Below are 247,280 nucleotides of genomic sequence, written 5' to 3'. Positions count from 1 at the left end.
AGGTAACCAGTGCTGTGCTCTAAATATCTATTTTTCATTAAGAAAACAAATTGCACATTTTGAATAATGCTTTTTACAGTAAGCAAATATATGTATAGATTTACATCCCCACACAGACCATATGAATATAGGTCATGATATTCATGTGATAAATGCTTTATCATGCATCTTTTCATGGCCTCACCTGCACTCGGTCTACAAATCCTCTGAAGCTATTTCAAACATCTCAAATTCTCAAACCTTTTAGGAGCGTTGAAGAGCCATTGTACATTAAATAAAAACTGCCAGAAAATTGTTTCCTTCTTTTCCTCCATATGTGGAATTTTCTGATGTAATCTACGCTGGTTTGAGGTGTATGTCAGGCAATATCCTGTCTTGAACCAGAACCAGGTTTGAGACCTCCCTATCTTGCAAGGGCAGAAGTGGGAGCTCTATATCGCTGTAGAAGAGAGATTCCAGATATAATTGGCAGGAAAGTTAAATGCATTTAAAACTCTGTGCAAAGAATATTAATATTAATTTAAAAGATAGAAGATCTATACAGTGAAAAATTAAATACACAAAAAGGCTGTTCTCCATTATCTTGCATGATCATTTACATCTGTGTAAAGCAAATGTGAAATGTTACAAAAACCGAGTAGTATTTATTTTATATCCACTTTGCATTCACTTAGCACAGATACAAGGCACTGGAGAATGAGTCTTAGGAGTTTTACAATAAAGTACCCCTTGCCCCTTCTCGTCACTTTGCTGAAACATTTCAGAATTGGAGAAACTTGCATGTACATAACTGCTTGGTCCTGTTTTATTTTAGTTTTTTATGATGTTTGTGATTATCTCCAAATAAACTGTTTTCAAATTTTGTTATTTTGATTTATCCAGAATTTATTTAATACTAAATAGTATTTTGTACAGCTGCTTTTATCTGAAAATTTCAAACACTTGCCAACAGTAAGTACTATTTTTATTGTAATTATTATTTCCAGTTTACAGATAAGGAAACTGAGGCACAGAGAAGTTTTGTGGTTTGCTCAAGGTCACATAGCAAATCACTGGCAGAGCAAGGAATAGAACACCCAGGGACGTGCGCAAGATTAAAAATTTGATGGCTTTTGCAGGGGCACGTTCTGTGCCCCTGCTGTGGCCCCAGAGCCAGAGGAGCTGGCACTCCCCTGAAGGCTTCGGCGCTGGAGGAGCTTACTCTCCCCCACACAGCCCCAAGGCTGGAGGAATTCTGTGCCCTGCCAACAAATGGGGAAGGGCTGTGCCCCTACTCCCCTCCCATCTGTGCACACCTCTGAACACAGGTGTCTTGATTTCCATTTCCTTTCTCTAACCCCATATTGCCATTTATATATGACTGCTGCATGTCTTCTTACTGTAGCAGTTTCCATAAAGAAGACCCATCTGTGACCTGTCCGTGCCTAGGGCAGCCCACCTGAAAATGCCAAGGTCATGGCAGGCTGCAAAAGGAGATCAGATTCTCTCAGACTGGTGGGTAACACTGCAGTTAGATTCACCAACCAGTCACAAACAGTGCTTTTCAAGACGCTAAAAACAACAAGTTACACGTCTTTCTTTACTGCATTTCAGTCTCTGGCCTCCAATTAGCAACTAGGTCTATTAAAGAGATAAGTTATTAAAACTCTATTCACTTTACCAAAAATGTTCTCCTGATCCATAAAGGGTCAGCAACATTATCGGACCAATATAAGGTTGGATCTTACCCAAAATACCACGCTGCCAGCCAATCCTTTAGTAACTAAAACTAAAGGTTTATTATAAAGGAGAGAAACGAGTAAGAAGAGAGATGTTAAATGATTAAAGCAATCAGTTACATACAAATGACTTTAAAGTCCATATATATCAGACTCGTAGCAGAATTGCGGAGTTTTCAGGCTTATGCAGTTCCTCTGGTGTACATCCAGTACGTGGATGGCTCTCAGTCCTTTTTTTCACTGCTTCAGTTGTAGATGAGTTGATCCAGAGGTAGAAAGCTGGAATGAAGACAGGATGGAGATGGTGAAGCTGCATTTTTCTGGTCTGCCACGTGTGGCTTGTTTCAAACACAAGCTCACAGCACATGGGCAGGGATTCTGGGAAAGGCACTTGCAGTGCCCCTGGCCAATAGCATGTCCCGATGATTGCTGCTGTCCCTGGCTTCTCTCCCTGGGCTCATTGTAAAGGTAATGGCCCTCAGTGAGTCATCATCAATGCTTGCTGACACTGATTTGCCTGGGGGTGTAACCCAGTAGCACAGCACAAGTGTTTGGAGACATATATATATCACACATATCCATAACTTACAGTATATGTATGTATCATCTTTGTAAACAACATTATCATACTTAGCAAATTATAACCTTTCCAATGGTACCTGACATGGCATATCTTGTAGGAATCATTGCAATTTTGTCATATTAGTATTAAATAATAGTATAAATGATCATTCCTAATCCAGACTGCATCACACCATCCATAACACAGGTACTACTCAGAGAGAGGGCAGAAGTTCTGTTTGTATCTCTTCTTGTGCAATCTCACTCTGGAGGTCAACCGGCAATATAATACAATAAATCTTTCTGGTAAGTAGGTATCCTACTGGTATATTTTGCTGAGCTTCATAATGGTTACAAAACTGTTTGCAGTAGGGCTGTCAGTTAATCACAGTTAATGCATGCAATTAACATAAAACAAATTAATTATATTTAAAAAATAGTTGCACTTAATCGTGTTTTGTTAATAATGGAATATCAATTTAAATGTATTATAAATATTTTTGGATTTTTTCTACATTTTCAAATATATGGATTTTAATTACAACAGAATACAAAGTATACAGAGCTCACTTTATATTATTTGCACTGTAAAATAGATAAAAAATAGTATTTTTCAATTCAGCTCATACAAATCCACTCAATCCTACTTGTTATTCAGCCAATCGCTAAGACAAACACATTTGTTTACATTTATGGGAGATAATGCTGCTCGTTTCTTATTTACAATGTCATCTGAAAGTGAGAACAGGCTTTCTCATGGTATTGTTGTAGCCGGCATTGCAAGGTATGCTAACCATTTATATGCCCCTTCATGCTTTGACTTGTAGACTCATTGTTTTGTTTTTTAATGCAATTATGTTTAAAAGAAATTCTACATTTGTAAGTTGCACTTTCAGGATAAAGAGATTGCACTACAGTACTTGTATGAGGTGAATTGAAAATATTATTTCTTTTGTTTCTTTTTTAAAGTGAAAATCTTGTAATAAAAATAATAATGTAAAGTGAGCACTGTACACTTTGTATTCTGTGTTGTAATTGAAATCAATACATTTGAAAATGTAGAAAAACATCCAAAAATATTTTACAGTAATACATTTAAATTGGTATTCTATTATTTTTAACAGTGCAATTAAAACTGTGACTAATCATAACTATTTTTTTATTATCATGATTAATTGCGATTATTTATTTTAATTGTTTGAGAGCCCTAGTTTGCAGGGATGGAATGGTAGATACTGTATATGAATGCACCATTTGTTGGCACTTGTGAACATTGCATAAGCTAGTGGGAGTAGGTTTAAATTACATGCATTCCTAATTATGGATTGCATTCCAGTGGTGAATCATGTTTCAGTGTGTTCCAACAAAGGTCTGATGAACTCTGCACAACTGACCATAGGGCCACATCTAAAGCCTGCTATGAGAAGGTTATAATTAGCATAGGATTATCCCATTTAGAACTGGATTTTCAACAGAGCCTAAAGGATTCAGGCACCCAGCTGCCATTGAAATTCAATGGAAGTTGGGTGCCTAATTAATTCCCTCAGACTCCTCTGAAAAATCCCAGCTTTGATGTTCCCTGTCCAGGATATATATCTAACTGTTGATTTCCTTCCTCTGTATTCTCCCTTCTGCTTTCCCTCATCTCATAAAACTATTCTCTCCTGTCTTCATCTCTCATCCCTTTGCTCCTCTCTTCTTCACCCCCTCTTTCATTTCTCTTCATTCATAATTATATTGAATATATGTAACAGTTCTCAGTGTACCCAAGCCAGTGAGTCACGTTGTTACCCCTGGTCTTCAGTGAGAGGGAATATTTCTTGTGTACCTGGGTGTCAGCTCCCTGGCACCACCAGACTTTCAGTCATTCAAGCACTCTCCTTTGGGCTGTGCCAGCCCTAACTCACCTTGCAGGTTATAATCACAGGTACACCAGAATAATCCCTGAATCAGCCCCTGTGATATCCAGCCCCTGACAGTAGTTATTTACAGAAATTCCAGATCCTCTGCACCCAGACGTGCAGGTGTACCCCAGTTTTACCTTAAAACTGTAAACCACACAGCACTTGTAAGCACTTATAATAAAACAAAATCAGGTTTATTAAAGTAAGAATAAAGATTTAACTAGAAATAAGACAGAATGGTGGAAACAAGTGGTTACAATACAAAACAAAACATAAAACGTGAACCTTGGTCTACACTTAGTAGTAGTTAGTTATCTAATAAAGTAGATTTTCCCCAAATAGTATAGTCTGTTGCAGAGCTGGTTGCTTTCCTAATAATCGGAAAGCACCCCTCTCCTCCAAGGGTTTCCTCAGTGAATGGATCCAGAGTGCTTCTCATTCCTCTGTGATACAGAAGAATCTCAAAGATAGGAACACCAGAGTTACAAACTGACCTGTCAACAGAACACCATGTGGAACCCTAAGTAAGTAAACAGGCAGTGGGGGGATGGGGGGAGAGAAGGGGGAGGGAAGAAAGCAAATACTATACTCTGCCTATATTGCATCTTAAAGGTTGGCATGCGGAACAGAAGCAGCCTGGGGTCTGCACTGTTTCCTGTAAGCTAAGGGTGGTGTTTCACACACACACACACACACACACACCCCCCCCCCCCCCGCCCATCCCACACCAAAGGGAGGGGAAGCTAGTTTCATAACCACCACCTGTCAGGAGGGGACAAGCTTGTAAGTTCAGTGAAAGCCTGGGAAAGAAGCTGCCACAGAGAGCTGCTGCTGTTGCAGTCAAAACCTGGCCTGGAGCAGGAGTGGGAGCCAGAGTCAGAGGCTCCTAGCTGCTGCCTACATACTGCGCACTGAAGGAGTTTTAAAGGGCCACAGCTGCCCTGTGCACCGATACAGGACAAGCTTTGCCCGTGGCTGCACTCCTGGATCTTGCCAGCACCTCTGGGAGAGCAAGGGGTAGGGGAGGGAGGAGCGCTGGCAGTCGGCTGGCACCAACCCCCTGCCATGTGCTGCCTCTAGAGCCCCACAAACAATGCACAGAGCAGAGTGAGCCCTGGGGAGAGGCGGACGAGTGCTGGGGCTTGTAGTGCCCAGGGTGCAGGGCAGGCCCCCTCAGTTTAGCCCTAAGGCAAGAAACAGAAATAGGGCAAGGAGCTGCTTGCAAACCAGGCAGTGCTGCCCGGTGCCACCTTTGTAGAGATCTCTCCCAGGCCTCAACTGGAAAACACTGACTGCAGGGTACTGTGCCATAAGGTTTTGTTCACAGTTACGAACATTTCAGAGTTATGAAAAACCTCCATTCCCAAGATGTTCGTATCTTTGAGGTCCTGTTGTATACTGAAAACAGCCTTTTGTTTCTGTTCACTGCCAGGAAGAATCTCTGTCTATTGTAATGTTCCTTCTTCACCTCTAAGCGGTTTCAATTGTTTGGTGATGCCTCTGATGGTTTTCCATGGATAGTTTTGGGAAGGAGCAAGGCTGGTCAATTGAGCCTTGCATTACCTTGCTGGCTGATTAGGGAGGAATGACAACTCACTCTTGCTGGAATGAACTATCATTGGGGCACTTTTCCTCCTAGTGATTAATTTCTACTTCAAGTCCATAAAGCATACTCTCAATATAAATACACTGTTCCTTTAAATATTATCCACACATACATCTTGCAATGATTGTGAGTCTTGACAAGTTATGAGCTCGGGAGCATCCCAGGCCCAAACTTGAGCCTGGCTCCCAATGTGTGATCCTGAGGAGTCAGTGTAGTGTTACAAACTGCTCCCAGCACCATTTTCCCTGGAAACAGTTACTGACATCTAGGTATTCTCTTTTTCTGCCCCATCACATTTGGTGCCTCTACTTTTCCCCATCCTTTGGTCCAGGGGGTAGCAAGTTGTGATGGATGGGGGGCACTCCCCTCACAATTTTCTCCCATGGTGAAATCTCTATTTTACATCTGGACACAAATAAAGAAAGGTATTTTGGTAATTGGGGCTTAGGTGAGAGATAGGTGTCCAGATGCCGAGAGGTGCAATGTTCATGCTCAGAGGCAGAAACTTAGATGTCTTGGGAACTTTTACTCTGAAAATGTAGGCACTCAGTAAGTTTAGGAACCTACCAGGTTCAGCAGAGGTTTTGTGAATTGTAGCAGAGCCTAAAATTGGGATTTATGTGCCTCACTCCAAACTTAGGCGCCTAGGTACCTTTGTGAATCTAGTTCTAAGTCTCGATAATGTGACCATAATGTGCCTGGCTTTTTTCAGATCTTGATAAGAATCTCAGCATCTTCCTTCTTTTCAAGTCACTTCTCACTGTTGTCACCAAACCCATCCTTCACAGCAGACATGTGCATGCTCTTGCATTGATCAGCCACATGGCTATCTTAAGTTTATATACATGTAACATTTTCCCCCTTGAGACCTGATTGGTTCAGCTATCAGGTGAGTCAACAGGAAGTGACCTGTCAGGGGGTTTGCCTACAATGATAACATCCTTACAGATTCTGAAACAAATACAAAGCATGTCTAGTAACTGCCACATCCTACTTCTGGGCCAGGTGATCAGCCCTACACTCTACACATGGGCTGAGACACAATGTCACATTGTTCTAAGTGAGCTGAAAATATTTTTATTGCAACCTATCAGACTGTGTCCTCACACTTTTGTGAATATTAAAGTCATGGACTCATTAATATTGCCATACTAGTGTCAGAAAGGTGTAAGAGACGTTGCTGTATTTATAAGTTAAATGTTCCTGGGTGCACATAGTTAATAAAAGATAAGGTTTACATCACGTGTAGTTAGCAGGCAGGTAGAGGCTGAAACCAAAGAAGAATCTTTACAGGTTAAAGCTTAAAAAATGTGGATCAATTGGTTAATTTTAATGGGACAAAAGTGCCACCATTTTATATACATTGCTTATAGAGGGCATCCCTGTTCAATGAGGCCAACACTCTCTGCATATACATCAGGATCTACCATGACTGTGGCAGACCTTTACTCTCCTGATCATGAAAGATGTCCTTATCAGCACAAGGCTGAGAGAAGCAGCAAGATCATCTTAAATTTGAACCCCCATGCCACATATTGAAATTTTTCATGTCAAAATTGATACCTGTGAACTATTGGAAAAGTTTTCTACACAGGGCAACAGTCAGGGAAGTCAGATGTGTGCTCCATTGCTTCTCTCATTGGACTCTATTTTTTATCATGGTTCAAATTGCTTGGTCAAGGTATAGTCAAGGTCCAGACTCCAGAGAAAATAATAGCAATAATAAGTAAATAAAAAGATTTCATGGTCTGTTCAAAAGCGGCCAATGGTCTGGATTTTGTCTGCTGTCCGCCTATTGACTACCCCAGGACTAAAGGCACTTCACTTCTGAACGAGAGCATCCACTCAGGGATAGCAGGAGCTGTAACTTATGTGCATTAACTTTACACCTTTACTGTGTCCCTGTATGCAAGTCCTTAGTACATAAAGGGAAGGGAAGGAGGGAAATTGGGAGGTGAGGAGGGAGCCTCTGTTAATTCCTTTAGTTTAACATGCTTTAATTGATTTTCCATTATGCCCACACAAATGAGGGGGCTGCAAACACTTAGATATAAATACCTCTGATGGCAAAAGAAGTAATGTTACTGGAAGTCCAAAATGGTATTGCATGTTATAGGAATAAACAACTGTTTTAAATAGATGCAGTCTTTGGGAGAGGTATCCGCAAAAGTATGAAGCTAATTCACCCTATAAGCTCAGTAATGAAAATGCAAATAAAAAGAACCCCAAAATGTATTTATTTATTCATTTTAATTTAATGATTTTTGGGTTCATAACTCATATTTTTAAATTCTTTTAGTTGTCAGTCTGTTTTGGGGTTTTATATCTATGTTTGGTAAAATTCACAGTAAAGATTTGCCTTTGAGAAGGATTTCATGCAAGAGACCATAGTGCCCTTACAGCCAGATTTATAAAAGTATTGAGGAGACTAGTGGGATTTTCAAAAGCATTTATGTGCCTTCAACCTTTAAAAAAATCTGGCCTTTAGTGACTCTTTGGGAAGCAAGTACTACACACAAGCGGTGATGTGAAAAATCACTAGGATGCTGGATAGAGAGTTAGAACAAGAGCTGACAAAGGCAATCCTCATTTGCAGATTAAAGCAAACTGAAGACGTTTTCACACCTACCCAGGAAGAGAAGGTGGGCAAGGTAATATATTTTATTAAACCAATTTCTGTTTGTGAGAGAGGCAAGCTTTTGAGAGGCAGCTTACACAGAGCTGTTCTTCAAGCTTGCCTCTCTCACAAACAGAAGCTGGGCCAATAAAAGATATTACCTCACCCACCTTGTCTTTCCAGTATGTTGGGCCCAACAACACTGCCTATAGAATCATAGAGTTGGCAGGGACCTCAGGAGGTCATCTAGTCCAACCCCCTGCTCAGAGCAGGACTAACCTCAGCTAAATAATCCCAGCAAGGGTTTTGTCAAGCCGCAGCTTAAAAGCCTCTAAAGATGGAGATTCCACCACCTCCCTAGATAACCCATTCCAGTGCTTCACCACCCTCCTAGTAAAAAACTTTTTCCTAATGTCCAAACTAGACCTCCCCCACTGCAACTTGAGACCGTTGCTCCTTATTCTGTCATCTGCCACCACCGAGAACAGCCTAGCCCCATCCTCCCTGGAACCCCCTTTCAGGTAGTTAAAGGCTGCTATCAAATCCCCCCTCATTCTTCTCTTTTGCAGACTAAACAAGCCCAGTTCCCTCAGCCTCTCCTCATAAGCCCTGTGCTCCAGCCCCCTAATCATTTTTGTTGCCCTCCGCTGCACTCTCTCCAACTTCTCCACATCCTTGTTGTAGTAGGGGGCCCAAAACTGGACACAATACTCCAAATGCAGCCTCACCAAAGCCGAATAGAGGGGAATAATCACTTCCCACGATCTGCTGGCAATGCTCCTACTAATGCAGCCCAATATGCTATTAGCCTTCTTGGCAACCAGGGCACACTGCTGACTCATATCCAGCTTTTTATCCACTGTAACCCCCAGGTCCTTTTCTGCAGAACTGCTGCCTAGCTGATCGGTCCCCAGTCTATAGCTGTGCATGGGATTCTTCCTTCCTAAGTGGAGGACTCTGGCCTTGTCCTTGTTGAACCTCCTCAGATTTCTTTTCGCCCAGTCCTCCAGTTTGTTTAGGTACTTCTGTATCCTATCCCTACCTTCCAGGGTATCTACCACTCCCCCTAGCTTAGTGTCATACCAGGAAGTCAGCCAGCTTTGAAATCATACCATCCCCAAGAACAAATCTGTTCTATTTTAGAAAAAAAATAGAGTTAAAAATAGTCAGTTACAGAATTGCAATTAAAAATCAGCATCTTACACCAGAAACACTGAGGTTTGAGTGCTGAACCTACTACAAGCTATTTTCAATGAGTGTTTGCCATTAAAATATAAATTAAATAGCACAATGCCTGTGTAGCACTAGCAAAGATAAAGAAGGTAGTGCTAAGAATAACAAAAACAACATTTAGCAAAGTAAATAATTTCAAGGTGTGAAACCCCAGTGCCAGTGGATTGCAAGACACAGGCAGCCCAGGTCAGCCCACCACTTTACGAGCAGCTAAGCCAGCTCCTGAAGCTTTATGCAGACACACACTGACAAAGGGTGCTTTTAAACACTAAAAACACAGTTAGAGCTGGGAGTTCAAGATATCTCAGCGAGCCCAGCCTCTCCCAGCAGCTCACTCCACCACTGCTGCCCGCTGCAACCCAACCAGCCAGCCAGCTGTGAAGGGGAAACCCCCTGCCCCTCACACCCTCTTTCCGCAGCCCCTCGCGCCTCTCCGCCCCGCGAAGCGAATCCCGATTCCCGCCTTTTTTAGCCCCGCCCCTTAGCTCTTCCTTCCCTTCTTGCGGACGCACTGCCCCGCTCCCTTTGACTCGCGTCACAGCCGGGAGCACGTCATCGCTGTTCCGCCCAGGAGAGGGCAGAGTCAGCCTGGGCGGCGGGCGGCGGTTTCAGGAGGCGTCGCTCACCGCGCACGCTCAGTTCGCACGGGCGCGCTGTGTCGCAGCGAAGCCGCAAATTGCGACGTCTCCCCCCTCCCCCCCCGCTCCGGCAGGGGGCGCTGGGCCTCGTCTTCACTTCCTTTCTCCACCCCCCCCCCCCCCCCCCACACACACACAGACAGAGGCGGGCGGGGAGGCGCCCCTGCGCAGTTGTTCCTGGCGGGGGCGGGGCCTCTTCGTGCGCGCGCGCTTGTTGTGGTTCTGGGGCGGGGTCGGTCTCGCTCTCGCTCGGGGGGCCCAGGCAGGGCCATGGCGGTGCTGCTGGAGACCACGGTGGGCGACCTGGTGATCGACCTGTACACCGAGGAGCGGCCCAGAGGTGAGGCGGGGCTGCGGGGCCCTGGGGGCGGTGGGACGGGGGCAAGCCCACCCGGGGCTCATATCCCGGCCCCTCGACCGAGCCAGAGGCCCCAGAGCCGAGAGCAGGGGCTAGAGTGCCCGGCTGCCTGGAGGTGGTGGGGCAGCCGGGCTCTGTCTTATATCGGTGCTTATTGCCCCCGAGCCCTGCTCTGATCTGTCACACCTGCTGTCTGGTCACCCTGATGCTGGCCCCCGAGCTGTACAGAGGACTGGACCCCTCCCTCCCCGCAGTCTGATTTGTCCTGCCTCACCCACGGTTTCCCCCCACTTTAAAATTCCTGGGTTACAAAAATCAGACCTCAACATACAAAAGCGTCCCAGCCCACTGTTACTGAAACGTGGCTCGCTTTCTCACGTGTGTCACGTAGTTGTAAAAGAAGTCAGTTGGAATATAAATATTGTACTTACATTTCAATGTAGAGTAGATGGAGGTGTATAAACAAGTCATTGTCTGTATGAAATTTTAGTGTGGACTGACTTTGTTAGTGCTTTTTAATGTAGCCAATTCTAAAACTAGGCACATACCTAGATGAGTTGACGTCCCCCCCCGGAAGAGGTCTGCGTAGCCCTGGTAGAGAACCACGGGGCTAGAATGCTGCTAATGGCGTTGTGCAGTGGATGGAAAAAACCTGAGGGGTGGGAGTGAGGGTTCTGGGTTCAAAAGCAGGGTATCCGCAGGGATGACAACTGCCATCCTTTATGCTCCTTGCTTAAAAAATAAAAAAAAGCAAGGGGTTGATTGCATTGTCTTGAATCAAACACTCTTTAAGATCCTTGTTTGGGATTTGTCCTCCTTCTGGTAAAGTCTGCACGGATTTTTTTTTGAGTTGGAAGAAGCATGTTGGAGATTAGATTTGAGTCCTTGATTCTATAATTGGATTTGAGTGGGCGCAAGGACATTAGGATACAAGATGCCTGTGCTGGTAAAGTTAAATGTGTGTGCTTGCAGGATCAGGGCCTTATTTTTCACATTTAATTTCAGAGGGATGTGGAAATGTATGACAACTTTAAAAAAACAAACAAAAAAAAAACAATTCTGATGGGGAACTCATTTTCTTCTACTGCAGACAATATAAATCTTAGTTTTTATGTCTAAAATTTTGAGTAAATGTAATAGCTTTTAAATTGCAAAAACAACATTGACTTTTTCTTTGGTAGTGATTATTTAGAAAAGGCCAGAAGGGGGGAAATGTGTACCAATCTTTGTTGTACAGCTGCTCATGTGCAGGATTTGAAATATTACTGGATTTAGATTCTAGGAAGGGAAAATGCATAGTATTTAATCTTTTCTATAGATGTGCAGCAGTGTTTAGAAATTGAATGTTGTTAAAGTCTAAATACAGCCAATGAGAAAAGACTCATGTGAAAATTACATTAGGAGGTTTTTTAGTAAATTTCAATGTAATTTCTTGCAGCTTGTCAGAATTTTCTGAAGCTTTGCAAAACCAAGTACTACAACTACTGCCTGATTCATAATGTACAGGTGAGTGTTTATAGTAGATTTTTATTTCCTCCTTTGTCTGCATAAATAGGTAGCTAGACTAATACTTTATCTGTCTTGCATTGTTACAGAGGGATTTTATTATACAGACTGGTGACCCTCTGGGAACCGGCCGTGGAGGGGAATCTATCTTTTGGTGAGTAGCTGCATAAGCATGATCTAAAATTAAATGGTCCTAATTTGAGAGTGGAGTTGACCCTGTTTGGACTTTCTGAATGACCTCGTGAATCATTTTTGGGAGGTGAGAGCTCCCTTGGCTCATACTCTTTGATCTCTGTTGTCATTCCTTATACTGTCTTTTGATCCTAGACACTTAGGTTTTTTCTGGACAGCATGCTACTTCTACTCTTAAATCAAAACAATAATGGTGTAATTGTGAGTAGGTGACTGTAGGGTTGGTTGCTGCACTCTATGCCCTAAGTAGCTGCTCTGTGGAAGACAACATATTTTTCTACTGCAGTGCTGAAAATGATGTGATAGAGAAGAAGCAGGAGACTAGTGAAGTTCATGTGCCAGTTCCCTACTTCCCAAGCCCCCTGTCAAAATACATAGGTAATTTTCAGTAGTGAAGCATTGTTTATCATCTGAAGAAACATGCAGACAGGTAGGATAGAGTTTTGGCTGAATGCATAAACTTCCAGATAATTTTTCCTTTGGAACAGACATTCTAAAGGGAAAATGAAGTTAAAAGGTGCAAGAAAATATCCCCCTGTATTTACCTCTTAGGAGTTGATGAGGAGTTCTCCTGTAATTCTCTGTAGCCAACAGACTTGCAATTATTTGCCCGTGCAAAAGGCTAACACTGCTCCAGACCTCAGTATTATGGACTTTTGAAGAAATACATCAAATACATTTACTTTTGTTCTGCTACACTACACTGTAATGGCGTTAGGGAGATCTGGTTACAACATGGTTATAAACTTTTACCCATGCTATAGGATAGATGGGGACCAAATTGTATCCCTGTAATCTTTTGACAATCCAGGATCCCGATGTATTATAATTCTCTTCTGTCACCAGTCAGTCCTGATCTCCTCTTTCTTTGCATTTTTCCATATTATATACTGATTTTTCTTTCCCTGCCTGACTCCTTGGTGTGCTCTGTCACAAGTAGAATCTTCCAAAAGAGTGGCAGGCTGACTTGCATTGTCTCTTCTGTTCTGCTGTTGGCCTCTGAGAACACAGATACCATCTGAGGATATTACCTTTTCCTTAGTGCTGAACATGGCAGAATTGTGGTGGTTTCAACTCTTGGCACAATCAAAACTGATCTAATAAATGTTGAAATGAATTTGAGTGTATTATGCAGGTTCGCAATCAGTTTAAAAACTGCAACTTTGTGTATAAGCCAGATCTGTCTCACTCGGAGAACAGTGTGAAATCGGGAACAGACCTTGAGATTTAAAATCACTGCATCCAGTCCTGTATGCCTTTAAAGCTAATGTGTAAAATTAAGTTTGCAGCTTTTTCTGTTCAGAGGATGCATTTTAGTCTGTGCATAAATTATTTAATGGTTTTTACTTTCTTTTATAAAGAGAATTTGGTGAACAAGTCCCATTTATATTTGATAAAGTGTATTACACTTTTAACTCCCTGCACACTGTACTGAAAGTATGTTTTGACAGTAGCTTGTAGCAAATTATATGCTAGTGTCTACCAGAGATGTCAGAAAGTTTTCTAACATGCTTAAAAAAACCCCACCCTGTAGAATGCCTCATGGAAAGAGCTGTTAACATTGTCTGCAATATGGGGGGATGGTTGGGTAACCATATAGTTGCATTATAAATATGCAGTGTAAAGTGATCATTTTATTTTAGCATTCATATTATAACATTTTTGTGAAATATTTTGTCTTGTTCACTTTGTTAGTCACTGTCGGCATTTTTAATCATGCTGCCTCATAACATATTTATTGTATATATTTTCAGTAAACTCTATGGTGATCAAGCTAGATTTTTTGAAGCAGAAAAAGTGCCAAGAATTAAGCACAAGAAAAAGGGAACCGTGTCAATGGTGAACAATGGCAATGATCAGCATGGATCTCAGGTCAGCGCATGGTGTGGGGAGGCTTTGCTATGACTCTGGAATAGCAAAGAGGGAAACTCCACAGATTTTAAAAATATGCATAACAATGAAAATAACACCTAATTGCCCTCTTTACAGTTAAAATGATACTGAGGAAGTACTGTTCATATTTTTTCAAATGATTCTAGAACTTTTTGGTTATAATAAACTTTCTATCTTGGAAACTGAAATCACACCTTAAGTACATGTTTTCTTCTCCATCACGTGCACTTGTTGTTTCATTATTCTGCTGCTCAAAGGTGCTAGATTACAAATAATGTAATTCTATCAATTATTATTTTAGGTATAAGAGGACTGAAAGGGACAGAGTGGAGGTTAACTAGCCTAATGTGTAGTATTCCCTACATACTTTTTTTTTTTTTTTAAAGTATTTTTTTAAATATACTTTTGTGATCCTGGACAAATCTGTCAGTTCCTCCTAGCTAGAGCTACAATATCAATAAAATTCCGTCTTCTCTGTGTTTAGCAACTGTTATAAAAAAAAAATTGTGAGGTGCCTTGACGCTTGGTGACCATGAGCGTATACATGTTTACATGTTAAAATACAACTGGCAAGTCTAATTGTAGGCATATGATCCTTGACAGTGTACAGCATCCTAAAATGCCTCTCTTGAGAGAGAAATTGCAGAAAAAGAATTATGTGGTTTTAGCAAACGGACACATAGTAACTGGGATTGGAGTAAAATACATCAAATATTGGCCCTATTAACCTTAGCTGTGTTCAACTAAATATAGCAGTGAGCAAGACTGGTTGTAAAACATGGGGTTCCAAATGTCATTCATTATTGTGATGGTTAACCATATAGTCAGTTCTAAATTAAGGGTGGAGGTCTGGATGCTCAACTGATGTAAGCTGTCATAGTTCTGTTAAAGCCAATGGAGCTACGTCAGTTTACACTGCTTGAGTGATTGGTCCAGGCCTCTCCCACTGAAGTCAATGGCAAAACTCACACTGACTTCAAAGGGCGCAGGGTCAGGACTAAAATTATATGGAAATTCTCAAAATTTTACTGTTTACTGTAAACAGGTTTTTTTATCTTGTCTTTGTAGTTTCTTATAACTACAGGGGAAAACCTAGATTATCTTGATGGTGTGCACACAGTGTTTGGAGAACTAACAGAAGGCATGGATGTATTGAAGAAAATTAATGAAACTTTCGTTGACAAGGAATTTGTTCCTTATCAAGACATCAGGTATGACTAGGTTTAACTTCCTAGTTTAGAGGATGTGACAAAGTGCTGGAAGCTAACACGTGAGCCAGCCCTCTGATCACTTAGGCACCAATAAGTTCCCCTGAAGAAGGCTGATTGGGAAATATGTGGCTAATTTAGCTGATCAGTCTCTGGACTGGTGAGCCAATTAGCCATCAACTGAGAGCTTTTAAAGGAGACACAGGAAAGAAGGGAGAGAGGATTGGGTTAATTGGGTCCCATATGCTCTGGGATTCCAAGGGAGGGACATATCTATTCCTCTCTGTTCCTGTGGGAAAGCGCAAGAAACCACTGTAAATACTTTGCTGCACAGGACTGTGTTTTGGATGGTGGTGGGAATATAAATAAATAATGTGGAAGTGTTAATCCCTGGAGAGCCTGAGAGGTTTCTGGGCATCAGAAGGTGGGAATGGAGCCTTCCCCCTTACAGAGGGTGTGTTGTGATCTTGTAAAAACTGGTTCCTTAATCTTTCTGTAAACAGAGTTAATATGGCAATGTCAGGACACTTGTGACAGTATCTAGTATGCATCTTCATTCCGTAATTACTGGTAAAGTATTGTGTATTTATGTGCGTTATAGGGACTCAATAAATAAATGCCTTCAGAGGAAGATGTATTGACTATATCATGCTGTCTTATCAGTTGAAAGAGAAATTTTAGGCCCCAGACGTGTAAGCTCATATGCTTAGGTTGACCTGGCATCTGCACATAGCCCCATTGTGAGTTTGCAGGATTGGGTTCATAGATGGGATGGATATTGTTGTTGTCCAGACCATCCAAAATTATGTTTACAATGTTGTTAATCTGTGAATGCAGTATATTGGCAAGATAAGGTGGGTGTGAGGTAAATTATTTTATTGGACCAACCTCTGTTGGTGAGGGAGACAAGCTTACACAGAGCACTCCTTCAGGTCTGGAAAATGTACTCTGTGTCAAAGCTAAGTACAAAGTGGAACAGATTGTTTAGCATAAGTAGGTAACATATTTTAAGATATCATTCAAGGTGAAGTGGCCCATAAACACTTCTCTAGTCATGGGGGGGACAATAAAGATGGGTGGGTGAATTAGTGGGTTATAGATTATTGTAATAAACCGTAAATCCAGTTTCTGTATTCAGTCCATGATTTTTAGCGTCCAGCAAAGTTATGAATTTAAACTCCCGGGCTTGTCTTTTGATGGTGATGTGCAGGTTTCCTTTGAGGATGAGAACTGAGAGATCAGATATAGAGTGATTGCATTGTGAAAAATGTTCACCCACAAGTGATAAGGTGTTTTTTTGTGTTTTATAATTTTTCCATGAGAGTTCATTCAAGAACGTCTGGTTTCACCCACATAGTTGTTATTGGGGTATTTAGCACAGGAGATGAGGTACGCTACGTGTTGTGACAGGCATGTGTAGGACCCATGGATTTTGAAAGGTGTGTTGTGGGTGGTGTTGATCGTTATAGCAGTGGAGATATGTCTACAGGTTTTTGTATCTGCTGTTCTGGCAGGATGTTGCTTTTAGTTGCTCTGTGGGGAGCTTACTTCTGATGAGTTTGATGTGATTGGTGAGGGGGTTATTTGAAAGTCAGAAGAAGGGGGAGGTTCAGGAAAGATTTATTTCAGGATATGGTCCTTATCGAATATGGGTTGTAATTGTTTGATTACCCACCCAGGAACCCATATGGGGGGGTAAGGGTGTTGGTGACAATTAGGTGTGTGTGGTCAGAAGAGATTTTATTTCCATATTGAAGCAGGTACCTCTTGAAGAGGTATTTGGGTGGCCCATTCCCTGATGTGATTTACTTCTGTGGTGAAGTGTCCTTGTTTGTTTGAAGATAGTTTTAAGTGTTTTAAAGTATATATCCCAGACTTTCTCCTTGGAGCATATTCTGTGGTATCTGAGTGGCTAGCTGTAGATAACAGATTTATTGATTATATTTGGGATGAATACTAGATCTGTGAAGATGGCTTTGGTGATCTGTAGGTTTCTTGTATATTAATCTGTGTATCACTTTAGGACAGTCAGCTATATTTTTGTTTTGATTCCACGTAGCTACAAATAACTGAAGGGTGCACAGTTAATGTCTAGAGCTTTTGTTAAGGTGTGGGAAGTTGAGGGCAAGAAAAGTTGAAATGAGGACTTCACTCACAAACTAGATTAACTGTTGATCTGGAAATAAACAGGTACAGTACATTAGAAAATCAACAACTAGTTGTTATTAAAAACACTCAAGTTTATTCCTTGTATCCCAGTAGCCTGTGTATCTATCTGGACTGGCTTTATTAAGCATTATATATTAGTACTTTGTATACTTACACTACTAGATACTGAGTATTTATTTGTCTCACCCTGTAGTAGTATAAAATATCTACTGATATCCCTAGGATTGATTCCATGTTCCTCAAGTGAATTAAGAGCTAGTTTTAAACAAATTAAACTGCTCAGACTTGAATTTTATTTTACTTTACATTTCCCTTTAGGATAAATCATACAGTGATAATAGATGATCCATTTGATGACCCACCGGGTTTAACAATACCTGACTGCTCACCAGAGCCCACCAAAGAACAACTAGATGTAAGCACTGCTAATAGCTTCTTGGGAGTATGTTGGAAATGAATAAATGGATTAACTAGTTGTTTCCACTATGGACCAGATCCAGCAAAACACATGAGTAGTTCATTGAAGTCAAAGAGGCTACTTGTGTTTAAAGTTAAACATGTGATGAAGTGTTTTGCAGAATAAGGGCTGCCAATATGCTATTATGCATTTCTTTAATGAGGGGAAGATTTCTGAAGGAAGGTTTTCATTATAACATCTGCCCATGTGGTCAAATCTGTATCCCAAAAAAGACCCTAAAATATTTTCAGTGTCATACTCTGGATATTAAATGCATATCTACATTATTTTGAATTCTGTCTTTGACACATGAAATGCTTGTACAGCAGTTATGCTTGGAGTGATCTCTTTGCTTACAAATCAAAAAACTATAGACATTTTTGAAGAAGAGAACAAAAAAGGATCAGTGGGGTGTTTCTAGCTGCGATTGTGAATAGTGGGATGAGGTGCAAAAGGCTTATTTTATAATTTACACTACAAAGAGAAAAGTTGTAATGTTGCTTTAATAGTATGAACCTGTTGTCAGAAATGCCCACCTCTGGCATTACTGTTTCCTAGATACATTCTTCTGGAAGAATCCAAAATATCCCTGCTAACTTCTTATTTTCTTCTTGCAGTAGAAAATGAAGTTTATCGTTTTATTCTTTTTTTTTTTTTTTTTTCAATAAGAAACATCAGCACTTCCACACAAAAGTAAATTATTGTTAACTGGAAAGTATTAATTCACTATCCACACTTCACATACAAGCAGACACACTGATTTGTTTTGTCTGTATGAAGGTATTTGCGAAGAACAGTTCATCTTATAATTGTTATATTTTCTTATCTTGCAATTACTGGAGCTGCTAAAAGGAAGTATCTTCCTTTGTGTGGGAACAACATTTCAAAGAGTGAATAAATTGACTAGAGAAAAACTATTATTTAAAAAATTTAACAGATACCATGGTGGTGATGAGTTTGGTATTTGAACTTAATTAGAACAGAGGTATACCAAAATTAGTCTAACATATCCAAAAGTCTAAACTCTGCATAAGGAGCTTGATAGCTCAGTGTATGTCAGACAAACACTTGAAAGTTTTATTATTAGACACCTGGAGGAAAAATAGGGATACTTCAGTTAGTTCTAGTGAAATGTTTTGGACTAAGAGCATTTTGGAAGAGAATTTTTTTTAAAAATGGTCCATATTTTGTTGTAGGAATGTTTATGTTTGGAATATTTGACTAGATACAGTAGTATAAAATAGACATTGCCTGTAATTGTACTCTGTTACATTTAAATCCTGCTAGATGAGGCTGAAATCTCTAATACAATTTGCATACTCATTCAATAAAAAAATAGGGATGTGCTCTCCTAAATAGAAATAAGCTGGCAGGTATGTTGGGAAATAGGTATGGGATAATAGAGGTGAAAGACTCCATATCATGTAATTGAATCTAGTCCAGATTGTCCATGACTGAAACTCATTGCCATGTGAGGCTCCTTGGTTATCTTTCTGACCAGTGTAATTCTTCAGGAATAATGTTCTTAGTTTCACAACGCACAAAATCCCAGATTGAGGTAGGGTTTTAGAATCCATTCACTCCCTCCTCCTCCTCCCCCCCCAAATGGCTCAGTGTTAAATTTTTGTTTGTTTTTTCCAATTTCTCATAGAGTGGCAGAATAAGAGCAGATGAAGAAATTGATGACTTCAAAGGAAAGTCTATTGATGAAGTGGAAGAAATTCAGGCAGAGAAGGAAGCAAAAACTCAGGCCATTCTTTTGGAAATGGTAAACATCTGTTTTGTTTTTTGTTTTGTTTTGTTTTTTTGTCTTGTCAGATGTAACTTCTTTGTGTGTATGCATGCTATACATTATTGGCTGGGTGAGTGAGTGCTTAAGACAACTGCTTTCCTTAAGTTACATGTCAGAAATGTTTGCCCTGGTGGCTCAGGGTCCATGGTCAGGCTGGTGGTAGAGCTAAAAGAGTGAACATAGACACTCGATCTTCATCCATTTGTAGGAGGAGATTTCCTAGTAAGATCAGTACCATCTCAGTTCCAAACCCAGGTCTAGAACTGGATTGATAAGGGGTTTGTAAGAGCTTGCCAGAGACGCTTGTGAAATTATAAAAGCAGGTATGGTACCATTATTCCTGCAGCGTGTTTCTAGCTGTAGTACTGAAAGTTTGTGTGTGTTGGATGGCTGAGTTACCATGAAATAATTTCTCCCCAAATTCAACTGTTGGTATTCATTAAGAATGCACAGCAGTATAGTGTTTGGTTCCCATTCCCAGAATTGCAACAGAATTGCTGTCTGCTGTGAGATCATAAGCAAGAACCCACTAACAGTTACATTTTTCTCCCTGCTCTCTTCCCTTGGGATGTTTGTTATGACTTAATGATACTATATGATTGTTAGCTTCTGGGTTCCCTGTGTGGTTGAGGTGAGCTGGAATTTAATATGGCTGGTGCCAGACTTTAGAGGAGGTTCAATTCATCTTCTGTAGGAATATTAATACACTGAAGAAAAGACCCAGTTCAGTTCTTATTTTTAAAATGACAGCAGCGGGTCCTTTCATTGTATAAATGTACACAACAAATCATTAAGCATTTTTTTTGTCTGTCAACTTTGTATTATTCATCTCCCCCCCCCAAATTAGACTAATACCAACAGCTCTAATAGTGCTCTTGTACATCTTCTATCTAAAGAGTGCAAAAAAAAGCTTTTTACAAACAAATGTAAGCCTCACAACACTTCTGCAAAAGAGAAAAGTATTATCCTCAGTTTACTGAGGAGGAAACTAAAGCAAAGAATATTAGTCATGCAGTCATTGGCAGTTTTGGGAAGGAAAAACACTTCAGATTCCTAGGAACCTGTTTTAACCACTAGACCATACTTTTTGCGGATGACACTAAGCTGGCGGGAGTGGTAGATACCCTGGAAGCTAGGGATAGGATACAGGAGGACCTAAACAAACTGGAGGGATTGGGCCAAAAGAAATCTAATGAGGTTCAACAAAGAAAAGTGCAGAGTCCTCCACTTAGGAAGGAAGAATCCCATGCACAGCTATAGACTGGGGACCGATGAGCTAGGCAGCAGTTCTGCAGAAAAGGACCTGGGGGTTACAGTGGATAAAAAGCTGGATATGAGTCAGCAGTGTGCCCTGGTTGTCAAGAAGGCTAATAGCATATTGGGCTGCATTAGGAGGAGCATTGCCAGCAGGTCCCGGGAAGTGATTATTCCCCTCTATTCGGCATTGGTAAGGCCGCATTTGGAGTATTGTGTCCAGTTTTGGGCCCCCTACTACAAAAAGGATGTAGACAAGTTGGAGAGAGTCCAGCAGAGGGCAACAAAAATGATTAGGGGGCTGGAGCACAAGACTTATGAGGAGAGGCTAAGGAAACTGGGCTTGTTTAGTCTAGTCTGCAAAAGAGAAGAATGAGGGGGGATTTGATAGCAGCCTTTAACTACCTGAAAGGGGGTTCCAGGGAGGATGGGGCTAGGCTGTTCTCAGTGGTGGCAGATGACCGAACAAGGAGCAACGGTCTCAAGTTGCAGTTGGGGAGGTCTAGGTTGGACATTAGGAAAAAGTTTTTCACTAGGAGGGTGATAAAGCACTGGAATGGGTTACCTAGGGAGGTGGTGGAATCTCCCATCTTTAGAGGTTTTTAAGCTGAGGCTTGACAAAACCCTGGCTGGGATGATATAGCTGAGGTTAGTCCTGCTTTGAGCAGGGGTTTGGACTAGATGACCTCCTGAGGTCCCTTCCAACTCTAATATTCTATGATTCTGGGAAAACTGATGTTCTCCTTTTTGAGATCTCAGAGTGACTATTGGCATTTTCCCAGGTTTCCCTTGACTGAGTCATGAGGAAAAGAATACCTCCCCCCATCTCCAGCAGTTTGTGTGATAGAAAAGCATCCAAAGTTATCAAAACATTTTTTTGCTATGAAGATACTCCGTGCAGTGAAATTCAGGAAGCTTTGTATAGAACAAATTGAACAGCCTTCATTTTTCTCTGTGCTGTAGGTGGGGGATTTACCATATGCAGATATCATACCACCTGAAAATGTGTTGTTTGTCTGTAAACTGAATCCTGTGACCACAGATGAAGATCTGGAGATAATATTTTCACGATTTGGACCCATTAAAAGGTAACTTCTGCAGCATAGTTGTTAAAAAGAAAACAAAAAACCACCAAAAAGTGAACCAAGTTCAGTTTAAGCAATCTCCCTCGGCTTTATTCCTCTGCTCTCTCCCTCTCGAGATCCACTTTGACCTCCCTTGTATCTGTGTACAGTAATGGAGCACCTTGCTGACAAGATGGGGTTTCAGACAAGATTTCAGACAAATGCTGCCATCTGGTTGCATGGCTCTTTTTAAACATTCCTCCCTGTTAAATTGCAATCCAGAAAGTTTAACTAACATTTTTTGTCATAGCTTATTAAATGCAAAAAGAAATCAAGCATTAATGACGGAAAATAGATTCTATTTCAATAATTGTTTTAATAATTTTAGGACTAATTCTGAAATTCCTACTGATCACACATGAGTAATTGTTGCTCATCTGAGTAGTTCTATTTAAATCAACTTCAGCTGTTTGAAGTCACTGAGGCTACCAATGTGAGTAAAGGTTACCTATGTGAGTGAGGGTTGCAGGATCAAGCCTCAAAAGCATTATAACACAGGTTACAATTTTTAATCTGGTAATGTCCCTTTCAAACAGTGATTGTTGTCATGGATTTTCAAAACAAAAGGCCTTGACTCTATTTCATGCTAATTTTTCAGCTGTGAAGTGATTCGAGACTGGAAGACGGGTGAATCTCTTTGTTACGCTTTCATTGGGTTTGAAAAGGTATGTTCTTGTGCAGACATATAAATGTTGCTTCTGAAAACAGCGTAGTAATATGCTGGGGTTATTTCCAACTCTATGCTGGATGGAATGTGAACGTGTGTGATCTGTTCAAGTGTGTTGATTAATATTCTCATCTATTGACTGCAGCCTACAGAGGATGTAGCTGCCAATTCAAGAAAACATTTAAGCACTACTTAAGTTCATCCCTGTTTAGCAAACTGTTTAAGTATGTACTTCAGTCCCTTAGAAGTCAATAACTGGAATATGATCAGACTATAAGAATTAGTCTCATGATATAAAATTTATAGCTTGTGTTTTATTATTTGGCTCTTGTCACTCTGTATTCTGAGTGAAGTTCAAGAGTATGCCAGAAAACTTACTTTTAGTCTGCTCAGGTAGTTTAATTGAAATGTTTAATAAAGCCATTGTCTATCTTTTTAATTTGTCTCTAAATGTATTATTCCAAACAATGCACATAAATAACTTATCTAATCTCAAAGCTGAAATGCTTGCATTAAGTCAAACTGTAAAATTATTATAGTTATTTTAAATTGTTCAAGTATGCAAAGTGTTCTGATTAAGTCCATTTTAGAACATGAACTATATATATTTACTCAGTTGTGTTATAGTCATTAGGAATCTCTATGCCAAGAGCAATTCACTTTGTATTTAAATGCTGACTTCATAAGAATATTTTTATGATTTTGTTAATTAATCTTAAATCTTCTGGAAACATTGCTGTCAGGAGGAAGATTGTGAGGAAGCCTACTTCAAAATGGATAATGTGCTGATAGATGATCGGAGGATACATGTGGATTTTAGCCAGTCTGTTGCAAAGGTTAAATGGAAAGGAAAAGGTAGTTTTATTTGTCATCCTTTGATTCTGTAATGACTTCAGACCTTAAAATTAGTAAATATTGCTCTCCTGAACTAAAGTTGTTGTGTAGTACAAGCATCTCTGTTATAAGGTTAATCAACCCCTTCTCAGGGATATAATGGCCACAATTTGGTGTTCCTGGCTGCATGAGCAAAGGTTACTAAATCCAGGTCTCTGCCTTTTTACTGCATATTAGAGGGTAGGGGGGTTTACTGATAACTGTCATTTGGTAATATTACAATGGATTAACATGCTGCCAAATTTTGGGGATTTTTTTGCCAATAAAAGTCAACTATTACTATTGGTCTTTATTAATCTCAAGTTTTAAAAGGGATAATTTTGGATATTATTAATTAGTAACATAAAACTGCAGTAATTAGCATATTCTTTTTTTGTTTGCCATCCATCACTTCATGGAGCATTATATTTACAAGACAAACTGAATATCTAGGTGTTTAATAAAAACAACGAGAGTTCTGTGGCACTTTAAAGACTAACAAATTTAATGTTAGTCTTTAAAGTGCCACAGAACTCTTGTTGTTTTTGCTGTATACAGACTAACATGGCTACCCCTCTGGAAATCTAGGCTTTTAATAGTTCTGTTGCAGTATTAGCCTGCACCATAAGGTGGCAACACATAACAGATAGTGCTATGAACTAGTTTTCAAAACTACAAGTAAATATATAGAAATATGGAAAACAAAATCTGATACGCCTTTTATCACATGAAAACATTTTTCAAAATTCATACTAAAAGTATATAGCTCTGTAGCGAGATCCCTTCCCTTCCTTCAAGTTTTAGTACAGAGCAAAATTTCATTGTTTTAATTTTGAAAACGGGGTGTTGTAACAGTAATGCCAACAGAGTCTTAAGTAGAGAGATCCAGAACCAGTTTCAAGCATAAGCAGAACAATTGCCACCTGGTGCCTTGTGATCCTGTCCAAGCTCTGCATCCAGTAGGCATGAGGTGGGAGGAAATCATTACTTAGCCAGGTCTTCTCCTCAGGCAGCAGGACTAGAGAAGGAAGGAAAATCATAGTCTGATCTTCCCCCTTTTGCTTTGGGTGATGCATACTGTCAGACCATTCCTGGAGTAGTTAGTGGGTACTTTTGTAAATATAATTACAGTAATGATGGAAGGAACTGATGACAATTGTATCCTGAAATGTGCTGTACTCCTATGTCTTGTTTGATTTTTAACTTGGAGATGAAAGCCCAGTTGATTTTTCTACGAACAGGTGGGAAGTATACCAAGGCTGACTTCAAAGAGTATGAAAAGGAATGCAATAAACCTTCCAAATTTTCTCTGAAGGAGAAAGTGAAGCCAAATCAAGAGTATCCTTAACAGCTGAACAATCTGTGTGGCATATTGGCCTGTAATGTAGTGGACTTGCAACTAGACTTTGTGAAAACAGCTTCTAATTCTCTAAGCTTTTGTTTACCTGCTGCTTAACATAACCAGGAGGCCCCTGTTTTGGAATTACAGATTTATTTTTGAATTTGCTATTTTGAGTGAACAAGATATAACACACTGTCAAATCAGAATGTGTTTTACACCCACTTTGTACTGGTGTAAATAGCTACCTTGCTGCTAAGCAGTGGAGGGGCAGGACATTTTGTTCCTCAGAGCAGAGTTCAATCAGCCTTATTGTTCTCTAACTTGTACATGATTTTTGTTTTGCACGAAATACTGGCTGTCTCAATGATAAATCTTGGGTTCGCTTGCTTTGTGAGGTTTTATATTCTGAATTCACCAATGACTGGTACCAAATCTGCCCTTAATAAACTGATGTAGCGCAAAGTATGACCTTGTGCTGGATGAGGACCTAGAGGAGTCTAGAGCAAGTCACCTACACTCGGGTAAAAAAAACAAGAAGAAAAAGCACCACCACTCTGATGATGAAGAGGATGACAAGAAGACCAAAAAATCCAAGGTACTGAACTGCCATCTTTTCACTGGCTAATTAATCCTATGTCACTGTATGGCCATAACATGTTTCCTAGTAACTGCCAAAATAGAAAGGGGTTGGACTGGGAATCTTGCAATGATGCAAAGTCCCTAAAAGTGGAACAACCTAAATAAATGAAGGGCTTGTTGCAGTATCTGATTGTAGAGGTGGCTGCCCAAGATACTTGAGCTCCTAAAGCTAGGTGTGTCTAATAAATTCACCTTCTGCTGAAATGTTCTGAACAAGGAGCATGGGCTTCACAAAATAGGAGTTTCAACACTGTGGGTCTGTTTTCCACATATTTCCCACAGACCAGTGTAGCTTAATCACATTTTGTGAGTGAAAGGTATTTTTCATGTACTTCCTGGAATTTGTGCACATGAGCTTCCTCTGCTGACTTCACATTAAACAGCCTGTTGATGGTTTTACTCACCTTTCAGCTGACTCAGAAGTTTAAATGTGAAATCTGTGTTTGTGTTGTGACATGTAGATTAGTAACACTGGAGGACTTGGGATTGTTGACACTGTGAAAATGACCAGTTGCTGACAGTGGTTGTCAGTGGTGGGTCACCTTCCTGTACCCATCTGTTTTAGTTCTTGAGAAAATATTGATCTTCATTTAATAAGTCATCCAAGTAGAATTTATTAAGTTGGTCGTTTTATAATTCTGTTTCAACATAATGTATGAAAGAACACAGCTGATTGGAAATTGCTTTTAAAAAGCTGCATTGTGTGTCACATGGCAGATTTCCTAGGCCTTGTTGGTATTAACCATGGAACCCGTAATGTAGACAGGGCACAGGCATTTTTACCATCATGTCATTTAATCACATGGTAGTAAAAACACCTGTATCTGTTTACACTACTGTTTCTACCATTAGTGGTAGCAGTACATTTCCACTGATGTTGGTAGATTTTCCCAGCCATTTTTGAGGTAAAAGGCATTTTGTGCTCTGTTTTGTCCACTGAGGTATACCATAGCTCAGAACTAGCTTGTGGTGAGCCATTCACTTCACCGAGAGGCAACCTATCATAACTGCACAGTGCTGCACTACGTATTAATGTGGTATCTAGAACTGCTGAACTATATATATGTGGTTATGTCGGCCACAAATAAGCTCTGAGAAGTGAGTGATAGCTGGAAATTAGATACTTTTACTCATACCCATGACATATTGGCTAAGCTGTTTCAAGATTATAGTTTGAGATGATAAATCAGCATGGTGTGACGAATTTTAAAAAAAATGTAATCTCTCTTCTGCAACAAGGTAAAGAAATGTCTAGGAAATTCATCCTGCAGTGAAGAGACTCAATGAGGCATGGGGAGACATAACATCTAAACAGGTGCCCATTAGGGGGGCATAGATATAGGCTGAAGGGGTGTGGAAACATATAATGCCACATAGAATAACACACTAGGTAAGCTGTGCTGTCTCCATAGTATTCAGATATGTTCTAAAGAGTTCAAGTAGCTCTGCTTTTCTACCACTTTTTTCCCCATTTGTTCCTTTTTTCTTACAAAATTTAGAATTGACCCCCAAGAATCTAAGACTTGTCTCTATTTGTTCTATCTTTCCGTAAGAACAGATAATTTCAAATGGAATTGTCATACAGTAAGGTCTCACTTCATTATGAAATTGCATATGAAAAAAATCTACCTTAAAAGAACATTAAATTTGCAAAACCGAGCACTCAAAAGTTAGGACATGTCAGAAGTAAGGTTTTCTGTGTAAACCTTAATTCATAGCGCACGTGCACAAGGAGGCTGAAAGTCTTTAATTACTTGAACACATACTATTTGATCACATACTATTTTTTCCAGGGGACCCCTGCCTCATTCAATAAACAGGTAGTTCTTCAATATTTTTTTATCCTCTATATAGCCAGTGTAAGGTCCTAGACCTTATTTACTGCATACCATCCAAACCTTGCACTGAATACAAAATCATTAATTTCTCTTGGGTGCTTCTATGATGCTTATGACTAAATGTATCTAAGTCCTGCATGAGCAGCCTTAATTCTGGCATTTCCTAACTCTTAAGTGCTTGACTTGTCAACCTTAACGTTCCTTTAACAATTTTTTTATGTAATTCCCCCAACTTAAAAATTCAGTCTGAAGCAGACAGCTGGTATGGTAATTTTGAAACTGAATGGTTAAAGTTATAATCAACTGAAAACAAGGTCTTATAATAGGAAACATTGGGCAGCCTTAACTATCAGGGCCACCAATAATTACCTGAAGAGGAGGATTTTTGTGCTCTGAGTAATTTCCTTGGTGCTAAGATGTTTTTCTGCTCTCTGCCGCTTTTCTTTTTGTCTTCATTTTGACTAATCCTTTTTGATAGTCTGGTGCTTGTTTTCTGACTCTTCAGTCTAGTTCTTCAGGTTTAAAAATTATTTTTGACTTTTCCACTGTGTCTTGATTCCAGAGGGTGGTGCTGTTATGGTATTGTGCTTTTCTTTCAGTAGGTAGCAGGATGTGGGTCTTGAGTAGGTGGGTACACTGGCACAGAACGGATGTGAATAGGAGCTGGCAGAGTGCTCATAATAATAATTGTACTTCTGTTTGGGAACTTTATTTTCATTTATGACTTTCTTCCCTTTCCAGTTTTCTCTGCGTTTTTGCTGTCAGTGTAGATTTCCTTGATTTTTCTTATTATAGTGGGTGAGTCTGTGGGAGGAGTATATTTTTTGTCCAGTGGATTTCCATTGACATTTATGACTTACCCTTTTGTTATAATTTCTCATGGTTTATGAGTGGAGAGAGCTAATGTTGATTTTTATGGTAGCAATAGTGTTCGATTAGTGAGTCAGTTACTCTTCTTGTTGGACTTTGTTCTGCTATGTAGCTGCAATAGTTTAATAAAAATATTGACAGTTAAGTTTGACTTTAAGTTGCCAATGTGATAAGGCAATCTCCTTTGGTTGCTGTTCTGATGATACAAATACCTGTTTGATGTTTGCAGTGGGGAGATGAGTTTGCCATTTGTAGCAAATTTCTGTTTCTGTGGTGGTGCTATTGCATGTGATAAGGATCATGCCAATTGCTACTTCAGTTGCTTCACCTGCTCTTTGCTAAGTAGCACCCCAAGGCCTAGACTTCTTTTAATATTTCAAACCTCTGAGGAGCTTGCAGACAAGTGCCATTTGGAAAATAAAATAAAATAAAATCAACTGCCACAGATTCCCTACCCCTGTTTCCTCTTCCCAAGCCCCTGCAATCTAGTGTGGAATTTTACTGGTCAAAGAAGCAGGATGAGCAATATTTGATGCTGGACCAATGACAGGTCTAAGGTCCTATATAAGAAAACTAAAAGGAGTTAGCAATGAGGGATTTATCCCATTTGTGTAATAGGAACCCTCCCTCTATCTTTCCAATGGTGTGTGACACATGTTTTTAGCTCTGGTATGTCACAAGACACTGGAACTTAAAATCTATCATTATTATTATTTTAGTAACTTTGAGGTTTCTAAAAGATTTTCCTTTCTCTGTGCCCATACATTTTGCTTTTACATGCAGAGCAGTAATTAAAGGAAGGAAAAGACCACTAAAATAGATTATTTTAATCTTTAAAATATTAAGATTAAAATTAATCAAATCTGGCCTTTCCTGTCCATTCACACCTAAAACTCTCATCCAGGTTCCAGTCATCTCACATGTTGATTGGGCAACATCCTTCTCTCTGGCCTTGACAAATGCAATATTACCCTGCACATATCCATTCAGAATGCTGCTGAAAAGATCATTTTGCTAGCCTGTCACTCTGACCACATTACCTGTCTTTGGTCCCTCCTCTGGCTCCCCCTTCTCTATCGCATCAAACATAAACTGCTTGTCTTCACTTTCAAGATGTTTCACGGCCTATCCTAACCCTACCCTACCCAACCCTACCCTGTCCTCTCTCATTCACCATGAAGGTATCTACTCCTGCCTCTGAAAACGATGCCACCACCTCCATTGCACGCTTCTTTCTTTTTCAAACCAACAGCCTCATGCTTGTCCCTATGCTGCCCCTCATGCTGGGAAGCGCTCTGCATAAATGTCTGCAAAGCTACCTCATTATCATCATTCAAATCCCTCCTTAAAATTCTCCTTTGCCATGAGGTCTATAAAAAACTTGACAATGGTTAAGCTGTTCGTATTCTGAGTCCACTGTCTGTCATCTTGACCAGTACTGTCTCATTGTTTTCTTGTACTCCGCCATCTGTCTGTTCCACCTGTTGCCTCTTGATTTGAGACTTAAATTGTGAGCTTTTGGGGGTTGAGACCATCTTTTTGTTCTTTTTTGTACAACATCTAGCACACGAGGACACTTATCCACGACTACTGATAGTAATAAAAGTAATTAATAATCATATTAAAATAGCTATTCTTTAAAATGGAACACGTTCCTGAACTCATGCTAATACAAATCTTTATATCACACTACCACTTTCTGTACAGAATTTTTATGTGCAATGTATGCATGAATCTCAAATGATAAATGAGAGAAGAAAATATAGGGAAAATGCACAACAGCTGGTGAAATATAAAGGTTTGGTTGGCATGAGTTAGGGATGGTTACTTTAGTTATGAAAGGCAAAACCACTCATGGGTTATAAAAGTAATCCTAAACTTGTAGCAATAAAATTTTTATTCCCCTCTTTACCTCCCTCCCTCCTCGCCATCATGTAGTCTGTGTCACGTTTTTACAGAAGAACATTTTTAAAAAATTTTTGAAAAATTGCATCCCTTTTCATATCTCTTTCTGTAAAGCCAGGTTGTCTTTGTAGTATAGGTCCATCTTATACAGTTCACAAAAGGAGAGGAAGCTAACCAATATGTTCTTGGAACCCAATATAAAAATTCCTTCTCCTCCCCCTCCCCCCCCCCCCCCCAAAAAAAAAAAAAAAATCAAACAAAAAACCAAAAACTTTTTCCTTGTCCATAGTGTTGCAGTTTTAAAAGTCTGATGTTTCTGGATCTTCCAGAGTAGAAATGCTGCATGTCTCATTGGAAAACTGGAAATCTCCTGGGTGTGGAATGAACTCTAGCCCTAATGGTTATGGGGATGTCAGATCTTAAACTTTGATCTCTTGTCCAGGAGTAAATGTTGCCTGTCCAGGGCTTCAGGCCAGTATAACTATTGGGAAAGATGAAGGGAAATTCCACAGATGGGGGATTTGGAGGAGAAGAAAACAGTTTGCTTGTAGCCAATTCAAATACCAAAAAAAAAGGTGGATGTTAAGAGCTGAGATTTTGTTTGTAATAATTCCCATAGATCTGGGTAGTGCGCAGAGGGTGCTGAAAATACATCACATGGCTGTTACCTATGTGTTCATCTATATATATATATAACAGGAGTGGCCAAACTTACTGACCCCCCTGAGATCCCCTCCTCCCCACTGGGTAGAATCCTCTAGCTCCACCAACCTGACATAGGGCAGAAGCTCCAAGCTCCCCACCCCAGTCTCATAGGCAGAGAATGGGGGGTGGATGTAGGGGGCTCTGCAGGCTGCACTTCAACTGTAAAAGAGCCGCATGTGTCTCAAGCCAGTTTGGCCACCTGATATACAGTAGAACCTCAAAGATACAAACGTCAGAGTTATGAACTGACCAGTCAACCAGAAGTAAGCAATCAGGCAGCAATGGAGGGGGAAGAAAAGGGAGGGGAAAAAAAAAAAAAAAAAAGGGCAAATACCTGTACTATACTGTGCCTGTATTGCATCTTAGGCATGCAGAACAGAAGCAGCCTAGAGTCTGTGCTGTTTCCTGTAAGCCAAGGGTGCTGTTTCACCCGCTTCCCTCCCGTCACCCCACTGGGATGGGGAAGCTGTTTTTACCACCATACCATCAGGAGGGTCAGTCCGGAGCCCAAGAAAGAAGCTGCCACAGGGAGCTACTGATCTGCTATTGCAGCCAAAATCTGGTCTGGAGCTGAAGTGAAGGAGCTGCGCTCTGGAGGAGTTTTAAAGGGCAACAGCCTGTGCACTGATGCGGCCCAAGCTTTGCCTGTGGCTGCACTCCTGGATCCTGCCAGCACCTCTGGGAGTGCAAGGGGCAGGGGAGGGAGGGGCGCTGGCAGCAGGCTGGCACTAACCCTCTGCCATGTGCTGCCTCTGGAACCTGGCGAGCAGTGCACAGAGCAGAGCGAGCCCTGGGGAGAGGCGGCTGAGGGCTGGGGCTTGTAGCGTCAAAGGTGCGGGGCAGGCCCCCCCAGTTTAGACCAAAGGCAAGAAACAAGAATAGGGCAGGGAGCTGCTTGCAAACCAGGCAGTGCTGCCAGGTGTCACCTTTGGAGAGATCTCTCCCACCCTCAGCTGGAAGACACTGATTGCAGGGTACTGTACCATAATGTTTTGTTCAGAGTTACATTTCAGAGTTACGAACAACCTCCATTCCCGAGGTGTTCGTATCTTTGAGGTTCTACTGTATAACAATATGTATTGACCTATTTATTTCTTTGCCCACAATGCCCAGTTGATTTCTTCCTAGGTACCTTGAAATTACCACATTCAGTCTGAGCTTTATCTCAGAGTTCAGTAAACAGAATGTTTAGCCTTCTTCATTTGATTATTGACATTGCACCTGAAATGAGACAAACTTACAGCAGAAAAAATGATAAACATTTAACCACAAGGCAGGCTATTTTGCTAAGTAGCAGTTATAGGATAGCAGAAATCTTTGGATCCATAGACTAGGATAAAATGTAACAGAATAAGCATTTACAGAATTGTATCTTTTTTTTTTTTTTCCTTCTAGCTACACTTTTGGTCTGAGTCCCTCTAGGAAAGATAAGTTGGGTTGTGAGGCAAGCTGCTCTTTTTCTGGAAACATAAGAACCTAAGCTTCCCTCTTGTTATGGAACGTGTACAATGCCACAAAGTTAACTAGCATCAGACTAAAGAATCTTAAAGCAGCTGACACAGTGTTATAGCTTGAATGAATTTTCTCAGAATTCTGGCCCTTATAATAAGAGCCCTAAACATCTAACTTCCAATTACAAGTAACAAGCAAGTATCTAATAAGTTCTTGCTGAGCTGTGCCAATTTCTTTACTGTGTGAGTGTAAATATCCCACCACTTCTGACATTTAGTGACTGGTTCATGGTAGCATGGGGATAGTCTAAATGACCTAATGGGCCTTTTCCTTCTCTAATTTCTGGTATTCTATTATTGCGCTAACTTCTCTTATTGTTGATAGGTAGATATAACCAGTTTCTTAAATTGCATGAATTATAAAATTAGCAGGAAAAGAAAATTACAACACCATCCATACTGACTTTCCATTGTACAACCAATTTAAACTGGTATCTTCTGGGATTAATATTTCCTTCACACTTAAAATGAATTCAACAATTTACAATTCCCCTTGCTCTAAGGATAGGTAAATACAACCCAAATAGTGTAATTGGATTACCCCTCAACAACTCAAAACAGGAATGTCTGATTTTTAAATCAGATGTATGTTGACTGCACATTTTAACTGAGTTAATTTCCAAGTTGCATTTAAAAAATCTTTGCTGCTTCTCCTTGAGAAGTTAAACAGGGTCATAGACATAACCCTCTCCCATCACTCATGATAGTGATGTGCAATGTAGAAAACCCTAGGGTAATAAGAGTTAATTAACATACTTGACTGTAGAAGAAGAAATACTGCTGTTTGGTTCACAAAATATCTTTAGTGAGAGTTAGTTCTCAGTCATATAAACGAACATTATAGAAAATATTATGAAATTATGACTGAATGCATCTTTATGTAACCTAAAATAAAAACTTACATGAACTGGAGTTAAGGTTGTAAATATCTATTAATTACTTAAAAGAACAGAGAGATCCTGTAGGGAGATGCATTGTAGCTTTCTCAGAAAACAAATATTAGCCTTGGTATTAAAAAATGAGGTCATACTTAAAGTGGGGAAAAAGTATGGAAAGGCAAAGTTAAGATCAACACAACCAGGGAATCTCAGTAGTAGTAGTGTCACTCCAGATCAGAAGGCTGTGTATTTGAATACATCAGAGTCACTGCTACTTCCTCTTCAAGGTGCATGGCTAGCTCAGTCAATGGAGGATGACTCGGTCTCAGGGTCATTGGTTTGAACTCCCATGTTGGGTACATACTTCAGGCTCGTTTCAGAAAGGTTTATTTAAATTTTATGACTTATGGTATACAGGAGAACACAGACTAGATGAAGTAAAGGTCTTTTTTGGCCATAAAATCTATTCAATAAGAAACCTTTGTTGTCTCCTGCCCTGTGTAACCAATTCCAAGCTGTTTGAGATCGACATTTTGATGAAGGAAACTTTAATCAGGGGATTTAAAAAGTTTATCATCTGTGGATTGTATTTAAGATGACTTTAGTCATCTAAACAGATGACCACTAAATAATGTAGGGTCATGCTGTCAGATTACGGTTGCTGCAGGAGGCAGGTGATTATTTTTCCTTAACTTTGTCTGTCTGTCTTGGTGTTTTATATTGCTTTCTGTCACTGTAGTACCTGCGAGCTTTTCATATAAAATTGATAGCAATATTTAAGTCCTTATTTACCTTCATGGAATCTTTGGTGCTTCTCCCTTTTCAGGTTAAAAATTCTGCTTAGGGTTTGGTTTTTATTTTATTAAATGTTGTTTACATTTTTGGTGGTGTGAAACTCTCAACTATACTGTTGTCAGTGTAGTGTTCATTTGTATAACTATATAAAAATACTTGTACAGATATCTTTCAGAAAATAAGGAAAAGATGATGTTTTATACCATAGTGCTGATGTGTAAACTATTCTACAGAATGGTAATTAACAGTCTGAGGTGAGGTTTTTTAGTTAATATAATTTTTTTAACATTATGGAAGATAAAGATGACAAACACCTGTGAGAGTTCATAGTGACAAATAAAATATTTAAATGATTGTGTCTCCAAAATGAATTTGTATCTGGCTGATTACTAGCTAGATAGATATTACTGTAGGATTCTGAATCCAGCTCTTGAACTTTGTTTCCTTCTATAAAGTTTGATTCTGATTTATTATCATGACCAGTTACCATTTCTGTAGGATATTCTGTAGGATATTTCTGTAGGATATTCTGTAGGATATTTCTGTAGGATTCTGAATCCAGCTCTTGAACTTTGTTTCCTTCTATAAAGTTTGATTCTGATTTATTATCATGACCAGTTACCATTTCAGCAACTCTTGCAAAACTGTATAAAGGGCATGTATCTGTGCTACAGGTAAAGTGGATTTAAAAAACACCTTTTTGAAATGTATGGTGGCTTCTTGAATTATATGGGTGAAAGGGGCAACTTTCCATGCTATTTTTCTTTTTTTAACTCTTGTGACGTGGTCCTACTTGGATCATTGGCTCATCTACGTGTTGACTACACCACATGCACTATAAAATGTTGTTTCCTAGGGCGGCATTCAGTTGGCTGAACCGGGAGACTATCTTTTCTCTTTCTGCAGTCCCATGCCTAATCAACACCACACCCATCTTCCCCTGCCTTATTTGTTGTGGTCCATCCCTGATTCATCCCCAGTGCAGATCCATCCTGTGCATTGAACGAGGCAGGGATTCTGGGGAGGGAGGGAGTAGTCTGTGATCCTGTCATTAAAGACCATGTCATGGACAAGGCTGCTGTCATTTCCCAACTTTTGGGTGCTTGACTGTGCAGTCTTAAGAAAGTTCTAGGAAATTACACACAGACCACTACATCCAAAGGTTTTTAAAAAAACAGCCCCCCCCCCGTTCCATCATGTAGAACTATATTTAATCCAACATGGGTCATCAGCGGGGTTGGAACCTTTATATTCACATCACAGGCCTCTGCCACTAGAGCTAACCAAGTACTTGATAGCAGTCGTAGGTTGTCAGACTATTAGATGGAGCAGTCACTAAAGGGGAGAGGAGAGACAGGTTGGCTGTGGATTGCACAGCTATTTGATGACCACAGAGCAGGACTGAGGATTCCTGGGTTTAATTCCAGGTTCTGTAGGAGAATCTTCAAGTTCTTACATACCTTACCTCTGCCTACCCTGACCCCCTTTGCTCCAATTTGCATCTGTTTCAGTCCTGACGCTCCCATCCCACCTGTTAGCTCCTTGTCCTAGTCTGTTTACCCACCCTGTCCTAATCTTTCCCCTCCCCATTCCCAAGCTCCTCATCTGATCCGTCTTCTCCCTCCTCCTCTTCCCCAACCCCTATGTTCCAGTTTACTCCATCTGTTCCACACTCCAGTGTGGGGAAGATCTTGGCATAAAGCTGGGATAGCTGACTATGCCATGCCACTCTCACCTCCAACAGCCTATGGTGCAAGGCACGTGGCCAACAGCTGTGGAAAGAAATATTAACTAATTCTTATAACACTCTTGAGTGGTATTACCCCTATTTTAGAAGTAGAGAAACTAAGGCAAAGAGGTGAAGATGTTCTGTGACCCCCAAACAAACTAATGTTTTGCAGCAGTGCATGCTGTTGAAATGAAGGGCATACTATCACACACACTCACATTTTTCAGACTGCTTTAGATTGTGTAGCCTGATCTCCATCAGCGGCAGTTGCTGTGTCTGTGTGTGGGTGCACCCTGGAAGTATCTTTCACATAAATTATAGACTCGATGGCGGTTACTTGTGTAATCACTTTCTCTTGGACTCATGTAATCTCAGTTTTATTGTTTATGACCACAACGTAAAAAATGAAGGGTTTCTGTCTGCCCTCTTACACTTGTGGAGTTGTGTTTTTGAAGGAAGTACTTTTAGTTTTTGGATGTCGTTTGTCACAAGAGGTTTCCGTTTAAAGTTGTGGGGTTTTGTTGTTGGTGGCTTTTTTAAATCTAGAAATTTGGCCACTGAGGTTCAGTGGGACTTCATTGGGGGCAGCCTTAGGGGATGTATGTTGAATCTAAGGCCTGGTTTACACACACAACTGCAAGGTTTAGTGTTTAAACCTTTTTAAGTTTAAATTGTAAATGAACATGTGCATGGATGCTGTGGGTCAGTGAATTGAAGTGTTCTTTGGTAAACACGGGACTGTCATGTTTGATATAGCATAGTTAATGGGTTTGGGAACGGAAGCCAACTTGTTTGCTATGGTGTCGATACAAACACCTGTTTGATCAGTGTACTATTGGTTATAAATGTTGATCTTTATATCTTAATACTAGTAGTTCTTATGCACTGGGTACATGTCCTCTTATTAAAAGGGCACATTTATACTTGCCACTCTGATGTGCGATTGCTTATAATTATAACTAAACAAATTTTAAGCAGGTTTCTTCCTCTTTGGCAGTGACTACATTGTGTTTTTCCAGATGTTTGCATATTGGTGACATATCCTTTGTTCCCAGGCAAGCTACAACACTGGCTTGAAGAGCACACACAAATGTGGTTCAAAGAATAATATAGAATTTCACAAGACCTTTTAGCAAGTGTATGTGTATGTGTGTGTGTCAGGAGGGAAAGTTGCTGCAGAAAAAAAAATATGTAAAATTTCCATTCCAGATCTTGAAATAAGAGAAATCTCACTTCTGGGTAGTTGAATGATTGTGCAAAGGGTAGAGACTTTTTTTTAAAATGAAAGCAAGCAGAACATCTTATGGAAAAGATTGGGGTTTGAAATGATGTGGCCTCCGTCATCTTAATCATTCCAGAAATTGTGTTCAGTGCCAAATCAGTTTCTTAATGATCTTCCAAAAATGCAAATTCTCAACGTACTCTTCTGATGAAAGCTTTGATTTGTTGGCATTTGTAGGTAAGTGCCACAGACTGCTGAGTTCTAATGCCAAATGGGATTTTGAATAATGGTACTTAGGAGCTTTTGAATGGCAGTTGTTCTCTGAAGACATGTAGCATTTGAAATTTCACTAGTTCCGTCTGTTTTCCATAGAAACACTTATATAGGGCTTTGCAGCGTCATAGTGTTGTGCTGATACAAAACAGAGATGGGCCTGAACCAAAATCCTGGATCCAGTCATTAGAGGAACAGTCAAAATCCAGACCCACATCTGAATTTTGCAAATAACTCTTATTGTGATAATAGGCCAAACAAAAGCTCTAGGGCTGAACCCCCTAAATGTTACCAAGTTACATAACCTTAACCACAAGAACTAACCACACGTCTGCTATTCTTCTTTCAGCTATTGCAGACCAAAGATAGAAGGTCTTAGAGCAGTGTTGGTCATTTACCGGCCCACAGGCCAGATCTGGCCCACGAGGCCCTTCCATTTGACCTGTTGGGCGTCAGCTGTTCTGTCTTGCTCCCCGCTGGGGGCTCTGCTGTCTGAGCAGCCCTGCTAGCTGGCTTCAGCTCCGCCCTGGGCTCCCTGGGAACTCTGGCCCCTGGGCTCCCCCGCTGGTCTTGACTGCAGTGTTCCTACGCTGACCCATCTATGCGTATCATCCCTCCCTTGGGCCGCCCTGCGTCAGCCGAGAGTACGCTTTGTAGCTGGAAAGGGAAAAGGGCTGCTTGGCGGGGGCTGCAGCTGCCAGGAGTTCAGTGTGGATAACAGGGCCCACAATGGGGAGCAGGATGGAATGGCTAACGCCTGGCGGTCCAGTCAGAAGGCCCTCGTGGGCGGCTCCAATGCTTGCACTCCCCTGCCAGGCGGCCCTTTTTCCTCCAGGGCTGCAGTGTGTCCTCCGAGCTGGCATGGGCTGGCCAGGGCAGGGAGGCACGCAGAGAGGTTGCAGTTGGGACCAGGAACGGAGTGCAGGGCCTAGAACTGCCAGGAGCCCAGGCTGCAGCCAGAGCTGAGTAGCAGGGCCGTTCTTGGTCAGAGCTGGGTAGGAGGGCCATCCTTGGCTCAAACTGGAGTCAGATTGGAGGGCCATCCTTACAGCAGAGTCCCCAGCTGGGAACAGGAGCTGGGTGCAGGCAGAGGCAGGAGGAGATGTGACGGGCTCCAGGGTTCAACCCCTGCTCCCATGGGCTTCTCCCAGCTCCCCCACTGCCCTCTCTTCCTCCCAGCACTCCTGACACAAGCAGTACTAAGGAGGCTCTGCAGCTACTTCCCCCTTCCTCTCTCCACCGTTGGAACCAAAAATCCTTATTACCCAAATGAGCACGGGAGACACATTGCTTATTCAGGCAAATAAACTGAAGTGCCTCCCAAAACATGCCCCTGATTGGACTAGCAGTCTGTGTGCTAGTCAGAAATCAACCAGTGTGTCCTGCCAGCTAGGCGAAGGATTGACATGCTTCCACTAGAGTGCAAACTCCTGAAGAGCCCTTTGGCCCACCAAGCTTTGGACATTGCCTTTTCTGGACATCCAGAAAATGTAATTGAATACCACTGCCTTAGAGCTCTAGCACTTCTCGGTGTTGCTGCAGTTTATTTAGCCACATGTTTATTTCCCGTTAAGTGCTTCACATTATGCATTTGAATTGCTTAGGAGTAGTACAAACTTTAAAGCGTTCTTCTTACCTCCTTTCTTGTTCCATTTTATAGCCTTTAATTTTTTTCCCCCTTCATCTCTAACTGCATGTCACCAAACTTCCTTGACAGGACTCGGACCGAAGACACGAAGAAGAATGCTGTAGAGAGAAAAGAAAGAGTGAAAAGAGAGACAGACATCAAAGCCGCAGTCGCAGCCAGTCTCGGGACAGAGACAGCCACTGTAGCTCCAGCAAATCTAAAGGCAAATACCGAGGAGAGCTTCGGGAAAGAGAGCGGGATAAAAAGGGAGACAGAAGCAGAAGTCCTAAGAAATCCAAAGATAAGGAGCGGTCCAGATACAGATGATGAAATACTTTTCTGTTTCTATATTTGTATAATACCTTGGAAACAACTGTGCAGGTACCAGAGCAAAGCTGTGTTTGCCATTGCTTCTTGGTCTTTAAATTCCAGGAGTGTCCAGTGTACACATGTAAGCTTTGATAGTGTAGAATACTGCTTGATTCTGGAAGACTGGCTGAATAAAGTATTCTGCATTTTATGTATATTTCTTTGTTATGTCACTGATGCATGGAAGTGTGGAGGAGAGCTTGAGTTCTTGAAAATCTTGTAAGATGTTCAGAAATTGTGAAGATGAGGGTGAAAGAGCACTTCTGATTTTTCCCCTTCCAGAAAAAGATCTGTAGGGCAGCTCTGAGCATTCATTCGGTAGACTCATTCACAGTTTTCTTTTTTCTCCCCATATCACCAGCCATTTGGCACCTAATGAGACTTTGGGATTGGCTACATATATGGGGTAATGCACTCTATGGGGATATGACTTCTAAAATGCACTCATGTGTTGTGTGTTAATTGGTCAGTAGACCTTCCTGGCACACGCTAAAGATTCCCTAGTGTGCGTTAATGTAGTGGGAGGCCTTAGTGCACACTAGCAGGGATCAGTTAACGTGTAATATGTTAGTGTGTGTTAGAAATCACACCCCCTTGGTGACCCTTACCCAACTGTACAGACAAGCCCTTTGTCTGGGAAACTGTGACAGAGCAATCAAGGGTCATCAGCACTGACCAACCTTTTTCCATACTGGAATGATGGGAGTTGTAGGGGCAGAGCCATGAACTTGGAATAAATTCAATCCAGAAGCCAATGTGGGTGTTGGAGCTTGGAAATTCCCTAGTAGGAGCACAGGAAGATGACAATGTCAGAGGAATGCTTTTTAAAAGAGGCTGTTCTCTGAGCAAAGGGAGCCATTCCATTGCCACATGAGAGAAATAGTCAGTGCAAGAAGGACAGAAAGGTTGCCCGGACCTAAAGGACTTGGAACAAACCTAGGACCTTTGGGCGATGAGGATACTGAGGGGATTTGGGTTCAACCATTTGTTTTCCTGTGATCTGTAACTCTTGTGCTTGTTTTGAGTAAAGTTTGTGTGTGGAAGATATTCTTTGCTAAGCCTGTGCTCCTTGCTTTACTGTTATGTTGCCCCTGAAGTGTTTAACTAGAAAACCAGCTCTCCCACAGGTGGACTCTGGGGGAACATATCTGAGCAACTGAGGGCTTGGGAGGGCTGAGGCACTGGTTTCAGGGTCTAGGCAGCCAAGTGGCAGCATCCCATTATTTAAGAAGGGTATCAAACATAGGGTCTGCAGTGGGGAGTGTCCCTAAGAGCATATCTACACTGCCATAAAATACTCACGGCGCAGCTGGCCTGAATCAGTTGACTTGGTCTTGCAGGGCTTAGGCTAAAAGTTGCAGTGTAGACGTTTTGGGCTCCGGCTGGAGCCCTGGCTGTAAGACCGTTCTGCATCACAGAGTCTTGGAGTGTGGGCAACAGGTCATGCCCAAACATTGCAGTTTTTAGCCCAAGTGACTCAGGCTCTGAGACACAGTGCTGTAGAGTTTTTGTTTTGTTTGTTTTGTTTTGTTTTACTGCAGTGTAGACATTCCCTGAGACACCCAGACCAGTCACTATCCGGACTCAGGGTGGGATTCAGCACATGATATTCACCAGTTGGATTGTGTTACCACAGACTGTCCAGATTGGGACTGATTGTGACAGTATGGTTTTCTCATCACCCTAAGAAACATAAGGGAATTGGGTTTTGTATCTGTCACTTCCTATTTTGCTGTAAGAAAATCTGTTCCTAGAAAAAGGAGCAGTTGTCTGGAAGACAGAAATGACTGCTTTTTCACCACATGTCAGGTAAGCACTTAAAATTATTAACACAAATCCAATTCTTATTTTTAATGCTCTGTCTGAAGTTAATGCTACTAAAAGGATATCGATCGACCTTGATTACTGAAGCCATATCTTTATCCACAGCACAAGTAGCATCAATGAAAACTTCCCACACTGCCCTGCCAACGTGCACAAGTCACAGTACAGAGGTAACTGGGTAATTACGTTATTACTTAGTTCTGCCTTGAGTGCAGGGAACTGGATTAGATGGCCTATTGAGATCCCTTCCAGTCCTACACTTCTATGAGTTAATGACCTGGGTTACCTTTTTGGCTTTAAAAATCTATGAACGAACTCTGATCCTTTCTAGGGTGAAAAGTTAATTCAGTTTTGGGATTCGGACACCTTGTCCACTAAGGGTCTGATCCAAAAGGCCTTTTGAAGTCAATCGGGGAAAAAAAGGTAACTTTAGTAAGCTTTCAGTCAAGGCCTAGGATCTGGATTGACGCAACCAGCCCTTTTCACGCAGGCTAGCAATCAGCCATCAGATAATGGGTAAAAATATTAAAAAGCACCACAGCCCATTGATTTTCAATATGGTTTAGGCTCCTAATCATTTAAGTATTTTTCAAAACTTTACCCAGTGTCATTTGATGGACATTTGACATGTTAATATCATCTCTTTGAAAAATTTGGCCTAAATATACAAACTCGGGTGCTCAAAGGTAAGTATCTAACGTTATATATAGGCATAGAAGTGTGTCTGATGCTCAGCACTTCTGAAAATTAAGCTCCTTAGATATTTAAATGTAGATGTAGGTACCTAAATTTAGGAGATACCAAATGGGGCTGAGAAATTCTGGCATACCTACCCTAAATTCCCAGCATGCCTTGCTCCGTGAGCCCTGCTATTCTGGAAAGTATCCAGACTCTTCTGCTACGAGCATGAAGTGCTAAGTATTATGAGATATCTGGTGCTTTCAGAACTAATGTTACTGTAGAGATGAACTGATCTCTGTTGCAAGGTCAGCCGAGACAACCAACCATTCCCTGTGTTGCGTTCATGCTTTCTTACTGTTCTTTCATTTTTGTCAGAACTACAGTAGCTCCAACCTCAGGATTAATGTTGACACTTGATGAGTATGGTATTTAAATAATAAAAAAACTTCCCTGGTAATGTTGATAGTAAAACCGAAAACCTCAACGCAGAAACCTCAGCTTCTTTACCTTCACTTAGCTGTGGCTGTGACATCATTTCAAGGGGAATTTTTCAGGCCATCAGTGTAGTTTTCTGAACTCAAGAGTTGGGGTTTTATCTTCTTTCCTTATCAAATTCCCTTTTCCTTAAATAGCTTTAAAGTACTGTAGCACACTCACAATTATCTTATTCCATGGAAGTTATGGATCTGAGTTTCAAAGGATTTGCAAGTCCTCTGCTCTTGTCCACATGCAGTTGTGTTTGTACACACACACAGGTGAGAGAATTTTTATGGTCAAACCCCACATCACCTGCCAGTGCTGGTGTTAATGCACTAAAAATGTTTGCAGGAGGGCAGGGTCTCAAAATAAAAGCCTGTGGTTACATCTTTGATATTTTGGAGGGGACTGAGGCAAGCCTGATTTTAAGTGCTCTTCTGGGGATGGTTGGTACACTATTATAGATGACATGATAGGAAGGATCCACAAGTAATCAAAGTAATCCTGCACTCTTCTAAGTAGCTTCTCTACCTCAGTATTTAATCTAAATCTTCTTGTTCATGGCTTCCTGTTTTGAGCTTCGTAGATAGATATTTAGTATTTTATGAATTTGCTCTAGTATGATCCTATTTTGGCAACTTCAGTAGTTCGCAAATTAGATCACTTTTCCTTAATCAAAATTCTGCCTTCTAAATGACACAATCATATGGTGGTTCCCTTCCATGAAACACTGCCTGGGGAATTTGCCAGAATTGTTCCTCCACAGTGCCCCCATGCATGAGACACCCTCCCAGTTTTATGTTACAAGTCACTTTCCTGTCTTGCTATTCAAACTGATTCTTAAAACTCGCTTTATGATCAAAAAAAGGAGTTATAATTATTCTGATAAAGACATCTAAGTGCACTACCAAGATGTGCATTAATTGAGTAACCAGATGAGCTTATTGTTATGTTTCTTATCTGTTCGCTCTTCCCATGCTTTGTTGGTCTGTTTATGTTGGGTCTAAAATTTGTCTAATCCTGCAATTGAGCGCATGCTATCAAGTGCAAGATCAGAACTGTAAGTTCTCTGGGGGAGGGGAGCTATTTGTTCTGGAAAGTGTCTAATACCCTTATGGCTAACAACAATCTGAACAATGTTAAAATACAATAGCTCACTCAAATGCTTGTTGTATATAATATATTGCCTGAAAACCTTTGTTCTTGTTACCTTCAGATATTTTTGTTTTTAAGTGATGGTTTTAGTATGAAAATAATGTAAAGCATTGTACCTGCATTAAAAAGGCACCCATGAACCTTGTAGGTGTTATGACAACTCTTTAAAGTGGAGGGCTGCTTTCAGGAGCTAGGAAATCTCCGGCTGAATAGTAATACATTTTGAATTCTAAACTTGTTTGGGACTTTTTGGTTGAGAGATGCTTTTATTACTCAAGCGTATACTAATTTAAGCAACTCAGCTATGCAAACAGGAGACAAATCCGGTCTGATAGCTCTTTAAAGGCCTGCAGCAAGTACAGATTTAAAAAAAAATATTCTGGTCATGTTGTGCCACACCTTGTAGTGAGGTGGTTAAATTTTCCAAGAAGCCAAAGAATTTGCTGCTTCTGGACAATGCTAAATAGTGGATTAGGCAACATGCATCCTGAGGTTTTTAAAAGTGCCTACACTTGTGTAGTGCAGCTGCCGGCAATGTCCTGTGGCTGAACTAATTACATTCTGGTTGTATGAGTTAGTGGCTTTCTCATTCATGTTTGGGTGCAGACCAACCTCTATCCCGTGAGGCCTGTGGAAGCCTCTCTGCTGGCTAATCGCCATTTTCTATAGCCTTTTATGCCCCCCTTTTTTTACTTTAAAAGCAGTGCTATATATATTTGGCTGGGAGGGAGGGCAGCCTACCTCCAAGGCTGTGGATGCTGCTGCTCCCTAAACTGGTTGAGCTGGTTAAGGCTACGTTTACACTGACAGCGGCAAAATCGCTGCCGCCAGAATGATCTTTCAGGATCGATTTGAGCAGTCAATGAGACCCACTCAATCGATCAGGAAGTCGACTGAGTAAGTCCACCCCCTCAAGTAGTGTAGCACTGAGTCCCCGTCAGCTCAGCGCAGTGTGAACAGCGCACAGAAGGGAAGCTGAGCAGTCGATGTCAGTTACGCAAACTAGTAACTCCCATCGACTGCCGCCAAATCGCTCGGTCAGTGTGAACCAGCCCTTAGTGTGTCTGTCACACAATCCCTCAGACTGTACCAGATTTATGGCAGAGTATTCTCTCTTGAGACCAGTGGCATGGACCAGCACAGGGGTTTGTGTAGCTGTACCACGGATTTCTAATCCAAAGGGAGGATCTGGTTTGCTAATGGAAATACTATTTTGCTGTGTCACCAGTGGAGAAAGGTGATGTTCTTACGGTCTGGGCTCCTGGAGGTGCATTTTGCAGTTCAGGAAACCAAACAGTTTTACCTAGTGATAGTATTCCCAGTGGAAGTTCCACAGTCACTTCCTAGCATCAGTAGGTGACCTGCATCAATGTGTCTATCCAAACTCTGTCCTGCTTTCAGAAATCTCTTAGTGCAAATTGACATTGCACTAACGGCTTTTCCAAAGCCCAGAGATACTTCCATTGACTTCACAGGGCTCTGGGGTCAGGCCGTAATGCTATTTCTTGCCATTTAGAATCTTTGCTCAGCACCCACAGTCTAAGACAATAGTGTGTATTGTATATACTTAATAACTGACCCTCCTGACTTGGTACTGTACTTAAAATGAATAAGTAAAGCCAAGTCATTTTAATTGAAATCCTGTCCCTGTATAGTTGATGGTAATTTTACCATTGACTGTGGTGGGGCAGCTGCATTTCACTCAATGAATCTACACCAGTACTGTACACGGTCCTCTAAGAGAGGGGTGTCAAACTCATTTGCTGTGGTGGGACAGATTTGAATTAAATGTACTTCAAGTGGGCCATACATACCAGAAATCGAAATGCTAGCCACCTTTGGAGCGCTGTGTCTCGTGCACATAGTGCTCCATGCGCTGCCGCCAGAGCACACATCTCGTGGCAGCGCGTGTCGCTGCGACATCTCGCGCTGTCGTACTCTCTGATGGCAATGCACAATGCTGCAAGATCTCGAGGCAGCGCGGGCTGCACCAAAAAGGTTGGTGGGTTGTATCCAGCCCACAGGTCGGATGTTTGACACCCCTACTCTAAGACCATCTGTGCAATTAGGAAAGTCACATAAAATCTGACAGCTACTCAACAGCTATATCAAACAAGCAACTGTGGGTTCAGGTTGGTAAAACATGCCTTCTGGTGGGAGATACTGGCCCTTTTGCAACACATCATATTCCCAAATTCAAAAGCAATCAGCCTCAACAGGGGAATGTCTACTAGCGCAGGGTTGTTAGTCTGAGGTGCCTAAGTGCCGTGTTTTGATAAGGTTACCAAGGATAAACGGCCCCCCAAATTACGGGAGTGGTTTGAAGGGTGCTTTAAGGCACTAAGGCGGTTCGTATATATATCCCCTTTTAAGACAGAGTGTGGCTTGGAAAACGCTAAATTAGAAAAAGTTGGAAACTTCCTGGAAAAATTTGGCAAACCACTCAAATTCATAACCACTTAATAGTCTTTATTTAACAACTTACTAATACAACTACTTGAATCAAACTTTTCTCTTACTGATTTACTTTATATATAACTACAAACAAGAAAAATTGATTACAATAATCAGATTCTAAATACAAAACTTACTAATACAACACTGAAAACTGAAGCAATTTGTTTACCACAAATTTTGTTCCCTTATTCTATTACAAACTGTCAAGAAACGTATCAAACTAAAAAAAACAATTATAAAACACATACAAAAAGCAGTTATTCCAACAGTTACAATCACTCCTGGAATACAAGTAGAATTATTGCTAGTTTTACATTCACATTTACTACTCACCACATGTAGAGATGAACTCAGCTGCAGCAAAGATAACAGATGTTTCATGACCTGGTCTTTCTATTTAGAGCTCTAATTTTTTTCATCCAGGTGGGACCTCTATCGTATCCGCACCTAGGGTATTTTCCTTCAGACAGAACCTCTATTGTATTCACACCTAGGGTATTTTCATCCAGGTGGAACCTCTATCGTATTCATGCCCAGGGTATTTTCATCCACAGAACAAGTCCCAGCGGGTTAGTTACCTAACTATTCGAAGGTAATGTAGGCGACGAGAGCTGGGGAGAGGCCAGAGAGCTGATCAGACCCTCTTGCAGGCACGATTCAGGTGTACCCCTGAGGGAGGCTCGGTGGTCCTCACGACAAGGCTCTCTAATTTTGTCTTTGTCTGACAGCCCTTTTACCTCCACTCCAGCCTACACGTCCGCCAGACCAATGATGGGTATTCCTACGTCACTTTGTCGGTCCCGCCTTGGGAAGTTCCCAGGCCAGAAGTTTATCCTTGACCAGGTATAACTCACCAAATAAAAGTTAAAGCAACTGCTAACTTCCAAATTTGGGCCTAGGAACTGCTGTGCTCACAAGTTACCCCTATTTCAAGTTCAACTGGTTACTTTTGGTCAGGGTTTTTGCTGCCTCTGAGCTCCTCTCCCACGGGGCTTACAACTTGTACCTCTTTATCCATTCTCGAGGCCAACAACTTCTCATCTCCTACAAAAAAATAACTAGGAACAATTATAAGAACAGATGGTTACAAAACCTTGAAATATAATGAACAAGCTTCAGTGAACTTTCCCATTCATCACATACAAATCAATTACTTGTTCCGTTCTCAACATGGACTTGGGGCGCACACACGCACAAGGCAGTGATTTTAACCCATTACGACAGTCTCCAGTGCTGACCTAGCATTACCACAACGCCCTCTGGCTGCATTGATTTCTCGGATGACCACCAGCGTACCTTGGCAATCAAGATGCAATCAATTTCAGCATTGAAAGAAGTAGATGAGTGTGTCACTATGAGAAAGTACCAGCAAAGAAAGGAAATGTCTGTAACTCCGCAATGCTGGGCTCAGAATGTTTTTCTACATTACTATAGAAAAGGAATTGTTGGGTGGGTAGCTGATGTAAGGTGGGAGGAGCTAAACTAGGAACACTCAAAATGATATGTTTTCTTCATTTTAGTACTAATGCAAGATGAGCACAGAATTAGACCTAGTCTGCACTAAGAAGTTAAGTGGTTTACCTGCGAAAAATTTCACAACTTGCATGACATAAGTAAGCTGACCTAAGCCCTGGTGCAGATAACTCTAGGTCAGTGTCTGCACAGCTGCTGCTCTTCTAGTATAGCCTTAGTCTCCTCCCTGCCCCCTGCTATCTGACTTAGCGTATAGTTTTTGTTCCAAGAAATGCAATGATTTAGGTAAATGCGCTAAGGTTCATTGTTACTGCTGAAGTACTGGGGAGGGCCAGGGCAGTAGCAACACTCTCACGTTCTTTGTTAGCATGAATGTGAAACCAGGATGATGTCATCATGAGTTATAACTAGTGGTACAGTCTGGGTTTCTTTTTTAGTCATTGTTGCGCTTCTCACAGGTGGTCTTGTCATGGGACACTAGATGGTGTTTTGCAAGTTTAGAATTATGAAAGCAATGAAAAAAAATCCCTTTCCCCTGTTGTGATGGGGTGTACAAGGCACTGAGCGTGCAGCAGCAGCAGTGCACAGTAAGATAGGCTCTTTTTTTAGCCCCAGGTACTGTTTCGCTATTACGTCTTCATAGTAACAAATTAATCATGCTTCTAAAAAAGAAAAAAAATCTGTAGTCACTGAAATGCGGTCTGTGGGTTTTTCCATACCAGTAAGGCTAGGGTCTGTTGTTGACTATATTATGGCTGTGCCAAAAAGGGCCCTAGCAGGTTTGGGGGTCCTGTACCTATGAAGAGTAGAAAGACAGCTGGGGCCCTGGCAAGCCCCACAGTCAAGAAACTGAAACAAGTGGGCGTAATAAACATTAGGAGCGCATTAAGTAGGGCACATACAGGGTAGCGGAACATGGCTATACACACAACTTCAGGGGCTGAGTCAAAGTTGTTTTTCTTTTAATAAGTATCCATGCTGGCCCTAAAGTACAGGCCTCTGCTGAGACATCATTCTGTGACAATGACATAGCAGGCTTCCTTTTTGATTGTGTTTCATCCCCTCACTTTGTGGCCTGGCTCTGTTCTCCAGGAAGAGCCATCTGCAGCAATTTGTCCCAGAGAGTCAAGTCATCTTAAGTGCTGAAACCCCCACAGCTACCAAACATTCCAGAAGATTTCGCCCCGGGCTAGGTCCCTCTCAGTGACGTTTCAGGCACTTTGGTTTGGTTATGGCAAAGTTAGGAGGGAGATGAAAGAACTCCAGCATTATAGTGGGACGGCAGGGCCCATCATTGCAATGGAGAGGGTAGTGTGTCTATCTGACTTAGTTCAGGAATCCTTTCATGAAGAGCGTTGGGTTTATTGGTGCTGGCCTAGTAAATTTCCTTTTTGTTGGCTATTTCCTTATAGTCCTATGATTACACTCCAGCCTTGACTCAAGGGCTTGCAGGGTTTGGGTCATTAGGATCTGAAACAGTGACTCTTGTTATTTAGGAAGCAGTGGGATAGACAAATCATTCATTACTTTCCCCCCTCTATTGCCCATGTCATTGTGATGAAATGCACTCCATGGCAAACATGCACTTTGTCTGAGAATTTTCTCTTTCTCACTAGTTGTGTGCTGTTTGTGACAAATGGCTAAACTTTGCATAGGTGACTCATAAGCTGCTGTTTCAAACCTTTAGTTTCCTCTTCCTTTTCTTTGCAAAAGGAAAATCTAAGGCCTTTTGTAATTAAATGATACTAGCCAAACCAATAGAGGAAGTAAAACGCTTAAAGGGGCGTGGCCTGCTTGCTGCTTGTTTTCGTGTTCAGTTGACATCAGAGGTATAACAAGCCTTTAAATACAGAGGCTGACTTCCTTGTGGAGATCAGTATTGTTCAAACTCCACCTTGGTGCATTATCAGTAGGACAAGGCAGACGTGACTAATATTGGACAGGTTACAGAGCTCGCTGTGAGTACAAACCTTTTGCTTTTATTCATTTCAGCAAATGCAGAGGGTGCAGAGAGTGGTAGAAGAAAAGTTGAGTTTTCACCCACATGATCCTTCAGCACAACCAAATGCTTTAGCCTCCCTCCAGACATTCTGTGAGTCTGTTTCTCTCTGGCTAGGTATTTTTAGCTTCATAGACTATTTCTTAGAATTTCTTGCAGCAAAAATGTTCAGAGGTAAGAGTCAAATTAGTGGTAGCTGGTATATTTCAAGAGCTGTAGAGCTACTTTGTAAGCTGCAGCTGAAGAGCAGATAGTTGGGGAAGGAGGGATGTGCTAAAGTAGCATAAAGCTGTCTATGCACTCCTGGCATTGCAGCATGCAAGTTAGCATACACTGACAGTTGCTGTAGTTTAATGCCAGCTATTAACAACCCTAAGGGTCCAAAACTGTAGCTTGGACTTTGTGCAGTATAGGAGCAGCCCAGCAATGGCCCCCTTCTTGTGGCTGCCAGCAAGATGAACAGAGGCATGGCTGGGAGCCTCTGTGCTGGCTCGATGGCCCCAAAATTGTCCCTTTGTAACAGTGTGATTCCCCCAGTTATTCTGGCTCTATAGCTTTAATCTGTCAGCCATGTGGTTTAAGACAGCTGCACCTCAATAGAGGATCTGGCCCACCCCACAGGTGAGGCAATATCTTTTATTGGCTCACCTTCTGGTGGTGAGAGAGAGACAAGCTTTCGAGCTCCACAGAGCCCCACTCACTCCTCTGGCACAGTAAATTGTGGTAGCTCATTGGCGTCAGTGGAACTACCCTCTTTACACAAGCTGAGGATCGGGCCCATTGTCTATTTTAAGTCTCTACCTATTGACTATACCCAGTCACCCCATAACCCACGCATTACTCATCAGCCAATAGAGGTGTTGAAGCAGAAGTGAGTCAGGAGGGGAGAGTGAAGGAGAAGCCACACAGGTCAGTTCAGAGAGAACATCGAATGTGAATTACCTTGGAAATGTATTTTTAATTATTTCACCTGTACTGTGCCCCTTAGCCCATCCACTTCTGCTCCTGCTACTCATTTAAAAGTGGGGGGAGAAGAATCCATTCAATTCACATGCTCCGCTTTCCCCCCTCAAAGGGTAATCATCTGGTAGGAGCTGGGGACTGAAACCAGGAATTCAGGATCTAAAAGCACAAGCCTCTACTCTGTTGCCTTAGCTGAAGGACCCAGGTTGCACAGCTCACAGGCCACTGGGCAGAGCCTAGAGCCACAGTGCATACATGCATGTGGTACTGATGGTCTCTGTCCAGGAAAGCTCAGCCCAATTTCCAGAGAGCCAGAGCAGCTCAAATCCCCATTCAGGCCACAACTTGTGTTGTGGGGCCCTGGATGGAGTGGCTGTTGTGGGGCTTGAACCCAGTACCTGTAGCTCTAAAAGCATGAGACTCCACTGCCTAGGATAAGGAGCCTGGTTCCTTAACTCAAAGCCTGCAGCAAACTCATGATCCTGGATCTGGGACTAGCCCCAGGTGAGGACACAGCAGCATTGTGAGAGTGTGGGGGTACACACATGCTCCTCAAAGGGCAATACTCTTTAATAATTATTTATAGTATCCTGGCTAGGCATGACCCCACTGTGCTAGGTGGTTTACAAACACAGAGCTGAATGATGATCGCTGCTTCAAAGAGCTTGCTCATTCGGTGTATGTGAAAAGTTAACTAGAAAATGGAGGTAGTTTCATTGAACTCAGCAAAGGACTTTAGTGAAAACACAGTACAGCAGGTAATTGTGCTACAGCTGTCTGCTGTAAAGGTCAGTCGTATACTGCACGTGTTTAATATTTGTCTCTAAAGATGGTATTACAAGTGACTGCTGAGTAATTGCAGCTCTGAGTTAACTAGCATCCACTTTTGTCCCCAGGAGAGAGCCTCCTATTGCAAAATTCCTAAGCTTCTCAGGCAGGAAACTTCTGCCTTCACTCCTGCAGAGCTCCTCTCAGAGCTTAGGTAAAATACCAGCAGCCAATCTACACTAGTGCTTCCATCACTGCTATTGGCCATGGAGCTGCAGTTGCAGGAGGCTTTAAGAAAAATGCCAGTGCAAGACCCGGTCAAAGTCAGTATAACATTCCTAGTGAAGTGCGGGGAAGGGTATGGTACCCTAGCTTAGCTTACTCTCAGGCACACTCAATGCTGCATCTGACCCTCTCTCCACCATGAATCCAATTGAAATTAAAACTGCTCAGAAAGGTTTAGACTCAAGCTGCTACATCTACAGTTTTGTAAAAGTAAACTGGTTTTGTTCAAGTACAAAAAACCTCGCTGAAAAAGAAGCTAGTACAGGGAAATTAACAGGGTAAGTCATGCATCAGCGGAACATCTGAGTGATTTCACCTGAACAGACTTTCACAAGAGCAGAATTTTTTGAGTGCTGAGAAGTTGTTTTCAAAGTTCCAAGTAACGCTGCAAAACAACACATTCCCTCGTTGCTGCTAGATGAAGTTTGCCATATTTGCTGAGTTGCTATGACATCTGAGATCAGTCCATTGAAATCAGAAAGATATTATCTGTGGCTCATTAACCACAGTGAGCAAATTGAAAATCCCCAGTTATGTTGTATTTTAAATGACTTCCTGTGAGATGACGTTGGAGAGCAAGTGTGTGTATGTCTCTATGTACCTATACACACACACACACATCTCATGTATATGGAGTAGTGTGACACCATCTTAAACCATGCCTCCAAGAAGCTGACAAAAAATCGATGCGCAGCAGAGGTGCTTTTCTAACAAGAGTAGAGCAGAAGAATGTTCAGTGTATCTGAGGAAACGTTAAGCCAATAAGACTGGCCTCTTGTACAGGTTTGTATGTGAGACAGCCATTCCTTGGCTACCACATTTAATTGTATTATTTAAAATCTTTTCCCTACCTAAAGCTGATGCCAGCTAAAAGCAGCTGTGAAAACAAAAGCCTTAAGTGAAAGGAACAGAGAAGCCTGCTGAGACTGGCCGTGGCAAGTTCACATCTTGCAGACTGGTAACAGCCCAGTCCCTGAGGGAATTCTTGCCACAGAGATGGAAGCGCACCTGGGCAAGATGGAGTTTTTCTGCAAGCTGGGGTATGGCAAACAGGACATCTGCAAAGTGCTGGAGAATCTGGGCCAAGGGGCCCTGGAGGATGATGTGCTGAAAGAGTTGCTTCGGGTAGGTAGCAGGCCTGCAGTTCAGGAGAGGCAGGCCCAGTATCCTCCCCCAAAACTTGTCCCCCGTGGATCATGTAGCACTCAGGCATGTAGCACTCTGCCCAAACGGCCTGAAGAGGAGGCAAGCAATTCTTCCAGTCACTTGAGACCTATCGTGATCGATGGCAGCAACGTTGCAATGAGGTACGTGCCCTTCCACTTTGTTTCCTAAAAGGGAACTCCCTTTCTCAGTAACTTGGCATTTTAATCCAGCCTGAAGTTGTGCTCTCCTTTATGTGCGCAGCACACAAGATGGCTGGTGGATGATATCTCATATATATCTGTTTATGGGGCTGGAGCTTATGTCATGGATTTGCTCTCCCTCGGTTTCCTTCATCACTGATTTTTAAAACAATGATCACCATTTCAAAACTAACTCCTTAGCTCTACTGTCTGTAGCAGTATGTTTCACCAGTCCGCTCTTCACTTGTAGTTCATGCTACCTCTCCTCCTAAGTACCCAGGAGATCTAGATCAATATGCTGAGGCATTGGCAGAGCAAGCTAGATGACCAGATAATGTAATCAAAGTGTTTACTGTAATACTGTACTTTTTTTTTAAAATCTGACTCATTTGTATAAATCTAGATAAGCAGTAGCACAGTATTTCAGCTGATTGGCTCTTGTACTAGTTAAGTAGATCACATGATTGGTTCCTGTACTGTTTTTGGTATTTTGTAAATCAAGTGACCATGTCTCCGGAAAGAGAGTGAACAGTCCACCTGACCTGAGAAACAGAGAGCAGTTAAAATGGGAAAATTTGGATTTTGGTTTTGCAAACAACCCAAAACATCCCTGGCTTGTGTGTGTTGGTTTGGATTCATGGTTATAGGAATATGGATTATATTACATTTTCCAAGTGTTTATCAACTCAGTTGTGACCTTCATACTGAAATAATCTCCTTTCTCCCTTTAAATAGTTCTTGCTCTACTTCTAGGATGAGAAATAGAATTTTTAAAAATATCCAAACTCCAGCATTACTGTAGCAAAAATACATATGAGCACACACAAGACCACACTCACCATTGCAAAAATACATGAGAGCACACAACAAGTAGCACCAACACTGCATTATACATGCGTGTAAAGTCTGTGATGGAAATTCCAGAGGTTGAGAGTTAGTTCTGGATAAACATTCAAATGTTTCCATGTTACCTGAATGATCTTAACCTTCAAGGCCATCAAGCCCGACAGGAAACACATTCTATACACACACTGTGACTGTCAGTCATTCCTATCCCACCAATTCTCATTTTCCTGCTTGATGACATCTTTTTGGAGGCTCCTTCGCATGCTATACTTTCTTGCATTTGGGGGTGGGAGACAGACAAAAAAGATTCCTCGTTCAGCTTCTTCAGTGTGTGTGGGGGAAGTTCCCCAAACAGGAGCCTGACCCTTGGGGAGGAAGAGGAAGAAGGGAGAAAATCCATCCAGGGAGTTTGACCCTTGGGGAAGGACAGAGAAAACCCTGCCAGGTAACTTCTTCCTCTGAATGGAGGGAGACGCTCCAAACAAAGATTTATCCTCCAGGCAGAATGGTGGGAGCAACCATCTCCCAGAGGCAGGAAGAAGGCTGAGTATAAGCGTGAGAGACGCATCCCCAAGAATGTCATTTCACATTGAACAAGGAGAAATGGCAGGAGCTGTTTTCCTTTGGGGAAAGCCTCTCGGTATTGCAGATAGTCCAATCTGAACTTCGGCCACAAGGCTGGAGTTCAGCTTTGTGGCCTGTGAAATGGAATGGGTGCCATAGGTTCTCACCATCTTCTCATTCTAGTGCAGGAGAGAATCTGTATTTCAGGATTGCCCCAGACTGAGGCAGAATGACTGCTCCTGTCAACACAGGAAAAAGATATGCAGGACTCCCTACTGTAAGAACTTTGGGTACAAGGGGAGAGAGAAGATGCAGGAGGGTCATAACACGTGGAAGACACCGGCAAAAAGTTGCATTTTGGAAACATGATTGCCCACATGGAGAAGAGCACCCTGATCATTTCTGTTTCTGCTTTGGGATTAACATCTGCTGAGTATTTCATAGCCAGTATTGGAGAGTCACTATGGGGTGCATTTTTTTAAAGACTTATGCAAAACAAAAGAGATGCTTTATTCCTCCACCCCAAAGTTTTCCCTGGAATTGCTTAAACCTTTTGTAAAAGGGATGTGAGCCTCCTCAGGGAAGCAAGCCTCATTGTATAAGTTGTTGAAGGCTCTTCAAGCTGACACAGGTACAACACGATCCAATGGCTGGAAGTTGAAGCTAGACAAATTCACACTAGAAATAAGATGCAAATTTTCAACACCGAGAGTAATTAACCATTGGAACAATTTTCCATGGGTTGTGGTGAATTCTCCATCATTAGCAATTTTTAAATCAAGATTGGATGTGTTTCTAAAAGACGTGCTGTAGTTCAAAGGGGATTTAATTCAGGGACGTTTGGCCTGTGTCATGCAGGTCAGTCAGTCTAGACTATCCCAGTTGCCCTTTTGGCCTTAAAATTTATGAAAATGAATTGGACCACTGACTGGCCCTAGAGGGTGCTTGTAGCTCAAACACTCCCAGTGACCCTGGGGAAAAGGGGCCTTGACATCCTAGCATATTAGTAACAAACTCATCTGGCACATGGTACAGAAAGATTGTGGATAGGGCACTATACTGCACTGTAATCATCTCATCCCTATATATGGTGGGGAAAAGAACATCTCTTGTCTCCCAAACCTGACCAGCAGGGTTGAAAAACAGTTTGCATTCACATCTCTAATACAGTTACAAACTGTGTTAACCATGAGCTAGACTGCCAGGGGAGAAGATATTGACAGCAGAGCTTCTGATAGCAGGGCTGCTTTTAAAAAAAAAAAGTCCCTGTCCACTTGAAAAAGGAATTGCCAGAATCCTACCAGCTGCAAGCCGACTGGAATGAAAAAATGGTTATCTAGGTTGGTACTTGCAGGTATTTCTAGCAATATTCAAGCTGTCATGTGGATGGAGGCATTCTGGGCTGCACAGTCCTGACTTTGGACTCCCTCTTATTTTACTTTGTTTCACTCTAACAACAACACTGCTTATCCAATACTAATCCTTAGAGCTTTTCATCCACAGAGCCTCAAGCACTTTACAAAGGTGGCTAAATATTACTACAGACAGGAAAAGTGGGGCACAGAAGTTGTCGTACTGTGCGTCTGAGGCAGAGCTGGAAGTAGAACAAACAAATGCACACCTCCCCATCCCCAATCTGGTGGAGGCTACCGCTTGCTAATGAAATCGCTGCTTGTGGAGACAAGCTAACTTTTCATCAGCATAGTTAAATCTGCCACAAACACCACAACTCCAGGTGCATGTCACTGGGGAAACCCCAGCAGACTTCCTGTGACTTAATAGTGGCTGTCCTTTGCCAACACTGTATTTTTCCAGGACACTTCCATCTGTTGTGTTCCTTGTTAACCTTCAACTAATTTTGATTGTGTACAGTTGTCTCTGATGGTTTTGCATTGAAAGTCTTGGGATGGAGCAAGGCTAGACAATTGAGACTTGCATAGGGATGGTGACAACTCCCTTCTGCTCCAGTGGGCCATTGCTGAGAGCCACGTGACCCCTAGTGACTAACTTTTACTCCACATCCCTCAAGACTGTTTTCAGTGTGGTTACTTATTCCTTAAATAGTACATGTCCAAACAGCATGCAGTAAATCTCAACAAGATATGAGCTTCCTGTAGATACCTTTTACACATTACCCCTTTTGGCTAAATACCTTGCAGGACAGAGGTTTGGCACAGTGTGTTTGGCAGGGCTGAGACAAGCGTTTTTTGCACAGAACAGAGGCCACTTTGCCAAGGGGTCTGTGTGTCTCAGACTACTCCCAAGTCATTTAGGCATCTTTGAAAATGTCACTTGTGCCTTTATAGAGATCTAATTGTCACGCTGTCTAGAGTGGCTCATGAGTCCAAGTGCCAACCTCAGGGCAGACTGTCCAAGAACAGGGCACAGCCCTCAAACTGGTTGTATGACCTGTAATTAGATTTCACCAACCACGTGTGATTTCCACAAGCACTAGAACAGCCTTAACATGGAATCACAGACAGTCCCTGGGGACTCCAGTCTATTTTGCCACCCTGGGCAAGACAGTCTGTGTGATACAGGGTCCCTTACACCAAAAATCACAACAGGTTATTGAAGTTACTCCCACTCCCAGAAGACCAATCACTTACCCCAGGTCAATTGTACTCTAGATCTATCACCAAAGACAGTGTTTGCAGTCAACCCTGTAATAAATTAACAAGATTTATTAAGTAGGAGAACAAAAATATTTATTTACAAGGTTCACACACACACCTCAGCTGGGGGCCTTTTGCTTATGCTGAGTGATTCTTGCCCCCTTAGGCTCTGTCTACACTGACAGTGGCAAAGTCTGCGCCGTCAGATCGACTTATCTGGATCGACTGAGCGGTCAGTGAAGACCCGCTCAGTCGCTCCAGAAGACGATGTACTAAAACCACCTCCTCAAGTGGCGTAGCGTTGCGTCGACAGGAACGCAGTTCCTGCAGTGAAGACAGAGCGCAGAAGAGAAGCACAGAAGTCGACGGGAATTACACAAGTTCTTTGCGTACTTTGCTTAACTCCCGTCGACTGCCGCCAAATCGCTGAGGTAAGTGTAGACCAAGCCTTAGAGTCCAACCAGCAAAAAGAACCCAGTTTCTCCTTGTCAGGAATTTCACCCCCTTCTCCCCAGAGCCCAGGCTGATGTGATGAGTTCATGCACAGGACTCCTCTTCCTGGAGGGGGGTGAGAACTGTAATTAACAAAGACTTTGTTCTTTTGATGTCTCATAATTGGTGTTTTGGTTTCAAAAGCCACCTCCTTGGGCATGACCTAACATCTTCTCTAGGAAGCCAACCAGCATTTGCATTAGAACAGGCTCCTTTCCTGTTGGATGAGCTACACAGTTACAGAGGTTTAAACACTTGCTATTGCTTTATAACAGGGGCTCTAGATAAGTGAGATTGATACCTGCAGCATCCTACAAGCTATTCGTAAAGTCTAAACACCAAACTCACTCCTACAACTCTAGTATCTATCAACACTAACATACAGGCAAGCTAAATGGGGTGCCAGCTATGCATTTGTTAGTGTTCAGTGCGGCCTGAGGCCTTGGCATGACCTGGCACCTGGCCTGCCAGCGTCACAATGATATACCCAGAATTAAGGATATACAGTAATTTTGTGATCAGCGATCATCAGGCTATAAGTAAAGATACTGAAATGGAGGAAATGTCGGGCTTCACTGGACACAACTGTGTTTAAATTAAAATTAAACAATTATGTAAAACACCTTTATTTGAAACTTGGTACAGTGTCTACAATTATAATCCTATACAGGCCAAATGCCTTCCTTAGGTTGCTGTGTGACCGTGGATTTTGCCACTTAGTGTCTCTAACCCTGTTTTTCCATAGCTAAAATGGCAGTACTGATAACTGTAAAAGGTGAGACATATAAGCATATGGGGTGGCATTTGTTCTCCTGGCCTCTGTCATATAAGACGAGGCAAGGTTACACACTTGTTAAATGGCAGAAGTTAGAGGTCAATGGCTATAAGCATGACCTATTTAATAGTTAAATAATGTTTGCAACATACTAAGAAGAAGGAACTACTTCAGACAGGCTAAGCCGAACAAGCCATAAGGACATTTACCCATGAACTGTATCAATAATTAGAGTAAACAGCAGCACTGAGAAATAAATGCGTACATCATCCTGCTTTGTTAAGGTGATCTGTTTTGTTTTTTTTGGCCAAATCCCTAGGGTCAGATTCTCTTTGCAGCCGCACTGGAGTAACTCCAGCGTGACTTTGTTTAAAAAAAAAATCAGTGGAGTTACAGGGTCATAACACTGGTATAATGAATAGGGAAATAGGCTCCTAGTTCACTGAACTTTGTTTATAACTCCTGGTAGTAGAGGCATGTACCCAGCCATTTAAAGCCAGCTAGATGGCGCCCCTAAATTCCATTTTATCATTTTGGGCTAATTAATTATTTCACTACTGCAATTATGATTAGGTCTACAATGACACTTTCATTTTGGATGATAAATGCACTCTTATCTCCATTAAAGTAATTATATAAAGGTTCTAACCTCTCTATTCTCTCTTTGTAGATGTAGAGATATAACAACACACTAATAATTAGTGTGGGCATTCTGCAAGGTTGAAAGCAGTAGTGATTGTGGAGATATTATCTAGAGAGTTCAAAGTACACAAGTGAAGCTTCTGTAGCTAGTGGGGGGGGAGGAGGTGTGGCTATGTTTTGCTATTTCAGGACCATGGCGTAGGGTTCAATCTCTGTGTGATGAGTACTATATATGAAACCAATACATTTATTTCCTTTTGCAGAGATGGTTACGCACAAGGAAATTATCTTCCTCAATGTACTGTTTGTAGCCAGATTTAGACACGACATAATGACAGGCAATAGGAACTTTATAGGTTAGGGAAAAGAAACTGAACAAGACCATATCCTTTTATGGGCTTTCTCAGGCATTATTTCCCTATGCCATTCTGGTTTATGCTGCATTTTAGTCATCCTGAGTTCCGTAACTGGGTTTGCTACAAACCAGGAGTGTGCAGAAGGTGGGGGTCAAGCAAGGGCATGGTCCCTTTCAATAACCAGTGGGGGGCGGAGGGGTAGCTCTCCTCTGGTCCTCAGTGGGGTACAGTGCCCCTCCAAAAGCGCTGGAATTTAAATTCCTGCACATGCCCCTGACTCCTACACAGATCCTAGGTTTTCCCCTTTCCTTGGGCCTAGACAGGCAAAATCCAACAACCTGGTCAGATTAAGGTGGTCTAGGGCACAGCTCTCCTATTTCCCCATCTCCACATTGTGGTCCTGCCCCTCCCTCCTTGGATGTCATTGGCACCTAACACATGCAATCTGCTGGGATGGCTGCCAGCTTAACAGAGTGGCAAGAGATAGGACCTAAAAAGTTTTATTTCTGAGAGAGCATTGCCACTGTTTGTGTTTCATGCTTTGTGAGTTTCTGCATTCAGCTCCAACAGTGAGTGCTCCTGTTCAGGCCATCAGCCTAGGCAGTAAGAGGAATCCAGTGCAGCCCAAGATGGGGTCAAGTGAAGCCAATATTTACATCCCAAGTCCATCTCTGCACAGAGATTGAGGCAGTCACTGTGGGGGAGGGGGTGAGTGGAAGGATATCTGCCGAATTACTTCTGCCCTTGAAGTGTAGTGTGCAGGAGCATTTGTCCTTGAAAACATTCAAGTTGTGGTGCAAGTGAAAAGTCCCTTGTTCCATTGGGAGATGTATTTGAAGTTGTCCATCTGGAGCTCTCTACTTAATATGTAAAGGTTGCTTCCTTGGCTATCATTAAGAGGTGCCAGGACTCATGATGTGGTTTGTCTTTGTATTACTAAATTACCTTCAGAGAGCTGCCTGAACTCCTTCGAACGCCTTCCTGAATCTTAACATATTTCCCTCTCTCTTTTCTGGTTGCAGCCATGGGAACAAAGACGTGTTTTCATGCCGGGGAATTCAGCTGGCAGTGGACTGGTTCAGGGAGAGAGGCCACAAAGACATCAAGGTCTTTGTCCCATCATGGAGAAAGGAACCACCACGAGTTGATAGCCCCATTACAGGTAGACAGGGCATTCCAAGAATAATCTGAAATGTTACCAATTAACCTTAACTATAGCAGTGCTGTCTCTCTGTCATGTGATCTAAAGAGCAGCCATTGGGGACTTGAGGCATCTGATGCAATTCTTTCCTGGAGAGAAAGCAGCACAATGGAAGCAGACAGCAAGGACCATGTTTCAGGGTATTTCCGTGATGAATCCATGGCCATGTATATGCTGTTGCTGTCTGTATAGCGTCTCTGACAGAAATCAGAATCTTCTGCTTCAAAAGCACAGACCTCTGTCAGTTGAGCTAAAGGAGAATGTATCTCTGTTAGCTGTGAACTGCATTGTTTATTGTAGAGCTGTCAGCTATATTACTGGAGGGTGACATTCCTCTAGCAGAAGGTAGTTGTGACTGACACACAAACATCAGCCAAACCACAAACAATTTTCTGTTATTGCCTATATAGGCACTTACTGTGTGAAATACATAAAACATGTCAGCCGAAGCCTATGTCTGCGCTTGGGAGTGGGGTGGGAAGGGAAGAAATAATGCATGAAAATGAATCAGCAAGAACACTGACCTCACTATTGTGCTGCTACTTCTAGATAATAAATAAGACCCACTTGGAAGAGAAAAGAAATAAAATTGCTATTACAGGTGAAATTCTTGTGTGCAAATAGTTTTACAGAGTCAACAGCATAGATGACTGAAAATAAGCCACATAGCCCATTACAGGTGTTTTGTCATACAGTATCCATAGCCAGAGAGGCTTGTTAAATGGCGGTTTCTCTGGGAGTGGGGGGAGAAGCCCCTGACAGCTGGATCCTGGCTCCCAGCTGGGAGCAGACCCACAAAGCTGGACCCCAGCTTCTGCTGGGGAATGGGTGAGGGAGCAGCCGGGATCTCAGCAGGAAGTTGCTGAGACTGGTCTCTCAGCTTCCCACACTGCCCCTCTTAGGTCAGGGGCAGTGCTCCTGGTGAGGACACACTCTACTACCCCAAGGAGGTTAGTGCAGACATGCACCACCACGATAATTACTGCGGGGGTTGTAAGTCAACCTAACATAGGTTGACTTACAGTCCTTACCTTTCTAGTGTGGACAATGCCTAACTTTAGGCCCTTATTATTTTTAAGATGTTTTTAAATTCTTAAAGGACTCCAATACTTGCTTGATACCTGCTAATCACTAATTTTCCTCCCTCTTGTTTTTGTTTTCAGATCAGCACCTTCTTGACGAACTTGCAAAACAAACCATTCTTGTGTACACCCCCTCCCGCAAGGTGAAAGGCAGGAGGGTGGTCTGCTACGACGATCGCTATATAATTAAAGTGGCCCATGAAAAAGATGGTGTGATTGTTTCCAATGACAACTATCGGGATCTCCAGAGTGAGAATCCTGAGTGGAAGTGGTTCATCGAGCAGCGGCTACTCATGTACTCCTTTGTCAGTGACAAGTAGGGGACAATTGTCTTTATGCATTCATTACTTTGGTTTGCACACCTGAATGCTATGGACCAAATTCAACCCTGCCATAAGTGCAACTTTATTTGAGTCAAAGGGAGCAAATGTATTTTTAAGGGAGTCTGGGTTGGGGTTGTGTCTTTAGTTTCTTCTTCCCCAAGTCTGGTCTCAAAGGTCGTGTGTAGCTCCTTGAGAACTTACCTATACTAAGTTCACTAAAGATGATCTAGAACCCATGTTGCTCCTACCCCCTGCTAATGCAGAGAATGAGAGACATGTGATGGGGGAAGGCCTGGTGTCTCCATGTCACAGCACTATAACATTTATTTTGGACAGCACTACAATGAAATTGATGTCTGGCAACAGGGAGGAATTTGGCTGCTTGGCAGTATAGCTAATATCCCTGGTGCTTAAGGGAGAGTTAAACCTTCCCATCCCTCCTGAGAGTAATTCTTTCCCCTCCACTTGAAAATCCACTGTTACAGTAATCATCCTTCTAGCTGAAGAAAAGAGACGTCAGGATCTGCAATTAGATCTTGGTCTCCCGCACACCAAACCCCTTCACTATTCCCATTGGAGGAAGCTACTGCCAGACTCATATGGTATCTATGCAAAACTGGGTGGTGTATAGATCATTCCCAATTTTGTGTGTCTTTCTCTATCCCTGAAAAGGTTGTTACTCAGTCAACTGGGTCCAGACCTTTTATTTAGCTAGATAATATGCACTGAGAGCAAGTTTTCATTGACAGCCTAGCCAAGAAGCCTCTCAAGTGGGGTTTGCTCCATTGATTTTACCGTTGATAGATAAGAGGGAATGCTGGTAGTTCTCCAGCCACCCAAACTGCACTAAAATACTTGGCAGTGAATTTCATGTAATGGTGTATAATGTCCCTACTTGCCAACATAATGGGACTCAAAGTTCAGGTCTGTTATCTCTCTAACAAACCGATTACTTCCCTTGTTACTAATACGTCTCAGATATTTACATAACATTTTTCCTCATCTTCCTTTCCAGTTCTCTAGGCTGTCAGAATATTTTCACAAACTTGACTAAAAAAAAGTCCAGCTTTTTTTTGCCAAGCACATTTGTAGAATTTCACATTAAGATAGACTTTCTCATCTCTAGGAGACTCTCAAAGCCTCAGCCATAGTGTTTCAGCTGCTGGTTCTACTATATACAGAGATTGGGAATTATATGCCCCTACACCAATCACGTGATGCTTTCTCACTTAACCATGACCACTAACTCACTGCAAAGAGCAATGGCCAATCAGCATTTGTTGAGAGATCCGTGGGCTAGTGATTTGAACAAAGACTGAGGAGACTGGATCTCCTCAGTTCTAATCTACTCTCTGACTCTGACAAATTCAATGGCCTAAATCAGTCAGTTAGCTTCTCTCCCTCTGTTTCACCTCACAGGGGCTTTGTGAGGCTTAATTTGTTTATAGCTATATAAGTGCTAATTATTTTAGATATTGGCTCTTTCTGAAGCATCACATTCAAATGATAGGGCAGGGGAATTAGCATTCCAACTAGCCATGTTTCTAGAACTTATGTAACACAATATCATTGCATGCAGGGGCTCATAGGTAGATCTGGTCCTCAACAGAGGCCTAGGTCTTAAAAATCCATGTGTTCTTACATGGGGTGCATATGTGTTGCAAGGGAAGATGAAAAAGTAAGGGCAGAGTGATGAGCCATGAGCCCTCACTCTGATTTCACTGATGGATTTGAGTCTGCTAACTCCTACTATTTCAAAACATGTATACGCTGTAGATTTGTGGTGGCTAAACGCAGATCGTGCTGTGAACGTGGAGATGCACACTGGGACTAGGCACAGATAGGGAGTTTGGGCAGATACTAATGTGACATTTTCTGTTGTTTTAAAAGTATCATCCAGGGCCTGATACTGAAAAATTCAAAGCCGCTGACTGGCCAATGTAACGCCACGCCTTCCTCTCTGCAGTTTGAGATTCTAACACTGATACTAAAACCTGCGGAAGGGGAGGAGCTTTATACACTTGTAGTACTTTATCAGTAGGGCTAGTCAGCTAAAGAGCACTGCTTGTCTCCTGGAGAGTGTATGGTTGCAGCTCACAGGTCTAAGATGCAAGAGTGTTGTTTTCTTGGTGTATCCTTTTGGTTGGATTGTGTAGATGTTACAAGGCTTTTCTGTCATAACTGCACAATAAACAATTAAAAAAACATTAAAGATCCCAAAGTAGAATTGAAGTGAAATGCAGAAGTTCTCAAGGCGATTTCTGTTTGTTTTCAGGTTTATGCCTCCAGATGACCCGCTAGGCCGTCATGGACCTACGCTTCACAATTTCCTCAGCAAAAAGCCAGTGCTTCCTTTTACTAGATGGCAGTCCTGTCCGTATGGTAGGTTTTCTTTAACTCCACACAGTGCTGCCCCCCCGTTTTTCTTCTGGGGCTCCTTGGTGATTCACCCCTTGGCATAAGGAGAGCAGAGGTGTTACCACACACAGTCCCCCAGCAGAGCTCTTGTGGTCAGACAGTGACCACAAGAGCTGACAGGCTGGAGATGATGTGCCTCCTCCCCAGGCCACACAGCCATGATATTTGTAAAGCCAGCTGTGTTCTTTCCTTCCACGCCACTGCTTCAGAGACGATGGGCTCCTTGGGTCAGGCCCTGTCTCTATGAAAATGAAGGGCTAGCAGCTCCCACTCCTTCCTGTGAGACACAGAGCCCTCTGCGCCTGTTCTGTATCTGCCCTGACACAGGATGGCTGTGCACACCGTTAACATTATTAAAAATGGTCTGGTTTAGACTCATCTTCTGCTATCATTAATTGGCCAGGATAGGGTTTCTCCAAAGATGAGGCCCTCATGCCCTCTTCACAATGGCAAACGTTCCCTGATAGTAGAGTGGATTTAATAACGGAGTCCTCATTCCATGACTGTACTTACTGCCCATACATTCTGCAGCCAAGCCTGGAAATGGGACCCGAATCCTTTTCACTAGGTGAGACAAAAGGGACCTACCGCCAATCCCCGACATCGCAAGCAAGAGCTGTGAGGGCACTGCGCTTTGCTTATCTGATAGGTTGCCAACAGAATGATTTCTCTCCATGCTCTTGGTTCCATTACTGTTTACCTCCCTTCCCTGCCGTCTCCACCATGCCATGTGGTATGTCAGCCACTTTTAAATCAAGAGCTAAAAGGTAATGGCAAATTGCACTTCCCGACCTCCCTGCGGTGCTGAGGATAAATACATTAAAGACTGTGAGGTGCTCAAATACTAAGGTGCTAATAGGGCACCCCTCAGCGATGATAGATAAATTAGTATTTGTCTGATACTTTAATGTTCCACCCCTAGCTCTCAGCTCATACTTATTGTTTTCTTTCAGGCAAAAAATGCACGTATGGCAGCAAGTGCAAATTTTACCATCCAGAACGATTGTATCAAGCTCAGCTGTCAGTGGCTGACGAGCTCCGAGCCAAAACAATGACCTCATTTCGAAGCTTGGGGACAAAGGAGGAAAAGTTGACTACAACCAAAGGAGAGAAAGCAGCCCACGCTGCTTGCATAGAAAGGTGCCAGGAATCCAGTGGTGCTACCGGTGGCGGCAGCAGCAGCAGCTCCATTCCGAGCTTTGCAACTGATTGGCTCCATTCCACGCAACAGGAAAGGAGCTACACAGAGCATTCAGCTAGCGCCTGGGCAGACAGGCCCCTATGTAAACTGGAACCTGAACAAAGTGTATTGCAGCAAGATCTACAGAGAGATCAAAGGCTCATGGAAAAACAGCTCTCTGTGTTATCACTTGGGGACAAGATATATAGTGCACACAGGCCTGCAGACATCTCTGAAAGTGGGGATGCAATGGACAGTCCACATCAATGTTGTACTCTTAGACACAATCACTGTCACAATCTGTGTGTAACTCATCACAACCATAGTCGGGATTGCACTTGCTTACAACGATGTGATTTCCAAGAGGCAGCACTGCTGCCTTCTCATCTTTGTAGCCACCCAGGTCACTGTAGGTCTCAGCACCACTGCAGTGTGCAAATGTCAGCAGTGCAGAGTCAGAGAATCCCATACGTCATTGACAGATCTCAGTCCAAACAAGGTCCGAAGGCACAACAGCAAGTAATGCACTCTTTCAGGTCTCCTCTGACTGGCCCCTTTTCCTACAGCGAACATGAAGACGTACAATACCAAAAGCATTTGCACAATCAGCCTCCCATTCAGCCGTTCTTGTTAGAGCCCAGCAAGGGGCCTGACTCCTTCAGAAGGGTGGACAGTTACTCACCCATGTCTCACAGCGACTATCTCCAGAATCATGCTCCAGAGCCACTTGCTGGAGAGCGAGAGTGCATCCGCAGCGTGCTTTGCTCTGTCTTCCCATATGATGAAGTGGATCGCGTTATGTTCTTGTACCCTGATCTCGAGGATATGACTAGTTTAATTTTACTAATTCAAAGACACAGACAATTATGAAGCAGTGGAGACTCTTCTCACTTCAGGGCCTCTACAGGGGAAAAAAAACAAAAACAAAGACACAATTTGCCAGCTGGGGTCAGGGAGCAGGGGTTCAAGGTTGTTTCCAGCTCTGCCAGTGACTCACTGTGTAGCCTTGGGCAAGTCCATTAGACTCAAATGGTGACAGGCAGCCACTGGCCCCAACAGGCAATGATATGGTGTTACATCACCCATGGAGGGATTGTGCCTCAGAGAGCTATTTCTTCTCTGGAGCACAATCTTCACTGAGTTCCCTAGTGGGCAGGGGGTTGTGCCATCCTTAAGACCCCCCTGCTGTGGATGGCCCACTCTACTTCCTGTTGTGGGGCTGGGGCTCTTTCTCCCTCCCCACCTCCAGTGAGATGCCAGCCACTCCTGGAAGCGCGCCAGTAGAGCAGGCCCTGGGCTCACCGGCATACAGGTGTTGCAACTGTGACCAGTTTTTATATAGCCCACACAAGGAACGTGTACTCTTTGCAAACCTTCCACCCATCCACTGAAGGGTCAGTCACAATCGGGGCCTTTAACCCGCCTGTTCTTTGCTTGCCCATGGGGCTAACAGCATTTCCCCACCTCCCAGAGCCATCGTTGCGAGCTTTAGTGTATGCTTTGAAAGCACTTTAAGAGCCTTTAATCAAAGATGCTATTGCATTGCACGCAACATGACATGAGCAACAAATCCATGAATTCTTCCTATACAAAGCTTCACAAAAGTCCTAACCCTAACAGAGCAACTGAGTCAACAGAGCAGTCATTTGCCCCCTGCTCATGAGAACAATGTTCCTTTTCTTGATGGAAAGAGGGGCAATCTTCCTGTAAGGAGATTTTCATTTTTAAAGGATTCCCCTCAGATTTTTTATTTTTTTTTTTAAAAGAGAAGTGATGACAATCCATAGAAAGCCACAAAGCTTACCTCCCACCACCGTGGCTCCCTCTCAGGAGGACCAAACTTATCTCGGTCACACACAGCTGCTCTTATCTGACTTTCACTGCCTTTCAATTACTCTGTTGACATTACAAAGGTTGAATGGTTCTATTTCTATTGCAGAAATGCAGGAGACAGGCAGCATGTAGGCTTCCTGCACTGTCCTCATTTCTGCGTTCTGAGTTCAACTCTGGCAAATTCAGAACTTCAGCAGAGGATAAATCGTATGGTTTTTACTCACAGACGAGCTTATCCATTGAAATTAATGAGAGTTCTGCCCAAGTAAGGAATATATTACTGCAAGATTTGAGCCCTTCCTGTGGCCTCAGGATGCCATAGTCTATCCTGTGCACTCTGGAAAAGGAGACAGTTTCACCATATCAAAGACTGAGACACAGCAAATCGCTAGTCATGTTTTAAAATCTTGGCTTAAAAGTTTAGTTACTTCAGAAGGCTCATATATTCTCCATTAGCTTTGTACAAACCTCCCACTGTGGGAGGACCACTGCCATAGATCTAGTATATTGCTTTGTAGACATGGGTCACACACCACCATTACATTTTTAATATGGCCTTCTTTTCATTAGTCTGACATACCAGCTACTGTATAAGGTAACATTGGCTTTTCATCATTGCACTTCTGCTTTTATAGTTACAGCAATTAGGCCCAATCCTGTCTTCACTGAAGGGGGACAGGATTTAAACTCCCATTGGCTTCTGTGGGCGCAGGACTGGATCCATTATATACTCACAAGATAAAAAGTGGGTTTCTTTTAAAAACCTATTTTCTGAAGAAATATTAGCAGGGTTCCTACAGAGCATGGTAGAAACAGCTGATGATGATATATGTTCAGCACTTAAGTGCAGTTCAACTCCATTTAGTGAATTTATCTTTGATTTAAACCCTGAATTCATCTGAATTTGTTTCTTTCTGGACACATACAAGGAAGATAAGAGAAGCTATTTTTTTAATATGAAAAAACAGAAAAAAGTAATGGAGTAAAATTGACTTTTAATTACCCACTATGGTCCCATAATGAGATCATTGTACAGCTGATTTATGGATACAAAGTTTTAAACGGTTCCTTTGGGACATGTTTGATTTTGGTAAGCTGTAAAGCTGCTAATCTGTGCACTGTCATTTAATTCTTTAGGTTACAAAACCTAATGAAATCTTTATATTGGGGGCAGTTTTAGTAATGGTAATTAAAAAAAAACTATTTTCATTTTGTTTCATGTGGATTCAGCAAGCAACATGTTTATTAATTTGGATTAATTTATTATGCTGCCAAACTTTCACTGGGGCAGATTTCCCCAGGGTGGTTTTCTGCCAAGTCACGCTAACTCAGCTTAACTTTATAGTTTTGAAGGTGCCTGTGTGTACAACTGAAGCCTGCCTGATTGCACCACAAAGAACCAGGAAATAATTTAGCCTGGGAAAGGCGTTTCTTATCTTGTATTTTTATTTCCTGTAACATCCTTAAGGTAACTGATTACTGGAGGAGAACAGCAGCAAACATGCTGTATAGAACAACCAGTGAACACTATTGGAGTTTTTGATGCCCTTATCCATTCCAGTTAGGAAGCTAAAAGAAACCCAATTCCCTCATCCAATGACATATATATGGCAAAGCTGTGGCGGAAATGTGTTACATGCAAGGACGGTTTTAAACAGAATCTTAGAAAAATCCATAACTTTCCCCTCACCCTAGGTGGTTCTGTCCATTCCTGCTGCTGATCAGAGAGATGGCCTCAGCTCTCACTCCATGTGATGGCGTTTCAGAGAAAAACAGGCAGGGATCTCATAAGCTCCCAAAACATCTCAGACCCTTAAAATATCAGCAGGTGTCAATTATTCAGCAATGCTTGCTATTTAGAAAATTGAGAGTTTTGATTCTAGCTGTCTTTTTGTTCTAAGAGTCAGTCTCATGCTACTTCCCTTTTACCTCTGTAAACATATATTTTCCTTGAAATTATGATACAGTAGAGCTCTCCCAAACAACATTCATAAGCCTCTCACCTTTTGGGGGAGGAAGGAAGTTCCCCCAGGCTTCTGAAAGCAGCAGCTCAGGAAAGAATGTAACCAGGCTGGTTATCAGTCCCTCTCCCTCCCAAACACAAAGCAGACAGGATTTTCACAAGTGCTGAGCACCACCACTCCCACTGCTGAGTGTTCAGCCACTCTGAAAACCATCTGCATATTGTCTAAAAGAAAACAACCACACCTGGCTTTGAGTTCAGGCCAAGAGAAAGTGGAGGACAGATGCTCAACAGATATTTGCTTACACAGGAGTTCCTTTCACTCTTTTGTTCATAATAGGAGGGTCAATTATTTACATAGTTGTTTAGTAAAGTTCTGTAGGAAGAACATGTTCTGCAAGCGTGACACAGACAGCAGTAAGTTCTGGTTTCTGTTGTGTCAAGATTAGTTCTGCAGCCAGCCCACATCTACAGGGAAAATTACAAACGTATATCCTTCTTACCTAGACTAGAGTATTTTAAAATTATGTTCCAGAACACTAGAGGAAAACTTCTCCACTTACTAAACAGTGATCACGCCTTTGAGAAATGGTCCTTTCTAAAGCTACAGTGATGTTGCTGTCTTTGAAAATCCTGACATTTTTTGGAAGGTTATTGTTGAATCTTTTTGCTTTTAGTAAAGCTAAGGTAAGACTTTGGTTTATAAGTAAGGTCTTTCTGAGACAACATAAAATTGTCACGCTATCTCCCGAGAGATCACAGGTGCATGCATCCACAGCTGATTTACCAATACCCTGACATGCCAGAGATATTTAAACTATGAAGCAGAAGTAATGGCTCCATCATTATGGCTAAAGTTAGGTTCCTGAAACCTCTAATTAGGGCATGTCTACACTACAAAGTTAAGTTGATGTAAGGCAGCTTATGTCTAGTGTTCCTCCCGCTGCTGTAACACACTCCCTGCACCAACCTAGTAAATCCACCTCAATGGGAGGCATAAGGCTTCGGTCGACATAGTTCGTAGTGTCTGTATAGATCCTGTGTTACAGTACTTACAACGTCAGTTTCACTGCTGGTAGGGTCTCTTTGAAATTGAGTGGAGGGGAGTGTTCCATCGGTGAGCCCCAGCAGTGCTGACAGCTGGAGCCTTGCTGCTGCCGCCTGATGCTGAAAGCCTTGGCTATGGGTTCCCTGCAGAACTCCCAGGGGGAGCCTGGGTGCTGCCCAGGCTCTCAGCTCCCAGCCCCCGCTCCACATGGAGCTCCCATAGGGTTGCCTCACCCTGCCATTTTTCTAATTGCTGGTAATCAACCAACCAGACTCCTAAGGCTCCCCTCCCCTGCTGCCTCTCTCCTCAAGGCACTGCCCCTGCTCTGCCTCTTCCCCCAAGGCTCTGCCCCCATCATTTGCTGGATTGTCTCCACCTCCCTTCTGCCCGCAGCTGGGCTCCCACTGTTCAGGGGTTGGGATGGGAACGGCTGAGCCTGTTAGGGAGCTTGCCTACAGGTAGGAGATTGAGCAGGGGCTGGTGCAGGTTAATGACTCAGCACCTCCCTTCACTCCACAGTAACTGCACTTTTGGTGTCCTGTCATTACATCTGATCGGACACTGCCAGGTCCCGTTTTCAACCAGACTTCCCGGTCAAAAACCAGGCATTTGGCAACCCTAAATGGCACCCGGCCACAAAAGCCAAAAAAGGGACTGTTTGGATAAAATCCTGATGGGTGGCAACCTTAAGCTCTTAGCTGGAGCTGTGTGGAGTGGGGACGTGAGAGCCCAGGCAGCAGCTGTGATCCCAGGCTTTGGCCCCCCACTTTGCCCCCCTATTAAGTCGGTGCAAGCATTCCTGGTGAGGATGCGCATCACTGACAGGAGAATAGTGTGGACATGAAACACCACAGTAATTACTGCGGTGGCAGTAAGTCGACCTAACATAGGTTGACTTAATTGTGTAGTGTAGACATGGCCTAAATAAGTCTGTGCCCTTGAAATTTCACATGCTACATCTCAACTCAGAGCAGACTTTTTCCTGGGGAATTTGGCAGGGGGAGGGTGAGAGAAGGAAGAGAAGGGAGGGGGGGAAGGAGATTAAAGTTGTGGGATTTTTTAAAAAAAATAATTTTTGTTAAAAATCCTTTTGTATCTCTCCCCCCCCCCCTTTTTTTTGGGGGGGTGGGAAAAACTTTCCTTGTGTTTTTTACTTTTCATATCTTCAGAATGGCTTGGCCTACAAAATTCCCACAACATAAAGTATATAGACAAATATTTTATAAGAACCAAAATGTGGTCTACTGGATTACACTTATGAAAAGGAATACAAAGATTAGAAACTAAAACAAAACTATGGAATAAGCTTCCTCTACTGTTGCTACAACAAAAATTAGTGTTCCCTAGCCAATACCTGCCAGGTACTATTGATTTGAATTAACATAGGACTCAATCTGATCAGAAAAGAGAAAAAACAGGGTTACTTACCAGTAACTGTTGTTCTTCGAGATGTGTTGCTCATATCCATTCCATTATAGGTGTGTGCGCGCCCCGTGCACAGATCCCCGGAACTTTTTCCCTTAGCTAGCCCCATCGGGTCAGCTCCGGCGCCCCCGGGAGTGCCGCGCTCATGCCGCGGTATATAGGGCGCTGCTGACCCTGCGGCCCCTCAGTCCCTTCTTTCTGCCGACTCCGACAGTGGGGACGGGGGGTGGGTTTGGAATGGATATGAGCAACACATCTCGAAGAACAACAGTTACTGGTAAGTAACCCTGTTTTCTATCTTCGAGTGATTGCTCATATCCATTCCATTATAGGTGATTAAATAGCCATACCTTGGAGGTGGGTAGGAGTCAGCGGTGAGCTACTCTTGCCAGTACTGCTCTGCCGAATCCTGCGTCCTCTCTCGCCTGCTGTACGATGGCGTAGTGGGACGTGAAGGTGTGGACCGACGACCAGGTGGCTGCTTTGCAGATGTCCTGCAGGGGTACTCCTCCCAGGAAGGCCGCAGATGAGGCCTGGGCTCTGGTTGAGTGCGCTGTCACAGCTCCTGGAAGCGGCACCTTCGCCCGCTCGTAGCAGGTCCTGATGCAGGCGGTGATCCAGGCGGAGATGCGCTGGGTGGAGACAGGTGAACCCTTCATCCGGTCCGCTACTGCCACGAACAGCTGCGTCGACTTCCGGAATGGTCTGGTCCGCTCGATGTAGAAGGCCAGGGCTCGTCTGACATCCAGCAGGTGCCATCTCCGCTCCTCCTCCGAACCGTGTGGTTTTGGAAAAAACACGGGGAGGAAGATATTTTGGTTATAATGGAACTGAGACACCACCTTGGGTAAGAAGGCTGGGTGTGGTCTCAGTTGGACCTTATCTTTATAGAAGACCGTGTAGGGGGGCTCTGATGTTAAAGCTTTAAGCTCAGAGACCCTCCTAGCCGATGTAATGGCCACCAGGAAGGCTACCTTCCAAGACAGGACGAGCAGCGGGCATGTAGCCAGAGGCTCGAAGGGGGGTCCTGTCAACATGGTAAGGACCAGGTTTAAATCCCAGGGAGGCACCGGGTCGCGGACCTGGGGATAAAGCCTCTCCACCCCTTTGAGGAACCTGACTGACATGGGGTGGGAGAATAGTGACCGCCCTTCCATTGGCATGTGGAAGGCCGAAATAGCTGCCAGGTGCACTTTCAGTGACGCCAGTGCTAGGCCCTGGAGCTTCAGGTGGAGTAGATACTCCAATATCGCCTGTATGGGCGAGGTGGACGGTAGGACACCCTGGGATTCCGCCCAACAAGTGAAACGCTTCCACTTGGCCCGGTACACGACCTGTGTGGAAGGTTTCCTGCTGCCCAACAGGATATGTTGGACCTGCGCCGAGCAGGCTCTCTCCCCCTCCGTCAGCCAGAGAGTCTCCATGCCGTCAGGTGGAGGGAGTCCAGGTCCGGGTGCAGCAGGCGACCCTGGTCTTGAGAGAGCAGGTCGAAGCGCCTCGGAAGTGGAAGTGGCGTGTCGACAGACAGGTCGAGCAGCATACTGTACCAATGCTGTCATGGCCACGCTGGCGCAATCAGTATCATATCCGCTCTGTCCCTCTTGATTTTCAAGAGGACCTTGGGCAAGAGGGAATGGGGGGGAATGCATATAGGAGGGCCCCCGTCCATTCTAAAAGGAACGCGTCGGAAAGGGAGCCCGGCTCGCGACCTCGGAGCGAGCAAAACCTCGGGCACTTCCTGTTCCAGGACGACGCGAACAGGTCCAGTTGGGGAACCCCCACTTCCGGAAGATGAAAGCCACTACGTCCGGGTGCAGTGACCAGTCGTGTCGGGGTAAGAACGACCTGCTGAGGCGATCTGCCTCGTCGTTCCTGACCCCCGGGAGGTGAGAGGCAGAAATGTGAAAACCATGCCTCACGGCAAAATCCCAAAGTTGAATAGCTTCTTGGCAAAGAGTCGATGAGCGTGCTCCCCCTTGCCTGTTGATGTAAAACATGGCCGCCGTGTTGTCCGTGAGGACCTGAACTGTCCTGTCTTTGAGGAAGTTGATGAACACCTTGCAGGCCAAGCGGACTGCTCTGAGCTCCCTGACATTTATGTGGAGAGCTTTCTCTTGTATTGACCACAGCCCCTGGGTGCTCAGGTCTTTGCTGATGTGGGCTCCCCACCCGCTGTCCGAGGCGTCCGTTATTAACGTGACTGAGGGAGCTAGGTCCCTGAACGGAACACCTTTCAGCACCTCCCTTGGGTCCTTCCACCAATCTAGGGAGGACAATACCTGGGTGGGAACCGTTACCACCTTGTTCAGTCTGTGTCTGGCCGGTACATAGACTGAGGCCAGCCACCCCTGGAGAGGCCTTAGCTTGAGGCGAGCTAGCCTCACCACATATGTACATGCCGCCATGTGTCCCAACAGCTGAAGGCAATGCCTGGCTGTCGTCGTGGGGGACCTGCGAAGATCGGTGATTATGGCGGTCATGGTCTCGAACCTGGTTTGAGGGAGGAAGGCTCTGGCCTCTCGTGTGTCTAATATGGCCCCTATAAACTCTATGCGCTGCACCGGGGTGAGAGTAGACTTCTGCTCGTTGATGAGCAACCCCAGTCTGGTGCACGTGGCGCAAGTAAGGGCTAGGCTGTCCTTGACATGGGCCCTGGACTTGCCCCGGATCAGCCAAACGTCCAGGTAGGGGAAGATCTGGACCCCTCTGCGGCGCAGGTGGGCCGCTACCACTGCCATGCATTTTGTGAACACTCTCGGTGCAGATGAGAGGCCAAATGGCAGGGCAGAGAACTGGTAGTGAAAACCAGCTACCATGAACCTTAAAAATTTTCTGTGGTCTTGAAGGATTGTTATATGGAAGTATGCATCCTTCAAGTCGAGGGCGGCATACCAGTCCCCTGGATCTAGGGTGGGAATAATGGAAGCTAGGGAGACCATATGGAACCTGGAACGCCTGATAAACTTGTTTAGGCGACGCAGATCCAAGATAGGTCTTAGACCTCCCTTGGCCTTGGGGATCAGAAAGTACCGAGAATAGAATCCCCTCCCCTGTTCCTGTATAGGAACCTCCTCTATTGCGCCCAGCATGAGGAGGGAATTGACCTCTTGTATGAGAAGTTGCTCGTGAGATGGGTCCCTGAAGAGGGACTGGGTTGGGGGAAATTGTGGGGGGGAAGCCGTAAGTTGCAGTGCATGGCCCCTGCGAACTATGCCGAGGACCCATTGGTCGGTAGTAATCGCTTCCCACTCGGCTATGTAAGGCCGGAGCCTGTATAGGAAGGGTCTGGGTTGATCCAAGGGGGGAACAAGTGCCGCCCTCGTGCACCCCGTCAAAACTTCTTATGGGGTGCCCCGCCTTTATTAGGGCCTTGCTGTGACCCTTGATATGGCCCTCTGTCACGGCGGTTAGGCGCCCGGTACCTCTCCCTACCCCTCCTGGGTTGGGTAGGCCTAGGAGGTAGCCTCAGCGGAGGTTGCTGTTGCCTCTGCACCTGAGGCCTATTCTGGTGCCTCAAGGCCTGAGGCGTGTATAACCCCAGGGATCTCAGGGTGGCTCGAGAGTCTTTTAAAGCATGAAGCTTTTCGTCAGTCCTCTCCGAAAAGAGGCCGGCATAGTCAAAGGGGAGGTCCTGTATAGCTTGTTGGACCTCCTGGGTCAACCCTGAGGCTTGGAGCCAGGAGCAGCGGCGCATGGCAATGGCCGAAGCGATCGCCCTGCTGGCTGTATCCGCAGCGTCACTGGCGGACTGTAGAGCCGCCCTAGCCACCGCCACTCCTTCCTGTGTCACCGTGGCGAAATCTGTGGCCTGGTCGGGGGCAGCCCCGCAGAGAACCTCTGTAAAGAGGACCACAAGTTTAAATTGTACTTTCCCATGAGGGCCTGGTGATTAGCTACCCTCAGTTGTAGGGCCGCAGTAGAGTACATTTTGCGCCCAAACAGGTCCAGCTTTTTGCTGTCCTTGTCCTTAGGGGTGTTACCCTGACCCCCTTGACGGTCCCGCTGGTTCACCGCATCTACTATAAGTGAACCTGGAGCGGGATGGGTGTACAAAAATTCAAACCCCTCCTTTGGCACATAGTACTTTCTCTCAGCCCCTTTCGAGGTGGGAGCTAGTGAGGAGGGGGTTTGCCAGAGGGTCTTTGCGAGTTTCATAACCCTCTCGTGGACCGGCAGTGCCAAGCGTGAAGGGCCTGCTGTGTCAGAGACCCCAAATAGGGGATCCTCCTCCTCTGACATCTCTTTAATTTCCAGACCCAGATTGTCTGCTACCCTCCTCAAGAGGTCCTGGTGGCCTTTAAAATCAAAGGGGGGGCTCTAGTATCCCTGACCGTCGCCTCGTCTGGAGAAGAGGAGGAGGACTGTGGAATGGGTCCTGTGGATGGCCCTTCCTCTGGGTCAGATTCCCCCTCAGAGGGGTGACGCTCCTGTGGGTCTGTAGTGGGGCCCATTGGTGGGGCCACCGAGGTATGTATAGAGGTGGTCCCTGGCCCCATCTGGGTACCCCACGGCCCCCAGTATGGCCATTGCCAGAGGCCCTGGGGCCAGGCAGGTGTTGGTGCAGGCACCTGCTGGCTCAGCTCCATCCTTCCTCTCTTTGAGCTCGAGTCACTTCGCCGGTGCTTTTGAGCTCTGGAAGGGGGAGCGGCTCCTCGATGAGGAGGACCTTCGGTGCCGACATCTGCGGTGCCTGCGAGGGGAGGGGCTGCTGGAAGAGCTGTAGCTGTCATGGCCCCTCCCTCTAGACGACTTTTGAGTTTTCTTTCCCGATCTCGATCGGGAGCGGTGCCGACGGCGACGTCGCGACGTAGACCTGGAACGCGACGTCGGTGCCGTGGCGCTCGATGCCGAGACTGTCGGTGCCGAGGCTGTCGGTGCCGTGGCGCTCGATGCCGAGGCTGTCGGTGCCGAGGCTGTCGGTGCGGGGGAATGCTGAGCGGCGGGACTCCGCACCGGGGTGCCCAAGTCCATGCTCCTGTCCCCACTCGAGGCGGAACTGTATCTCCTTCGCCTCGAGCGTTTTTCCCTGGACCGCCCTCGGTGCCGTGGTGCCGGGGAGCTCGACGACTGTGAGTCGGAGCTGGGAGGGGAGCTCGCTCTCTCGACCCTCCCTGGCCGTCTGGGGGGAGACCTCGATTCCTGTCTCCGCCACCCACCGGGGTAACCCAACGCGGGTTTGCCCCGAGACACCGGTCCCGGAACCCTCGGCCGAGGGGGGGACGGAGGCGTAGTCAGGCCCACGAGGGCGCGAGCCGCAGCGAAAGCCTCCGGTGTCGACGGCCCTTGCAGAGGCGCTCCCCTACCCCCAGGAGTCAGGGGAGGCTCTCTGCGAGGAGATGCCGGTGCCGGAGTCCTCTCCACGGCATGTGGCTGGGGCATCTCCCGTTGGACCCCCTGCTTTCCCGGTAACAGGGGGGAGTCCATGTGAGCGGCCTCACGCCGCTTTTTCTTCGTCGGTGCCGATACGCTCGGTGCCGCCGATGCCGGTACCTTTGATGCCGGTGCCGTTGATGCCGGTGCTGGCGGAGCGCTCCGCACCGATGAGACACTCGGTGCCGCCGGGGAGCGCGATGGTTCGGAGTCCGGCCGGAGCACGGATTCCATTAGGATCGCCTTCAAGCGGGCGTCCCTCTCCTTCTGGGTCCTGGGCTTAAAGGACCTACAGATTTTGCATTTTTCCTTCCTGTGTAATTCCCCCAGACATCGAAGGCAACGGTCATGGGGGTCACTAACAGGGAAGGACTTTGCACATTGAGTGCAGGCTTTAAAGCCTGTGGAGCCAGGCATGGCTCCGTTCTAGCCCCTAAGGGCACTATCAACTACTCTACTAACTATCTTATCTCTAAAACAAAAAACTCTAACAAAAGGGCTAACTGTGAGGAATGCTACTTGCGTTTGAATGCAAGAGGCAGGCGTTCTGTTGACCGTCACTGGCGGAAAGAAGGAACTGAGGGGCCGCAGGGTCAGCAGCGCCCTATATACCGCGGCATGAGCGCGGCACTCCAGGGGGCGCCGGAGCTGACCCTACGGGGCTAGCTAAGAGAAAAAAGTTCCGGGGATCTGTGCACGGGGCGCGCACACACCTATAATGGAATGGATATGAGCAATCACTCGAAGATAGAACTTCTTAGATTCAACTATTTACATTAATCCTGCCTTCTGAATACAGTGGAATTGGAATGCGAAATATTAGAGTATTACTGGGCATCAAAACTGCTGTATATCTGGCATTGTGATACAGAATCAAGAGATCCATCTGAAATGTGGAAAGTAATAAGCTACGATATTCAGCAAGCAATATACATTACAGCAAAGCAGGTGAGCATATTGCTACACATGTCAAAATTTACATTTGAAGTAACCATATATTTTAAAATAGGAAATGTAATAACTGGAACAATCCCTTTATGTTGTAACTCTGGGTTACTGCAGAGAATTGCTTTTAAACAGATTTTTTTTTTTGAGACATCAGCAGTGTTTTTCAATGTTTTAAAATAGATTTGGTATTAGCTTAATGAAGAGTTGGGAACACCTTAATTTGATGATCAATAATGCTGATAAATGAAAGTAGCTGGACAAACTGTAGCTAGGATTAGTCATTGAACTTTTAAAGGAACCTCCAGAAAAATACTTAGAGAGAACTTGCATTTAACTGAGAAAAGGAGTTTGGAGAAATGAAACCAACTTTAATACTTAACAGGATTTGAGTTCTCTTGGCTCATCTTGGAGAGAAGAGTCTTCACTGATGATGTTGGGTTTAAAGGGCAGGACAGCACCACTGTTGTGTTAGCTTAAATCAGCTAAAGGCCCAAGGAGATAGCCAAATCTTCATTACTACCCCACAAAGTAAACATAGGGGATTCAAAGCTAGAGCTCTCCACTTTTTGCTACACAGCCTTTTACAGTTTTCAAAACAGCAGGATTTATTCTTGGATTAAGCAGCCAATGGGATGAGATAGGCATTGTAAACAGAAAGAAATTGGTAATTTAGGAATGGCTCTAAAGAGGCTATTATTTTGTACCTACTGTTCAGACACATTTTAGTTCCAAGTCAAACTGGCAAGATGAAAACCAATCCACAAATCCATGCTCAGCAAGCTCAGAGGCTCGAACAGTTCCCAGGGTTCATTGCTGTATGCTTCCTTGTTTCACAGAAGAAAGCTGACGTTGCACTCACTATCTCTAGAATGAAGGATATATATATTTTCTTAAATCAACTAATGCAGTGTAAAGATAATAATTGACATGTAATTTAATTTAAAAAAAGCAATCTGTAAAATTTCCATGAGTACCTCCCGTGACCTCCAAACATAGGAAACCAGGGAGGCCCCTCAGTTACAGCATGGAGGGGAAATTGGACAAAAAATAAAATACATCACTACAAAGCAATAAGCACAAACTACCCATGTAGGAAGGAGATTGCAGGACAGAGCAGAAGGGACAATGGGTACAATTCAGAAGATCTGGGTTCTATTTCTGCCTCTATCAGAGACTTCCTACGTGAGTGTGGGCAAGTCACAATCTCTGTGCCTGTTTCCAGAGTATAAAATAGGATAGGGAGGGTGACAATTCTCATACCTCCCAACAGTGTTGCGGATAAGTCCATTAATGATGTGGGGTGCTCAGGTAATACTACAGTGAATGCCATAGGAAATCTGTAACATAGATCATCTCACCCTGTATTTGCATTTAACACAGAATGTTCTGTACATATAACTGAAGAGAGTCTGTTAACGTTGAAACTACCCTTTACATGCAATCTGACGCAAAGTTTACAGGGAAGCATCTGAACTTATCACAAACATTTAAACAGAACAAAATGGTCTTCACAGCTTGCTTCCTGTCTACCAATTCTTTTGTTCCCAAGAGGATACAAATAAGCATTAAATTCCACTTAAAGCATTAGAACATCACATGAATAAAAAGAAACAGAATCAGTCTTGTTGAAAGCTTTTCAAAAACAGACTCCAGTCCTACACAACGCACTTGACTTGTGTTCTCTACAGAATGAGCACATTGGCTCACGATTAAATTTTATTTAAGTTGCTCATCACCTTTTTGTATTAACTGATCTTTTGAGGTGCCAGACAGAACTTCTGGGTTCCCTTCCTAGTTCTGCTACTAGTTCACTATGCGGCTTTGGGTAGGTCATCACCTTTCTGTGCCTAGGTTTGGTCATGTGTAAAATGGGTGTAATATCTGCCTTACAGGTACAGACTTACTTGACAGTAAGATTCTTGGATGAAAAGTGCTACATAAGTGCAGAGTAATATTTTCACAGGGCCATTTGGGTGGCTAATGTTACTAAAACAATTCCTTGGGTAATCAGCCTATGACAGTAAGTCAGCTGTGTGTCCTTTACATGCTATGAATCAGAATTACTGTACTGAACAAGTTATGCTCTTTTTGCCACTAGCAAAAGGAAAATTCCCTTGCAAAACATACATTTGCTGACTTTGCAACCAGGATCAACATTTGCACAAGGTTTTAAATAAAATCTCCTCTTAATTGCCTTCTCTGAGAAACAGCTGAATTTCTTTGAAGTTATTTCTGAGAGAGGAATGTGGAATCAAAATATAGCATGTATGCCAGACAAGAGGAGCTGTGAAGAGGGTAATTAGAAGTCATGCCAGACAGGAAGCTAAATTGCTACAGTAGTACACAGGACCATTGAACACAGTCAGCTGATCAAAGTAATCAGCTTCCCTTTGCAGACCACTCAGGGACTCTCTAGAGGACTTGCTCATCACAGCCACCCCACCTACTCTCACTCCCCTTCCCCTTTCTGTCTCTCTCCAGCATTCACAATTTTCCTCTCCTGCTCCCCTGACTAATTTTTGCTTTTCCTCTTTCACTTATTGCTTTCCATGTTTCCAATCCAAGCGCTCCTCACACCCTTTATTTAGCCTGCCCAATTCCTAAATTCTCCCCTGCTATAAGCCCTTTCTTTTCCATCTTCTCTCAGGTTCTTATCCCTACTATCCCTCCTCCATCTGCTACTTCCCACCCATGAACAGCACTTTAATTCCCCTACCCTTCTATTATCACCACTCCTTCCCACCATTACTACACTCTTGGCCACTTTTTTTCCCCTTTGTCCCCTCCTATGCAGTCTCCTCTTGGCTCCAAGGCCTGCCTTGAACTTCCCCCTCACACTTACCAATCCCAGTTCACCCATATTTTCCTCAATCTCTTCCCTCTTCAGTCACCTGGCCTGTCACTGCTCCCACTCAGGTATTAGCTGTCTACTACTTGCTTCCCATGACACAGGCCTGGTCTACATTTACTGGCAAATTTGGCAGCAGTCGATGGGAGATACGCAAGCTACATAGAGTAGTTGGTGTATCTTCCATCAACTTCGTAAAATCCGTTCTGCACGCCGTCTCCACTACACTGCGCTGACGGGAAATGTGTTTCCGTCGACGCATCATTACTCTTTTTCCAGGGGTGGATTTATTAAGTCCATTTCCAGATCGATTGAGCGGGTCTTTACTTCTGCTCAATCGATCCAGAGAAATCGATCAGACAGAAGGAAATTTGCCACCGTCAATGGAAACATACCCACAGTGACAACTCCATCCTGATCAAAAACACCACATCAGTCCCATCCGAACCCCACCATGTCAGATAAGTTCTTAAAATCATTCTACTTACCATCTGATTCATTAATAGAAATCCCTGCTAGTACACATCTTTGATCGATACCATTCATCAGAATATTTATTTTTCTTGCACAGAACTTTAACTGTATAAGGAGTTCCAGTACTATTCTTGAGGTTGATATCTTTTTCCTGACACAGATCTCTTCTCTCAGTCTCCTTAAAGTTACTTTCCCTAAGGTATGATTTGTGAAAAGTCTCATGGATTTGGCCACCACAGGCAAACCTGAGTATAACTTGTGTCTCATTTGCTACACACATTTACACTTGTTTTAACAACTCAAGCTTCCACCAGAAGTCAACAGGAAGTTTTATAATCATAGCTGAACTTAGCTTAACTACTCTCTTCAAACCAAAACCCTAGACCAAGCAGAGAGTTTTTAACCCCCGTAAAAAGGAAGAAGTGCCATAGACATAATGAAGTCTACTAGAAACTTCACAATTGCTATTAATTTTATGTAGAAGGTGCTCAGATACTACAGTGATGGACAGCAGTATAAAATCCTAAGACAAACACACAGTAAATAATGAATGGCATGGGGAGGATCAATACAGGTATATGGAAGTTCTCTCATACAAGAGCAAGAGGACACCCAATGAAATGAAGAAAAAATGCACAATTTTAGAACTAATGAATGGCATTCTATATATTCTATATGATGTATAGTTAACTTCTGGAACTAACTGACAAGAGATCATTGAGCACAGTAAGATTCACAAAAAGATTAGACATGTATCCATCTGTGTTTGTACAACATATAGTAAAATGGGGCCCAAGTACCAGTCCATTGATACTCTAGTTACTGAGCTTAGTGTTTGTACTCCAAAGTGTTTGTACTTTAAATAATTTGGAAACTAGCTTAGTATAAAATGACAAAATATCAAAGTAACCTCTGAGAATGGACAATTTATTGCACTGAATAATGTGAGAAGCAGGAAGGGATTCTGTTATTGCCTCTTACACTTCTATTTCCATATATATATATATATATATATATATTTGCCACAAGGAGAACAACAAAAATCAAACTAAAAAACCAAACAGAAAACAAAACTCCTGGAGTAACTGACAGAAAACTTGATTCCTGGATTTTCAACAGAAAATGGTTAAAGATAGACAGGAACAGTATAAAGCTTACACAAACAATTAAATTAACAAAATAAGCTATGGAGAAGTCAAGGAAAAGCTTTGTCATCAAAATGGAAGAATAGAATGATAAAATGTGCTCCAGAAATGCTACCGCACTCTGAAACTTCATAGAAACTCAAAGCTGTGGTCCATTGAATTACTGCCACACAAGCAGTGCTAGAGAAATTGCAATGGGGAAGTGAACATAGAACATATGATTAGTTATTGCCAAAATATACAGTTATTGGCAGAAAATTATAAATGCTACCCAAAGTTTCATAAGAATGATAAATATTAAGTTTTCCCAACAGGAACTCATGTTAGGAAGAGACTAAAGGGAATACAGATACTGGGTATTTAATATGGAATAAGATTTGTTATTTTATTATTTAATTTTTTAGGGTCTGTGCGTTTGTTTTTGGGTGTTCTGATTTTTATTTTATCTTTGTTATACAAATACAGGGCAGGGGCATTATGAGAAAAGAACATTAAAATATAAGATTCATACATAAATTGGAAATGTCTACTAGTCTGGTTTGCATAAAGGATACGGATAGGATTTCAATCAAAAGCGACTTTAACAAGTGTAATGAACTGAATTCACCACCAGGTATCACTGTGGTAGCACAAAACACAGCAGTAAAGATTTGCTGCTCTGAAGATTACTGGAGGTAAATTTCAGCACGCACAAGACATGAGGTCTCTGGTTCATGAAGGGCCAGAGGATCCCTACTTCATATCTGGGGGAGACAGGGTGCAAGGAATAGGCAACTTTACTTAGGTAAAATAATCAACCCAAACTTTTTCCCCAAAATTCCAGCCAAACGTTTAGAATTCCAGAAAGATCAGTTTGGGTTTGCATGTACAGTAGAACCTGAGTTACAAACACCTCGGAAATGAAGGTTGTCCATAACTCTGAAATGTTCATAACTCTGAACAAAACATTATGGTTGTTCTTTCAAAAGGTTACAAATGAACCTTAACTTAATACATATTACTGCATCTGAAGAACAGAGTTGAAGTCTCTCGAAAGCTTATGTCTACAAATATTACATTTGTTAGTCTTTAAAGTGCCACAGAACTCTGGTTGTTTTTGCTGTATACAGACTAACACAGCTACCCCTCTAGAACTATTAATACATCTTTGAAACACTACCATGCAGAAGAAAAATGCTGCTTTCCCTTTATTTTTTTTAGTAGTTTACATTTAACACAGTACTGTGCTGCATTTGCTTTTTTTCTCTCTCTCTGAAGCTGCCTGATTGTGTATTACTGGTTTCAAATGAGATGTGTGGCTAACTGGTCAGTTCATAACTCTGAGGTTCCACTGCACTTCATAGATGCACTGCCTCATTCAGACAGTGACTAGAAGCAGAACTACCAATAGCACCTGGAAAGCCTGTTCTTGTAGTGTGCTGTACTGACTATGGATCAATCACGACATCACTACTAAGGTAGAAAACCGCTTCTCGTGCTTTAAATACAACAGACAGTGCTGCTGAGACCTCAACCCAGTTCCACAAAGGCATCATCAGAAAAGCAGGCACTGATTTACTTACCTGGCAATCAAAGGATTATTTAAATCACCAATTATTATTCTCTGTATCCAGAAATTTGCACTCTGCACAGCACTAACAGTAAGTCAGTGACAGCAAACATTACGGGAATCTTCTCCAGACATAGATTTCCAGTTGAAGACTTTAATGATACTGGGCTGCAATTTTCCAAGGCAGATTTTAGGCAATTTGCCATAAATTGGGATTTTCATCACAAAACATCGAGTCCAAATTACCCCCAATAAAATGGACTTCTGGAAAGGTCTATACAGATGGTAAAGAACCTTATGAAAAAGATCTTTGATAGTGGGGGTGTGATGGTATGCAGAACCCCTGGGGTATTGCCTACAAGCTGTGGAACTGCTGGGTAACCTTATCAACTATTTATCTTGGGGTGAGCCCTCCACCTTAGTCAGGCTGGTGACCTAGAGACAGCCTATCCAGATCCTGTTATCACCCAACCTGACAGCAGGTGGCACCAGACATCCAACTTAGTTCAATGAATGCTTCCAGCCACTCATGAACCAACAATAGAGACACTTCAGCTGGCTCCTCATCCAGGGACCCCACGATAATACCATCTAACCCTGGTCAAAAAGCCTGACAAGTGGAGATCATCATCCAGTCTGCCCTTCCATCAAAGTGGAAGGAATGTACACCAGCTTTTGTTACTCAGCAGTTTGTCTAAACCCTTCACTCAAATACACACTGGTTAAGATAAAACATTAAATAAGTTTATGAGCTACAGAAAAATAGATTTTAAGTGATAAGTGGCAAGTGTAAAGAGATTAAAAGTAGTTACTAAATGAAATAAATGTAAGATCACAGTCTAAGTTCTACACACTAACAAGCTCTTCAATTAGCAATGTCTCACCTTCATTAGCGGGTACAAGCAGTTTCTTAAAAGCAGGCTGGGCAACCTTCCCTACCTGGGACTATCCCTTTCTTTTTCTTCCAGATGCTCCTTCTGGTGTTGAGTTGGGGGGAGAGAGAAGCCAAGTGATGATGTCATGCTTCCCCTTTTATAGTCTGTTTCATCGTGCTAGAACAATCAGGCTTATGATCTGTGGGGGTCGTCCTCATTGGTCTATCCAGCCCCATTGAGAATGTGCTTCCTACAGTGCAGCCTTCACTGTAAACAATTCCTGGTAGTGGAATCTATTCCTGAATGGGTGAGAGATAGCCATTAATGCTGTCTGGCCACTCTATTATTGTGCCTGCAATACTGTTTGTGGGACTTTCCCCACCTTGCAACATGTTCTAGTAGCATTTACAACAATATTTTATAGCTTCACATACTATGGTAGCACATACAATCCAACAGCATATTAATGTTTAGCAGATCAAGACTTTTAAAGTAACACCGAAAAATGCATACTTAGTACAGAACACATCATCATTATATAACATTGGTGAATATGTGGTTTTTGAAATGTTGTTTTCAGACACTGGATGTCACAGGTGATTTGTATAAAGTGTTACTGATTTACTGACATACACTTCTAGAGAATGGCTCTTCTCCAGCGCAGCTGTTAATGGGAAAAAGGACCAGCTCTGATTTACCAATCACTGATAGCTTGCTGAAACCTCAGGACAATGAAACCAGATGGAAGATGAAGGAAATTCACGTGGAAGCAGAAATATTATTTTGACAAAAGGACCTGTAATCACTCATCTCTTAACCCAAGTGATAGAAGTGTGATTCTTCAGTCACACTTATACTTGGGGCCAACGAGGTACCATTAAAGAAGAGCTGCATCCAACGTCTTCCATGGACCAGATAGACGAAGGGGACACTTTTCGGCATAATCAAAGTGATCAAAGAGTAATCCCAGAAAGTTCCAAAGCAGATGTGGACTCTGGCATTTACCAGCAGACTGATTATTTATCATGAACGCACAAAGAAGAAACTGGCAAGGAACAAGAGAGCAACTCGGACTCTAATGAAAGACTGATACTGAGGAGATCAGAGAGGGAGATTAAACATCCTGCAAGACTCAGAGACTTGCTAACCTACCTGAAGAAAGGGTATTTGAAGAAAATGAGTGGTAAAGAATCACTCCAGAGTGATGTGCTGGTAACCTCTAGATAGCTAGCTGTTTTTATATAAGAGCTAATTGGGGTTTTTTTAGGAGGGAAGATGTAGAGATATTTGTGCAAGATTACAATATAGAGATGCTCCCTCATAAGGTACAATACCATGAAATTAGGAATTTTGAGATGTGCTCTGGAAGCAGGGGTGGAAAACACAGTATAGCTGCATAAAGCAATTCACCACAGATGCTCTCTAGTTTGTTTTAATAAAAGTTTTATTCCTTTCTCATTCATTGGTTTGTTGTTTAATGAACCCCAAGATTATTACACTAAGCTTGTCAATATACAGCATGCAGTAGATTCATTTTTTATTTGACTTTTTAAATACATTTATGCCAACAGCATTCAGAATAAAGCATGCATATACTTAGTAAAGCAGTTAAAAGAAAGGGAGACAGTATATCAGATCCCGCTTAGCTTTGCAATAGGATAACCATCTCACACCTGGTTTTCCTAGAATCAGGACAGAAAAACAAACAAAAAATGCAATGTCATAACATAGGCAAATCATACTCACCGAATATGTAATAACGGGACTGAGCCAAGAACAAAGAGTCCCCTGCACAGGCCCAGGGAGAGCAAAAAAGCACAGAATTGTCAAGTAAATCCCAAATGATTAATATAGGATAAACATACATCTTTGTACAGGAAAGTGAAGATTTATGGGAAAAGTTATTCATAGTAGAAGGCTATAGGACGAGCAACAATGCCCAGATGCTATGAAGAAAGGAAAAGTTTAGGCCAGGTATTAGGGAAATATTTATAATAGGATGTCTGTCTTTGATTTTCTTAGAAGTTCCTACCTCTAAATGCTCTAAGGAGGAGCTATTACCCCATGGAACATGCTCACAAGGGAAATGATAGAGGCACTATAAGTGTATATATTCAAGGACAGTGCTGATTGTGAGCTGTACTGCTGATCAATGCTAAATTCATTTATACACTCTTCTTGCCAGTACAAACACTTATGCAATGGGACATTCTGCAGGAGTAACTACTCTCTCACACAACCCCTAAAGGCCTCAGTTTAATATCAAGGAGTAAAAGTCCCCTCCAAGAAGGGAGGTCCACTTAGGCAAAACTGTAGTGAGTAATGAGAGATCAATAAACAAGAGCACAAAGGAGGGATGAGATCTAATTGTGTGACCATCTTCAGACCACATGAAGATGAAATGGATTCTCTGTCTGGGTTCTGCTGGCCAGTGACTTTTCTTTACTTTGTTTCTCAAGGTTTAGAATAGTCTGAGGAATGCATATCAAGGAGTTAGTAGCAGTTTCTACCCATCTGGCTCCCCAATGAAACCTCATATATTATTAGCCTATTATGACCACTTGCCATGACTGGTTATTTCCTCTAGTTTTAATCTTACTCCAACCAGAGAACAGGTCTGGGTTGGCTGCATTCCTCTTTGCTTTAGACAGATAAATACAGATGGGTTTGGAATTAAAAGATTTTAAAGGGATTTAAAACCTGAGTAAGGGGAAGATCTGCTCAGAGTCCTGGGATTAGATGAATGTATACCTCCAACTATAACCCACTGTGTTACAATCTCTAATCCAATTTAAACTATAATCACTGTGGATTTTCCCCACCATTTTTAGTCAAAAACACTGAGTATCCTCAATAAGCACCAAGAAATCTGGGACTGATCCTGTTTTTCTGCTCATGTGAGTATGAGGCATATTTTAGAAGGTTGGTAGTGCTGGAAATCTTCTAAAAGACGTATACATTTGCTTTATACAGATTAATGGATAACAATGCTATGCCAATACTTTTATCACATTTATACAGTACATGGCATCAGAGGATCTTTACAATGACTAGTGAATTGAGCTTCACAACACTCCTAAGAGGCAAGAAGTATATCATCTCCATTACATGAGGAACAGAGATAAAAGCCCAAATTTTCAAAAGGACAGCCTGTCTTTCCTCAGGCACAAATTGGATCCACACAACTTGTGCCCATACTTTGCATCACTTAGGCCTGGTCTACACTGGTGGCTTAATTCGAATTAAAGTCCCTTAATTCAAATTAATTACTCCTGCATCTACACTTGCACATTGTTAATTCGAATTAAAGAGCCTTTAAAATCGAATTAATAAAACCACCTCTGCAAGTGGATTAGCGCCTGAAGTGCATCAGTTAATTTGCATTAGTGTGAGTGTGGACGCAATGGGACTTAATTCGAATTAATTGGCCTCCAGACTGTATCCCATTATGCCCCATTTCAGTACCCTCCCCCAAAGCAGCCCCGGGAAGATTTCAATCTTCATTTCCTGCAGTGAATGGGTTTGAAATCCAAGCTGCGATCACCCTCCCCTCCCCCCCACACACATACACACAAGCCCTTTGCAGTTTGTCTCTTTAAGGGTTTGAAAGATTTCACCACCCCCCTCCCCGCATGGTGAATGTGTTTTAAATGCCCAGCAAGCCCTTTGCAGTTTGTCCCTTTGAAAGTTTAGCCCTTTAAAGTCTGTCCCTTTGAAAGATTTCACCACCCACCCCAGTCCCCGCATGGTGAATGTGTTTTAAATGCCAGCAGCGAAAGGAAATTCTTTGCTACATTGTTTCAGTGGCCAATCATGGAAATCGATACTTTCTTAAGAGTTTATTCACAGCGCTACATGTGGATACATTATATCATGCTTTCCATCACTGAAATGGAAACATTTGTATCACTGTATTAATATACTAACTGACTCCCTTGTTATTATCTTAAGTTCTACAGACACCTGTAGAATCAAAATCAAAGGCAAGCAATATACAGGGGATAAAAGGCAAATAGCATACAGTTCTAAAGTAATCCAGGATAAACTGCGATGTATTTGTCACAGTCAAAATGAGAGCATAGTTCAGCTGGCTCCATGTGCCTGCAGCAATGGCGATCGGGGGAGTAAAAAACCAGCATGAAAATCCTTTTCCTGTTTGGTTGGGGGGGGGAGGGGGAAGAGGGTGGGGGAAGCAGCGCTGCATCCTGGGATGATTACACTCATCACAACAGCCTCTATGGTTAGTTGCACTGTGGATAGCTTCCCACATTGCACTGCTTTCTAATTCGAATTAAGGCTGGCCAGTGTGGACGCAAGAAACCAGCACAAAGACTGTAGTGTAGACAGCTTGCAGCGTTTTCTATAAATCGCTTTCTGTAATTCGAATTAAGCTAATTCGAAATAGTGCTGCAGTGTAGACATAGCCTTATAAAGTTAGCAGATTACACAGAAATTGGGGAAGTTGTAGATAACGAAGAGGACAGTTCATGGATTCAGAGCAATCAGGATCTCTTGGTAAACTGGGTGCAAGCAAACAATATGCTTTTTAATACAGCTAAATGTAACTGTATTCACATTGAAACAAAGAACATAGGTCATACTTACAGAATACGAGACTTTATTCTGGGAAGCAGTGACTCTGAAAAAGATTTGGGGGGCGGTGGTGGATAATCATCTGAACAGGAACTCTCAGTGCAATGCTGTGGCCACAAGGGATAATGTAATCCTCGGATGCATAAAGAGGGAAATTTTGAGTAGGAGTAGAAAGGTTATTTTGCCTGTGTATTTGGCACTGATGAAAGGGCTGCTGGAATACTGTGTCCAGTTTTGGTGCCCAAAATTAAAAAAGGATGTTGATAAATTGGAGAGGATTCTGAGAAGAGATGCAAGGATGATTAAAGGATTAGAAAACATGCTTTCCAGCCATAAACTCAAGGAGCTCAATCTATTCAGTTTAACAGAGAGAATGTTAAGAGGTGACTTGATTATAGTCTGTAAGTATCTGTTACAAACATTTAATAATGGGCCTTTCAATCTAGTAGAGAAAGGTATAGCACAATCCAATGGCTGGAAGTTGAAGCTAGACAAATTCAGACTGGAAATAAGGTGTAAATTTTGAACAATGAACATAATTAGCCATTGGAACATGTTACCCAGGGTAATGGTGGAGTTTCCATAACTGGCAATTCTTAAATCAAAATTGGATACTTTTCTAATAGATATGCTCTAGGAATTATTTTGGGAGAAGTTCTATGACCTGTGTTATACAGGAGGTCAGACTAGATCATCACAAAGGTCCCTGACTCCTAATCCTCTGCCTTAACCATAAGAACATATGTTTTCCTAGACAAATTGCTTCATAAAATGAACTCAAGTCTAAACTGCTCAAGGCATGTAACACAATACATGCACACACCCTGTGCCTTGAAAAACTTACCTTTCCAGTGACCTAACTTGCATATTTTGGGGACAACTAATCTTCTAAATAGTATTTTACGTATCAGATACATTTAAAATATAATACATAATATGTATATAAAACTTATATTTTGCTGTGGGTCCCCCAAGACCTCTTCCACTTGGTTGCCCAAGAAGTCAGTTAGACTCCAGCGTCATCACTTGGGTTCCTTTATTTAGCACACAATAATGCTATGCTGAGTTGCTCAGACTCGAGCATATGGGGTGGATATAGGGCATATCACACAGCAAATCTCTTTCTTTAAATACATTTATACATTCCATTCCGTTTACTATACATTACATTACACATTTTAGGATTGGCTTGGTCACTTTTTTAGGAACGAAACCCTGTTCAGCATACACTGTCCATGCACAGCCTATGTTATCCATTGTAAATGGCTCCCTGGGTGTTCCCTCTTATCTTAGCTGGTACAGACATTCTGCTTCCAGCCTTCTGATCCATTTACCTCTCTAATCCTCTTTCCCAAGAAATGAGGCCTCCCCCATATCCAATTACTCATGTCAAGCCAGGCCTACATATTTAACACATACAGATATATTAAACTATCTAAAATGTCTTGAAAAATATAGCCAATCCCTTTTACCACAGTGGATAAGCCAGCTTGCCAGGCTAAATAACAGTATATTGGTTGCACAAGCTATATCCTATGTCCAGCCACATTCCCATCTTCCCAGTCTCCCGCTGGGTAGGTGCATCCACTGTTTGGGTTCAAAGACTCCAGTCTTTGGCCTGGTAAATTCTATGCCTCCAGTTAATGTTGCCCCCCCAACATAGAATAAAGCTGCCCTTTATCACCACTCCTCAAATTTGTCAATTAATGCTGCTACGGACCACACAAAGTCAATCTATTAGTCTTCAAACGATTTTATGCACCTCCCATAAAACACTAATTCTGAGCAGTACCCTCAATAGATCAGCTTGTGTTGTTCCTCTTCCCCAGGCCACAGAGTCATCTGCCACAGTGACAAGAATCATCCATCTCCTCCCCCCCCCCCACACACACACAAACAGTGCTCCTTGAAGGGTCCCTCACATATGCAGAGTCCTTTGCTGGGACAGCCAGGCCTCCCCCAGCTCCCCCTATCTCAGGTTGTGAGGATGGCCAGGCCCAAAGAACACCCTGCTCTTAGCAGAGGCAGCCAGGGCTGCCATGTGTCAAGAGTATTCCAGCTGTCAAACTGTATCCATATGCATTCAGCTGGGCTGTGGAGAAAAGCTTTAGTTCTTCGCTCGGCCACCATGGGCTGCTCAGGCTCCATATAGCCAGGTGGTCTTTCTATTTCCCTGCTGGTGTGAAGCTCCTGTGAAGGAGGTGGCAGCAGAAGCTGGCAGGAAGGGGCACCTGACCAAGAGCCAAGAAAGGGGATAGAATTGGGCAGGCCCTGAAAAGTGATGGGGGCAGGAAATTTAGCAAATATGTAAGCGATCTCATTTAAAACACTGCACTAAGTGTCACATGTTGCTGCATAAAACTTGACAGCGATGGGTCAGTGGCCCTTCCCCGCCATCAGCAGCAGTAGTGCTACTCACAGCAGACTTAGGAAGACATCACTGAAAAGTTTAAACTCTGGTTCATGTATGGAAGGCCATATCTGCAACCATAAAGGCTAGAAACTTTATTGTTTAAAATAAAAGGTTGGGTTCTGCACAAGTTGATGCTTAACTGGGCAAGATTCCTGCTCTATGAGTGAATGGATATTCAGGTCTGTTTTAATTAACCCTTTTATAAAAGTGCTCAAGCACTTGCAATTCCAGCACACTGCGCCTTCCCCTTCAAAAATTCTCTTCAATTATCAGTGGCAAGAATGGTGGTGGTTATTAATACTCTGGAGGCAGTTAGAAGCTCCAACCCAGGTTGAAGCCCTATTTTTGTTTGGTACTATGTAAATATATAGTAAAGAGATAGTCCCTGCCCTCTACAGCTTCAAGTCTAAACAAAGAAGAATTATCTCCATTTTAATGATAATGTCACTACGTCACAGTGACTTGCCCAAAATCACTCAAGAAGGCTGTGGCAGGGACAGGACAGGAATCCAGTTCAGAAGCTTCTGGCCCTGCCAGATGATTCCTATATGACAGTGGGCAAGTTGCTTAGCCATTCTGTGTTGCAGTTCCCTATCTATAAACGAGACTGCTTGGCTTCCAAGGATCCAACTTACCATATTTCAAGATGTGAATTTGATCAGCAAAATCAAAACATCACACGATAACCTGAAATCTGATGGGGTGCGCGTGGAGGCATGAAAATGAATACATTTTTGTCTCTACTTCTACTTGGCTTGCACAACCAATTGTATTGCAATTCATATTTTAATGTATTAAATTAAAACTGCACACTAAGAAAATCTCATACTACAGCTGCAAAACAGCAAAGAATGCAAGTAATCTGATGCAAATTTCAATCCAGTGTTGTACAGTATATAACATTTCTTTGGTTGTGCAGATCTGTTAGTATAAAAATAAGAACATGAAATTATCTAGCAACTTGCCATCTAAAGACGACTTCACTCATTGGGAATAGGTTATATAGCACCAAACCAGTGTTGCAATACTAAAAACAAGCAAAATTTCTCAAAGCAAAAAAGGGGAAGAATGGGGATACAGAAAAGATACCATGGTGAAGGACAGGAAGTGAGGAGATCTGGGTTCTAATTCCTAACTTGACTGTTGACATACTATGCAACCTTGGGCAGTCACTTCACCTTTCTATGTCCCTATCTGTGTGTGAATATCCATTTTTCAAGGATTTTACACTGTTGCTCATCATCGTAGTATCTAAGTGCCTTTCAAAAAGGAATACTGAAGTCCCTAGTAGACTCTGGCACATCTCCCTTTTTGACATTAAAATTATGCTTGGGGCAGGAAATTTTGTTATTTTTTGCTTGGTAAGGATTTAATCGGTGGGAGGAGTTGTATTGTGAGTTTCATTCTTATAATGGAAAGGCTTTTTCAAAGAGGGATAATGCTGATTTGCCTCACAGAGGTGTTGTGGGGCCAAAACTCATTAATGGTTATGAGGCACTCAGATACTTTGTAGAGGAGTGCCTTAGAAATAAATGTGTACAATCTTACCTTTAACTTCATTGACGGCACAGTCTAGTTATTGGACTAAGATATCACTAAATAGGAAAAATATCAAACACAAATTAAGAAACATGAAAAAACATTTTGAAGAAATAAATCAAGAACTACATCCATTTTTTCATTGAGCCTATTTCATTAATCCAGATATGGATTTATTTTTGTCTAAAGTACCTTACATTACTTTTAATACACTTTTATGGAGCAATTATAAACTGACTTAATATCAGTTATTTTCCTCTATTACCAACCGAGCTGTTTTCTCAGGAGATATTGTGAGCTGAAACATATCAGATGGTCAGATTCTAAAGGGTAGAGTCTGTTCTTCAAAACAGGACAATGGATGCTTCTCAGCTCCTGGAGTTTCCAGAAATATCACACGTGATGGGCAGCGTGGCTTCTAACAATGGTGGTGCAAACAAGCACTTAGAGGGGTGATTTACTGAGGCATTGGTAAGGATCTTTAAGAGAACAGAAACTCGCTCTCACCATTTGTTTGTTGCCAGTTCTGATGAACTTAGTCTGAAGGAGGAGTGCCAAAAGCCAAGCTCAAAGGGTCAGAGTGCAGCCAGTGCAGTATCTTCAGCTTCTCTAAATACGTTAGAAGGTCTAAGGGAGCATCTAAAGTATCAAACTATGGGGGGGAGGGGAGGACGACAGTAGAGGGATATAGTCACTGTCAAACACTTAGCAAAAGGGAGATTATTGCGTTATGACTTAATTCTCCATCCCACCAAATATTAAAATTACATTTCTTCTGTTCCTCACAGCAGGGGCACCTGTGCCGAGATCAGACAGGGTTCTTCCCTAGGTCAGATATTTAGGTTTCCCTGTTACTTTTGGTACTGCCAAAGGTTAACTTTATTATTTGTACTGAGAGAGCCCCCAGAGGCCCATTGTGCTTGGTACAGTACAAACACTGTTCTTGTTCTTGTTCCAAAGAGTTTAAATCTAAATAGATAAGACAGGCTAGAGAAAGAGTGGGGAAAAGGCAGTACTATTATCTCAATTTTACAGATGAGGAATTGAGGTACTTAATTTCTCTAAGTGATTTTCCCAAGTTACACAGAATGTCTGTGGCAGAACTTGGAATTGAATGCAGCTCCTTAACCACAAGAGAACATCCTCAATTACATTAATTTGGGTTTGAAGTTTGAGTGCAGGGAATTACTTTTTGTCTGCGGTTTACAAGAAATTAAATAATTTAAAATATTTATTAAACATAGTACATATCCCAAATAATTTAATACTTAAAAGTTTTAAAAGCCTTCAACTTTAATAATCTCCCTTATTTCCCCTCTACATTTTATACAGCTATTTTTAAAAAGGGGGAAATTGTTTTGAGCCTCTCCAGGTTGTATCAAATGTCCTCATTGGGAAAGACTCAATTTTTGTGGTAGTTCTCAGGTTTTGTTTAAATCTGATCCTGTACCTTTTTGAGCCAAATACACACATACAAGGGGAGAAAGAAAAGAATAGTAAAAGAAAATGTTAATGGAAGTACACAGAAAAGTATAGTGTGGTTAGATTTGTCCTAAATATTTGCTGTGCTGGATTCTTGTTATTAAATAGAATGTAAAAAGAGAAAGAGAAGAGAGATACAGGAGGAATAAGGTAGAGATGGAAATTGACGCACTAGGTGAGGAGCTGCAGAATTTTAGATTCACATCCCAAAAGCTTCTCAGGACGAGATAACGAAGTCAGCTAGTTCCCTTTTCTTCATCTGGTCTGGTCAAAACATCTTTCAAAATCAGGAAAAAGATGACCTAGTGATGGAATAATAATATTGTAATTAATTCCTGAGTCCCAGCACACTGCAATGGTCATGGCAGCTGTATAGTCTCTGTGTATTGTAATCAATATTTCTCATTGAACCTTCAGCTATTTTTCTCAATAGGAATGGCGAGAAAACTTCATGATTTAAATCTCAAGTGGGACCCTTTCTTGGGACGGCAGTTTTGTGGTTCACGTGCTTTAAAAGGCATGTGATAGGCATATTTTATAAATTAGAGGTAAATAAAATTTACAAATTCTAAACTGCTGTCACAACCTCTTTCCTGGCACCTACTACAGTCCCTGGGCACAGGCTTTTCTTCTCAAGGCCTTTTTATTTGTTGCCCTTCCCCTCTAAAGTTCAGAGACTCATTTATACAAACCTAACTCAGGTCTCGAACCTCCATCTGCATTCAGGGCCAGAGAGCTGTCTGTTCCTTCTACTAGCACAAACTAGTTCCCCCTTAGTTTCTGTCCCATAGCAATCTGATTGGGTGGGAAGGGACTCAGTGGTCCATCAAAATGTCCCCCGAAGTCCCATTTCCAAAACTGCAGCTGCTCTGCCCTGCTAAAAAGATGGTAAAGGGTCTTTTAGAAGCTGTTACAATACCAGAATAACTTATTTTCAATAAGAGCAACTGAATAAATTTAGAATTTCCAGGTCAACGCATTAAGCCATTATGGAGAGATGATGGGTCTTTTTAACCTTTTTCTAAAAAAAGATTTAAAAATGAGCTGTAGGAAACATTTAAAAAAAATCCAAAACACAACAAATTTGTTTAAAACTAAACTTCCCAGAAAATTTTTACCTTAGATAAGATGCAGCATACTGAAATGTCAGGGAATATTGAAAAACAGACATAACGGAAAGCTAGCTTTATCCATAACTATGGAGCCACTGCCACAAATATTAAGTGTCTGAAATTACAGATGAACTTTTGGGTTAAGGGAAGCATTACAGATCTTTTATTTTCCCGATTACATCTGTCCTATTACTTGAAGTACACATTTCCCATCCACCAACAGGAAAGTAAGGGAAGTTCAGTTGCATGAGGTCAAAGTTATGAGGAAGTTAAAGTTATAATCAGCAATACTTAACTCACTTTTAATGTCACTTGCCAATGTATAAATGTGTGATTTAAAAGAAGTTAATCATCTGATTATTAACATATCGTCTGACACCTGAGACGATTATAAAATGCATGTCATAAGAGAAACTGACATTTTAAAAATTAGTTGTACATACTAAGAAATGACAAAAGTGGGGATAGGTCACAATGTATTTTTTTTTTTTTAATGAACAGTGCCTTCAACTTAAAAATGCTTTAATGTAATCATTCTATATTTGTACTTTTCCTTTACTTGCCCTCCATTCTGTTTATTCTGCAATTTAGAAGTCATGCCACAGTGATCCACAGATGACAGGATATCTAGAGTCAGTAGATTTAAAACACAATGAACACAAGCTGATTAAGACAACCACAAGAAGTGTATTGGTTCTCCAACCAGATGCAACACAAAAGTGAAGTGATCCCTTGGATCTTTAAAATGATTTCTAGTATCATAAATACCATACAGGACTACACTAATGCCATTATAGGTACAACACATAGAGAATCTTAATACAGGTTGTCGTAGGAAAGCTCAGGGCACTCCTAAATAAAGACTTGAGTGCATAGTTCTTTGAGGCAGTTTATTACGAGCAGCTCGAAGAAGTGTCGGTCACCCTAAGAAAGGCCAAGGCTCCCGAGGACTTCTGCCTTACAGACTCACATCACTAAGTTTTATACAGTATTCAGACAAAGAGAACAAAGAAAAAGTGATGTATTGCAGTACATTTCCATTAGCTCAACCTTTTCTACACTAAGATATACTAAGAAATTCCTCCATATTGCTAATTGGACAGGGCCCCTGATTCCCATAACAACTATCTTTTGAAGCTAGCTAGCAATGTCCTGTTATCTACTGACAGCTGCAAAAACCTGCAACATCTGCAAAATGTACCTGTTTCAAGGCTGAGAAAGCTACTAAAAATCCAAGATGGAATCTTTAGGATACAAGATGTAGTCTTAAAAGCTTAATACAAAATAGAATATATAACTAGGTATAAAAGTAGAATACAAAAAATAAAGTATATAAAACTGTTCCTTCCACAAGTATTTCCAGTCTAAAAGATCTAATTCAGCTATTTATAGCTTTTTCAAGCTTTTAAGCCTGGAATTTCCCACATTTGTTTTGAGTGTGATTTTTTTTTTTTAAATTGTAGTTGGGGAAGAGGGGAGAGAGAAGGGGAACCAACAAAATCAATCACCTGTTTTTGTGCAAGAAGAGTGAAAAAATGCACTTGCCATTCTAAAAAGCTGTGACTTTAAAAAGCAGCTTTGATACCTCAATGGTTTGTAACAGAAACTTAAAATTTGGCAAGGGTCACCAACCACAGATTGCAGGTGATCTGGTGAAAATCTACTAAGATTTGACTAACTTAAAAAGGGTTACAAAACATCCGGGTTCACTGGTTTCTTGTTACAGAGTAATAAGTTCAACAGCTATTTCCCAAAGTTGCATTGACACTGTGCATGTGTGCATATGTAAGTTGAGTGAAACTTCTCATTTAATATGTGATCCCTCAAAGGTCGATTAGCTTTGCGCATATTAAATAAGTTTAGTCAAACTTCATTTCTAATGTGTAAGTGACAACACTTATGAAACTGTGTAAGGAACCTCATTCTGAATAATCTATTCATCTGAACACTGAATGATGCAGGACTCACTACAAGTCTTGTCTCATTTATTGCTGAAAACTGTACTCAATGAGACAGGAATTTACAGAAGCCCTTTCAACAGTAAGAGAAATACAGAAGAACTCCTAACTAATTTAGTTCACCTTTTTACAACACAAAACATTCGATTGCTATTTAGCAAATAGGTCCACTATATTGAATTTCATCTGAATTTTTCTTTTATAACCGAGAAGTTAAAAGAATGTTAAAGCTACCAAATGAAGCTCACAAAAGTAAACTAAATTTGCCTTCACAACTGCAGCACTGCTCCCTACTATATACACTGACAATACAGACTTTAATTATATGAGCACATAGTACATTTTCTATAGGATCCCCTGCTTCATTCATTCAATGTAGAAGTTAGCTATCACACAGCAAATGTGTATGGGAGCAACATATTGAACAGTTAAGATTTTAAAATTCTCACAATTCCTAATTCATTATGTACGATACAGCCGGCACAGTGAATGATCTGGGGAAAAAACAGTATGTGATCATAGAACTTAAGGCCATATACTGTAATGCACATTCATACTGTGGCGGAATTTAATTTATTCAGGCATCCTTAACTTTGGTATTTCTGGGCTTGATTGTTTCACTTTAAGGTTTCAATATTTGTAATGTCATTTTTTGTACAGAATTTATATATATATATATATATATATATATATATATGTCTTCTATATAAATATATATACTATATAAATAAAGTGTGTGTGTGTGTATATATAAAGTACAAGACATTTTGCTACTGAAGTAAGAAAGGGGAAGAAAGACTTGAGTAAGATATATACCTCTAGTGGTAGTATTGCCAAATCCAGTAATTTTCTTTTTTCCATATCCCACTATTTTACATTAAATACAAAAACTATATTAAAATATATTTCATGATCAGGCAAATGGATAAATTCCAAGAAACTCAGAGGACACAATGGTGTAATTTATGGACAGTGTGTCAGGCTTCAGTATTGCAGGTATCTATAAGAAGAGTGTGACACTACATTACATATATCTATTGTAATAACCGGGGAATAAAAAGGGTCTGTAAGAAAAGAGTTGCAGTTTTAACTCTCAATTTTGTCGTTAGTTTGAGCAATACCTGTTTCTTTATCTTATTTCCCCTACATATCCGTTTCCCCACCAATAGTTTTTTAAATACTAAATAAAACTGAATGCCTAAAATGGAACAGCACGTGTCCCTCAAACGAAATGGGGCCAAAAATGAAAAAATGAACAGCACTTCCTGCTTTTCTTTCACAAACTTGTTTGAAACTTGTTTTTCTTTTGTTACCTGCTTCACTAACATTTTTTTTTTTTTTTAAACAAAGTCTACATTCACCATGAACTTTTTTGAACATTTTTCCAAATAGGCTATATAAAATTAAGGATTATCTTTCAAGGTCAGCAATTAGAAATTCAAATTTAAAAGGTATATTTACTAAGGAGGTGTATTTCCCCCTCATTCTATCTTGTATTAATGAATGGCACCAAAAATTCCATGTCAATTCATTAAAATAATACCTTTTCTTCTTGAACTGTAATGGTTAAAGGGCTAAAAGGAAAAATCTACATTATATTACAAAACAATGTAACACATAAAGCAAGGAGAATCTTGAATCATTCAGAGATGTTGCAATTTATGTAGTTACTGCTGTACACTAATGAGGTGTATCATAGTTCCTAAAGTTGCAGTGCTGTTACTATTAACACATAGCATTTCTAAATAACTGTATAAAAACATTTCTGACCACTATAAAATGAGATTCTAATTCTGGAACACTGACTAGACAATAAAAAGGTATATATTAGCCATTTGTAAACAATCTTGCATAGAACATTGACAGCTGTATTATGTAATTTTTATATGCATGCTTACACTTATTAATGGCATTTTTTCCTCCTTTACATTCCAGTCTCCTAAATTCACACTGAAAATGGATGAATGTCATTCAAGAAATACAGTACTGCTCATCACATTTGCCTTGGAATGGGCATTTTATTTTCTCTGACTAGCTTCACTATATTTGATCCATCTAGAGGATAACTGAAAATCATGAAGGTGGTTTTTAGTTCAAATACAGAAGCTAAATATAAAAAGGCAAGGGTATCAATTCAAATCAAAGTTTTAAACCCAATCTGTCATTAGGTTCAGATTGTAGACACAGACTCTCAGAACAGTACATTTTTCCTGGGGTTGCAGCATACAAGAGGATACTGGGTAACTGTGAAAATTCACTCAGGTGACGAGCAATATTGAGAGAAGAATGATATTATGATTAATGCACAATACTAGTAGGTGAGCTGGTCTATACTTGGTTCTTTCACAGAATCAGTGTGGCCTTGGCCAAATCACCTCCCTCCCTCAGCTTCCACACCAGTAAAATAACTGCATTTAAAAGTTTATTCCATTTTGAAAAGTTTCCCAGTTTCAGAGATATTTATTACATTTACTAGTCTCTCTCAAACACAAGAAACTAAGTGTGATCACTGTACTCCCCTCACAAAGACATGATTAGATTTAATCCATTATTTTTGTAAAGTGTTTAGAGATCCTCTAATGGAAACTGCTACAGCAGCAATAAATCATACCACTCAACGTCTAGCGATAACTTATTTATATGCAAGTTATATAGTTTAACAGTACAGAATCAAACGGTTCAAGTTATGCACTTGTATTTTAAGGGGAAAAGGAAAATTCAGCTATTAAATTTCTTTATCTCCTCAAGGAACAAATGATAAAACATAAACACATTAATCAAACTGTATGAATTTAAAGTAAGAGCTGATACTACTGTAGCAGTAAGCAACACTACAACCATAATGCAAACTAAAAAACCCAAATGAAATTGGATTTTACTGCAGAGGTAGATTTTAGAATCTGTTGAATAAAAGAAAACTGGAAATGTAATCTTTTGTTTCTTGTTTCACTGTCCCAAGATTAGCTATTGAAAATATTACTGGTTGTTACATTCTTATACCAGTGCTTATAGGCTCAGAAGGGCTAAGTAGAGTAAAAAACCAGTAATAAAATAGTGCCATTTTAAAACAGAGTAGAACGCTTCAAATATGATTTTAGCTGAGAAGTTTCTAATACTATTTCATTAGCCAGCATGGATAGGACCAAGGTGTTTTTAAACATGTTCTAAAATACTTTTGATAAGGACTATTTTACCACTCGTGTGTACCCATGAACTCTGACTGGCCAAACTTTGTTAGGAATAGTTTTAGCAAGCTATGTTTAAACGCTGTTTAAAGATTGCTCCATAATAGACCTAACAACAAACATTGCTATAACTGAAGAGATTATTTCTTTTATGGTAGCATCTAGGAGCTGCAGTCAGAGGCTACAATCCCATTGTGCTATCCGCTGTCTAAACAGTTTCCTGCCCGAAGAGCTTACAATCTAAAGACAAGACAATGGGTGCACAGAGAGATGGGGGAGCAAAAGGAAACAATGAAACAATAATGGTCAGCATGATACTCAGCAGTCTTATCACATCAGGTAACTATCACTGCATACAGTCAGCACAATTTCATTAGTGCAAGTGTTTTCATTTCTATAATGTCATCCTTATGTTTTGCTCTGTCATTTCAGCCTGAACAAGTTTTTTTTCAGGAAACTCCCCATATGTAAATTATCTTGATTTAGGTGATAGAACTGCAAGCCCCAGATGGCTCTTAATTCCTACCATATTTTAGACAATTTGCATTTTTAAATTCTCCCCAAAATTTCTAAGTTTAGCACCCCTAAGATGATGCCTTTTATTGTTCAAGTTAGCGATACAGAAACAAGCACAGAAAGGAAAATATCCGTTAGTGACAAGTGTTCAAAGTATTGTGATGAAAATAAAATTAAACATTAAAAGCAAAAGTTTAAATAATATTTATACTGTAATAGAAATTAAGAGTTCCCTGGCTATTACATTGTACAATAGTGTCTGTAAAAATTCCAATTGTGGCACAGGCACCAATAATCATACATGTCCATTTTAATCCAGTAACAAGTATGCTGACCTTGTTCAGCATTACAAAAGCTTCACACCCTTTCCCCCCAAATAATGTTAAAAGGAAAGCGATTAAAGGTCACTGAGTGAACATATTGTGGCTTGCCTGCCTTTCTTGGGGTTTGTCTAGTTTTTGTACCAGTATATTGGTTTCTATACCAATATGGTTAGAGCAGTATAAGCCCTTTGCATGGATGCAGTTACATTGATATAAAGGTTCTTATATCAATATGGCTTATTTCTGTAAATTTATTGATATAAGCACCTTTAATGTACCATAACCCCTAGTGTGGACACAGTTATACTGATGTGAATGTGCTCTCTATATAATAAGCTATCCCAATGTAAGCACCTTTATACCAATATAACTGCATCCGCACTAGAAGATTGTACCGTTTTAAGTATGTCTACTGCTTCAAAATTGATATAGCAGTACAAAAACTGGGGGTAGGCCAGGCCTTGATTGGGTACATCACCTCTGATTGAAAGAAGCTTTACTTTCTGGAGCAGGAAATAATTCTATAGTCAGGATATAATTTTATGGATGCACTATTGTGGAGCACAACAAGCCCTGTACACATTTAACTAATATGTACCAGAAAGAAGCCATAGGAAAGATACAAGATGAAAAAAGATGCAATAAAAATAGGTTTTAATTAAATCTTTGGCCATCACAAATCAGCATATTTTAAAGCTGTATTTAGCTATTTATTGCTCAGTTGGCTACATTGTTACTCCACAAGGTTGTAAAAGAAAATAAATCACAAAACCAAAACATTAGAATATAATTTTTTTTTTAATTTTTATAAATAACTTATCTGTTACAAAGACAGTTTATCCAGCTAATCACAAAACCATCAACTCAAGATATCCAAATTAGGTTTTATTAATAAAACAGGTAAAAACTGATTTGTCAATCTTCACATAGAACTGCAGATGAAGCTGAAAAACAAGGCCATTTTTATAAACAAAATGCATTGAATGCAAGTGCTTTGGGTATATTGCCTAATTACCTGGGATTGTCTTTTTCTTCCCACATAAAAAAATGCAAAGCCTTCAAAACAAAAGGCCTTTGTGCATTCACATAGATCACTTGTAAAATTCCTATTTAAAAATGTCCACTGGCAAATGTTTACAGTGGGTGACAGTCTACTTTATCTCTTGCCTTTTGCTACATTTTTAGCACTCCCTCCAGCCTCACTTTAGTGCTGCTACATTATTATTTACATGCTGTCTTTTTCGTGCATACTGTAATTTCATTTTCTTGATTTCAGTTACATACATTCCTGATCACCTGAATATTTTCCTTAAAAACATAGATCATCAAAATAAAGAGATGCTGAGGTTGCTTCAGTGTTCAAGTGTGCTTGATTTCTCTTTTCCAGCCTTTATTTCAGTTGCCCTAAATATTGCTATCCTTGTTTTCTATAAATAAAAGACTTCACCACCAAGTCAGGTTTAGAAACTGGCTGCCGAAACAGGAAAGCTTTTAAAGTTCTCTGAACAAAGCTGTATGCTGCTGCTGCTGTTGGTTTTGGTATTATATGTACTTCCCCAATAAATATCTCTTCAAGAGTCTGCAAGATACCCAGCAGATGAAGCAAGCTTTAAATCAATCAGGTGCTCGTCTGTTGGTGGGTTGAAAGTTTCTTCGTTTAAGTTTCCTTGTGCCAGACAAAACGCTATCTCTTGTCACCCACCGTAAAAACTCAGTGTACAGAGTGAACTATATGTATAACTCTTCCAACTTTTCCTGCATTTTTACTAAGCTGCATCTGCAGGTCTTCACAGATCATCAGCATTTACAAGAGCAATGTACAGAATGAGCACAGGAAAGCTATTTTGTGCATAGTTTCTTATCATTAATGGTCTTATTTTAAGGCATTGCTTCTCTCAGATAAAAGCTTAAAAAAGGGACATGATCGTGCTTAATCACTTAAAGGGAAAAAAGAAAGTTAACAAAAAAGACTATTACACTATACATACAGAAGTACAAGAAAATAATAAAGGTGAAGAAAAGAAATCACTTAAAGCAGGCTCTAGAGCTATGTACAGTAGGAAAAGCTTTGGGGGTATTTCACGGTGTATTGTACAGACAATGCATGCAGTTTTTCCTTTTCATCTTTAGAGGTGATTGTATAGATCCTGGCTTCACAGAGCAGAGACGTTTTCAGGGAAGACAAGGCAAAGAGTACCACTGATTTGTGAAGTTCTTCCCCTATCGATTGGCACTGTGGTAGCAAACAGTTTAAATATAGTTAACCTTGTTGCTTTTAATTTCCTCTGCATATGTAGTGTTTCACTGAAAGCTTCGAAAACTAAAAAGCTATCATTCTATTCCTTTCCCCTGTCAAAATTCAGTAGTGACATTGGGGGATAAAGAGGGATGGGGAACACCCAAGCACTGAACACGGTGAGAATTATCTTATTGGGATATTGGTAATACTGTACACGGTTTAGGCAGCTGGCAACCAAGTCTTTCAGCAGATTACCTTTCAGCTGATGAATTTCAACTGCCTTGGACACAACACTGAGGTATTATTAGCTCTGTGGGCTGACATTAAACATTAGCAAAACACCATCTTGTCAAACCTTCAATTTTACAAAATCCTATGCATAAATGATTTTTTTTCCCAATGACAGAATAGTCCATTGTAGGTTTGTTATGGTTTTACAGAAGATAATGGGCCTATTGGCTTAGAAATGCCTAGGCATTTCACATTGTTCACAACGGTTTAAGGCTGGATGATTTAAAAAAGTACAGGCAGTACAACTCCACTGAGCTCCCTCATCTTCATCTGTGTCTGGAACAGTCTTTGGTGTTTTGACAATGGACCTTTGATCTGTAGATATGGAAAAAAAAATCAATTACTAACCAGGAACAGCAAGGATGGACAGAATTTTGAGCTGAGTTTTGGGTAACTAACAAAATTAGCTTGTACCTGTGAAAACTGCACAAGTTGTTGTAAGTGACAGACAGATCTCTCCCTCCTCCCTTTACCTGTTTGCCTATATAACTTAGCCAAATGTGAATGCCACATCAAAGGTAAGTCTCCCACCCACTTTTCTTTTCTCTATCAAGCCTCTTCCTAAATTTATTTGAATACTGCAGTTTTAGCAGACTAAATTAGTCAGCAAGGGGAAGGTGTGCACAGAGGAGGAGATTATATAAAGTCACAAAATAAGTTAATATTTATTTACATTTACAAGAGGGGGAAAGGAAAAAAAAAAAAAGCACTCTAGGGGACTTTGAAGTCAAATTTATAAATCTGACCCTGAACAAAAGATGAAAGAAAAGATCAGCAGCTTTCCCCAAACCAGAAAATGAACAACTAGAAATATCAAAAACCATACTCTGCCACGTTCACAAATACAGTTCTTACCATGCCACTTTCCTCAAAGTCTATGAAAAAAAAGGCCTTGCAGCATTCCCTGAAGATCAGACTCAAAGCAGCATAAGACTGGAAGGGACCTTGAGAGGTCATCTAGTCAATCCCCCTGTGCTGAGGCAGGACCAAGTAAACCTACACTATCCCTGACAGGTGTCTATATAACCCATTTTTAAGAACCTCCACTGATGAGGATTCCATAGCTTCCCATGGCTACCTATTCTGTATTTAACTATACTTACAGTTAGGAAGCTTTTCGTAATAGCTAATCTAAATTTTCTTGCTGCAGATTAAGCCCATTACTTCCTGTCTTACACATGGAGGAGACATGGAGAATAATTAATCACCATTCTCTTTATAACAGCCCTCAACATACTTGAACTTACCAGGTTTCCCTTTAGTCTTCGTCTTCTTTCAAGATTAAACATGCCCAGTTTTTTTAACCTTTCTTCACGGGTCAGGTTTTCTAAATCTCTTATCATTTTTGCTGCTCTCCTCTAAACTCTCTCCAATTTTTCCACACCTTTTATGTTAAGTGCGGCACCAAAAACTGGACACAATACTCCAGCTAATGTCTTAACAATACCTACGAGAGTGGAATGATTACCTCCGGTGTCTTACAAACAGCATTCCTTTCAATATATCCCAGAATTATATCTGCCTTTTCTGCAACTGAATCACATTGTTCGCTCATATTCAATTTGTGATCCATTATACCCTTCCAAAATCCTTTTCTGCATTACGACTGCCATTTTGTATTAGTGCATTTGATTTTTCATCCTAAGCGTAGTACCTTGCCTTTACTGAATTTCATCTTGTTGATTTCAGACTAATTCTCCAATTTGTCATGGTTGTTTTGAATTCTAGTCCTGTCCTCCAAAGTGCTTGCAACATGTCCCAGTTTGGTGTCATCCACAAATTTTGTAAGTGTACTCTTTGCACCATTATCAATAGTCCTTGGCTATTTGAGATTAAGGGGAATATGGGCGTGGCGTACGGAATTCCAAACCCGAGGTTCGCTTGTGGAGAGCACCATACCAAAGAGGGATTCAGTTGAATGCCTCCACTAATTTCAACTCCAGCAGAATGACATATAGCTGATACAAGCAGCCAAGTTCTATGCCACAGATCTTTATAGATTTAAAAAATCCCATCACCTAAAAACCAAGAGGCAACTAGTACAGATGACAGAGCACTGGTGTTGCACACTCCCTGTGATATGCACTATTTACATTACACACCAGCTACATTTTATGGGTTAATTTTAGTGCAGCACCATGGTAACAGCATTTAATGATACACACATACACTATGCATATTCTACCTCAGTATTCCACCCTTTCCTAAGCAGATTAATTTCACTACTCCAGATACAAAGTTTAGCTTTTCATAATATGTAATGTCTGTTGTTATTCTCTTGAAATGGCAATGGCAAACATTTTGACAGTTGGTTAGATTTCACTGTAGCTTGTTAGAATCTTGCTTTACTGCTAAAATTTTATTTTGTAACTTTTTGAATCAACATTTCTCAGTTTATTTACAATAAATACTCATCATCACAGATTTTAAGAGAATTATTTTTCACTTATTGTGAATGGTGGAAATATACAAATGTCTCCAAATACTTGCATCCAAAATTCATCATTATCTACACTGTATTTTAAGTGCAAACCTAAACTGTAGAGTTGAGCGGCTCCTCCTGGGGGGCCGGAGTGGAGGGGGAGGAAGGCAAGAGAGCATGAACTCATCCTGGGTTGGGGGCACACAATGCCCCCTCACCAAAGGGGTCAAAGTTAAATTTCTGTGCATGCCTCTGCTTTTGAATATTTTTTAAAACAGCTGACATCAATTATGACTGAGTTTTCAGGCCCAGGAAGCATGACATCTCTTTCTTTCATAATTTGAAGACTCAGATGTCTGCATTCCAAACTTTAGGAATTATTAACCCCCTTCAGAGAGATGTCCAACCCCAGATGCATGCTTCTCCTTTGGAAAATGCTCACAGAATAAAAGCTAAATGTTATGAATTACTTCTATAACGTAGAGCCCATAGTTTTTATTTAAAATTGTTGCAATAATTTGTTTAAACAAACTCCTTATGCTCTTAACAGAAATACTGTCAGTTAAAAATATAAAGCCACAGTATTTTAAATATAGCATCTGACAACTAACTTATTTAACAGTTGTTGCTACTTAAATATCAAGGGTAAGTAATCATTTGCTTTTTGCAAGGTGGGTTAAAAAATGATTTTTTTAAAAAAACAATTTCCAGATTTTTATTTAAATCAGATTTAAAAAATGTTAATAAAATGCATTTTTATTAAAAAAATTATTTAAAATTAAATTTGAAATTAATATTAAAATAATTTATATTAAATAAAAATTAATATTCAAGTGGTACGTGTTTGCTGCTGAAGTTTTAATGAAAGTTAAAGCACTGAACTGATGGAAATCAGAATTAAAATTTAAACACTAACGCAGCTTTTGACAGCAGTAGCATCTTCTGCAGATGCAGAAAGAATATTCTTTTAATGTCAGTTTATTCAACTAATTCAGTTCAATGACTAGTTCATTCAATGAACTTCCAGTTGGGATTTGACAAAGCAGAAAAGCTGATTTTCCCACTTCCATTTTATAAATGAGAACAAATGTGCGAGAGACTGAAATCTACTAGTTCTAAAATCTTGAAGGACATGGTGGTCATAAACAATCAGTTCTATTCACTAACTACAAACAATACTTATTCTTATTACTTATTATAAAACTTACTTTTTTTTCCTTATGTATCCATATACTAAAGGTAGTTAAATGAAACTAATAAAAACAATTTAAAAATGTTGTTCTTGGGGATTTTTAATTGAATTCCAATTTCCATCCAATGCAGCTTGACACAAATAATAACTAGAAAATTAATAATCAACTAATACATAAAAATGGATCATTCACCATTTTCTAACAATCAAAAATAAATATTTAGAATCTGAATAAATTTACATTAAGTTAGATAATTGCTTAAATAAGCATATAGTACATTCTCCTGGTTACCAAAAAATAGTAGTACCAAATTTAGTGTAAAGGCTATATTTATTTGCAAATCAACAAGTTTTAATGGTTTCCAAATGAAGAGAATCAACCTTTATTTAGGGATATAATTAAGAAGTAAAAATGCAAAACAAGATTAAAATTGATTATTTAAATCAAGATTTCCTGCTTGCTGATTTAAATCGTATTAAAATCCGTTATTTAAATCCATCCTCCCTGGCTCTTTGCTACAAAAACTCTCATTTATCTTCTACTTACCTTCCTACTATTAGTCCTTGGGCAACATATTCAGTGTCAAAGCAGTTCATTAGTGAACCATCAGAAAAAGTATGCTTGCAAAGTTGAACTACTTGACTCCTTCCAGAAAAGGGGAACACTGTCACATCTACAATGGAATTGCCCTCCACTATTCTAGAATAAGGAAAGCCCATTTCTTTGATATCTGGTATGCTGCTAAAATAGCTCCTAGTTTTCTTTAGCATTATGTGCTAAACATACATACTTTGGGAAATCATGGATTGTCAGAAATGAATGCTTTGCCAGTGCCAAAATTCTTGAACTAGCCACTTCTCAAACAGTGCATAAAGCAAGAACCAGAAGGAAGAGCTCCAATAGTTCAGAATACATTAAGAACAGCCAACACACACGGAGATCACAAGACATTTTGTATACCCTCCTTGGCATTCTCTACCAACATCGTTCTTTTCTAAAGCAATATTCTTTCACTAGGGACTGTGACTAAGCCACCTAACTTAGTTCAGTTAGAACAGTGCAATAGATTAAGTAAATACAGATCAATATTTAAAAAAAACCAATCTAATTCATGTATTTTAAAATAATAAATGTAATCATTCCTTTATATTAATTTCTTCCCTCCCTGAAAGTCTGAGAATGTATACAATGAAACAGAAAAGGAACGAAAGCATGCAGAGGTAGGAGTTACTCTCATTGATGTTCAACCTGAGATAGGTGCCTAAGGCTATGTCCACACAGCAATGTAAGCCTAGGGTTAGTAGGACTGGAGTCAGCTAAACTATGTCAGAGAACCTGGCTGTAAGCGTCTATGCTGTATTTTAACCATAGGTTAAGAATTTTCTGAGCCATGCTTGAACCGAGGGCTCTGGCATCCACACTGCAGTGCACAGACCCGAGTCAAAGTAAACCTAACCACAGTGCTAGCACCCTCCCCTCCCACCTGCAATGTTGACACTCTAGTCCTAGGAATGTGGTACACTATGCGAAAACTCTATTGATCGCCCTGTTTCCTAACTGTATTGGTGTTATTGATGGGACTCATGTGCCCATAATCAGTATATAAACCACATAATTAGCTCCTCTGGTAGCTATCTCAAGAATGACTGTAGTTTGAGAAGGTTTTACACTGAACTATCATTAAACTGAGAACTGGGCGCTTCAGCTCTAGGCTGAATCACACTGGTAGGAAAACGCCCACATGCACCTTTTCTGAGAATAATTAGGATATCCGTCTCCAGAGCTCTCAAACTAAAATGAAACTTTGCAATTCTTAATTTTTAAAATGTGATGTTCAGTGAAGATGTTTTTGTTTGTTTGTGAAGTGCATCCCCAGAGCGTGGGGAGCAGTATACTCTAGCACTTCCTGGGATCCCTGATCTCTGTTCCCACTGTGCCCCAGGGGGCAGGGCAGAGATCAGCGGGAGGCTGTGGGGGAAGTTTTGGGTAGGGTTGGCAAATTTGGTTGGATGTATTCCAGGAGGTTTCATCACATCACATAATCTTTAATTCCTGGAGACTCCAGGACAATCCTAGAGGGTTGATAACCCTAGTTTTGGGGCTGGCTCCCACTCACTGCCCTCACAGTGCATGCTGCCTGAGTGCCCCTGCACATGCAGCTCTAGGGAGGGGTGTTGGGGAGATAGGAGCAAGGGCCAGATAGTGAAACAGAATCAAGCAGCTGCCCTACAGGGTAAAGGAGGGGGAAGGGCTCCCGGCTCAGCCCAGCTGGGGAAGGCATGACCCGTAACATCCCAATGGCCAGGAGCTGCCTTCCATCTTTGCTTTCTTGTCCAGGTAAGCAAAGAGGATCTGGTGCTGCTGCTTCTAGAGGAGCAGGAAGGAGGAATGTGCTCAGCCAGGCATTAATGGCGCTTCCTGCCACTGTGCTGCCTGCCTGCTGTGCTACTCCTCTGCTGCCATGAATTCTGGAGTACATCTAGAGGACTTCTGGGACCTGAGTCAACCTGGGACTACGTGCACACAGAAAATCATTAGGGCTCCTAGGTCCCAGCTTACCACGGGCTCAGACCCTCCATGGTCTAAACCCTAGGTTAGTACATTTGCAGTGTGGATGCAATGGGTTTTGGCTTCAGCCCGGGTTTGGACCCAGGCTTAAACCGCTGTGTAGACATAGACTTAGTGGCATTCATGCCTTTGAAAACAGACACACCAAAATCAATATTCAGACTGAATCAGTATTACCACATGAGTTGCTAGAGAGGTAAAAATAGGATTTTAGTATAATGGTATTTATGCTAGAACTAAATCCAAACTTACCAACAGATACAGTACCTTTGGGTTTTGGTGGCACAGGACCTAGAAATCCAATATTGTCATAAAAGTTATGAATAGCGCTGGGATTAAAATGTGGTCCTGAAAAAGGGTAAATAAATATAGGTTTTTTAAAAAACACCTCTGGATATAAAAGCATAATTTTTTTTTTGTATAGGTTATAAATGATACTACTACTATGCACCTCATTAACGCCTTTCATACCAACAAATCAATACAGGTCTGAGAAAGATATTACTGGTGGCAATGACAGGCTAAATAACTTTCCCTCTAAGGTTACACAACAAGTGAAGGCAGAGATGGGAACAGAAATCAGGAATCTTGATTCAGTCACCAGCTCTACCTCGCAGACAGACTCCTTAAATAATATTCAATTAAAGTTTTATATATTAAAAACATTATATTGGTGATTTTCATCTGCCTCTTTCACATATTTGGGTTTTTAAGATAATTATTTTACCATAGTCAAAACAAAGGCACTGTCTGTTTCCCACTATACAATATAGTTTATATATTTAACAACTTAATATACAGAAGCTCTGAGGTCCTTAGCCACTTACAATTATGACACACACTTAAATATATAAAAGCTACATGCAACTTATTGCTGAGCTACTATTCATGTAGGAATTACTTAATTTGATTACTTAATTTGAATTTCCTCAATTTCATATGTTTAAACTCTCAATCAATATTTCATAAACTTTTTATTTTGTTTTAATTTCCTCTCTAAAAAGAAAAAGGTGTGTATTGAAACATACTGGAAAGTTATTTTCACTCATTCACAACTTCTCTCTCTTTTTTCTAACTTAGGAAAGCATGCACTGCCCTTGAATATTAATTGTATGCTAAGTTTGGCATTTCAAATGCCAACCATTTCAGTTCTACAAACCTCCAAAATAAATCTGATCAAATCTGAAACCATGTTAAAGAGAAGTGTTTTACCCAATGACCTTTTATTGGATGTCAGCAAACCTCTCTTTTTCTGTTTCTCAACTATGTCCAGGAACTCAAAACTTCAATGTAACGTTCTCTCCACTAACTCCCCATTTTCTTCCTCCTAACCTGCAGGTGCACAATCCTGGTTTTCCATGACCAAAAAATCCAAAAGCATAGGGGAAAACAAGACTTGTGTCCCTGCCGACGAGGAGGGAGGACATGCTGGAAGCAAATGTGAAGCATAGTTTTAATGTGTGATTAGGTAACGGGCAGAAATAAGTGAGGAATGCTGGCCATGCATTCAGAGAAACTTTTTTCATTTTTCATAACTCAAAAAATAGCCAACTAGATTTTTCCAATGTTATGAAATAGTTTATTTCTAGACTTATGGCAAGCAGGATAAATTTCAACCCCAGACTTTTATTTGAGGGAGTAGGTAGCGAGGAGATTATAAAACCACCACAATCACAGGCTTAGAATGAAAGTACTTTTGTAACCATAGCTATAATAATATTATGATAATGCAAAGAACTTATGAACTTATGTGATGATCATGTATAGCTTCGCCTGATATTTGATTTATATGTCAAGGGGCCGATGGAGGTATGGGGGGAATAAAATAAAGAAGGGATGTTTACAGTTGCTGGTGCACTGACAAAATATACTGTACCTCTTGCTTGAAAAAGATCAATCTCTTTGGTTAGGCAATCTATGTCTATCTGTAGCTGTCTGTTACAACTTCGCAACTGTTGCATTTCTTCCAGCTGAAAAGAGACATCTGTTAGACTGAGCTTTCCCACTTCATTATCAACCACTGTTCACATTTAAGCTTATTTTTGGACTGGAGATGTATCGGTCACCTCTGTCATGGTTTTATTGTTACTTCTTTCAGGCCAAGTGCTTAGCTCACATGTGCTCACAGATAGATCGCTACTGAATTACTGTCCCTTTCCAGACTAATAACTGTTTCTGATTCAGGTTACTGTTCAGCTAGTAGTCCAGCTCATGATGGCTGGTAAAATACTATAATCCTTCTTCTTTTAAAAGTGTTATGTTTGGTCCAAAGTGTTAGCTTCTTTTTAAACTAGCTTCACAGATCATTTTGGTATACAGATGACGAGAGGAGAAACACTGACTACCTATTTAATTCTAGATATTGTACAATGTGCCATTAAATAAAATATTGTGCCTTTTTTTTTTTTTATTAAAAAAGATCATGCTTATGGGTTTGAATTTTACAGCATAGAGAGATTTCAACTTACTGAAGGAATTTGGGAAACAGAATTCGATCTTTTCAGGCGCCTTCGTGTCAGATTATTCTCCATTTCATTGACCTCTGATTTTAGTTTATCCAACTTTTTCTTTTGAATCTCAAGTTCACGTTGAAGTCGCTCCATCCTAGCTTTTTGATGTACCAGTAAAGCTGTAATACATATCAGCAGAACAAAGTCCCATTTTAGCTAATTTAATATCCACCATACTGCAACATTTGATAAAGATGAAAGCTAGTATTGCCCTGTGAAAATGATTCCATAAAAATGCTTTTTCATGCCCCTGACAAGTTGCTTCAGCTATGTAAGACCACACATCCAATTATACTTCTGAATAAAGTGTGAATCAAGTATTTTATCTGTATTAAAAGCTAAAGAGTCTAACATGTTATGTCTATGTAGTATGGTCTGGTTTTGTATTGTCTGGCTTTGCAGCTTTGACAAGTTGTAAAATTGGGTAGCTGAATAATTCTAATGGTGATCCAGTGAACCATGTGGTATTTGGAAACATATACAAGCATAAGACATTTACCTTTTAGCACTTTTCATTGTCTGTTTCTTTGTGGAAAAAAAAAATCAAGAAAAAGTTAATCACCCAAAAAAAAAAAAAAAAAAAAAAAAAATCTAAAGAGTCAGAGCAAGCAAATCTGGACAATAAATCTTCTCACATTAACAGAAAAGTTAAATTTGGCCACATATTACAATTTGTAAAAATAAGCTTTTACAAAACCTACAAACTAAATTGTAAAGGGAAGAGTAAAAAAGAAAACAACAAATACCCCTTGTACTGTATTCATCCCAAACACTGCAGAATTTTTAGCAAACCCTATGAATACACCATACGAAGTAGATTTTAAAGTAAGGGACGCCTCTGCTACTGAGCATACTATATTCTCAGTATTAAATGCAGTTTTTGACGTAAACTGAGCCTTGAATAAAACCAAGTGTTTTATTAGTGGCAAAGAGATGGCATGTGAAACTGCACAGAAAAATAAACCAAAACTTCACAAACAACACTGCTAGAAAGTGGTTATAGTTATAACAGTAGACATAGCACATACCAATTTATTTCTGAATTATGGCTCAGAACTATTAATAATTGCTTCTAATTTCTGATGCTGTTAGTGTACTATCACCATCATTCACAAAAAAAATGGTCCACAGAAGGCTAATATACAAAAACTGAAGTAGTGTTTAGGTCACAGCATTTTAAAATAGTGAAGATATTACACCAAGTCTATTTTGCAGCTTACTCCATTAAAGCAAGACATTGTATTAGACTTCACCAAATCATTTCACATTCTAGCTGTACATCAAAACAAGGTTCACCTATGTTTATTGCACTCATTCTGCTTCATTGTTTGATACACAATGATGAGAAAACTTCACAATCAACTCAATTTCTGTATTAGTTCATATTACAGACTGCAATTAAATACTTCACTTTTATTGGGACTATGCTCTGTAAAGCACTGGATACATTTACGCTACTGTGTAAATCAGATGTATTTATTAGAAAGTGGTAATATTAAGAGGCTATTTAAAAAGGGTAGGACAGAAAGTAAACACTCTGCCCATTATAAGTGAAGGGATCAGATAGATCTGTGATTTTAATACAAGGTGTTAAAGTACGTGTCTACACCCAATCTCTGATGAAACATTTTATCACTATTACCCTAATTATTACCCTGCCTGCTTATTCATTCACTCACCTGTTTACATTTCATCTTCTCGCCTGTAGGCTCTTTGGGGATACGGACTGTCCTATACTATATGGTTGTACAGTGCCTAGCACAGTGACACTCCAACCTGAAGTTAGGCCTAAAGTACTAACAGAAAATTATTTTTAAATACAGTCATATATAATGTTAAAAGTTTTCAATCTTGTCATATTTTGTTAGTAAAAGGAACAAAGTAATTCCAACTGACCTGACTTGATGCAGCTGTTTCACTTTCTTTCAGTCTAATTGTTTAGGTCTGTCTTAAAGTACTATTACAGGGAGGCTACTAGTCACATTATAGTAAAACTGCAATACCACTTCTGTTTCATACAAAATTTTCAAGCTTCTCTAAATCCACATGCATAGTCAGATTGGCTTGAAATATGCTATAGCAGTAGAGGATTCAATATTCAGTTTTGATCACAAATTTGGAGTCATCTGGACAAGGAGTTCTAAACATACAGCTTCTCCCTTCCTCCTAATTACCTTTTTAAAAATAGGCTGGTCTATACACAAATTTGCATTGAAAAATTTTTTGAATTAAAACCAGTTTTATAGTTTAGTGCAAGTCTGTATGAACACTTATTTTGGAATAAAAATGGCTAGACAATTTAGCTTAATTCTGTTTATTTCTGATCTCAGCTTATAATGCCTTTTTGCATAGACAAGGGAAAAACAACAGGCAATAACCACTTTTGTCACTGGACTTCCCCGATGAGATATAGTTTCTGGTACCAAGAAATAGCTGCAAAACCTGACTGTTACAAAGTTATTGGATTTTTTTTGGGATGTGGGTAGAAGCGGGAGTTCCTAAGATGTAGCATCAGGAGATCATGAATTCAAGTGTCCTCTTTAAAATCTGTAATGCATGGAAATATTTATCAACGAAGACCATCATTACCCTAGGGGAAAACAACACATCCTTCCCTTCCCACAGTGCATTTTGCAGATAAGATGATTTTGTGTAACTTCTCAGTTACTTCTATCAGAGTTGAGACCACAACCCAAGTCAGCCACATGGCAAATCCAAGTCCCAGTCACTCAGCCATACTATCTTTTGCAATGAATCTGCCAAAGCTGAATTCCCCTTGGGAATAGTTACACATAATGGCACTATACTGTAATCATTATGTGCCTTGAATAAAAGAGGGGCTGCAAGAAGTAAAAAAAAGTGGTCTTTTGTTAAGGCAATGGACTGGCTCTACCTGGGTGCTGTCCTGAGTTCTATTACAGGCTTCCTATGTGATGGTAGGCAAGTCGCTTAAATTAGGTTTTTTGCAACAGCCACCATTCAGAGGTGCACTGAATTGGGACTATGGAGAGCTGGGTTTAAAGCCCTGGCTTGACCACAGACTTCCTGACCAGAGCAGTCACAAAGGCCTTGTTTTCACTGGGGGACGAGGGGGAAAGAGAGTGTTCTTAACTCAAGAACACAAGTTGACTAACTTGAGGTAAAATCCTAGAGAAGACAGGTGCCTATGTATTATTATAGAGTCTTTAATTACATGGTCAAATACTGGTTTTTTTCACAGTACTCTGCCTCATTCAGTGCACAGGATGGACATGCCCTAAAGATGAATCAGGGTTCTGTAGTCAATTGGGCTGTTTTTTTTCCTGTCGGACACCTGCAATTTGTTGCAGAAGCTGAATATAGAAGCTGAATAGTATAGTGAATGAAGCAGGGAACTTATGAAAGAGAAAGGATGATTGTATACTGAACACTACCCTGGAGTGTGTCCAGTGCAGACAATCTTTGGAGAATTTAGCTGCCAACTTCTAACAAGTCTCTACTGATCATTTGACCACTGAGGTTTTCAGAAACTCATAAGCCTGGCCAAATTTTCACAGAGACCGCAAAGGTACATCCCTGATACCACGCCAACCTTCCTGCCAAATTTCAAATTCCTGGGCCAAAGCATGGAGATGCTAAAGCTTCTTAACAGAACTATTGTAGGATTTTTTATTTATTTATTTTTTTAATATGGGCAAAACTATTTTCCCCAAGCTTTATTCTGAGACACAACTGAACCCTTTTGGGTGAAATTTTCCAAAAAATATTTAACCTCAGACAGTCACCTGGCATGGAAAATTTCAGCCCAAATGAATGAAGTTTGGCAAAATTATAACCAAGTGATAATGTGATCTTATAATGGAAAGTGTCAAGCAACCTTAACTACAGATGTTGCTACCTGCACTACCTATAAGATTAAAAAATTAAGTTATTTTTTCATATAAGACACCCAACTGCTGGAGTTCTAGTTGCTAGAACAGGGCAGATAAATCATGATCATGCATCTCAACTTCTGAATGATTTATATGTGTAGCAAAGGATTTAAAAAAGCAGAGCAGTTAGTGTAGCTGAGTGGAAGAAAATATGTTCCAGAAATCTGGAGCATTCTTCTGAATACCGAACACTTGAGCAGCATTACACGTGCGTGAAGGCTAAGGACCCCTGAGAGGATAGAAGCCCCCCAACTGAATAGAGGGGAAGGGACTCGCTCCAAAAAGTCAGTGGAGAGGCAGCTCCTGACACACAGCTTTAATGCCACAGCCCACACTACGCATTGGTCTTTTATCTCTGAAAACCTCCATTCCATTTGGGACTTAATACACAATTGGGGTCCAGTGTAGGCAGGAATCAATCAGCACTTTTGGGGATTGAACTATGTTCCTAGGCAGCCAGAGGCCCTGAAGCAGCCTATGGCAGAGGGCACAGGGAGCTTTGCCTGGTTATGATGCATCAGCTGTCACCATCACCCAATGGGCTATAGGTGCACCTAGTACCAGGATAGGAATCATTGTCCATGGGGCATCTGGGATTCAGAACAAGATATGGCAGGAGCTGCATGCAGCAGAAGCCAGTCCCACAGATATTCTCTCAAGAAAGTCAGAACAGAAGAAAACTGTACCAGAAATGCAGAGCATTTGAGCAGTATGATGATTATATAGATGTAAGATTTATTTTCCTCCTAATGTATGTGTAGCACAAATATTAATGGGGATGGGGGGTTTAAACACTACAGCATTCATGAACCGCCTAATCTAGACAAAGAGGTCACAAGCTATTTCAATATTAATTTACCTCAAAACAGTTGATCTGAAGCCAGTAATCATGGAACAAGACCTATGTCATTTTTTTTAATGCCAAATTGGTTGACAATAATTGAAGGGACTCAAGAATGTGAGAGATGAATTACTTTTGAAGTTTTGTGTCCTACTATTGGAGAACTCAAACAGCATCATTTTCAAAATACTGCTGTATCACGATAATCCTACTCCTAGCCCTCTTTATGTTAACAAAATACATAAAATATAAACACACAAGAGTTGTGGGACTAACAAGAGGAGTCCTTATCACTAATTAATTCATTTGCTTTTCATGTAATCTCATCCTCCTCCTTTCACCACTGTACAATTTAGTTTTTAACTTCTTTGGGATAAGGTTCTTTTTCTTATTTGTTTGTAACAATATTATATAAATAATACAAGTAACAGAACTTTAAACATCCTTATGGATGTCTGACAACAGAAAACAGTGAGGTAAAAAATTCACTCCTGCTCAAATAGCTTCAGAAATCTAGGTTCCGCGCTTTCTATATAACATTTGCAAAATAAACTAGCAAGGAAGCCATATTAAATGGAAACAGTGTCTGTCATCTGGTTGTCTGTAATCTGGTTCAACAATTTGTCAGTAAGTCTGGACATTTGATTTGTTCAAAATCAATTGAAAAATGAGAAAACTTTTTCAGAACAATCTATTAAAATGAAGTAACCACTACGTCAGTCTGGTAAAGAAATCTATCCCATCTGCTAATGCAGAAAAGGCTCCGCAAAACAGGTGATTATAGATAACTGAACAGAAGACAACAGAACGTATATTTTACCTTTAGGTATTTGGTTAAAGCTGCCTTTACCATGCAAAGTTAAGGAAGGATGGATTCAAATGTGTGTTAATTATAAATTCGTATTTCTGATTTGGAACATACTCCAGAGTGCTATGAACAGGAGTTATTTTGTCAATTCCAAAATGGCTGATTGGCGATTCTTGTTTTGCCCTGAAATCTAACTACTGAACCAGATACCTTGGTAGAAATCTCTACAATTTACATTAAGAATATTACCTTGTGTGTAGGCAGCATCATCAGATCCCACACTCAATTTCCGTGCATCACTGATCCTATCCACATGTGCTAAAACAGGGTCAGTAAGATGCTGGATACCCTCTGGTTCTGCATAATGATCAGGAAGGTTTAGAAGATTTGTAGGTTCAAAGGTTGGGGACACTACCCCTGGTGAAACTGCAGGAGGTTTATTTGGAGAAACTGTAATTTTAAAAGTATATTTTGTGTTAGGTTGCGTGACCACCACTCGAGGAGAGGTTGCAGTGGTGTTGTTGCCCACTGTTCGACTCTTGGGTGGATGATGATGAATAAATGCAGGACCCATGCTTACTTGACCAGACATATTCCTAGAGGTGGTAGTTACTCCAGGATTTGTTGATATGAAGAGTGTGGGTTGGTTCCGCACAACTTGCTCATCTCCTGTTGTGGCATTTGCTGAAATGTAGACTTTTGGTTGACTGCGTGTAATCACTTCATCAGTATTTGGTGGACTGGCGGCTATGTAAACAGTGGGCTGACTTCTACTTAATGTCTGGCTGTTGAGGGAAGAGGGATTAGTGGAAGTGCGAGGACCAGATGAACGCAGCTTTGAAGAATTGTTTCTTTGTGGTGGTTCAAGTTTGATTTCAATTTGGTTTTTGCGAGGTCCTGTTGAGATATTCTGAATGTTATATTGGCTATGGGTAGCAGATTGTGGACCACCAGCTGAATGAATCATGGGAGCTTGTGGAGTAGTGGGTGAACTGATAGGCATATAGACATGAGAAGTCTGGTGGCCTTGTTGGTTTGGCTGTGATGATTGTTGTGATGAGGTATGTGGCAGATTGGCTGTAGGAAGAGTAGTCCAGGGACTTGGTTGTGAAGGCTGGTAGACTTGCTGAGGGTGCATGGGATTAAACTGAGACACCCAACCTGGATGCTGCTGTGTCTGTCGAGCTGTACCACCTGGAGTTGTAATATAAGGCCTAATATAGATAGAATTTCCCTGCGGACTATTAAGTACAGGTGGAGGTACACCATGTATGTGCAAAGATGTAGGGGTATTACGACCAGGCTGAATATTGGGGGCTAATGTTACCATAATGGGGTTGAATCTGGGTGTTTGCTGAGAGAGGCTAGATGCTACTTTGCTGCCTATGTGAAATCCAAGGTGCTGTCCTGAATTAGAAGTACTAACTGTATTAGCCATTCCAAAGACATTAAATCCCTGTGGAATTTGAGCTGGTGCTGTCTGTGGTTCCTGCTGAAACAGTTCGCTGTTGGGCTGACTGCTTTGAAGATGTCCATCACTAATGCTGTGAGCTAAAGTTCTACTTCCATTCATTCTACTTCCTTCTCTTCCATGGTGATACACATTCTGCGACTGCAAGTCCAAATTAAGAGATGTCATGTGATTTCGTAGTCCAGGAATCCCAGAATCATCCGAAAAACCTAGATCTCCTTCACCATAGAGATACTTTGTGCTCTCCTGAGACAGAACTGCACAACAGGCATCCAAATTATTATTATTCTATAAAAAAAAACAAAAAACAAGAGTTTGAAGTTACTGATAAAATAATGTCATATGCTTACATTGTATCATCATTAAAAAATTACTATTCAGCATCAAATGAAAAGCTTGGGTTGTTGGCCAGCACAGCTGCTACACATGCATGAAGGGCTTGCATGTGAAGCTTACTATTTTGAAAACAGTGACTCACTCCCTGGCACCAAGGGCGGAGATCTGCATTGTTGCTGCAGTAGTGACAGGGAGATCCAGGACCTTGACAAGCTAATACGGTATGGTACTTCTTGGATGAATACTTTTGCTATTCCTCCCCACTTTCAGAACAATCTTCAGCACTGACCAAGATTTTGTTGAGGGAGAAACTGACAGAAGTGCTGGCTTCACAGTACCTGTATGTTATGGGTAAATAACTCGAAAAACAAAACATATGTTTATTTTAAAAATATTTTCCTAACCATTTTAAAGATGGATTTCATAACATACTACCATCTGCTGAACATAAAATGGCAAATTTATAAATGGAAGAAACATGCAGATTAAGGAAAGTGCAGAAGAGAACATTAAAGATACTTCAAATAAGAATTTAATTTGAACAAAATCTTTCATATGCACAATCTATTTCACAAGATGAGATACTTTCTATAGAAGAAATACTGATTACAGTGGCATATTTAAATATTCATACCATATCTACCAAAATTTCCCTAATAGTTCACTACTTTCAAAAGCTTTAAATCAACCATTTGCAGGGGTAAACTTAACACACTAAACCTTCAATATGAAGACTTTAAAAAAAATGTAAATGGTAATAAAATATAAAAAGAAAAGAGTGAAATGAGGTTCTTGATTACCTCAAACTGAGGTAATCAGAAATGCATAGCTAACTAGTATTTATTTTTAAATTAAAACAAACTGCGCACATTCTTCATTTTTTTCTCTGACTTAAGTAGAGCTCTTAGAGTTTCTAATTAACCTTCCGAAAAAGAAGCTCTTAAAACAGATTATTGAAATTATTCCTGCAGTTTCCTGTCCTGAACCCCTAATCATCCTCTCTTTCATGTGCTCATATTTTTATTCAATTTTCACTGTGATATCTAAAGGAAAAAAATATACTGTAACGTATTCCTTTTGTTAGTCAAGTGACTAGTATGTCATGAGCACTATCAAAACCAGTAATTATAATCAAATAATATATTTTTAATAAACATGCTAAACAGACAAGATAAATACACATAAACAAACTAGAAAGAATACAGATATGAAGGAGAAGCACATATGCAGCACTGGAATAATGAGTACTGTCCAAAAATACAGTTCTCAATATTTATATCAGCAAGACAAATTAACCCATGCTACATGCTTTCTACCAAATTACTTTCATCAGTAGCAGACACACAAAAGGCCCAGTCAGGATCACAGCCGTACTGTGTTAGGTGCCACACCAAGTCAGAGACCACTGTTTTTCTGAAGAGTTTATAATCTAAGATGCAACAAGAGTGGGGAAGGAACAGTAATAAGAGCACACATGTATACAGGCCAGATATATGCACAGTTTGACGGTTTTGAGTCTTGTAATAAATACACAATAAAATAAAGATAACAGGACAGGAGCCCTAATGGCCATCCACCTAGCCATTATGGTAAAGCGTTTTGAGAGCTGATGAAAAGTATTATATAAGAGCTAGGTATATTATTAGTTGACAATTTTCCTCACAATAGAAGTAGGTCTGAGAGCTATGAAGGAGGAGAAGTCAGTGGTATACATAACAAGCTTGGGACAGGTGTTCTGGGGATAATGAGAGACATGGAAGAAGGCATGAAGGTACCTGTGGGAGAAGCAGAGAAATGAATGATGGAAGCTTACATTGGAGAATGGTGTTGTAGAGGGAATACTAAGATACAAGAGTGGGTAAGTACGGAGGGGCCAAAACATTAGGGCTTAAAGGTAAGGACCAGAAGTTTGTATCTGATGGAGTGAAGGTGGAGCCAGTAAAGGGACAAAGAGGATGAAAGAGAATCATGGGTCAGGAAAATCTTAGCAACAGAATTTTGAACAGAGCTAAAGAAAATGGGGTGGATATTGGGAAGTCATAAAAGGAAATAATATAGAAATAACCAGCCAAGCTTGCAAGGCCCATAGGCACAACTTGATAGCATTTCTTTGTCTGGATGTAACACCGTAACTTTTGAATGCCGAAGCCAACCAACTCCAGAATTCCTGGGAATACTCATCATCAGCAGACAAAATCCTATTCATTTTGATGAAAATCAGAAAAAAAACAAAAGGAGGAAGTATGGGAACATCTGGGTACAAAGTCATATTTTCAATCACCTGTTTATTCTCTATAATGGGTTGATGGCAGAAATGAATACAATACCCCTTATTTTAGCTATGCCCATATCCAACTGAATTTAAAATGTTGACACAATGAAAGGGAAAGAAAGAATAAAAATGTTGGGAGGACAAGAAATAGGGGCGCATAGAGAGCCCACAGCAGAAGAAATGGGGAAGGCAGTTATAGGAGCACACACAAACCTCCTGGAATGAGGTAATGGGGGGGCACAGAGCCCCAGCAAGACAGAGAGGGTAATGGAGGGCACACAGAGCCCCTGGTATGAGGGATGGGGATTGCAGCCAGTTCTGGGTATAGAAGGGAGCACATAAGCTTGTGCTGGAGAATGGAGACATTCAAGGAGCCCCTGATGTGTGCAATAAGCTTGGCCTACAGAAGCAACCGTGTGCAACCCCTAATTTAAACAGGCTTATGCTGTGTGCTATTAACCTTTCAACTAGTGGTCCTCTAGTTTCAAGATAAAATATATGAAGTAGACGTGCTCACAGTGAAGTGTTCTGCTTAACAGCAGCTTTCTTATATTGTGCTTTTTCTGAAGCAACCATAGCTGCTCCATAGTAAGTTGCAAATGAATTTTCAATATAAACTCAAATTTTGAGCTCCTCTTCTAAAATCAAGAAAAAAAATCATTTTGGCCTAAAAAACTGATGGGCGGATCTGTGTAGAATTTTTCTAAACAATTTAAAGTGATCTGGACAAGAGAATCCTGTCGAGCTTAATTAAATTAAGTATTTCTCAGTTTCTTGGACTTCCCAACTGGCCTAGAAATCAGGATCAAATCTAGTCGATTAAGACTAGTTTAAAAAGTTTTCATCTTTTGATTTTGTAATGCTGATATGGAATGTCTGCTGACAAGCTTGATATAAAATGACTGCTAGAGGCCTAAGATCATTTTTAAAAAAATTAAATCTATAGCTCATTTCTTTATAGAGAAAATTTCCATTAGAAAGTTGGCTAGGGCTCATGTGCATCTTAACCTCCTTTCCCCCAATCTTCACCTCCAAGGCTGCCCTGGGCACCTGCACTTCCCTGTGCATGTGCCCCTCCCTCCAGAGACTAGATCTCAGTGAACCTATATGAAGGAATGAAGAAAATGGAAGCAGAGAGTAAAGATAAAAGTAAGTTTATAAATAAGTCTGAATAAGTACTTGTAATTGAAGGGAAATGAAGATTGGTCACTCATAACCAGAGTTCTTCGAGATTGCACTGTATATTCACACTTCGGAGTATTATACTGCCTACTGCTGCCTAAGAGCAGAACTTTTCCATTAAGTGTTCATTACAGCAGAGGTTCTCAAACTGGGAGGCATGCCCCCTGAGGGGAGGGGTGCAGAACGTATTCGGGGGGGGGGGGCGGGGCATGAGAGGCTTTACAGAAAAAAACAATCGTAGTTTTGTGCACGTTTCATTAACAATCGCAGTTTTTTCTCTTATTACAATGGATTGTTGGCTCTGTCTGAATCAATGCCTTACTATTTTTAATATTTAGTGAGTTGCATTTTGATTTTTTTTTTAAATTACTATATGTACTTGTGTGGCACAAGAGGGCCATAACTACTCCAGACACAAAGAAGGGTGGCATGATCAAGTAAGTTTGAGAACCACTGCATTAGAGTGCTCTCGCACCCTTCCTGCATCTCCAAACATTCTGAGGACACTGCTACATAAAGATGCCCAGTACCCGCTACCACCTCAGTTCCTTTCACCACCAATGCAGAGACAGAACAAAAAGGGACTCTAAAGCCTGATCAACACTACAGACATTTGTCGACCAAAGTCAGCTTTTTGCGCCGAAACAGTGGTAGTGTACACATTGCAATCCCGTGCCCCAACTCAACTCCCCTGATTTTGCAACAAAATAAAACCACCTTGAAGAGAGGTGTAGAGCTTTTGCGCCAAACTTTTAACAACAAAGCATCAGTGTAGACAACACGCTTGCTTAAGTCATGGTGAACGGCCTCCAAGAAGTGTCCCACAATGCCCATCCTGATCGCTCTGGCCATCAGTTTGAACTCCGCTGCCCTGTAGCCATCAATCCCTCCCCCTTTAAAGTCCCAGGAATTTTTGAAATTCCATTTTCTGCTTGGTTGGCATGAAGAGCTCACATCTCATCTTCCCAGCTGAGCATGGTGGCTCCACGGACCAAACACTCTCCTTCTTGGAGCACACTAAAGCTTCTGGATCTGATTTGCATTTGGAGAGAGGAGTCTGTGCAGTCCCAGCTCTGCCCCAACCAAAGGAAATTCGATACCTACAATCAAATTTCTCGTTTAATGGCAGAGAACAGCTATGAACGGGACATGCTGCAGTGCCATGTAAAAATCAAGAAGCTGTGGCAGGGGTACCAAAAGGCTAGTGAATCAAACCATCACTCTGGTGCAAAGCCAAAGCCCTGCCACTTCTATAAGGAGCTGGAAATCATCCTCTGCAGCTACCTCACCTCTACTACCAAAAGACCCATGTATACCTCCGTGGGCCTGGAGGCAACAGACACCAGACTCGACCCCGATGAAGAAGTTGTGAATGAGGAGGTCGAGATGGAGTGATGTGGAGCAGGGGACCAGGTTGTTTGCTGACATAAGGAGCCTGGACCTCTTCTTGACCCTGGAAGGTTTGAGCCAGTCCCAGCCCTCCAGCTCTGGAGGGCAGGATGCAGGAGAGGGGAACTTGAATAAGTGATTTTTTTTGAGCTGATGCTGCTCAGTAACATGAGGTACAGCCGTCCTTTGCTTTGTTGCATTATACAGCCGGTTGAAGGGATATAAATGCACAACAGTATCTGTGTTTACATGTGCTTCCCATTCCCTTTGCAGCGAGGCAGTGCAATGGTAAAGTGTGTTAATGCACATCAATATTTCATGGGAATCCCCCAGAGAGATCTCTAGGAAACTTTCCTGAAGCTACTTGCCAATCCTCTGCCAGAGACTCCTCAGCAGAACTGCTTTGTTTCTTCCCTGTTGTAAGAAACTTTCCCATGCCAATCAGCAGTCAGTTGTGCAGGGACCAAAGCAGCACAGGAGCAAGCAGCACAGGGACCCAGTTTGAAGCTGCTTGCATGGAGATGCACCCTAGCACGCCTGCTTACTCTCAGGATTGAGATATTGGCTTCTATGGACCCTGCTTGTGGAAAATGGTGGCACAATTTGAAATTTTGTCCCTAACTACCTGAATCAATACCCCAAAAAATCACCCAGAACCTTTTCCCCTGCTTGAGTGCCCCCTTCCCCTGGGCACAACTCATCATGCCCTGGTTGATTGTCAAGCTGTACACCTGCCAGGGGACAGTGAGAAAGGTATATCTGACAGCAATGAATCAATGATGTTACTGCACTCACAATCATGCTTCTGTTCATTGTTTATTATGCTTCTACAGATGTACCCTTGAGGGGAAACCCCTCCACACCTGCTGAGCGCCTGTGGCTGATAAGAAACAACCACGGAGAAGCAAAGAGATGTTCCAAGAACTCTTGCGGTCCTCTGAGGTGATGGAAAAAAAGAAAACAGGGCATGGAGACACACAGTATCCGTAAATCAAAAAATCGATAGGCAGGAGAGGAGCGAAAACCAGGAGCGAGTGAAGCAGGTCATGAGCGCATGATAAAAGCCATGGAGGAGCAAATGGAGCTGCTCAATTCACTAACAACGCTGCAGACTGAATTCACGCGTGCTCACTCCCTTTTGCAGGCAATACAGAACTGCCTTCCATGCCCTCCCCAAACTCCACCCACACATTTCTACCAAACTCCTAGCCTGTCTTGGTACCCTGTTCATTCCACCGCTTCAGACAGCTTTCAGAATGATAGCTGGACTTCTGTGAAGAATAAGCAATCTTTGTCTCTAGCACAATGGTTCTCAAATGCGGCCACCAGGGGGTTTCTGTGTGGCCACGGGCAGCTGGGGGGGGAGGGAGGAACAAGGATCCATCCAGCTCAGGCAAGTTTCATTTGACCACAATTCTGGGAGGGACTTGTAAGTAGCTCCTGCAGGGTGAATAACCCCTGGCCCTTGGCTCCCAGAAGCACCTTCCACCACTGGACTGCAGTGCCAAGGTAAGTGACACCCCTTTCCCCCACGTCTGCCTCGGGGTCCGCACCCCTCCCTGCCAGCCACTGGCTATCTGTCAGTGCCTGGGATCCCGACTCCCACCCCCTTTACTCCCTGCCAGCTGCTCAATTGCTTCCCGGGTCTGCCTGACTGCCTGCTTCCTTGAATTCATCCACTCTGCCGACCATGCCAGAGCCTCTGGGTCCCGATTTCCACCCTCTTCCCTCCCTGCCTTTCCTCCCTTTTCTTCCTCCCTCCCTGCCAGCCACTTGATTGCCTCCAGGGTCCTTGCATTCACCCACTCATCCCCCCCTCCCTGCAACGGGGCAAGTGACTCCCAGCCCCCAGAAGCCCCCTCCCTAAGCCGCAGTTCTTCCCCCCCTTTTCCCCCACCACAAAAGCAGCCCCCTCCCTGCCTCCTGCCAGGTGGCTCAGGGCAGTTGCTGCACCTGTAGCTAGATTGGCTGCTCTGCAGGGAAGAATAAGTAACTCCCTCCAGCCACCTGGCAGAAGCTGTAGTTCTTCCTGCACTCCACTCACCTTTCTTACCTGAGAGGTGAGTGAGGCAAGTGAGGCAGCCTTTCCATTCAAAAGAGCTCCTGAACTTTTGCTAATATTCTGATCCACACAATTGATTCATCAAAACCCAGAACTTATTATTTGGACATGTATATGTGCATGTTTATTTGATTTTCCTAATGTTAACGGAGTACATTAGGAAAAATTGTCAATATGGCCACCAGCAAGAGTTGATGGCCGCACCCTGAGGCCACCAAAAAAATTGTTGAGAGAACCACTGCTCTAGCAGATGGTGTTTGTACTTCACACTGATATGCCATGAAAGCTGGATAGCAGTCATAGCACAGCACTGTGCTGTTTACAAAGACACCTTATTGTTGCTCATTGTCAAAATGGCTCCTTATAGCCTCCCTGATTCGAATGGACCCCTTCTAATAGCCCTGACATCTAGTTGTTCTTAGTCAGCTGCAAGGTGATTTGCCTCTGCTCTCCACCCAGGAGGAAACTTTTCACCCTTAGCTTCACAAATTTCATGGAGCACGCAGCAGTCGGCTATAACCATGGGAATATTTTCCTAATTTAGGTCTAACCTGCATTAATGGCATCACCAGTGAGTTTTTAATCTGCCAAATGCACATTCAATGGTCATTTGGCACATGCTTAACTTGTTACTGAAACACTCCTTGCTGCTATCCAAGTATAAGGCTTCATGAGCCATGGCCATAAGGGGTAAGCTGGGTTTCCCAGGATCACTATGAGCATTTCAGCACTCCCCATTGGAATCTTTTGGTCAGGAAAGAAAGTCCCTGCTTGCAGCTTTCTGTAGAGGCCTGGGTTCCTGAAGAGGTGTGCATCATGCACCTTCCCTGACCAACTCACGTTGAGGTCAGTGAAATGTCCATGGTGATCCACAAGCACCTGTAATACCATAGAGAAGTACCCCCTTTCTATTGATGTACTCTGTCATAAGATAGTCTGGGGCCAAAATTGGGATGTGTGTGCCATCACCCCACCACAGTGGGGGAATCTCATCGCTGTGAATCCATCCACTATTTCATGCACATTTTCAAGACTCACAGTCCTTCGTAGAATAGTGTGATTAAGGGCCCTGCACTCTTGTGATAACACAGCACCAATCGTGGACTTCCCAACTCCAAACTGATTAGCGACCCACCAGTAGCAGTCTGGAGTTCCCAGCTTCCACACGGTGATCGCCATGCGCTTCTCCACCGAGAGGGCAGCTCTCATTCTGGTGTCCTTGTGCCACATGGCAGGGTCAAGCTCCGCCGAGAGTTCCATTAAGGTGGCTTTGCACATTCGAAAGTTCTGTAACCACTATTCGTCATCCCAGACCTGCATAACGATGAGATCCCACCACTCAGTACTTGTTTCACATGCCCAAAAGTGGCAGTGCAGTATGTTCAGATACTCTGTGAATGCAAACAATCTGGTGTTGTTTGTTTGCCTGGCACACAGCAGGTCAGGCACCTCGGATTCCTGTTCCGATTGGGAGCTCATGATATACTTCATGACTAGCCGCGATGAGTTCAGAACACTGACAACAGTGGAGAGTAGTGCAGGATCCATCCTTTCAGACAGAGATGGCGGGTGCACAGGAAACTGGGAAAGATGACACTTAGTGCAAACAATCAAGTTCAGAAGGCTTAATTGTCTACACAGCAGGGCAAGAAGCCAGAGGATTTCAAGACAGTTGGGAGGAACTGGGGAAGGGGGGTAAAGTGTTGGTGGGTGGGTGGAGGGGCCTCAGTGAAAGAGGAGGACTGTTTTGCTCTGGATGGGGTGTGCATGAGCCCACGGAAAAGAACTAGTGCTGGAAACTGCACCAGAAAGCACCTAATGCTTGGATACCTTCTCTATAGCTTTATGAGAAGCAACTTCTGCACTTCTGAAAATAGAATAGCCTCATGAGAAGCCTAAATTTGCTGATAATATGATCTAGCCTGTCTCCAAACAGAAAAATGGAAGGATCCTTGCTGACTGGTTCTCTCAAGTGGTTGACTCTCAGTCCTCACATGAAACTATTTAGGTCTTGATTTAAAAGACCGCTTTTTATACTAGCTCTGGAATGACAGACTGATGAGGCTGTTGTTGATGTCTTTAATTTTATGAGAAATAAGCCAAAGATGACTGTGGATAATATTGCCTCTAATGATAGAAAGGAGTAGAAGGCTTCCTGATAGTAGAAGAAATTAAGTCCAAAGAATGGGCCTTTTCGATCTTGTCTCCTTCCGCTTCTCCAGCAACTCATCTGTCTTTTCACTGAAAAGACCTCTCCTTTAAAGGGGAGGAGATCTTCCACTTTAATTCTAGTATCCAGAGCCAAAGAGGAGGAATGAAGCTACGCATATCTCCTCAGAGTAACTACAGAAGCCAACACTCTAGCAGAAGAATCTGAGGCAACCCTGAGAGTGAGCTTTACCACATTTTGACCCTCCTCTAGGATCACATTTGCCAATCTCCTTTTGTCATCTGGCAAATCATGCCCAGTGCCAACTTTTCCCACAGGTGGAATAGATAGCAGCCATAACAGTTTGGTAATTTGTCACTCTATATTTGCTACCCTAATGCCGAGACATAAAGAAGAGAACACTTTTCTCTCCCTGGGAAATCAATCTTCTTCTCCTTTCTATCACCAGCGGTGGAATATGCCTATCCATACCTTGACCTGCTACTAGCAGCAGCCACTACCAGTGAATTAGGTACAGGGTGCCTATGAAAAGCTCTATGAGGCTATCTTATATAATTTGTCTGCCTTCTTGGATATAGGTTGGCAGGAGTGGACGAAACAGTCTTAGCAGGCTAAAGCATCAAAGATTAGTAAGGACATCCTATTTTTATAGGTACCCCAAGAACATAGAACACCGGATCAGATGCTTCCTTCACAAGCACTGAAGGCAAATTCCAACTGGACACAACAAGATTCACTAAATCATGAAACTGCAGAGCAACCTCAGAAGTGGAAAAGGCCGAGGCCAGTTCCACATGTTCATCTGGTAACAAATCAGGATCATAATCTGTTTCAGTTCCTCTTTTTTAATAGGAGCATGCTATCTTCTCATTCTCTTCTTCAAAAGATCCATTACAGATGAAATATCACCTATCCATCCATACAGAGGACAATTCAAATGTTCCTGTGGTGGTCCCCCAATATGGCCATGGAACCCAGAATTGCCAGTATGCCCAGCAACTGGGATTTGGGAACAACACTACAGGAGGAGGACCAAAAGGAGGATGAACCAGGAAGAAAAAGGTCTCTTGATTTTATTCATCATCTGTCCTCCTTTAGATATGGAGATGTGACCTTGGACCCACGACGGAATGGACTGAAGATAACAACTGACCCTGAGGGAGGACAGAAACAAATGGAGAGAAAACTCTTTGTGAAGACCCTGTAGTAATCTTAGGAGGAGGTACAGACAGATCAGGAGAAAGCCTAACAATCTCCTCTGCTTTTCTCCCTCTCTCAGGTGAAAATGATGCCAACCTTGGAAATGGCGAAGTCTGTCTCTTTCTCAAGACCCACTGCTTCTCACTCTGATCTTAGGAATGCTCGAAACCTAACAGTGTACATCAGTTACCAAAGTCAAGTCTTCTTCAAAACCTAAAATGAACCTCTTATGCTGTAGCTGAAGATTTGGACAGCACAGGATCCAATCAAATACTCAAATCTATCTTCTTTGCTCCTGAAGCTGAGACCAGAACCAACCTTGACTTCAGAATCATGAAGCTCTGTCAGAATCAGATGGATCCGATAAATCTGACGTGCAGGATCTGGTACTGCTAACGTCTTCTCCTTAGACTTCTTTGGAATTGAGACAGCTGGGGCCAACAACATGGCCCTTGGTTCCAACTCAAAAGCCTAACAGCTGGAACAACAGGAACGGTAGCTGGACCCAATTAAGGTTCCAATTTCCTGGAACCCTTAAACTGCTTTGACTTGCTGGAAGAAGTGACAGAAGCTGACTCCCCAGACCCAAAAGATTTAGCCACAAAGGCCTCCTTCAGGAGAAGCACCTGCAATCTGTTATGACTCTTCTGCAAGCTCTGAGTGTCAAAGTCTGGCAATGGAACAACAAGGAGAGCGGTTGTCCAATGCCAGGAAGATAGCAGGGTATGAAGCCTCTTGAATCCTGCTTCTTCTTTGATTCTGCCATAACCTGGAACTGAGCTGAGTAACTACTTAACAACCTATACTTATCATCATACCACAATACAAAACTAACAATTAACACTAAGAATAAAGGAAAGAATCCCAGAGATGAAAGGACTGGAGTGGTTCACGATGGCAAGTAGTTGGAAGGAACTGAGGTGGTAGAGTTTATATAGTTTTGCCTTCAGACCTTCTACAGACGCTGAGGGGAGGAGGGAAAAGACAGTACAAGATGTTCTATCGGACAATGCCTGGAGAAGGTTTTACCATTAGGCACCAGTAGGTGGTGTAATACCCAGAAGAGGGAATATGCAGCACCATCTCAAAGAAGAGTGTTCTCTGTACAAGAGCAGATTAACATGTTCAGGAAGTGGCAGGAACAATAAGAAAAGGGCCAAGTCAGAGGTCAAATGTGGAAAATAAATAGGGCAACTATCTTCCAAATCTCTGACCGCTCAATACCAAAATGCTCAGATACTATGTAGAAGAGTGACACTAACATTCATAGATGACAGTACAAGTACACTGCAAAATTCAGTAGGGCTTCAACTCTCTGGGATCTGTAGGAATCCAACAAGGGAAAGTGGTAGGGTCCTGCACTGGTGTGCACTCATGTCCCACACTAGAGTGTGGGTTGCGCTGCGATCTTGCACTAGCATGGACTGGGGTATCTCCTTGGTGCCATGCACCAAAGCCTAGAGTGCACTGGTTCTGCACCGAGGAATATTAGGGTACTGCAATGGCTTGCACTGCAGTGAATCCATTTCTTGGCAAGTTGTTAGTCCTCCCATCTGCAGGGAGGCAGAAAATACACAGCAGCTGCTGCTGCACATGATTCTCCAGCTGCCATCTGGCAGTGTAAGATCTCTGACAGGAGTAAAAGCTCCCTTGTGGTAGCAGTTCCAGGCCCAGTGGTGCTACCTCTGCTGGTGGAAAGCACCTGAGCCCAAAAGTTAAGGGAGCATGAGAGTACTAGTCAGAGGGTGCAGTCAGGTGAAGGGGATGGTCTTAAAAAGGAGAGAAAGGGTAGTCAGGAGGACACTATGTAGTGCGTTCCCTCTATCTGGGAAGGGGCCTGGCAGAAAACTGAAAGGGCAGAGAAACTGATAGTCTGCTCCTCAGGTGAGACTGAAGCCTGAAAGATGATCAGGAGCCTCTAAGGGATAGTGGTCTGTCTGAAACCCTGAGAAGGCAGAGAACCGTGCCATCCCAGGACTGTGGAATGGGGAGAGGGACAGATGTGAGGACAGTGCATTAAAACTGAGAGGCTCACGAACAAGGGACAGGGTGGCCAGTGGAGCCTGACTGGGGCTGAAGTTATAGTTGACTTTATATTTCTGGTAGACTTGTTAAAGGACTCTGTTGCTCCAGGAGCAGTCAGACACTTGAATGTCTCTTCGCTGAAAGATCAGGACATTCTTGTGTGTGGAATAGGCTGAAGAACACAAGGGGGAAACTGAGGCACAGATGCTGCAATATCACATTTGGTCATAAGGGAATGTGCTGGAGTGGCAACTCTGCTACAGTATTATAAACAGTTTTCACTATAGTGCCCTTCATCCCAGGATCTTCATGTGTTTTACGAACTTTACCTCTCTGAAGTAGAAAAGTATTGTCAATATGCTACAAATAGAGAAACTGAGGTTCAAGTAGGTGAAGTGATTTGCCCAAAGCTCCATAATGAATGGTTTCCGCAGCAGAAATTTCTGAATTCTATGTTCTTTTTCTGACCACTAGACTTGTTTTTTGGATTTAGTCCTGTGAAGCTTTAAAATTGATTTGGTATAAAATTGTGTCAGGTTGTTTTGAGCTTTAAAATCAGGTTCCAAATTTTTGCAAACTTGAGTCACAATTATAATGTGTTTTCTGAGATAAATAAGTTTTATAAAGGAAAAAAATCCACATATTCACTACTTCAGGAGCTGCAGATGCAATTTTTCTTATATTTGAGAAAAAGTATGTTAAAATAAATGTAAAATAAACTTATACAATAGTCATAATATTTAGATAATTCACTCCACTGTACCCAAATACTCTGTACAGGATACAAAATTCACTCACCAGTACCATATATGGACTTGAAAGGGCTACCTTAAGACTTCTCGATCAGTCTTAACTCAGAACTTTCTGGCTCAAGTGAGACTAAGTTAGCTTAAAAAAAAAGCCAGTATTGAAGTTGTTGGGAGTCTCATTGTTATCTCAGTCAAATTAGAGCACATGAGATTACAAAGAAAGAATCATTGACCTGACAGAATTCCATCTGTGTGTATTTATGGAGTCAGCTCAGCCAGATGCTTTCCACCAGCCAACAGATCTGTGGCTGTCAAGGGAACTTGAGGAGCTTCCACCCATGCCAGAGTCACTATGTCCAAAGAGCTCTTGCTGCTGCAGTAACTGCTGAGTACTTTCTACCTCCCTGCACATGGAAGGAATAGCAACTTCCCAGGAAATGAATATACTGCAGTCCATGCAACTGGAGGACCCTAGCACTCCCTAGTGTAGAACCCCATTTATGGAGCTCATAATATTAGTTACTTTACATTATGTATTTAAAGCTAAATAACCTTGTAGTTTAAAAACTTTAGTGAAATACAATTGTCCATATTATGAACATATGATCTAGCCTACAAAAACTAATTTAAATAAAATTGTACTCACAACAGCAAGGTAACAAATAACAGCAGGCATTCATAATGCAGGGGGCTAGGGTGCTATTTCTTGCACACCTCCGCCAACACACTTTTGTTATCTGCCAGACCATACTTTTCTGGTTCCAGGCATCTCCCTCAGTTGAAAAATCAACCTTATCAAATATTACCATAAGGTGTGATGTGAAGGAGGCTGCCTAGGCTAAGACTATCACAAACAGATTCCAGTAGGTGAAGATATAATGCACTAGACTAAGCCAATGCATCACCTCACCCCATGATGCAATTTTTAATGGTAGAAGAACAGCATTTGAAATAAGAAAATCAGTACTTCGCAGGACTAGTTTTTGGGGTTTAGAGAGCATGGCCTCTTTAAATCTTTGTTCTGGAACAATCATGGAATAATCAGCATTAAGAGGAAGTGCTGTTTGGGATTGGAAGAGAGGGAGCTTGGAGAGAGGGAGAGTGATAGGCTGTGTGTGTCTGGACCTCCAGATAGATGGGCTATAGCAAGCAGGCCCTCACACAGTGAAGCAGCAGAACACCTGGGCAGGACAGAGTGGCTGACCGGGACGCCTCAGGACAGGAGCCAGAAGGAACACTGTGCCAAGGAGGAATCATCCAAGAAGGAAAAACCAGAGCCAGACCCAGTCTCACTGTCGCCCAGAGCTGTATAGGGCTGTGACTACTGGGGCTTGCGACCTTGCATTGGGAATAAGAAGGAGGCTGCAGCTAGCTATGTGGAGAGGTTGTTGCTCTGTGGGGTTTGCAGAGAGTGGCAGAAGAGGGCACTGGAGCAGTTTGTTGGGAAGACGACCAGGAGCACCCAAGACTCACCACTAGACTGGAACTTTGCCCAAGACTCTTGAAGTCTGAGCGCTGACACATTGCTCAGCGTCTGCCCTTTCAGACTGTGGTACCACTGGGGCCCTGTGGGGCTTTGTGTTGAATGTAATCCTATTTTACTGTTCCCCCTATTTTCCCCCCTGTTATTTTTCTCCATTCATCCCTCTGTGAATAAATATTTCCCTTTCCTATATTCATTATACTATTCTGGTTTGTGTTTGTGTGTTCACTCCCAGGGGTTTGGAAGAGGTGGCGCCGAGGCGGAAGGGACTTTCCTGTGCACATCTTTTCTTGGCTGTAGCTGCCTGCAGAGCAGACTATATCTTGGCCACAAGGGTGCTAAAGTTGCACAATTTTGAGAGCAGATATGACAATTGCATGGGTTGGTCCACTTTCCTACTTTAGCAAAATTATTAGAGAGGGAGGGGATGGTGGGAAAAATAAAACTTTTTGCCTGTTCCTTACATCTATGAGTAGCTTGAGACCTCACCAAAAATAAGAATAGGGTTGAAATGTTGCCTTCTTGGAACTTAAAAAATGGTCAAACTAGTTCCCTCAATTTGCAGTGTTCATCAAGTTTCACTCCAGAGTGAATTTGCAGCCACATTATAAATCCTTGAAAATAAAAGCATTTATAATGGAAACTTTTAGAGATTCCCAATGTAAACAGTACAAAATATGAATGTTAATATTTGCAAAAACCGAAATTCCTCAATTTTAAGAAACATCATGACAGAGTAGACTATGAAAAAATCTGGAAACTGATTTTAGACTGATTGCTTTAAAGCAAACAGAAGGAAGGCAAAAATATAAACAGATATTTAAACAGAAAAAAATATCTGATATCAAGAGTCTCACCCCCCCATAGCATATTAGAGGGAAAACCTTTGGCAGTTACTTGTAATATCTACAATAAATTAAATGGCAATATAAACATTTAGTAATAATAGAACACTGACCTGTAACATGCATCTGGACACAACTACTTCAGGTACCTCAGGAAATTTTTGTCGCAGGTCATGTAAAACCTGACAATCTACTTGCTGGCTTCCTTGGGCCATTCGTATATTGCCTGGTCAGGACTGTTGTTCAACAGGCAATTCTAGGCCTCAGTGAAAGGAGTACTCATCTCTCCTGTTCCAGCATTTTCTGTAAGAGAGGGATAAAAAGCCCCAAAGTTTATACATGTTCTTAGTTCAAAGTGTGGTTCTGTATCTTATCAAAACCAAAAATAATTCAGCAGAAAGTAGCTACTTTAGATGTAGAAACAAAGACTTTCCACTTAAAAAGACATCATAGTAACCTTTTCCATTGAACAAATATGAATCTGCTCTTGATTCCCCACATCATTGTATATTTGCAAATTCATTATTCCTTCTGATTTTAATCCTTTCAGTCTTTCAAACATTCACAATAATGTTTTCCTGCATAGCGTACGACTGCCTATGTCTCTTTAACGCAAGTCTCCTTTTCACAGTTTCAACTTCCCTTTTATCTTCATGTTTATGTAACTGAACCAAGTATTGTATTTTCCACATCATGCAACTCCATTATTTAAAAATATATTATTCTGAATGCACAATTTAAAAGAACATATATACGGAAATCCACAAAAGTGTTGTTTAAAAAAAACAACACACACTGGAAAGAAATAAAATACTGAAAAAGTGCCAGAAAAGGTCTCCAATGTGCTTTATATTGTTCCGCTTTTATCAAAGTGATCTTCCAAAGACAAGAAGATAGTGTTATGTTCAGTATCAGAGTTCATAATTTAAAAAAATTTGCAGTGATCTCAGGATCAGTTTATTAGTGACATCCCATTACAGTTTATCAATTAATATTATTACATACATAAAAAAGATTCTGGGCTCATGACTGCATGAAGTTAGCCCTGTAATAAGTCAGGCTTTCTTGCGCCATTCATATATAGTTTTCTTCTTCAGAGATAAATAATACAGAGGCCAGCATCAGTGTTAACAAATGAATTTATGTGTACAAATGACTGCATCCTGGCTGACTGCAGCAAGTTTGTACCATTCATTAACTTGGGGTTTTTAAGACATTTTTTTTTTTGAGTCACTAAATGTAATTCCCAGTTATACTGTTTAAAAGAAAGCCGCCTGCTGATGAAATTTTAGCTTAGTTGTATGAATGAATATAATTATGAGTAAATGTAACATTATTATTTATTTTAGACAAAACCAACATATATTGTTCCTCGAGCTTCAACCCTCATACACCTCTTTGGTCAATAAATCTTAATATTCAATTCCACAGAAGACTGCATCTGCTTATCAGTTTATTCTCTTACTTGCTTCTTTCCTTTGCTCCGTCATTCCCACATGACTTGAGGTACTACTCCCTTTGAATTCAAACACGTCCTAGTGTCCCTTTTTCCTAAATACCCTCTATTACCAAGCCTTACTTTCTCATCCTTGCCACTCTCCTGTGATTTCCTTTCTTGAAGGTCTCAGATATCTATTTAGCCTTTAACATTTTTTACCAAAAAATGACTGCTCTAAAAAAGTATAGATTTAACCGAAATTGGTTTAGAAATTGATTGAAACTATGTCTAAACTTTCCGCCAAATTTGGCAGCAGTCAACAGGAGATACGCAAGCTACGTAGAGTAGCTTGTGTATCTCCCATTGACTTCCTAACTTCTATTTACAGCAGTGTCTTCAGTTTGCTGCGCTGACGGGAAATGCCCTCCCGTTGATACAGCGTTATTCCATCTGGTAGAGGTGGACTAGTAGTGTCGATTTCTGGGTCGATTGAGCAGGTTTCCACTTCCGCTCAACTGATCCAGATAAATCGATCTGAAGGTGGTGAATTTGCTGCTGTCAGTGCAGACATAGCCTGTGGCCTGGTCTATACTTAACAGGAAATTCTGTGGCAGTCAACGGGAGTTACGAAAGCTACTCTATGTACTTGTGTAATTTACATCGACTCCTTAAATTCTCTTTTGCGCGCCGTCTCCACTATGCTGCGCCGACAGGAAATGAGTACCGGTCAACACAGCGCTACACTTTTTTTGGAGGTGGTTTTACTGAATCGACTTCCAGATCGACTGAGTGTGTCTTCATTTCCACTCAGTCAATCTGGATAAATCAATCTGACAGCAGCGAATTTGCTGCTGTCAGTGAAGACATTCCCTTAGTTGAACTGGCTTCTGTTGTGAGGACAATTTATTTCGGTTTAAGAGAACATTAGAGATTCCTTATTGACTTAAGCTAAATTGATATAAGGCACTCAAACCAAAATAAAGTTCACATATGGAACTTGAACTAATTTAAATAAATTGGTTTCTAAACCAATTTTACTTAAGTCAATAAATATGTATTGTGTGGACAAGTCTAAGGCCTTGTCTAAGTTATGGGACATTAACTTTTTTGCATCCTTCAATATTGTTTACCACTTTCTCCAACCAAACCTTTTCTTGTAAGGCTTCTACAATAGTCTGCTCTACAAGTTATCATCTTACCTCTGATGGCTCTTTCAACATCTCCTCTGGGGGCTCTATCTCCTCTAGCTGATGTTCCCTAGGGCTTTGTCCTTGTCTTTCCTGTTCCTACTGTTTCTCCCCTGAAAATCATTCACCACTACATTCAGTTACTACAGCTACAATGACACACATAATGTATCCATGCCTCCTTTTTCACCTAAAAAAGGGAATATTTATTTCAACCTGGTAGTTTCAGCTATAGTTAAGATTGTGATTTTTTCCTTCATTACTACCTTATTTTGACACATTCAGAACTGCATATGTTCACCTTTTGAGATGAGACTTCCTATCTGCCTGATAATTAATTTTGTTAAAGCAAAATGTCATCAACCATCCTTGAATCATGAAGGTCTTAAAAACTGCAACACCCTCAATCCATTTGACACTTTCCCCACGTATCCATTCAGACCACCTTCACTCCATGCAGATAACTCAAAAGTGGTTAACTTTGAAACTTCAAAAATGGCATGCACAACATTATTTGAAAACATTGGTTGGTTTAGAAAGTAGTAAAAATTTGAAAAAAATCACATGAGCATGCTTACTAGCATTTGCTCATCTTTTAGCCTCATTAATCCCATTTCCTATCACACATCACAATACATATTTGACTGGGGGTCTCAGGCAGGAAAAGGCGTTGCTGCTGGGATAATCTTCAGAAAGATTTGTTTCAATAAGACATTAACAGAGCACAATTCTCTCATCTAAAATAATTCCTCAATCTAAGGGCAAGAAGAAAATGACGGTGGAAAAAAAGGTGGTGTGAAGAAACCGTGGATTTCATAACTGCATATTGTAGTGTAAATATTCTATAATTTTAAAAGGACATTAACATTTTTAACATATTGTTGTATCAAATATCACCTAAAATTGTTATAATCTGTTATAGACTTTAAGGTCAGAAGGGACCATTATGATCATCTAGTCTGACCTCCTGCACAACGCAGGTCACAGAACTTCACCCACCCACTCTTGTAATAAACCCCAACCTATGACTGAGTTATTGAAATCCTCAAATAATGGTTTAAAGATTTCAAGTGACAGAGAATCCACCAGTAAGTAACCTGTGCCCAATGCTGCAGAGGAAGGCAAAAAAAACCCAGGGCCTCTGCCAATCTGCCATGGGAGAAAATCCCTTTCCAACCCCAAATAATGGTGATGAGCTAAACCCTGAAGTTTCCTGTAATGTGAAGTTTACAGGAAAATCTCTCTATTTTTTCTAGATTTTTCTACTCTGGGCATTAGACTACATTATGCATTTTCATCCTCCCTTGTTTGTGTGCACTTATCTCTACGAACTGAGTCAGTCTGTTCAAAAAAAGGAAAAATTATAAAACAAACATTTTACTACTATAATTTTCAAACTTGTATTGTGAATTCTATTACATGGAAAAAATGCAAAAGGAAATGCAAAAGTTAAAAATAGTGACAGGAAACTTAATTTGGCCATCTTATACATGTTCAGGTACTATACTGATTAATCTTCCAGGCAGGCTGGAAAGCTTCTATTTTCTCTTTTGCATTTAGGGAGAGGGTGGACTGAGGATTCAAGTGATTATCATCATTCCTGTTGTTGAAGGGGTTTTATTATTTCTACCAGTGCATCTTTGTACATTTGCTGGATAGAGGCGAGCCATCAATCATAACATTTTATGAGAAAACTAAATTATGTAAAAGACACCTAGATCATGGAAAGGGCATTTTTTTTATAACTTAAATACACACATAATATAGGATTTTTCTCTTTTAGTTAGTCAGGTATTTAATTTCATATATCAGGTTTTTCATTTATTAGGGCTACTCACACCAAATGGCTTGCAGAATCTGTACTTCAATGTTTAAATATATACTCTACGACATAAAATATGTGCAATGTGGCAGAGTTAAAGTTGCTATAGGAACATTATATTTTTAGACTCTCTAGGAAGACTACATTACTGTAATGATAGCAGTCAATTTTAAAAAGAATAGGTTGATTTACCATACATTTAAATAAATACCGCTCAATGGTTTGCAGTATTAAGGAAATCTGAGCCCGCTGGAAAAAAATAAATTAAGAATTAGGAATAGATTTCCTTTACATTTTTAATAGTTATTGTAGCTGAATTGAAATTCTCCTCTAAATATAATAAAAATTGACAAAAAAGATACAAATTGCCCCTTCATAGTAAAGACAGAAATACTCTCTGAAATCTACTAAATTAAGGAGCAAATACAGTTTTAATTTATTTGTATCAGTTAAGTACCAAATGCCACTCCCTCCCCCCCTTACAACACACCATATATGCAGAGCTTACACACAGCATTAAGTTTGCCTTTCTAAACATAGGGTAATTAAAACCCTGTATCAACCCTCCTGAAGCTTCTAAAAGGATTCTAATATTTCTAAACCGACAACTAGTTAAATAAAGCAAACCTAAACAGCAAGATGCTATATCATTGTCAAAACAGTCAAGTGCAGTAATCTCTCAGCAAACAAATACTCTCTGGTAACATCTTTTCAATTCCCTACACAGTACTGGGAGCTTTGTGTTTGCCATTTATATATACACAATTCCAGCTTCTGCTTTTCTAAGCTGATTCATCAAGCAACATTTTCTGCTCTCCTCTTTAAGCTTGTGATTAATATACTTCTATGGTTCCTACTACCAAAAAAAACTATATGGAAAATTTTTATTCATTGATTTCTACAGAAAGGGTATAAAACAAAAAAAGTTAATTTAAAGTCCTTAAAATAGGGATTTATTTTAGGCAGTTATCTCCAGACTTACATTTGTGACTAACTTTTTAATTAATTTTCATAAACAAAAATACAAAAGGTAAATGACTTACTGCACATTTCACAGGATATCATATAAAATTATGCAATTACACAACTTTTCAACTTGTCAAAGCTGCAAGACCAGACAATATTATACAGACAACATTTTAGAGCACGGTTAACAATAATAATGAATATGACATACACTAACGGGCAAAAAAGGGAAGGAGGGCTTAATGGGGAAAGGGGGGGGGGGGAAGGTCAGATGGAATGGAAGCCTGTCATTACTTGAGTTATCTCAGCATTCTTTATCCAAAATGTATCAAGAAATGGAGTCCACATTTCTTCAAATTCATATAATTGCTCTCTACGTCAATAAGCATCAGGGGTAGAGATCAGCAGGTAAGAGGTTCAACAAGATCAAATCAGGCAGAGCTGGAAATTAGAATCCAGATCTCTAATATAGCAGACCCCAAGTTTCATTCACTGACCCATATGGTCTTTTGGAAAGCATGTGCCAAATTAAATAGACATGAGTAGAATGAGTATGGTGATTCTGTAATTCATGAGGCAGAGGCTGCACAAAGAAAGATTATAAACACAGTAGGATTCTCTCCCCCCAAACACAAGAGTCACCAAGTCTGGCTGGTAAATTGCTCTACAACATCAGCAAAAAACGCTTTGAGTTTTAAGCTCAGTCTAGACTCGGTAAATGCACTGCTTTTTACAATAGTGCAGCATGTCCACAATACAAACCATGTGTTTGAAAACATTTGGATCACATCAACACCAGGCTCTCACTCAAGCCACTGCTATGACAGGGTTATGGAAAACATTACCAAGTGTGGGAGTGGTGGACATTCTGAGATTGTTAACATCTCAGAATTCACCAGAAATAGTCATAATTGCTAGGGCTAACTCCGGCATAGAGCCTGTCTAGTGTAGACTGAGCCTTAAAATCAAAATATTTTAAAACTTACTTTTGAGATGTTGTGGAGAAGCTACCAGCAGGATGTGGTATCTGCCCTACCTTGGGAAATAAGAATTTAAAATTATTTTGGAGGTTGCAAGCCCGGGAAACAGCGAATTGGTACTGTAAGTAACAGTAGAGTTCAGGAGCTGGCAGTGGATCCAGAATAAGGTTAGAAAGCTAGATGTGAGACTGAAAAGTGAAAGAAATATACTTAATTAGCATGGGTAGTTGAGGCTGCGTGAGCAGATAAGGTCACCAATGATATAATGCAGAAGAAAAGAGGCAACTAAGTACAGAACTCTGGAGGTCACAAACAGTAGGAGCAAAGGGAAAACTATTGCAAAGACTGAAGGAATGTTCAGAGACTGATGAGTAAAATGAATATATAGTACAGGACTACAGAAGTAAAGGGAAGAACAGAGTCAAAGAGAAGGGAGTGATCAATAAGAACAGCAGAAATAAGACCTTATGACTTAGCCTAGTCATAGCTCAGTAAAGTTGATAATAACATTGTTGCTCACTTATAAAGTAAAGCAATTAAATGCTTTAATGCAGCGCAGTACAATCTGAAATTACTAATAACCCTTAAAAACACTGCTTTGAGCCATTTTTAAAAACTTTCACGCTCTACGAGATATAAACGTTACAGTAAATCTGTCTACCCAGTTGTGCCAAAAAATTTAAATAAATAAAAGAATTAATTGACAGTGAACCTTGTAAAAAATACTGGCAAAGTCCCCAGATAACTTAGGTCTGACACACAATCATAAAGTGATGAAATATAAATATATCTCTTGTGGAAGATTTATTCTGTGAAAATGATCAATAAAAAGTAAACAAAATGTCATTTCTCAGACACTTAGAACTAAACTCAGAACCACGAGTAAAGGGAATGAATAAAGTACTGGATTTTGTTTGGATCAAAAGAGATATTTCAATCTAGATAACAGATTTAAATATTAAAATTGCTATAAGCTTCAAAGTTATATAACAACTAAAAAATGTAATTTCCCATTTGAAAAAAAATACTCTCTCTTTTGGCACTGCATGTATTTAAAAATGAAGTGTAACAATTCTTTACTACAAATCTTTAAATCTAACACTACACACCTCTTTTACTACATATTCACCACTGTCTAAGACTTGGTCAGAATAATTCAGTCAGTTCCCCTTTTGTGGGGGTAGTGTGCCTGGCAATCTCTGACCAAAGCCTACAGAATGCTCCTGAGAGGAGTATCAGACAGTTACTAACAGCAGGCTTTTAAATATTTTAAGAGGGTGGGCCATGGGAATACACAGAGCTGGGCAATAAGAAGCAATATACTCTTCATAACCCCACAGCAGCAAACAATAATGGAATCTGTATCTCTGGTTTTAGACCTCAGCTGCATCTAAGTGACTTAACTTTAAAGTTCCAGAGGGGTAGCCGTGTGAGTCTGTATACAGCAAAGACAACGAGAGTTCTGTGGCACTTTAAAGACTAACAAATTTAATATTTGTAGACATGAGCTTTCGAGAGACTTAGCTCTCTTCTTCAGATGCAGATACTTGTATGTATCACTGCATCTGAAGAAGAAATTTAATATTTGAGCTAAGTCTTCTTCAGATGCAGACAAGTATCACTGCATCTGAAGAAGAGAGCTCTACAAATATTAAATTTGTTAGTCTTTAAAGTGCCACAGAACTCTCGTTGTCTTAGCTTTAAAGTTCTCTGTACTTTCAATCTGATCCAATAAGACCTTTGTATTACTGACAACACAGAAAATACATTCCTCTGAGTCATGATGGATTGTTGATTTGCTTGGATACAATAAAGATTTCTTATTAAAACCTTATTTTAGGAATTAGATTAAATATTTAGAACCTTATTAAAAGAGACAACATAAAAATTCACATTTCCTGCTCAAATTTTATATCGTTACAAGTCACAATTAAGATAACTACAACTGAAGTAAGATAAAGGGGAAAAATATTTCCCTGCATTCAGATCTGCCAAGCGGCATACTTCTCTTGTGACACACACATACAGGCTGCACTTTACGCATTCCTGTAGCCCAGATTGAATGTCATACATGCAGGTATGGGCTGCAATTGCAGCAGGGCTGCCAAAGACTGCTGTGGTACTTGCTGACATGGCAACCAAGCAGCCTCTGTCTGCTGTGCTCTCTGCTGGATCTGAAAGGGAAAAGGAACAGCCAGGAGAAGCAGGCAAGTGGCTGCAACTAACGGCAATGGGGACTCAGCATCATCCCCAGCCAGCCACTCCCATCCATCCTGCGACACCCATCTGCTCCCCGCTCTCCCATGGATATCCCAACAAGCCTAGTTTCCCCCAGTCACCTCACTGCACTCCTGGGTTTCCCCCACAAAGCCAGTTGTTCACAATTGTCTCCCTCCACTACCTAACCCAGACCTTTATCCAGCCCCATATTAATATATCAACAGCCCCATACTGTTTTTGAAATGTTCTTTTCTGGTTGCCCACCTTGGCAAGCACATCTAGCAGCTCACTTTTGTTGTTTGCATTCCACTGACCACGTCTCCACACACACATACACAAACACACACAAGATGCACTCCAGCCTGGAGCAGTCAGAAAGTGCTGGATCTCCTGGGCTTGTGGGGAGAGGAGCTGTGCAAAAACAGGTACAAAACAGCCATAGAAACATGGACATCAATGAGCAGACTGCATGGGGCATGCAAGCCAAGATGTATGACAAGTAGCAGCAGTGCCATGTGAAAGTGAAGGAACTTCACCACAGATAATAAAGGCAATGGAGAGCAATGAGAAATCTGCTACTGAACTGCAGACTTGCCACTTTTACGATGAACTGCATGCCATATTTGGTGATGACCCCACCAGCACCCCGCAGACCACCACGGATCCCTCAGAAGAGCCTGAGATAGAGATCCCTGCATGAACAGTGGGGAAGAGCATGAGGAGAGGGTAAGATGCAGTTGGGGACTCCAATCAGACCAAGAGTCAGGACCTATTTGAAACTCTATAGTTTAGCCAGATCTGCCAGGCAAGAAGTGGATGAGACCACTGATGACAGGATGGTAGCTTGTGTATGAAATCTTCCTTACAATGCTTTATTATTTGCTTTTCCTTCTTCCCCCCACCCCTCCGACCATTTAAAGATGGTGGCTGCCCCATCCCCAAGTTTAAAAAATAAAGTTATCAACTTTTCATTGATTTAATGGTATATTATCACAAAATAAAAGTTAGGAAGTAAATTCAAAACAAATTCTTGAACAGTATTATGGCAATCTGATTACATGATTCAAATCGATTTGGTGTCCTAAGTTCAAGTAGAGGTAGAACAAAGAGACAGTCGGCATCTCTTTTTCATTCCTTTGTTGGGTTAGGGCAGGAGTTGAGAGGGGCATGTAGCGCACTTTCTTTACATGAATAGGGATGTCCCTTTTATACCCTTGAGAGATCTCAATGAAACGTTTAGGGTGATATTCTGCAATCCTCACCCAAAGGTTGCTAAGGATGGCGGTTTTAATTCTATTTCCATAATAGGAGACTTTCCAATGCCACACAGAGTTTAGTTAGCACCACTACAGCAAACAGACTAACTGCATATAGGCCAGAGCAGCTTCAGGACACCAGTAGCACCTGAGTTCTGTTACCTTTGTCACCCTCAGGAGTGAGATATCAGCCAAAAATCACCATTTACTAATATTCACTGCCATTATCCTATACTTAGAACCCTGGAATAGGGGCCAGAACTTTACAGTTTCATGTAACAGCAATAACACTCCACCCCCGCCAAGATCATACTCACCATGGGTGGAGCTGGAGAGCGGAGCAGCACAGTGGTGCTCCAAAGCTGAAGTGTCAACAAGCATTTCTTATTTAAAGTATTTATGGGAATAAGGGAAGTGAGTTTTGTAAAACTTATCTTTGCCTATCTATGACGACTGTAAATCTAATGGTGCATGTGTCTGTTTTTATCAGCAGATTCTGGTGTGCGGCCTTGAGGGGTGCCTGCTGCATGCTCACACAATGCCTGACCCTGATAAGGAGAAGGAACAGAACTGGAGAAGACATGTTCTGCAAGATCCTACAAGCTAGTGGTGCACTGGACCATGAACAGGCTTAGAAAGTCAATATGACAAAGAGCATGATTAAAAACAGAAGACAGACAAAAGGCCAGGAGTTCTAGTAGGACAAGGAATGGGAAATGCATGAAAACATAATGGATCTTCTCAGGCAGCAAACCCAAATGCTGCAGACCCTAGTTACCCTATAGGTCCAAAAATCCTAGACTCATCAGCCTTTGCACTCCTTGGAGAACTCCACAGTCGCTGCTCCTTACACCCCTCAACATACCATGTGGCATCACAAACCACATCCTTACCCCTACCACTCCATGCCAGGAGACAGCAAGGAAATCCACAGCTTAGCATACACCAATCTATGGTTTTCACAGGTCAGCTTATGTGTAGCCACAATGGACTACACTGAACTACTTTTTATGTCCATTTGTGTGAACAAATGTTTATTTCCTTTTTAAAAGTTTCACCTCATTAAGTTAAGTTTGTATGACATACGTACATTGCACTTGGATTTTGTGCACTGAATTTTTGCACTCAACGTTCTTTTTTTGGAGAATCAAAGTACAGTGATTAGTTCACAACCAATAGTACAGAATGTATAGTGGAAATCAAAAAATCAATCAGTACTTTTAAATGTATTGCAAGCACCACACAATTCATAGTGGAGGGCAAAGTCCCAGGCCCAGCAGTACTTATAGTCTGCAGCAGGCACAACAAGATACAAGCCATCAGCCAAAAATCAGAAGTTACACCAGACAGCCACTATCTCAAGACAGAACACTACTGTGGCTGACTGTAAAAATGAACCTTTAATGGTGCCATGAAATATGTAGCACCATGTTGGGCACTTTTAATATCCCTGGTATCTGGCTGTTCAAATTCAACAGACAGCCCTTCTACCTCACACTTCCACCCTGGTAGCAGCTTTCCCCACATTTGCCTCACATATACTGTAGTACACAACATGTAGCTGTAACCTCTGGGATTTATTTTTATTTTTTTGCTAAAATCTCATCCAGTGAGTAATCAACACTAGTGGCTCCTTCAATCTGCCAAAAGCACGTTCCACAATTATTCTGTGCACTTCCTGAGCCTGTCATTGAATCTTTCCTTGGTGCTGCTGAGGTGGCCAGTGTACAGCTTAATAAGCCAGGGGAGCAAAGTACAGGCTGGTATCCCCAGAATCACTATAGGCATCTCAATATCGCCAGTGGTAACCCACTGCTCAGGAAAGAACATCCCTGCTTGCAACTTTGTGAACAGCAGTGGGTTCTTAAAGATATAAGCATCACCTGCGTTCTCTAACCAGCTTACCTTAATATCAGTGAGGTGACCATAGTGATCCACTACTTGCACAATTATAGAAAACATCCTTTTCTGTTGATGTACTCAATAGTGAGGTGGGCTGGTATCAAAACTTTCTGTCTATTGCCCCACGACAGTTCAGGAAATCTATTCACTATTTCTTGTATGTTGCCAAGTCACAATCCTGCATAATAGATGATTAATGGTCCTACACACCTGCATGACAACAGCTGCAACTGTGTATTTTCCAACACCAGAATGATTTACCATTGACAGATAGCAGTCTAGTGTTGCAAACGTCCAAAATGCAATCACCACTCACTTTTCACTGTCAATGCAGCCTCATTTTGGTGTCCCTATGCTGGAGGGCTGGGATGAGCTTGGCACAGAGATCCAGGAAAGTTCTCCAGTGACTGTCATCCCAACCTGCATTAGGATGCAATCCCACCAGTCCATGCACTTCTTTCTTGGGCCCAGAAGCAGCATTCCACTATCTGCAACTGCTAAGTGAATGCCCCCAGCAACCTGGACTTTTTTTTTTTGTTATGTCTGTTCATCACCAAACTCTCTTCAAAGATAATCCCAGCAGTACTTCCTGAAGGTCTGCACATACCTGTATTTGCAGTGTTGATGAGAATAGTGTTGATCTCTGCTGGCTCCATGCTTCCGTTAGAGATGGTAAAGACTGAAAAGGGCCATGTGAGTTTGTGAGATATTTAAAAATAGTGTGAAAATTATGAGATGTGGAATGTATTAAGGAATAGAGGAAACTGTATGCTGGGAATTTAACAACTAGCTCACACAAATCCCTAGGTGAATTCTTTGTATTTCACAGAACACTGCAAAACTGTCTCAACAGAATTGTGCTGGATGGCGGGACCTGATATACTAGGATTCCTATCCATGATGCACTGCCCTTTATATTCATGCAAATACTCATGGTGAGTAGATGCAGCGTCAACACAAGCAGCCAACTATGCATGTGCTTGAGCAATATACAAATCTCAGTGGCTTCATGATGACAAAACTGTGTCAGTCAAAAATCTGTACTGTAGATCATGGCCTTACTCATTGGCCTCCCAAAGAACTCTTGCAAATATCAGCAGAAAAAGTTTATGAAGAACAGCACAACCCTTATACTTTTTTTTAATTTTTAACAAAGGAATGTGTAAATTATGATCTCTATATACTGTGTGTGACAGGGTGAGCTCTCAGAACTTTGATTTTTTTAAAAGATGGACAAAATTAAAGATAATCAAAATCAAAATTAAAATTCAATCATAAAATAAAATAAAATTAAAAAAATCAATAAAAACCAAAATAAAATCAAAATAATCAAAATTCAACTTTCTGATATTCTATTCTATGTAAGTTTTATACCACACTCACCACTACAGCATGAGACACTGATACAGCCAATGTACTGTAAAATTTGTTCTCTATTGTACATTTACTTGTATTTTATTCAGTCTAGTTTCTAAAATGTGCTACGTATTCATGCATCTATCACTTCCTTGATTTTACTTAACAGAAACCTATGTCTTACTTAGTTTGATACTTAATCAATTCTGTTCAGATCAACTTCAGCAATCGTCTATTTCAAAATCTCCCAGCTCCAGGATTAAATACCAAGTTGTTTGAATGATCCAACTCAACATATAATGTAGCTATGTTACACAATCACAAAAGTGCACCTTTCAGCAACATGAAGTGAATCAGTTATTTTATATTGTTAATCTATTGATTGTATGTTAGCAAAAGAGTCAATTTGCAGCCCTAAATCTATTAAATTGGTTGTGAGAGAGAAATTCTACTTACCACCAAAATATGTTCAGTCTACAAAGAGAATTCATCTAATAGTGTTTCAAAACAGAAAGCTTAAATGGCTTCAGATTGTTTTATTTAAAGATGGTGGTATTTATTGTATTTAAAACTGATTCACAGCAAGAGTTTGTAACTAGTACAGATAAGTGGGTGTTCTTAATTTATATTTCCTTTTAACTCCATTTGAACTGCTGTCCTGAAAAAGGCCACTGAATTTTTAAGTATTAGGTAGATCCTCCTGAAGACACATGCATCATTCTGAAATATGATTTCCAGAGTACACACCGAGTAGGTCACAAGAAGCTTGGTAAAAACAAGATGATTGATTTTTTCCCTCTCACTCAAAGATCAAACTAAAAGTGCCCCCCACCCCTTTTTTTTGTTTTAAAAGGATGAAATATGCTAGCGAAGACAAAACTGTAACTATCAGATATTTAAATTTCTGTGGATGGTTTATTATCGGAAGTTGTATAGCAGGGGTGTCCAAACTACGGCCCGCGGGCCAACTGCGGCCCGCGATCCATTTTTAATTGGCCCGCAGCAAATTCCAAAAATATACCAGAATATGGCCCGCACATGAAACCTGGCGGTATTGCACTTCTTGGTTTTAACTCTAGGTGGAGCTACTGAGTTGATCAAGGCAGTTCCTCTACAAAACAAAATTAAGGAAAGAAAAATTTTGCCACAGCGCACTGAAAATGACAACACCAAAGAAACGCAAGATAGCAAGTGAGTGTAGAAAATTTCAGACACGGTGGGAAAATGAATACTTCTTTATGGAAGTCAAGGGGAAGTGTGTGTGTTTGATTTGTAATGAGAGTGTCGCAGTGATGAAGGAGTACAATGTAAGACGACACTACGAAACCAAACATCAGACCTACATGTCCTACACTGGTGTGGAATGAGAACAGAAGGTTAAGCAGATGACAACTATCTTGCTAGCTCAACAACAGTATTTTTCCTATGCCAAAAAAACTCAAGAAAATGCCACAATAGCCAGCTATGAGGTGGCTCAACTCATTGCCCAGCATGGGAAGGTTTTTTCAGATGGTGAATTCATAAAACAGTGCCTCACTAAAGTCGCAGGAATAATGTGCCCAGAAAAAAGTCAAGAATTCAACAGCGTTAGCCTATCAAGAAACACAGTTGTGCGGCGAATCGAAGACTTGTCAGCCAACATAAAACATCAACTGTCAGCCCAAACTTGTGCTTTTGATTTCTACTCCATTGCATGTGATGAGAGCACAGACGCCACAGATACCGCACAGTTATTAATTTTTTTGCGGGAAGTTGACAATAACTTTTGCGTTACGGAGGAGCTGCTTGATCTCAGCAGTCTAAATACCACAACAACGGGTAAAGACATTTTTGAAGCTGTGTCAAATGCAATTGACAAGATAGGACTTAAATGGGACAAGTTGTGTGGAGTTACAACGGATGGAGCTCCAGCTATGACAGGCGAGCGCAAAGGAATGGCCTCTATGGTGTGTGCCAAGGTGCAGGAGAGCGGAGGTGAGGCAGTTAAAATGCACTGTATCATCCACCAAGAAGCACTCTGTGCCAAGACAGTACAGCTTAGCGATGTGATGAACACTGTTGTGAAAACGGTAAACATAATTCGAGTACGAGCACTCTACCACAGAGAATTTCAAACTTTCTTAACTGACGTTGATGCTGAATATGGGGACCTGCTCTACCATTCAGAAGTGCGCTGGCTAAGTCGCGGCTCCGTGCTTCGGCGGTTTTATTCTCTGAGATCAGAGATCGACCAGTTTTTGAAAGAAAAGGACCGACCTCTTCACGAGCTGAGTGACCCTCTATGGTTGGCAGACCTGGCGTTTTTAGTTGATCTCACTGAACACCTCAACACACTCAACAAAAATCTACAAGGCAAAGACCAACTCATACCGCAGCTTCACGCACACATGAAAGCATTCTGTGTGAAGCTCCGACTGTTTGAGGCACAGTTGCGCACCTTCAATGTCACGCACTTCCCCACATTGTCCGAAATCAGATCTGCATTTCCAAAGGCCGATCTCACTGATAAAAAGGGGAAATATGTGTCTGTGATCACATCTCTCATGACAGAATTTTCTCAGCGCTTCCAAGATTTTTCTACCATTGAGAACGATATCAAGCTGTTCGCGACTCCCTTCATGATAAATGCAGAAGAAGTGGAAGAGAGTCTGCAATTAGAACTTATAGAAATGCAGTGTGATGATTCTCTGAAGAATCAACATCAGCTTCTCTCCTTACCTGACTTCTACCGGAGCTTGGAAGAAGCCAAGTTTCCTCTGATGAGACGCCACGCAAAAAGAATGATGAGTCTGTTCGGCTCAACATACATATGTGAACAAACATTTTCTCTGATGACGCTGAACAAAAGCAGATTGAGAACCAAAATGACCAACGACCATCTCTGTGACGTTCTTTGCATCTCAACCACAAAACTGACTCCGGACCTGCCAGCAATCCTGCAGGCCAAAGCGCAACTTCATTGTTCCCACTGAGCGCAACCGTGTTCCCCTGAGTTCAATATATATTACACGTTCCATGTGTTATTAAGCCCTATTACTTAATAAATGTAATCATTTTATGTTGATAGCATTTTTAAAACAAATATTAGTTGATCTGTTGACAATCCAAACTTATTTGCATAACAAGCTTGAAATATGGTATATAATTTATTTTATATCCCCACCCCCTCCAGGTCTGTCAAGAAGGACCACCATCCAGAAGCAATCAGAGGCAGCTGTTTTGAGAATGAACTGCCAACCTTTTTTGTTCTTAAAAAAAAAAAATCCCATTCATGAAAAGCAGTGTTGTAGGCTGATTGATTTAGTTTACTTACTTAAATAAACCAGGTGAGGCAATACGTACTTCACCTCGAGTGAGTGGCCCGGCTGTTTGTGTATTTTATTGCATATGGCCCTTGGTGAAAAAAGTTTGGACACCCCTGTTGTATAGCATTCCATTTCACTTAAACATTTTGTTTTAATATTGGAGAAAGATGAAGGCTTTTATATTCAATATGAATTTAACCATTTCACCTAGTTGGCTTCTAACAATGGTGAAATTGTTTTTGGAAGAACTTTGGAAGCTACTTCTGATTATACTTTACTCTGCCCAGTTCTTACAGATACCCTATGGGCAATCTGCACTTACCTTGGATATTTCTCTGCAACTCACACTACAATGCTAACATTCACTGCCAGGAAAAAAGTTATTTAATTCTTACTCTTTCTTCTCTACACGGAAGTATGCAATAAATATTACCCTATCACTTGTCATGTTTGTAGAGATGAAGATATTCCTGATTTGGATGGATAGTGACAGGAAGAAAGAGAAGGACAAGTATAGCATTACAAATAAAATGGAAGATTAGTTTAATTACTCAGAACTATGACTAGTATTTTGTTAAATGCATTTGGCACCTTCTGGCTTATTTCCTTGGGTATATCTTCAGAACTTTATTACTAAATACTTGCTTAAAAATATAAGGGACATAGAATAAATTAAATAAAAGCACATTACTTCTGTACCAAATTCTTATGGTAACTTGTTTACCTTTGAAACAGTTTTTGTATTTCTACCCTCTGTGTGGAATGGACCGGAAGTCCTGAGAACCCTATATGCCCTGTAGCAAAAAGCAGATCAGGAACTTTTTGTCTCACACTTATTTTTAAATGTATTAAAGGAGATAGAAAGTTAAATGAATGGATCACATACGTCTCTTCTCTAAATACCTCTAAGGCCTGATTCTACACACAGTTTTTGAACCAGTATAACTATTTTGGTTAAGGGTGCAATTATTTTTAACCAAAATATTTATGTCAGTACACCCCCCTGTGGATGCAGATTTATTTGTATAAAGGTACCTTATACTAGTATAACTTATTCCCCTCTTCAATATGCCTTTATACTGATAATTGCCTCCACCTAAAAGTGTTATATTGCTTTAACTCTATGTGTATTGTTAAAACCGAACAATTTATGTATACAGATGAGCCCAAGTAGTGTAAATGCAAGACTTCATGGTTCTCTGAGAAGCTACGGTTCCTAATATGTTTAGAAGTTAGTAGTATATATTTTTGAGCCAGGAAGTGGAATAAAAACTACACAAGTGCACCCCCCCAAATTTCTTTTTATAAACAAAAGGAAAAACTATGCTTTCTTCAGCATCCAGGATTCTATGTAAAGCATTCAGAACAGAATTATTTCATAAATTAAAGTGGAAAAAATTATATGGAGAGTGAAAAAATATCAACACAAGAACAATCTAGTGACAGAGTAACATATTCTTCTTTCAGCAAGTGAAATGAATGGTAAGGCAGGAAAAGTGGTAAGACCTTACTGAGTTATCCACTAACAGATTTAAATACACTGTCTTACAGGGATAAATGTAGTTTAGGCCCAAAACATGGGTTGTGTAAAAAGCGGACAGAGAATAGGATGGCTAACAAAATATCTCTACATTTAATTTCTATAACTTTCTATAGAGATTTCATCTTCAAAGCATATAACAAATCTTAACAATATCCCTATTTTAGATAAGGAAACTGAATCAGAGAAGTCATGACTGGGCCCATCACCACACTGAAAATCAGTGGGATAGTGGGTCAGTGGGATAATCTCATAGATGAGATTACTAAGGAGCCCTGGTTCCCAGTTCCACACTTATCCCACTAACCAATAATGTCCCTCAATGAAAACTGTTCAAACATTACTTTGCAATGCTGTGAATCCAACAAGCAGAAGAAACAGGATGTTAAACTGACCAAAATAAGTGAAACACAAAAAATTAAAAACTGAAAACTAAATTAATCCAAATGAAGATAAAAAAGGGTTTGTTAGCAGAACATAGGAATTGCTGTACTGGAACAGACCAATGGTCCATCTAAGTCCAATACCTGGTCATGGAGGGCCATTACCAGAGGAAGGTGCAAAAACAAAACAAAATGAAAAACCGCAACCCTGCAGTAGGTTGCAATGGGATAAAGTGCCCAAGGGAAACTTTTTTCCTAAACCCTCACAGTGAAGAGGTTTGGTTTGTACCCTAAAGCATGAGAGTTCATAACTCTTCCAAGACATTGGCTTAATTAAAAATATTCATTATTATAACTGAATATGTATCTATGTAAGTGTCTAATCATTTTATGAATCCTGCTAAACTCTTGGCTTTAATGATGTCTTGTGGCCATAAAGTAAAATTTTTATCTTGACAAGTATCCCCTAGGAAACTGTATGAATGGTTACTAATAATCTTAATATTAAAAATAAATTAAGGTTTTTTTTTTAAAAATTAATTAATTAATTAATCTTAAAATAAATGGAAAGTTTGGAAGATTTCTGTTTCTATTGCTAATTCCTTTAATGTTCTATGGGTCAGCTATAGCTTAACTATGAGCATTAAGTAGATATAATCATGGTTTTAATAAGAAACAGTTTCTTGGAATGTAATTAAAACCAGATTAGCTCTCTTTTGGTTACCTTGGGCCATTTTTTGAAATTTAATAAGGCATGTCTGGGTATGTGCTAATCCGACGTTTTTCACGAGGCTGATGGTATTCCTACAAACTTTATGCATTTTAACACCTGAAGCCTGGAGCTTCCCAGCCAAAGAAATACCATGAATTGTTTCACCAAAAAAAGTGTGGGTATGGTCAGAAAGAGTCTAAACATTACATCATGGTTTTACATATTTATTTGGATTTAGAATTAATTTATTTCAAGCTTGTTCAGTTTACTAATTATATGTGAAATTAACTACAAACATTGTAAACACAATCCTGCTATCTTGACACTCAAGCTGTGTTCTTTCTCCTCTGAGCATTAAAAAAAAAATGCTGGAATCAAAGCTAAAAGGCGATTTTGAGATTTGTACAAGATGCCAGGTATACATTAAATTTATGACCAGGGATGAAGGAAAAGAGTAGAAAAGAGAAGTCTCAAACTATGGGAGTTAAGTTTTATTTTGGGACTTTTGCCCCCCTTGGTTACAAATGCATTTCAGAGTAGTACCTCTCACTTATTCTTTTTTTGTATTCATGGGGGGTTTGCTTGTTTGTTTTTTAAAGAGGGGAAGGTGGAGGCTTAAAGAGTCTGACAAATTTCCCCAGCCCTCCAACAGCATTAAAGGGCTTGTATCACAACAAGACAGCCTCCTGGCTAAAGAGTGCTGGGAGAGCCACTTCCCTGCATTGGACATCTCTCTGGAAGCAGTTTGACGCACAAGTGAAATACAAGGGTCTCCTGTCCAGAATTAAGCACATCTTTTTCTAGAGAGAACTTCACTCCCAATTCCCAATAAAATGCAAAAACACAATAGTAATTAGTTTCCAAACATGTAACTGGATTTCTGGTAGGTAGCTTCATGCATCTGGAACACAAGGGTTCCATCTAGCAACCTAAACTTGGGAAGATGTCAAGGTCAACTGATAACTACTGAACTCTGAGCACATCTCCCAAATGCAGAATCAAACGATACAGCCACATCTACCCAACAAAAACAGCAAATTGTGGAGAGACTCCCAAGTAGCAGATTTACAAAGTTACGTAACTGAAGCTTATCTCTGCACTTAGGAAGCAGCCACAGCCCATGTAGATGCCATGCTGCAACTGTAACATAGAAACGTGGATTGTAATTCATTTAAATTCAGTAAGGACAGGAAAGTCAGAAATCCATTATATAACCAATTTTTAAAAAATTGTAAATACCATAAAAAAGTGGATATGTTTGACTCAATATTACTACTTCTAAAAGCTACATTTTGTTAATGAGCGCGACACCTAGTTCTTCCTGCACTGAGGTTTGGCCTAAACAGAATTTATTCTAATCTAAAATAGTTTGCGTCGGCCCTGGAGATCAGTTTTATAGTCTCTTGGTTCCACCACCTTTTGGTTTTAACCAGTGCCTTCCATCTTCTTCTACTGAATTTTCTCACTTTAAAGTATACGTATTTTTAAAACTATTAAACAATTTGACCCCTCTCCACTGGTCAGAAGGAAGTAAGACATCCACCACAGATCCAGGGGAAGCCCAGAATGGTAACTATTACCATCTCTGACCCCTCAAAAGGTGGGAGTATCTGGAGTCTTTTGCAGCATAAAGACAGGAGTAAGGCAGACTAGTTCTGCAGTGTGCAGCCTGAATTTTTTCTTCTATATCGGGGGTGACCAAACTTACTGACTCACCCCTCCCCCCCCCCCCCCGCTGGGCAGAATCCTCTAGCCCTACCACCCTGCTGCAGGGCAGAAGCTCTGAGCTCCCCATCCCAGTCTGGTAGGCAGAGAATGGGGGGAAGGGCATAGGAGACTCCACAAGCCTCACTTTAACTGTAAAAGAGCCACATGTGGCTCATGAACCAGTTTGGCCACCCCTGTTCTATATCCTTGAAGCTTCAGATAAGGTTTCAGTGAAGATTTTCCTAAAAACTAGGTCAACCTTCTTTACTAAACCTTTAATAAGTTCTTCCCTGGCATATTACTCTGTCACAGCAGAGCAAGTCCTAAGGTCCAAGTTACATGATAAACATCTTGCTTTGTCATATTTTTTCCACACTACCTTTCACCTACTGATGGCCATTAGGAAACCTTTTTGAAAAGAACATAAATCAAAGACCTAATTTCTGCATTCAGAAAAGTGCACTTCACTACCAATGAAACTAATGGAAGTTGCACAGATATCTGAAAGTAGGACTGGGACCACATGTCATGTAAGTTTTTATAAAACACTAGCACACTGTTATTGGAAGCAAGGAAGTTTCTTCCTGAAGAGCTCAAAATAAAGGGAAAAAATGAAATCTTTAACCCAATGGGATGGATCACTTGATGATTACCTGTCCTATTCATTCCCTCTGAAGCACCTGGCACTGGCCACTATTGGAAGACAGTATACTGAGCTAGATGGACCACTGGTCTGATCCAGTGTGGCCATTCTTATGTTCTTAATGGTAGTATTGATTAACTAAGAAAGTTATGATGCTATCTCGAAAACTGATGGAACCCACATAGAAAAATAATCTGGACCTAGTTGGGGCTGCTTTGCCTTCTGCTCCTATTAGGTAACTAGACCAGTCAGCCAGTCCAGAATTTTACATCTAGTTTTCCTCTTAGGCAATCCTGACCTACTCTACCCAGTCAAGAAATTCCTTATAAAAAAGTTTTATAACATTAGGTGGCCATCTTAAACAACTAGGTGGAAGCCATCTAGGTTGTGAAGCCGCTGACAGAAACTCAATCTTCCACATACACCTTAGCATCACCACAGACCACATACCATGACCTCTCTCTTCTCCCACACCCTCAGAATTTCTCTGTTGGCAACAGATTTTTGCATATGAATAATAGCCTGAAATTCAGCTTTTTTAAAAAAATACATCACATTGAACTAGACCCTATTCAGGATACAACACTACGAAATTTTGTGTATATAAACAATTTTATTTTAGAGATATCAATCTACAATAAATGGCTGGATTGCAAAGGGAAAGAATTCAGCTAAAGCCAACATTTCAAATCCTTTCTATTAAAAATGTAGGAGAAATCAAACCAAAACTTCATAGACAATTTAAAGGATCTGAGTATTTTATGTAGTTCCATAGTGAAAGACCACCTACTTATAGAAAAAAGCAGATCTATGCCTCATTTTAGACCATCAGTCACAGTGTTGCTATCATGCACCTCCATAATGAAACTGATGTAAAGTTGGCTACAACCAGGTCACAATTCTAAGAGTTTTAAATCTGGATAGTCAAGCAACAAATTCTACCAATGAAAGAGTCCGAACTAACTCAAAATTTTAGTTTTCTAATTCAGACGGCTGCACTAATATGCCAAAGGCTCTCCACATAAATGCTGGTGGGTTCTCCAAATAACTGTCAATTTAGTGAGTATCCAAATGAATTGTATCGAAGAATGACATATGACTGTAATACCTATGGGTAAGAAGAATTTGAAAATCCTTGGATCACTGAAGATGTGTTACATGAAGTTGAATATATAGCCAGTTCTTTCAAAAATGGTATAAACAAACATGGACAAAACTGGATAAATGACTTGTTCCCATTCCATCTACAGTATTCTGAAATTTCTTCAATATTCATATCAGAACTTAAGCAAGCCAGGCACTATGACCAGGAAAGCCAGATCATATTCCAACTTCTTGGTAGGTAAATCTTTACTTTTACTGATGTACGTTTTGGATTGTTCAATTTATATTATGGAGTTCTGGGATCAATACAATACTCCCACACCCAGGTGGCTATTTCTGTACTTCAGTACTACTAAAAAAGCAGCCAGCAGCAGCTTTAAAGATTTGTCAAAGCTTCCATTATGAAACCCCATCTTACAGTGGTTTTGTTTATAATTAGGCTGTTATCTGCAAGGCTTCTTTTCTGCCTACTTAAGAAGATAACAGTGTGTGTTCCCCCCTACACATTAATAGGACCCAGGAGTCTAGACCCGTACTAATGTAGTGTAACTGCCTCTGTGATCCTTGGCTTTGTGAACTTTTTGTCACATGAGAACAGCTAACTAACAGCTAATGTGAGAACAGCATTCAAGTACAGGAAATATGGGGTAAAGGATTTCAAAAACAAGATTTTGAACCCAAATAACTTGGTGGCTCTGTCTATACATACATATGATGGCTCAGAAATAACCACAAACTACGTCTACCCTGGTGATTGGACATGAGTCCATGTGCATGGTTGTGCCAGAACACTCCCCCCCCACACACACACATCTAAACCCCAGAAACATAGATTTCAAGGCATATATGGGGCAAGAATGCTAGCACGCCTGAGAAGTGTGGGTATGAACATGCCTTGAGCTGTGGCAGAGCCCTGTACCCATACCAGTTTGTAGTGTGGAATGGAGATGAGGGGCATGTATTGTGTTACAAGGGTTTACTAGTCCTTCCTCCAGCCCCATTCCCACGATGCACTGAACACTTTCCTGCCTGACTCACCCAAATCTATAAAAATCCTTGACTCCCAAATCTCATTGTAGTTGTAAGCTACGTTGACCGCTTCAGAACAGGTTTCTGCTGCACTCTTTTTGTGAACATATACATGAACATGCTCCAAGAGCAGTCAGCTGCTCAGCCGAACACACCTGGATGCTCATCAAATGTGTGGTTGAAGTTCACTGTCCTCTACAGCTTCTCCTGCAGTACTGGGGACTTACACTTGTATTAGGAGGTTTTGGAGAGGCTGGACCAGGCAGGCATTCACTACACTCTAATCCAGTGCAAAGAATGGATAAAGTACTGGAGGCTCCAGTACTGAAGGGCTAAAAAATCCAGTTGTCACCACAGGAGGGATTTTCCGATACACTTATTCTTCCAGGAGTTAGTGCAGGTGCTCTCCATGGCTCCCAGTATCAAGCCTAAAGTACACACAACCCCTTCCTTGCCCTCACCAGCCTCATAATCTGAGGGGGCATGAGATGGAGGCAATGGAGACTGCAGATGAGGAAGCTCTGGAAGACCAGGGGAAGAACAACATTTTATCCTTCACTTCAGCCTGGAACAGCTGATTCACAAACCCTTTCTGATGAGCCAGAGAAGAATCCCAAGACTCAGAAGGAGCCAGAACCTGAGGATGGTAAGTTAAAACCTTACCCTCCTCACCCACATCCCCTCCCTCTTTCTCTGGAGCTGCATGAAGGACTGGAATGCCAATCCATGCCTCAACCCCGCGGCGCCTCCCAGTCCGCAACCAAGACAACTGTATATTCAACATTTTACTGTATTATGATGAATGACTATAAAGCTTTTGGCAGAAGCTATAGAACAGAAGATCAACAAACTACCATACTGCCTCTGGGTCTCAGTTTGTCAGCCAACAGGTTGATAGCAAGGGGGGGGGTAGTGCAAAGGTCTGGTTTAGGGACAGGACATGTGTACAAATGTAACAGTTCTCCAAAGTTACAACTGTTTTCTGCTCCTTTCAAGACCATAATATTTCACTGCAGTAATCCCTACCCCTTACAAACTGGATAGGTGTGAAAGGAGAGGGTCTATTTAGTGCCAGGGCCAGTTACATACAGGAGGGAGCAGGGGAACTTTTGCTTCTTCAAGGAAATGGGTGGTCTCACAACAAATGTTTTCAAGCATTCCCATGCCATGGTGTCTGGAATCTCCCCACTAATCGCCATGCCGCACAAGCCAGGAGAAAGAGGGGCGGGTGAGGGATTTGCTTCACTGGCTGCACAAACATAATGTGGTGTCCCTTTGCAGTGGGGAGCCAAGTGGCTAGTGGTCTTGATCAGAAAATTCATGGAACACAATACAGTTGCAATGTAACACTTTCCCTGTTCCTTTCTCCACACTTTGCGGGACAGAGGGACCAGATTTCCTGAGGCTGCAGGGGCTGGTTTGGGACAGGTGGTTCGCTTCTCCCTCTCCAGGCAGGCTCCATCTTCCCGTTTAGAATATAATCTATTTGGATTATTTCCATTCAAAATGCCTCCCCGTCCCATAAGCACATGACAGCAAACTTCTGGTGCAGCAGAAACTCCAGCTGGTTTTTAAGGCTCAATGGCAGCATAAATGTGCTTGGTCCACTTTCACAGCTCACCAAAGCCCTCCATTTGGCAATATGTAGAGAGGGGACAAGTAGCACAAACCTCTCTCTCACACAGAGTGCCAAATCCCCACCACAGGACTGGAAAGCCACTCACTTTTTCAGTTTTGTACTTTCAACTTCAATGTCCTCTAATTGATAGCCACCCTTAAAAGAAGAAATTGAAAACTGTTAATGCTGCACCTGAAACGAATGCAGCCCTCTTGCCAATCGGCCCAATCACATACTTTAAGACATTAAATTTTTAAAAACCAGTAGTTCATGCTACCTACCATTTCCAGCAGGTGCTCCTTTCTTCAGGACTGGAAAAGTTGTCTGAGAACCATGGATACGGAAACAATCGCATTCTAGAAATGCTGAAAAGTATCAATATTGTGTATTTCCACCTGTAGTTATGTTATGTGGGGGAATTTCTTACTCACTTTCCAAGGAAAGAAAAAATATAATGCAGTTCTTGTGATTAAAGCGGTAGGACCTTTGGCTGAGGAGAGTGAACCCATTCTGCCTGGAGCCAGGAGCAGCAGCCAAGGGACAATAGGGTAGGCTGGAGAAGACCCTGGAGCACCTGCTTATTAGGATTGACAGAAGGAGCCAGGGGCAGTTTGACTGTGTGAGGGAAAGGGATGAAAAGGCTATTGAAAGAGAGGAACATTTTTTCCAAAGGCAGGAGTTAATAATGGTCCAATTCCTGGAGCAGGACGGGAACGGGAACTTGCCCAAAGGGATAGGGAGCATACCCTGTTGCAGTCTCTGATACAAGCGATGATTGAAAGGATTCAGGTCCTGCCTGCTACAACAGCTGCTGTCAATGTTCGGGAACTGGCACGTCGACCTCCTCCTCCAGCTATTCTTCCTTGTGCAGTTGAGATGGGGGACCCAAACCCTGACCATGATAAGGGGGGGGGAGGGAGGGAGGGAGGTTGCAGGACTCCAGGCACAACCCTGCACCAGCACCTAAAATCTCTAGCAGGGAAAGCCCTGTGACCATGCAGGAGGGGAACTATGAGCTCAAGACTGTGCCTGAAGGCCAGTATGTGTCCAGCCCCCCAACTCTGCGTGCAGGATACATCCCCATTTGTGCCTCCAGAACACTGCCCACAGCTGTTCACTCCTTGTCTGGGGGAGTGGGAGATCAAGGCCAAGGAGAAGGGGTCATAGGCAGTAAAGTTTTAACATTCTTCAGGGCATCTGATCCATTCTGTTTTCATTCACAGTTCCTTTTTTAAAAAAAAATCAGAGTTATGCTACATCTACTAGTTTCAATAAATGTTAGTTAACTTTATTTATGTGTGGATCCTTCATTCAGGCTGTGATGCAAGAGTACTCCCACCCTTTTGGCCCCACCAACTAGAGCTCTGAGTCGCATAACTCTTTGGGGCAGAGAACTGCAAGGTCCTCTCTCTCTTTCCTTCCCAAAACCACTCCCAACCCCCAATCGAAGTATATGTGAATATAAGTAAATCTCAGACATGCTGGAAATGCAAGGTGCATAGAAATAACAGGTAATTTTATTAACTAGGGGTGGGGTGAAGGGTGGATAAACCTCCCTATGGATACACGAAACAGAACAGGAAAAACAAAGTCAAGTAGCTGACACAACATACTCAACACTGCTAAAAATGTCACCCCTTCTCCCCCCCAAAAAACAAAAAAACCCAACCCCCCTTGACTGCTTTGAACCAAGGTTACTCATGGTTGACAACCAGTAAGTGCCCATATCCCCCTCATACAATCATTATTGCCAGAAAGCAGTTGTAAAAGCACCCCTAACGCTTTCATCAATTATTTGCAATGTTCTTCAGGCACCCAGTAATCCTCCCTAGGACAGATCAAAGTTAACCGTTGTGAACATTAGCACAACACAAAATAATAAAGTGCAATTTAAGATGCCCACTGCAGAACAATCACAAGACAGAAGACGTTTGACCTGGGGAAGCACCCTACCCGTTATCCACAGCCAGTCATTACCTAAATGATCAGCTAATGACTGTTGTCAGGAGGGAACAAAATGCATTGAAACACAAGTGAGTGGGAATGTTCCTTTGTGTTTTTACCCCCTGCCCACTTTTCCAAGATGTAAGTACAAACTGCATCCCTGATTTTCCAGGCCCTCTGTGATCCAGTACCAGCATGAAGTCACTGGATCAGGCTGCTTGCAAAGGCTTTAAAGCCAGAGTCCTGTCCTGCACCCTCTGTCCTACAGTACTTGACTTTAAATCTGACAAATGTTATGAAGGACACAACAACACCGACAGTGCTGGCCATAACGTCATCCAAGTGGTTGCGTAAGCATTCCAACCAGCCTGCAGTCACCCAAGGCACACTCCTCTACCATCCTTCATCTGCTTAGTTTGAAGCGTAATTCCTGTTTTGCCAGGTTGTTGTCAGGGTAGGATTTCATGTTTCCCAGAGTAGCTAGGGCCACAAAGATACAATACAGAACGACATTGTTTCTGGGAAATAAAGTCTCTTCCTCCCCTCAAGTATAGTCCCAATCTCCTCAGTACCCTGCTGTCATGAAACTTTTCCAGTGTGTCCAACACTGGTGCTCATGAACCTGTATTTGCGGTCCACCTAGCCTTGAAGAACAAGGGAATAGTAACCTTTTTGACTGATGTACTCACTCACTCCTTTCAATAGGCAAAATATGGGGATGTGGGTGCCATCGATGACCCCCATGAAGTTTTGGAAACTCCATTCTCTGGAACCCAACTATAATTTCTGGAACCTTGGTAACAGCGACCACCCATGGGTAGATGAGAATGCTGATAGATTCACAAACCTGCACTAACAACCCACACAGCAGACTTCCTTACCCCAAAGTGGTTTGTGACTGACTGATGGCTGCCTGGCATTGTCAGCTCCTGGGCAACAGCCACCCTGTTCTATGCTGATAGGGGTCTTCAAAACAGAGCGTTCTGTCACTGCAGGGCTGGGACCAGCTCCTCACAGAGCTCCATGAACATCTGCTTCCTCATTCTGAAGTTCTGCAGCCACTGGTTATCATTCCAGGTTTTCAAGATGATGTGATCCCACCATACTATGCTGGTTCAAACTGGCAGCCCACTCATGGTCATATAATCCCAACACCCACAGTCTCCTGAATCTGTATGTCTTGGGGCGACAATGGATCAGTCACCATCATGGTCACCTGTCTTTGGCTGGTAAGAAAGATCTGAGTCCATTCACCCAAGGTTCTTGACCATTGCATATTGCACCACACATGCACACATTTGTCTTGCAAAAAGCAGAGAGAGCGCAGAACCACATAGTCAATCACTTGTTCCATGTATTCCACCAAGTTGGGCAGGAGAGAGGTGTAAGCAGGAACTGCTCTTGACAAATGTGTGAACTTGACGTCTACAATATCACCAACATACAGCAAAGTGGATCCTAAACTGTCCCCTGTGAGGCACAGAACCTTGGGATACTGCCCTTAAAATGCTAGCCCTTAACCTTGTGTATCAAAATAAGGAAGCATGGACACGGATATACCCAGGTAAAAAACATATACCCATGTCCAGCACAGCATATGTGGACACCCAGCTGAACAAGGGGTACCAGTACCCAAGTAGAAGCCAGTATAGATATAGCCTCAGTCTGAAGTCCTTTTTAAAGAAAAAAAAAGGAATTCAATTCAAAGTTAGTGCAGTTTTAGATGAGTTTTTGGTACATGAGGAAGCATCACTCTGATTTAATTAAAAACCTTTAAAAAAGTGAAATGTAACAGTTAACCTGTCAGTATCACCTGTGACATTTTTAATAAGAAATTTGTCTGTGGCCTATAAATTTCTCTTCTTGTAAAGGGCACACCCAGCAGAGTATTTCTGATAGTTCTTCCTAGCAGGTGGGTCCTCCTCCAAAGGCTGCAAAAGCAGCAGTGCTATGATCAGCAGGCCCCCTCCTTACAACCATTACTTTAGGACATATACCATCCAGAGCCAGCAGGAACTGACTAATTGTAATACTGAAAAAATACTTTCTCAAAATTAAATTTAAAAATAACCAGCTCCAATAGAAGCCAAATACTTTAACATTGGCTATTTATTCTCACTTTCTTAAGAAAGCATCTCCTGAAACATGGGGTGGGATGAGAGCACATGATGTGCTATCACTTGAGAAATGAAATTTACAGCTAAGAGAACAAATCTTCCATTTCCAAGTGAAAGCACTTATTTTTAATCATATGTTAAGAGGACAGGGAGGAAAAGTGACAAGGAATACACAGGTGTTGAGAAACTTGGAGAGTAAAAGACAGCCAATTCTTGCAACCACTGAAGCATGCTGTAAAAAGAGCACTCCTTGTTTCCTTTTACAAATGTGTCACACTCTCTGCCATGTCTTTGATGATCCTTCTGCCATAAGCTATACCCAAGGGATAGTTCAAGTCCAACATCTAAGACCTTTGTAAATATGAAGATAGATAAACACTAACCACTGTTTAGCTGATATATGTGCCTTTCAGCATATGATGAAAAACAAGGTTACTTACCAGTAACTGTTGTTCTTCGAGATGTGCTGCTCATATCCATTCCAATGTAGGTGTGTGCGCGCCCAGTGCACAGATTCCTGGAACCTTTTTCCCTAGCAAGCCCCGCAGGGCCAGCTCAGGCGCCCCCTGGAGTGCCGCGCTCATATCGCGGTATAAGGGCACTGCTGGCCCCGCGGGCCCCAGTCCCTTCTTTCTGCCAACCCCGACCGCGGGGACGCGGGGTGTGTTTGGAATGGCTATGAGCAACACATCTCAAAGAACAACAGTTACTGGTAAGTAACCTTGTTTTCTATCTTCGAGTGATTGCTCATATGCATTCCAATGTAGGTGATTAATTAGCCATACCTTGGAGGAGGGTAGGAGTTATCGGTGACCTGCTCTTGACAGCACGGCTCTGCCGAACCCCGCATCTTCCCTAGCCTGCTCCACGATGGCGTAGTGCGACGTGAACGTATGGACCGACGACCAGGTTGCTGCTCTGCAGATGTCCTGCAGGGGAACCCGCTCCAGGAAGGCTGTGGAAGAGGCCTGGGCCCTAGTAGAGTGTGCTCTTACCACACCTGGAAGGGGTACCCCTGCCTGCTCGTAGCATGCTCTGATGCAGGCAGTAATCCAGTTGGAGATTCGCTGGGTGGAGACAGGAGAGCCTTTCATCCTGTCTGCCACAGTGTCGACTTCCAGAAGGGCTTGGTCCGCTCGATATAGAAGGCCAAGGCTCGCCTGACATCCAGCGAATGTCCTCTCCTTTCCTCCTCCGAACCGTGGGGTTTTGGAAAGAACACAGGAAGGAAAATGTCCTGATTACAGTGGAACTGAGACACCACCTTAGGCATAAAAGCCGGGTGAGGTCTCAGCCGGACCTTATCCTTGTAAAAAACTGTGTAGGGGGGCTCCGAGGTCAACGCCCTTAGTTCGGAGACCCTCCTGGCCGAGGTGATGGCCACCAGGAAGGTTACCTTCCACGATAAAAGGAGAAGGGAGCATGTGGCCATGAGCTCAAAGGGGTGTCCCATCAGTCTATTGAGGACCAAGTTGAGGTCCCAGGGTGGCACTGGGTCCCGCACCTGAGGGAAAGTCCTCTCCACCTCCTTAAGGAACCTCACCAACACGGGGTGAGAGAACAGGGACCGCCCTTCCATCGGCTGGTGGAAAGCCGAAATGGCTGCTAGGTGTACCTTGAGGGAAGCTAGGGCCAAGCCTTGCAGTTTAAGCTGCAGCAGGTACTCTAAGATAGCCTGTATGGGTGAGAAGCTCGGATGTAACCCTCTCGATTCTGCCCACCCCGAGAACCTCCGCCACTTAGCGCTATACGTTACTTGCGTGGACGGTTTCCTGCTGCCCAGAAGGACCTGCTGAACCTGAAAGGAACAGGCCCTCTCTCCCTCCGTCAGCCACAGAGTCTCCAGGCAGTGTGGTTGAGGGAGTCCAGGTCGGGGTGCAACAATCTCCCGTGGTCCTGGGAGATCAGGTCGCACCGTCTGGGTAGTGGAATCGGTTTGGTGATGGAGAGGTCGAGCAGCATACTGTACCAATGCTGTCTCGGCCACGCTGGGGCGATCAGTATGATGTTTGCCCTGTCCCTCTTGATCTTGAGAAGGACTTGGGGCAGGAGCGGAATGGGGGGGAATGCGTACATCAGATCCCCCGTCCAGTCTATCAAGAAGGCATCAGACAGTGAGCCCGGTTCTCGACCCCTGAGCGAACAGAACCTTGGGCATTTCCTGTTCCCGGCTGAAGCGAACAGGTCTAGACGGGGAACACCCCACCTTTGGAAGATTAAAGCCACTATGTCCTGGTGCAAGGACCATTCGTGGCGGGGTGAGAATGATCTGCTGAGGCGATCCGCCTCGCTGTTCCTGACCCCCGGGAGGTGAGAGGCAGATAAGTGAAAATCGTGCCTCACCGCGAAATCCCACAGTCGGATAGCTTCCTGGCAGAGAGCCGAGGAACGTGCCCCCCCCCGCCTGTTCACGTAGAACATGGCTGCCGTATTGTCCGTGAGGACTCGGACCACTCTGCCCTTCAGGAACTGAAGGAAGGCCTTGCAGGCCAACCGGACCGCTCTAAGCTCGCGTACATTGATGTGCAGAGCTCTCTCCTCCGGTGACCAAAACCCCTGGGTGCCCCGGTTGCGACAGATGTGGGCTCCCCAACCCATATTGGATGCGTCTGTGATGATCGTCACAGATGGGATAAGCTCTCTGAAGGGAACGCCCATCATCACTTCCCTTGGGTCCCTCCACCAATTGAGAGATGACAGCACCTGTGGGGGAACCATGACCACTCTAGTTAGAGAATGCCTATTCGGTATATACACCGAAGCTAACCACGTCTGGAGAGGTCTAAGCCTCAATCGTGCCAGCCTCACTACATATGTAGAAGCTGCCATATGTCCCAGCAGCTGCAGGCAATGCCTGGCTGTCGTCGTGGGGGACCGGTGGAGATTGGATATAATAGCTGCCATTGCCTCGAACCTCGACTGAGGGAGGAAGGCTCTGGCCTGTACCGCATCCAACCTGGCTCCAATAAACTCTATACATTGTACAGGAGTGAGTGTGGACTTTTGCTCATTAATAAGCAATCCCAGTCTGGTGCATAACTCGCGGGTGAGGAGCAGACTATTTCTCACATGAGTCCTCGACCTCCCCCTGATTAGCCAGTCGTCTAAATAAGGGAAGATTTGGACCCCGCTGAGGCGCAGGTGGGCCACCACCACCGCCATACACTTAGTGAAGACTCTGGGTGCTGAGGAGAGCCCAAAGGGTAAGGACCGAAACTGGTAGTGTTGCCCAGCTACCATGAACCGTAAGAACCTCCTATGGGCAGGCAATATAGAGATGTGGAAGTATGCGTCCTTCAAATCTAGGGCAGCATACCAATCCCCCGGGTCTAGGACCGGAATAATCGTGGCGAGGGAAACCATACGGAATTTAATTTGTCTGATATACTTATTCAGACGACGTAGGTCCAGAATGGGCCTAAGGCCTCCTTTCGCCTTGGGGATTAAAAAATATCTCAAGTAAAAACCCCGACCTTCCTCGGCCACTGGGACTTCCTCCACCGCCCCCAGCGTGAGAAGTGACTCAATCTCCTGTACCAGGAGTTGAACCAGGGCAGGGTCCCCAAAGGGGGACAGCCTAGGAGGGGCGTTAGGGGGGAGGCCGTGAGTTGGAGGGTATACCCTTTGGCAATCACCTCTAGGACCCACCGGTCCGTAGTAATGGCTTCCCACTCTGTAAGGAAGGGGCGAAGCATGTCTGCAAACGGACGGTTTAGATCCCGAGGAGAAGGAAGAGTGCTACCCTCCTGCACAGGGTCAAAAACGTTTATTATTACCATTGCCCCCTTTGGATGGCCCTTGTTGGCCCCCCGCAGAGGATCCTTGACGGCCTCCTCTGCCAGGACCGCAGTAGTGCTCACGACCTCTCCTCTGCTAGGTGGGTCGAGGAGCCTGCCTAGGCGGGGGCGGCGGCTGCCTTTGGACTTGAGGCCTGGACTGCCGCCTTGAGGCCTGGGGGGTATACAACCCAAGGGACTTCAGGGTGGCCCGAGAGTCCTTAAGCGCGTGGAGCTTCTCGTCTGTCTTTTCTGAAAAAAGACCTAAGCCGTCGAAAGGCAAGTCTTGTATGGCCTGTTGAACCTCCTGGGTTAGGCCAGATGCCTGCAGCCAAGAACACCGGCGCATAACTACCGCCGAGGCCATTGCTCTACTAGCCGTGTCTGCCGCATCGCTAGCAGACTGTAACGCAGCGGTTGCCACCGCGGCCCCCTCCTGAAGCACCGTGGCGAAATCCGCCTCTTGGTCAGGAGGCAAGTGGGACGCAAACCTCTGCATCGAGGCCCATAAATTTTTGTTATACTTGCCGAAGAGGGCCTGGTGGTTTGCTACTCTAAACTGCAACGCTGCAGTAGAGTAAATCTTCCTCCCAAACAAGTCTAGCTTGCGGCCTTCCTTGTCCTTGGGAGTATTCCCCTGGTTCCCCTGGCGGTCTCTCTGATTAGCCGCATCGACCACTAGAGAGCACGGCGCTGGGTGGTTATACAGGAACTCAAAGGGTTCTTTAGGAACATAATATTTCCTCTCCACCCCCTTAGATGTGGAAGGTAGAGAGGAAGTGGTCTGCCAGAGATTCCTGGCAATCTTCATGACCCTGTCATGAACCGGCAGGGTTGCCCGGGATGGCCCGACAGCACTCAAGGGCCCAAAGAGGGGGTCCTCCTCCTCGGACATGAGTCTGAACTCCATGCCCAGGTTCTCAGCAGCCCTCTTCAAAAGGTCCTGGTGGGCACGGAAATCAAACAGGGGGGCCCTGTGATCTCTGACCGCTGCCTCATCTGGAGATGAGGAGGAAGAGAGGGGTAATGGTGCTGTGGAGGGTCCCTCCCCTGGGTCAGAGTCTTCCTCCGAAACCCGCTCCTGAGCTTTAGGGAGTGGGGGCATTGGAGGGGCCGCCACCGATTGTGTTGAGATCGAACCCTGGGGCATAGGGGCATTCCAGGGTCCCCAATATGGCCACTGCCAAGGGACCTGGGTCCAACCAGGGGCTTGCAAGGGGGGCGCCTGATGTTTCGCGGCCCTCGTCTCCTGAGCCTCCCATATGTCGCTTGCTCCGTCGACGTGTGGACCGGTCAGATGACGAAGACGATGTAGACCGGTGCCTACGTCTGCGGTGCCGGCGATAAGAGGAGACCAGGGACGACGACGAGGTGGAGGACCTGCCCCGACGGCGAGAGGACTTGCGGTGCCGCTTACCCCCTCGAGAGCGGGAGCGGTGCCGACGATGGCGATGCTGAGGAGACTCCTCCCTCCCAGCCATCGGTGCCAGGCCCATCGGTGCCGGGCCCATCGGCGGGGGCTCCCGGGGTACCGGTGCCGCTGGGTGTGGGCCATCGTCTCTCGAGGCCGCGGACAGCGACCTGGATCGATGCCGGGACGGGCTCTGCACCGGAGTTCGCGAGCCCGACAAACGGTCCTTGCCCGGGTCAGAGCTGGACCGGCGACGACTCCGGCGATGGACTCGGGACCGCCCACGGTGCCGAGTCGCTCGACGACATAGAGTCGGAGCTCGGAGGGGAGCCGACGCTCTCCACCCTCCATGACCGTCTGGAAGGAGACCGAGATTGAGAGAGTCTCCAACCACCGGGACCACCCAGCGCGGGTTTGCCCCGAGACGCAGGTCCCTTGTCCCTCGGCCGAGGGGGGGACGGAGGCGTAGGCATGGCCATAAGGGCTCGTGCCGCAGTAAACGCCTCCGGCGTCGACGGCCCTTGCAGGTGCACTCTCCCCCCCCCCAGGAGTCGGGGGAGGCAACCCGCGCGGAGACCCCAAGGCCAGAGTGATCTCCACGGCCTGTGGCAGGGGTGTCTCCTTACTCCCCCCGCTCTGCGGCGGCCGAGGGGAGTCTTTAGGTGCGGCCAGAGGCCGTGCCGTCTTCTTCGGCCCCTTAGAAACCTGTCCTGGTGCCGAGGACGGTGCCGGTGGGGGGGCGTTCCGCACCGACGACACACTCGGTGCCGACGGAGACCGGGAAGGCTCAGACGCAGGTCGAAGCGCCGACTCCATTAAGATCGCCTTAAGCCTTGCGTCCCGTTCCTTTTGGGTCCAAGGCTTAAAGGACTTGAAAATGCGGCACTTGTCTCGACAGTGCTGTTCACCCAGGCACCGGAGACAACGATCGTGCGGGTCACTGACCGGGAAGGCTTTAGCGCACAAGTCACAGTTCTTAAAGCCTGAAGAGCCCGGCATGACTTCCAAAGAAAAAAACCCCGTCCGGGGTTTTACTTATCACTAACTACTAACTAACTCTAACAACTATACAACAGAAAAACTCTAAAGAACAGTAACAAAGCTAGGGAATGAGCTACTTGCACACAGCAAGAGGCGATAGTTCCAGCAACCGTCACAGGCGGAAAGAAGGAACTGGGGGCCCGCGGGGTCAGCAGCGCCCTTTATACCGCGATATGAGCGCGGCACTCCAGGGGGCGCCTGAGCTGGCCCTGCAGGGCTTGCTAGGGAAAAAGGTTCCGGGAATCTGTGCACTGGGCGTGCACACACCTACATTGGAATGCATATGAGCAATCACTCGAAGAGAGAACTATGGATCTATGCATACACTTGGTGGAAAAGTGCAGCCTGGTTCCTTACAAAATCAGCATAGCTCTTGGACAGTGGGATGGCAGGGAGATATGGGGAATAAAGTAATGGAAGGACAGTCAGCTGAGCTGGTCTTTGGGTCCCGCCCCCCCTCACTCTCCTCATTGAAGATGTCAAGAATTAGAAAAACATTAGACACAAAAGCTCATGAGAAACTCAGGTTATTCCTGCCTCTTCACTGGGAAGTTCTGGTGAGTTTTAAAGGAGATTTTTCCAGCTCTACACTGCTCTAGAAGCCTACATAGGGAGGATCTATCTATTAGGAGGAACCATCATTCATAGTTTTGATCAAGAAAAATTAAAGCCAGGATATACATGAAATATTTTAGAATTTATTACTCAGCACCTTCAGTAGCAAACTAATTTGTTCCCCCCAAATACACAAGGTTCTCTTCTGCAGCTTTTTATCTGGACTTTCAAACAAAAATAGCTGAAAATGAGTTATCTTTATTTAAGGAGAGAGCTGCAAAGATAGATGTTAGTGGTGTTGTTCTGTGAAAAGCCTGTTTACAACAGTATTTTCTAAAACAATGCAGTTTTTAAACTTATTAAATTTGTAATACAAAATGAACGTTAGTGTCACGTGGCTGATTTTGGGCATCAGAGCTCGTGTAACCTCCATTAATGAAAGTCAAGTGCACAGTGGAAGTCACCACAGGTGACAAGCTTGCCTGTTCATCCCAGACCTTAAGAACAATTATGTCCAGCATTCTCTGTTTCTGGTCTGATCCCAGAAGTGGCATTCCACCTGCTGCAGATCATCTAGAAATACACCACACAGTTGTCTACTCAGGTAAAAAGAAACATTGCATGACTATGTGTGTGTGCAGTTCAGCCCATTTTCTGGACGTGCTGCTGGAACATCCTCTGCTACATTGCCAAAGCACCTTAGGACACTGATCGCTTTTCAAAATCTCCAGCAGAAAACTTTTTTGTTGAGCAAGAGGTGAGCATTCACTTTATCCTCACCCTTCATTTTGAGTAGAGGACTGGAAAATAATGCCAGCACCAAATAACTTACAGCATTTCCTGACCTCTTTTTCAAGATTTCCCTAAACATCCCAGAAAGTCTACATTTCTCAGAAATTACTGCTATGTGCAGCTATGTTGGGAACTGTGGGACAGGAACCCAGAAAGCAATGCAACGGTATACAACAGTGTGAGTGTGGATACCCACCAAAAGTTTAACAGTATTTCTAATGGTTCAAATAGTAACATTTCAGCTCTATAATGTAGACAAGACCATATAGAGATACATAGTGGTTGTAAAGTCAATCACTCCCACAGAATTAGCTGAAAGGCTATAGCTCAAATTCCTCAACATCTGATGATGATCGCCTTTAAATGTAAGACGATATCAGTAATTTCCTCCCCTTGATATTTATATATTGTATTTCTCCTCCTTCAGAGTCTACAAAGAAATGCTTAGTTTGCCGCAAACACTTGTGGATATGGACACGGACACACATACACCCCACTTTTCCACCACATCTTACAGAAATAGTTTTATGATCCCTTAGCTATTTCTTTTGCAACAGTTAAACATACGCAGCACTTTAACCTACTAGAATGTCTTTGTCCACTAGCACAGTTGTTTTCAACCTCTTTTCATTTGCGGACCCCTACAAAATTTCAAATGGAGGTGCGGACCACTTTGGAAATCTTAGACAGTGTGCAGACTCCCAGTTGTCTGCAGACAAACAGGTTGAAAACTACTGCACTAGAACATTCAATAACAACATGGTTCCAGAAATAGTGTTTAACTTACATTTCAGCTCCATTTAAAAGTAAGATGAGGGAGGAAGGTGGGGAAGAGCAAAAAGTGTAAAATATAAAATCAAGTTTTGCAAAATGGAAAAGGATAAATAGAAGAAAAACAGATTAAAGATATTACATACAAATGAAAGAATTCTAAGAGTTAACAATTAACCTTCTTAAAAAAAAATCACAAAAGCCTGACCCAATGTCACCTACCTTACAGGCAAAAATGGTTTTCAGATTGTTCATTAAATCTAACATTTGATCTTAATTAAGATGATTATTTTATCTAAAAGATACTTTAGTGTCACATTAATACCATAAAATTGCTGTATAGAAAGTACAAGTTCAGTTACAAGGATTCAAAGAACAGTTTATACCAACTGATTTGTCATCTCTTCCAAAAGTATGGTTTTTTGCATATGTACATATATATTAAAATCTAACTCTCAAGCTAAATTATGTAGCATCAATATTAATGTGCTGTAATAAACTGCAAGATCCATATTACACAGAATGTCTGGACTATTTAAGCCCCTCTGAACATAGGACATTCTCACTGCCAATTGTAACAAGGAAAGCTGTGGCATCAAGACTCTAAGGCACCTTTTCTACTTCCTTAAACTAAAAAAGTATCACAGCATTTAAATGTTTAGTGATCAAATATAACTCCCAATTGAAAATAAAAGTCAAAGACAACCCTTTGGCTCGCCAAATCCCGCAAACTCCCATTGGTAAACTAACCTGCTAAATAATATTGTCTTCGGTATTATTGTTTTTTTAAACTTTGGTGACTAATTATCTTCACTGAAGCCAGAAGGCAGTCTAACATGCTTTAACAACCCATTTCTACAGACAGTCAGGTTCTCAAGGGAAGAAACTGAATCTTCTTTTACCTATATTCCTAACACATTTTGGGCACTACTGCAACATAAATGACAATTAAGATTTGCTGGGCATTGACAATACAAAAACACTTCAACTCAAAAATGAGACGAAGTGGGAAAATTAAACCTGCTTCTTGATTTTAAACTGAAAATATGTAGATATGAAACATTCATGAGCTGCATGCCCCTTCCTCCTCTGGGCAAGGATAATTTATAGAAAACCTTACATTCTGTTTCTGAGGAAAAAGCTACCTTTTATTTGATTTAAACTGTTAAATTTGATAAAACCCAGGTCCATTATCTTGACTTAGTTATAAATGTTTTGCTTCCATTTAATCTTCTATCTTCATGCAGTGCATCCTCAGTCTAGACTGTAAGTCACATTGGCCCAGCTAGTCATAGCAGCAGGAATCAGCATATATTCATTTTTGATGGTGTAACAGTGCTATGGATGAGTATAGGAAACCAAGATCTCATAGTCCTAAACCAAAAGAAATTAGGCTCATCTTTTTTAAACTTAAGTCTAATATGAGGAAAGGCATTCTTTCAAAGAGCTGAGTCGGGCTTTATTTTCATAACTTTTATGCAAGAAAAATAGCTTGCTCAGCGTGGAGAGCTCACATTTCTTTTTTACAGCTGGCCATGGTGGCTCCATGCTTGGAGCACACCGGAGCTTCGGATCTCATCAGCTCCACTCTAGCCAAAAGAATTTTGATACCTACAGCCAGATTTCTCATGCCATGGTGGAGAAGGGCTATGAACAGGAAATGCTGCAGTGCAGAGTGAAAAATAAAGAAGCTGCGGCAGGGCTACAAGAAGCCCAGGGAGGGAAACTGTCGCTCTGGTGCAGAGCCAAAGACCTGCTGCTTCTATAAGGAGCTGAAAGCTATCTTCAGCATCGACCCCACCTCCACCCCCAAGGCGCCAGTGGATACTTCTGTGTGCCGAAGGGCAGTGGACATGGGACTTGGTCCTGATGAAGTCATTGATGAGGTGGTGGAGTTGGATGAGGAACCGGGGACCGGGTCATTTGGTAACATGGGGAGTCAGGATCTCTTTGCGACCCCAAAGAGTTCAAGCCAGTCCCACCCCTGCAGCTCTGGCATGCAGAATGCAGGAAAGGGGAACACTGGTGTTTTTGGGGGCTGATGTTGCTTGTTAACGGGAAGCATGGGGGTCCTTTACTCTTGTAAATGATAGAGGTAGTTAAATGCACAAGAGTAGCTGTGTTTCCATGTGCTTCCCATTCCCTTGTGCAGCTAGACAGCACAGGTGAGAAGCATGCAGGCTGAGATTTCACAGGTATCCTCCAGTGAGATCTCTAGGAAACTTTCCTGAAGGTACTCACCAATCCTCTGCCTCAGATTCTTTGGCAGAGTGACTCTGTTTCTTCCCCTATTGTAGGGCAACTTTTGCCAAGCCAATCAGCAATCACTTGTGCAGGGACCAAAGCGGTGCACAGGCGAGCAGCATAGAGACTTGGTTTGAAGCTGCTTGCATGGAGGAGATGCACTCTAGCATCCCTGTTTACTCTCAGCAGCGAGATACTGGCTTGCCCGCCTGTGGAGAATGATGGCACAATTTGAATTTTGTCGCTGTGTACCTGCATTTATGCCCCAAGCAACCACCCACCCAGAACCTCCACCCCAGTTAGACTGCTGCCCCAACCCCTGGCAAAATTAACCATTCCCAGGCTGATCACGGAGCTGTGTTCTTCCGAGGGGACAGTGAAAAAAAGGTGTGTTTAACAACAATGCATTTATAGTGTTAGGGCACGCACAATAATGCTTCTGTTCATTGTTTCTTGTGTTTCCACAGATGTGACCTTCCCAGCTAAACCCTCTATACTAGCAGAATGCCTCCAGTTGATAAGGAAGTGACTTCGGAGAAGCAAAGAGGAAATGTTCCAAAAACTCCTCTAGTCCTCTGAAGTGGCAAAAAGAGAAAAAAGGACACAGAGACAATCTGTGCCTGAAAGTCAGAGAATAGACAGCCTGGAAGGAAGGAAAACCATGACCGGGTGCTGGCAGGTCATGATTGCATAATCAAGGCTATGGAGGAGCAGATGGAGCTGCCAAAGACAATCGTGACACAGCAGAAAGAGTTAGTGCATGCCCGCCTCGCCCCCCCTCCCACCCCTTGAAGCCACTACAGAACTACTTTCCATGCACTCCCCAAACTTCCCACACACATTCCTACCAAACTCCTGGCCCATCTCACTACCCCTTACACTCCACCGATTCAGCTGTCAGACCTCACATTTCCTCTCACTGCTTTCTCCCCTCCAGTCCAGTGTTTTGTTTGTGTTTGTAAACTGTTTACGTTTAATAAAGACAAGCTCTGAGAACAATAAGCACTCTTTATTTCTGTGTTGCACACGGTACTTTCACCTTGCACTGATACACAGCTCAAGCTGTATAGCAGTCATAGAATACCAAAGCGCTGCTCACAAAAACATTTTATTAGTTTTCCTTCTCACAATGGGCCCTCAATGCCTCCCTAATCCCAACGGCCCACTATTGTGCCCCTCTAATATCCCTAGCATCTGCCTGTTCATATTCAGCTCTAAGGCGACCCACTTCTGAGGTCCACCCGGGAGTAAACTTTTCACTCAGCTTTACATAAATTATGGAGCACACAGCAGGCAGTGATAACCGTGGGAATATTCTCCTCATTTAGGTCTAGCCTGCCATAAAGGCATCTCCAGCAAGCTTTTAATCAGCCAAACACACATTCAACAGTCATATAGCACATGCTTAGCCCGTTATTGAAGCTCTCCTTGCTGCTACCTAGGTTGCCCGTATAAGACTTCATGAACCATGGCATTAATGGGTATGCTGAGTCTCCCAGGATCACTATGGGCATCTCAACAGTCCCCATTGGAATCTTTTGCTCTGGAAAGAAAGTCCCTGCTTGCAGCTTCCTGTACAGGACAGTGTTCCTGAAGATGCATGCACCATGCACCTTCCTTGACCTACCCCCATTGATGTCAGTGAAATGTCCATGGTGATCCACAAGCACCTGCAGTACCACAGAGATGTATCCCCTTTCTATTGATGTATTCTGTCGCAAGATGGTCGGGGGTCAAAACTGGGATATGTGCGCCATTTATTGCCCCACCACAGTTCGGTAATCTCATCACCCTGAACCCATCCATTATTTCATGAATATTTCCCAGAGTTACAATCCTTCATAGCAGAATGTGATTAATGGCCTCTGCACATTTGTGATAACACAACGCCAATAGCGGACTTCCTGACTCCAAACTGATTAGTGACCGACCATTAGCAACCTGGAGTAGCCAGTTTCCACACGGCAATTGCCATGTGCTTCTCCACTGAGAGGTCAGCTCTCATTCTGGTGTCCTTGCACTGCAAGGCAGGGGCGAGCTCTGCACACAGTTCCATGAAGGTGGCTTTGCACATTCGAAAATTCTGCAGCCATTGCTCGTCATCCCAGACCTGCATAACAATGCAATCCCACAACTCAATCCTTGTTTCACGTGCCCAAAAGTGGCGGTGCACTGTGTGCAGGTGCTCAATGAATGCAAACAGTAATGCAGTGCTGTTCATTTGCATGTCACCCAGAAGTTCAGGCGCCTCAAATTACTGTTGTGAGTGAATGATAGCTCATGATATAATGTGCGACCAGCTGCAAAGTGTTCAGAACACTGACAGCAACAGTGGAGAACAGTGCAGGATCCGTCCTTTCAGATAGAGAGGATGGGTGCTCGGAAAATGGAGGGCCATTGAAAAATGTTGTGAAATTCAGCCAGGAATGCAAGGAACGACAGGATGGAAATTACTGCATCATGGAACCTTGAGCCCGCATCCATGATGCACTGTGATCCTCCCAGCCTTCCCACAACTCCTAGCGGCAAAAAGGTAGCGAGCTGCACAGTGGGATAGCTGCCCACAGTGCACTGCTCTCACTGTCGATACTAGAGCATCAAGTGTGGATGCGCTTTAGTGACACGAGTGCTGTGCGGATGGGTGCAAGTGCTGTAAATTCAACATTTTTTGATCACCAATGTAACTACTGTCAACAAACCTTTCTAGTGTAGACAAGATCTTAGTACTTAGGGAGGAGACCTCCAAGAAACATTAATGTGCTGCAGGCAACAGAGACAATCTATTATATTTGCAGATAGTCCCATAGAATTTAAGGAAGATTAAAACCCTGATGACATGGCCAAACTGCACCTTGAGTAGTTACTTACTATTTACTTAAAAATCACTTTTAGTTTCAGATGTCATACTATTCTGACCTTAAACTCTTGTGCAGTATTAAATACTGCTATATTCTGCTGCAGTTATCTATTTCCATGGTGAATAAAGCAACTTTTGTAAATATAGTACAAAAACAACCGTGTAAAAGAATTTTAAGGTTGTAAAGCCAAGGACTCAAATTAGGAAGTGTCAAAATTAATGATGCCTTAATTCAGCCCGCTGTTGGATGGCAGTATATACTCATACACACATGCATAATACTCTTGCCTAATATCACTTAGGAATCTGTAGAAGAGCCAAGAACAGAACTGAGCTCTCTTCGGTCCCAGTCTAGTCTCAAAACACAGAAGAAAAACCTCTCTTCTTGAAGGTCTTCTCCTGTCCCTCATGTATATTGCATTGGCTAAGGTAGGAGTCCTGCAGAACAAATAGCATCTTAATGCATATACACAGGGAGATGAATTAAGGTTGCATTGGCAATCTTAACTGTGGCACTTCCTAGTTTTTGAATGCTTGACTTTCAATCTGGACATTCTTTTAACATACCATTTAAAAACAAAAACAAACCACAACTACAAAAGACAGCAATTCCATCATGTGGAATCACATTCCCCACATAGGTTATCAGCAGTGTCTGAACCCAGGACTTTTAGATCCACACCACAGATCTCCATCACTTGAGCAAAACAATTAACTGACAGTTGCAGGAGCTTATGTAGACCAACTACTAGAGGGGGAAGCAAAACACTCTGTCATTGGTTTACACAACTATTTGCTTGAGAGAAAAAAAATGTTGGGAATCAGGATTCCAGTGTTCTACTACTGGTTATGGAAGGGACTGTCATCTAGGGATTACAGGATAACACAAAGCAAAGCAAAGATCTCACAGTTGCCTTAGCCGCTCAGAAACAATGTTCCATACAAAGGTGATGGAAAACATGTATGGGAATGGTTGTGGGAAAACAAATCGTGCTTTCGATTCCCGTGTCAACTGTCAGACCACGATATGTGTACATCTATCCATTAGGCACAGAACTAAGACCGATTTACTGCACATAGGTCACCCAACAGCCATCAATAGGCAATCATTTCTGGTCACTATCAAACTAGGCTGGATCTGACCCACTGATCTGGTTCTTAAAAGGTACGTGTGTCACTACCAGTTTAAAGTATTCAATTCCCACAGATTAAGAGTAAAATAAATAACTGGAGTTTAACAACTTCTTCAGTACCCTATGGAATACAGTATATACAGTCATCTGTATGACCACAAAGCTATACGCAACATGCCATGTGTTACTAAAGTTTTCACTACTATGATAAAATTTGTGATCCTGTTTAGAAGTGTGTCATCACTCAAGGGAATAAAATTAACAGCAGCATGTAGTCTATAGGGAGGTTTATTTATTTAGAATTCCTGATGTGTCACCTTAGGCAACAGAAAAAAGAAGAGAAACAAGCTAATGTACCCTCTCCAGTGGAATTTCTATTTGATATCAAAAACAGAAGCAGTGATATGGATGCCTCTGGACAACTGCAGTTTGTCATTATGACTATACTTTTCCTGTTACCACAATTCTTAGCCGTCTGAAACTCCAACTCACGTCAATTGAGAATTTTAGCACCATGAGCCAACTTCTTTCCATCCCACCACACAGATTGTTTATATTTCAATGTTTTACCTAGTAGTATTTATTTACATAATTTAAATGTGTGATTTGGTCTATCAATCCTTATATTGTTCAGAGAGCTGCTTTATAAAGGTTTTGTTGTAGTTTGATGGGAGCTTCTCATAATAAGTGTCTTCTAACTGAATTTACATTATTTGCAGTGTTGTAGCCATGTGATCCACAGATACTAGAGAGACGAGGTGGATGAAGTAGTAGCTTTTATTGGATCAATTTCCGTTGGTGATAGAGAGAAGTTTCTGAGCTACACAGAGCTCTTCTTCAGGTCTGGGCAACCAAAGACCTGAAGAAGAGCTCTGTGTAGCTCAAAAGCTTGTCACTTTCACCAACAGAAGTTGATCCAGTAAAAGATATTACCTTCTCCCTGGATTTATACTAAGCATTTTGACAAGCAGTTTTTTGTCCTATCATCCATTCTCTTCCCCATTCATGACCTTGCTCATAGGAAAAAATATTTTATTGCCAACATAAAGAGTTTAGGATGAAATTTTCAAAAGCACCTGGAATTAGGTGCCCAACTCCCATTACATTCCATCTATAAGGAAAAAACAGAGATTAAACATCTGAACAGCTTTTAACTAGCAGTCTGAACTTTTACAGTAAAATAAATTGGGTGCTTTAGCTAGTTGCAGAATGTATGCAAAAAGAAAGAATAATTAGAAACTGGTGCCTTTTAAAACTGTGAAATCTACTTCCAAATGGAACACATTGTTCTATTCCAGTCCATAACTGGGATTTAGAAGGTATTCATTCTAACAGATGCAAAGCAGCAGCAGGCTATGGACATCAGATTTTAGAGTTTGACTGACCATATTCTACAGCATGTTTTGCTAAAGAATCTATCAAAACATTTTCTCAAAGCAACTACTAGCCAACCATTTAAAATAGTTATAACATGAAAAGCCATTGACCAAAATCTCGTAATAATTAAAACAAATATGCAAGCTATTGTGTCTGGGTGGCATTTATCTGCTCTTCAAGTTTCAAGTAAAGAAAAAAAATTAACCGGATAGAAGAAAAAACCTTACATTTTGGCAGTGTGCTTCTCCCCTATGGACAGAACAGGCTGTCCCCACAAAATTAGCAAACGTAGTTCAAAGATTAAATTTCACCTTCTCAGGAATTTACCTACTGGTGAGTTGTGTGTCTCAAAAAGCTACAAGGAATATAAAAAAAGGTTTAGAGTAACTCCAAGCCTACCTTTCATTTTCCACAATCTCCTTTAAGAAAAAACCTTGTCAAACCAGTACTACTTGCAAAAAAGCAAGTGTGTGGTTTTTTTTTATAAAGAGTTCAAATTTCAAGAACAAAGAAAAATTTAAATTAAGACAATATCATTTACATAATCAAGGAAACAAAATCAAAGTCATCAATCCAGGCTAATGGTTTTTCTGACCAAGATGTATCGGGCAAAAAGAGTCACTAACACTGAAACTCATCTTTTGGGTACAGATCTTATTTATATCATCATCCATGTCTGTGTGATTTCAAGATTACATTATTCAAATACATCTGGGGCTACCTCTAAATCAATTCTGAAACTAGAACTGGCACAGAAGGCTGTTGGCTGATTGGTAAGCAGGACATTCTATAGAAAGCCTGTAAAACCAGTGCTCTAGGACCTCAGTGGTTACTTGACAGCTTCCGAATAGGTGTCAAGACATTGTTTTTCCACTTACAAAACCCCAAATAGATTGGGACTAGTGTAAATGAGGCTGCCTCTCCCCATGTGATATATTTTTACAGAAACAGCAGAGCATCAGATGCTTCACTCCCTTGAATAAAGGAAAGGACTGCTGGCAAAGTGCTCTCCCTATGGGCCTCAGGGCTCTTGAATGTTCTCCAACCTTGGTCCAAAACTGTCTAGATTTGCTATCTGGGTGTTTTGTTTTGCCTGGGTTTTAAGAACAATAAAGGGAGACTTTGGGTGTAATTTGTAATTTAGAGCTGCTGCATGAAATTTGTATTTATTTTTGTAATTTTAAACAACTGGCAAGACACCTGTGTACAGGCACTGTGTACAGGCACTTACTGTTCTAAACAAAAGAAAAACACCTCTAGATTATTACAACTGAAAGATTACAGAAAATTGTTTTCTCCTTCTCTAGTTTGTGCATTTGACAATAGTAGCAGTATAGTTAGTTTCACTATTTTGTAAATGGTACACCCCCTTCCCATGGCTTTGCAACAAGATGTTCACAAGTAAAAGCAGCAGCCAAACTGCAAAATTTGAAAAAGCAGGGAAATGTGTGCACAGAGACAGAGGAAAGGGAGGGTGGGAGTAGGGCAGGGCCCAATTATATTTTGTGACATTTTCTGAGCCACAAAAAAAGGCTCTTCTTGACATTAACAGTGAGAACAAACATTTAAATATTTTAAAATGAACTTAAAATATAAACCCTAATTATGTCAGCATGGCTTCATTTCTTGACAATATTTTTCAGCAACAAAAATATTTTTAGTGTCAGTATGGAAAAGAAAAATCCTTTTTTCAATACTATATGTTATTACATGAAAAAACTGGTAGGCTCTTTAGTATGGGTAGCCATGTCCTCCCATGTCAGTGACTGACAGGTATTGGTCAGGTATGCTGATAGCCCACTGGTTATGGTAACTGTGCATCGTATAAATGAAAGATCACATATTTATAGGTATCAAAAAGGAGGCAAGTAGTTTGAGTTGTTACTGGCATCAATCACTGCCAAGTTAAAAAAAAATGTTAAAATGGACTTTTAAACTTCATTCCAACCCTCTACCCTCATTTGCTTCAAAAAGCAGTTTCTTTCCAATGAGAAATGGAAACAGCTATATTTTCAAAAAGATAAAAGTCACCAATATTTTGTAAATGAATAGTTGGTTATGTTAAATGAAGTGGTACTAGTTAATTCCTCATGTGGAAAAAACTAATTAAAAACATTTTGAAATACTTGGCTTTTCCTTAACCTACAGACTTTTCAGAAAGCCTACTGGCTGATTTATTAAGAAAATTAACAAGTGAACAGTTTTAAGGACCACATTCAAACTCCTTTAATTTTAGAATGATAGTAGCTTATAAAATTAAAGTGAATTTGATTTTTGAAAAATTTTAGTTAAATCAAGTCAGCAAGTCCAAAGGAAATCCACATTTCTAGCAACTGAAAATGTTTTCTTCCAACTTTAGTGGCAAACACTATTCTGCACAATTTACACATGAAGCTATTTTTAGCTTCAAAGAACACTATAAATCAATCAATTCATTATAGAATGCTTCAAACCCCCTTATATTGTGGCAGGTAGATAGATATGCAGGTAGGTAAAGCATTGTTCTTCACTTTAAATTGGGGAAACGGAGGCTACACAGCAATTAATTTAGCCTACAGCCATCGAGGGAGTCAAAGCTGATATTAAATTTCATGAACTCCTGACTCCCCTTACACCATTCACTTAATATGTATCTCATCATAAATTATTATGCCATATCAACCAAACATTCTTAATCATTTCAGTGGGAGCTACAAAAGATACAGTTGCTTGTTTTTTGTAAATTAACTTGAACCAGAAAGATTCCACAAATAGCTGGAAGCATTGACTCCCACACGTTAATTGAGTTAATGATAAATAAAAACTACCTGGAGAAATCTTCAAGGCATTGCAGCATGAATTTTAGCCACACAACTCTAATTTATTTAAGTCAATGGGAGTTGCATGGGTTTTCACTACATGACTAATTTTACAGACTTAGCGACTTTGGCACAGGCTAAGGGCACAGCTACACTGCAATAAAAGACCTGCAGCTGGTCTGGGTCAGCTGACTCTGGCTCACAGGGCTCAGGCTGTGGGGCTATAAAATTTCAGTGCAGACATTAGGGCTTAGGCTGGAGCCCAGGCTCTGAGACTCTGAGAAGGTGGGAAGAGAGTATGGTTGGGCTCCAGCACAAAAGTTTATATTGCAATTTCTAGCCCCACATCCCAAGCCTAGTCAGCTGACCTGAGCTCTGAGACAAGGTGCTGTGGGTTTTTTATCACATTGTAGACATATACCTTAAAATCTTAGGGTGTATGTCTACGTTACAATGTAAACCCCGGGATCAGACTCAAGCCCAGTTCCCCCATCTCTTTCCATCTACACACAGTTCTGTCTGACTTGGGCTCAAGCCCCCGCAGGGGGTGGATGGTGCCAGCCCTGGCCCCAGTGGGACTCAGGTTCAAACTCCATCATTTTTGCAGTGTGGACACAGCGTGGGTCCAGGCCCCCCGATTCGCATCCAGCCATACTATCCCATAATGCTATGGGATGGTATCCTTCGTCCTTTCTATCCCAAATCTGGCCAAATCAACTCCCAGGAAACAGAAGTCATCCCCTCGTTCAAATACAGCTGCTCAGCCTTTAACCTATCCATTTTATTCTGACCATTGAGATGCAAGTCAAAAGAACCCTTTCCTGCATTTGTAATGGTCACCAACACAAAGTCCCTTACCAACCATGATGCTAGCTGCTCAAGGCAGCACAGCCAGATAGGGTTAATTTCTTGTCTGAGGTGAGCAAACAGTTCAAGTTTATTATTAAGATTTCCAGGAATGACCATGTGTCCCAGAAAATAGCGAAGAAGCTAGCAACACTAATTTATTCACAGGACCAGTGACCAGAGCAGGGAGCATATTAAGTGGCTCAAGAACAACTACTAGAAAGCCAGGGATGAGAATCACACTTCTGGGAACTTGCTGTCATCCTATCCCTTTTATGAGCAGTTTGTTCAGGTTCTGGGTACTGCACCAACCACTACTGCACTTCACTACAGCGTGGTCAGTTGGGATGGTGACTGTGAATCCCTTATAGGACTGGAAGGGAGCCAGCAAGTGTACCATGAGGCTGCCAAAGTGACTTTTGTGCTCAAGCAGAAGAGACTTTGCATCAGTATGTTCTAGGTCCCTACTCTGAAGGGCTTTTTGATGACCCTCCCCCCACCCCAAGATGAAATCAGCAGCAGAAACACAAGAGGCAGAAGTAGCCCCTCACCCTCGTATGTTTCTGGCTCCTGGTTCATTATTTATATATATGAGGGATGAGAACGATTTGTGGTCTACGACCCAATGCAAAATTTGTAACAAGCCAATGGTAGCTAATATTCTCTAACAGACTGCACGCCAGTGCTTTAGGGTCATCCCCCCTTTACAACATGGAATTCAAAATGGAGACTGGGAAGCACAAACAGTGAAAAGCATTTAAAATTAATTTTTTTTACTAGAAAAACTCTCTCATTCTTATACAGATATGCTGGGGTGCTAAAACAAAGAATCTTATATTGCCTTCTCTTTTAGCATACCACACCATACAAATCAGGCATGCCACAACATTACAAGCTGCTTGTAAAGAGAAAACTGGGGAAGGGGGTTGCGGGGCGAGGTTAAATGTAGTCAATGGGTGACTAAATGAATGTCTGAAGTACAACCAGGGGTTTGTGCAGTCTAGAAATGTGCCGGAGCAGCTATGTAATTCTTTGAGTGTGTGTTTGCACATAATCCCTGGGTAGGTGCATTCAGAGCAGCCTGCATTGACAGCCATAAAGAGCCAGTCATCCATATGGAGATTAATACAACATCCTCCTATTGATTCTCCCATAAATTCTGACCCAATCCCAAGAACTGATAGCAGCAAATTTTAGTCAGAGAGGTAGTCCAATTTCAGGGAAGGGCCTATTTCCAAGGCCTTCCTCTGTAAGGCACAAGCCCATTCCACTCATAGATGTGCTGCTCTATCTCCATAAGTATGAAAACCTCATAAAATCTCTCTCTGCCATTCTAGCACCCCTAGAATTGTTATGTCCTTGAGAACATGGAATGCTATAAAGCAGTGGTTCCCAACCTGTGGTCCGCGGATCCCTGGTGGTCTGTGAGGCTACTACAGGGGTCCACAGAAAAGAAAAACATCCTCACCAAGGAAATGTACAATTTCAAATAAAACTAGTAGCATGTAGAGGTCCGTGAAATGTTTGGAGGTTGAAAAGGGGTCCGCACACTTGAAAAGGTTGGGAACTGCTGCTATAAAGTATACACAAAGCTTATGTAGTAGGCTACAGATCTCCTCTCTCCCTCCCAAGGACCAAGGAAGGCTGCAATTTTGAAAAAAACAATTGTAAATTGTAGCTTATCATTGTTCTGCACTCTTTTCACTAGAAACAATGAGAGTCCTGTAGCACTTTAAAGATTAACAAATTTCTGCAGGCATAAGCTTTCGTGGGATGCAACCCACTTCATCAGATGCAGCAGGTGCATTCCACAAAAGCTCATGCTTGCAGAAATTTGTTAGTCTTTAAAGTGCTACCGGACTCTCGTTGTTTTTGCTGTATACAGACTAACACAGCTATCCCTCCGAATCTTTACACTATGATTAATTTAGTTGTGTCCACAGAGTGGCATTCCTCTCAGAATACACTGAGCTCAGTTTTACAAAGTATCGTTTTTTGGCCTTCAGATTCCACAGGGCACTTTTGCCAACAAATGCACTGCACCTACTCTGAGGCACTGAAACAACAATTCACTATTTGATGTCTTTTTTTAAGCCCTTCAACCTCTGATGTTCCTTTGACCTTGACAGTGTGGGCTTATTGCAGCAGGTCCCTGGGATGCAAACTGTCATGGACAGGTCCGAACAGAAAAGTTAATCAGAAATGCATAGTGGACATTTGGAACAGGGCCAACAAACAACTGCAGTAACATAGGGACAAGGATTCACAGCAAATGGGAAGGCACAGACAGTCTCCACAGTGAGAGGACAGAATTTCAGCCCATAAGGAAAGGCTTGCAGCACAATTTCCGGAGGAAGAATGCTGGTATTCAAGAGACTGTTTGCACTTATGGCCACCAGAGTACAGGCTTCTACAGGCACACACACACACACCATGTCTTGAGTCCCCTCCATGATACCATGTGTGGCAGACCAGGAACACTTCAGACAATTCCATGGCTGGGCAGCCCATGTAATCGGAACTTTGCAGGTGGACAGGACAAATTTATCACATGCAGCAATCCACTCCTGTGCAGGCCCCCTACTCCCTGAATACCTCTATTCCTGTGCTGATCACTTCCTCACTGCAAGCCATCACTCCCATGCAGATGCCCACCCCACAAATGCCTCCACCCCCGTGCAGCAACTCCAAGCGTGTGCTAAATGTGGAAGGGAAAGAGTGGGATGCCAGGGGACACACAACAGCTTATTTGGACTGGTTTCATTGTTCAATGTTTGATTTATGCACTTCGTTTTATTTCAGGTTTTGATTTATTACTGGTGTTTTGGTGTGGTAATGGCAGCTAGCCTGTTGGCAATGGTTTAATAAGGTTTTCCTCTCTAATTCATGTTCTAAAATAAAGGCTTCTGTTTTTATTAAGAAATTTTGTTACCATTACTGCATCACATCATATAATGTGTACTTCAAATGGTAAGGTGACAAGGGACAACTGTTAAGTTGCATTCAAACACTATCTCAATCATGCCATACCGTAAATCCTCAGTTCTCACATGCTCCCCTCTTCCTTCCATAAGCAGTCATGTCAGTCACAAGTGCAATGCATGGCAGTCAATCTCTCCACTAATCCAACCATTTCACTACATAATGTGGCAGAGCATTTATTGAAAATATTGTACAAGCACATTCATAAACATACTATTCTCCCTCTTCCATTGGGCCATATAAGTCCATAATATGGGAGCACAGAGCATCCTTGATTTGGGTTGCCTGGATGCATCCTGCTGTTACACAGGCACTTTTTATCTTAATATACCAGTTCAGCAGATCATTCCTGTCAGAGGTCTATTCAGGGACAAATGGCTCCTTTGGTGTGCTGATAGCATCTGACATGCTGACAATGGCTTAGTAAGATTTTTTTTATTTCCTAATTCATGTTCCAAAATGAAGGCTTCTATTTTATTAAGAAATGTTGTTACCGTTACTGAATCACATTATATAATGTGTATTTCAAATCATGACAACTGGCAAGAATCTGAAGAGCACAGAAAGCCACAATAATACAGGCAGCACTGATGACACAGGAATCAAAAATGGGTCTGCAGACAGAGCCAGCAGGATATTTGCCAAACACACATTCAACCACCATTCTGGACCTGCTGAGAGTGTAATTCACTCTTCTTTTGCCAGGCCCTCTAAAATCAGGATATAGTTTCATAAGCCAAGACAAAAGGGGACACGCATCGTTTCACAGACAAAAATGGGGACAGGAACTCCATTTATGACAGTCAAAAAACTCTGGCATCATGAACTTTTCCAGTGCATCCCACGTTGGCAGCTATAAATCAGCCTCTGTGGTCCACAAGGAAATGCATAACCTTTTGTGATTTATGTACTCATATGCTTCTTGAGGATGGCAAATATGGGCACGAGTCCCATTGATGGCCCCGGTACAATTTGGAAACCCTATTCTCTCAAAACCAGCAATTATTTCAGGGATATTGTTCATGCCCGCCGTCCTCCCCCTTTTAGTAAATCACATGCCTGATTGGTGGTGGAAAGTCAACTGTGGGTAAAAAGTAGCTGCGGATATTTCGGAGGCAAACTGGTTACTAACAGACGGTTATAGTAATCCACTTCTTGACTGATACAGCCACCCTCATTTGTGTGTCCTGATATGTAGGATCAAGGCAAGACGCTCACAAAGCTCCAGAAATGTAGCTTTTTTCATGTGGAAGTTCTGGACTCACTGCTGGTCATCCCAGGTCTGTATAACGATGTGACCCCCACCAGTCTGTGCTGCCCCAGAAACATAGGGACAACATAGGGGTCATCAGCAGCTATACCAAGAGTCACGAGGAGCATCAGCCAGTTCAAGCATTCCATGTCTAGATTGTCTTCCTCCTCTGTCAGGCACTTCTGTAGGTCATAAAATACCGCTGGAATATTCATTAATGTCTCATGGATGCTTAACCTATCTACTGGAACAAGAGTGAAAGCGCAAGCAAGAGAAGCTCTTCAAATGGCAATTTCTCAATGTTGCTGGCTCTGGTTGCCACGGTTGTGCATGTCCGAAAGACTGCTCAATAGGATATGCTGGGAATTCAGCAGGCTGGGACAACGTCCTGTAATATGTGGTCTGGACAGTCAAGTTTTCCCAAACTGCATCACGAACCAGGGACAAGAGCAGTCACAGACTGGGACATTGTGATTTGACTCGGGTGTGTGTACTGCAGTGTGGACACCACAGCCCCAGATTAGCCCAGGTCCAGAAACTATATAAACCTAAGGTCATCAATGAGTGTGGATGCTCAAGCCCTAGGCATGCAAACCCAGGGTTCACGCACTTGAGTTCTTCTAACCCTGAGCTTATACTACAGCGTAGATGTACATTTTATTCTACAAGTAAATTACATTGCATAGCAAGTTACCTGTAAAAATATTTACTATCATAATATACTATAGTGAACTCCTATAGAACTACAACATATAAACAATTCATTCTGAAAAGATCTTTCAAATTTTTAAACCAAAACTTGTTCCAAATTATTTCAACTACAATTAAAAAAAGCCCTATTTCATCATCTGTCAACCACCAAGGGGCTGACTGTTCCAATGAAGTCAGCAATAGGTTCCAGTGTCAATACTGCCAATCCAAAATATAAGCCACCAAACTATACCTTTTACAAACAGCTAATGCAAAAAAACAAAATAAACAAGACCTGCCTTGAGAATTTCTAATATAAATATTATGAGCTAAGCAAAACCTTGCATTGGGTTGAATTAAAATCCCATTGAGATTGGTGGGTGTGAACTCATCCTTCAAATAACATAACTGTAAGACAAAAGGTGTGTGAGAGAACCTGCACAAGAGTTTTTGCAAAGCAGTGTTTTGGTTAGGTGTGCATGTGTGTGGGAAGAGAAATCTCATGGAAACCGAGGTCAGATAAGAGCACACTAAGCAACAAGCACTGAAAGCGTGTGGCTGACCTTGGAAGAAATCTGGGGAGAGGTTTCTGCACCAGGAGTGCAGTCTGAAATGAATGCTGTTGGAACTGTGAGCAAAAGAAACTGCTTCCTGCTGTGTTCCCTCGATATTCTCTGACACTCGACTTTGTATATTTGTTTATTTTCAAAACTGCGTCAAATAAATCTCTGACCACCACCAATTTCTACCACCAACTGGAATACCCGAAAGACCACAAACTTTGATTAGATGCATGGGTCGAAAAGCTGCAACACTGGTCTGAGGAGTGTGATCCAGTTTCTAAGAAGAGAGATCGTGAGCTGGAGCAAATAATGGAGGTCCTTGAGAAGTCAAAAATGCCAAGCAAGATTTAAAAGGCAACAAACCTAAAACAAGAGCTGGAGACTTCGCAAAAGGAAAGATTTAAAACAAGTGCTGGAGGTTTGCCAAAAAGGGCTCAGACTTGACTTGCAGGCTGAAATGAGATCTCTGTTGGAGCAGCAACTATAAAGGAAGTGGCCAAACTTACTAACCCCACAAGACTCCCCTCCGTGCTAGGTAGAATCCTCTCGCCCCACCACCCTGTCGCAGGGCAGAAGCTCCAAGCTCTCCACCCTGTCTGGTGGGTGGAGAATGAGAGGGGCATAAGGGGCTCTGTGAGCCGCACTTTAACTGTGAAATAGCTGTATGTGGCTCATGAGCCACACAATTTGGCCACCCATAAGCTATAAAGAGCCTGGACTGACTGGGAAATGAAACTGCAACACACATAGGAAAGAATGGTAAAATAGATCGATTACTGGTCACCTCCATCAAACTGCCACAGGACAGAGGCTTTTTCATGAAATAGTGGAGACCATGCAAGTTTTAGCCCAGGGATCAGCAGCCTGTGGCATGTGCGATGATTCTGAATAGCACTCGCCGCTTCTGGCCATACCCCTCTCCCATGTGGGCCCAGTGGTGCCCTGGCCGGAACCACACCGCTTCTGACCCCAAGCACTGCAGCACGGCAGCCACTTCTCCCTCCTGGCCCCGCCCCCCTCCCACATGACATCATGTAGGCCCAGCGCTGGAAGACGGGCGGGACTGGGAGGGGGGAGCGCCCACCGTGCAGTGCTGCTTAGGGCTGGGAGTGGCTCCTGGCCAGGGCACTGGGCCCACAGCACATGGGAGAGGGACAGGGTGGAAAGGGGGGTGGGGGGGGGGAAGATGTGGCATGCCACATCTGAAAGGTTGCCAACCCGTTTTAGCCAATCTGGAACTTGCCACCTACGATGCTTTGGAGCAAGGACTTGTGGTGCTAAAGATTCAGCTACATAAGAAAATCAAAGGCTCACTGACCACAGTGGAAGGCTGTCACCTAGTTGAGAAGCTGAGCTAGTGAGAGGACCTGGGTAAGACCAGAGACATTTACAATTGTTTCTACCCATTTGTAACCCTCAGTGTCCCTGGTCACATTCTGAACTCCTGGAAGATAAGTTACTGTGATGACTATTTGATTACGCATGCACCAAATCTGAAGCTTAGTACCACTGGAGCAGAAGGAGAGGGATTTTGCTCCTCCTTGCCAGTTGATATAAACATGCACGACATGTTGTTTGTCATTACCTTTTCGTGTTTGCCCCGACTGGGGGTAGAAACTGAAGACAGGCATATCTGGCTACCTTGAGTTCCAAGAGCTTGTGCAGAGTGGTTTCTTGAAGAGTCCAGCTGCCCTGGGCTGTGTGGGTGTCTAGATGCATTCCCCACTCCAACAGAGATGCATGTCGTTATGGGAACCATTGGCTGAGGGAGAGCGAAAAGGACTCCTGCACAAACATGAGGGCTTTTCCACCACTGAGAGATTATTTTGCAAAGGTGAGCATGGAAAGTAATGCAGTTAGACTGTTTCTCTGATGAAATAGACAATCCTGATCCACCCCTGCAGGCAACACATTTGCAGTCTTGCATGGTCATTAATGAAAATATTAGCTACCATATACTCCATCATCTGAAGACAGTTCTTGACTGAGGTTTGAGGGTGGATCTGAATTGTGTTGACTATGTTGCATAGGGCCACGAATCTGTGCACTTGGAGGTAGGCTCTTGCCATTACTGAACTGAAATGAGCTCCTCTGAATTCTAACTTTTGCATAGGGGTCAAGGTGGATTTTTGAATGTTCAACTGTAGGCCCAATGTGAGGAAGTCGTCTATGACTTCGCAAGTTGCCCATGAAGTCATGTCTAAGGAGCAACCTTTCAGAACCCAATTGTCGAGATACAGGAATGCAAGAATTCCTTTACTGAGAAGGTGTGCTGCTACTACTGACATCACTGATGCACCAGTCCTTGAGCCCTTGTATAGATTGCGCCGATCACAACGCATCTTCCATTCTTCTCTTATACTGGCCTTCCTTCTTCATGTGCAGCCATGCCTTTTCACAACAAAATTTTCCCATCTCTTTGGAGGTCAGCTAAATGGTCATTTCAATTCCCATGGATACCATTCAGCAACAGCTGCAGTCCATCGATTGTCAGTGAGCCTAGGTATATGCCAGGTCCATTGCATTTTATTGTACCCCCTTTCAACGACCTGCACTCCATTCTGAAGTCTGATGACTTCATTGGAGATGCAGTCATGGATTGAAATCCCCAGATTTCTTCACTCCATTGCCCTCTCCATGACAGACAGTTGTTGCTTCTCTATCTTCGTCAGCGCCCATGTTTTGCTGCCGTACAACACTGCCAGCAGTACTGTTGAGTTGAAGAGGTTGGAGCGTGTTGCCTTATTGCTTTTTCCTTGGAGAACATCCTTGATAGAACTAAATGTGTGTCAACCAGGTTTCTTTCTTCACATGAGTTCACCTTCCTGATCATGGTGCATATTAATTTCTTGACCCAAGTGGATGTATTGTTTAACTTCTATTTGTTCTCCCTTAACTGTTATTTGGGCTTTTGGCAGGGCATGAGACCACATGCATATAGTTTTGGAGAGGATCATTTTCAGTCCAACTTGGCAGCTTTTTGTGTTGAGTTCTCGCAGCATTTTCTATAGTTTGAAAATGTTTTCGGCAATCAACGTGATATTATCTGCAGATCTGAGATGATTTAACTGTTCTCCATTGATGCTGATTCCACTCTTCTGATTCATCTGCCTTATCATCATTTCGAGGCAGGTTGTGAGGATTTTTGGTGAAACAGTGTCTCCTTGCTTCACACCTTTTTTGATTGGGATGCGGAGGGGAGTGTCAGACTTATATCCATATTGCAGTCAGTTTGCTTCCTTTAGTAATTTGATGTACTTTGCATCAATGCCATACTCTGAGAGAGCTTTCAGCACTGCATCGATCTCAAAGCTGTCAAACACTTTTTCATAGTTGAAGGCAATTTATAAAGGGAATTTCTATTTCCTTGAACACTCCAATAGCTGGTTTATAGTGAAGATATGGTCCAGTGTGCTGAACTTCCTTCGAAAACCTGCCTGCTCCCTGGATGCCACTCATCCAGACTGAGACAGTTTGTTATTTTATTGAATAGCTTGTAGATGTGTGAGAGCAAGCATGTTGGAGGTTGTTCTTTAGATCGGCATAGTTACCCTTCTTATGCAGCAAAATGGTGTTAGACTCCTTCCAACTACATAGTATCTTTTGCAAATCTAAGCAGTGGCTAAGCCTCTGAACAAGAGATTTCCCAGAGGTCAAGTTCCTATTTTGGCTGTCAACCCATCTTTTCCTAGCGCTTTTCCTTCCTTCATTTGACAAACTGCATGTCAAACTTCACTGATGAGTACCGAGAATATGTGCTCGTTTGTCTGTTGAAGTGTTGGTAATGAGAAAGTTATTGGGACGCAAACAGTTCAGTGTAAAAATCTTTGCAGACCGCTTCCATTCCTGTTCTATTACTGCTTTTCTGTCCTTGTTCTTCAGCACTGTTACTGTCAACCTGTACAATATCAATTCCTGTTTGCATTTTTTGAGGCTTCTGTGATCTTCAGCCATTTTTAGAGCCTTTCATTTCGGTACATCTCAAAGCCCTCGTTTAGTCTTATCGACTTACAGAGAAGAGAATGTTTGAGTTTGTCACTTCGTTTCACTTCTTATTCTTTCGCTTCTCTAGCAAGTTCCTCGTTTCCTCCGAGATTCCTCCCTTCACTCTTTTTGGTCTTTCTTTGTCAGCTGATTTCATGAATTGCCTCAACTTATCATTGTCCTCATTGCAGCTATCTGTGATACTCCAATCTTCCTTGGAAATGTTCACTTTCAGGATTGCCGCGTCGAATATTTTCAGCCACTGTCTCAGATTTGCCATCTATAGTGCTTACTTCTCCCATCTTTTAATTGAAGTTAAGCCTCGCTCTAAGCAAGCGATGGTCACTCCCGGTGTTAAATGATGGCTCTACTGAAATGTCTTGTATAACGTGTCACTTACTGATCAGAAAATAGTTCATCTTGTTTCTGTTCTTTGCATTTGCTGTGATTCATGTCCACCTCCTCTTGGCCTTCTTCTTAAACCAGGTGTTACCAATGAATATTTCTTTCATTTCCGCCGAAGTTACCAGTCTCTGACAATCTTTTGAAAAGACTTTTAGGGCAGATGACACACTGAAAGGGAGCACCCTGTGCTGAAAATAGTCCTGATTTTCAGTAAAATGTAGGAATCTTTTGTGAGATGGAAAGAGATTGTTATATGGAAATGTGTCCTGAAGGTCGAGGTCTGAAAACAAATCCCCTGAATTATTGCTGCAAGTGACTGAATTATTGCTGCAAGTGTCACCATTTTGAATTTTTATGCCTTCACAAAAGGCACTTTTGACTAGCCTTAAATCTCGGATGGGGTCTCCAACCACCTTTTTTTTTTTTGGAACCAGGAAATACCTGGAATAAAATTCCTTCCCTTTATCCTGCATGGGAACCAGTTCTATAACATCCAAGAGTCGGAGAGAGTCTACTTCCTGTCATAGCAGGTGTTCATGAATGCGTCCCTGAAGGACTGGGCAGAAGATAAGTAAAATGGATGGAGAACACTCTGGAGATGATCTTCAAAACCGAAAGTAGTGACTCCCAAGCTCACCAAAAACAGTGAAGTTGTCACCAAATGGAAGATGGCAGGTGAATCAATGCAGCTGGTAAGAATGGGGATGGCTACTCAGGACCTTGACCACCCCATCAAAATTGATGCTTGGAGGTGGAAGGCTGCAGTCAAAGATTGAGAAATGGGTGGTTTTCTTCTTTAGAAACTCTGTCTTTTGTGTTAAGGTTTGTATAATCTCTGGAAGCTTGAAAATTTGGTGGGATGGGATCTCTGCACTGTTTAGGGCTTACTAAACTTTCTTTTTTGGGCAGGTGTATAAATCCTGAAAGAAAAGGTTAGTAACCACTTTTTCTAACTGTTGTTGTTTGAGATGTGTTGCTCAAGTCCAAGGTGTACGCAGGTCCACATGCATGGCTACTGGAGATTTTTGACTTAGTGGTATCCATAGGGCTGGCTCTGGTGCCCTCTGGAGTCCCGCACTCATGTGATGGTATATGAGGCCTTCGTGCCATCAACTGTGATGGTGGGGTCAGAGGGCGGGTCATGGAATGGACATGAGCAACATCTGAAAGAACAGTTACAAAAGGTTAGTAACCGTTTTTTCTTCGAGTGCTTGCTCATATTGATTCCATGCTAGGTGACTCACAAGCAGTATCCCTGGAGGTGGGCTCAGAGTTCACAGACGTGCTACTTGCAACACTGCTCTGCTGAAGCTGGCGTCGTCCCAGGCCTGTTGGGTAATAGTATAATGGGACATGAAGACATGGCCTGAAGACCAGGTAACAGCTCTGCAGATGGCCTGGATTGGCACCTGTGCCAGGAAGACTGCTGCTTGAACTCTAGTAGAGTGGGCTGTTACAACTGCAGGTAGTGGTATCTTTGCCTGTTCACAGCAAAATAATGCAGTGGTTATCCATGAGGAGATCTTCTGGGAGGAAACCAGTAGACCTTTCATCCCATCTGTGATGAAGAGCCGTGTTGACCTCCAAAAAGGCTTTGACTTCTTCATGTAAAAGGCCAAGGCCCATCTGACATCCAGGGTATGCAACCTACACTCCTCACTGGATCCGTATGGCTTCGGGAAGAACACTGAGAAGAATGTTTCCTCGTTATTGTGAAATTGCAACACCATCTTTGGCAAGAAAGCTGTGTGGGGTCGCAGCTGGACCCTGTCTTTATAAAACACCATTTATAGCGGTTTTGACATGAGCACTCTGAAATCAGAGACTCTCCATGCTGAGGTGATCGCCACCAATACGACGATCTTCCAGGACAGGAGCAGCAGAGAGCAGGAGGCTAATGGCTCAAAGTTCCAGGTTCAAACCAGATTCAAGTCCCAGGGACAGGGAGGTCCCTAACCTATGGGTAAAGCCTCTCCAGGCCTTTTTAAAAAATCTGGCCCGTATTGATGCTCAGTAGGGAGACAGGTTCCGGTCTGAGGCCCAGCCTCTTTCATTTGACCTGGTATGTTGCTCTGGTAGAGGGTTTTCTGCTGCCCATCAGTACCTGATGAACTTGTGCTGAACAGACCTGCTCCTCAGCATTCAGACACACAGCAGCCACCAGCCATGCTGTCAGGTGCAGGGATGCTAGGTCTGGACACAACAGTGGGCTTTGGTTCTGGGAGAGTAAGTCTGGCTAGAACGGGAGCTCCTATGGGATTGGCTGCTGAGAGCAGTGTGCTGAACCAATGCTAGTGTGGCCACATTGGAGCTATTAGGATTATGTTCACCTTGTTTTGCTTGATCTTCAAGAAGACCTTGTGAACCAGCGGTACTGGTGGAAAAAAATGTATAGCAGCACTTGTCCACGGAAGCAGAAATGTGTCAAACACAGAGCCTCTTGTGAGTCCTCAGATCGAGCAGAACCAGTGGCACTTCCTGCTCTGTTTGGATGCAAATAGGTCAACTTGGAGAATTCCCCACTTCTGGAAGAGGAGATTGACCACCGCTGGGTGGAGTGACCACTCGTGATGAGATGAAAAGGATCTGCTGAGGAGATCCGTGAGACTGTTCCTGGCTCCCGGGAGATCGGAAGCCACGATTTGAATTGTGTTCTGCACATAGAAGTCCCATAAATTGGAGAGCTTCTTGGCACAAGGGTGACGACTGAGCATCACCTTGCTTGTTAATGTAAAACATCGCTGTGCTATTGTCTGTGAGAACCTGGACTATCCTGCTCTCCAGGTGAGGTCGAAAAGCCTGACAAGCTGGGCATGCTGCTTTAAGCTCTCTGACATTTATATGGAGGAATGGATCCTCCTGAGTTCAGAGACCTTGTGTGTTGAGATTATTGAGGTGGACTCCCCACCCCACATCTGAAGCATAGGAAACCAGTGTCACCAAAGGGGGAGGTTCCTGGAAGGGCATTTCTTCCAATACTGAGTGGGGTCTGTCCACCAACCCAGGGTGGAGAGCACAAGTGGGGGGACTGTGACCTCTAGGTCCAGATCGTGCCTGCGGTGGGCGTAAACCAACGCTAGCCATGACTGCAGGGGCCTGAGATGCAGATGTGCATGCTGGACTACCCAAGTACAAGCTGCCATGTGGCCCAGCAATTAGAGGCATATCTGGGCGGTCGTGAGAGGGTATGCTTGCCTGTGCATGATGAGGTTTGCCACGGCTTGAAACCAGGGATCTGGAGGAAAAGCCCTGGCTTGAATTGAGGACTGCTTCTGTAAACTATATCCAATGAACCAGGAATAAAGTTGATTTCTGCTTGTTCACGAGCAGTAATTAAGCAGGAACGGCTTGTGACACAGAGAACACAGTTTGAAACCTGGAACTGAGGCATGCCCCATCCCTGGGCAAACCTGAAGGGACTACTATTCCTAACTTATTCAACTATTAACTAGCTACAAGAACTACGTACAACAGTTTATGATGCAATAACCACTGAGCACTTGCTATTGCAAGAGAGAAAGGCGTTCCTACAACCATCATAGGCGGAAAGGAGGAACTGAGGGGGTGCAGGGCTGGTGGTGACTCATATACACTGCTGCATGAGTGTGGGGCTCCAGAGGTCACCAGAGCTGGCCCTACAGATACCAGTAAGGTAAAAATCTCTAGCAGCTGTGCATGTGGTCGTGCACACACTTAGCATGGAATCGACATGAGCAAGCACTCGAAGAACACAGAGTAACCCCAGAGTCCATTAACAGGTGCAGAGATTCGTCTGTGTTGTCAGTGAACAGTTTAGTACCATCAAAAGGGAGGTCTCTGGTTGTATTTTGGACCTTTGGAAATCCTGAGAGCTGGAGCAAGAGACTGTCCTCAACTACTGCTGCAGAAATCGAATGGATGGCAGTATCAGCAGTGACAAGGGAGACCTGCCGAGATGTTCTGGTGAGCAACTGGCCTTAGAATATACGAATGGCCATACTACGTCAGACCAATGGTCCATCCAGCCCAGTCTCCTGTCTGACAGTGGCCAGGTGCTTCAGAGGGAATGAACAGAACAGATAATCATCAAGTGATCCATTCCCTGTTGTTCATTCCCAGCTTCTGGAAAACACAGACTAGGGACACTTCAGAGCATGGTTTTGCATCTCTGCCCATCCTGGCTAATAGCCATTAATGGAGCTATCCTTCATGAACTTATCTAGTTCTTTCGAATCTTGTTATAGTCTTGGCCTTCATAACGTTCTCTGACAAAGAGTTCCACAGGTTGACTGTACTTTGTGTGAAGAAATACTTCCTTTAGTTTGTTTTAAACCTGCAGCCTATTAATTTCATTTGGTGACCCCTAGTTCTTGTGTTATGAGAAGGAGTAAACACTTCGTTATTTACTTTTTCTATACCAGTCAGTATTTTATAGACCTCTATCTTATCCCCTTAGTTGTCTCTTTTCCAAGCTGAAAAGTCCCAGTCTTATTAATTTCTCCTCATTTGGAAGCTCTTCGATACCCCTAATCATTTTTGTTGCCCTTTTCTGTACCCTTTCCAATTCCAATATATCTTTTTTGAGATGGGACAACCAGATCTGCATACAGTATTCAAGATGTGGGAGTGCCATGATTTATAAAGAAGCGATATGACATTTTCTCATATCTATCCCTTTCCTAATGATTCCCAACATTCTGTTAGCTTTTTTGACTGCCACTGCACATTGAGTGGATGTTTTCAGAGAACTATCCAGAATGACTCCAACCCCATCATTTTATATGTATAGTCAGGATTGTTTTCCAATGAGCATTACCTTGCATTTTGTTGCCCAGCCACCCAGTTTTGTGACATCCTTAACTATCTTAAGAAGTTTTGTATCATCTGCAAATTTTGCTACCTCACTGTTTACCCTTTTTTCCAGATCATTTCCAAAAACTGCTTGGAATTGCTCTCATGTTTTGCTGGTAGATGCTCAATAAACAAGTTCAGATTAGTACAATTTGTATGATTATATTTCAGCATTAAAGCCTGGTAGTTGGTAATTTTGAATTGTAAAGAAGCTGATGAATACGGTTTTCTACCAAACAGGTCAAGGCGCTTATGATCCTTGTTGCAGGGTGTGGATTTAGTGTGGTGCCGCCTTCCACATTTGTTAACTGCGTTGACTACTGAAAAATTAGGAGAGGGATGAAAGAATAAAAATTCTGAGTACTTAGACAGAACATAATATTTCTTAACTGCTCTCTTGCATATAGGTGGAATCGTGGCCAGGGTATGTCAGATAACAAGGCCCTAATGGACCCTGCAAAGGTTAACAGGCAAGGCAATGCAGGCAGATAGAGCTGTATGAAGGATATCAAGCAGCTTATGATATGATTATTTAATATCTTCAAGAGGGCTCTGCAAAGAATCAGCAATTTTCTTGACAAGGTCCTGAAACTGCTTGAAATCACCCAGGTGGATGGAAGTAGTAACATAACTGCATCATTCAGGGATGAAGAAAACATGTTGGCCAAAGGAAAGAGATCTTCATCAGTCCTAGCTTTCTGTTCTGCAAAGGTTTCTTCTTGAGGTTTCAGTCTTCTAGAGAGGGAGGTGATGATGGCTGACAGGTGGTGCTTGAGGCTCCAGAGAATTGCTAGTGAGAGGCTGCCCAAGGGTCCCAGTATGGCTAAGGAGGTGGTGCATAGGGCATAGGTGGAGGCCTCCATCGGTGTTCATAGCAGAGATAAATCACCAAATCAGGAAGAGGAAGTGGATGAGTCATTCTACAAGAAGGTAATAAGAGTAGCTAACACACACGAGCTAGTACTAATGGAGGATTTTACCTTTCCTGATATCTGCTGGAAGACTGTTGTAGCAAAACATAATACATTCTGAAAATTCTTAGCATGGTGTGGGGAACAGCTTTCAGATTCAGAAAATTGAGGAATAACTGCAGTGAGGTCATACATTTTGAATCTGGTTTTGACCAACAGGGATGAATTAGTTGCGAACATGAAGGTGGATGGGAACTTGGAAGAAAGTGATCATGATCCGATAGAATTCAAGATGTGAACAGCAATATAAGGACACTGGACTTCAGAAAGGTGGATTTAAACTGACTCAGAGAAATAGTAGGTAAGGTCCCATGGAAAGACCAATTAGGAAGAAAAGGAGTCAAAGGGGGCTAGCAGTTCTTAAAAAAAATGTAATACTAGAGGCTCAACATCAAGCTATTCCAATTCAGAGGAAAGGTAAGAAGAGCCACAAGAGGCCAATTTGGCTGCATAAGGAGCTTTTTAGCTATCTAAAAACCAAAAGGATACATACAGGAAATGGAAGGAGGGGCATGTCACCAAGGAAGTGAGAACAACATGAAAGAGACTGGGGGAAAACTGGCTTGGTACCAGCACTGCTAAGAGGGATCTGGGAGTTGTGGTGGATCACAGCTGCAACATGAATCAGCAATGCAATGCTATTGCAAAAAAAAAAAGCAAATGCAATTTTAGGTTGCATTAATGGAGGAATAGCCCAAGTCATGGGAGATGATAGTACTGCTCTACTCAGCACTGGTTAGGTCTCAGATGGAGTACTGTGTCCAATTTTGGTCACCAGTGTATAGAAAGGACGTGGAGAAATGGATGGGATGGGATGGAATACAAGCTATATGAGCAAAGGTTGAAGGATATGTTAAGTTTGGAAAAGGGGAGATGGGCGGGGAGGGGATATGAACTTGAAAGGCTACCATAAAAAGATGGAGAAAAGTTGTTCTCTTTTGCCACATAGGGCAATGCGCTCAAACTACAGAATAGCAGATTTAAATTAAATTTCAGGAAAAACTTCCTAAACTTAAGAATATTAGGACAATGGAACAGACTGCCTCGGGAAGTTGTGGAAGCTTCTTCACTGGAGGTTTTCAAAAGGAGGCTGGATAGCCATCTCTCTTGGATGATGATGATGTTTTAAACAAATCCTGCATCTTAGCCAGGGGTTAGACTAGATGACCCTTGCGGTTCCTTCTAACCCTATGATTATATAAGATGGTGGCAGTCTCTCATAAGTGAAACCAATCTCCTCGAAGAGCTATGGGAAAAAGCATCTATATGAATGGAGAGGAGAGCCTTGCACAGATATTTGGGAGACTGAGACCAGTTCATCAGAATCCTCCTCTTCCAGATCACTCTGTAGCAGTGCAGCACCAGAAGAAACACCAGGTGAAACCGTTGGTACAGGGCAAATGTCCAGAGATCTGGAAGTCCTCAGTACCAGGAATATATTGGAGCCAAGCAATGGTGAGTCGGGTGAGTAGATGCAGCAAGATCCTAGGGAAAGCAAAACTCTTGCAGTATCATGAGTGGTGTTAGTATATCCAAGTATAGTAGCTGAGGTAGCTGATGGTACCATGAATCTTGACTGCTCCAAGGGGAATCCAGACGGAACCCAAGCAGGTTATTCGATACTAGGTGAGAAGAGTTAGTGCTCTTCTTGCCACTTCACTCCATTGACACTTCTGATGACTTCTCATAGCCTGGACTTTATAGTCTTTAGGTTTGATAGTGCCCTCGGTATCTGAGGAACTAGTAGCCTTCATGGATACTGGGTTGGAGAGCAGTGAGTGCCAAAATGGCTGAGTCATCAGAGGCCACAACTTCTTTGAGATAGATTCCCTACCTGGAGAACTAGAGGGATGGTCTCTGGAAGTCGGCTGGGAGGAATCTTGGGTCTTCCTCTTAGATGCCCTCAAGGAATGTGGTTCTGAGACAGCGGACTTACTCACAGATTGGCGTACGGGGGGCTCCCCTGGCCAGGATCAGCCCTGCATCATGGAGTCATCAAAGGTTGATCTCCCTTTACTTCTGGTTCTAGATTTTAATGCCAGACAGAAGCTGCACTTTTGGGAAAAATGAGACTCCCCAAGACAGATGCATGGAGATTGTCTGTCAGTCTGCTGGATGGCCTCCCGGCACAAAAGGCAATGCTTGAAAATAGGAGAACCAGGAATGTCCTCCCAGTAAAGTAGAACTCCCAAGTGGGGAGAAACTATATATAATGTTTTTAAAACTAAAACTAAACAACTAAAACTACTACTAAATGCTAACTACTAAGAATGACTATAATAAACTAATAAAAGAGCTTAGAGGATACAGTTGAGGTAAAATTCAATGTGGACAACTGCTAAAGCACCATCTCAGGTCAGGGTAGTTGAGAAGGAACTGAGGGAGGTTCATCTTCACAGTGCTACATAAAAGTACTGAGCACAAGACTGAGTAACACGCATGTGAAGGCTGAACAGACACTGCTATGAGAAATCTCCGATCAAATGGGTAGGGTGCACGAGCGCACCAAGAGTGGAGCAACCATAGAGACACTACTCAAAGAAGCAGCAAATTATCTTTGAGGCAAACACGCCTTTGGAGGCTTTATTTGACTCAATTCAACATTACAGCTCAAATGAATGGCTGGGAGGTGGCACTGAAGGGGGGTTACTTGCAGCCAGTTTTGGTGGTCCAGCTCTGATGATGCTACTGAATTTACCCCCAGAAATGAGAGAGCATTAGTTCCGGAGAACAAGCCTTTGACATGAGGTTTGGAGCCAGCTATCAATCTGAGCTGGCCAGAGCATAGCTAAGATCTAGAAGGAGGAAAAAAGAAGAAACTCCACCTGACCTGGCAGAAGACCTGTGCAGACTTGTGTTCCTGGCATATCTGGATACCGTTGAGGCCTTCTAGGATAGTTTGTCAATGGACCAATTTACAATTGGACTTGCAGATAAAAATGAGCAAAGGGAGGCCAAAGACATTGAGAGGCTGTGGAATTTCCCACAGAACTTGAATCTTTTTCTGCAACAGTTCATTAGAAAAGGAAGCAGGTGCTAGTGAGGAAGATGGAAACTCATCACTATGAACCATGTAAGTATAGCTCTGTGTCTAATATGTATGATGAAAGAGGGAAATTCTAATCTGGTTCCTGACCATATTGAACAATTGGAACAAATGATAAAATTGGTTTGTAAAACAAAGGAAATTGGCAATAATGCAAAAATTAAAGGAAACAGTTCTGTTAAATGCTGGTATTGTGACAAAACTGGCCACAAAAAGGACTGTTATAAATTTAAGGCAGGCCAAGACAGACTGTCACGAGTGTCTAATGAACGCCTCTCTCCCAGTCTGGAAAATAAGAGGGGGGGGGGATATCTAGTTGAAGGAGCATACAGGGAAGTAGAAGAATCAGCCCCATAGTTTTTGTTTAGATCTGGGCAGTTAAACAACAAATAATGGGAGTTTGGATATTAAGAGTGCAATAGGATCTGTGATGTGTATAGGGATAATTGACATGGGATCAAACATAAGTTACTAGACATGATAAAAAAGCTAGGGAATAGGGGATCCAAAAATAAACGGTCTAATTGGTTGCAAATGGAGGAAGTGACTGGGGCAAGGGCACCTGTCCAAAAAATCAGAAAAACTGGGTTTGAAGACTGAAATTCTGAAATTTGAGTAAGAAGTCTAGGTGGCTGAAATACTAGGCAAGCTAATAATTAGGGTGGATTTCATTATGGCTAATAACTGTAATCAATACCAGGAAAGGTGTCTTACAGATTCAGTTTGTGTAAATTCCCTTTAAAGATATGGCCTAGGTTACACAAATGGTTTGTAGGCAATTGGTTTGCAGTGAACAAAATTGTCCTGTTACTCAGGCAGGAAACATTACAGCAGCTATATACTGTGGTAGCTTTCCATCAAAGGAAAGAGGGGAGTGACTGAAAGCTGTTTTGAGATCCAAGGTCTCAGGGCAATCTTAAGGTACACCTACACAGCAAACAGAAAACACAGCAGTGAGTCTCAAACCCTAATCAACTGGCTCACGCTGCATGGCTAAAAATAGAAGTGTAGACGTTTGGGATCAAGGTGGAGCTCAGGATCCCAGACCCTCCAACATCTACACTGCTATTTTTAGCTCCACAGCCTGAGTCAGCTGACCCAGCCTCAGAGATTTGCTGCTGTCGATTTGGGGGTTGGTTTTTTTGCTGTGTAGACATATCCTTAGCTGCTGAAGTTCGTATGGATCTGAAACAAGGACTGATTCTTGTTCATTTGCTGAATATTTCTGACACACCACAAATAGTTTAAAAAGCAACTGCAGTTTTGAAATGTGAGTCGGCAGATCTGGTAAATACTACTATGGAAAAAAAACTACAAGGCAGGAATGGTGAGCTCCCAAAGTTTCTATTGGGCCTATTCTAACACGGTGCTATACACCTAAATGTGAACAGCAGAGTAGTCATAGACTTTCTGGTTAGGAATTAGATGGTGTTGTTCATCAGATTTGGGGTCCCAGGTGAGTTACACACAGATCAAGGGGAAAACTTTGAATCCAAAGTGTTTAAAACAAATTTGTGAGATTCCAAGGATCCACAAAACTCTCACCAACCCAGCACAACTGCTATCTGAAGGGATGGTGGAAAGGTTCAATAGGATTTTGGGGGTTCAGCTGGCTACTTTTGCCAAATAGCACCAAAGGGATTGGGATCAGCATACCCACTCCTTATCTTGTCTACTGAGTCCTGAAGAGGAACAAAGGGAGTTGAACTATTTGGACTATGCAGAAACACTACAATCCAAAACTGAAAATGTTAATGTCTTAGCTAGGGAAAATTTGAGGCTGGCCTCCAACTAAATGAAAAGGCTGTATGATGTGAGGTCATAGGGGGAAATTTTTGACAGAGGTGACCTGGTCTGGTCCTACAATCCTAGAAGGAAGATTAGGAGTCCCAAAGTGGATACATCTTGGCAAGGACCCTATACAGTACTGATCCAAAGCAATGAAGTGGTGTACAGGATACAGTTTGGTCCCATGACTAAACCCAAAGTGAAGTAATCCCTAAGGAACATCAAAAGTGGTATCAGGAAGACAGAATTTCAGCTTGGCTTCATCCTGAATCTAAAAAAGTAGCTGTGGAAGTTGATACTGGGAAAGTTGTTACAGAGTTGAATTCCCCATTAGAACAAAATGAGCAGGACCTGCTTCAGCCAGTCAGTTCCACAGAAACTGTAAGCGTTCTTCAGAGGCTGACAGAAAGGAAACCTAAGTAGAGAAAACTCCCAAAGAGATCTAGGTGGGAATAAAATTTGTATGTTTGTGATATGAAGCTATCCTGACAGAAAGACTCTGTATATATGTAAACAGCTACGCTTTTATCATTTGTAATTTGTTCAATTATTTATTTGTTTTCTTTCTGTTATATCTACAAGTAAGTAATAAAACATTAACATTACTATTTGCTTCTCAAATGGTTAAGCCTTTTTGAAAAAAACATGTATCTTGCCTTCTCTGTCTAATGTGGGCTGAATTTACATCAAAAAACAGAAATCAAGGAGCCAGTTGCTTGCTTCTTTAAAATGTCTGAGAAGACTAATGAGGGACAACTATAGCATATGTAAAGAAAATTTGAAGTTATAACCCAGGCTTGATATAGGCAAGAATTAAATATCAAAGCCTCCCTCAGAATGGAAATTAACAGCTTGTCTACACTGGGAAATAGCCTGGATTACTATGCTGCACTAGCACCCCACATGGACACTCAGGCCTAGTCTACACTAAATTTGGTGGCAGTTGACAGAAGTTACACAAACTACACAGAGTAGTTTGCGTAACTCCCACTGACTTCATAACTTCCCTTTAGTGCGCCGTCTCTCCACTGTGCTGAGCCGATGGGAAATGCGAGATATGAGATGGACATCACTGTTAACCCTTCCTCAGCTTCATGAGCAAGTCTGTGTTATAGGATACTCCTCCCGTACACCATCTCTGCTCAATCTTTTCAAGTAACAGGAGGAGAAAAATCAAATCTTTATCAATTTCACTACTGCCTGCAGGATTCGTAAAATTGATCAGTGTCGTAATCTCTCTCTGCTGCTTGGGAAAACTAAGAGAAATCAATTAAAAAAAGCAATGTCTACAGACTTAGTGGAACACCACCACATCATTTCACACTCAAGATTTCCTTCAGAACTATAACAGCTAAAAGCTTGATTTCTTTATTTTTAAGTAAAAGCTTAAATTCTGCAAATATAAATAGCTTTGGGCCCCCCCACACAAGGAAAGCTTCCTTTAGCTGCCGGCAAGTGGCGTAAGCTCTAAAAAAATATAGGCAATACAAGAGTGTAAAGATTTCTGCTGTAACATTCACTTTTACATTTCCTGACCCATTTTAAGTGTCCAACCATATTACATTAGCACAGTTTACATAAGATAGAAATGTTATTTAAAATAGTGGCTCATTTTAATGGGAAAGATTTCTCCCTCTTCACAACTATAAATACTAAATAAAAACCTGTGCAGGCTGAAAATTTGCATTAAAAAAGCAGAGAGAGTACTAAATACTAATTACTCAACTAGACCAATAAATAGTTACATGTTAACATTCAGTTGCTCTAAGCACAGAATAAAAAAGATTTACAAAACCTTGTTACAATCTATTTTCTAGCCAATATAAATCACTAAACAGTTCATGAACATGGCTAAGGAAAGCACAGATCTCAGATTAAGGTGAAAGTTAATGGTGAAAGCTCTAGGAGCATACAGAAATTTAGCAACATTGACAACATATTTTTATATTATTCTCAGGCCCCCTGTGACTAATTTAGGACCCTCTTTTTCCCTTGTCCTAAGTACCCTCCCCACCAAAACAACCCAACACAGAATTTCACACTTTCAAAGCAATGTGCAAACATAAGCTAATCCTCACAACTATCAAACATGAGGCAGTTAAAATATTATCTTCATTTTACAGATGGAGAAAGAGGCAGAGAGGTGAATTAATCTGAACACTACATAGTGTAGAGAATGAGATAAAGCCAGGACTTTATAAAAACACCTCACCCAGGATGCAGAAAATTTGAAGAGGGCGAGTCAAAGGCCAATCCTGGGAGGAGGGAGATCCAAAACTGTTTGCTCTTTTCCTGTAGAGAAAACTGGATCCAAGGGAATGCAGAGACTGATTTGCCTCTGGATACATAGGAAGCAGTGAAGACAAAGAATTCTACAGAAATTCCACATTACCCTCTGAAATGTCAATCCCTTAGTTCTTCCCAACTCTTACTCTCCCGTTGTAGCTCCTCTGAAACTCCAAACTCTGGACCAGGGGTAGTCAATTATTTTTTGTCAAGATCCAGATTTCTTGGTCAAGGTCCGGACTCCAGAGAAACATTTTTCACATCACAAGTGCCCCTGTTCAACAAACACATACAATGCTGTGTAATATACCCAGGGCCTCTTGCAGAGGTAGTCAATAGGTGGACTTTTTTGAGGTTGGGGGCACCCACAATCAGCCTTTGAGGTAAAATAATAGAGTAGCCAGACATGCTAATGGCCCATTAAGGGGAATCCACTCTCCAATGGCCATCCCACAAGATTTCACAGAGAGAGCACATAGATCATGAAAGCTGCTTGCCCAATGGGGACAGACCCCCATATCACATGCACAGATCTCTCCAGCAAGCTGAAAAAGCTATAAAAGAGGGGAAATGACATCATCACTTGTCTTCACTCCCCCACAACTCAACACCAGTCCCTGAAAGAACATCTGGAAGACAAAGGATTTTGAATGGGAGAGGGACTTCCAGACTTTAAAGCAGATGCAACCTGTATATCAAAAATCTGTAGCCTATCTGTACCATCTGTCAGGGTGAGATATTGCATGATTTAAATCCTGCTCAGTTTGTAGAATTTAGACCACGAAATTATTTTTATTTCTTTGGTAACTATCTCTGATCTTCTATGTGAACCACTTATCGCTTAAAATCTATCTTTCTATAGTTAATAAACCTGTTTTATATTTTATCTTAAAACAGTGCATCATGGTTGAAGTATTTGGGAAATCGGCTCAGTTAAAGGCTGGTGCATGACCAATTCACATCGAGGGAGGGGCGACTAAATAATGAACATAATCTGGCCAGATTTCTGACCAGAGGTACAGTCCTGGAGCTTAATACTGTGGAGCTGGGGGGGAATTGGCTCGTGTCTATATCTATTGTTGATTCATGACTGGCTGGAGAAAGCATTAATGTATCTCAGTTGGGTGTGTCCCTGACTGTGAATGCTTGTGTGAGTACTATACCTGCTAGAAGTTTGTAGCTTGCTGACAGCGTCACAGTGCTAGAGGCAGCCCAGGTAAACCTTCTTGCTATCTAGATGAGTGTGGAGCTCTGCATGTTGCTGAGGCTAAGTGACAACAGCATCTGGAGGGGTTTGCTACTTGTCACTGGCAAAGCATTATAAGAGCCAGCACAAACTGGAGAGTTAAGGGGGCACAGCATTCCCACAGCTTCTATGCTGCATCCCGGGGGGCGAGGGGAAGAGCCTGTCACAGGTGGATTCTCTGTAACTTGAAGTCATGATTTAAGGGCTTCAGTAAATCAGCCAAAGGTTATGGGTCTATTACAGGAGTGAGTGGGTGAAGTTCTGTGGCCTGCAACATGCACGAGGTCAGACTAGAACGCCATGATGATCCCTTCTGGCCTTAAAGTCTGAGTCTACAGGAACAAAAAGTAGGAGTAAATTTTCAATTTTCACAGTGGAAAGAATTAAATAAGGGGTTCCCCAAAGATCTGTACTGGGACCAGTGCTGTTCAACAGATTCATAAATGACCTCGAAAAAGGGGTAAACAGTGAGGTGACAAAGTTGGCAGACAATACAAAATTACTTCAGATAGTTAAGTCCAAAGCAGACTGCGAAGGGTTAAAAAGAGATCTCACAAAACTGGGTGACTAGGCAAGAAATTCACAGATGGAATTCAATGTTGATAAATGCAAAGTAATGCACCTTAGGAAACAATCACACACAAAATGATGGGGTCTAAATTAGCTGTTGCCACTCAAGAATCCAGTTGGAGTCATCTTGGATGGATCTCTGAAAATATCTACTCATGTTCAGCTGCAGTCAAAAAAGCTAACAATGTTAGGAATCATGAGGAAAGGGATAGATAATATGACCGAAAAATCTCATAATGCCATTATGTAAGTTCATGGTATACCACACCTTGAATAATGTGTGCAGTGCTGGTTGCCCCATCTCAAAAGAGATGTTAGAATTTGAAAAAAAAAATACAGAGAAGGGCAACAAAAACGATGAGGAGTATCAAACAGCTTCCCTCTGAGGAGAAATTAAAAAGACTGGGACTACTCAGCTTGGAAAAGAGATGAGGGTTGGTATGACAGAGGTCTATAAAATCATGAATGATATAGAGAAAGTGAATAAGGAAGCATTATATACCCCTTCACATCACACATGAACTAGGGGTCACCCAATTAAATTAATAGGCAGCAGGTTTAAACCTAAATAAGGAAGTATTTCTTCACATAACATAAAATCAACATGTGTAACCCATTGCCAGGGGGTGCTGTAAAAGTCAAAAGTATAACTTGGTTAAAAAGAGAATTAGATTAGTTCATGGAGGATAAGTCCATCAACATCTATCAACCAAAATGGTCAGGGATGCAACCCCATGCTCTGGGTATCCTTAAACTGCTGACTGTTAAAGCTGGGACTGAATGACAGGGGATGGATCACTCGATAAATTGCCCTGTTCTGTTCACTCTCTCAAAGAATCTGGCACCGACCACTGTTGGAAGACAGGACAATGGCTCAACTGACCATTGGTTTGACCCACTATGGCTATTCTTATGTTCTCAATCCATGTAATACTACCACTGAAACACAACAGATCAAGTATTCTAATATATACAAAGCCGGAGTATAATCTTAGATAATAGACAACTTTTGAGCCTCAGAAGGTTGCTTGACATTCTCTGATTGAATATACCAGCCAAATGCTGAGTACAATAAAACCTCACTAATGCACATAAAACAGGTGGTCTCTACTCACCTTAAAGGAAAAATTTAATAGCCTAGATGATAGTGAATTCTCATTTATTCCTTTTTATTTTTACAAAATATGTGCCAGAACATTGAGAAACCAGGACCTCAAAGTTGCCATATAAATGAACTAAGTATATTTTATCATGCCTTATGGTCTATTTACCATTCATTCATATTCTGCAGTAATTTGAACTGATCTCCCAGACATGCATGCAAATTAATGAGGTTCTACTGAATTTATTCTCTCAATTGTAAATTATTACACTTTCCTATATTGGAGAGCGCATGGCAGGAAACAAAAGCAAGCTGGGAGGCAGGCAGTATTTGTACAGCACTTAGAGACGCTTGTATATAAGAGTGCTATAGAAGTGTAGCATAAATTATTTGATCTCACAACAGCAGCTATACATGTTTAGCTGGCTGGTGCAGGCTTCCTAGGTCCATAAAGAGTGGCCTGTGGAATTCCTAATGTATAGATCTCTCTCTATAAATAAGAGCTTGTCCTGAATATGCAGAAAAAAACTGTTATCAAACATTTCAGTATCACACCATAGTTAGAGATATTACACTTTCATAACTTCATATTAAATGGATCTTCTGGGAAGTTCTTGTCCATCTTTCTCTCTTTAAAAGTTTGATAAAGCATGTTTCCAAGTGGATAACTTGGATATGGAGAACATAAGCATTTTCACCAGCTAAATTCTGATATCTTATTAGCTTTAACTCAAGCTACTTACTTTCTTTTAGACTTTCAAACATGACAGGAATATGGCATCCAGAATTTTTTTTAAAAGCATGTATTCCTATTTTAGAAACAACATTATTGAGAAGCATGGTAGTGTGTCTTTTCTGCTAGTTTTGTGAGATGTTAGAGGATACATACATTACTCTTCCTTTCAGGAAGAGTCCAGAGAATTGTGGTGAGCATCTGCTCCAGTTCCTCAGGGTCTCATCAGTAGGGCTTTACTCTGTGATCTATTATTCAACATTTGAATTCAAGGAAAGAGATTACAAGACTACGTACTTTAGAACATCAATATGTGGATGACACAGGCCTATGTATCTTTTGTGAACAGACAAGATTTTTTCTACCAAATTAAATGGGGATGGGACCTAGTAGAAAAGTAGCTGCTTCAAAAAAGGATACCAGGTAAAACAGAAGGGTTCACTTTGCAAAATTGGCTAAATTTATGCCAACTTCAGCAGCTGGATGTTTACCCTCCAGTAGTAAAGTTTGTGCAGTCTCCAAGTTCCTGGACACCCAAATACAAGTGTTAGCTAGAAATGCCTTTTTTCTTAGTTAGCCAGGCAACTACAGTTTACTGTCTTGAGGCAGGCATAGCTGCAGCAAGCCATGTATTTGTCAGATCCAGGCAAAACTACAGCAACACTTCATCTTAGGGCTAACCCTGGCTGTACCTTATGGAATATGCAGCAGTCCACCTTGCAAGCAGAACCATAAGAACATCACTTCACTGCTCTGGGTTATGGTCACAGGGCTAGCTGCACCTCTGTTTCCTTTCGGTCTGAGTGCATGCAATCAGGTGTCCGGCCTCATGCATTTACCCATCCTGGGGTGAATTCTGCAATTCTTCCATTCTTAAGTTATTGTCTACAATACAAGAACTCCACCAGCACAGTTGCAACACTATAATGTAGACCCATACTACAGTGACGGATGGTTTTTTTCCCCTTCGAGAATCTACCCCTTCGAGAACTGTCTACAGATGGGGTTAGGTTGAACCTAACCATGTCGCACAGGGCATGAAGTTTTTCATAGCCTCGATTGATGTAGATAGGTTGACCCAAGCCGCAGGCCAGATCTACACTAAAAAGTTAGCTTCACCCAGCTACATTGCTCAGGGGGTGAAAATCTACACATGAGCATCAATTAAGCTGACTTAATCCCCAGTGTAGACAGCGCTAGGTCAATGAAAGAATTCTTCCCTCAATCTAGCTACCGCCACTCCTGTAGCAGTTTAAGTGTAGACACAGCCTTAGACCAGGCCTTACAAAATCCTGTGTTCTGTTACCCTGTTTCAACCTCTGTGGCTAGTCAAATTTCAGCACCATGGGAAGTTCCATCTGGAAGTAGAAATCAATAGAAACTGGTATTCTCTTTTATGCAAGCTTATTTATCTACAAGGAAAGTACAAAGTTCTGCTTCTCTGAACACAGGAAGAACCAAGAACAAAAAAGAAATAGTTTCTCAACTTATAGCCCCAACCCTCTTTAACCAACAGACCCAAAAGCTCCCTCCAGCTTTTCCCAGGGTCACACTGTGCTCAGAGACTACGGCTTGGCTTTCTTGCCTCTGCTACTTTCCAGGCAGATTTTTTTAGGCCTGGCCTCTTAAGTGTTTCTTACAACTAGCTTAAACTAAATGTATGTTGACAGCAGTTTGAACACATTTTTAACTCAACCCATAACAATGTTTCACCCAGCTCATGACAATACCTTCCACTTCAGCGTCACTTATCATACTGATGAGGCTTAAAATGGTGACACTCGACAATCCATCCCAAATGGAAAGAAAATAAATTGAACAAGTTACAAATGATACAAGGTTAACTATCTACATATGTACAGCATCCTTCTGCCAAGATGTTTTCACATCACCATCCAAACTTGATTTTTATTCCAAACCCCCGTGTGATTTTTCACTCCCTGATGGACCTTTCTTTCAACCACCGGCAACAGGCCCCTTTCAATCAGGCCCTGAAGAATGCCTACTATTTTTGTGGAATTTGCCAGCTGAAGCAGCCCCTACCCACACCGTTCAAATGGGGGAAATTCACCTCTAACTATTTTTCCAGCCCCAACTTCCACAGCTACATTCTCAGATTTGGGAAAGGAGCCAAGGTAAAATTCTGTTCCCCAAACCGTAAGCACTAGCATCTGTGTCCAATATGCGAGGGGTTTTGAAACGTGGATAGGCCAAGACAGGAGCAGTGAAAAGAGCCCTTTTTTAACTCTGAAAGTGCTAAATTACACTCTGCCAACCATTAAAATTGTTTCTTTTTTTTTTTTTTTTTTAAACTATTTGCTGCTATACTCAGCAAACGAATAGAGTCCTTGTTTCAGATCCATAAGAACTTTAGCAGCTAAGATTCTCCCTGGAGACAATGGGTCTCAAAACAGGTTTTAACCACTCCCCATCTCTCCCATGCCGGAAAGCCACCACAGCATGTAGATGTCATAATAGTTTCTGTCCGGGGGGTAGGATGGATGGGGAAGGCAGGACAATTTATTCCCTGCAAACCAATCACCTAAAAATTATTTGTCTAATCTGGGCTATATCTTTAAAAGTTTTCCACAGACTGAATTTGTAAGACACCTTCCCTGGCATTGGATTCCTCAATTATTAGCCATAATGAAATCCAAACCAATTAGCAGCTCATCCACTATTTCAGCAACCCACACTTCTTGGTGAAATTCCAGAGGTCCAATCTACAAAACCATATTTAACAATTTTTGGACAGCTGCTTTTGCCCCAGCCATTGTCTCCATTTGAGACCAATTGAGAGGTTCAGTTTCAGATCCCCTATTCCCTAAATATTTTAGTTTGTGTGATTTAATAACTTGTTTGAGGCCACCGTCAACTATCTCTATATGCATCACAGATCCTATTACGCATTTCACAGACCAACTCCGATTATTGTTCAGTCACTGTCCTTTAACAATTCTTTAAGTATTCACCAAAAGATGGCTTATCTTGTGCCATTCTCTCTCTTTCTGTTTGTTTTTCCTGATAGCCCCCTATTAAACAAAACCAATATATTCATAGAGTAAGTATCTCAACAACTTTTTCAATGCAGTATTCATAAATCATTACAGAGCAGCTCTAAGTCTGTCACACACTGCCCTCTACACTGGCTCCCATACATTTCTCAGTTCAATTCATAGTCCTCAGCTTTAAAGCCTTAAATTGGCTAAGGACCAAATATTTCAAGTACTGCTGCTCTCTTCCTGCACCCAAGTATGTTAGCTACATTCAGTGAAGGACTTTAGTTAATGGACCCCAAGTATCAATTTAGACTGAAATCATGACACTCAGTGCAGGGCTTTTGGCTGTTGAACTCAACCACAAGAGATGAGATTGAGGCTGTGTCTTACTATGTAAGGCCTTTTTTACACTATGGAATATTACAAAAAATTCCCACCAGTTCAGGTGAAGCCCTAATGGCTTCCAATGTTTTCACCACCAGTTTTAGTTCTTCAAAAGATAGAAAATATTCTAGCATTTCTAACATGGAGATCCTATACAACTAGTTTCACAAATTATATCTTTTCAGCAGGATATTAGGGAGACAAGGTGGGTAAGGAAATATCTTTTGGTGAGAGGGACAAGCTTTCAAGCCACACAGAGCTTTTCTTCAGATCTGGGAAAGGAACTCCCAGCATCACAGCAAACTGTGGAGTAAGTAGTTAGCACATGTTATAAGAGACCATTCATAGTAGAGTGGTCCATTAACACCTCTGCAGTCATAGTACAAAAAGAGGCAGTTAGTGGCTTACAGATTGGTGTAATAAGCCATAAATCCAGTCTCTGTTCACTCCATGATTTTTGGTGTCTAGTAGAATAATGAATTTAAACTCCCAAACTCATCTTTTGAAAGTGTTGTGCAGGTTTCCTTTGAGGAAGAGGACTGATAAAGACACTCTGCATCTGACCTCTCACCAACAGAAGTTGGTCCAATAAAAGAAGATACCTCACCCACCTTCTCTCTCCATTATCCTGGGATCAACACAGCTACAATTACAACTGGTCCTTCCTTGAATGCAGGGGACTGGACTAGATACTAGAAGACCTCTCAAGGTCCCTTCCAGTCCTACAATTATATGATTCTACACTGCATTTTCAGCACGATGGCATCCACAAGCATTTGGGCTCAGAAAGCCCAAATTTTATTTTATAAAATTACTTCAGTATATCTCAAATGGTGAGAAACTGTGTACTCAAACTGCACCAATGAACCATAAGAATGCAGCTTTTTCTCTCTTTTAATATAGAGACAGCTAGAGTAAATAGCATTTTGCTAAGTACAAATAAAACTGTCAACTTGTCACTGCTTAATTTATGTTTATGCTGCTTCCAGAAGCAGAAGGAGAGAATATTATCACTCGGTCTAAAGCACACCAAGGGCTGGTTTCTCAAAACCACCACCAAAATTTTAACAAACATTTTTTCCAGAGGCAGACCTTGAGTTTCACACTTCATAATGAAAAAATTTAAACATTCTCTTAGGCCCTTCCAAATGTGCATGTTTAGTTGATTTTTCAAGCACCTTTCAACAATTCTTATATCATTGGGGTAAAACTTGACACTGGCATAAAATATTTAGTTTATGAGAAGCCAAAATAGACGTTAAGTTCAACATCTGACATCTTCAGAGGCACCAGAAACATTACAACTTCAGCTGTTCATAAGGAAACAGAATGAGTTTGCTCTTGTATATCAATCTGCTAAAGCGACTAGAAAACAGATTCTGAACATTCATCTCCATCCACTAACCTACATTATCTTAAGAGGAGCTGAGAACATGAAGTACTTCGGGTTTCAAATGAACATAAGGTTCATTACGTTAACATTAATTTAGTCCAGGTATATATACTGCAGGAAAGCACTATGAACACATACAGTGCTGCCAATGCACTCAATTGTGACCCAAAACAACCCTGCTATTCCAATTCTGGATCCTGAACTGAGAATGCCAAACGGACTGAAATTTTGAGGTCATTTAATAATGTAAACAAATAGCAGAGGCTTAAATTTGGCAACGAATTGCAATAATGGCACATTTATCCAGGTCCACATTTTATTATTTACTCAGCTATGAAAAGACTGCAGAACTCCCATTTCAATCACAATATACAAGTGCTCTTACACAATTATACTTAGCCCAAAATCTGCAGCAATTCAAAGTTGATTATAATCATCTATTCTGATTCAGTTTTAAAGTGTAACAGCTGCTGTGTAAGAGACATGGCCATAACAATGTAAAGGAACCATTTTCTTCTTCTGTGAAGGATATCAGAAAAATGAGAACAAGCAAAAAGGGGACAGAGAGAAGAGAAAGTGACACTAGCAGTGATTTTTTTTCTCTGCTGTTATTCAAGCTACCTAAACTACATCCCTTTAACATAATGGAATGAAAGATGGAGTCAAAGTTCTTGAAGGTTCTGTGGAAAATGGGATGGTACTAGGCCTCAGTTAGCCTCTCCCTCCCTCTCCACTCCTCCTGCAAATTGGATTCAGAGGAGATACTCAAAAGGGCAACACTAGCCTAGAAGTCAAGGACTTGTCCCCAACAGCAGCTGACAGTGGAAGTTGCAGAATACCCTCACACCTTCCTAATCTCTAGCAATGTCAGATTTCCACTTGTGAAAGTTTCTGACATTCTTTCCCGTCTTCTGATTAGCATTTTGCTAGAGTTGGGGGAGAAAGCAGAAGATGGGTCTCAACTTTCATAAGGCTTTTTGATACTGTTTCACATGACCTCATAAGCAAACAAGTGAAATATAGCCTAGATGAACCTACTTTAAGGTGGGTGCACAACTGGTTAGAAAACTTTACTCAGAGTAGTTACTAATGGTTCACAGTCAAGCTGGAAGGCATATCGAGTTGGGTTCTGCAGGGATCTGTCCTAGATCCAGTTCTCTGGCGTAGAGAGTACACTTATAAAGTCTGCAGATAATACCCTGGTGGGAGGTGCTGCAAGTGCTTAGAGGACAGGATTAGATTTCAAAATGATCTCGACAAACTGAAGTGGTCAAAATGATCTTGACAAACTGAAGTGGTCAATAAGGACAAATGCAAAGCACTACACTTAGGATGAAATAATCAATTGCACAAATACAAAAATGAGAAATGCCTGCCTAGGAAGGAGTACTTAGAAAAAGATTGGTGATTATAGTGAAATACAAATGAGGTAACAATGTCTTATTGCTACCAAAAAAAAAAAAAAGCAAACATCATTCTGGGATGTATTAGTTGGAGTGTTGTGAGCAAAATGCAAGAAGAAATTCTTCCACTCTACTCAGCACTGATAAGGCCTCAAGTCCAGTAGCAAGTACAGTTCTGGGCACCACATTTGGATGTGGACAAATTGGAGAAAGTTCAGAGGAGAGCAAAAAAAAATTAAAGGTCTAGAAAGCATGACCTACAAGGAAAGATTGAAAAAATTGGGCTTGTTTTGTCTGAAGAAGAGAAGACTGACCGGGGGGGGGAGGGAGCACGGACAACAGACGGATGGATACACAGACATGATAACAGTCTTCAAGTACATGGAAGGTCGTTATAAAGAGGATGGTGATTACTTGTTCTCCTTATCCACTAAGTACAGAACAAGAAATAAAGGGCTTAAACTGCTGCAAGGAAGATTTTAGATTAGACATTAGGAAAAATATCCTAATTGTAAGGGTAGTTAAGCACTGGAACAAGTTATCTTGGGAGATTGTGAATCTCAGTCATTGGAGGTTATTAAGAACAGTTAGGGAGGGTCTAGATACTACTAAGTCCTACCTCAGTGCAGATGACTGGACTACATGACCTATGAAGGTCCCCTTCAGACCTACATTTCTGTCTTTCCCTTGCCACCTTCCCTTCTCATCCCATGACTTCCTCTGAATACACTTAGTATATGAGTAAACAAAAAGACATACAAAAGATATGGAACTAACATGGTTACTAGCCATCATTCTGCTTTTACCCGGCATCCCCTTCTCCCATGATTTTTTGTTTAAATTAGGGGTGTTTAACCTGTTAAACAGCAACTGTACTGAGCAAACTAATTCAATTCTATTAAGAACTGAAAATGTGTTTCCTGAACCATGTTCTGAAATTTTTACACTGAGTTGTTTGAATCAGCCCTGTTGCTACAGGCTAAAGGTAGGGACACTGCCTCCCACCCTTGCCCCTAATGTTCCCATTCACCCAATCTGAATGAGAAGACTTCTGAGCAGAGGCAGTCTCTCCCCTGCTGCAGCTGCTCAACAGCTCTCATTGCAGGCTAATTGCAGAATTTCAAGTAAGGAAAAAGAACAGCACTGCTCCACTTTCTACTTCCCTTCCAACCTGTCGTAAATATAGTAAAGAATGGCTCCCCTATCAATGCAGCTACCCAGGGCAGTGAGAGAAGAGGTGTAGAAGAGAAATGGAGAACCAACCACTGAACTACAGCTCATTTTATTTCCCAGGCCCAGCACAGGTTAAAACAGCTTGAGGGCTTCTCTAACTTGCATTTGGTCACTTGTCCCCAAGAGACCATATACCAAATCAAAGCCAGGTTTACACTACAGACTTTGGTCAGCATAACTATGTCAGTCAGGGGATGAAGAGGTGTGATCCCTGACTTGACAGTGTGTTGACAGAAGCTTTTAATGTAGCTGGTTTCACTAGCACATGTGGTTTTACTTCACTAATACAAATCGCAGCTTTGCTGGTATAGCTGCATCCAACCCAGGAGCACCTTACCTACACCAGTACAGTGCTCCTAGTGTACAGATAGCCAGAGCACAGCAAGCTCTCTCTACTTGCTCCCCAACATACACCCTGTACCAGAGGCTGTGGAAAGGGAAGACTAGAGGCCAATTATGCTAGTTCTACACCTGCTGGGGACTCACGTATGCCAGGGGGATCCATCAACAGAAGACTTATGGGTGGTTTCAGGAAAGAGAATTTGCCCCAAAATATTTATTATGCTAGAAGCTGGGTTATTCCCAGCAAGCCATCTGATGTGTGGGCAATCTGATGTGTGTGCTGAAGCTCGTCAACATTCTGACTGGTGCCTAGAATGGATCACCATTGAGAATGTCACAATCAGGGCCGATTGCAAGAAACAGAGCAGTTAAACCAGCAGTGTTTGGGGTGTATTCTATAATTAGGTTAATCAAACCAGCAACAAAATGAGCTTCTGTAGCACCACACTGGTTAACAAGAAGCCAAAACATGGCCCTCTTTCAGGGTTATTTTTCTTTCTTTACACAATTGTTTAAGCTTCAAGTCAGAATCTGCATATGACTGTGCTTCACCCATTGTTAGTATTCTTTAACCCTTAAAACTCTCAATATCAAATTTTAAATAGCATGGGGTTTTGATCCAAAGCCCAACTGACCTACGGTAATGTGTATCCTAGCCAGATTATGCCAAATGTGACCAGTGCCTAGAATGGATCACCACTGAGAATGCCTCACTCAGAGCAGACAGCAAGAAACAGGGTAGACACCCCAAAAACTGATGGTTTATTCTATAATTAGATTAGCCAAACCAGTAACAAAAGAGCTTCTGTAACAAGGAGCTAAAATATAGTCCCCTTTAGGCATTCCAGCCTCTGGTTCCCATCTAGATAAACTTGTCTTATATGATGAGAGGTTATTGAAAACCCAATTCACCATACATGAGGTTCTACCAATCCCAAAGAATCAGACACTTCAGGTCCATACATTTCAGAACTTATCCAAATATCACGCTGTCAGTCAATCCTTAGTAAATTAACTAAAGATTTTATTAATAAAGAGTTATTAAATGTTAAAAGAATCACATACATTACAAGAGATTGCAAAGTCCTTAGATCAGAATTGTAGCATTGATGGTGAGTTTGCTGGTTTACACAGAAGTCTTTGGAATAATTCCTAAGGGTAGAATCCAAATGGCAGTTAAGATCTAGAGTCTGTTAGAGTCTTTCCATGCATTTTCCAGAGTATTCCAAGTAATTACTTGGAAGATCTTAGTCCCATAGCCTAAACTTTTCCTGTTTAAAGTTCAGCAGACTAGAGATGGCAGGATCAGGCCTGAGGTTTCTCTTTTATAGATGAAACAAGCTGTCAAGTGTTTTGAGCACAGCATGTGACTGGATCCCTCTTTGTTGAGCACACACTGAATCACCTTTTGAAGTTAACATTCTATTTCCTATGCACACACAGGTATTCTAATTACACTAATTTACTTAAGGCTACTGCCAGTCATTATAACAGGGATAGATAAGCTAAAGACAATATAGGTAATATTACTAGTTTCCTGCAGGGTCTCACATCTTTGATCTTATGGTTAACTGAACACAACTGCACACATAATGTAAAGGCAAATAAGAAATGAATGGGACTTAGCATCTACAAGCCAATTTGGTTACATTGGTAAACTTCTAACAGGATACAGGTAAACGTAGATAAATACACTTAGTAACTATCTTTTTATTCTTATCACTTCAAAGTGAATGGGTTGGAGATTGCTAGCCTAATTAACACTCTTTGATACTACACACAAGTGAATTGTCCTGATTACAATTGCAATGCCTATTATTAAGTTGTTTTGGGTCATACACAGGTTAGCTGGTTTGCCAGCATCACAAACATAACCACTTTCCATTCGGGCTAAATGTCTCTGTTTATCAACAGCTGAAACAATGGAAGCTGCTGCCCTCTTAGACAAGCATAGCCAGACAGGAGTGGGAATTGAGCCATACAGTCTGATGGGTCTCCTCTGGGGTCCGAATGCAAACACAGAGGGGGCTGGAGGTTACTGGGAGGAGGTGTGTGAGAGTCAGAACTTAGAAGGAGACAGAAGGCAGCAGGAAAACCAAGACACTGTAAGAAAAGCACTAGTATCATAGTCCTGAGAGAAAGTCAAGAGAGCTTTTTGGAAAGAGGCTTGGAATTGTAAGCAAAGAAACTGCCTCCTGTTCGATTCTTACTATGTTCAGGAAAACAGACTGAGTGTACACTTTCTGTAAACCAATAGGATTGCAAAGAGCTAGCTACCTCATCAGTTTCTCCCGCTACAGGAAACAAACCCACAAGACCCTGAATTTTGGCTCACTGATCAAGCTAAGAAAGGGTAACATTGTGGCCCTTGTGTTTTGAAATATGTTCTGCCTTCAGGATGAAACAGCTGGACATCACTGACTTAGACTGGAAACTGTTTGGGGCAGCGACCATCTTTTTATATATGGTTTATAATGCCTAACACACAAAGGTCCCAAATCCTGGTTGGGATCGTTACATGCTATTACAAAACTAATAATTGATCTAGGGAATGGGAGATCTACAGAAAACAAAGATGCCTCATAAGATGGCAGACACACAGAGGGAACAAGCAGTGAGACAGTTAAAGGATTAGAGTGAAATAGCACAAGGGAAGCAAAACAGATTTTTTTAAAAAATCGAAGAAAAAAAATATACAACAAAGATTGAGTAACTTACCAAAAAGTTAAGCATGATCTTGTGTTCTCTCACTATTTTGAGGATGTGTGAAGGGTTTGAAATTTTTCCTAGGGTGATCATAAGAAAGCAACAGCCAAGACCAGCAGCACACTGCCTGGGCAGCAACCTACCAGCCTTTCCTTTCTTTAGCACTCTGTATTAGGTTATTCTGAAGCAGAAACCCCTGTCAGGAACTGCTTCAAAGTCCAATTTTCTAGTGTAGAAAACCTGGTGTGCATGCTGCTCCAGCTTTTCCTTGAGGACCATCTTTGCACTCACTAGTCACAGTTGCAGCTCCTTCTCTTCTCTGGACCTCTTAGCCTCTTTCAAACTGACACTATTGCTAGGAAGCAGCTCTTCTTGAGGTACAAGGCACTCTTCCCCTGCACAGAATAGTTCCTTCTTAGGCTCTGGGCACCCCACTCCTTCCTCAACCCTAGCAGTTCCCTGCCTCCTAAGTTTCCTTCTTGGTCTAAGAAAGAGGTGGCGGCTGGGTAAGGATAGTTGCCCCATTTACCATCCATCAAAGGGAGTTGCCATGGCAGGTTAATCTAACTAAATGTTTGTACATCTATGCACATGGGACTGGTTGAGGAAGAATAATTTAGTGTGAGAACACAAATAAGAGAGCATGTGGGGGGAGAGAAGAAAAAGTTTGACAAAGCAAAGAAAACAGAAGTTAATAAAAAATCTCAGAGGAGCCAGAGACAACACAGAGGGTATATCTATACTGTAATTAAAAAAAGAAGCAACTTGGGGCACTAAGTCTCAGAGCTCTGGTCAACTGACTCAGGCTGCAGGGTTAAAAATTACAACATAGACATTCCGGCTCAGGCTGGAACTGGGGCTCTGAGACCCTTCCACCTAGCGGGGTTTCAGAGCCCAGGCTCCAGCCCAAGCATCTATTCCACAATTTTTAGCTGCGCAGCCCGAGTCAGCTGGCATGGGCTAGCAAGGGCCATACTACAGATCTTTTACTGCAGTGTAGACATACCCACAAGAACTTAGGGTACAGCAGACTAGTGTGCTGCAGATACGCACTAAGGCCACATCTATACTACAGGTGCTGTAACGGCATAACTATGCTGCTGTAACCCCGAAGTGTAGATGAAGAGGTTTTTCCCATCGGTATAGGAACAGCTCCTCTCTGAGCAATGGCAGCTAGGTTGACAGAAACATTCTTCCATTGACATAGCTGCACCTACAGCTATGAGGTCAGCACAGCGTCTGCACTCAAGGGTATGCTTTTTAAAAATTTTATTTATTTATTAAAAACACCCCTAAGCCCTATAGCTATATCAATTTACGTTTCAGTGTAGACCAAGTCCCAATCTCCATGTGGACAAGCCCAGAGAGAAAGAGTAGGACTCAGGGAAAGAAAGATTCTAAGCAAGAGCACAGAAGATGATACAGTGCGCCACCACTGGGAACAGAGATCAAAGAGTCCTCTTTTTACATCACATAAATTCTGAGTGTACCACTGTGTCTTCCTGGCCTGCTTTTTGTTTATACATAGAAGTACACACATAGGTATTTTCCCAACTCATGAAGGAGATTGTCCTTAAGACAGTAATTAGCTCCGGTGGGGGTAAATAGGTTCAAGAATTCTATTAGTACTGAGGTTTTTATGTAATACAATGTGCAGATTTGGGGACTACAGCCATTCTAGTTACACTAGAAGTACCAGGACACAGAGCCAAAAGAGAGAAAAAATTGAAATGTCTCCCTCAAGAAGCTTTTGAATCCCCCGTCCTCTTTTAAAAATGCTGGAGGCGGAAAGAGTCAATTTCCATCCCCACAAAAATGCCAGAATTAGGATGATACTAGACTGATTTTTGCCAGTGAGTTAAGCCAAAATTTGAGCCATAAGGCAAGAAGTTCAACTGAACCGCTCAGCCCCAAATCAAATTTTGTTATGAACACCTGGGCTCAAAATATCATGGAAAGCACTCCTTTTCTCCTCTCCACACCTTCCACATGAGAACATATTCTTCTGTTAAAAAGGACTAGAAAGTGGCATTTCAGGAGATACCATTTACAAACAAGTATGCTACTTCAATCCAGAAAAAATAAAGCAAGCTCTTTATCAACATATTAGGAAAGGCTAAATGAATATACTATGTGCATGTACAAAGTGAATGCAGAAGTCAATGACCTCAAGACTGTAGGACTCACTTTATATAACTTCCACTTTTCAATGAGGAAAAATAATTTTTTAAGTGATAGGTAAAGTTTTCAATAATGCAAAAGGGTTCATCAAAGTATAGTGAAACTCATCTTAAGCAATCAGTCAGAGGCCTTTCAAATATCAGGTGATTAAAAGGAGGGGTGAACCTCCTAATAAAGATGAAAAAGAATGGTTCTCAATTCATTTGGGTATACTTTGAGGAAGTTTGAGACAGGAGGATGTTCAGTGAGAGTGGTCTCTTGTGCAGATTTCACTGTAGTTGTCTTCAAGCTGACTGCTTCCTGAAGTATAATAATCACAAATGTGATTAAAGAATATGCCCAAAATCTAATAATGGAGTAAGACTTGAAATGTAAAGCATTATATACTTTAATTGACCCATATTTTGAGAAAATGGACAGTCAATGAACAATGACTCATGTTTAGTTTAAACAAAACGTATGTTTCTGTAATTCAGATTGTAAAGAAAGGCTAGGAAACCAAACTAATTTCCCCCTTTCTTCCCTTTTGATCTACAAGTATTTTTGCATGAATACCACTGGGGCAAAGACAGCAGGCTGCTTCTGAGGCAATCTCTACTCTTCTTTCTATGGCTATTTGATCTAACCTTAAAAGTGAACTCTATGTAGCTTTAATCAGTTCTTCTGTCAATAAGAGAATTTGGACCATTTTCCCCACCCAGTCATCATGTTACTATGTTCCTAGTTAAGGGAAAGAAGTGTTCCTTGTTAGGTGCTCTGTCACCGGATGACTGGTCCCTTTCAGGGGGAGCAGGGTCCAGTGCACCTGGACTGGATTACCTGCTGCACAATTGCTGCCCAATTCATAAAAATAAAGACGGCTGCAGGTGGTTGGGATATGCTGCAGACTTTAAAGGGAGTAAGGCTCCTGTAGGGCCCTGAGTCAGCCAGGGGAAAGACTAGTGGAGAAGGCCAAACTCCAGGAAAGAGGTGCTGGGAGCACAGGAAGACAGACCCTCAGGGAGGAAGGGCTGTACCTAACTTGGGACTGGGGCAAAAGAAATGAACTTTAAAGAGAGAGGACAGACCCAGCAAGGGGATGGGCCCAGCTGAAACTAGGATGAAGACTTTTTTAGGTCTGATTTCCATTTTGAATGACTTTGTGCAGGATCCCAGAAGAGGAATGTTTTGAATATCTAGACTGTGGGCTTTAAGGGGCCCTGAGTGAAGAGGAAACTGAGGCAGGCCTCAGTAGAGCCATGTTTGGCCAGCAGGAGGTGTTATAGGGCAAGTGTGCCCTGTAACACATCCTCCTGAATTTTTAGGCTGCTGTGGCTGTTTGAAAGACTATTTTCACACAAGGGCTGGGTTTACCCACCCCCCATCGGCTCACTGCTGATGAAAGCTATTACTTGAACTGCAAAAGAACAAAAACAAAAAATCAGGTGCTACACCCAAAAGAATACACAGTAGAACCTCAGAGTTACGAACACCTTGGGAATGGAGGCTGTTCATAACTCTGAACAAAACATGGTTGTTCTTTCAAAAGTTTACAGCTGAACATTGACTTAATACAGCCTTTAAACTTCATTATATAGAAGAAAAATGCTGCTCCCCCCCCCTTTTTAAGAGGTTTACATTTAACACAGTACTGAACTATTTGCTTTTTTTTGGGGGGGAAGGGGGGAGGGAGGGGTCATCGGGAGGTGTCCTCTGCTGCTGCCTGATTGCATACTTCCAGTTCCAAATGAAGCATGTGGCTGACTGGTCAGTTCGTAACTCTGGTGTTCATAACTGAGGTTCTACTGTACATTATATTTAATCTAAGTCAGGATTTTTTCTCTCTTTTTAAAAGAATCACAGTCATCATGATTCACCCTCTAAGATGTGAGGTTAAGTACAGTAGCCCCTCACAGCATGAGTGTACTGACTTCCCTGACCCTTATGTCTCCAAAGTTTAGTATCAGATATTACTCGAAGGGTTTCTCTTTCACATTTTAAAGGACCTTTAGATCACTGTAGGAGGCCCAACCCTGCACTATCATAGCAAGTAATTAGGAAGCAAGAGCAGTTAGCTCAACTACAGAAGAAAAGCTCTTCAGCAGCAACATGTAGAGCGGCAACATGGGCCACTAGAGCCAGCAGTGGAATGGTTGACAAAAGAAGAGATCAAGCTTTCACCTCAAAACCTGTATTAATAGGGGAGGGGATAAAAACAGGCACCACTGACTCCCTAACTTTCTCTCCTTTCCCCCAGCTCCCAAGATAGCATGAAAGCAGATATGCTCCCCAAATAATAAGCAATATTTCACACACAAATTGCTTCAAGATGACAAAGACTGGAGAAGAGAAAGTAGTTACCAGCCTCAGTGCTGCTGGGGGAAAAAAAATCCACCACCTGGGTTCAGATCTCCCTAATTCTTCCTGCTGTCTGCTGGTCCTTTCTGCTAGGGAATACTTGAAACACCACAAGAAGTGAAGAGCAAATGAAATTTCAGTCCAGTTGTACCTCTTCCTCTTCACTACCTTGCAAGCCTCCATCTTCTTTCAAAGAGTGAAAGAATGAGTCCCTCCCCCACATCCCTAGTTCTTAGGAGACTGATAAGACCGCCAAGATACCATTTCAAAGCGCCTCCTTGCAGAAAAGAAAGCATCAGGGAAGTAGGGAGAAGATCACAGCCTAGGCAACTGTTCTTTTCCAATCATCCCTTCCCTTGCAGCAGCTAAGGACTTTCTTGGGAGAACAGGAAGATGTTTGTTCCTTCTCCTGCCTAAAGTGATAAGGAAAAAAGAGGAGACAGCAATTAGCTTCTTCCCCTGTTACCACTGGACACTGAAGGGAGAAGGGGCACTAGTATCTTTCCTTCTCCTCCTGCCCTATTGACACTGGCCTGATGGGGAATCCCCATGCTGGAATCCCCATCCCCTTACTTTGGAGTAAGATGACTGTATTCAGGGACTGTTGGTGTGTGTGGTTTAAAGAAGTTTTTTAAAAGCTGGTCCCAGTTTTTATGACCTCTGCAAGCTGGTCACCTAAAGAAACCACTGATGAGTTGAGACAGAGAGACTACCAGTAACTGTCACGGGTTGCCACTCTGTTCTATCTCCCACAATATCTCTTAATGAAAACAACCTGCCCTCCCTGAACACACAGTCATACATGCACAGATTAAGATTGAATAGGGTAATCAGATTTTCAAACTGAAAAATAAGGACATCTGCTCTGGAGAAGGTAGCTCAGATAAGGACTGGTGGAAAGTGGGTTACCTGGTTAACTGACTCTCCCCACTCCTTTGGCATATATCCTAGGTCTGAAAATCTGGCCACTTTACCTGAGGCCCCTAGTGCTGCTCAACCCCTCTCACCATCTATTATGGGAGCCTCTCCCATTGCTACACCAACTGAAAAGGAACCTTCTAAAGCTCCCATGGTAGCAGAGAAACTTATTTTGGAGGATGGAGGGGGGACGAGAGCTAAGCTGGGAAGAGGATGTTCTAAAACCCAATTTTAAAAAAAGCAGCAGCACATTTGGACTATAATTAATTCTGACCCTCAGTTTCTCACCACGTGAATGCTGAGGGATACAACAACACTAAAATAACCGAGACCACACATTCAGAATTCACATTAAGCTATTAGAGAAAAAAAAAGTATTATTTTACTGTTAAATTCAAAGATAAGGAAGCTATCAACCCACTCCAATTGGAGCATCAAGGTTAATTAATTGATTTTTGGGCTAGAAACTCAGATCAATCAGCAGCTAAGTGTATTTAATATTTTTATTCAAAATAATTTTTTATCGTGTTTTGCCTTGAAAATTCAGGTCACCAGTCTACTCTGGAAGAATATTGTGCCTAAAGAACCAATGAAATTATGGCATTATGAAAGCAGATTATAAGCAAAGTAAGTGAGAAGGGAAGGGAATTTTAGTCAGACTTCTTAAATAGGTATTAAAAACACAACTCCAATGAGAGCACAAGCTAATTTTTCTTAAAATCATTTTCAGGTCACCTTAAAAATGAACGGTTTCTAGTCCATTTTATTTTATCCTAAAACCCCTGACATCTTCCCTAGCAGTCCTTAAGTCATATTTTGTCTGTGTTTTGGACATATTAAGTGTGCATACTTGCAGACTTCAATTAAATGCACACCATTAACTATTTTTTTAGCTCTGATTAGAAGCCTATGTAAAATTATAACTAAGTTATTAGACTGATACAAAATAATAAAGGGGTATCTATCCAAGGTTCTAGGCACCCCGCCATAAGTTACGAAAACAAACTAAACCACCCACCGAACAAGCTTCCCTCTACCCCCACATCCAATTTTTCCTCAAAGACAGACTTCTGCAACAACCCATATAAATAACAGAGTGCTATGAACGTCAATAGATTTGGACTCTTTCAGACCCAAATGGGAAACCTGTTCTAGAGCTGGAGGTCCCTCAGAGCGCTCTCTACTGCCAGACCTCCTCCTAATCAAGAGACAGCAGCTTGAATGCCTAGATGATTGCAACTGTGATAGTATTCAGCGGGGGAGTCAGTGTCTTTGTCTGCACTGCCAAAAAAAAGGGTGCATTTTCATAACAAACAAGCCAATGCACATTATCTCACTGCAAAATCCTAGTGGAGACAAAGTACAGGTAGTTTTTATATAATAAAACCATCTAAATAAGGGGTGGTAACTATGTCTTCTGCCGACATAGCGCTGTCCACACAAGCACTTATGCTGGCAAAACCGTTCAGGGGGTGTTCTGCCAGAATAAATGCTCGTGTAGACAAGGCCTTAGTGACTTACCCAATATCACATAGGAAGTCTCTGGCTGAGCTGGAATTGGAACCAAACTTACAGTGACCCAGGCCAGTGCCTTAATCACATCTTTCCTAGAACTGAAAGTAGTATTATCCACTACTTTTAGAGACTGCCTAATTGGCTGTCTTGATCAATTCAATGTGTTTTCCATAGGGATGTTGCAGCTGAAGAAAACCAGGATGTGCCACTCAGGAACTGGGAGGAGAAAATTTGTAGATAGGTGGACTTGTTATAGAACTCCTTCCAGAGGAGATAATAATGAGCATGCTGGACCTAAATTCTACATCAAAATCCCTGATTGGCTATATTGCAGCATGACATACTGGAAATTTTGTGCCAGCTCTGAGTATATATGAATAAATGGAAGTTAGTACTGAGTAAGATATGAAAACAATAGCATAATTACTGCATTATTCTTTTGTTATTTTCTATTACACCGCTCTTATGCTTTCAGCATGCCACAAATTTTTGTAATGTCAATACTAAAACCACATTATAAAAATTATCAAAAGAAACAGGAAGATTTGGCAGCGGGGTGGGAAATAGTTGAAAGCTTAGCACCCCAAAAGCCATCAGAGGTTCTAGTTTGTGAAATAAACCAATTAGCTAGTTACTACTACTAAAATGATATGCAGTGGTATAATTAATATTTAAATTCTCTAGATTCTAGAGAGTTAATACCATATTGTGATGAATGTGAGCAGTTCATCTCTCTCTTGAAGCTATCGTTCCATGCTGTTTACAAGATCAGGAAGACAATTATGCTTCAGTTTATACTCTTCCCATTTGCAACAACGGTTAAAAATGTAATTTTAAATGCAATTTAGATTCTGGAGCACAATTTTGTGGCAAAGGGTGGATTCTACAGCTATGTAATCATGGAATACATGTGGCCCTGTGAATCTGACCTTTTCAACAAAGCCTCTCTCAAGTAGTAACTTCATACCAAAAAGGAGGGAAAAAACCCAACACACACAATTCAGAATAATTAGAAAGTAATTTTAAAAAACCACCTTCTGGAATGTTGGTGTTTTCTAAATAATTAAGTTTGATACCTTGGAAATAGGCATCTGTGAACTATCTCAAAATAGACATGATAATTAATGTTTGTAAAATAATTTGAGATTGCCAATGTTTTTCATCCAAGTACAATTAACATTTGTTAAATTCTAGCTATTTGTTACTCTCTCTACTTTATACAAATGAGCTTTAAATTTGTTTTTCTAGTCATAGCTATAGAAAGACATCAAATGTTTTCAGGAAGCTAAAAATACAAAGCTAAAAACCTCGGTTTTATGATATCAAAGTATGGGGCAGCTCTCAACAATTTCATAAGAGACAAGAGGTGGTCATAAAGTTGGTGGTCTGGATATTGTCTTTTTACAACTGAAATACAGATACAGAAAGCATACTACCATGTAACAAAGCCAAAAGATCCTCAGTTAACAAAATCTGTCCAACTTTGGGAAGAGTAGAGGACCAATTTTATGCAGATAAAGTGGTACAGGATTATACTTAACCTCATATTTGAGAAGGATTCAAATTTTCACCCATTCCAATTTTCTAATGCTTTCTCTGCAAAAATACTAAATTGTGGGTTATGGGCAGGGCTAATTTAAAAATGCAGATGTGGACTTTTTCACAGAAACTGGCAAGAACCAAGGTATGAATAAAACTTTGTACTTATGTTATAATTTCATGATAAGAGAAGATTTTCTTCTCTTTTCTGGAACAAATAATAAAACGAAAAAGTTTATAATTTCTTTTAATAGTACAAAGCTTTTTGACAAATTAGATAGAGGTAATGGGATCAAGCATAAACTCTTATTTATGATAAAATCCTCAAGATAAGCAGGCATGCAATCCTTAAATTCAAAGAGCACAATTAAAGCTGCAATGCCGTACTTAAGAACGTAAGAATGGCCATACTGGGTCATACCAATGGTCAATCTAGTGCAGTATCCTGTCTTCCGACAGTGGCTAATGCCAGGTGCTTCAGAGGGAGAACAGGTAATCATCAAGTGATCCATCCCATCGGCCATTCCCAGCCACTAGCAAACAGCAATCCCTGCCTATCCTGGCTAATAGCCATTGATGGACTATCCACCATGAATTTATCTAGTTCTTTCCTGATTCTACCAAACTAAGAAAAAAATACACTAGTAAGAAACGATAAAAAATTCAGAAAGATTAACTGTGTTGGAGGAGATACAATGTAAAATTAAAGAAGTTTATGTATCATATTGTTAATACTGCTGACTTAAAAAGAGCCAGGGAAGTTTATATGTGCATTTTACCACACTAATTAGCATGACAATCTAAAGCAATGTCTTGCCCTTATCACAAACAGGGAGCATCACTGGAGACAAAAAATTGAATTGTTTTGCCCTTTATTCTGGATTCCCAACAGACTTCAAACCAGAAAACAAGTTTTACAGTAACTCACGCTAACATACTTCTTCTGTCTACTTTTCTAGCTAAATAACTTTTTCAGCGTAAGAATTATATTCTGTGGAGAAAAGTTGCAGATTTCAGGATCTCATTTATGCTGGCAAGCACTTCCTGCTCATTGCTGGGGAGTGGAAAACATTTGCAGAGTTGCCATTCGATCTGCATTAAAGAAAACAAGCTACAGTTTGGTATTGGTCAGCTAGCCAGTTTCAAGAGGAAGGAAGCTTGCAGCCTCTAGCAATTCTGCTAGCACCATTAGGTGTTAACTTTGACTTCAAGATATTGTAGGTTATAGGGAATTTCCTTGAAACTAAAAGTCAAAGTAAAAATTTAAGTATAATCTTGTTAGAATTGTAGCACAGCCAATTACTCTGCCAGGAAACAGTTGAAGTCAAATTTTAAAATCCAGATAAAGGCTTGATTAACCTTAAACATATCCACATGACAAAGTGTGCAGTTCTAAAAGATATTTAGATGTACGTAGACACCTGAATTAGACATGTGTCTGAAAAAAATCTACTCAATACCTGCTAACCTGAATTCTAAACCTACTAGCTGGGATGGATACCTGTGCTGCCATGATCCTAAGGCAATGCACAGAGACAACCCACACCCAGCATTTTAAAGGACACAATAGTTGTACACTTTGTATTCTTTATTTAGTTTTAACATGTTAAGCAACTGTCTACATCACGTTTTTTCAAAGTTTAACTCAGCCCTGGTCTACATTGACCTGGCGATTCGGCGGCAGTCGACAGGAGTTACGCAAGCTACTCTACGTAACTCCCATCGACTGTTGTGCTTCCCTTCTGCGTGGTGTCTTCGCTGCACTGCGCCACTTGAGGGGGTGGTTTACCAGCGTTGACTTTTGGATCGATTGAGCAAGTCTTCACTGACCCCTCAATCGATTCAGATAGGTCGATCTGACAGCCGCGACTTTGCCGCCATCTGTATAGACATACCCTCAGTAATATCAATTGAATAGCATTATTTATTATTCACCCAGTATCTTGTAATTAACTCAAATATTATGTAACCAGCTGAAAAGCTAGCTGAATACTGTAAATAGTTTTCAATACTAATGACACTGAAGTATCTTTGCAAACACACTTCACCGAATACTACTTATTACATCTCTTGCTTTAACTGTTTTTTCCTTTTCTCAAAACAGATATTTACAAACTGTAGTTCTATTTTCTAACTTATCCTACAAGTCTTTCCTTCTCTTGTTCCAGTCTATATTCTCAGGTGGCATTTGTTAGTCTCCTACTAAGCAAGCTGGAGACCCATGGTGAAATCCTAGCCCTACCGAAATAAATGGCAAAACTCCCACTGATTTCAATGGGGCCAGGATTTTACTCCTAAACGGAAGGTGGGGCAACGACATTCAGGGATAATGCCTTACAAAAAGCCAATTATCCTCTTCGTTGCAGGGAAAGGGAAGGGTAGTAAGATCCTACAGGGTACAGTCCCCGAATCCCATATGTGAAACACTTACCAGACAATGACATTTGAAATGTCATGCACTCAGCCATCCCCAGTCCCTAAAGACTGCACTATTTCCACACTTAACTGCAGTGTGTCATGGCTACTACTTTGTTACTCTCCTTCACCTTTCTGGCTGATGCCAAGGGAGTGTCTCCTCACCTATTCTCTTCTCTCAATGAACAGTTTCAGCATCTGCCCCTTCTGCTGTTTAAAAATCTGTGTAAATCAACAGCTGACAAAAACTGTTGTCAGTTTCAGTGCTCCATTACTGCTCTAGATAGCAGCTTTGAAACTGACTAGTCTTTTTAATCTTGTATTGCTGCAGTTTGACAAAGCAAACTGGAGTAGAGGCACATGAATTCTGCAAACTTAAGAGACAGCACAGTTTTGGTTCACAATTGGTAGGTTATCTTTGTAACCATAAAAGAATAGAAACTTTATTTTATGTTACCTTAGATTCTGCAGAAGTTGATAGCAGACAACTGGAAAAGCTTCCTACTCACCCTCAGGGAGGAGATTTTTCAAGCTCTACATCAGACACAGCCATATGCCTTAGAAGAGCATCGATTTACTAATCTGCTGAACCTCTCTGCAGCAGGCTTTGGGTCACAGGAAACTGCTTAAAAAGCCATACCTCCCGAAAAAATTATGCAGTGCTCACACAAATGCAACCTATTTTTGCTGACCCAATGCTTCTGTTTCTAAGACAGCCTGCAGCTCAGAGTTCCGTTTCAAACATCTTTTAATGAAAAACTGCTTCAACAACAGTTGACAGATTCCTAAGTAGCAGCTACAAATTGAAAAAAATCAAGGGGCCCTAATATTTTCAATATTTTAATCAAATGTGACAAGAATATTGCTTTTTTCCTTTACAGTATTTCTGTCACTTCCAAAGGTGAACGAACAAGCAAAAAGGCCAGTTTAGCTAATGTTCCTGAACTTCTCTGAATAGTAATTAAAGTAGCTCATAGCAGGAGGGGGAGCTCACCAGTTTTGGTGTTCTTGGTGACAGGTCTCAAAGTAATGTTGTGATGTGGCACTGCATCATCTTGTAGGGATGGGTTGCACTACGGGAAAGAGAAAGGGGAAAATAAATGTAGCTGAAAGGAGTTCCAACAAAGGTCCAACCAAGCAAGACAAAAACTGCATGCAGTTGTACATGCAACACATATTGCTGTGGAGGGAGGTAGACTCATCCCCGATACTCCACCCATCAATTCTTATAAATGCCATAATTTCAATTTGGCAAGAATGGAGAAAAAAATTGCTACAAAACAAACAACAATGGAGGATCTGAGCGCCTTTCCCCTCCACTTTTTTTTTTTTTTTTTAAAGATACAATTGACTGCATTTTAGAAAATGTTATAGTAGTTTTAAAGAGACATTTTATGAACACAAAAAAGTTAAATTATCTACTATTCAGCTTTAACTTGTCAGAGGCAAGTTGGAGCTAGTAAAGATCAAGAGACCAAATAAACCAAAACAAGCAGGCTCAGGGCAAGTTATTTTCCCCTCTTAGCCACAGAAATACTGAACACTGTGCATCTCCACCTAATCCACTGTAACATACCACCACACACTCCCTCCTCACATTTATAGAGTATTTTTATTGTACTATGTTGGCACCAAGCTACAATCATTTTAAAACGTTAGTGTCTGCTAAGTTTTCTGTACTTCCTTTCCTTTTACCACTCCACTGTTTTCCCTACTTCGTCTTCTGGGTTGTTTTTTTTTTTGTATTTCCCATTAATTAACTTCCCCCTCATCACTTGGCCCCTCCAACATTGTTTTTCCTCCCACATCCTTGCCCACTCGTTCCCATGTAAACCTGTATTCTTTTACCTCACCTAAATTTACTTAACCCCACAGCCACTTCACTACAGAGCATCAGAATAAAGAGAGAGATAACAGGCTGTTACATGGCTCCTGGAATCTTTTCCCTCTGGAATGGGGGAGAGGAAGGGAATTGCTTAGTGTCTGCTCTTCCATTCTCTCCTCTCCTTGGAGCTGTTAATGAAAAGAACTTTTGTGGAAAAGACAGATAAGCTACTTCATCTCTGATCAGTTGATGCTGCTGTTCCACCTAGTGAGAAGAGGGCTTGAAGGACCAGAAATTTCTCAGCCAGACAATAGCAATTCGCCTTGTTCACATTCCTCTGCTTGGCAAGTCCTCACTTCACCAGCCACTAAGAAAGGGGAACCCTGAGAGAAACGCACTCCCTCAAGCATGAGAAATGAAGAAAGTCTGCTGTTTATAAAGGAGAAGGAACTGTTGTCCCTCACCCCCAATGACGTTAAGCCCTGTCTCTAAGAGAACAATATAGCTTCACCTGGTTTAAAATTTGCTGGCCAGTCAAGTTCTTAATTCCACCCAGGAGTTCTCAGTGACTTGTCACAGAGAAGCAGTTCAAGATTCACCACTTTTTGGTCAACCTTTATTTCTAATCTACACATGGAACTACATTAAGTGCAACCAGGCTCCAACATGGTAATGTCATAGTTAACATCTTCCAGCATGATTACACGGCAGCAGTGTGTCAAGACAGTGCTGAAAACTGTTACCAGAGCCAGCTGCATTACAGGTACCAATGCTGAACCAGTGTAACAGTGCTGTGAACAGGCATTAGTAATGATTTTTTGTAAAAATTCCCTGGGTAGATACGACTTAAAGTCACCAGAGAACTAATGGTATTTAGTCATTACAGCAGCTGAAAACTTAGCATTAAGTAGAGTGACTGTTTAAAATCCACTTTTTTGTTTAAAGTCTATTTATCCCCCAACACCCAACAAATACTTTGGATAAGGGATGATTTTGTTATTTGTAAGCCCTCTAGGAGCAGAGAGTTTTTTTTACTATATGTTTGTACAGTGCCTAGCACAATGCGGTCCCATCCTAGTCAAGGCCTCTAGCTCATACCAAAATATATTGTACAAAATTTCCACAATGTAATTTAGCATGACAGCTCAAACAAAACATCCTCAGAGACCCACAAGTCCTTCCCTTGTTTTGCTGAAGGACAGACATGACAACCCTTAAACTTCTAAAGTAAAACAAAAGTGGAACAAATATGTGGAAAGAGAGGCACCAAAATACTAATTTGGGGCATCTTCTTAAGACAATGTTGAAAACATTTGTTTCACACTGACAATTTTTCAAAAATACCTCAAACTAGCATCCTGACAACTTAATCTAACAAGAAAGTTAAAAAATGGTTCAGCTTCAGAAGCCTCATCCACACTAGGGTCCCATCAGTGCTAACACTGGTTGGGGATTTATTGAGATTCCTAGTGAAGGCACAGCCTAAGATAGGCTGTAGCCTGGGCCTGAAAAAAATCCAGATGCCCAGCTCAGGGAAAGTTAAAAGTTGGAACAGGTGACTGAACTGAATGGGGTCAGTGAACAGAGCCTTTTGCAGCACCTAACCTTTTCCCTTTAGGGGAAGAGGGCAAGCATGGGAGTAGGACTGCACAGGGGCTACTACTATTACTTTAAAAGGAAGGAAGAGCAGGAAAGGGGACCAGTGCTGTTTGCTTAAGATAGGAATAGGAGAGCAGAAGGGCTGCTACCACTGCTCTTTCATCACAATGGACAAGGAAATCTGTTTTAACTGAAAAGTAATAGGGGGAATAATCAGGAACAGGGGGCAGGGTGAGGGGGGTGTTGAGGGGGAGATGTATGTGAGCTGGATGAAGGTGCATGTGAGGGGAGATGTGCAAGAGAGTAAGAGATGGAGGAGCTAAACTAGTACCGTGGGATAGAGAACAAAGTGTTTGGTGGAAGAAGGAATACAATGCAGAAAAAGAATAGAAAGACCACAAGATACATAGAAAAGGAAAAATGAGGTAACACCATACTCAAAATACTACATAAACTATAGCAGGGGAGAGTGTGGAATGAAGCCAGAAAGAAGAAATAAAGTATAAGAAGCACAAGAGACAAAGCGTTCCCTTTAAAAAAAAAGCTTATTAAACAGAATTTTGATTGACAAATGCTACAGTTAGATACAATGCACAACTGATTTATTCCTTTGCATTGCATGAGTGTGTTTTTCCAGTGGGAGTGGCAGTGCAGACTTTTTTCACCTAGGCCAATAGACTTAATTGCTGAGCTAGTTCTAGGGAAATTTTTCAAGCCCTCGTCTTGGAAGCCTGTAGAAAGGTTTTGTTTTTTAATTTTTTAAAGCCAATTTTCAGGAAAACAAGAGTCATTCATCAGGCTGAGCACATTAATAGTCAGAGCTCATGAAGCAGCAGATTGATAGCAAAAGTTCTTTAAAAATATTTACTCTGATCAGAAAAAATGTGGTATTTCCTTTTGAATTATTCTTCTGAAAAGACCACTCTTCCTAATAATTACAGATGCTGCAGTTTGTGTTTAAGCTGTCGGTTCCTAAAGGGTTTAGTTTTCATATCCAATTCAATTTTTGTTTAAGTTGTTAAAAAGAAGTTTTAAAAGGTATATTGTACCTTTGAAAGAATACACCAATAGGAGACTGGGTAAGTCAGCTAAATAATTACAAATTATGCAACGGGAGGTTTATATACCAGACACTCACAAAAACAGCATTCACCACTGTGACATGTAGAACTTCAACAACATGTAGAACAGTGAAGACTGACCGAGGGAAAAAGTGTTGGTACACTATACCAACCCACAATTGCACACATTTTTGAGTCCCCCTTCAGAGCTACTCTCTGTCAGGTCTGTCCCTTGTATGACTGAGCCAGATAGCCCATGTACATATTTTTTCCTTGACCTTGAGACTAGATTTATATACAACACATCTCTACATTTGTCAATGAAGAAATTAGAGTAATAATGGTGAAAGCATTTTACCCACCAGGGAGCAACATCCACTAAGAATAGAAGCTACCCCTTTGTAGCAAAAAAACTTTGATACTTGCTAAGATAAACTTGTCTGCCAACAAGTTCTTGCCCACTGCTTTCTCCTATTACATACATTTAGAGATAACAATGTTAAAAATGTTTCTTTCATGATTCATTGGGGTATATAAAAGTTCCAATTTTATTCCCATTATTTGAAAATACTGAAACTAATAATTCATTTGAGATTTAGCAAAGTGGTTAGTTAAAGTTCATAGAAGAGCCTGGAGTTGAAATCAAGCTGCTAACCCAAGTTAAAAGCCAAGTTGCTGTATCTTCACTGCTATTTTTATAGCTAACCTGAGTTGAGAACATTTTTTCTGCAGTGAAAACCTATCATACCGTAAGTGTTAGATTAGCAGAGCAAACATTTTGGGCAAGAATGACAGTGGAATTGTGGCCCCTATCTTCAATTTGTAATGAGTAAATGTCCTGGCTTGCCTTCTTTTCTGGTTTAGAAGACAAAAAAACCTCTGCTACAAATACTTTTAAAAAGAATTATGGGATGGACCCATATCCTTCCCATTCCCATTACTAACCCATGGGAACAGGAGACAGAAAAGGTACATAAATAAATGTCAACTACTATGCACAGTTTCAAATATGAACATTTCTACTGCACTACTTAAAACTGTGCTAGTGATGTAACATGAGCATTGGAGGGTTCAAAGGCCACAGTTTGGTCACCTCTATACATCTCATGTTTGTTTGCTTTTGGGATGTATCATGTATCAATTGTTGCTCTATTTCAACTTACTATACCATAATGGTGACCCATTTCTTAAAGTAGAGAATTGTTTAGATATTGGTATACAAATTTATAATGATGATTCCAAGGACTGGTTGGGAACAACAGTCACCTGTGAAGACTGCCCTCAAAAACAGCAATATAGATAAGTGGTAAGTATTTTTACACACAAATACAGAGGTCCCTAATGTCTGCACCTTCACTTATCAGCCTTGCATTACTATTGATATATATCACAGATAGTACAAGGATCTTGGAAAAGGGTACACAAATCAGCTCTGGGACAAGTGCTCCAAAATGCCTGCAATAGTAAACTTTTCCGCCTTATACAGTCATTTACTCAAAAATATCAGTTTTCTGAAAAATACTGATCTGCAAATACTCAATATTTTAAGATGCAACTAAATGAGATAAACCTGACACTAAATTCTAAGCTTAAATAGTTTATTTTTTTGTTATTTCTATTTTTAAAATACTTGGGTATTTTGAGTGATGGGGGCCATACAAGTACCTAAACAGATAGCAACAAAAACTAGTTTGATAATGCTTGCCTTTTTTTTTTTTTTAAACAGTAAAAAATTGAGCAATACAGTAACTGCTTATATTTAAGATTTTTAAAGCTCTAACTTTACTCTTTACCAGTTTGATACATAACTTCCTTTGACGTATTTTATACTAAGTTTTACTCCTAAATCAAAGCTCTTACATACAATAACTACTAAGCACAGCAAAAATGCTGTCCATTCTGAAATATTACTTTTCCTGAAGTTAGAGTAAGTGAAAAATCAAATTCCACACATGTTGCTACTAGGATTTGAGCAAGTTATAAACTTCTCATTAAAGTGAAATCTTCATCTGTGCTATAAAAATTGATAATGCATAACATTTTTCTAAAAGTGCAATACTGATTTTATTCAAGACCAGAAGTTGTTTTCTCTCTGAGTTTATCACTGAAGTTTCTAAATAAAATAAACTATTGAGCAAATTATACTAGAGAGCTTGCCCTGCCAACACAATGAAGTGTGCAATATTGTTGCTTCCCATCTCAATTTCTAAAGTTCTCTAAAAAGACAAAATCTCTTTTAGGAGGAGTTTACTGTTCTTTAACTAGAAATACATTTCATTCAACAATGGACACACTAAGTTCCAGAAATACCACAATACCATAAACACACTGCATGGTCAGGTCATACCAGATCAATCATGCTAAGTAATTTAGATCTAGTTGACTACAATGTGGTATTACTGAATAAGTGACACCCCAGAGCTGACCAATACACAACATATGCTTAGAAACAATTGTAAGTGAACATTTATATACTAGCTTGAGTATTTTCTGCCCTATAATTGAGTTTGCTGACTCAGCTGAATATAGTTAAAGAAGTCTCCTAATTTTACTAGAGGCATTTATGTAAGGCAGACCTAAAAGAACCCTTAGTCCAAGACAAGATTGACATTTTCATGATATGGTTTCTTCCCTTTATTCCACCAGAAAGATCAAATATAAGCACTATTTTAATGAAATATCTTAATGATATCAACTACAATCAATACTCAAAAGCCAATATCAGGTGGTGAATTGGATGGCTTACTCCCTACCATAAGGTTATTTAAAACTCAGCATTTAGGAACATAGGATCCAATCAAGACTGGTTTACTAACTATGGCACAAGTGGTTTTTTAGGGTCTGTCCTGTCAAATCTCTTTAGGAAGTGTACACTGAAGTGCACTTTTAAACTAAAGATAATTCCAACACATAATTGAAAAAAATTACCTTATGAACACAGTACACACCACTAGAATCAGATTAACTTTCAGTTTGATCACTTTAATATTTTAAGCTTTGAGTATAAAACTTTTGAAAAACACCTACAATTTCTGAATCACTGGAATTTTTGTTCTATTTCCTGTAAAAACACCAAACAGCAACTGTACTCAATATTCAGTTTGCACTAGATCAAAAACAAAAACCAACACTGTGATTGCTCATGTCTTAAGTTTATACTTATCTCAGAAGCTCCAGATCACACCTGACAGACTATTTCTTCCAGTATTTCCAACCATAAATGCTCATAGTACCAGTGGGGAACTTGCAACAGGGTAAAAAGCAACCTTGTTTTGAGCTTTGAATATTTATATTCTCATACACAAGTAGTTTGTCAAAAGCTTTTTAAAACTCATTAGCACATCTATATAAAAATTAGTCAAAAATAATCTGTTGAATAAACGACAAATTTAATTCAACGGGTCTTGAAAAATGTACTAGTCATCTACTAAATTGGAAAGGAAGAGGGTGCTTTCCCTCAATCCTGTTCAGAGACTATCTTTTATACCAAACTCCAGGTTGTAGATGTAGTAAATTTCAAGTCTCCCAGCCTCCCTTCTGAAGTATCTGGCTCCTGGAAAGGAAGAATATTATTCTCTTCATATTCCTCCAGCACCAGCACAGTGCTTTAAAAGCTGGTGTGTGGAATATTTCTGCTCCACCACCCGTTCCTCCACACTCTTCACTGGTAAAACAGAAAATGTTTCTCTGCTGCTCTAGCATGACCCAAGCTTCTGGCTGCTATGAGATGAAGGGAGCTCCTTTGTTTTGGGCTGTGCCACCAGCTTCAGTGCCTGCTTTTTTTTACTGCTTATAGATCTCCTATGCAGTAGCAGCACAAAATTGGCCCAATTCTTGTCAGTTTTCACTGATGCTACTCAGAACCCGATGCCTAACAGAGAAAACGAACAAGAATCAGCTCAGTTTTCATTCTGTTGCAGATTAGGAAAGCTATGAGCAACAACAGAGGCAACAAGCCCCTCCCACCCCCCCCAAAGACTTGAGATGACAGCATTGCAATAGTTTACCTTTGGTTCCCAGTCAAGAGGTTAACCACCATAAGGGACTGATAGTTTCATTTAAATGAAAGATTAGACCTAGGTAATCGACTTTTATAAAAGTGTAGTGTGTCAAGGGAAGCTTCCAATTTGCCAACAGCACATACGAAGGGATTGGACTTGTCAAGCCCCAGATTGAAATCATTCTACAGCAATCCAGATAAAAAAAAATGCATTAAAATATGTGTGTTCCTCTGGTAAACTACAATTTTAGACCTTGTCTATACTGGGGATTAACACTGATTTCAACAAATGATGGCTGATGATTAGTGCACTGAACTACCCTGGTTGCTGGATCCTGATTACTGAAAATATGGTCAATTCCCAGTATAGGCGAGACTTAAGTTTAGTTTATACAGCATCCAAAAGCATGTTATCGCACACTTTAACATGATTAGTAGAGTGATTTTGTATTTATTCATTCAAAACCTAACATCCCCATCCTGAATTTGCTAAAAACTGTGTACCGTATATTCTTTTCAAAGCCAAATTTTGGAATGACAACACTATTTAGTTAGTCTGTATCAACCCTCAAACCACCATCTACTCTGTCTAAGATGGCTAAAATAGGCATTTGACACCTTAAGTCTGTTCTACAGAGCAAAGCTATGACTTCCTAGTAGTATTACAGTAGTGCCCAGGGGCAGCAGTCATGTCTAAGGCACTGTACAAATGCCCTTGCCCCAAAGAGCTTACAATCTGAATAAGGTTCAACGTTTCAAATGTAACTAGATGCCTTTCAATGAATGAAGCTCCATATTTGATCTCTCCATAGTGTATCTGCAGCTTATAACAGGGCAAAAGATAAACCGTCTCAAGCTACTCTCTTAGAAACCTCTATCATGTGAAAGATTTCAATAATTTCCTCTGAACAACTGAACTAACTTGAAAACTGGAAACTAACCCAACAGCCCACATATACTACAAAATGCAGCCAAATCTTATGAAGACAACATCGGCAGCACACACACACACACACACACACACACACACAAATCGCCCCTCTGACACAACCCCAAACAGCAGACTCTCTCAGCCAACAGACACCTGTCAGCTATTTGGCAACATCCTCTCCCCCCCAAACATCAAAACAAGCTCTCATGAATGCAGCTTCCTTTCCTTCTTTGGTCGGAGCAGCCCATGTCCGCAGGTAGAAGAGAGGTGGCAGGACAGGGTCCGCCTCACCCCCGCCCCTAGAGGCACAGCCGCACTCACACCCCCTCCGCCCGCACTCCGAGGAGGGAGAGGGCCACCCCACACCGACCCAACCCCGTCCGCTTGAGGGAAGGCATCAGAGACTCGACAAGGGAAATAGTTTCCATCCCTCCCCGGCCGGCCGAGCGGCTGCTTGGTGTCCCCACCCCGCCCCGCGCGCAGCGCTGCTCCCTCCACCGACAGCTCCCCCGTGCAGAGGCCTCAGCTTCCCCGGCCGCGGACCGGCTGTCTGGCCGCCCTTCTCCGGAGCGGAGCCGGGCCAGGGCCGGTGGCTCGCCCGGGAGCAGCCCCTGCCCCTCTCAGGCCTGCGGGCCGAGCAACCCTCCCCCCCGCCCGGGAGAGGAGCAGCCGCCAGGTCCGCCTCGACGGGGTCAGCCTTACCCTCCTCCCCCACCACGGCAGCAGCCGCCGCCGCCACCAGTGCCGCCGCCTCCCGGCAGGAGGGACACCTCAGAGCCGACCCGCAGCCTGCCGCCGCCGCCGCTCCGCCGCCTGGGGGGGGGGAGGGGGCGGGGGTCCGAGCTGCCGCCGCCGCTGCCGCCGCCGCGGGCGGGAGAAGCGGGAGGCGCGGGCTGGGCGGGTGGGTGTCTGCGGGCGCCGCTCCCGTCCTCAGCTGGAACCGCTCCGGCGGCTCCGCGTCGCTCCCGTCCCCCCCCCCGCCCCTTCGCTGCGCTCCCAAATCAAAATAGTGTCACACAATATGGCGGCCACCAAACAGCGCGAGAGTCCGTTGGCCCCGCGTGCTAACGGGCGCGGGAGGCGGGGCAGGGCAGCCGGGGAGCGCGAGCGCGGTGCCTTCGTTGCTCGGCGGGGGGAAAGGGCGCGCGGCGTGTGTTCCATCGCCCGGGACCGGCATTGGTGTGCAAGTGCCCGGCTCCCCGCCCCACACCCCCGCAGCGGGCCGCTCCTAGGGCTGTCAAGTCACCGAGGGCGGGAGGAGCCCCGCCCGCAACCGAGGGTCCCGGAGCAACGAGAGAGGTGGCAGCGGGCACTTGACTGCCCGATTCCAGGCACCTCTGCAAGAGGAGCTGCCTACAGCCCTGCAGCAGAGCTGGCCGTTAGTAGCCCGGCAGGTCCAAAGAGCGAGCGAAAGGACCTAGGAGATTTGAACTGATAGAGAAATGAAGGGAGGGGGGAGGGGAAGATGACACTGAAGGTAAGTAGGTCAAACTGTAGAAGAGGTTGGGGAGGGTAAAAAAATCAGCCTGAAGGAAGAAGATACAGATAAGGAAGAGAGAAGACAAGAAAAGATGCATCTGCATCTACAGAGAAAAAGTGGAGACTAGCACAGGAAAGAGACGAGAGCCCTAGAGAGTTATTGTGTGGGAAGACTGATTCATACAACATTTTCAGTCTGCTTTTATTAGTGGTTGGTCTGTTACTAGCTACAAAACAAAAGTCTGAATTTCTTTTAGTTTTGGACAGGTAACAGGCAAGTTGAGAAGTAAGCTCAGTTTTAGAAACTTACACCTGGAGAAATGAACTCTGTGCAGGTGAATCCCTGCACTCACATTGTACATACACCTTTTGATTTCAGTGGCAAGACTCCATGAGGTTGGAGGGGTCACTGTTAGCTAGCTATGAGTCCGAAGAGACAGATTGCAAAGCTTGATCAAATTCCTATTAAAGAAAAGACTTAATTGATGTCACAGTTATATTAGGGCATTTCAAGTTTTTATTAAATAAAAAGCAGGTCAGGTCATTCATACACCTTTAGCACAATGTGCAATAACAACCAGGAACTCACTTTTTTCCCAGATGGATTTCTCAGGCTGCTACTGCTAGTTTCTTCATTTACGCTCACTTTTTGTAACAGTCGTGAAGTCAGTGAATACTGACCTTGCTGGGTGACTGAGCCAATCTGCAGTCTTTTGCAATCCTGACTCATGATGTGACTGGAGCCAGGAAATAGTATTACAAGTTACCACCAAAAAAATCTTAACCTTTGGCAAAAAAAATTGAGCCAATGAAGCTCCCTGAATCTCTCAATCTAGAAGGGAACCCGGGGGGAGAAGTGGAAGTTGTAGGACTTACAACTTGCTTTCAGGAAAATTTGGATTACAGAGAAAGCTAAAGATGAAGTCTTCTGCGCTGCTAACCTCAGAGATAGTGGCAGGTTTACAATACAATACATTAGGAGAGTATACAAACTGCTAGACAGAGTCATTCTAAAAAGTTAGGAACACCACGTCTCCCCATGAAAAATAGGAAAAGTGTCTTTTCTGTGGAAGAAAGCAGCCATCAAATGGCATTATTGACTTATGAGAGTAGTCCAATAAAACATATTCCCTCACCCACCTTGTTTACCTAGTAAGCGGATTTTGAGTTAACAGATGGACTAATTGGAAACCAAATTACTTTTGGTATATAATTTAACTAGGTTAAAAGCAAGGTTAGTTGCAAGGAATAAACTTGACTTTGTAATGAACAGTGGATGTTTGCAGCGCTTGTAAAAACTGTACTTTCCAACCGAAAATTTTAAGCAATAAAAAAACCTGAAGTGCATCTAATTAAAATTGGCATAAAGACAGAATACCTGGATAAACAAAGAGACCAGATTTATTTGCAGTAAATGTAGGAACAACTACAGCACAAAGCTGAGGTGTCCAACACGAGGTGAGGTTTTACACATGCAATTAAAAAAAGATTTTGCAAAAAGTATGTTTTCAGTATAAGAAATACAGAAGCAAAATGCATGTTTAGGTAAACATTGATCCATTTTCTAATTCTGCAGAGGTCTACAGATCCTTTATATAATAATAGTTTGACAAAGGAAGTGTTGTTGAGAGACTGAATTTTATTACCTTGCCCCAATCTGCTGACATGGGTGAGGGTTACCAGGGATCCCATGACATGAATCAGTATCTGCTGAATGATTAAAAAAAGTAAAACATATCAGCTAAAAAAATAGCCACAAACAAATACAACCAAATAATAAAAATGAAAGGGTCTAGAATGAAAGTCAGGATGGAAGCTCTGAACCTTGAGTGCTAACAAGACTTTATGTGGTGCACATACTGTTGGCAATACGGTGGGTATTATGTATTTCTGATGTATCCTTAATGCATCCTAGGTGGTTACACACTTAATCATATACTTTAAGGCTCTTTTGCAACCTGTTCTGTAGACATGTTACACCCATTTGATCATTTGCATTTACAGACTGATGGTCAATCCTTCCTGTACCGCTATTTCAAACTTTACTGACCTCATGTACTGGGAAGTATAGCTATGAGCACATTTTTTGCACTGTATATGAAACAAATTTATGGTTTCATTATTTTAAGTCTTTTTTGCATAGTTGCTATGATTATTTTGCACTCATTTCCAGTATCTAGTTTCAAATTCTCTTATATATTTATTTCCAATGTCACAAAGCAATCTATTGCAGAGCCTTGTTTTGTAAATTTATTACAAGACCCAACAAAAAACTGTTTGATTATGTTGGTAAATATCAATTGCTTCCCTCTCCCCCCCCCCTAAAAATATTTCCATTGATAATTGAAATTTACAAATAAGCAGTACTTTTCTTACCTTGCCTAGCCTAAGAACTTAGTTTGACTTAAGAATATTTACTTTGTTTATTTTGATCATTTGTATTTTAACAGTTATAAAGCTTTAGCTTTTTTAATCCCAGTTTTCTGCAACTGTGAAAAGTAAATAAAAATGCTTAAAAACAAACATCTATATTATCTGCTGAAATTATAAAAAATTAATTGAATTCTGCCAAGCCTATATTTGATGTACATATTGGTCAACAAGAAACCTAGGGACATGTTTAAATCTAGATGCGATATAGCATACTGCATACTTAGGCTTCAAACCTGTCAGGAACTCCAGTGGCACAGGAGGTTACCTGCAAAGAGCTTGTTGGAGGTTCAGGGTCTTATTACTGTCACTGTGGATTTCAAATATTGCCAATGGAAAGCCCATTCTGTTGATCATACAAGGTAAATGTTCATATTTTAACGGTCATTATACTATTTACAATGTCTTCATCTTCCATCACTGAAGAATATGAATTGGACTGGAAGAGTTTTTAAGAAGTGTGCTGCTGGAAAACTGCTTAAACAAAATACATTCACGTTCCTGAGATGACATTTCTGATGCTCTAGAACAGGGGTAGTCAATTCTTTTTTGCCAAGCTCCAAATTTCTTGGTCAAGGTCTAGACTTGAGATAAAATAATAAAAAACAACAACACTAATGATTATAAGTAAAGAAAAAGATTTCAGGACCAGTCAACCATCCGGTATTCCGGATTTGGCCCATGGTCCACCTCTTGATTACCCCTGCTCTAGAGACTCAAGAATAAGATTGAAAACCAGTTTTAACAACAGCCAACATAACCAGATTTAAATAACCTCTTTTTAGAACGTTTAAAATTGGTTTTCTACCATGGAACAGTGTTACATAAGCTTTAACAAGAATATTTATTGGTACTCACTTGAAAGTGTCCCTTTTCCTAGCTGAATGGTCTTCAGCCTAGTGGCTGTTTAGGGGCAGAAACCCACCTGCCAGTCACTGGCAAAGGAGGGGCGATGCAACTATTTAAGAGCCCACCAATTTGAGTTAACTTCCACAACTGCTACTATAGAAGCTATTTATCTTGGAAATTAAGCATTAATAAAATGTTAACAAATAAGGAATTTAACCTCATTCATCCAGATTCATCCACTGGAGACTTTGTTCTTGCTACCATTTTTGTCCCTTGCTATAGGGAATTGCCATGGGTGGTGCAGATCTGTAGATTTTGTCATTGCCTGACTTCCAAATGCTTAACTGCAGCCTTAATAGAATCATACAATCATAGAATATTAGATTTGGAAGGGACCTCAGGAGGTCATCTAGTCCAACCTCCTGCTCAAAGCAGGACTAACCTCAGCTATATCATCCCAGCCAGGGCTTTGTCAAGCCTCAGCTTAAAAACCTCTAAAGAT

General features: G+C 41.7%; 3 protein-coding genes across 4 annotated transcripts; 2 read left to right on the top strand and 1 right to left on the bottom strand.

Annotated features, from left to right (window-relative positions):
• Positions 1 to 10,452: 10,452 nt before the first annotated feature.
• On the top strand, positions 10,453 to 43,755 carry PPIL4 (peptidylprolyl isomerase like 4). The gene is made up of 13 exons (XM_067542383.1): positions 10,453 to 10,617; positions 12,074 to 12,141; positions 12,231 to 12,295; positions 14,088 to 14,205; positions 15,295 to 15,437; positions 17,922 to 18,018; positions 19,712 to 19,828; positions 22,070 to 22,194; positions 22,829 to 22,895; positions 23,641 to 23,752; positions 25,012 to 25,108; positions 25,569 to 25,707; positions 39,195 to 43,755. The coding sequence occupies exons 1-13, from the start codon at positions 10,548 to 10,550 to the stop codon at positions 39,429 to 39,431; spliced, it is 1,455 nt and encodes a 484-aa protein (XP_067398484.1). The 5' UTR covers positions 10,453 to 10,547; the 3' UTR covers positions 39,432 to 43,755.
• An 8,796-nt stretch (positions 43,756 to 52,551) lies between these two features.
• On the top strand, positions 52,552 to 66,265 carry ZC3H12D (zinc finger CCCH-type containing 12D). Its single transcript, XM_067542215.1, has 5 exons — positions 52,552 to 52,862; positions 60,214 to 60,353; positions 61,556 to 61,790; positions 64,073 to 64,179; positions 65,169 to 66,265. The coding sequence occupies exons 1-5, from the start codon at positions 52,552 to 52,554 to the stop codon at positions 66,263 to 66,265; spliced, it is 1,890 nt and encodes a 629-aa protein (XP_067398316.1).
• A 36,508-nt stretch (positions 66,266 to 102,773) lies between these two features.
• On the bottom strand, positions 102,774 to 243,075 carry TAB2 (TGF-beta activated kinase 1 (MAP3K7) binding protein 2). 2 transcript variants are annotated; one of them, XM_067542381.1, is made up of 8 exons: positions 242,723 to 243,075; positions 233,599 to 233,677; positions 136,075 to 136,264; positions 119,027 to 120,536; positions 113,176 to 113,336; positions 112,584 to 112,677; positions 110,960 to 111,055; positions 102,774 to 104,839 (listed from the first exon to the last, which is right to left on the bottom strand). In XM_067542381.1, exons 3-8 carry the CDS (start codon positions 136,174 to 136,176, stop codon positions 104,694 to 104,696), a joined length of 2,109 nt encoding a protein of 702 aa, XP_067398482.1. In that variant the 5' UTR covers positions 136,177 to 136,264; positions 233,599 to 233,677; positions 242,723 to 243,075; the 3' UTR covers positions 102,774 to 104,693. The 2 variants fall into 2 exon arrangements, with proteins under 2 accessions (XP_067398482.1, XP_067398483.1); XM_067542382.1 differs by having other exon boundaries at positions 110,975 to 111,055; positions 242,723 to 243,069.
• Between the last annotated feature and the right edge of the window lie 4,205 nt (positions 243,076 to 247,280).

The sequence above is a fragment of the Emydura macquarii genome, unplaced genomic scaffold (genome assembly GCF_026122565.2).
Source record: "Emydura macquarii macquarii isolate MOO-44397 ecotype Brisbane River unplaced genomic scaffold, CSIRO-AGI_Emac_v2 contig_705, whole genome shotgun sequence".
Classification (NCBI taxonomy): domain Eukaryota; kingdom Metazoa; phylum Chordata; order Testudines; family Chelidae; genus Emydura; species Emydura macquarii.
The sequence above is the reverse complement of the archived record's forward strand: the minus strand, read 5'-3'. Positions and strand labels throughout refer to the sequence as shown.

Excerpts from the sequence above, each read along its gene's own strand:
- PPIL4 (XM_067542383.1), top strand. The coding sequence starts at position 10,548 with ATGGCGGTGCTGCTGGAGACCACGGTGGGCGACCTGGTGATCGACCTG. Across the intron at positions 19,829-22,069 it reads AGGCCATTCTTTTGGAAATG|GTGGGGGATTTACCATATGC; the intron begins GTAAACATCTGT and ends TCTGTGCTGTAG. Across the intron at positions 25,708-39,194 it reads AGAAGACCAAAAAATCCAAG|GACTCGGACCGAAGACACGA; the intron begins GTACTGAACTGC and ends CTTCCTTGACAG.
- ZC3H12D (XM_067542215.1), top strand. The coding sequence starts at position 52,552 with ATGGAAGCGCACCTGGGCAAGATGGAGTTTTTCTGCAAGCTGGGGTAT. Across the intron at positions 60,354-61,555 it reads AGTTGATAGCCCCATTACAG|ATCAGCACCTTCTTGACGAA; the intron begins GTAGACAGGGCA and ends TTTTGTTTTCAG. Across the intron at positions 61,791-64,072 it reads TACTCCTTTGTCAGTGACAA|GTTTATGCCTCCAGATGACC; the intron begins GTAGGGGACAAT and ends GTTTGTTTTCAG.
- TAB2 (XM_067542381.1), bottom strand. The coding sequence starts at position 136,176 with ATGGCCCAAGGAAGCCAGCAAGTAGATTGTCAGGTTTTACATGACCTG. Across the intron at positions 113,337-119,026 it reads TGATGCTGCCTACACACAAG|CTTTACTGGTACATCAAAAA; the intron begins GTAATATTCTTA and ends TATGTATTACAG. Across the intron at positions 111,056-112,583 it reads TGATCTTTTTCAAGCAAGAG|GACCACATTTTAATCCCAGC; the intron begins GTACAGTATATT and ends ACCCTTTTTCAG.